Below are 288,358 nucleotides of genomic sequence, written 5' to 3' on the forward strand. Positions count from 1 at the left end.
AAATTTAATGAAATACGAAAAACATCTTAAAAAACTATGAGGATCAAGGAAAATCTGTTTTCCCAAAACAAACAAACAAAAAACCCAAACCATTCCTGCTAAGTAAACTACAGGTAAGAAACATACAAGTCACTGTGAGTTTGCATCCACCTTATCAAAAGTTTTTCACTGGCACTGAAAAAAATAAAGCGCACTGACAGTGCTTTTTATGCATAGTGCCTCCTTTCTTAGCATTTGGGTAGCTGCTCGGGAGCATATGAATGGTTGTGATCATAAACTTCAAAAAAAAAAAAGCAATTACACAGACAATGTACAGAGCATCACTGTTCTGTGCATTTGTTTCTGAAGTGCACCTACAATTTTGCTGTGAAACATCTCTCCTTGATTCACCACTTTCAAAAAGATGAACAAACACTATTTCATCTTTCTGGCTCACAAATACTGTATAGGCACATCATGCAGATGTTATCACAGTCCCATTAGAAATAATTGCAGGCAGTAATGCAGACCATTATTTCTAACTGACTGAGTTGTTGATCTTTTCAGTTGAAGAAAACAGTATGAAGATCTTCTGCCCTCTTTCCCTATCTTTTCCCATTTAATTGGCAGGCTAGCATTACTTACAATTTACTGTAGATTGCAGTCTCCTGTCAGCAGACATTCTGAATTCAGAATGCTTTCAGAATGCTTTGCTGCTAAGGTTAATTAACACTTCTTTTTGCTGATAGCAGGAACAGAAATGTAAAGGAAACAAGAAAGTGTCATAAACGGAAATATGCCAATTATACTCTGCAAACATGAGTTTAGATATTGTTTAGTGACAGTAATAAGAAAAACAAGTATATCATCTCTATTTTGTAGAAAATGTTTTTCCACATTTCAAGTCAGTATGTATTCATAAAGTGTAGGGCTGCCATTTTTTGTCTTCTGACTCTCTTTTTTAGTAGAACGGCTTTATTTGCCTAATTTTGAATCACCTTTAATTCTTAAATATTTCCTGTTTTGCTTCTGTATTATCTGTTGCCTTTTCCCCAAAATAGTTCAAGTGCATGCCAGTTTCATTTTTTATCTTCATCTGCCACTGATGATTGCTCAGTCTTTTTGTGGCAACTATTTCTAAGTTTCTACAGTTCCACTAAGTTTTAGGACAGGGGAAAAGAAAAAAAAGCAACCAAGAAAACCTCAAATAAGTCTGAAAGGTCCACATTTATATCAGGAACTGTTAAAAAAAGCTGATTTCCATGAAAGACATCCACAACCTCCTAAGGGCAGAAGGATGGATTCCTTCCTGCAGCTTTCTTTTGGAAAAAGAAGTCATTGTTTTTCAAGATTTTCCTTGAACCCATCCCAGGCATGGAGATTGGAATGGGTTATAATATAATAGCTATAACAGTGCAAGTGAAGCAGGAATCCTTAAGTCTAATCTTGAACTCAGGAGGAGAGATCGCAGAAAGGATGTTGAGGTCACCACTCCACTACTCTATATATACTCCACTGGCTCTATATAAATTTGAATCCCCTTTTCCTGATGAATGGAATTGTTCTGATCTCTCATTATGCATTTATCCATTGGTAAAGATATTCTAAGGTCCTTCTCTAACATGGATGTGGGACCAGATTCCCGAGTGAAACAAAACAAAACAAAAGTGGAGCTAAAGTTATGCAAGAGAAATGCTTAATCAGCATTCATTCAGGTCTAGCAATAAATGACTGTGGGAGCTCTCATGAAAAGATACCCTCATGGTAACTATATTGCACGTGATTTGCTGTGAGCTCCTGGTAGGTTGTGGGAACTTCATGTTAGCGTAACATCATTTGAAATCTAAGTGGACTTCAGAAATCCCAAAAGGGAAACATATTGTGAGAAATTGGGAAAATGTCAAGAAATTGGTCCATGGAAATCAGTTTTCAATAGGAGGAATAGGGCCCCAAAATCAAGATGTTTGGAACAGCTGTAGAAACACAATATGTTTGCTTCAGTATTTTCATGGTTTGACATGACAGCCTTTTCTGGTAAGGAGGAAAGGACTGTAAAGATGGCTCCTGTAAGAAGCTGCTCAAAACTCTCCCCAGCTCTGAGTCAGATCCACTTCTGGGGCTGAGCCAATTGGGCACCTCCATGATCACTTTTTAAGAAGAAGCTGGAAGAGGAGGGTTCTTCCTGTTTCTTCCTTCTTCTGTTCTCCTCTTCTTTTCTGGGTGCTGGTGGTGCTAGGTGCGGTAAGAGAGAGAAGTGACCATATGGACTCCAGGGCCAGTGAGGGAAGAGAGGAGGAGCTGTGCTGGAGCAGAGACTTCCCTGCATCCTGCAGAGAGGACTGGTGAAACAGATTTATTTGCATTTTGCTAAAGATGCTTGCATTAAGGGCAGAGACTCATTTTGCTGAAGACCCCGAGCCAGGGGCAATGAATATGGCTGGAAGAGGCCATGTCCCATGTGATGGATCCAATATTTACAGAAGCTGTAACTGTGGGGAGGAACCCACACCAATGAAGTTCATTATAATTATGCCCAGAAGAGTCTGTGTCTTGTGTGAGGGACTCAGTATCTGCAGAAACTGCAACCGTGGCAAAGAACCCACGCCAGAGATATTCACCAAGTACCACATCCCATGCGAGGGACCCTGTATTGGCAGAAGCTGCAGCTGCTGGGAACAACCCACACCAGAGAAGTTTGTTAAGGACTGTGTCCTGTGGGAGGGACCCCGTATTGGAGCAGGGGAAGAATGCCAGGAGTCATCCTCATCTGAGAAGAGAGAAGCAGCAGAGCCTGTCTGTGAGAGACTGACCACATCCCCCATTCCCTGCCCCCTGAGCCATCGAGGTGGGAGGAGGTAGAGATATTGGGAGCAGTCAGTTGGGTCCAGGAAGAAAGGAGGGATGGGGAAGGGAGCTCTTAAGATGCTGATTGTAATTATCTCATCATTCTGCTCTGTTTTAGCTTTTTGTTCTGCCCTGCTTTTTGTAGGTAATAAACTTCCCTACTTCCATCTCTAAGGTGAGTAGTGGAATCTGTTTTGCCCAAAACCAAAATTGGCAGCGAGCTCTCCCTGCCCTTGTCTTAATCCACAACAGCCTTGTTTATCTTTTTACTCCCATTTCGCTGGGGCCTCTGCCATCCTAACGAGGGTGGGGGTGAATGGTGGGCACTGAGCGAGAGACTGTCGTGGTGCTGCTGTGCTAGCTGGGCCAAACCACGACAAGTATGAACCTTAGACTAGTAGAGAAAGGTTGTCTGGAAGAGTTTTCTTTTCAATTAATTAATCTTTATCATAGATAGACCTATCACAGATAGTCCTATAGATACCCCTTCCTTGGACAGCCCAGACTGTAGGAGAAAAATTTAATTTAGAACTTTTTTCTGTATCTGGCATAAGAAGTGGGAAATTATCTACTTATTTAATGCTTAGAGTGAAACTAATCAGTTGAGATTTTTTTTTAACTAGAGTACTGCATCAAAATGGGATCTACTAGAGGAGGGTATGATAGGTTAATTGGACCATTATTGTAGGAAGGTACAATGCAATTATCACTTCTGATTCTGATATAATATGGAAGTGTAGGTTCACAGTATATTACAACCTATTGTAAAATCTCATGACTGCTATGAAATTAACCATGTTCAACATTGTAATTAGGAGAAAAAAATCTTAGTAGCAGTAGTGTTGGCATACCTCCAGTCCCTTAAAAATACCAAAATTGTTCTTCATAAATTCAGTGTTCCGCAAATTAAATATAAGTACATTCAAATTGATTCTATCTCTTTGGGACTAGTTTATAATTGTGCAAAAGGTACAATATTAATCATAGACTACTTTGAAGAGCTACTCTGAGAATATACATCAAATTAGGAATCTGAAAATTCCATAATAACCTAACTTTTTATATTATTGTTATTTCTATGAGGCAAAGGAAACAAACATTGGATTACATAAATTTATATGCATTGAGGATATCATCAAAGACTTGAAAGTCAGGACGTTCAATCTCTCTCTCAAAGAACAGGGAGAAAATTTTCCCCTTTCACCATTCCTAATTGACATTTATCTTGCCTAGACACAAATCTAACGGTGAAGACTTCAAGGCAATTCATAACAGCATTCACATCCAGAGTTCTCTTAATAATGGAGGCTATTGCCTGGGCACCATTTACGACACACATGTTGCTGAACTAACTTGTTTTAAACTGAATCCCAAAAGTGCTAAGTGCCTAGAAATTGCAAGGAAGGCAATGATGACTTTTGGTTTTATACTGACAATAAGGACATTCTGTTTCTCAAGGTGAGAGATAAGATGCCAAGTTTCAGTTCCTAAGCCAACTAATCTTTAATACATAAAGATGTTATCCAACTAGAAATAATTCTCATACACTTTATGCTCTCATTGCAAGTGTGAAAATCCCCATAGCTGAACATTTACTTTATGTGGTGGTCTTAATATTTACATCACTGAGATTACTGAAAACTCTAAGAAAACCTTTTGATTGCTGGATGCATACTCTTCGCAGAATCTCAAGTTAGATACTCTTGTGCTCTTAAATTCCAGGCTCCAACTTTGTTGACCGTTTATATTGGTGTAATTATTATTTACAGGTTTTGCATTTGTGGTGGAATGTTATGTAGTTCAAATGAAATCCATATTATCTATATTGATTAAAACGATATCTAACACTGAATAGGGGAAATTAAGAGACGTGTTCCTGGAATGCTCTCTGTCTGAAGTTTGTAGAGCTGAGCAGTGTTTGAAAGTCAGTAGGATGGGTCTCCCCTCAGTCATTCCTGTTAATCAAGCAATTCATGCTTCTGGGAAAAGCAGCTTACTGGTCACTGGAGCTGCTCCTTTGAGTTTTGGTCTTTAAACATTTGAAGATACAAACATGGTGAGATGTATTCTGAAAAATAATTATCCAGAAACACACTGATTTGAAATTGCTTCCATACATCATTGGACTAAAACTACCTTCCTGGTAGCTCCATGTGAAATAGTCTTTCTCCAGACACAGGAATCCAAATGTGTGTTTACACCAGTATCCATGTGTATGGATCGTGAAAGATGAATGTCCTTTTGATGGGATGGCTAGTACAGAAGGACATACAAAGATCTGAGTTATTAAGAATTCAGAAAGAAAGCAGGAAGAGAAAGAATACTGATTATGGAGAAGACCATACAAACCATGAAATATAATTTCCTCTTCAAGCAATAAAAAAAATAAAGGATCCTGAGGCACCTGAGTAACCAACCTGACCAAACAGGACCTAAATGGCCTCCTGAAGCCTTGTGCAGTGCAATTTCCTATGCTTTTTATGTTATAAAAATACATTTATGGAACCAAAGAGATGTCTGGAGGTCATCTGTTCTTATTCACACAGTGCAATGTCACCTGTTCCTGGTTCTCAGGACTGAGATGTAGGGAATATTCTCTGTGTCTGGGTATTTTCACAGCCTCCTAGAAATCTGTTCCAGCATCCAGATAGTCTTACTATTAGGAACTTTTTTCTGGACATCAAATCTAAATCTTACTTGATGTAATTCAAGCCCATTATATTTTGCCCTAAACCCAGTACTGACAAAGAATAGTTCATTAATCATTTGTTTTGCAGCTACCTTTCCTATAACTGAAGACAGCTGTACATTGCCTTGGGCTGCTTTTCCTTAGACTAAGAGACCTAGATTTCTCCAATGTACAGGACATCTAGACCTCTGATTATTCCTGTTATTTCCTTTGAACTTTCTCTAATGAATCCATGGACCTCAAGAAAACAAAGCCCTAGCCTTGATGCAGTCCTACAGGTTATTCCTTCCCGATGCCAAGCAAAACGAAGATAATTTTATGTTCCTTTTTGTAGATCACAATACAATTTTACCATTTTTAAACCAGCATGATATCACTGACTCAGCTTCATTTGTATGCATTTTAAAAGATGGTCCTCACTTGGAAAGTTCTCAAACATTTTTTCAATTGTCACATTGCTATTATTATGTCTTCTGGTGAGATACAGCTCTCTGCATCAGAAAACAGAAATGGTAGGAGACCACTCACTGGAATGCTGTGGTAGAATGCTGAGAAGAGCTGTTTTTCAAAGGGAAATGCAAACATGGACATTCCTATATGCCTCGTTGTCCTAGAGAAATACATGATCTTTTCTAAAAGGGAAGCAATGGACATTTACAGTCAACAATAGGTATTTTCAATTTATTATTGCAAATTCTGGATGTTGTTTTGTCATCTGTTATCAGAAAGAAGAGCAGGCTACATTAAATTCCCTATTCACTGCAAAGCAGCAAAGAAAAAATGCACAGTTCCTGTACTTGGTTGGATTTGGTTATTAGCTATAGTATTACACTATAATTTTAATTCTGTGTTCTCTGCAACCAAATACAATTGTTAACAGTCATATTCTAAGGAATATCTAGAAATAACGAGGAGGCCTTGAAATGCTGCTTTCCCTACCCACATAACACTATCACTTAAATGAACGCTTCCAGGAGAGCCTCAGGAGTACTGTGCACAGAATGGATCATCTCAGATTAGGTGAAATAATGATGCTTCATAGAAACCTTTTTTTAGCTCTTTGTACCCCAAGCTATGCTAAAAAACCTCAATGAAGTATTGTCCTTCAAATCCATTAGTACTCATTGGATGCTTTCCTCCATGAAGAAAACTGAGACCAGGGGGAATTGTGAGGCCGGCCTGACAGAGATCTATGGCAGAACAGGGCATATCTAATGAATCCTGGCCTGAAAGATGCAGAGCTATTGTTCATTTAAAGAAGCAAAAGACAAAAAGTGGCTATTAAGCTAAATGAGTCATGCCATACTATTATGTGAAGGTATATGCTGTTTCTAAGGTGTAAGGATGAAAGAATCTGTGTTAAGGAGAGAGTAAAAAAGTCATCAAATGGCAGGAGTGCTGATATTTTGCATATTCTACTGAACTGGGAGGCAAAAGACAAGCCTCTCATTACTCTCATGAGTTGTTTATAACAGTGATCCTTAGAGTCCTTGACTATTTATTGCCAACTTTCTCAACTTTTCATGGATCACTGGGCATTCTTCATCTCAAACTTTTAACTGAAGGCACATCGTTTTGACAATTTCAAGGATGCCAGTGCGCTGTGGACTATCGTTGTGGAGTCATTAATACAAAGACAAATAGATCACAAAACTCTTGCTGCCTCCTGGGGTTATAAAAGACAAACTTAAGTTTTAGTCTGAACAAATGTGTCACAATTGTTGGCATTTTCAAATACCTATGCTAGCAATATGGGTGAGATAACTTCCATGACTTTGCATCAAATAAGAAAATCCTTGGCATTTGCAGCCAGAGTTCAATTTATGTTACAGTTTAATGCCTTTGTACACAGAAATAATTTTACTGATCATTTCAAGCTGTTTGATCCAAAATCTGGAGCAGACTTTTTTCCTACAATATTAAATATCCAGTCATGAGATCACTTCAGAGTGATCAGGTGAAAAGAAGTCCATACAATATCTGACTTTGAGATACCTGCATGGGCAGAGTCAGACAGAGGTTGTTACTGGGGACAGTACTGAGAGCTGCAACTGAAGAGGCAGGAGACAAAAGATGGACCAGTGAAGAAACAAGGAAGCAGGAGCTGAAGCTGCTTACTCAGTGCAAGGAACATCTTAAAAGGGACATTGAAGGAGACTGACCTGTAGTCAGGGCAATGATCTGAAGCCTGGGAGTGTTAAATGACAGCCAGCTGAACATGAGCCAGCAGTGTGCCCAGGTGGCCAAGAAGGCCAATGGCATCCTGGCTTGTATCAGACATAGTATGACCAGCAGGAACAAGGAAGTGATTGTCCCCCTGTACTCAGCACTGGTGAGGTCACATGTTGAGTGCTGTATTCACTTTTAGGCTCCTCACTACAAGAAGGACATTGAGGTGCTGGAGCGTGGCCAGAGATGGGTAACACAGCTGGTGAAGGGTCTGGAGAACAAGTCTTATGAGAAGTGTCTGAGAGAGCTGGGGATGTTTAGCCTGGAAAAGAGGAGGCTGAGAGATGATCACTGTCTACAACTACCTGAAGTTGTATTTGTAGTGAGGTGGGGGTCGACCTCTTCTCTATAGTAATGAATGAAAAGACACTATGAAATGGCCTCAAATTGTGCCAAGGGAGGTTTAGATTAGACATTAGGAAGAACTTTTTCACTGGGAGGGTTATTAACATTGGAAGGGGCTGGCCAGGGAGGTGTTGGAGTCACCATCCCTGGAGATATTCAGAAGATGTGTAGAGGAGGTGCTGAGGGATATTTAGTTAGTGATGGGCCTGGCAGTGTGAGGTTAGTGGTTGGACTCAGTGTTCTTAAAGGTCTTTTCCAACTGTAACAATTCTGTGATTCTGTGATCTCAGCAAGCCAGTCATTTTCTCCCTCATGATTCCATTTCTTGAATCCACTTATTGACAGAGAATAATATTTGGTTTCACAGTTAGTGTTTTCAAACTTAGCAGAAAATAAAAACAAAAAGAGTACAATATCTGGTTTTCTAATTTAAAAACAAAATGTTAACTATTAAGAAACAAAAACTTTACTACGTAAACATCATACTACTTTTTATAGTACACACACTACTATGTGTATATTTTGTTAAACATTGGATTAAAATCTTCATTTGTTCTGAGTGTGGAAATTAACATCTTCCATTAAACATAATATGTGGCTACTAATTTATCTGTCTTGTATGAAGTCAGATGTTTAAGGTTAACTTTTTCTTGCTGTTTCTGTGTTTCTTACCACACTTTAATGAAAAACAGATGTACAAGTCATCAGGTTCACTTCATTGTTCTAGAGATATGATGAGGAGCCAAAAAAATAAATTGACTTGATGGATGGAACAGTTCTTGACAATTTGTTATATTAGTGATTATAACAGTCCTCCCCTTTTTAATAGTTTCACAGGTGTCACTGAGCTCACTAGCTGAAATAGACAGACTATGCATGAAATTTTAGACGTTTTCTTACTGCTTTGCTTTAGAATTAAATATTTGAGTTGTAGCAAAAATGAAAAGGACATTTTATCAGTTAGAAAAAACAACATTGTCCTTAAAATCACTCATCTTATTTCATTAGCTCCAGTTGTTCATGGGGAATCTTACCACCTTCTGCTCTGAGGGTGGTATTAACACCTCTGCCTCCAACTCTCAGAGACATTTTATTAGATGATGTGGAACCGAACAAATTGAAACTGGCAAATATTTCCAAAATATTTGTGTTAAATTTCAGCTTATGTAAAACATGTATGAATAAAATTTTGATTAAACTAATTTTATTTTTATAGAAGACTTGACAAATCTGGAATCCACTTGTTGGTATATATAAATTTTCACCTCATTTGTATCATTTACATGGAAATTTAGACCTACATTTCATTGTCAGTCTATCCGTGTCAGCTAATCGACTTGAGTGACCATGGTTCTTCAGTCACTGGTCTCCCTGGTGACCCAGGTATCTTCCTCACACAGGTGAGAAAGTCAAACAGAAATTTCTGTAGCTGAACCATTGGTCAGTCAAGACTACATGTAACATTTTAATATGGAGATAAAGGGGAGATACTTCATCACTTCTACCAGGTAAAGAAAATGGAATAATGCTGTTGAGGCTAAGTTTAAAATGACAAGTGGGATCACAAAAATCTAGAAAGTATCTATAAAGTGAAATAAAACTATTCATATCTAAGTTGAAAAAGTTTCCCTTACTTTCTCTTTAGTCATAGAGGCTAAAAAGGAATCAAGTGAGACTGAAGGCTAGGGATGCTTCAGGGTCCTGACAACTCTGGTGACAGCCCTCCAGTGCTGGGTAGATTAGTATGGGCTCTAACTAGCTGATAACAGACGACCCTGTCATTGCCAGTGCAGTAAGACAAGACATCAAGGACGGCCTACCATGGGGCTCAGATGCTTCTCTTGAGTATTGCTATAATATCATACCATTCCAAGGTCATAGAAGAAGAGTTCACGTCATGCACATATGTGATGCGAATGCCTGGATGTTCTTGATGCTTTTAAATATCTGGAATGATAGAAGTGGCTTTATTGTTATTTATGCTTGGTTTTATTTCTCACATACATGGTATTAGACTATATTTAACTTTGCAAAACAGTGTTGGAAAAGAGATTCTCAAAATGTGAACCAAGATTCACAAGAATTATTATGGGAGAGTCAGACACACACTCTTTCAAGCACTGATGATCTTAAACTACTGAGTGTATCTGTACTTGATCTGGCTACTAAATGAAGTTGAGTCATTTGAAACCCTGGATTTCAAGTGAGCTGACTTTTGCCTCTTCAAAGTCCTGCTTGGAGGGACCTCATGGGATAAGATCCTAGATGGTAGAAGTGCCCAGGAGAGCTGATTGATCTTCAAGTGCTACTTCCTCCAAGCCCCTGGATCAGTGTGTCCCCAAATGTAGAAAAGTGGGGCAGGAGGCCTCCATGGATGAACAAAGGCAGAAAGCAGTTATCTATGAGAGATGGAAATAGCGCCTGATTCTTTGGAAGAGTGTAGGAACATTGCCTGAGCACGCAGGGGTGCAACCAGGAAGGCATATTCCTTTTAGAATTAAACCTGTCCAGGAAAGTTAAGGAAAACAGGAAGGGGCTTTTCAAGTACATCAGCAGCTAAAGGAAGATTAGGAGGAATGTGGGCCTGGTACTAAACACAGAGGGTACCCTGGTGACAGAGGATGCAGAGAAGGCCAAACTACTGAATGCCTTCTTTGCTTCAGTCTTTACATCCAAGGCCAGCCCTTGGGAAGCCCAGTCCAGCAAGGGCAGTAGGATGGCCTGGACAGCAGAGGACTTGCCCTGGGTGGAAGAGGAAGAGGTTAAAGACTTGTTGGGCAAGCCTAAGGCTCCTAAGTCAATGAGACCTGATGGCATGCATCTGAGAGTGCCGAGGGAACTGGCTGATGTGATTGCTAAGCGTCTATCATTTTTGAACAGTCATGGAGGACAAGTGAGGTGCCTCAGGACTAGAGAAAGGCCAATGTCACGTCAGTCTTCAAAAAGGGCAGGAAAAATGACCTAGGAAACTACAGGCTGGTCAGCCTCACCTCCACCCCTGGAAAAGTGATGGAACAACTCATCCTCAATATTGTTAGTAAACATACAAAGGGAAAGATGGTTATCAGGGAGAGTCAATAGGGATTCACCATGGCAAAATCCTGTCTGACCAACCTGATAGCCTTCTATGATGACATAACTGGCTGTCTAGATGAGTGGAGAGCAGCAGATGTCATCTACCTTGACTTCAGCAAAGCATTTGATACTGTCTCCCATAACATCCTCATCAGAAAGCTCAGGCAATGTGGCTTGGATGAGTGGACAGTGAGGTGGACCGAGAGCTGTCTGAATGGCAGAGCCCAGAGGGTGGTGATCAATGGCACAGAGTCCAGTTGGAGGCCTGTGGCCAGTGGAGTTCCACAGGGGTCAGTTCTGAGGCCAGTCTTGTTCAACATCTTTATCAACAACCTGGATGAGGGGACAGAGTGTACCCTCAGCAAGTTGACTGATGACACCAAAGTGGGAGAACTGTCTGAATCTCCAGAAGGCTGTGCTGCCATTCATCAGGATCTCAACCAGCTTGACAGTTGTTCAGAGAGAAACTTTATGAGGTTCAACAAGGACAAGTGCAGAGTCCTGCACCTTGGGGCTGTTTAGTCTAGAGAAGAGGAGACTGTGGGGAGATCTCATTAATATTTACAAATATCTAAATGGTGGGTGTCAGGAGGTTGGGACATCCCTTTTTTTGATGGTATCTAGCAACAGGACAAGGGGTAATGGGAAGAAGCTGGAACACAAAAAGTTCCATTTAAACATAAGAAAAAGCAATTTTACTGTGAGGGCGAAGAAGCCCTGGCACAGGCTGCCCAGGGAAGACGTAGAGTCTCCTTCTCTGAGGTTTTCAAAACCTGCCTGGATGCGTTCCTGTGTGACCTGGTCTAGGTGAACCTGCTTCTGCAGGGGAGTTGGACTAGATGATCTCTAAAGGTCCCTTTCAACCCTACCATTCTATGATTCTGTGATTCTATGATTCTATGATTGTATGAAGTTACTTTGAGGACATATGTTAAAAAATGAAAGCAAATAAATAATGTGGAGACTAGACTGTTCTGTGAATTTGTTGTGAAGGATCAGAGACATCATGAATAATGTTCTGTCACAAGAAAAGAAATTAAATGAAGGCACACTGCTCTAAAAAACTGCAGCACAAGATCGATGTTTGCTAAACAGAAAAGACTAGTATTTGTACTCAGATATAATTTTTAGATTGCTAAACAGTTGCTTCAAAAGAAATTACAACAGAAAAAGGGAAGCAAAGGCCTGAATGCTGCCTTTCCATTCCCTGCATATTTATTCAGCTTTTCCTAATGAAAATGAGTTCTAATTGGTATCAGAATACAGACTTGTTTTGATATCATTAGGGGATAAATCTAGCCTTAAATCATCACAATTCCTCATGATATCACTATGAGTTCTGTATGAAGACACGTAGAAATCAGATTCAAATCAAGAAAGAGAATGTAGATTTTTTTAAAAAGTAAATAGAAAATATCAAATATATGCCTTGTGGTGTTTCTGTTAAAAAAAAAAAAAAAAGGCCAGGATTGGATATGGGCCAACATTCAGGAGCTGTATGTGGAATATGTAAGTGAGTTTAACTGCATAAACCTTCCCTTGTGAACTAAGGGTAGTTTCCATTTCCAGCATTGAAATTTGTTAGCAGGAGGATGTGTCAGGGTATACACAAAAGAAATCTTTTAAATTCTCCTCACTGCTTATTTACAAAAAGCACAATCAATGATATACCATGAGCCTTCAAATACTAAAACCAGGTTGCATGAATAATTCATAGAAACATCTTCAGTAGTACTCTAAAGGGACCAGTTCTGTCCACTAGACAAATAAATTTAAGTTTTTAAAAGTCTATCAGCAACTTATCTACTTCTAGCCGGAGATCACACTTCGTTTTCGCCTGAAGCACATTTGATTATCCTTCTGGGTTAAACACAATAGGGAAGAGGATTAATTAACTATGCACTGACTCTCATTTATCATAACTTGGTGATTCTTTTTTGGTTTTGTGTTACTGTTACTTTGTGCTATCCTCACATCTGATAGCAGAGGGTATCCCCACATTAAAAGATTCAAAATAATCACACTGCCACAAGGAAGACATCAGTATTCGAGCAAAATTTTCTTGAAAGAGAAAGAAGGAATACAGTTGACTGAGACACATGAGCTTCTCATTTAATTCAAAGACATTAATTGCTTTCTCAGTACACATTGTGGATCTCCAGTTCCATAGCTCCAAGACACTAGGTTCATGGTTTGTAATGGCTTAGGTAGGAGAAGATAAAGTGGGCTGATGCTAACTTGAGTTACCTGAAGGTTTTCTAGAAGGCTGCCTTCAGTTACGCAATGGGTTCACATGCAAATGCAATGCACTTCTGAGCTTATATCTCAGAAAAAATGACACTTCTATCCTTGTCTCCTTCAAGATTTGATTAAAGAAATACTATGTAAGAACTGCACGGTAAGAACTTGCACTAGTGGTAGTATTTCCTCTGCATTTATAGTAAAAACATTATTTTTCCCGACTCCGGTCCTGACTAATTTTTGGTTGGCATCCAAGAGAACAGAGCTAGACATATCAAAGAATTGTTGAAATATCAGATCTGGAAGCCAGGAGCAAGAGCTGCTTTGGCTTGCACCAACAGAGAGAGATTAGAGGACATGAGAGAGCTGCTACCTTTTCCTGGGTGATAACTTGCTGCTTTCCGAGTCTCAGTTAAAGCTTCAAAGTTTTTCTGCATCCTGTTTTGCCAGATCAATATTTGAGGGCATCCTGCACTGTACCAGAACTTTTGCCTGTGCTATAGGGAAGATTTTCCTAGTTAAAAAATGGAAATTATCCAGGTAAGGTAATTTTTTTTAATAGTGCTTTCTTTTCAGTGCCATTAGCAAACGTACAATATGTAGCGTATGTTTTGTTTTATTCTAAAAATGTTTTCCCATGTTTTTAAAGCCCTGTACAATTTACATGACTGAGACACTAAACATTACACATAAAACTTCATGTTTTAGCTTGGAAGACCTCAAGTTTAGGAGAAAAGGACAAAATCTAAAGATGCTGGCAGTCCGGTTCCCCGTGTCTCTTAACTGGACAAATGGTCACTAAGGGTCTGCAGCTATACTTTGGGTACTGATTACTCATGGATCTATATTTGCTAAAATAAACTTGAAGGCATCACAACTTTAACTAGTGTCGTGGTTTAGGCCCATCAGGGAACAAAGAGTACTGAGGCTGAGAATTGCTCAAGGGCAGGGGGGGCTTAATTGCCGCTTAAGGTTCAGGACAAAACAGACCAGGCTACTCGGTTTGGGGAAGAAAACAGAGAAACAATTTAATGCAACATCAACTAAAACATACCCCAAAAACCCAAAACATAACCAAAATGAAAAAACACAGAGTAATACAACAATGAAGAGTCCAACCAGCCTTTTTAAGAACACCTTCTTGCCACCCCTCCCCTCTTCCCAGGCTCAGAGTCCTGATCCCGGTGTTTTTACCCTGTCCCCTCCTGAACGGTTCAGGGGGGCAGGCAGTGGGGGTTTCAGTTAGTCTGTTCCCGATAGCTTCTGCTGTTTGTCCCTCCTCAGGACGGGTGAACTCCACACCAGTCCTCCCTGCAAGTCCGTGGGATAACTCACACGCATGGCAGCCCTGCACGGGCTGCTCCGACGCGCACTTATTCCAAAGGCTGCAGCTCCTCTCTGCCTCTCGTGTGGGGCTGCTCTGCGGCGTGCAGGCTCTCCAGCACGGCCTGCGCCATGGCCGTCTCCCCACACAGTCCCTCGCCCGTCCGGGCTCACTCACATGGAGCTGCTGGTAACTCTCTGTCCTGCCATGGATCTCCACAGGTTTCAGGGGCACAGCTTGCATTCTCGCCACGGCTTGCAGAGGAGTCTCTGGTCTATTGCTTCTCCTTCCTTCCTCCTCTGGCTGAAGGGTCCGCGTGGTCGCCTCCATCTTGTATCACTCTTACACCTCCTGACTCGCATTCCAAATTCTCATCCCTAAATAGTGATGGCAGAGGCGCCAGATTGGCCCAGCCGGGCCGGAGGTGGGTCTGAACCCAGGAGCCGGGGGAGAGTCTGCAAACTCTTTACCGGGTCCTCACTGTAACCTGCTCCCCCTGTTACTAAGCCAAAAGCTGCTCCTTGCTAAACCAGAACAACTAGTGGTAAATACAGTGGTTAATATTTTTCTTTCAAAAAATTCAGTACTGTTGTCTTTTTTAATAGAGATATCAACAGCAATGAGACAATCTTAGTATTTTTAAATTATGTTGTTAGGAAGGTTTTGAGTTCGTTGATTATTTTTTTGTCTCCTGTTGTTTACTAATGATATCGAAGCTGCAAAAGCTGAACACTCCAATTTTGCCAAAATCTATTCCTTTATGAATAGCAGATTCTGGGATATTTTCATTAGAATATACTACCACCCAGATGATTTCAGAAGTGGCAGTATCTACCTAACTATAAAATATAACTGTGGAAATGATCGAAACCTTGGCAGAAGCAGGTTTTACTGAATTTACTTGAAAACAAAGTAGGCTTTTTTTTTTTCTTTTCTTTTCTGTGTATAAGTGCTTTGAAGCAAACCTGTTTAACAAGCTGAATGCTTATGTCTGAAAGCTCCAATGAAACTCCAATTGACTTCAATTTGGCTCATACTTTCGCAGCAAAGGAGAAAAGCTTGGGAGAATGACCTTTACTTATTCCCTAGAGTGTAAACAATTGAGAGATAGATATGAACAGATCCATTTTCTTCATAGAAGCCTTCTTTCCCTCTCCCTACGTACTGTATAATGAATGTGTAACTCATATTGGTGTCGATAGTAATTATGCACATGAACTGGAAGGGAATGAAATTTTAAATTGGTAACTCTTCATAAAATCTTATTACAAATGTTCTATAGGCCACTGTTCAATTTGGTGAGTTAATAAGCATTAGTCAAGCTCCTGTTGGGGCAGTAGCAATAATACAGATAAAATGTTTAATAGAAGCTTGTTGCTTAATTACTTTCCAAAAAGAGAAGAGTTTAGCTAAAGTATGTTTTTTATAATAATTTTCTTTTATGTTATATCTCTATCACTCAGTACAGGTTTACTCAGTGAATACTACCAGATGCGAGAAGATCATTCAATCATTGGATTAATAAAAATTTCATACAAAAAGCAAGGTGAGAGAATACAAACATGCACAGTTAAGCATTCCAGTCAGGAAATGTATAAGTAATCTTCATTTTACCCCATAATGAATAATGCATTGTGTTATAGCCTTTAATTATATGATCCTATACCACTTCTTGAATAATACAGTTTTCTTTAACAAGTTTTAAATGCTGGTTTACGCAGTTTTTCTAGTGCTATCTGTTATTCTGTATATGCTAGAAAGAATCCAAGAATCTCATCTATAGAAAAATCATATAGCATGTAAATGTCACTCAATAAATTTACAAATAGATCACTCTTTCTGGAACACTCTTCATCTTTGTATCTCAGATGGTCTTACAGGTCACTGAGATACAACTCAGCAGCACTTTAATTCCTCTAGGTCCCAAGAACATGACCCTACCACAGCATGTACTACTGTCATAGGTGAAGAGATGCTCTAAAGTTAAGAAACAGTCATAGCTCTAATATTGCTAATGACTTAGAGCATACCTTGCAGATGTTTCTAGTCACAGAGAAAACTGACTATGAATGTGCATACCAATAACATATAGCCTGTGAGCCTGGAGTCCTTGGTTCTTGTCTGCCTTTGAAGTTTAACAAGACTCCTTTTTTACGGGAATATCCAGATTCTGCTTGCTACCAAGCAGCTGCAGAGCTAGCAGTGAGTCACTGGAATGCAGTAACCGAGATCCCTCCCTTTCTATGCTGTATCACAGAAACAGAAGAGATCATCAGATGAAGTAGAAAAAGCATTTTCCCTCCCAGTAGCCAGAACTGTGGAGAAGATGCAGGGAATGCACTCATGCACCCACACATTAACACATGTTTGCTCTTGATACTCCTCTCTAGTAAATGCTAGAGAAAAAAAATAGAAGTGAGACACACTTTTGTGATGTGGAAATCACAGAACAAACTTCTCAGAACAGACATTGGTATTGGTTTTGTAATGTTGGTACCTTATTGCACTCGATGCTGTAGTGACAGCATGTTGTTCTGTGGCTAAAGAACTTTGTAGTGCAAATTCCTCAGGTAAGAGTTCAAATATCACCTGTGAAAAAAGTATTTCCCCCCCACACACCTTTTGTTAAAGCATTTGTTGTTAACTACTGAAAATGCATATGTGTCTGCATTTCAGATTTCCTAGAGGATGGCTAATCCTGGTAAGGTAGAACCAGCACAAGCAGTACACACATAATTATCTAAATCATTTAGTACTATGATTGTTTTTATTCTGCTCTTCACAAAGCATATAAAATTGAAAGATCAGTTTAAAGAAGCTCTTGTAATTAATTTTAAAATAAATTAAGCTGTACAGCTTTTCCTCAGTCTGCATACATGATTATACCACCCCGGATCTCAGTATCCTTAGGGCTAGATGACATGCTATATTGTAAAGTCTATTTTAAAATGTTATTTTTAACAAGCTTGATAAGCATTAAATGGGGTAATAAATTGTTTTGTTGCAAGCCAGGAAGAATGTATACTTGATTAAATATCAAAGACCAAAATTTACAAAATAACACCATCAGAACAGAAGTAAGTTCAGCTTACAAGCATTAAGGGAAGCCATGATTAAACTGATTATGATGTGTAGCATTAGTCATTGTTGCCATACAATTCTGCTGCCTGCCAAAGTCTCTAATCTACAGTAGAAGATATTTCATTCATTGGGTTAATATATAATAGAACAGTAGAATTTTTGTGTATATATGTCTCAAAAGCAAGTGTTCACTAGATAAATCATACTAACACATTTTGCTAGTTATCCTATCACACATGCATTAGAGGATCCTTTTGTACAGTTCCTTCTTACTGTTGTTTGTGACAGAACTTAGGAAAACTGAAATGCTAAAGTTGAATGAATGTTGATCAGACATTAAGTTTGGCTACCAAATTCTAAGAAACGAGCGGCCTTTTGATTCCCTTGTGTCTCAGAGCTGTGGTTAGCTCAGATAAAGTAAACAAAGGACGTAGGGAGGAGCAAACACAAACATAACTTAGTTCACATCATTCATTTTTCCATTGAGTGGCCCCACTTAGTAACCTCAATTTGCATGTGAAGTATTCAGCAGAATTTGTAGCTGATGATGTTTCCATTCAAGTGAGATTAAAATAAGAGTTTAGACTCTTTTCAAGTAGCAATGATGACCTACGTAGGGGTGGTGATTCACTGCCCACACACCTGGGAACAAGAAGGAACAAGAACTTATTTCACAATTCTCTCAGCTGTACTTTGAGAGTAAGCGTGCAGAAGTGAAAAAAAAAAAAAGTTATTTGCTGTTTGCCCTCTTCCTGGCCTCTGCATGAATGTAGGCAATGGACAAGACCCTGTCAATTCATGCCAGCTTCTCTGCCTCCTGGCTATCATAAAATGAAGCAGGACAATGCAGAGAGGGAGAAATCTGCTCCTGGAATGGGTCTGGAACCACTTGTGGCTACTGAGGTCCTTTCCACCAAGACAGCCAGTAATTCCAAGTAAGGAGGTTCTGATTTCACAAGTGAAGACTTAAAAAGCAAGGCACTGGTTTAAAGCTGGTGGAAGGGTTCAATTTGGATACTTTATTGAAATACGTGATGTATAAGATAAGGATTTTAAGTAATAAGTTACACCCCAGTGCTATGAATTTTTCAGATTCATATTGAAATTGCCAGAATGCAATATAAAAGGAAGGATAAGAAAAAATTTGTGATGATTCTGACTACTGCTTTTTATCCTGCACGAGTATTTGTCAGCTTTTCCCACTATGAACCACATACTGAGACTTGAAGGTCAAGGACTGAATGAGTAGCTGATTTTAACCTTTCTTCCACCTCCTGCCTAAAAAAAGAGATCTGGACAGGTTGAAGTGTATATATAACTTTATATTAATATTTTCCTCTTATTTCCAATGTTATCGTACTCCAATTGCCAGGTATTTTCATTTTATTTGTGTGAAATGTTCCCTTATTCTGTGATGGCTTTGCTGGTACCATACAAGGAGCAAAGTGTTATCAGTCACCTAAACAGGCCTCATGGCATAGGAAGTTATTGATAAAAACAGGAATCTGATGGTAATGCCAAAAACCAAAAGTTGAGCTCACCTGAGTCAACTGGTAAAACTGATGTAGCTCCCTATGTAACAACACTGTAAAACTATCAGGCCTTTAATGGAAAACAAATTTTCAAATGAGATTGAGTGTATTCTTTATATCCTATCTTTGTGGTGTAGAAAAATTATGCTGGGAAATGACATTATGAGATACTTTATAATATAAATATATGTGTATACTATAAATTACTGTATATGTAATATATATCTCCAAACTTTCAGAAAACAAAATTCAGATATAGGAAGCAAACTCAATACAAAAATATCTTTACAATACTTAATTCCATTTAACAGAAATTTACTATGCTCTCTTTACAGCTGTGCTTACTCCTATTAAAAGGAGAAAAAGCTATGTAATAGAGAGCACTAAGGGTTTTTCTTTAAGTTCAGATATACTCGGGCAACTAATATGAAAATGCAAGAAAGGATGTGAAAATATTTTGAATATATGCAAAATGGATTGACAAATGCTTTGTTATATCAGTTAATATTCAATATAAAATGCTTGAAAGATGTTATTTGTTTTCATATTGGACACCTTAAAAACTAGCTATTGCCTTGGCCTAGCATAAGGTTACCCCTGCCATTCACTGAAAAATACTCCTCATTAACATAGTTCTCAAAATCAAAGAGAAACAGGATTTCTTTTTCATTTTTTTGATCATTTATACAATTCATCATGGTAGAGTTCAAAAACCAGGACAGTTGGTTTCTTATGCTTAGCTCATCATCCAGTCATGTTAGACTACCTTCAGGTTTTTGTTTTGTCTTTTTTACCTTCACTATAATTGGATATTTTAAATAGACTGTGCTCTTTATTCACTTATATTTGGCAGTATATCGAAATACACTGAGCATTGTTTAACAAACATCCAACAATTATGATAATCTGACATACCATTTTGAAAGTTATATTGAATTTTTTCTCCTTATAGACACTAATTGCACATTTGAAGTGATGGATTTCGTTTCCTCAGAAGCATACTTCTGGATCACTTATTTATCATAATTTGAGAGAGTAGTATGACCTTATTTCTTCCATTTCTTACGTTTCCAAAAATGCACACACAGTGCAAACAAGCATAAATCATGTGCCATCAACTAACTGCTATAAAATCACTTACATGGAAAGAGGGTGACTCTGTCCTATTTTCTGCCCAGTAGTTAGCACTTAAGAAACTCAGGTGGAATAGAGAAGTGACTGAATTAGTTCATGCTTAGAATAACATACCATATTTAGTACAATTATTAAGCTTTGATATGGTTGGGAAACCACAGGGATGTGTTATTTCTCTTCATTGGAAGAGCAGCATTTCCCTCTTGTTTTCCTTCACATCCCTGCATCATACAAGACTCCCCATCCCATCCTTGGTGGAAGTCCTTGATACCCATTCATTTGCCACACTTCTGTTGGCAGAAATATGTTTTGGGAGTTAATAAACAAGGGATGCTGGAGAGTTCCACATTCGTGCAACTCAATTTACACAGTTTATCCACAAAAGTGCTGCACATGAATGGTTGTACATCTCATAGCTGTGGCTCTTGCACAGGAAGGGTATACCAGGAAGCACCGTGTACATCCAGGCACAGTGCTTCCAAATGCTTCCCCCTGCTCTGCAGAGCTGTGATTCACCCCTCATCATTGGCTCTGCGTTTTATAGACACTATTTAAATGTGGGTGAATGACAACCTAGAGACTTACAGTACTCAAAACAACTATGAAGAGCGACGTCTTGTTTTATTTTGTTTGTAAATGGGAGGAGGATGAGGAGTGACTGTGTAGCAAGAATGACTGAAAGCAAAAACTTTTCCACATGAATGAACTCATTGAAAAGTGGTGAACAATGCACTGAAATCTGACCGTCTCCTCCTTCCTCAGCCTCTCTCAACATAGATGGGAGCTTGACCTGGGACCCTCTGATTAGAGAAAATGGTTGCTCTCAGTTTCAAGAAGAGAGCTGAGTGATTGTTGCTGAAGTTTTGTTTGACACTTTCCTGTAACCACCATGCTCAGTAACATGTCACTGAAGTCTCTTGGCATTTGAAGGATTAATGAATGACGAAGTAGATACTCCAGATTTTCATTATTACATCTATCATAACGTTTTTCAACCCTTACCCCAGTAGAATGATGGAGTAGATGCTCCAAATTTTTGTTGTTACATCAATCATGTTTTTAGAACCTTTATCCCAGCAGGGGCAGGTTATATTGGAGAACTTCCTGCAACTTTTGCTTAGCTTAGGGATATAGTTGTTTAGCATTTCAAATAGCCACGAAGTGCAGAAAATGACCACTAGCATCTAAATCATGCAAAGCAGACTTTCTAGTTGGTTTTCTCTAGTTAAAAAACTTACAGAAATGTTCAGTTGCTTTCAAAAAAGGTAATGAACATTTATAGGTCTTTAAAAGCCTGTCATGTCGCAAAAGCCACATTGACAGCCTCACTGGAAAGATATCCTGTGACTTCTGCACAGGATCTCTGCAAGCAGTCCTGAGATTCCCCATACTTTTAAGCAGGTGGCAGTGTAGGTTAAAGATTTTTCCTGCAGCTGATAGAAACTGTCGCTTTCCAATTTCTCCTGTTTATCTTAACCCAAAGTAATAATATACAGCAGCGTTATTGGGTTACTATCTAGATGGCAACAGGCACAAATTTTGAAAAGTGTGTTTTTGTTGGCTCCAAACTATTGCATTATTTCCAGATGCAGCTTTGTGAGCTTTATTTCTCAGAATGAGACATTGCAGTAACAGACGTAACACAGCCCTTCTTCTTTAATACATTAGTAGGAGGACATATCTTCTGAAGAGGTTAGAGGATGTTACAGTGTGGTGATTCAGCATTGGTCCTTAACGTCTATTGTTAAACTTTCCTAGTTTTAACAAAAACAAATTATGTGGCTTTTCTTCTGCCAGATTTTTTTTTTTCAGACATGTCCTACAGTATTAAACTAAAACAAATAAACAGAATGCAACAACTAAGCTTCATTTAATGAACAGTAAGTGGCTTTTGTCTTTTGCTAACATGGGAATAGAACAACTCCTTTTCAAAAGTAATTTTTAAAAGTAACTGTAAACACGGTAAGAGTATCTGTCATGAAGAGGTACGGTTTTTACTTGGAGATATGAGAAATGCATGCGTGCAAATACTTTTGTGGAAGTGATGGAATGTTCAGGTGGACTGGTTCTGTGGCAGGAGAATACAGCTGGACCTAAACCAGAAGAAAGAACAGTAATTTGTTTATTTTGGGAGTGCACGTGGACAAAAAAGACAACTTTTTTGCAGCAATTGTGTTCCAGATTGCCGCAATAGATTTGACTCTGATTTATACAAAACTAAAGATTTTTCTAATGGGAGCCAACTGAACTGATGAGGGAGCATTCAGCTTCTTCTCAGGGTGTTGCTGAGTACACATAACCACAGAATAATCAGTGGTGGGAGGGATGGAGAGAGGGAAAACCATGGTGGTAACAGAGGAAAAAGCGTTTTATATTCCCTAACACTGCAAGATGAGATTCCCCAGCTGGCCATCTAAAGCCATGTTACAAAAATGCTTTAATGGTTGTAGAGTATTGAGCAGAGTTTACGTCAGTCACCATACGGGACTGATGGGAAAGTTATCCTCTTTCAGATGGGAAAGTTATCCTCTTCCTCTTTTTGATTTATGTGACTTTTCAGTGACATCTTGGGTTTAACACGTGGAACTGTAACTGAGCAATTAAAGTTGTGGGAAGCATCAGGAGAAGGACAAGGACATAGGACTGGGTATTTGGAAAACATCAAAGCTGGGCCTCACTTATAGTCCATCCCTGGGTCTCTGCAGGGTCTCTGGTAATTACATGCCATGTTTCAATCCCCGTGTTAAGAAAAGAAAAGAATCTCCTTCTAACGTGTTGGAGCCTGAAGGTGAAAACATCCTCTGGTCAACTGCCTGTCATTATCTTCTTTACACTATGAAGAAGAGAAAAAAACCCAACCGCAATTGGAAACTACACCATCTTCCCTCTTTGATTTCTCCACAAACTCCCCACAGGCTGCTCCTTCCTCATCCTCCTCTTCCTCAAACCCACTAAGGGTCTCTATGGAGCAGAGGGGCCAGCTCCTCTCGTGAGGCCACCCTTCTCTGCGCTCCTCTCTCAGCAAGGGGGTGCAGGGCTTCCTTCCTCCCACTCCCCACCAAGGAAGGGGAGGGAGTTCTGCCCGCTCGCCCGCCTCGCCGCAGACACCCGGGAGAAGCCGCGACTCGGCGTCTCCCTGCCCGCCGCTGGGAGGGGGCCCGGGCGAGGGGCCTGCGGGCAGCGCCCCGCGTCACGTCCCCGGCTGCAGGCGACGGCAAAGCAAAATTTCCAGCGGAGTGTGCGCGACCGCGCACCCACCTCCCACAGCCACACGCGTGATCCCACTGACAGACACACCGCGTTCACAGACACCCCCGCACGCACCCACACGCCAGTACACCACGCAGAGACGCCCCTCACCCCGCACACGTCCCAGGGACGCGCAGGGACACTCTCTCACACACACGCCAGAGCGCAAAGATGCACCCTTCCCCCGCAGAAACACCTCCCGAAGCACCCGCAGGCAGGCACACCCGCACGTCCCTACTCGCAGCAACGCACCGAGCACCCTCCACGCAGACACACACCCCACAGAAACACCCTCCCCACGTCTCCTCACAACCGCCGCACACCCCGCGGACACCCCTCCCCTCCCCTCCCCGCCCCCCCGCCCCGCTTCCCCGCGCGCTGCCAAGCGCATGCGCGGCGGCGGGCGCGGAGCTGTCCGAGCGCTGAACGCGCTCCCGCCCGCCAGCCTCATTCCAGCACAGGCGCGGGGGTCCCCCGCGGCCCCCGCCCGAGCCAGCCCACCCCGTTCTCCCTCCGTCCCTCCCTCCATCCCACCCTCCGCGGCAGCGCCGACGCCTCCCTGACCAAAGAGGGGGGAAAGCAGAGCGACCCAGTAGCCCCCACCACCGTTAATAAATACTAATTTTCAAAGCGAAAGGGGAATAAAACATACCGGTAACAGAACTGCTCTCAGCGCTGTTCCTTTTTGCGTGATGCTTCTCGCGTAGTTGGGTTTCCTCTTCTTTTTCTTTCCTTTTTTTCCCCCCTTCTTTCTTTTCTTTTATTCTTTTTTTTTTTTTTTTAATATTATTATTTATTTTTCCCCTCCATCACCAAAAGCGAGGTGGAGAACGACCAGGTCTGATGCTTTGTCTCTTTTGTGCTGGCTGCTGGAGATGTGCCTAGGCTTGACCTGACCATGATTCCAAGGACTGGCACTTCTTTTTTACCCCCAGTTTGTAGAGATCCAGACCTTCTCTTCCTGATTGTCAAGAAAATTAAATTATTGCTGAATTTGGGATTCTAGGCAGCATCAGCTTACTTTTTCCCTGCATCTCTCTGGAATCGTTTCTGGGATATTTTCCAAATCATCACAGAAAGCAGGAGGAATGAACCGGCAGCTAGTGAAAATTTTGACAACCTTGTTTGCATTTTTCTTAGAGACAAACCACTTCAGGTAGGTGATACAACTCTATGTGATGATATTTGTCAAAAGACTGTGGAAATTGTAACTATAAAGATACTACGTCACATTAGTCTAGTTTGTTTGCTATATTTGAGAGTATTTTTTTTGTTCATCTATGTAGGCTACCCCTTTTACACTTGGAGACTCGTTGCTTAGTAACAAACACAAAAAATAATAATCTCAAGTTTATGTGATCTATTTCAATTTCTCTGATTCAAAGACATGATTTTTTCACATAGCATCAATATAGCTAAAAACATTTTTCTTCAGGTTATCTTACAAAATGCAAATTCTATGGTGCCACATGAGGTTGTTTAGGAAGTTGCTTTGATTCCTCCTCTTCAAGCTTTGGAAATGATTGAACCAGTTTTGTCAGGGACGCAGTTATTTGAAATTAGAGAACCAGCCCTCTGATTCTGGGAAACCCCTATATCAGACCAGTACTGTGTTCCCTTAAAGTACCAGCACATATGATCATTGTTTCTACTTTTTTTTTTTCTTTTACATTTTGTGTGTTTTACTTCAAGTGTTGACTTTTTGTGGTGCAAATCAAATAGGTCAATCTTATTAATCAAAGCACCATTTTAGCTGAAATTCATTATTATACTGTACACGGTTTTGTACCTACATGTATACATGTAAAGTGGTTTTATATGAGTATTGAGGTGACAGAGTGAAATAGTGCTTATATTCACAAGTCTGGCATCACAAGACTACTCATAACTAGTGGGTTCTGAATGAAAACAGAAGTAATTTTTACAGAACATCCCAAATAAATACACCAGGTTGGTTTTCCAGCTTTTATTTTATCAACTGAATGTTTTTAGTATTTAAGTGGGAAATATCATCTATATGTATTAAAAATAAAATATATTTTGTAATGGTACCATGTCATTGACAGAAGCAAAAAGAAGCAACTGCCCCCTGTAAATGGTACCTGAAAAAACGTGGGGAATCACACCACAAGCATTTACTATCATCTTCCCTTTTCTATTCTGGTGCTTTTGTAAAGAGATAAGACACTTAATATTTGCTTCTCATTTCAGGTGCTCACATGTATATCTACTTGGTTTACAGTTGCATATAGATACATGGAAAAAACCCCATGAAATTATCCTGAAACTAAGTAGTTCCTTTTGGGCAAATATATAAACACAGAGTGGTTAAGAAGACACAGTCATAGATGTATGTTTAATATAGCTCAATCATTATGTTGAAACATAGGTACAATGAAGTTGGGTATTTAAGAATCAAGATAATGCTTTATGATGGAATCTGTGCCTCTATACACCAAATATGACCATTTCATTCTAGTTTCTTTTTCTCTAGGGAGCAACCAGTTTCCCTAGGGAACAGCCAGTTTCCCTAGGGAAACTCCTAAATTCTCTTTCTCTGCAATTTAGAATGTGCTTGCAATATGTAATGTGCTATACACACAGCATTTTGCATGCATGATATGGTACCAGAAGTTTGGTCTCAAATCCTGAAAACAGAGATGCGTTCCAAGAGCTTGCATCTAAACACCAGCTGGTCATAATACTTATAAATCATATTACTCAAAGTTCATTGGTAAAAAAACATCTACAATCAGATGTGACTGACTCTGGAACCCTTTTTGCCATGTTGGGGAAGAATGCAGACATTCACTAGCATGATTTAAATCTTTATTGGGTACCATCTGTAAAACAGACTTATTTTTTTTTGCATCTGTATAATTTTCCAACATTAACAAAACAAATATTTTGCAGTGTTGCTTGGTGAGTGTAGCCAGCTGTTGTTTGGAAGTTTAAAACCACCTTAAACCATGGTTAACATATAGTTTTGACAGCATACACATAATTAAAACAATGATGTGAAACAGGATATCAAAGTCTCTCTAAGATTACTCTGCACATTAAGAGGAAGAGCAAATAGAATCTTCTAAAATCTTAAAGCTGTAATGAATTTCTTTTTAAAGCTGAGGGTTGTTTTCTGCATAGCAAATCGTGTCCACGCATACTACCTTAAGTACCTTAAAGATTTCAGATGAAAAAGAGACAATATTGTTCTATAAAAATATGAATTGCTACATTCATTGAATTGAGGTAATTCATTTAGTGCTATAATTTCTCCATGACTTGAACACAATACAAGCTTAATATTAGCTAATGGTGGCTAATAATTTATTTAGGACGACTTTCTGTAAAGAACATGATTCAAGATCTGGAAAATCCCCCTCACAGACCCTGTCTCCTTCAGATTTTTTGGACAAATTGATGGGAAGGACATCGGGATATGATGCTAGAATCAGGCCAAATTTTAAAGGTAAGTTTTTTATAAGACTTCTAATTAATTAATTGGTTATGTTTTGGACAAATTATAGGTTTGAAAGTTTTACCTCTGGATTCTGATTCTCTTTTCAGTAACTTGAATTTTCCAGTGTGATAGTGCCATGGATATCAGTTGATACATGGAGACAACTAGGAGAGCAGTGTAGGTAATAAGGGTCCAGAACCTGAAAACCTTCTATTCACATGACAATAGTGTTTAGCTGCCAGAAATTGCTTCTCAAGACCTTACTATTTCCATATAATAAGTAGAATTCCAGGTTCCATAGTAAAAGCTTGTCCCTGGAATTTTTTAAGCCAAGAAGACAATATCTTTAACACTTCTGTGCTGAACTGTTGTCTTCCTATAGCAGTGTCTGAAGAAAAGGTCTATGCTTTCATTCATACTGAGGACCTTCTTCCCCAAAGGAGATAAGATTCAAGGTATGAACACAGAAGATTTTATCCTGCTAATGTTGACTGAATGATGAGAATAAATTTCTCAGAATCTCTACATAATATAGAAAACATATTTTGTTTTTCACTTCCATGATTCCCCTGTTTTTTCTCCAAAATTTGGGCTGAGTTGTAAACAGTCTCCATGACCGCCATTCCAGTACAAAACAGGCTGTGAACTGGAGGCTTCTTTTACAACCATTACTATTCACAGCAAGTTTTCCTTGCTGTAGTCCTGTAAATCCTTACAGAATTGAGAACAGAATGTCTTGTGGCCTTGAATGAAAGTAGATGGGAGAGAGATTTTCATTGCAAATATACAGCATTTCTGGAGACCCCTATAAATCTCCTCAAACTGACTTTTCTGTGCCATTTTAAAGATCAGAATGTGATTTTACTTTGAAAACTGAGAAAAAACTTCATTCCTTAACAAATCCATTGCTGATGTATGTTGTCAATCGGCTTTGGTCACTGAAATGCATGTTTTCCTGTATTAAGCCTTGTTAGCAATGCTGTGAAATTTGATAACAACTGGAAAAAACAAGAATTTCTTAGGCAGTGAATGAACTGTTAGGAAAGAAAAAGCTTGCATGTCAAAGAGAAAAATGTTTAATTAAGTTTAGATCAAAGATCAGTTTCCTCTCTCTGTTCCATATGTGCAAATTTCAAAATTTGGAACAAAGTGACTTTTTTGACCGCTTCCTATGCCTGAATGGTGAAGAACTTAGTATAGTTTTCAGATCCAAAGATTTGAAAGCTGACAAGTTAAAAGATCTCTAGTCTGGGAAATCTTAAGTTTTAATTTCACAATACTTTTTAAAGTGCTTATTGAGTTCCTAATCTGGACTCTATGTTAGCTAGTAGTAATATTTCATTAGGCTCTTAATTTATTTTTTCGTGGGTTTGCATGAGTATTAATGAAGTTTTGGAGAACGCAAATGAACACAGAAATTGCCTGAATTGAGCAATGTAGCAATCATGAAGAACTTATTCCTACCCTTTATATGGGAAGGACTCTAAAAGAAGACTTCTGCTTCATCTCTTGTAGCTCTGATAAAACCAGAAATAGTAGCAATGTCTGTACATAGGATGGCTTAAAGGCAGCTTTTTATTGCCTCTCAGTATGTGTCTAAAACCATTTCATGAAAACCAGAGTAGGAGACAGATTCACAGATGCCCTCCCCTGGTGTTCAAGTGAGAAGAGCAGTTCTGGTGTGCACGATATTGTATGGTGCATATTGAGATGTTTGACAGACATTGTTTCCCTCCAAGTCCAATGGTCTGTTTGTGTGCCTAAAGTGAAGCTGCTGCCTGATGGCATCTATGAACTCTTAATGTCAAATAATCTGACATTTCTTATTTTTAATTTTTTTATTGTCACTTTCCAGAGCAGGATGGTACTTTGCAACAGTTTGTACTTGAACAGATATTCAGCTTTTTTTCATAGCTTCACATCTGTGAGCTCTCATGGACCTCTCAGTCTTCTGGTGAAGGGTCTGAAAGGTTTTCTTGTTCTTTGCTGTATTCCTTTGGAAGGCTATTTTGTATCACAGAGTTCAGAACTAGAGAGTTAAATCATACAGTCTCAGAATTCACAGCGTCAGTGATGCAAACCTTGTTAGCTGATAACTATTTTTATTAGTTGATATGGTGTGCACCCTTATTCTAGTTGGTCAAGTTTTCATAACTTTTTGTAAAAAATTAAAAGACTTATTGCGCTATATTGCATATTTTTTCCCTTTGAAAGGATAGGAAGTGCCCCTGTAAAGAGGTAAAAAGAAATTTATCTTGCATGGAGTTAAGTATTTTAAAGATATTTTTTGTCACTATAATATGAATGGTTTCTAATATTCATTAATCTGAGATCTTTTTTGGGATATGAGCTATTGTACAATACTGATATTCTAAATCATATAAATGGATGGCTGAATGAAACATTGAACAATGACCTTGTATTTTAAGGTAGGAAGTTTTAAGAATAAAAGAAGTCTGCAGAAACAACGGTTTAAAGTAGAGATCTGCTATCTTTGCATGTAATCTGGAGATACTATTTTTTTCCAGTGTTTCAAAAAGATGTGGATTAAGATATTTGTGCCACTATTCATGCATTGTCTAGCATTTTCTGCTTTAAACTGGTTACACAGTATTCTTTGAGTCCACCATAGGCATTTTAAAGTGTCAGAAAACTGATTTCATAGAAAGGCAACTGAGTACAACTCATTTATCTTATACCACTGATTACAGAATAATTAAATGTACTTTTATGACTAGTATGGATTACTGGAAAACAACAGCTATTTGATTAATTTGTGGAATAAAGGCTACGCATTCTGAAGAGGGAGGAATATTCTACTTACTGGAACAAGGTGTTTTATCCAGATAAAGCATTTCATTGCTAGCTACTGCTTTTCCCTAACTTGCTCTTGAGAATTAGAGTATTCAGGAACACAGTGGAAGAGCAATAGGTGAATATATAAATGTTTAAACATCAGCAACAGGGTTCTTTTGTTTTTTAGTGTTTTGTTATTTTTTTTTTAAATGTGTCAGATACTGAAAGATACTTTCTTTCTTATTCTATCTTTCTGTCTTATACAATCATTTGAAAGCAGAGGAGAAGAGTTCTGGTTCTTCTTGACAAACCAAGAGATTGGGTACAAAATGGCCAGGCACTGAGAGGGACTCTTCTTGTGATGAACAGCCAGAGAAAAGTGCCAGAGTGACAGCTCTCAAAATTGCCTTTCTTTAATCACTGCTTGTCAGATACTTAATGCATACTTTTTAATCTTACACTTATCTTTTATTGAATCTGAATAGGCTAATAATTTGTGTAAGGACACAGAGGGGAATATTTTTAAATGTAAATATGAACACTGCAATCTAGTACTAATTGAAGTCCCTAAGAGCCTTTGACAGCAAACATACACTCATGGTTCTTTGAGTTGATTTGCTTTTTCTTCTTCAATTATAAGGTCAGTTGAGCATGGTTTCTTAAAATAATAAAAAGTGAAACCTGCATGATGTACTTTTTACATGATTACTATTAATGGTATTTTTTTAAATGGTAAACAACAATAACAAATCAGAGTGATACCTTTCTCTTTCTCCAGTGCTCACATTTTTTTCCCTTCAACAAAACCAGAAATAGCAGCACAGGGCACCCGTATTACAAAACTAGCCAAAAATGTACTTTCTTGTTCTTGGAAACCAGAGATAGTGAGGTGGCATCTTAGATTAATGTATATTCAGCTCAGGTTCTCTCAAAGCACTGGGTGCAATGCCATGATACAAAAGGTCAATCTACAACTTAATCACAACATTATATGTGAGGCTAATGGAAAGTCAACTTGAATTTCAAATTTTCTAGCAGATATTGGCCTTCAGAGGTTACTAAAGTGTTTCTACTTTTTCATATCTTCATCTTCTAAAACTATTTGAAATCTAAACATAAGTTAGAAATGATCAGCTAGAGAAAACTATTCATATATTATATATATTACTATATCCTTTATGACAAAAATTTTAAGTAGTGGCTGTCATGCATTGAGTGGATTGTCACCAAGAGCTCCAGAAAGTGTGTTAACTCTTGGTATGGAAAATGTGATGAATACGATAGTGATTTTCTTTCATATTGAATTTAGTTCTATGTTTTAGACACATTATTTCCCATTAAGTCATTATTTACTAAAGAATATTCTGATTTTTATGGAATTAAATGGAGGTGTGCAGCAACAGTGCCCCATTAATATTACCCTCATCACTGGATGGTGCAATGCAGTGTGAATTAATGTACTCAAAAGCTTATATTTCTGAGCTCACGGAAGTCTTGCTAGAGGTAGTTGTAAAAGATTACTCTGTGATTACAGTGGTGTAATGCCACTTTCATGCCAAGTTACTGGGTTTATATCTGAATAATAAACACATGGACTAAGTAATTTACTGAAAATTAGCTTAACAACTGTTACAGGAGGTGGCTTATACACTTTAATACTTTAACTCCTTGGCAGCAAGAGTCAGTTTTGTCCATATGTTCAAGCCTATTGCTTATTTGTTTAGCCCCTGAGTTGACCAATAATGAAATTCTTTAAAAAGTATGAATAGAAAACACTGAATGACATTTAAAGGTGAATTTAATGACTTCAGGCTTAACAAAGCAGCTTCTGTTTATGTTCAAAGATGAGGAATTTTCTGCAAAGATTGACTCTAATTTAGACAAGACATTTCACAATAAATACAACCTGTAAATACAGATAAAAGTTGCAAAAAATACCTAAGATAGCATGTGGGGCTGCAATGATTTGTTCTTTCCAAGGCCAGACTTCAATTTCTAACAACTACTGGCCATGAAGTCATGTGCAGTGAGCATCCTGCACTAGGCTATTTTCCACATAGTTCAAAGGCTCTGAGAGCCATGGCTTATGGAGACACAAATCCTATTCAGGCATGACAGCATGTAGTAAGGAAGTGCACGGTGTTGGTGCATTCACTTTTTAGGGCATGGACTGCAGGTTCACTTTTGTAGAAGAGAGACTACAAGGCCATTTTTTTGATGAGTCCAGGCCATTGCACTCTCTGAATACAGTTTGCTTGAGATGTACATGCATCCATTATTACTGTGGTATTTTTCTGATTTCTGGTTTATTTTCTGCCTTAAAACACATATACAACTTTATACTTTTTTACAGATGAACCTGTGTAAACACATCTCATTGCATAGTTAGATGCCATACAAGGAGCCTTATTCGTGGGATGTCGGAATTGTTTGGTTCTGGTTTATTTTTCTTCAACTACAAAAATGTAGCTAAGGAAATTATATTCAGCCCATACTCTAGGCATACACGTTTTCATGCAGAAACCTTTTTACCACAATTATACAAGCATTCTTTTAATTGTGTTTCTTTTAAAACTGCTATGGAACTTGACCTTTTCCCCCTTTCTTTAGTTTAAAGTTCTTTCTCAGAACATGAGTAAAACGGGGGAATAGCATGACTAGTTAAGTTATGTCTAGGCTTCCAGACAAATAGGGCCAGAGAGCAAGGTGAAGTGGCCCTTCTGATTATCTACAATGCTTAGATATTTTCTCATTCCCTGGATTTCTTTCTGAGCTTCCTGCAGCTAGCTCCCTCTAAAGTAAGTATGCATCAGGGTAGAGCACAAGGTAACCACTGCTGCTTGGTATCCAAGTTGAGGATCTGTCTCTGGTCTTCTTTTATATTTAAAAGATTAGCCACAATAATCCTTTACCATATTTGGGTGTTGCCTTTGTTCAGAACCAATTATTTATTTAAGAGATATCAATGCATTTGGCTGTTAACATGGAATAAACATGTATAAACTGCCAAGGGAATTTATGAGAAACAAATGTCAATGCAGAGTGTAAGACCTTTGATATCAAAGCAGGAGACACTACATTGTTTTGATCATGTTCTAATTTAATATTTTTTTTAATCACATCCGGTGTCATGTTTAGATTTACATTTTTTATACAGTTGAAGCTAATACCCTTGGGCTGCTCATTAAGCACCTTGTTATGTTTTGACTATCTTAGAAAACATGCAATTTATGTATAGAATATATCAAAATCTGTACACTTAATTTACTAGAAATATACACACATATGAACAGAAAATCTATTACATCCAGTGATATAATAACTGGGTATATATATCTACAAAACAGAAATATGCTGTTTTATTAGACAGATTAATTATATTTCTTTCCCCTCTGGAAATATGAAGATAAATATGATTAAGTAATCAGAAAATCTATGTTGGATGGTTCCACTTCCAAACATACATTTCACAGACTTTCACAGAAATGAGTGATTTTCATAGTCTGCAGAGAAGAGCCCCTATATGATACACACAGGGTAGTATAGGGTCTGACACAGTTCTAAGATGAGGATTGTATGTTATCTGGCATAAATAGTGTCCTTCCAATGTCATAAACACCAAGTCCATGGTTAAAAAAAAAAATCAAGATTTACAGAAATAAAAAGGCTCTGATTCTGGAAACCGTGCAAGAACTGAGCAGTACAGTTCATGAGAAGGAAATACCATTCTCCAAGTATTCAGTTACTTGAAAGGGTTAAATCAGAGCAGCCTAGTGACTTATCTGAACTGTGTCAGCTATCAGCAGTCTTCAAGTATGGCAAGAGCATGAAGACACATAGATTACTCCTTATTTCCCACCTACATGTCAGCATCTGGGAAGAGTGAATAAAGGGTTTATGAATGAATAAAAGAAGAAAGCTTTTAAAACAGGACTTAGATAAATCTGCAGACAAACCCCCTTGGAAATCCCCAATCTACCTGCTGTGTGACACTGGCAGTGCATTACTGGTTTTTTTAAAAGTTCCTCAGATTCTCTCAGTTCTGCTCTTGACTGCACCCAGAACTGACCCAGGCTTCCTCACTTAGCACTCTGCCTGCTCGTAAACCAAATCAAGAGTTTGCAGGTAATGCGCTGCTCCACCTCCACCTCCCTGTAGGAACCAGGTGACTCAGAGCTTGCCTTATATTCCACAGGAAAAGGGGTCCTGTTAGCGTGGATCTGTGTTCACTTAAAGAAACCCCACAAACACAAAACAGTGTCTATGGGTAGCCTGTCTTCTGCAATATACAGAAGATTTTTGGTCCTGTTTCCTCTCAGCTGAAAGACTTAGTATCTGATCCTCAAAAGACTATACATGATTCTGAGTGTGCTGTTTTGCAGCACAGAATTCAGAATTCACTAAGACAAGGAGAAAATACAAGGGAAACATGACTTTTCAACCTTACAATGTAGATGCTTGTCTGAGAGGGGGAAACAACCATTTTGATGTAATGCATAGAAGTGATTGTTGTACCTGTTAGACCTTAGGAGCACCTGATGTGATTGTTACAGAAAATGTTTTAAGGACAAGGACTGAGAGCCAGTACTTCTCTCGCTCTTCCTGATAATTGCCCTGACCACTAAGATGCAAATATGCTTGAGTGCACTTTCTTTCTCTCAAAATGTTGTATCCTACGTACTTTGCTGCACAACTTGCTGGGTTTAATAGACTATCTACACCTATCAAATATTTTTAGAAGTGGCTGTAGCTGCACTTTAGGAATCCCAACTCCTCTGAATAGGATACAGTGACATATATCCCATTTTATTTTCAGAGAAATCCACAGCCTTGTAATCTAGGAGGTGCAAGTTTGCATCCCTTCAATATGAGAGAGGGGTGCAAACTTCTAGAAAGGACTCTTTCTGCATGAAATCTCTCACTGTTTTGTTATTGGCTGTAAAAGTGGCTGTTTTAGAAAGAAAAACTGAAATTCTTGATTGATTTTTCAAAGTAAGGCCATGTGCGTTGACTTGGTGCCCAATGCTCTGAGCAGTACATCCTGAATAAGGCGCCTAGGAGTTAGGTGGTGGAGTTACCATCCCTGGAGATATTTAAAAGATGTGGTGCTGAGGGACATGTAGTGGGCTTGGCAGTGTGAGGTTAATGGTTGGACTTCATGATTTTAAAGATTTTTTTCCCAATCAAAACATTTCTATGATTCAAACATTCATGATTGAAAACATTTCTATGATTCAAACATGCTGAAAAGCATGCCCCTAAAGACCCCATTGCAAATTATTTGCTGTCTGCAAGTGGTACTCCATGTATGAAGCATCATGCTCTGCCCCATCCATAGACTATACGAGGCCCTTAAGGCTCCCATCCAAGTGCCTGGTGTTGCGCACTAAAGCATCAGACACTGCAACTCCTTCTACCTGTCACAGGGCTGAGATTTTTTTTTGATCTAGCAAACAGTGGGCTGTCCAGGGAAGCACAGTAGTGCTATGATATTGTTCTGTGAAAACTAATAACCCCCACCTGTGTGGTTTTGTATCTCCAAAGTCCAGGACTTCTTGGAAGCAACTGGGCACATCCGTGACTAGTTAAATTTTTAGTACTTACCTTAAAGAATTGTAGCTGACATTCAATTGTTACATCATGGATGAACAAACTCATTCTTCTTCCATCTCAGGAATGCAACTGTGGGTTATCTCTCTTGTTTTTGTATTTAGGGAAATACAATTGAGAAGAGGCTAAATGTTTTCTTCAAATTAGCATAGTTAGGCAGGGAAAACCTAGGATTAAAATTTATCAGATCGATACTCGTTATGTTAGTCTGCCTGTAATGACTGCATTCCCAATATGTGCTGTCTTTCTGTCTTTGTCTTAGGCTCTAAAACTGTCTTATCAGGATTCTTCTTTCTTCTTTTCCTATTTGCTATGTCTGATAAACAATTAGTCCTAAATAACAAATAAAATACAAATGCTTTCATTGGAATGTTGCTATAAACTCTTACACTGAAATTTAAAACAGTTGTTGAAGAATTGCATGCAAATTACATGCACAGGGCCAAACCACAAGTGTATGTAAAATCTCTTTTTGCCAAATGTGAATGTAGCCTCTTGCCTGTGCATAGACACATGCACATACTCTCCCCTATGACAAACCAAAATGAAGATGCGGCCACTGCACATAAGAGTTTTGGAATGCATCCATTTTTCTTTTCAGTGATATTCCATCAGATGGAGCAGTCTGAGGTGTCAAAAAATGTTGGTCAGTCTGATTCTAAAAGTCATTCTAAAAAAAAAGGTTGGCTCTGTATTTTTGAGAATAATTTTCCAGCTCTTTGGTGCCATACTGGTGAGAATTTTGTATTTTTCACACTTCTGAAGTATAGTAAGCACTTGAGGTAATGCACACACAATCTGTTAAAATCAGATTATAAATCCTTTTTTTTTCTTAAATGAAATTTAAAAATCAGTTTGTCAAAGTCACACATAAATAAGGACAGATTCAAGTCAAAGAGCTCCTTAGTGTGGATATTGTCTTATTTAGTTGACTTTGTAGAAGACTCCTACTCAACATTTCTACTGGTAGTGATCAACAGTGATGAGTTGGAGGCCTGTGGCTAGTGGGGTTCCACAGGGGTTGGTTCTGGGTCCAGTCTTGTTCAACATCTTCATCAACGACCGGGATGAGGGGACAGAATATACCCTCGGCAAGTTCCCTAATAACACCAAACTGGGAGGACTGGCTGATTCCCCAGAAGGCTGTGCTGCCATTCAGTGGGATCTTGACCGGCTTGAGGGTTAGCCAGAGAGGAACCTCGTGAGGTTCAACAAGGACAAGTGCAGAGTCCTGCACCTAAGGAGGAACAACCTCATGCACCAGTAGAGACTGGAGGTTGGATTTCTGGAGAGACCCTTTGTGGAGAGGGACCTGAGAGTTCTGGTTGAAAACAAATTAAACATGAGCCAGCAATGTGCCTTTGTGATCAGTAAGGCCAATGGCATCCTGGGATGCATCAAGAAGAGTGTGGCCAGCAGGTCCAGGGAGATTCTTCTCCCCCTCTACTCTGCTCTGGTGAGGTCTCCTCTAGAGTCCTGTGTCCAGTTCTGGGCTCCTCAGCTCAAGAGAGACAGGGAACTTCTGGAGAGAGTCCAGTGGAAGAGCACCAAGATGATCAGGAGATGGGAGCATCTGTTTTATAAGGAAAGGTTGTGAGACCACGAGCTATTTACAAGAGAAGATTGAAAGAAGAGCTTATTAACAGTTATAAATACCTAAAGGGCAGATGTTGAGAGGATGGGACGAGTTCCCAGTGACAGGACAAGGGGTAATGTGCACAATCTGGAACACAGGAACTTCCACTTGAACATGAGGAAAAACTTCCTTCCTATGAGGGTGAGGGAGCCCTGGCACAGGCTGCCCAGGGAGGGTGTGGAGTCTCCTTCTCTGGAGGTTTTCCAAACCCATCTGAATGCATTCTTGTGTGACCTGATCTAGGTGAAGCTGCTTTAACAGGGTTTTGGACTGGATGATCTCTAGAATTCCCTTCCAACCCCCATGATTCTGTGGTTCTGTGAAACCAGAAAAAGACTGGATGCCCTGACCCTGCAACACACTTGATGTCAGAGGAGTGCTGAGGCTATGTAAAAGCCATGTGAGGCTCCTCACTTCAACGCAGTGAGCATCCTGCATCTCAGAGCTTCTTTGGTATTGATAAAAAAGTAATCCAGTCAGTTTAGAAGATGTTTATTTTCTAGACTGATGAAGAATTCTTATTCCCTCTGCCATTCTTACAGTCATTTATTTTAGGAAGAACTGACATATGAAAAAAATGCCAGTGAAAGACACCCAAGAAGTGCCTTCAAATGCCTTGCATTTAAAAAACAGAACCTTTTTGGTATTCAGTATGTGAGAGACTACATAGGAGGTTCTCAAAGGGAGGGGATATATGTGAAAGGGAGGGATAAGAGGCTGAGCTAAACATGCAACAGATAAACTGATGGGAGCATTGAAGCTGAGTCAGGAGGGAGGAATTAATTTCAAAGAAATATTCTACACAGATTGTATGGAAATTAGTTGAACTATACGGAGCTAAAAATGGGAAAACTTTGAAAATTAAAGGAAAGTTGTTTTTTTTTTTTTGTACTAGATGTGGTGAATATATGGGTCTGTGTCTCTCTGACCAGTTGCAGATTGCTATCTATACCAGCCCTTGACTATTTCTGTTGTCGTTTGTCCCTATGCCTGAGCCACCCCATTTGTCTAAATCCCATTGTTCATCTGTGTCCCATGTATCATTTGGTTTGTAATTCCCTAGCAGCCATAAATCAATGTCTGCTCAGTAATGTCAGTTACTTCTATTTTTCTTCAAGTCCTGCATATGCCTTCTGACAGTAAAGCAAGGAACATTATGGAAATATTAAAGGAAAAGCTGGTGGAGTTGTGGAATAAAGCAAATATCTGAGGCTCATCAGAAGAAGGAGTTAAAATCAATTCTGAGACCTCTTTGTGGCCAAAAAGAGAGGTATTGACCAAGCCCTGTGTTTGAGACTGTGCCTATTGACACTTCTAACTGAGCTTCCATTAATTTCTGCAGCACAATATCAGAACCCCAGAGCTGGAACAACGCAAGAAATATTCTGAGAGAAAGGAACAAAGCACCAATTGAGTGTTTTAAAATAAATGTTTTGTGATGAATACACTGAGCAGAATGAAGCAGTTCATTCTGACTGAAAACAGAAACCTAGACTAGTTGACAACATTTTAATACTATTATTAATATTCCTTTTTCATTAAGTAGATTTTCCCTCCTGCCTTCTCTTCTCAGCAAATATTTTTTATCTTGTGGTTCCATGCAGTCTCTTAGATGAGTTGGCTACCCTGACTTCATAAAACATTATTAAAAATAAGATTACCCAGGAGGAGTTTGGCTGACCCTGTGCTGGAGTACAGATTTCATAACTAGAGATGTAATACTATCTTTTATTTAACCACGTTTAGGAGTGTCCCAGGTCTCTGCACACATTATGTGGTTCACATGCCAATCAGTAGTGAAGAGTTCTGTCTTGATTAATGTAAAGCAACTCAGCAATTTCTCAGAATCAGATACGAGGAGCATTTCCACTACCTGCTCCCAGTAAGGCTGAGAGTTTCTGCCTTTCCATTTGCTCACTTCAGTGAGTGCTGTTATGTGGTAAGTAAAGAAGTAGGTGCCTGAGTCTTTTCATGTTGTAAGAAAGGCAAACAATTACATTTCCCCAAATATCACCCATTGCTGTGTTGCATTGGAGGAAGAAAGATTTCAGAAGGAGATGTTCTGCAGTGAGGTGCTTGCCATGACTTGGAATGGAAAGATTTGAAATAAAAATAGAGAGCTCAGAGAAAAAAATAATAATTTGATGGACATATGAAGAATTAAAGCATTTTTTAATATTTTCAATGCTGACAAAAGTACTTATGTAACTTTTCACTGTAGGTTTGTAGTTCCAGTGGGAAGTTTCTGGTTTTCTGATTCACTTTTTTAAAGATTTATTTCCACAGACTCATTTGTACATGGAAGGCTTTAGATCTGGGACTGGCTGCACTCAGTCACAACTATGACTGAGGCTTGTGTAGAAATATCTTAGCTTTCAAGTAATTTGCTTGGAGGTGCTCTGTGCCACACCAAGATGACACAGAGATCAGCACAAGCTATAATGCCTGAGGTTAATGGCCTCCAGTGAATATCAGCCTGCCATGACCACGTTGGTATCAGCCCTCAGACTGCCTTTGTGAAAACCAGCTGTAGTGCATTTATACAATCCATTGTGACTGCTATGGCTAGATAGTCTTTGTAGACTAGCTGGGTAAATCAGGAGCATGTCAAGTGTTTAAAGGGCTTTTCATTTCTGAGCTCCTGGTTTCTGGAGTGAAATAAAATAATGCTGGAAAATTGTTCATGTGCAATGTCTATTAGATAACCTCTGTGGAAATATCCCACTGCACCTCAGAGCTGACAGTAATATACGTTCCTGTTATCAGCCTCAGCAGAAAGAGTTAGGGAAGAATGAACACATGGTATGGACTATCCTGTAATACCAAATGCAGAACTGAAGAGATTCTGTAGTGTGAAACTTACCTTCCTCTACCAGAGCTGGATCTGTGGACAAAGACATTCACTGAATGTGAAACATGCCAATCCAACAATTTTCACAAGTACTTTAAGGCACAAAAAGGTGCATCTTAGCAGGGATTCTCCTTCTGTGAAATGTTGATAGGATTTTACCAGCATGACTCCCGTTACAGTCAGCAATAGTCCCACAGCTAAAAACTCACATAGCACTTCAGAAATTGATTACTCACTGTCTGACCTCAGACTACGTCAAGGTATATATATAGATGGCTTTATCTGTACTTACTCCAGACACATTTTCTTTGTGTGACTCATTCTGTAATCACCTGGATCTGACAATCACTGGAGTATTTGTCTTGTGAGGCCTCAGAGGTATTTTACTGAAGAAGAACTTTCAATTTTATAGTGTCACATGCCCTTTTTATATCCAGGTCATGTCACAAGGCTGTATTTTTGCTCACATGTTCTCTCAGGTAAACCAAGTAAAGGGAAGCAGCTTAAATGTAGATGTAAGAGATCTCTTGATGCCATTTTGTTTATGTGTGTTTGTTTCTATCTGCTTGTATGCCTCTGGAAGTAAGCAGCTGGAACTAGGGAAAAATTGTGCTTTCTTCAATCTGTAATGCCTTCCTGCTGATTCCTTTCAGCACTGCCTCTATCCCTTGCCTGCTTTGGGAAGGACATGTTGTGTCTCCTCCAGTCTGTAAATACCATTGCCATAAGAATTGTTACTCACATGTATTGCTCAGATACTTGATAGTATTTAGTCTCAGTGATATCTGTAGGAACAAGAGTACTAAAAAAGATTTAGACACCTAAATGTCTTTGCACGTCTTGCTCTGGCTCTGTGCCTTTGTGGCTTATGTTGGTCATAAATATATCTTGATAACACAGAATACAACAGTGAATACCCAAAACTACTGCCATGTTCCCAAGAGGAGATCTGGCATTCTCAGCAAGCTAAGTTGCTGTATGATACAATGAACTTTCAGAGGATGTTTGGTTTAGCTTGAGGAAGAGAATAATAATTTTGTCTCTATTTATTTATTTTTCCAGTAAATTGTGTCAGAGTACAGTATCATACAATTGCTATATTTAGAAGGTTCCTGAGATTTCTGCCCTTCTGTTTTGTTGGATATTTTTCTTTACGTTTGGATTTTTTGTTTGTCTGTTTGCTTTTTTGGTAGAATTGTCATCAATGAACAATAAAAGTGGCATAAGCATAATAATTTCTGTTGTATACGAATACTTCTAAAGAATGGGGAGTTTTCTGTTTACTGGGCATGATTATACTTTGGGAGTCCACTAGGCACTCCACAGAAATCTTATAGAATGACAATGTCATAAATGAAAGGCATCTCTCCCCACCAAGAAATGGCATCTTGATTTGTAAGCCTTAGAGTAACTGTGTTGTCCTGATGTCATTAATTTTGCCTCCTGAGACTGATACATTTCCTTTGCTTTTAACACTCTAATGAGATGAGGATGTTTCAACTGAGGAAAGCATTGGTTTTGCCCAAAGGCAGAATGCTAGGGAAAGAGAAGGCTTACCTAGGTACTTGCAATAAAGACTACCTGTGATGTACCTCCTGCTTTCTTACTAGAATCTTAAAATTGTTAAATTGTGGATTTTCTCATAGGGGTTTGGACTATGCATTATATAGATCCTTGAAAACAAGTGTGAAAACCCCACTGCTTCTGCAGGATCCCTGTGATTCAGAGGAATATTTTACAGTGAATCAAAGCTTCCTTTCTCTCCATAGCCCAATATCCATCATACCTCAACAGGCTGAGTTGTCTTTGAAAGCACTTCTGTCCTTACTGTTCCTGCTGTACTCTGGACAGGGAGGAGGCTAGGATGATAAACAACTTGCTCCTATCAAATAACCATGGAGAATTGAAGTGTTCCAGCCCTGCTGTCTGCCTTACAGGGATGTGCCTACAGGGCCAAGAAGAGATGCATTTGCAAGCTCTTGAAGTGGTAATTCAGGTACCTGTAGTACTGCAGCTGCAGAAACAGATCCCTCCATAGGGATTAGCTCAGAATTAGTTTTAGGAGTGCTGGATGTTGGAGACTGTTTTGTTTGGTTAAGGAGAAAGAGTTACAAAAACTCTGTCTCCAGAACTGACAATAAACCACCTTCAACAAGCTCCACTAGCCTCTACTGCTGTCATGCAATCTGTGTTACCAGTGTTCAGGTGAGCACATGAGTCTTTTTTCTGCTCTCATACACATTTTGGTCACCTCCTTGTTTGAGCTCAGACATAAAATCCCTGCTCTACAGAGACAAGGATGCTCAGTTCCCGGTGGGATTACTGCCTCCTCACTTTGTCCCTTGATCCTGTTCCTGGATCTCTGCTCTATACCAACACTCAGTCAGGACTGATTTTTATCATTCTCTCTGTAGTAAAGGAGAAAGAACAATTCAACTCACATTTCTCGCCTTTATATGGAAAAAAATAAACCATCCAAGATGGTGAGAAAAAACTCTTTCCGTTGCTACATAGGCCAAAGTAAGAAGGTTGACAAAAAATACTATGTACAGAGAGAGAGAGAGAATATTCTGCACAGATTAGTAAATATTTTACCACTATTTTAACTGCCGTTCCATGAGGTGGTTCTGCCTCATTATCTCTCACTTTTGTTTCCACATTTCTCTACTTTGCCCACACTTCTCTGTGTGTGTGTACTGTATTTTAGTTTGGCTTATAAAATCCCTTAATAAATACACATATTAAAAAAAATGGCAAGTGCACAGATACCAATTTAAATCTCTTCTATGACTATAATATTCCCATTATGGGCATTTTAGCTATGTGGCTGAAATTAGTATGAAGAGAAAAAAGCTACCAGGTTCAACCTGGAAACTATACACCCTAAAGGCAGAGTTGGGATGGAAGTGAAAGTACAGATGTGGTTAGTTGTAGTTAGGAAGATCTCCAGGGTAAGAGTGCTAGTAAATCTTCTCAAGAATCTACCAAATGAAGGAAGCTTTTGGGCTGTGTGTTATCAATACTGGAGACTATTCAGCAAAAGCTGCAGTTAGCAGCTAGATAGAGCTCTGCATACATATTTCATCACTCCTCACTCAACATGGCATTACCCCACATTGGGATGAATTCCTCACCACTAGTAGCTGACAACGAAAGGATTCATTCTCTAGTAACATGGCAAAAAGGTTGCAGCCACTTTTGATACATGATCTATGACACAATGGGCTAGATGAAATTCAGGGGAATATTCAGTACATTTAAGTTTCTTGTGGGTAAGGTAAGCAGATGAGTGCTGCAGATTTTCCATGAGTATTAAGTTCCCCAAAGTCACAAGAGGTGTATGAGAAATAATAATGTCATGGCTTTTCAAGAAGGCAGTGTATTGGAGAGTCCCATCAAATGGCAGTAGCAGCAGATTCTCTGAGGAAACAGGGGAATAGTAGTTGCAGGGAACAGAAGGGATATCTTAGCTGATTGACAGAGTATCAGATATCTACTTTCTGGTGGATTCGAGCATTAGTTATCTGTTTGGGGTTTGAGCTTCTTTTCACCCGAGTTCTTTCAAGAAACAGACATTTTCCTCACGACTGGAAAATCACTTTATCTCAAGTGTACCTGAAAGGCACCTGGACTGTTACTTTCTTGCATTAGAGGTGACAAAAGTAAAACTAGGCAAGAAAAAAGGGTTTCTATATTAAGTATACTTTGCTTAATGTTTTAGAGGTAATGTCAACTTTTTTTTAGATTCAAGTAAAGTCAAATTAAATGTTTCTATTTCCTTTGAAGAGTTTTAGATTGTGTTTCCAAACCTTGGCTATACTTCACAGAAGTCTACCGATTTAATTAGATTTTAAAAATCTTATTGATGGAGTGTGTGAAATGTTTCATTGGAGAAAGTCAAGTTGTATGCCTTCTTGAAAGTGTGCTTCTTCCTTTAGATATAAAACACATATACACTCCTTCCCCACTGGAATAATCATTAGTAGAAAGAAATAATTTAATAAATTATAAAATCATTGCAAACCTCAGCACCCAGTCATCTTTTTCTTACCTGCTTCATCTGTGCATGTTTCCCATGCACTTTTAAAAACCCTGGCACTAGTCAATTGACTTTAGGAGAAAGTTAGATGTTTAGCTTAGAATCTGTAAGTTATATGCCCAAATGTTAGTTTTTAAGATCCTCTGATAAGTATCTTCTGTGCTCATTTGATTGCAGAATTTGCATTACACTTTTGATGTTTATAAAAAAATATAAATAATGACAAAATAATGGAATTGGTGATGTCTCATGAATAAGATTTTTTCCAGAAAACTAAGGGTAAAGAGAACATAACCGGTTTTACTGTCAATATCTAGGTTTATAGAAGCATAGAATCGTAATCATAGAATAGTTCACTTTGGAAAGAACCTTTAGAGGTCATCTAGTCTAAGCCCCCTGCAATAAGCAAGGGACTTCTTCAACTGGATCAGCTTGCTCAGAGCCCCATCCAATCTGACCTTGAATGTTTCCAGGGATGGGGCATCTGCCACCTATCTGGACAAATTGTTCTAGTGTAAAACATTTTTTTCCTTATATCTAGGCTAAATCTACCACCTTTTAATTCAAAGCCATTCCCCCTTGTGCTGACACAATAGGCTATATGAAAAAGGCTGTCCCTATCTTTCTTATAAGCTCCCATTAAGTACTGAAATCATCTCCCTGTCCTCCATGTGCCTTAGCATATCTTCTAGGAGGGTTTGTTCTATGATCTTCCCAGGCATAGAGGTAAGGCTGATAGATCTGTAGTTCCCAGCATCCTCTTTTTAAAAATGGGCACAATTTTTCCCTTCTTCCAGTCATCGGGGATTTCATCTGGCTGACATGACTTTTCAAATATCATAGACAGTGGCTTGGTAACTATATCTGAGTTCCCTCAGGATTCTGGGATGCATCTCATCATGACCCATAGACTTATGTATATTCAGATTCCTCAGATGGTCACAGATCTGATCTCTTCTTTTTTACTGGGTTTACTGAGTACTATTGCATATCCACAAGCAGAAGACAAGACATTCTGACTAGACAAATAGAGAGAGGTATTTGCTTTGTTGTAAGATACAGTACTCTAGCATCTACCTCCTTAGTGTAAATCTGATCTACTGTCTGTGATGTAGTAGCATATTTCCCAACATAGGTAACTATGTTTTACTAAGATAGGTAGGCATGTTTACTAGGTTCTATTGACACTCAGGAATTGAAAGCTGTGGTGCTCAGACATGGCAGCTTTTGCAAGACAAAATGATGAGATTAAAGAAAAGTTGACAAAGAACATGGAAAAATGCCAAGGCAATCAATACCTCCTTTACCCTGGTATTCACTGATAAGACTAGTCCTCAGGAATCCCTTTTCTCTGAGACCTATGGGAAAGTCCACATCAAACAGAGCTCAACAGAGAAGAATCAGAGCTAATGGCTAATGGCATTGTGAGGCCTTTCCTAATTATCTTTGAAATGTCATGGTGACTGGAGGAGATTTCTCATCATGGGAAAAAAGATGCTACTCCTATCTTTAAGGAGGACATGGAAGAGGATCCAGAAACTACAGCTTGGCCAACCTTACCTCAAAGTCTGGAGCAAATTCTCCTTGAAACCATTTCCAGATTTGAAGGACAAGAAGATGACTGGATATAGTACATATGGATTTATGAAGGTGAAATAATTCCTGACGGTGCTAATAGCCTCCTACATTGACTTGACTGGCTTTGTGGATGATAGGAAAGCAGTGAATGTTGTTAATCTCAACAATAGCAAGGCTTTTGGCACTGTCTCTCACAACATAGAATCATAGAATGGTAGGGGTTGGAAGGGACCTTTAGAGATCATCTAGTCCAGCCCCCTGCAGAAGGAGGGTCACCTAGATAAGGTCACATAGGAACATGTCAAGGCAGGTCTTGAAGACCTCCAAGGAAGGAGACTCCACAACCCCTCTGGGCAGCCTGTGCCACTGCTCCGTCACCCTCACAGTGAAATAGCTTTTTTTATGTTTAAGTGGAACTCTCTGTGTTCCAGCTTCATCCCATTACCCCTTGTCCTGTTACTAGCTACTATAGAAAAAAAAGATGTCCCAACCTCCTGACACTCACTCTTTAGATATTTATAAATGTTAATAAGATCATCCCTCAGTCTTCTTTCTCCAGACTAAACAGCCCCAGTTCCCACAGCCTTTCCTTGTATGAAAGATGTTCCATTCCCCTGATCATCTTGGTGGCCCTGCGCTGGACTCTGTCCAGAAGTTCTCTGTCCCTCTTGAGTTGGGGAGCCCAGAGAGGGAGAAGAACCTCATCTTCATAGACTGGGCATGTTACTTTGTCCTTCCATTTTTCAAAAGAGAAAATATAAATGTTTCCATCTTTGTAAAGCAACTTTGGATCTAAATGTATAACTAAATGTAGATATTTATATTCTATGTACCAATAAAATTTTTCAATATAATGAAGATGATGTGATTGAAAATAATGAGAAAAGAGAGAAGAAAGAATTTGATACTCAATGCTTGTATCAACTTTTGTGTCATTGAAATTCAGGCATTTAGCTTTAATCTTTTCTGATTCAGTTGAGAAGCCCTATTTATTTCATCACACCTAAAAAACCCTAGGAGGCTAATAGACAACTAATTAAATATGAAGTCAGCATTCATTCTGTTACATGTCAGTGACTGCTGAATAGGAGGAAAGGAGGTGGTAGGGAAAAGATTACAAACAGCTCTTTAACTAGAGCTATGTCAAGCCAGAACAGATATTGCCAAAAAAAAAATTGTTTATAGCAAAACAAACATCTCCAGATCAGGTGCAAAAAGAGCTGCTTGTCTAAGTCCATTTTCAGTGGACTGAAGTCAATTTGAAAAATGGCCCTTGCTGGAAATTTCGGTGGCAAACTTTTGGGTATAGAGTGAAATAGGTGGAGAGAGAATATTTTAAGTATGATGCTAGAGCATATTCTGTGCTGATACTGTGGATAAAGAAAAAGCTGCTACATTCATATTCTCACTCAACACTTCTCATAAATCCTTAAATACAAGGATGTAGTTCTGTGTATTTATAAAACAACATCCAATGAAACTAGGTTAATTAAATTAGTGCTGATGATGTTTTTCTTTTGATTGATATTTACGTGATCTGTTTGAGAAAACTCACTTTCTACTTGTTTTCAGCCACATCTGTACCAGATTGTACGGAGGCTGAGGGATCTATACTTTTGTTTCAATGTATATTGCAACATTTTTATTGCATTCCACAGGTCCTCCAGTAAACGTTACTTGCAATATTTTTATCAACAGTTTTGGATCAGTCACAGAAACCACAATGGTAAGTGCTATGATGCCAATGGCAAGAGAACAACAATACTTAATATATGTCATGAACACAACCTGTCAATCTTTCTATTTATTGTTCAACTTGCAGGTCCTCCTGTAAATGTTACCTGCAACATATTTATCAACAGCTTTGGTTCAATAGCAGAAACTACAATGGTGAGTGGGACTGGTCATTGAAGCCATCTTGTGAAGGAGTGGGATGTGATGTAGAATAGAGATGCTCAGGACATGGGGACGGTTACCAAGTTATTAAGCTACTAAAAATCTACTGCCTAAATTAAAGTAAAATAAACATAAAATTAGCACAAAGGTTTCTGAGAAGATAGGTATGAATATAGCCTTTTTTACTCACCCATGTCTTTTGATCCTCTCATGCAGAGGCATCAGCACAGTGTTAATATATATAGCTATATAAAGAGATATATAAAAAACTCAACTACCAAGTCTAAATGTACATGTGTAGTGATTGCACCATAGCCAGTAGTGACTGTGATGGCAACAAATATAGGTGTGTAAAAACCACCTTTCTCATATTTTATTAGCACCAAAGATACAGAGGAATGTCTGGAGCTCAGCTATGAAGCTTCCTGCCAAGTACTCCATATTTTGAGTGGGTCTTACACCACATGCTGAAATATCTGCTGCTGTAGACCATGCTGACAGAGCTACCAGAACGGTCTGGTTTAACTTAGCTAAATCTGTGAATTGCAGACACATCAGTAACTGAAGTGAATGCATAGTTATGCATTCACTGTTGAGTCAAAGGACTAAAACATATAGCTATACGGATACTTGAATATTTTGAGGGTTAAATTGATGCTAGTAAATTATGGGCTCTAAGCTAACTGAAATGTATATTTTGACCGAATTCAAAGAATGCTCTACGTAAAAAAAAAAAAGACCAAAATGAAAAAAATCAGATTTCATTTTCATATATATAGAAATAAACAGTTCATTTTTTTATTTCAAGATGAAATCAATGGAAATTAAAATTTTAGTCCAACTTTTTTTAGCCTAGAAGCCAATTTTCTTTTTTTCTTTTCATTATTTGCAAGGAAAAACTTTTTTCTGACTCCATTTTAGAATATACTGAGGTTTTTAATTTTTTCAAAAAATGAACAAAAAAAGATCAGTTGTTTATTCAAGCATGCATACACCTTACTACTGTGTTTAGCCCAGAGATAATTTTTATGACTTTCTTATAATTATGTGACAAACCCATAATAATTACCAGGTGCTCATATACAAGAAGTGACTTAAACCCATTGTAGAAAGTCTCTAATGACAGATTCCAGCTTGAATTTGAACTCTTTGAGTCACTGATGACACAAAATAAACTAAAAATGGGTGCTCTCACCTTCATTCAAATTTTGCAAGAGTTCTTAACTGTCTTCATTGCCTCAGGACACTATGAACAGCTGTGGACATTTTTTAAATAATTGCAATGTAGCTTCTTGACTCTTGTTTTCCAGGGATTCCTACACAGGGTCCAGGTGTTTCTGTATTTTGTGAAGCAAGAGCCAAAAACCTACTTTGCATCCTACTTTGTATGACTGAGTTCTTGATAACTAAAAATGAACTTGCAACTCACAAAAGGACGTAAGGTATTCCAAAGAACTATTTTTTTAAAGCATTTTTATTAACTAAAAATTCCTACAATTCTTACAATATGAAGGGAGAGCACATATTTAGCTCACTTCATTTAAATTATATGGTAATTCATGCCATCATTTTAGAAAGCGGTACCCAAGGAACGTAGGAACACAAATCTTCTGCTCTTAAATATTTTTATTTTAAAAATCAGTCTTTAATGTTTTCTAGAGATAAATGTCAATATATTGTTAGGACAGGTTACTTTCTTAAATAATGTGGGAAATACTCTGACATAAATAGCAAATTATAACATGCAGAGCTATAAAATAAACAGTTAAGCTAACACTTTAGAATATGTATCCACAATATTTTAAAAATGCCTTAAAAGAAAACTAAACTTCAAGTTATAAATGACAGGAAATGCTATTTCTTGATGTAACATAATTATCAACAAACTTTTTTTTTTTTTAATCTTAATTTGATTTCCTATGTTTAAAGAATTCTGAGAGGATGGCTATGAATGTAGCTTTTTTTTTTAAACCCAGCAATATCTGTTGATCTTAGTGTGTAGAGGTAATAGTCTAGCGTTAAGTAGCAAAAGTCCTGCACGTCACTGGCTTTACAAGATGGCATTCAATGAAAATGTTTGCACGACCTAATGCTGATTGCATTAATTAGACTCCTTCATTGCTTTGATTAAATCCCCTCATTACATTTTACCTTCTATCAAATATGTTAATGTGTACCTTTCCAATGTTCATTAACACATTCTGCTGAAAACAGCCAGACATTCAAGCAGATTTTTTAAAAAAAGACTATTGGCTTTCTTATTTTGCTTTGTTCATAATACTGCTGAAAGTGTGGAAAGATTTCTCTTAGATGCTGTTCAATGGTTTGACATTGATTTTCTTAATCTGTCACTTGTTTAATGACCAGTGGGACTACTTTTAGAATGTTTAAAAACTGCTCTGAGAGGCAGACATCATTTACTGTTCTATCTACCTTTCTGAAATAGGTGTAATCATGTGGTAAAAATGTTGGCATACGTTGTGATAAATAATGGGTTCTGTTTGACTCCTAGGATTCATTTTTTTCCTATAAAATGCTCTTCATGGTTTTGACATAAAACTAAATGATTCATTTAAAACCCTGGATTGTAAATTCAATAGAGACATTCCCGTCTCAGAGGACAGGAACTCTTAGTGAAACCATGTATATGTACTGAAAGGATATTATCAGAATATCAGTTAGGTGATCTGCAGCAGCTCATTGGAAACTTGGGAGATGAAAACTTGTTTAGAGAAGCTTTCAGTAGGAGAAATGAGCATGGCAAACAGGATTACAGTCCATACCTAATATATTCAGTAAACCAGGTTCTCAATAACACAACAGGAAGAGTTTTTGTTTTCTGATTAGGACAGACACCAAGATGAAATTCATACCTGTGTGAAAGGCCAGCACAACTCTTTTTTCCCCAGCATATTTTTGTAAAAGCTAAAATTTTTTATTCAGAAATAAACCAGGATTTTTTGCTGTCTCTCTGCAAAAAGCTTAATTCCATAAACTCTTCAGGAGTTTTGTTCCCAAAGATCTAGGGAAACAAAATGCATGTGTATATAGTCTTTCCACACTATAATGCACATATGGGACAGTATCACAATAGATCTTTTTTGCATCAAAAGAAGTAATATTCTTCCATATTAAGATGATATATATTATACCAAAATAAAATCAGTTTCAAAAAAGGTCAGAGTCAAGATGGAATTCTTGGAAATTTTTGTCATTGATTCACTCGTCTTTCATTTAAGTCCTAACTTGCAAAGGAAGAGACAAAAAAACCCATTCCTGAGTAACTTCGCTGAATAAAGCAGTTATGCCAGTAAGCTCTGTATCTATTTTTGGAAGCATTCACACATGCAGTATTCAGCAGAAAATTCACTGTACAGCATGACTGCAGTTGAGTATCACAGATGAGTAATCTACATCAAGCCAGACAGAGTCCCAAATAATTCAGATGTTTAGTGTTGTTAATGATCAGGATTTTTCAACTATCAGCTGTAGGAGAAGTGAATAGCAGTTTGTACATTTATGAGCTAATTTTTAATTGCCGAAATGACTGTGAGGACATTACTACTATCATTATGCCCCATAATCAATAATTGACACTGTGCAGCAGGTTCTCTGTTGGGATAAATGCATTGAACTCCAGTCGTGTTTTGAGTATTTATGTTAGCAGGAAAATTTGTCATTCTTTTATTTTAAGAGCTGGGCTGTGGCTGGCTGTATGATATTATCTTCCCTCTAGAAAAACCAAAATTACATACTAGCTTGTTAGATTAATTCATATGTATAGTTTTAACTGCACAGGACTCTACTGAAGCCTTTGGGGACAGCTTGCACACAGTGGCGGTTTAGCAAGGTGTCCACCAAATCATAAAATCACTCCCCCTCCTAAACTGGATGGGAGAGAGAGAGAGAGAAATATAACAGTTTGTGAGTCGAGATAAGAACAGAGAGATCTCTCAGCAATCAGTGTCACAGGCAAAAAAGACTCAATTTGGTGAGAAAAATGTTTGATTTATTAAAGGAACAATAAGAACAGGAAGATGAGAAATAGAACTGAATCTTAAAATACTTCCCCAAACCCCTCCCTCTTCCCAGGACTCTAATTCCCTCCCCTTCAGCACCACAGGGGATGGGAGATGGAGGTTGTGGTCAGTTCATTACAGATGGACTTTGCTGCTGCTTTTTCTCAAGGGGAGGCCTTACACTTCCCACTGCTACACTGTGGGGTCCCTCCCCACGGGAGACAGACCTTCATGAGCTTCTCCAGAGTGAATACTTCCCATGGGCCACAGCTCCTCACAAACTTCTCCAGCATGGGGCTTCCCACAGGGTCAGCTCCTCACATCCTGCCCCAACATGAGTCACCCACTGAGAGAACAGTCCTTCTGGGACTGACTGCTCCAGTCTGAGTCCCTCACAGGATCACAAGTCCTGACAGTAGACCTGCTCTGGCGTGGACTCCTCTCTCTCCACAGGTTCCCAGGTCCTGCCAGGAACTGGCTCCAGGGTGAGCTTCCCATGGAGTTACAGCCTCCTTCAGACATCCATCCTCTCTGGTGTGGGGTCTTCCATGGGCTGTAAGTCGATCTCTGCTTCCTGGTGTCCTCCATGGACTGCAGGGGCGCAACCCTCTTCACCATGGTCTTCACCATAGGTCACAGGGGAGTCTTTCTTTCAGGGCCTAAGCACCCTCCTCCCCCTCCTTCTCCACTGACCTTGGTGTCTGTGGAGATGTTTTCACATTCTTACTCTCTGTTGCTGCTGCAGTTTAGCAACTGTGCAACAACTTCTCTTTCTCAAATATGTTAATCTCAGAGGCATTACCTCAACCACTCACTGGCCAGGCCTAGGTCAGCTGTGAGGTCCATCTTAGAATTGACTGGCATTAGCCCTATCAGCTACAGGGGAAACTTCTGGCACATCTTTGTTTAAAGAAGCCCCTCTGCTACCAAAAAACCTGGCCCAGGCAAAACCACTACATATACTTAGGTACACAAGTAATCAGGTGCTTTTCTGTTGCATGACCCTGTAGTAAGTCATTAAACTGCTACTTTTTAGTTAGCATTCATATTTAGGACTTAGAGAGAGAGAGAGAGTAGGTTTTTTGGCAAGCTCCTCTTATGCATAGAAGGCAAGCTAAGTCTGATATTTCCCTCAGACATCCAACTCAACACCTGGGTGACCCATGCTGTTGGAGAGAAAGGTGGGAGGAAGGCTAAGATCTAAATTGAGTGTTAGTTCATAGACAAAAGGCAGTCCTGAAGAGGGCGCAGGGCTTAACTGCACCCTCCTGCCATAGCAGTACTTGAGACCAAAGGCACACAGAGCTTTGCTGAAGCTCTAGGCATTGAATCTGGTGGCCGTGGATTTACTGAAAGACCATTTCAGTCTAGGTTTCTATCTGAGTCCCTAAATCTCCAGATAACTCTGCTAAAACTAATCAGATGACTATTCCTTCAGTATGTTGGAATTACTCTGATCTTATGGCCTGAGAACAGAGGAAGACTGTTTATGTGAATTGCCCTGAGCTATCTTTGGCATTGGTGTTGCAACTGAGATTGAATCTTCAGGTCCACATTCCTCATTCAGAGCAGTGGTGCTGTCAGAAAGAATTTGTGGAGCAGGTGTACTCATGGTCGTGTAGGAGTACATTACTACAGTCCACCCACTTCTACCCTCAGGAATTTGCAAAATACACATTGTAGTCTGCCTGAGCTCCATGTTGTGATACTGATCTCAGGAGAAATTTTCTTCAGAAAACAGTTACAATGTTAGCACAAGAAAAGTACATTCAAAATTCTGCACATGATGAGGTCTGACTGTGTAAACACGCATCCCTCTCAACTGCTTGTACAGCAAGCATGGAGAAAAAAAGTAATGATAGTTTTGTGCTATGCATGTTATTTTTCCTTTTTTATTTCTTATTAAAATATCTATACATATATATATATGCAAAGCATATCAGAAACAAACAAAGGTTGCAGTGATGTTTTGCTTCTAACAACAAAGCTTGCAGAGAGAAAGCATTTCTAAGTTTGTCAGTGTCATGTCTGATGTAAATATTGTACATATTGAAAAAGATAGTGTGGTCCTATTAGCATTATTTGTGCCTTTGGTATAATATATATCATTGTTAGTTCTACGAATAAGGAGTTTTCAGACCTGTTTTTGTTATCTAAATCACCATCTCCTGGAGTTCATGAAAGCACATTTATTTTTAGGTATGTCTAAACAATTTATTGAATTGACTTATTTATGATTTTGATGTCATGAGGGGGAAAATGCCTCTGCTTTCCATAGTCTTCATTGTATATCTTATTTCAAAGAAAAATTTAAAGCAGTTGCACAAGTAGTTGCAGTAATTTTATTCTATCAGCAGTTGCTGATGTCAGCTTCTGCCTTCTTTTCTGCAGAATGAAAATCAAGCACCTTCCTGGATTTCTAACTAAAACTGTCCCATATAAACTTATAAGCCACTCTCAGTTTGTAAGACCAAGAAATAGTGGAAAGTATGCTTAGGGTTAGTGTATCCTCACAAGATGCGATGGCATTTTATAAGCTCAGAACTACAAGTAGCTATTTGATCTTTAACGTTATGAAACCACATCATCATAAAGAGTATAGTGGTGTGTGAAAAACAGACACTAGCTTTTCTAAGTGTATTTAACAAATGTGTTATTCTTGTGACCTTTGTCAGGTTTGTCTTGCTCTGAGTAGTAGACATTCCTGTTTTGACTCACATCTGCTCAATGGCAACATGAAAATGAAAAGGAAACAAGAAAAATCACACTGGTAGTGATATTGCAAAGTATCTTTCCATTGAGTTCAAAAGCTGCATCAATTTGGGTATTAAAAATATTCTGTCAGTGCAGCAGCACACGAACCTGCTGAATGAAAGGTGGAAAATGCTGAAGCTTGGAGGAGCTCACACACAGAGTCTGCATATTGGGCAAGCTGCTTTCTGCAGCATTTCTAATTAGAGTGAGAATATTTATTTACATTTCAAGGATGATATGTTCTTTAGACTATGCAGTTCAGTGGCCTAACTAAACCTGCTCCAGCTTGTACATTTTCCAATTCAAAAGCACAGTCCTGCCACTTTAATGTGTTGCGGCTACCATAAAGCAATTCCTGAATGCAAAGGGTTTGTATAGTTGGCAGAATTATCTGATAACATGTTCTTTTGAATAATATAATAAAAATATTATCCAATAATTTCTTTTTAGAGGAAGAGTAGACATATTTCTAAGACAGCATTCACAAGCAAGTTAAATGTAGTAATTTCAGCTGAATATGCTATAATAGTAGGGGAAGGTGGGGGAGATGAAGGTCTTATTTGCTATTTGGAAATTCAGAAGGAGAGTAAGCATTAGCATCCTTCCATTCCTTCCAGACAGTTTAGACCCTAAAAGCTCTTTTCATACTCCTCTTTAAAAGCCAGCTTTTGACACAGTGTTAATACTGATTCTAAACGAACCCCTAAGTAATTGCTGCCTTTCCCAGTTGTGACTAGCAGACGACTGAGCAGAAGAATTCAATTAGAACAATTTTAATTAGATGCAGAGAGGGAGGAGTGACTGAAGGAACATAGAGAGAAAAGCATACAGTAGATAGAAAATGGATACAAACAGTAAATAAGAAGTAATGATTTAACTTCTATACAAATCTGGCTTCACTGGAATTAGCAACTATTCATGAGCAAATTAGAAATAATTGAACATATTGGAAATAATTAGTTTAAATTAGTAGCTTTATAGAATCCTTGTTGAAATTGCATATATCTTGCTGCAATGCTGTTTGACTTTCAAAGTACCTCTGAGTTAATCCATAGCATTTGAAAGAGGGTTTTATTTAATACTGGAAGTTGCAGTTAACGTTTTTCTCATCACGGAAATAATTTTGATTTGGAAAATGTACGAGTTGTGATTGTTTGGTTTAACACAGCATTTAGACTATATTTTCAAACGACAACTCGTCTTCAAAGGATAACATGAATACTTGCTGCAGTACTGGTACTGTAGTAAGTCTAAGAGCATAAAGAAAGATAAAGTGGCCCTCGAGTTTTGGTAAGTGCTTAGTAACCTTTTTTACATGACATTTCTATAGGACTACAGAGTGAACATTTTTTTGAGACAGCAGTGGAACGACTCACGTCTGGCTTACAGTGAATATCCCGATGATTCCCTGGATTTGGACCCCTCTATGTTGGACTCTATTTGGAAGCCAGATTTATTCTTTGCCAATGAGAAGGGAGCAAACTTCCATGATGTCACGACAGACAACAAGTTGCTGAGAATTTCTAAAACTGGAAAAGTGTTGTACAGTATCAGGTAAACTAGGTTATTTTTTTCCTCTTCATCTCTTCTTCTCCCCACTCCCTCTTTTTGTGGTTACAACTATGCTTACAGAATATAATGTATTTTTTTCTTGTGCCATGTGTACAATTGAAATAAGACTTACACATAGCAGGGTAGAAAGGAAAAATGGCTATGTTCCTTTGCTACACTTGTTTTTGCAAAACAGTCTGTAAGTGGCACAGCAGTACTTAGTCTTGTTGGAAACTTGAGGCTGTCTAAAACTTTGATGGTATATGCCTCAGTAATTCCCATTAGCGTTAAATCAAGTCACTCCTCTTAAAAGAGAGGAAATCAACTCCTTAGTAGTTTGTGGGCTGCAATTTAAAAGTAAAGGAGAATAATATTTTGAATGGCTGAAAAACACCTTAAGTGAAAAAATGGTTGAAATGCAACAAATTTGACATATAAGTCACTGGGTAATTGAATGTGTCTATTCATAAAAAAAAAATAATAGGAATTACAGAAAACATTTTTTTAATACTAAGTGTATTGACGTGTTTGTCACATGACTGGATTTAGGCTGTATTAATAAACATGATTTGATATGACCTGATGAAATGAGATGTATGAAGAGAATAAGAATTGCATTGCACAGGCATAAACAGCAGCAAATAATCTGTAGTACTTATTTGATATTCAGCTTGCTGTGCTCTGTTAATTGCTTAATATATGTAGTCAAAGATGCAAAACACTGTATTATTGCTCTTGCAATTGATTAAAAAAAAAAAAGAGTAATTACTGTGTTTTGTTATTTCCTGGGAATATTTATCAACTTTTGCCTTTCTTGAACTGTGGAAAGTAAATATGAGAGTATTTGTTCAACAGGCTGTTTAGCAAATTTACTCATCTGTAAGGGACAATAGTTCAGAAGGCATTTCTTTCTGACTGGGCATTCTGTTTGTTATCTGCATTTAGTTAAGGAATTATTATTGATCTAGGTTCAGGACAGATGTGTTCTTTAGGATGACAAATAAATAAATAAATAAATACTTGGCACTTTTTTACATTTACTTAATTCTTGTGAAAATTCCTTGGTAAAATCCAAGTAGCATTTGGTTGGATTAAGCCGGATGGAGAGTAAATGTTTATGGTGGAGGGTTTGAAATTAGTCTACCTGAACATTTAAAAAAATATAATAAGATATAAGAATGAAACCAGACTAGCAGACTGATAAACATGCTGTCAATTACAAATATTTCTTTTTTGGCCCTGGGAAAGAAATTAATGAATCTCTTTGTTTGAATGACATGGACACCATCTTATTGGAAACAACAGTGCAGTTGGGTGCTGTTCTGAATGCAGATGGATGATTTTCCTGACATTTGTGCATGTGGGAAAAATAATATTTTGAGATGTCATATCACATTTGTAAAATTCCCACATCTAAGTGCAAATTAAACTAAAGCAGAGTAAGCAGTATTTCACTGGACTACTAAGCAAAACTTGTTTCTCATTTGTATCGCAGAGCAGTAACAAAGGCTTACCTGGCACCCCTAGCATGGCATATAATTTTTTAGTACTTTACAGTGAAGAAAACTTTACAGAGTACAGAAATTTTAAGTCAGAAGTAATTAGAAAAACTTGTATTTATTCTCTATATACTGGGCTAGGTGCATTCTGTGTATTGCCAGTCACTTTTAGTTGTGCTATGCAGGAGCAAACAAGGATATTTTAGTTATTGGTTTCAGTACATTGAGAATGTTATAATCCTGACATTTTCACTTCTGTACCACTTCCTGACATCATGATATTTAACATTTAGCATTCACTGTGCTGTAAATTTTTAAAGCACTTCACAAACACGTCTGAGACGTAATGGTTTAGGCTGTTTTGTCGTATTTCCAAATTTAATAAAATTGAGGTCAAGTTAATCTCACCTAAATATAAACTGCTGTCTGCATAAAATGAGTTTTAACTGCTCCAGGTAATTAATGGGTAGGAAGCAAGGTGTGTGTATTACATGGCAGTTATATTCTTCTTCCCTAGACACTGTACTGAATACAGGGAAATAAGCCACACAGGAGGTAATTGCTTTATACTGTTAAATACTCTCAGAGACCAATGTTACCCTTTCTGAAAAGAATTTTACTAGATCTTGCGGTCCATATTTTATTAAAACAAGACACTGTATGTAGGATATAGGTGCTCAAATAAATCATGGAAAGGCCAGTGAGTGTCTGGTCCACATGTTGCCTCCACTGAAGTGCTTTGTTCTGGAACTTTTCTCACCCCATGATAAGCATAAGGGCCTTTTTCCTTCTCTCAGTGGGGATGAGCCATCCTGCATTTACCAGTGATGGCAGACATGATGTAGATTTCCATCACAGTTTACTTTATAATCATTAGTTATGATTCTTTTGCTTGCAGACTTCTAGATCTATATTTATTTCTCTGGGAGTTATTACAGAAAACAAAGCTAGAGTTGTTGATGGTTGTGGTACCTACCCATGAATCATATAAGTTTAGGAATCAAAATTTATTTTTAGATATTTTCTGCATGCTCAGATAACTACCTTGGTATTTGTTTTCATCTCAGATAGCATGCTATATATGCTATATAGAGCCTGAGGCTCTGTCTCTGAGTAGCTGGTCTTGGTCTAAACATTGGTGTACCACAGAGAACTAGAACCTTGCAGAGGGAATCCAGCACTACTCAATACAGCAAATATGTGCTATTGACACTAGAGATTAAAAACAGCTCTTGGACATGAATGTATTTTAAGAAGTCATCAGTTACAGCAAAGTTATATTCAGCAAAAAACTATGCTTTACTCAAGATCAGTCTCAATTGCATTCTTTGAGCTGCAAAACAGTTAAATAGATATAACTTCTATTTTAAAGCCCTCTGCAGTAGGCAGTCAACAAGGAGAGTTTGTTATAGCAGTGTTCAATAGGATTAGCTTAAATTGGGTATATTTTGTACACTATGAAAACAACAAAAGTTAAAACCAAGGCCTAGATAATGTTACCCCCTGGATTCCTGCGACTCACCTGCTCCCAATCCTTGTGTTATCTCTGCATGAATTGGATTTTATGCTCTTGCAAAGAGTGGCAGCGCTGTGAGCTGATACTGAGAATCCTGTTCCTGGCACTCACCTGTGTGACACCTGGATTTTGCATTGTATATACTGCTGGAACGATTTTATATTCCAGTACCAAGGACTGTATCTTCCCTGTCCCATTGCAGACACCTGGATCAGTAGGCTTCGCTTTCTCTCCGAGCCACCTATGTGAGCTACCTGATTCCCACAAACTCATTTCAGGCTGCCAGCCAGCTCAGAATATTAACATCTGCCAAAAAGCTTATTTTAGTAAAGTGATATAAAGTGGAATGGTTTTATTTAAGGTATTTTCTGCATTAATTGGGGTATTTTTCTGCATTAATTGCCTCTATCTCCTTTTAAAATTTTCAGAGCCTCTCAGCCATCTGAGCTTGGTGCAGAATTAGACATAACTCAGCTGTAATATTAATCCATGACATCAAACCTAGAATATGGTAAGGTTGTAGAGCTGTACTCTGAGACATACTGTTAGTGCACTTAGTCAGAAAGTGTTACAAAGCAAATTAGTTAATGTTTTTAAAATATGCAAAGATTTCAGAAGGAGTATAATTTAACAGGAAAGTCATTTTGAATTCTAGGGAGAAGATTTATGCAAATTCACAAATTACATTTCTTCTCACATTTTTACTTATTCCTGTTCAAAGAGCAATGAAATACCTAGGAAGAATTTCTTCCAGTCTTTTAAAATATCTTCGTTTCTTTCTTTCTTTGTCACTTTACAAGGAATGTCAGGTAGATGATTAGCCTGTTTGTGGTTTCAACTCTTGACCTAGTTTTAATTGTTAAATATTATTATGGACAAAGGCAGAGTGTCTATTAGAAATCAGTACTGTGTTCTTAGGGAATCATGAAACAGAAAAATTCAAGCTATTGGGTTGCTCTCTATTTGTATTGCAATTCTGAGGGTGGTTACCAGTCCCTCAGTTTAGTAGCATGTAGCTGACAGGATGAGTGGGCACATCCAAAAACCCTCTTCTACTTATGCAACCTAGGAGAAGTATTTGTGAAAGCAGCACATTTATTTGCACTGCTGTCTCCTGTGCCAGCTGCCTGATTCAGGGGTCTCTGAAGTCAACTCTTCCTGCCTATAATGCTTAATGACAGAGCATTGAGTTGACTCCCCTCTACATCTCCACTGTCCCACGCAACCTTTTGGGTTATATTATGAGTTATGGTTACCATGTCTTCATGTAAATCATCAGAAGTAACCTAAAACACTTTTATTATGCAATTTCCTGAGTGCAACTTCTGATTTCTGTAGTCTCTCCTGTCCTTTTGTTCTTTGCCCTCTGCGAAAGAAACACAAAGCAGATTAAGGAAATATGTAAGTAGCACCACTAGTCCCTCTCCAGTAGACTATTCATAGGTAAGAAAGTCCACTATTCTTCTGAAATATTTTGGTTTTCAGTAAGATCACATCTCTTTGTGTGTGTGTGGCTACTACAGAATGTGTTGCCACATTTTGATAAAGTCAGGCATGGGTTTTCTAAAACAGTTTTGGGGTACAGACCTTATCAGCCATCCAGCAATGAAGCTCCACTTATACTTTAAGAGATCATTGTGTGCAAGTCATCCATGACACAGCACAGTCTAGCCTCAGAGTGTGGTAGGAAATGCTGTGTTTTACAGCTCTGTGTGAATCCTGTGCTTTAATTTGATGGTTTCAATTTTATTTTACAATCTAATGTTGAGATTTAAGAGGATTTGGACTTTACTAGCAGCATTGTCTTTCCATGTGACAGATTAGCAGAGAAGGGAGCACAGAGACTGTGTTCATGATTGGCATGGCTGTTTACTATGTAGGAACCCCTCTCTCTGACCTCACATAATCATATTTATTACCTCAGTTCCTATAGGAACAATATTGATCTTGATAAGATAGACATTTTCCATTGGAAGTGAATCTCAATCAGCATGGGAAAATTTTCATAGAAAATTTTTTAGCTATCCTGCAAACAAAACTGCTCACTTGCCCTGATTTTCCAAAAGCATAAAATGTCTTTAAAGTATATATACACAAAAAAAGTATAAAGTATATATAAACAAAATCCATGAAGAATAACCAATGCAGAAATACTAACAGAAACAGAGCACACATCTAAAAAAGTTGTGGGTTTTGCAGTTGTTCTATATTGTAGGCAGAAGGCTTATTGTGCAAGAATCACTAAGCTTTATTAAACTGTACAATGTTAGCAGGACACAATGACTTCCCAAATTGTGTCTGCATGCTATGTGAATCCAGTGAATTTGACAAATTTGTCTTCCCATGGGCATGATTACAATAATAACAATGGTTTCAGAGGCTAAAAAATTGTAGTCTTTTGTGAGACAAGCAGCCGTTCTCATTATGTCTGAACCCAATGTCCTTGGATTATTATTAGCTGCTCACTTTTCACCCATCCCTTTCCTTTTCTACTTGCCCTTACTCCTGCCTCTCCTTCCACTCCCACTCCCCTTGCTTTTGAGTTCTTTTAATTAAATGGCCTGAGATACTTCTCATCTTTTGGGATTGTTTCCTAACACTCTCTTGTGTCCTCCCATCACCCATTCTCTTCTTTTTCATTCCCTCCCAATCTATATATTGAGACTGAGAATCTCTCCCTGTGTTTCCAATACTCTGATTTTTCTGTTGTATCTAGAGGACTTGTTTGGCATAACAAATAATGAAACCTAGTAAGTAAATAATAAATCCTAATGTGTGTACTTTGTTATGCAACTATCACAGCTATTGTCAAAGCCTCATTGATTGTCCTGCTTAGGGAAAGAATAATTTACATTTTAATGACACAAAATTAGTTGTTTTTTCCTTTCAAAAGGCTTTTCAGGCATGGTAGGGATATAGACATTATATCTGAACACATATTGCCTCACTTCTTCCTCTAATACCATGCGCATCTCCACTGACACACAAGAGCACTGGCAGTGAGGTAAATCCAAACACAACAGAAGAGGTACTTAGACTGAAGGACAATGCTGCACGGAGAGCAAATGGCTCTGAACTGGTTATACATGAACCTAAAGTGGTAGTTTTACAGTTTCTAACCGCATACATTTTGAATTACAAGAACAACATTCCAGCAGAAATAAGGAGGAGGATGGAACACACAAGGGCGTGACAACTAGATGATATTTAAATGAACCTTGATAATTTTTGAATGGAATTGGATGATGTGAATATATGCAATAGCAGATGATCAGATTTGATGGCCTGTGATGTCACTTCTATATCCCTATGCTCCAGTTTCTCAAATAAAACTGAAGACTTTGTTCTAAGTAAAAAAATGGGAAATGCTACTGGAGGTGAATTTGTTCACATAAAGTTGTTCTTGGTTGACAGGAACAAAAAATACTGACAGGTGGTTAATTCTGGATGTCTATGCCAATGGGATAGTTGCATAGCCAAGACACATGTCTGTGTACCGGTTCTCCTTATGGGTAATGGGAATGTCTGCCCTTGATTGCTAGGCACCAATCACTTCATTTACCCATTGAACTTGCTTTGGAGAGGTTAAAGGTTAGGTGTAAAATGATGTAGGTGTGGAAGCCCTTTCTAAATGGTACAAAAATTAATGTTTCCTTGGAACATGGTCCTAGAGATGAAGATCTTTTGCCAATTGCATTGCAATACATGGCTTAGAAGAGAGATGTCAATATGCCAGGAGGAGAGCAACACCGTACTGCATCATATACAGCTTGAAAATTAAGATAGAAAAAGACAGATGAGAAAGGAGATATGAAATACTGTTCTTTATGTAAGAGAAACAGGTGGTTGCAGAATTTAACTGTTACATGAAATCATACTTGAATTTAATTTCAGAGATTTGCTGAGCAATAATTGGAAAATCATTTGCTGGCAGCTCATCTGCTGGCATTGTGTATCTACAGACAATGACTGCATTACAATGAGAAGTGGGATGCCTCTAATAAGAAATTCACCACCCAGCTCCTTGCCAGCTGCTGTGTTGTTAAACAGTACATGAAGCAAAGCAAAGCACTGGAGGGATTGAGAACACGTTCATAATCAGCCATACATGAAACTCCAGCCTACATCTTGCATTTTACATTGCAGAGAAAGCTCCACGTCTCCTCTAAGTTCAACTTCAGCCCATCCCCATCTGACAGAATTGAAGCTGCAGAACATGACAAATACTAGAGAAGAATTCCATGACTCCTCAAAAAAAAAAAGGGAAAATGCAGACAGTTTGACTGTTCCATTTAACAGGACAAAGCCTGTAGACTGTGAAAATTACTAGAATTGACATTCAAAATGATGAGTCGGGACCTTGAAAAAATAATGAGACTACAAAATGAAAAGCTCTTTAAAGAAAAATGGCACTGGGAAATTATCTTTTGGGGGCCTTCTAATATATGAGCAGTATCTCTGCCCTTTCAGGCACAGATCACACAGGAGTATAAAGAGATTTTATATTCTCCTCCCTGTATCAGTGTCACTAGCCTGAATGGCATTTGCTCCTGTGTCTTGCAATGCTGTCATAGTTGCTGTGCAACTCCTTCTGCCCTGACAGTTTAATGGAGAACTTTGTCTATTTGTGCTTAGGTAGTATTTTAATGTTATTTCAGCAACTATAAGGATCGAGAAGAAAAATTATTTTTGCCTTTATTGTTAGCTTGGATCTTCAAGAAAAACACCAGAAATCTTGCAAATTATGATACTATCTTCAGAATTAGCAATACTGAAAAAAAACCTCTCAGTTGTCTCACTGAATCCAACACTGGGGGTTTTGCACAGGTATAAGGCTTCATAAAAATGGCACATAGCCAATATTAACAATGACCACGTATGTAGTACCTGTATTTTGGTGTTTGCAGTGTAAATTCCTAGATTGTGAAGATTCTTGTCCCAACAGCTGAGGTGCAGGTGGGTGTAGTGTGAAAGAATGAAGCGATAAGAATAGAAACAAAATGCTGTTTTTGATACTGTGCCTACTCATGGTGAGGCATTTGATGCTTTTCATGCTTATGAGACAACAATCATGATTTTTTTTTGGAGAGAGAGAAGGGACTTGTACCCATACCTCCAGGACTATTCAAATCGCAACAGTATTTCTATACTTAATAAGACTGACCCTAGTTAATTATTATTAGAAAAAACTCTGTGTGGAGGTTGTTGTTCTGTAGCCTACTCACAAACTGCCACTTTTGCTGGATAATTAATTAATATTATATCCCTCCATTGTCAAATATGTCGTATTGTGATTCACAGGACCTTTCTTTTATAGGATCAGTGTCTTCCTCCAGGGTGAGAGTTACCACTAAGATCAAATGAAGTGATTTTGGGTTAATCACAACATATCAGATTAAAGAGTGATAGCTGCTTGTAGAGAAGTGGGTTAGAATACAGTTTAATGGTTGCTGCAGATTAGGCGATACATCAAATCCCAGTTAAAATTAGATTATCTCTTAAATTAGTAAAAAAATTCTGGGATTATGTAATGTATAAGTTCATTAATTAGGATTTAATATGATGCTAGCAGTCCTTTACTTAAGTTTTTTTGTTGCAGATCATTCACGGGCTGTCTGTATATGTGTCACACTGAAGCATTTTTGGAGCATTGTGAGATTATCAGAGAAGTGGTACGGCAGTGATGAACATCAGCATTCCAAACACTGAAAAGAATGAGATTGGAGATATGTTAAGAAAAAACTGTTTACAACCATTTAAGTCATCTTGATTTTTTTTTTTTTTGGTTTTGTTTAATTAGAGGACCTTACCCTCCACTAATGGTGCTGCTTTGGTGATGAGATGTCAAAGAGCAGACTGGCCTCATGGCTTAATACCCCAAAGACAGGTGGTATTTAGCAGGAACTGCACAACAGGAAAGGGAGGAGGAAAGGGTACAGGGACAGACTCGGATGCAAAGGAAAGAGACAGCAGCTATGTTCAGAGAAGCAATAGTGGTCATGCTGAACTCTGCTGCTGGCCTGTCTGAGGGTGTCTTCTACCACCTGGAGAAAACACTGACACTGCAAAGATAACAATGTGAGGGTTTCTGATTAATGACAGTGGTGTTGCAAAGGAGTTTCTGAGATGACCAGAAATGAAAGATATTGAGCTGGGGTGGGAAGAAAGACAGGCCCACAGTCCAAGTCTGAGTGATTTCTCAAACATTCTGGTGAAACCAGGGAATGAAAGATAGGGGGTTCAAAATAACGCTGAGTGAAGAAATCCTGGCAGTGCCTGCTGCACTTTGAACATGTTTAAAGTATCAGCAGATGTTGCTCAGAAGAATTTATCTAGTGTATGAGGGAATCCTCAGGAAGAAATTCCAGAGTTTAAGACAGGCATTGCTGCCCTGGAGTACTTGGATTACAGGCCTGTCTCTGCCACAGTGTTACTCAGTAATATTATTGACTTTTTAAATTATTATTCTTTTTGTCACAATTCATTCTTCGTTCACTCTTTGCTTTCTAGCTCTGACTCTGCATTTGGTTCTGCTCATACTCCATTTGTACTATTCTAAGGCTTCATTCTTCCTTGACTGCAGGATGAGTGAGGGAGCAGGAAGGGAAAGAAGAAAGCAGCTTTGCATCTCCTCTGGGGCAGCTTGCTGGCCCTGGCATTGTGCCTGAAGTGCTGGGGCGCTGAGATGTGACTCTCTCCTACTCCCTCATGACCCCTGTCTGCTCAGCTGGAAAATATGTTCAACCCCAAAGCTCTCCCTGGGTGACCTGTGCATCCTGAGCCTGGCTAACAGGGATAAAGGATGTTTAGGTAACTGAAGATGAAATCTAGAGCAGTTTCTTCTCCATTCAGCTTTACATATTGTTCATAAACCACTTCTAAGGAGTGTTAAGGTGCCAGGTCACCAAATCTGTTGTTTATGTCTCAAATGCCTTGGTGGCATGGTGCCTAATAAAATAAAATAATTGTTCTTGAATAGTTTATTCTGGTTTATCAGTGATAAAATATTTATCAATGTAATAGCCAGTTAAACTTTCACTTTGCACCAAATCTCCAAGATCCCTTCTTAAATTTGCCAGGCATGAGACCTTCATTTTTCTGAAGCATTTTCTGTCAATGATACTGTTATTAAAAGCAGTGTGGGTAGCTATATCTGCCTAATACTTTCCATTTCTGATCTATTTCTTTATTAATGTAAATATAAGAATAATCATATGGCACCTGTGTTTGGAAACACTTGAAATATCATATTTTTACTGAAAATGAGTCAACTGCACTTGACCCATCACTATGGACTTCAGTGAAGATACTTCAGACTCCAGTAGCAGAACATTTAGCATGTAGTAGTCTGGTTGAAAATCAATGGACCTGTGGATGACAACAAGCAATAAACACTGGTTCAACGTTTGTGATGGTCCTAGTAAAAGGGATTACAGAGGCAAAGATGTTAACTATGAATGAGAACTCTGCTGAGATGAATAAGTAGAGGTAAACCTAGAAAGGCATGATCTCTTGAGCTAGCCTCCTCAATATGGTAAACAGAAATTATTTTTGATTTTCCAGGTTGAGTAGAGGGTAATTTAGTCTTTCTGAAAGATACCATTGCTTATGAAGAGAAAGATAAAACATCAAACTTTGTGTGAATCTACATAATGAGCATTTTCTCAGCTCACCTCCAGAAAAAAAAACAAAACCAAAAAACCTAGTATCAATGGAGATAGTTTTTTCCCTCTGAGGCTCAAAAGCAGCAACTGGATGTATTTGCATTCTTGTGAGTTTGCTGTTAGACTAAGAAGAGACTCATTTGCCCATCAGTCAAACCCCCAAATTCATTGAGGCTTTGGGAAAGTAGATAAGGTAGGAAGAAAACAAAGTCAGTGTGCTATCATAACAATCAGTAAAATCTCAGGAATGGATAGACCATGCCTACTTCAATGAATGCAACCAAATGACATATTAGAAAGGCTGTATTTGCATAAAGGCTTGTTTGAAATGAACTTAAAACATCTAAGCCATATTTAGAAGATGACTGAAAATAACAGAGTTTGATACACTAACTTCAGACAAAAAGACAGAAGCAGTCTTTTGTTAATACTGGGGATAAGCAATTTAATTAGCTCGATCTTTAAAGCAGAGAATTACCTGGTAAAAATGAGACTAGTTAACATTTGCAGGGCATTTAAAATATTAAAATGAGTAAAGGGCAGATATTCAATGACATTTATGTGTCTACTAGCTGTGCTTTTTTTTTCTCTAGATGACAAAATTTTTTTAATGCCTATGTTATTTGCTCCCAAAGTTTAAAGGGGAGTTTGTTTACTGTGGTGATGTTGAGAGGATTACTGGGGACTTTTTTTCATCTCAGTGCACTTCACTGTCACAGTCAACTGATCTCTAATTTCCTGGTATTACCATCTTGTACACTGAAGACTGTGTCAAGAGGAAAATAATGTGACTTTCTCTAGGTAGCCAACAAGTAGGCAAAAGCAGTGTTGTTGAATGTAATTTTTGATCAACCTGAGACCATTGATCTCAGTTACCTAAATACCATCTTCGTGTGAGCCTAACCTCTCAACCTCTGAGTATTAAGATTTAGTCTTGATCCTTTAAACTCTAAATAGGAGGCTTTGGATAAAACCTGCAGATTTCTATTCTAAATATCATCTTCTTATCATAATGACTTGAGAGCAGGAATGTAGGGCTAGAAGGCTCAGTCAGTCCATCTACAAACATTCACATGATGAAGAAATACACTGAGTTTGAATCAGCTGTATATGGTGAGAAGTAAAAAATCACTATGGAAGACAGAGCTTAGTAAAGCATTTATCCATAGAAGTCACAATTGTCTGTGGCACAACACACTGCAGCTGCCCTGTGAGTTCACTGACAATTAAAATTCAGAAAAATTTAAAAATCTACCTTTTTTTAATGATTTAAACCAAAATCTTAACACCTCTTTTGTTTTTCAAAGCAGCTATTTGTTAGTAATTTTGTCATCCTAGTATCTTGGTTTGTCAAAAATTATTTTTTCTCCCCCCCCACACACACACAAAGAAGTCAAGCAGAGAAGTTTTAAAACAGATTTCAATCGAATGTGAAAAAGTAAAATGAACTGAACAAAAAAAAAAGAAAAAAAAAGAAAGTAACATTAAGAGAACATTAAGAGGATGCCCATCCAAGTAAAAATGATGCTTTATCTGGGACAATAACAACTGAAAAATTAAAAGAGAGACTTAGTTTGTATGATAATGTTCCTTTAGGCTTACTTTGTTCTGTCTGCACTCTTTATCTTTTAATGCTATGTGATTCTACCTTTTACTGCATGATTTTTTTCTTTCTTTTAAAAATGAAGAGTTGGAAATGGGCCTTCTACACAACAAAAGCACTCTCTGTTGAAAAAAACACATGGTTGTTGTTTCCTTCTTTTCCTTTTCCAAAACAAAGCTTAAAAATGTGTGTCCCATGATCAGTCATTTCAGCTTTTGCATTATTTGGGTTCAATATTATACATAAAACATTCACTGGTACATTAGTGGAGAGCATTTATTGCTATTCTGATGTTGTTTTCCCTGTCTCTGTTCTTCTCAGCCAATGCAGCCAGTGGGCACCTGGTTTGCTTACATGCTTTATCTTTGCAGCTCTTAGGTCCTTAAAAACTCAGAGAAGAGCGTGAGCCCAACCTCTTAGTTAAGATTTGGTTTTGATGCTTTAAACGCTAAATATGGGTCTTTGGATAAAACCTGTAAATTTCTAACAATAACTTATTTTGATTTTCTTTTTTTGTTTGTTTGTTTTGTTTTGCTTTGTTTTGTTTTCTTTTTTCCCTTCCAATTTTAGGCTTACTTTAACCTTATCGTGTCCCATGGACTTGAAGAATTTTCCAATGGATGTACAGACATGTACAATGCAGCTAGAGAGCTGTGAGTGTCCATTTGCTTTATCTATTAAAGAGCAAGATTTTACCACAACATTCAGAGGTTGACGTTGTCATGGGGTTGGACTAGATGATCTCTAAAGCTCCCTTCCAACCCTACCATTCTATGATTCTGTGTTTATGTGTTGAGACTCAATATTCCTATTCTGTAAGGGAAAATCATGGAGGAACAGTGCTTTAACTCTCCATCACTGTATTGTGCGTGTCCCCTGTCTCTATGCTGTTCCTGCTCCTTATCCTCGCTCCAGGCCACATTACCTCAGCCATCAGGCCTTTATGACTTCCAGGAATAACCACTGCAATGTTGTTCAGGATAAAAATCTCAGGAAAGTAGAAACAATTAGTACACAGGTGTTTGCTATGTCTGATTGAGACATCTTGTAGTCTGTCTAAAATCAGAAGCAACAAATCTGATGAAGCAGAGAACCTATTAGTATAATTATGCTGGTATGCTAAACACAGCCAAGACAGGGACTTGGTACCAACACACATTCCTCCATACCACATAGCTGTCAGCTGGCACCATCTTGGCCTGTACCAGGTAACTATCAGACAAAGCAGGAATGGCTCAAATAATGGCATGCACCAGTGACCATTTTCAATAATCAGTAGGTACCAGGCCACCTTGGGTTTTTTGTGGGGAGAAGAGAATGGGTTTAGCTGTACGGGTATGAGCTGCAGGCTACCACTTGCCTTTGTGCAAACACCTTTCTCCTCTACAACTCTCAGGTTCACAGGTTTACAAAACTTCCTGTTTTATTTTCAGTAAGGACTGAGCATTCTACAGTCTAGAAATCCTTGTGTCAGTGCACACCAACTCCATCACCAAAGAATTGTGAAAATAAAGCAAAATGCAGGCTGATACAGAAACATTGAGAAATGCCATTTCATCTGTAAACAGAAATGGGCCAGCAAAATTATTTTTTGTGCAAACCAGGACAGCATTTCAGAACATAATGGTGTTAATTGTTACTCTTAATAGAGCACTAGCAAAGTAATAATAATTAGTAACTAAAAGTAATAATACTCTTATTAACCAGATAGTTAAAAAATATAGGGTTTATTGCAATAAAAGGTACACTTCTCAGCTATATTAATATTAGCTTTTTGATATTTTCCAGTGAAGTGCCATGTAACAAAGCCTGATTTTTTTATTGCAGTTGGCTATACTATGAATGATCTGATATTTGAGTGGCTAAGTGATGGACCTGTGCAAGTTGCAGAGGGTTTAACCTTGCCACAGTTTATATTGAAAGAAGACAAAGAACTCGGTTATTGCACAAAACATTACAACACTGGTAAGCATGATTCTATCTATTTTTTTCCCAGTTTCTAAAAAAGAAAATATTGAATTTAAAATTTGATTCAGTCACATGTATTTTTAAATCTTAAAAATGGATTTTTTCCATTTTATTTTTATTCATTTGAAAAATTTACTTCCAGATTTTCCATATATTCTAATACATATATTCTAACATCCTTAAAGTCATTAAGGAATTTAAATAATTAAAAGAGTGATAGAAAAATTGAGTCTTTTTTATTTATTTGAAATGAAACCTTTTCAACAAAATGAATCTTTTCTGAAAAACTGATTAATTGTTTCAAAGGTAATGTTTTTTCTGAACTTGAATTATTTCTCCAGCATATCAAATTGACAATAAGGAGAAATATAAGAACATCACCATCTTTTTTTCATGTGGTGTAATTTATGAGATGTAGAATTTGAAAGGACAGTCCTTTCATTGTGTATCTGAATAGTATACAGACATGTTGGGAAATTATATGTTTAATACTCTAGTGTTTTTTTCTTGTATTTGCTATTTTGAAGTTTAATATGCTGCACTTTCTATCTTTAGCTTTACAGAGGAGAGACAACGCATTTAAAATTTTAATGTAGCTGCTTGGAGTTTATTTAATAGGGACAGCGTTTAGAGAGCTGTTTGCTGGGTGCTTGCTGGGATTAGATATAATCCCTCTCATCTAAAATAGCTTTTTCATCATTTCAACATAGAAGCCAATCTGGTTGCATCAACGACATTTGTTTCACTCTATGGAATAACACAATGTGAGAGGTTCTGCTTCTGCTAAAATAAAGTAATATTCATTTATTATGAAAAAAAGGAAAGTTTTAATTTTTACAAGTACAACTTCTTATTTGGGGACCCAAAGTGGCAAGGAAAGAAATCTTTGTGATTCCACAGTCCAAGATCCACGATAAGGGTGACTGCTGTGACTTCTCATCTTTCATTGCACTTAAAGGGAATAACCGAGAGAATAACAAAGAGAGAATAACTGAGGGAATAACAAAACCTAGCCATTTGGTGTTTGGCTGGTAGAAAGTTTAGCTATTTCCCACCATGTGTCTCAAACTATGAATAACTGAGTTCATCTGCTTTTCTAATTACTGTCAGATAATCACTTTGCAATATCAAACACTGAAAGTAAGAGAGGAGAGCATGGGCAATAACTTCCTTATATACCCAGGAAGATTCCCCACAAAGGATAAAAAAGACAACTAGTAGCTCTCAGTACATCCAGTTGAACAAAATAAATTTCTAGTTACCAAAAGTTAGAATTGTATGGCATGACAAGTAAGTAGAATCAAAAAGTAGCATTCAAGCAAATGGAAACTTTGCCTATGGGCACTCACATTACTGTCTTCTCTGTAGTATACTCCTTCAGGTTTGGTATGAAATGAAAATGTGGATAAAAGCTCTATTTATCCTTCTACTACCTACACTGCCCAGGTTGTACCACAGGTATCTGCCAAGTGTTCAACAGATTGGGCAGCTCTCATGCCATTGCTGTCACATGTGGCCACTCCACCCCTTTTCAGTCCCCTTCTGAATGGGCAGACTGGTCAAGATCAGTCGCTATACAGGTCTCAGAGCTTGCCTTTAGGGTCATAGGTCAGTCACTTGTTTTAGAGCTTCTTTTCTGTTAAGATATATTGTTCAGTTCTTCTCCTCTCTTTGTCAAACAGACTCTTGCACTGTCCTTTAACTCTTTCACTCTGCCACTCAGCTTTCTTAACTAGCAGAAAAATATGTGTGTATCACAAAAAGGAAAAAAAGAATCCCTGAAAGGGTGAAAGAGGAACAATGCCTCTTCATGCATTTGACCAACCAATACAAAAGGGTTCCTTTGAAACCATTACCATGACACTTGAGGAAGACAGACTTCTTTATACTCAGATTAGTCTATCTTGAGTGAGGGCCTTCACAGTACCTAAACCACAGTAATTTGGAAAGCAGTACAGAGTGACTGGATTAGCAGTTGATGAGCTGATGCAGCTCAGGACTCTGCATCCCTTGCTGCACAACTAACTTCTCTGTCAGGCTATCCTACACATCATTCTCTGCTACCTCCATGGAGCACTTGTCTGTTGTTTGAAGATTCACTCGCTCCCACAAGAGACTGTTGTGGGTTTCCTGTAGTCAGACTCTGGCAAAATGCAAAGTAGGCTTTGAGATGATTCTGCTGTGAGACATAATCAATAGACACATGCAAATTACGTGACTAGAATGAGAAGGGATGTGATCTACCACAGGACTGTTAAGACTAGTAGTTTCCAATTTGTCTGTTTAAGTACTTTTGCTTCATCTCATCTCATTAGAAGAGAAAAATGCCATCTCCTTTTAATACTAAACATCTTATTTCACTAAAATAATTTCTAATTAAATTTTGAGATAGTAAATTTTACATTATATTTTTCTGAAGATGAAACAGCCGTGGTAATATTTGTTTTCTAAGTTAATGTGAAGAACTGGGCACAGTCTGCTTCAGGGTCAAATGTATGCCCCCAGACTGGTATGCAACAAATGGCTGACTTACATTTGTGTATCAGGACTTGCTTACAGTACTAGGTTAGGAAACAGGACACACATCTAACTTATGTCCAGAAAACAAGATAAAAATGTTCAAAAAGCATTTATGAAAATAATTTCATGTTCTAGGAAAGTTTACATGCATTGAAGTCAAGTTTCATTTGGAGCGTCAGATGGGATACTATTTAATCCAGATGTACATTCCTAGCCTGCTGATTGTCATTTTGTCCTGGGTTTCTTTCTGGATCAACATGGATGCTGCTCCAGCTAGAGTTGCACTGGGTATCACTACAGTCTTGACAATGACCACGCAAAGCTCCGGATCAAGAGCTTCCCTCCCAAAAGTAAGGAAATAATCTTCTATCACTTATTTTTTTATTAATGAGAATTACTTTACCACTTTTTGAAATTTCTGAAACATCTGTGTAAATATGCAGCTGTTAAGGATGCTTGAGAAAGCCGTAACAGTGTGATGTTAAACTACTGCAATATCCTTGCACTTGAATTAAGGAAACTTTCTGCTGTTTTGTGGGATGGATTAAGGGTTTAATAGTGTGGATTTTTAATGAGTTTCTGACAGTTTTGACACCAGATTTTCAGCATTTAGAAGGCAAATTTTCTGAAGCATTTAGGTACATCATGGGATTTCTGAAAATTGGATGTTCTATCAAACTGGGGACTTTATAAACTATCTGGTCTTTTCTGGACTGTTAGGCACTCAAACATCTTGATGTTTCTAGATTGGTCACTTAGTCCAATGTCTATATGAAAACACATTAAAATATACATATGTATATATAAAATACATATATATCTGTAATATGTGTATAGCTAGAAAATATCTCTGGAGAATCTTTTCAGTGACAAGCTGCTGATATCTTTATTTCACAGGTGAATTTGGCTATCTTCTCATTCAAATGTCATCTTCAGATTTTCATTCTGTCTATGCACAAAAATATCCTCTCACTCAAATTTTGTGGTCTTTTTTAATCCAGGACAGATGCTGTAGATAGGTTTATAGATTATAGAATGGGTTCTTTGTTTAGTCAGGCTGACAGCTCTTCTCAGCATAGGCACAGCCTGAATGCTTCTGCTGATAACATTCCCTGCAGAATTTCATGTGCATAGTCAGGTTTTGAATAATTTGCTGGGAAAGAGCTCAGACATAGATCAGTTTACAATAGTTTAAGAAGTCACAAGATATACTCCCTGAAGAGTCCTCTTTCCAGCAGCCCAGCATCACACTGAATGGGGTCATTGCAGCATGGAAAAGCACAAATTTTGAGTATTTGAATAGATCATGTTCCATTCCAAAAAGCATGTTGTATTTTTTCCTCCTTTACCCTCAGTATCATATTTAGTCTCATTCCACATTTTGTAATTTGTTCAAGTGGAGCACATACAGGGCAACTTCAAAAACTGCACAGATTGTGTTACTCTTCTGTTGATTATAAGAAAGTATCACTTAAAAATCTGGCGACTACAACAGTTGGTTCAGCTTCACTTGTTCACTTGGAGATATGTATAATTTTCCACTCAAACTGAAAGCCTTTCACATATTAACTCAGAATTTCAAATGGATAATTTCTTAAACATTTGTTCTGACAATTCAGTCAATATTACCAAATGAGCACTGAAAAGAGTCAACAAAAAGATAATCTTGGCAAGGAGTATATAGGTTCTATAGATAGCAAGTTTGCAGTCAGTGAAGACTGTGTCTAGATGGTACAACAAGACTCCGTGTAATATATTCCAAGTTTCTTCAAAATTATCTGGCTTGAAAATTAAAGATGGTACAATTACTGTAGTGGAGATTTCCACTCACATTTCCAACTGGGTAAACACACCCTGCCAAGAAGTTCTGCAGTGTTAGCATGCCCAAAATGTTAATGCTTTAGGAAGATTTTTTGTTACATGCCTTTGATCTAGCTGAAACGTTTTTCCCTTTTGTATTGTCTTGTTTGAGTAGAAAAGTATTTGCTAGGTATTTTTTCTAGGCTTCTGCTGAGTGGAAGAAATGGGAAGATCCAGAATATGTTGACTATGGCTATTTGATTATTGGAGAGATTCTTCTCAAGCCTCAGGATTAAATCCATTTATCTCAGCAGCTGTCAGAGAATGGTGATTCTCTGGCCCTAATCCATTTTCTCCTTTTCTGCTCTGTTCCTTTGCTGAGTCGTACTTTAGAACTTTGGTCTCTACATGAATTAATCTTCATGGGGGCTTTTGAGGGTGCATCAATTGACTTTAAAATACAGTTCTGAGTAAATGTTAGCATACCTGCCAGCTGATTCCCACCTCAGGTGCCTGAAGAAACACAGGACTGACTAAAATGGAAGTGCTTCAAAACAGATTTGTGTCTATATACAGCTGTATAGCCATGTATCACCATACAGGTCCCCTATTACTAGTATCTGATTTCCCACACAAAGCAGCAAGCTTTTCTTGTTCTTGCTGTTGCAAGCACCTAGCTATTTTAAAACCTAATCTGTAAGTTACTGATAAAATTGTTTTTATTAGTAAAATATATCCAGTGGAGATGCATTTAGAAATAAAAATATGAAAAGAATTGAATCAAATGAATGTTAAATCTGAAGTCCCAAAATGGCTCTTTAAAAGTAATGGCTTTTTTAAGTCCTGCCTACATAATGCCAAGACACGGGAAGTTAGGCTGTCAATAAAACATCCATTTAAAGATTGCTCCAAGCATTAATATATAACAGAATAAGACATGACAGGAGAGTTATTTTTGCAAGAGTACTGAAAAAACAGATACAACTTTGCTTTGTGAAAGCAGCCTTTCTCTGCCCCCAATACAAGAGGTATATTTTCCCCTATCCTTTTTTTTGTGTACTGTTCTAATTAACACATATTTATACAACTGAATTTTACCTTTGTTTTTCCCATGGCCTCATGCCAAGAGTTTCTTCTCATTCTTCTCTATTTTAGTAGAATTTATCACAAAAAACAACAAGAGGGGAAGGGAAGGGAAGGGAAGGGAAGGGAAGGGAAGGGAAGGGAAGGGAAGGGAAGGGAAGGAAAGGAAAGGAAAGGAAAGGAAAGGAAAGGAAAGGAAAGGAAAGGAAAGGAAAGGAAAGGAAAGGAAAGGAAAGGAAAGGAAAGGAAAGCTTAATTCCAGCTGTTGCTCGTGTTTGTTATACAGAAGAGAAACACCTAGAAAGCTTCTTCCAAATGAAATTTAATTATACTTCTTTGGTAAATTTTGTGGTATTTCTGTGAAAATCTTTTGAGTATTTTGAAAGTCTGGATAAGAATACGGGATCAAATTCCAATATCAGCAACAGAATAAAGAAGACATCAATAGACATTTTTTTACCCCTTTTCTTCCACAAAGTTGATTACCGTATTACGAAAGATAAGAATAAACTATGAGAGAGTTTACATCCCAACAAAGCTACTATTTTAGGAAGGGACAAGGAAGGGCCTTTAGGAAGGCCCATTTCAGAAAGCAGAAAGGTTGTCTTGCTCTGCAGTTTTAGCAAAAGGTGAGCAGTGCTGCATCCTCCTTTCCTCATGGACATAAAATAAGGATTTTCTATATATGGATTATCTGCAGAGAAATATTCACCATAGTGTCACCTTCTTCTATAGTGATTAAATTATTTTATGTTTGTTACAGAAGACTAATAAGGGGTCCTGCAACCAGAGTTATCCTTACCGACTGTGTTAAGGGGCAGTAAGGAACTCATCCAGAAAGCTGTAACTGAGTAGCTTCCCTCCATTGATTAATTTGTCACTAGGATGCCCAGGAATAGTAATCCAAAATAGCAAGGTTTTATGAGGAGTTCCTCTTCCCACATGTTCATGTGTATAAGTCTTACCCACATCTAATACTCTCTGTCCAGATTCCTCTCCTTGCGTCAGAATTTTCCACTTAAAAACTTTGGCTAGATAAATGTTTGTGCATTCAGCTACACCAGCAGCTCTTGCCCATCAGCCAGCTGAGCAGAAATCCTGGTGGCCAGCTGGGTCATCAGCATGACCACACATCCAAATTTAAACCTCAGGAAACCCTGAGCTTTCTATGCGAATCCTGTGCATGAGCCAGGGAGCTTCTCTGCACCTACTGTTTGCTGGAATTCATCTATGCAGAAAAACTCTATGACACACAAATCAGGAATCTTATAAAACCTACCATAAATCTATGCAATATTCAACACATGTTTAGATCCAACACCACCTGGAAGAATCAGACCCATGGCACAAAAATGACAGCACGTATTCATCAAAATACAGACTAAGGAATGTCTGAGTGTTATAAGAGAGATATAGTATGCCTTTACATATTTTGTGGTCATAGATGTGCTTAAGGTGGAGGCATAAAGGGAAGGATATTGAGGTACAATAGCATAGAATTGTTGAGAAGTGCTAGAAAACAGTTCTTCAGAGCACTGAATGACCATTCGCTTGCTATTCTATTTATTTTTAATCAGCTTCCCCTTTGTTGAATCAACAGAATTGAAATTTTTAAAGCATTTTCAAAAGAAGCATTTGAAAGAATAATGAGTGCTCTGCTGTGCTAGTAATTGGGTATTTTTCAGATTGCTTTCTTCTAAGGACACCTATATAAACCAAACCTTAGCAACAACAGTCCAAGAAAATGAATTACTGTTAATGCAATAAAGCAAAACATTTGAGGATACTTTAAGTCAAGTAAGTGATAGCAACTGCATTTTACACAGTTGCATAGCATTCATATTGTGTTACTTTAATGCACAGTGCCTAATGAATTCCTTCCCCAGGGAGCAATCTGTGCAGAAAAAAAGTCTCATTCAAAGCTCAGTGAAAACCTCTGGGAGTCCTTTCATTCATATCATTTTGCTCTGGATCACTAAATACATTATCAAATGCAATAAAAACATTATTTTCTAATAGGTGCAGAGACTTGCAAGACCAAAGTCAATGAAGTCCATCCCCTTTGGCAATAAATGCTGCTTTTACATGTTCCCCACTGTCCCCAGCATATTTGGAGACTTTTCAAGATTCTTGGGCTTTTGGCAGACCACTCTGGGAAAGAAACTTCTCCTTTTTTGAATGTCAAAAGTTATTAAGTAAAGAAGCTCCAAGAATACAGCACATTTTTTATTTTGAATTAAGGTTAAAGTGATGCCATAAAATTTAGTTGGGTTTTTTTTTTTTTTTTAGTTTAAAAAAGAAGGAAAAAAAAAGGAAGAAATGAGGAGATGTAAGAGTTTTTAAAAATTATTCTATGTTCATTTATTTTCATAAGAAATAGAATATCTAAGAATATCTAAGGTGGTAGCTTACTCCTTTGGGTAACAAAACATAGAGATGATACACTTTGGTGCAACATTATGGTAAAAATGCAATAATGTAGTAGCTTGGAATGGAAGCCATTTTTTGACAAATTGCTTTTGCTCTAGCCTTGGAATCTGAAGAGGAAATACAGGATTAATTCAGTGATTGTAAGATATGTTAATTGGCATTTGGCCAAGCATGAGTGTCTAAGCATTTCACACACAGCATAAATAATTATGTCAACTCTGTTTTTATTACATGTTCACAAATTCTTGTCAGAGACCTGATGGTCCTAAGATATTACCTTGATATTTAATATGTCTCCCCATGACACATAGTTATGTATTGTGATATATTACAGGGGAATTGTAGATGAATTTTAACTTTTAAAAAAATTATTCAGGTCCCTGAATGGATTTAGAAAAGAAACATTCTATCAATTGACAGTTTTCTGGACCATAATAAAACTAGGCATGCTGTCCAAACTCTTGAGTAGACAGTGTCATGTAACCATGAGGATCTATTTTTCAGTTATGTTCTACCTGGAAATGTATTAGCACTCACTTGTTTTATTTCAAATGTACTTATATAACTTTTTTCCCCTTCCCATTACAGTTTTAAAATATAAGATATCTTCATTTACTTATATTAAGATATAGTGCAACCTGTTTCACCTCTTTGGTTTTTGAGCTTGGCAAAGCTAAGTATAGCTAAATCTTATATTCAGACAATGTTTGTGGTATCTATTGTTATATATATATATATGCACTGTTTGAATCTGGATAGAGAGATCTGTTCTACACTAGATAACAAGGGAAATTGCAGGGACTTTAACCTATTTTTCAACAAAAACCCCTTCCGAAATAAAACAAGAGTCATATGTGAGCATGAGTTTACTTGCTTTGTTTTAATGAAGCAATTACTTGAGTAAAAACCGATTGTGACTAAATATAGAATTCTGTGTGTAAAATAAGCAGTTGTACAAAATATGAAGTTCCTATGAAGTTGTTTTTAAACAGCTGCTCATAACTTCAAAAAAAAAGGTGTTTTCTGATTCTGCTCTAAAGCTTTATTATATTACATTTTTTTTTCTTCTTACTTCTTCCCCCTGTACTTACGTTTCCTCATGAATGGTTTCAAAGAAAGATATTAATGTGTTTGTGCTTGAGGGCAAGAGAGTGTTTGAATTGTAGTGGAAGATGTGGTTCATGTATCAGGTGATATGTGATGTACCGGAGAGAACTTTCTAGTCACTTCATGTATCAACAGCACTGAGGCCATGTTAATACCAGCTGGAAAATACATGCTTGAACCTGATGAAAAAAGTGTGTGGTGTCTGGAAATTTCTCTTCTGCTTCCACTAACATCAGCTGGTTTTGTAGAAGACACTTTCCTTTCTCGTAAATCTTACATCTTTGAAATCTTGGTGGATACTTACATAGCTGGCCTATGCAGTTAAAATTTCACTGCAAGTGTTGGATGAGCTTTAGAATAGTTATATATTCTGTGATCCTGCATTGATTATGGCAAGAAATTTTTTTCCTTCCGTTCCACAACCATTTCCATTTCTGTAAAACTGGAGATTTGAGTCTACTGTATGAATAGGAAGACAAAAATCATCAGGAGTTATGCTTTTTGTGACAGAAGTGCAAGGAAAAAGGATGTAGATGTTAGAGAATCTAAATCTGTTGATAGAAAATACTCACTTATTCTGTTTATCTTGGCTACAGAGATCTGGTGTCCTGGCCAATCTTTGAGTCTTACAGTGACTATGTATGGATTTTAGAAAAACTCGTACTGCCCTTCATTCTGTGCAAAGCTGACTGATGAGATACTGACTGTTGTATGGACAGATAAAGATTCATACTGATCTATAGCATATTCTACTCTATGAAAGTAAAAAAATGGAAGACCAAGTAAGATAGACAATTTTTCCACTCTACCAATCTAAACTTTAAAGTTTACTTTTCCATGTATTGAAGACAGTGGTATTTACTGTACTACAAAAACAGTAGTTGCTGCCATGCGTGACAGCTAAAAATATGCAATAAGATGTGTCTGAATACCTCTGGGATGTAGTTTGAGTACTCCTGGCACTTCCTCAGCAGGTTTTATAATGCAGTCATCTGGGAGGGCTGGCATTCAGCAGAGCCTATTTCAAGCATCAGAGAAGAGGGGAAGTTATTGTGCACACCAGACTGCGAGTTGTTTCATAATGCTGGCACAGTACTGGGGCTCTCTGGCTTCACTGATGCACCCTCCAGGACCTTCTGGTGGCTTTCAGTGGCTCTCTGAGTAACACTCTGTGCCACTCTTTCAAATACATGAGCACTGCAAACCTGCTCAGAAGCAACGGTGTAGGCTGTTGTGGCTCAATCATTTCAAGTAACTGCAAGCCTTGACTCTATTAGATCATCTAGGAGTATTACTTATGAATACCTTTTTTAAATATTTTATTAGAAATAATGTTGATGGGACCCCATGGAGTCTGGGAAAAACACTTTCCTTTGCAGTGTACCTTCACAGTGTACCTTCCAGCCTGAGTGTCAGTGCACACTGCACTGGGCCATTGATATCTTACTTCCCAAAAGCTGTCTTTGAGTTACAGAGCAACCATTTGAATTCTGTTGCTTGAATGATGGGTCTTTTTTCTTCCCTTGGTAAATGTTTCTGTGGCCAAAAAAAAATTAAAAAAAAAAAAAGTGTTGATATTGAGCCTTGGAATTAGTAACCTCTTTTTCTCCTTCTCTCCCAAAAAGAAAATGGAGAGAGGGAATTTACTTTTGTTTATGGATGCATTGAACAAACTTCTATAGGAGAAGGTACTAAATGATTCAGCATGTTGTTTTTACATGTGATATCTGTGCTATGACATGACTATGACTTTAATTTGCCAGTAGTGGGGCACACTATTATTTGCAATGGCAAAATCACCTTTGGAAATGAAACTATTTTAAACCAGGCATTGGCAAGAAAAGAGTATGATTTGGTTTTAAGGTGTAGAAATACAGTTGTGCATTCCAGAAAATATCATTATTCACATTTCCTTGTACTACAGTTTTAAACTCTAAGCATTCTATTTTCCTCCTTCTTTCTTCTTCCAAGAATCTTCAAGTTAATTGAGGTTATCTTGTCTCAAAGAGAAGGGAGCATGAGAGCAATGAGCTCTGATACTCTGTAGCTCGTGTCTGGTGATAGGCCTCCCTGCTTGTGAGTAATAGACATAGTCTGCTGTCTTTCATTGTTCTACCAAAGGTCAAGGCTCTGGAGAATTGAGCCCAAACTCTCAGTATATCTAGAGAGAAATGTGACTAAATAACAGCAGAAAATATAAGTTACAAAGAAGAGAGAACACATAGCAAATGTTCCTCAGTATGTGCATTCATAGAAAAATTAGTACCATTATGTTTTAAAAAATTATCAGTAATGACACTGTTATAGTAAGAACATACCAATACCTGCCACAGAGGAGAAACTATTTCTGTTAAAAATGGTCTACTGAGAAACTGAAAATTACTTTAAAGCATTTTTTGCCTCTTTTCTGCAGATTTGCATTTGCCTTTGTGTGTGTAATAGCAATCAAAACATTTTATTGATAGATTTATACTAAAAAATGATGAATAGCACTACTTTTCAAATTTACCTGTGTTCAGGAGGCACTGATGCCCATCACCTTATTGGGCATGATCAACTTAAACATGTCTTAATTCACCAGTGTGTCACATAGATGGTCACAGCCAGCAATGAGATTGCACCACTCTGTGCTTGTTTGTGCTATGCTCATCAAAAACTAATTTAAAAACAGTTTAATTTTGCATGGAACTGTAAAGAGAAAAAAAAAAAAAAGAAAGTTAAGAAAGTGAAGCAGCCCAAATGTTGGGATTATAATAAAAATCTCTTAGAATTAGACAGCGTGTTCCATTTTTCTTATTCAAACAATCAAACTACTCACTTGCTTTTTTAAGGAAGCTCGAGTTGTCTGACAAGATCTATTTTATGAATTTGTTGGCTGCATTTTGCTGTCTCCTGAACCTTCTAGGAGAAACAGAATCTGCTCAGAATGAAAACAAAATCCTGTCTCTGGGAATGATGTGAATTAAAGAACTCACATGCTCAGGTTTTATCACTGCTGTTACTTCTTACTAGGGCTTCCCAAAGTCAAAATGACAGGGTTATGCTATGAAGATAACAGCATAGAACAACTTGCTTATGCATCTATCTGTCCCTGAATTGGAGAAAAATCCAACCCAAATCCTTGCTTTTATGTATCTCAAAATGTCTAAAATATTGCTTTAGGAAGCAATGTGAACTTTTTTAATGTCTTATTTTCTCCATCTGTCCCATCTAGTGACTGGGAAGAATATGACATAATTGTTCTCTTAATTGGTTAATTATTCTCTCTGAAGTTGGTTGATTTGTCACGCTTTAGTAGTGGTGTAGAGTTGCTTTTAACTGAGAAGTGTTGTCTTTTTGGTAAATAGGAAATGTGAATTCATTATGCTTTAACAATTTTACAATGCCCAGTTAAAATGGGGATAAACACCACATTGCACACACTGGAAGTGGTGTGTGCCAACCACACTACTGTGTATAGAGGTGACTTCTCCTTTTCTACAGTCACTAGAACAGGAGACAGATGTTTTGCCACAAGTCAAAAAAGTATATACTACACACAATTGTAAGACTTGTGTCTTGGCAAACATTTTTGTGGTGAATTGTTTAAAGGTAAAACTCTTTTGATGAGTACAGCTATAAGAGATGATTAGCTTCTTACAGTAATGAGATTTCAGTAAAAGCTTTTCTCAAACTGAAAGGCATATCTAATTTAAACACTGTGAATTGCCTGAATATGGGAACTGCACTTCATGGCAAGTTCACCTGTAAAGTTTCATTCGTGATTTTTGCAATTGGACTGACTTCCTCCAGATGTACTTCCCTCTTAGCTAAGGAAAGACAGCCTCAATAGCAGCTGTTGACCACAGCAGAGTTCAAAAACATCTTACCCAGTTCTTCTGTCTGACATCAGTGAAACAAACTTTTAAAATAAATCCTTACCAATGATTGCTGTTGTCATTATTACTTTTTTTGGTAATTCATATTCTTTTGAGATGCTTTTCTGAAAGAGAGTTTAAAATGACACTGAAGAGAGGATGAAAATAGTTTTTCAGCTATAATATTTTCAGCTAAAACCAAATTTGCTATTACCAGCTACAATCAAGTAATTAGCTCTTCCTAACTACTCTTTGTCTGTGTTGTACACATTGTATTACATCTGTGTGCCAACAGTCATATACGTTTTAGATGGGCTTGGGCATTTTCTCTGAGGAACTGATTTTTTTTGTAAGAAAAGATCCTTTTGTTTAAACTACGCAAAAGGCACCCTTTAAAACTGTCTTGTTACATGGAAAGAAAAAGTTAATAAATCTAAAAATACCTGAAATGTTTTGTATGAAAATGGAAATTATGGAAATGGTTCAGCTTACATTATTTTTTTTTTTAAATTAATTTACAATTTATTAATCTTTTTACATTTTCTTTTCTGTTCTCATACAGAAGACATTTCTGAAATGACAAATATCCCTAGGGAATAGAAAACTGCATCCCACTCAGACCCTACATTTACTGAGATACTGGTAGACACTTCTCAACTTTTAATAGTATTAAGTAGTCAGGGAAAAATTGCTCTAATTAAAACCATACTACAGCCGCAAGCTCAAGCTCAGGCACCAAGCACTCTGAAAAGAAGTGAATAAAACAAAACCGCCTCATAGTGAGCTCCAGCCGTGCTTGTTATAGCCAGCATATGAAGCTTCAAGGCATCAGAGCATAGTTTAATCAGTGGTTTCTATTCTGACGTGGCTTAGTGACTTCTAGAAATCATAGATTCGGGTTTTTTTCTCAAGTTCAGAAGGAACAAGGTGGCTTTCCAGGATAACACCGTTTTTCATCCACTTGATGTTATAGTTGTATTCTATAAATACTCTATATGTGGCTTATGTATGCCTTAAAAGTGTGCAGTCTTGTTTTCAAAATTGAGTTTGGAAGTTTATTTCAATAACTACCCATACACACTTTTAAAGGGAAATGTTTTTTGGACTGAGGATTCTCTGACTTTTCCCTTCAGCCAGTATTCCTCCCTTCATATTTCTTGCCTGATCTACAAATGCTTTCAAGATCCAATGTCTTTTCTCATTCAAAAAAATCTTATGAGAAATTGAGCAATCTTTTGATTTCTTTTTTGTGAACGAAACAGATTTATCTCTTTTTTTTTCTACTCATATGATGCCTTCTTCAGTCTTGTGTCTTCTTCAATGTGTCATATAATTTTTTTTAAATATAGCAACCACAATTACGCTACCGTGGAAACTCTTAATATAGCTTTCTTCCTCCTTCTCCTCCTCCTCTATTCTGTTTATAGACTCAGTAGTCATATTCACCTTTTCCCCACAACTTTTCATAGACCATACTCCATTGCCAGTCCGGTTCATTACCACTCATGGTCAGTGGTACAGCTATCCTGCCTAGAGCTGTGCCTCCTTCTTCAGTCCAGTGTTGTGGCCTGGTACTGGGCTCTTTTTCACAAGCATTTTGTTTAGAAGTGCCCAGTGGTTGTAATTATACTGTTCCTGTCATTGTTTATGATCCTACAATTCTTTGTTTCTTCTGAATTTTTTTTACATTTTCCCAGAACATTTTGTTTCTGTTTATTTGTTTTATTTTTGTTCTATTTGTTGATTTTGTTTCTTAATTGTTTCTTTTTTAGCTTTTTTTCAACGGTGATGCCTATTTCCACGCTCCTGTAATTCTGTAAAGGATGTTTAAAAAACACATTTAGCTAGTTAGATGGTTGTGGAACTGCAGTTATTAAAATATTTGCCTTTGGCATGGGAGTAACATACTTGTTAGGACAAGGGCCAATAGGTGCAAGCTAGAACATAAGAGATTCCAAAGAAACATAAGGAAAAATTTCTTCACTGTGAAGGTGAGGGAGCACTGGCATAGGTTGCCCAGATGGGTTGTGGAATCTCCTTCTCTGGAGACATTCAAAACCCACCTGGACGAGCTTCTCGGTGACCTACTCTAGGTGGTCCTGTTCTGGCAGAGGGGTTGAACTAGATGATCTCTCAAGGTCCTTTCCAACCCTTAAGATTCTATGATTCTGTGATACTTAGTAAATAAGAAAACATTTGTAACAGTCTGTGCTTATGCCACATAAGTTAGGACAAGATGTTGCTCTCTGCAAACCCAGCTGATTTTTAGTGGTTAATTCTCGGTGTTAGGAAGCATAGAGCAAGCAATAGATGAAGACTTATCAGTGAAAGCAAGGACAAAAAGGAGGACTCTGAAAGTTTATGTCACTTCTTTGCCATTTGTGGAACAAGAAGGTATGCTGAGAACTAAACTGAAATAAAAATGGAAAAGTAGAATAAATTGAGTAACAATTTAAATGGAGTATCGGATAGTGGTGTGAAAAATAACAATTTACATTCATTTAGACAGTTAAATAGCTATAGAGTCTAGGGCACCTGGGAAAGGTGAGATTCCATGAGATTCTTCCAGGTCCCCACCCAGACAAGCAGTTGATAGTTTTGATTAGGTGAGGTAAGAATTTATAAGAAGTGTAAATAGTATCAAATAGGAACAATGTGGATTAAGATGTAACATGTAAAAAAGAAATTTATGAGTTTGATTAATTATGAGACAACAGGATTCCAGTGGCAGCATTAGCCTAAGAGGAGGAAAAGCTTTTCATAAGCAGCACTAGATAGACAATCATTACTGTTTTGAATTAAAACAAATAAAGACAATGTTAAAAACAGTGAAAATTTTAAAATCTATACTTGCTTTGGGATTTTAGGAACCATAACAATGTAAAGAGTTACTTTTCCATCCATGCAAGACAAAAAATACACAGGAAAAAGAAACAACTACTTAACTTATGGGGGCAGAGTAAAGAGAAAGAGGGAAGCAAATAATAATGTCCTTAATATTTATCGCTTGAAATCTACTAGAGATGCATTGAAAATATTCCTATGTAGCTGTATGTGAAGAGTATGAACAGAGGATTATTTTTGCAGCTGTGGTTTGTAATAACAGATTGAGAAAAGAGTAAAATAGCCCATAGTGGAAAGAAGGTGTCCCCCATTTACATTTCTAAAGTTTTCCCAAGAAAGCCAGAGCAATTCTCTCTGCTTAGACAAATGATGGCTAATTTATCATATGCATCTGTATTTCACAATCAATTTTAAATCAGGAAATAAATATTGGAATTGTAAATCCACAGTGAGATCAAACTGTCAAAACTGACGTGGCTGAAGCTTGTTTTAAGCTGCATTTCTCGTCTATGGAGACAAGGAGGCAACTCCACTGCCAAATTCTTCTGACACTTAGATGTGTAAGGTAGATCAGGTGAACTGTTTGTTTCAAGAGCTGACAAGGGAAGCCAGGGTGACCAATCTAAAAGTGAGATGTCTAAAGTGCTGTGAGGTAAATATAATCCCAAATGCACAATGAGGAAATAGTAAAACAGGCATTATAATACAGAAATAATAAAAACATCAGGGTCTTCTTTTTTCTTTCTTTTTTGTCCAGACAAGTGGCTATATAAGAGCAACCTTATCTATGTCTACTGTGTGTGTGTGTGATTACGGTAAAATCCTTTGTATTTAGGAAAATAAATGATTTTTTTTTTGCATACAGTGCTGACATGGATTAGAATGAATGAATTGTGGATGAGGTGGTATCCAAACTCTTGTTTCATTACAGTCTGTGGCACACCTGTTAATCTTTAAGATTAAGAGAAAGAGGGAATCTTTAAGATTAACAGGTTACAGGAGGTGACTCTAAGGCTCTGTATGTCCCCACAGGGCATAATTCAGTCTCTGGTACCAATGTTACTGGCAAAGAACTGCACAATCATGGAGACGCGGTTGGACTCTTGGAGTTGTAAATTAGACAGAAAATTGAATACATACAAAGTAGAAATAATTGAAACAGTAGATATGTAACTTCACAGTGGATTACAAAAAAATCAATTCTCAGCATGAACTGGCATATGGTTTTCCGCATTTCTAAGAGGAAATCAGTAAAAAAGGTTTATATTAGTAGTAATTTCTTCAGTGAAAGCATTTCTAGATAAAAATGATTTAAGCATTTCAAGAATGTATTGTCATCACTAATCTTATCAAATCCCCTTGCATACAAAATGGTCATGTTACATACCAACTGGAGCCAATATTGGTTTTCTTACTTCATTTTCAGAGATATACCAGTACCATTTTTTCTATTTATGCATAGATCTGTAGAGTAAATGCTTCTTACTCTAGGAGAAATCTGAGTAACATTTGATCATATAGTAGAATTTCAGGTCTTTCTGTTTGAAGGAGGGAGAGACAGATGCAAAGCACATGCCATCAAGAGATGTCTCTCTCTCCATGTAGAAGACCAATGATTGTGTCTAGTATATAATGTCACAGCTTCTTACTCACTGGGGTCATATTTTGCTGTTTTTGTTTTGTGCAAATGCATTTAGAGTTTGGTGCCTGAACAAGGTTACAAGTATGTCTCAGAATCTAATATCAAGCATTTAATTGAGCCCTTTACTTTATTGTGCCCAACAGGCTACTTAGGGAGATTCTAAAACCTTACACAAAATAAAAAGCTGAGCTTTCCTGGATAAATTCTGAGGTATTATCAAATCTGTGAGTCTCATATTTATGAAGCAAGTCCACACCATACAACCGATACCTACTTTTCAGAGAGGAGATCAAAACCTTAGTTCCTTTAAACTGAAACAAATCCTCTGGCTAATTTGCCAACTGGACACCTTGTTTGAGTACATTTATCATTTAATGGAATAATTTTAAATTTTTTAATTACATCGACATTCTGTAGGCCAATATCTTTTTTTAACATCAAATGTAGGGGTTTTTTTCTCCCAGTGATTCAAAATAAAAACATCCAAGAAGAGCTTGAAGTGTTTCCATTTGGATATGCTATTGCAATCGTTTCAGAAAAGTTGGGAATTACTTGTGTCAGAGTCCCCTTGTTTCTATGTCCTTCCCTGACGTTTCAGATGCTTTATTGACTTCTATAATGCACTAATTGGCTCCTTCCAAGAATGTATATCACAGGACATGTAGTCTGAGATGAAATAAAAACCCATAGAGATCCCGGGAGAACAAAGAGCTAATCCATACCCCAGCAAATACATGGTAGTCCTTCTTTCTTGAATTATTTTTGTTTTGTTCCAAATGTGAAAGCTGGCACATGTGTTTTGCTTGTGCTCTTGCTAGTTCCAGTGCTCCATTAGAAGGAAGCTGCTCTTAATATTTTAACACTGTTTGCATAATTGCTCATGTGATTGCTCATGTCTCTTGGTCTTTTCTACAATCTAGAATCCTAAAACAACAGAAAGTTTTGCTGATTAAGAAAAATAGTTCAGTGAAACTACAATCAGTTCCAAATATGCCCATCTTGTGAAAATGTTTGTTTTTCTTTTATTATGCTAGATAACCTTCATTGTAACAGTTTAGATCTAAAACTAAGTGGTCACATGACACCTTACTTTTCATATGAAAATAGTTACATTTTCAAATGTCATTGTTTATATGCGAGTTAGGTGATAAAAGGAGAAGATTTTGTAATTTGGACTCTAAAAAATGGAATAAAGTGCAAGAATTCTGTGATGCAATTGGACCAGAAGTGAAATTACATCTTCTTAAACAAATAAGCACATGCTTTGCAACCTGCAGAGAGCATTCCCCTCCTCTTATGAATACTATGAAGGCTATCAAACGTATTCAACACTTCTGCTTACCTCTAAATCACAACAAGCCTTTAACTACTTCACCACAGTTACTAATGCCTGGTAATAACAGGCAGTATTTGAGTGGAATCAGAAGAGAGGTATTATCTTGCATCCTTTATTTGCCTTTAACTGTCATTTCTGATACTATGAACTTGGCAGAAAATCTGAAGATTTGTGATTTCATACAAAACTGAAGCTGCACTGGAGGATAATGCACAAAGTAATCTGTCCTTGTGCCGTTCATGTCACGTAGAAATGAACTTGAAGTGTACACATTTATACAAATGTTTTCAAACAACCACACATCCTTCCCCTTTCTCTCTTCCCTCCCATGGAAGCAGACTCAATCTGGAGTTGCCAGGATACTGTGAGAAAACTTGTTTTTGCAGGGCTCCCAGCTGTGACCAGGTATAGAAGTGTGATTGATTCGGAAAGGGCCTCTCTTCTTGGGGTTTTTGTGCTGTGTTGACAGACCACAGAGATGTTCATCAGAGGTGAGGTATGGTAGGCGTCTCTGTTAGTGCTCTCTGGGTGAGGCACATCCATATGTGAGAATACAATGGAGTGCGTGCTTCTTTAGATCTGCTCCTCACAGCGTGTCTTTCACATTTGTCTCAGTTAAGCTTCAGTGACCTTGAGTTTACCTGGCATTTATGGCACTTGGAGAAGAAGCAGCAAAAAGGTGCTGACATCAACTACTCTTTACCCTCCAGCAATGAACAGAGGTCCAAGTGATGCTCTAAACTCATATCCAAGTAGCCAAGCACCCGGGTTGTCTGTTGAAGAATATGGATTTTGACCCTATTGGGGGATTTTTTAGCATATTTTTTTTATTAATTATTGTTTGAAAATACCCATTTGTCAAACACAAGAAAGTTCGTAGAGACAGGATGATATCTTAGGATCCCACGATAACCAGCAGACTGAAGCACAAAACTGTGAAATTGAGATCTCTGAGTTTGATTAAAGCCAGGTCTGATTTTAACTCTAAGTAGGGTAAACTAAACCTTAACTCCATTGACTAAATATAAATGACTCAGATGAGCTGAGTTATACCCCAGAGATACCCGTTCTCTGTTTATTGTGGAAATGACAAGTCAGATGTAGAGCTGTAAAGATGCTGCAGTTAGATGAAACGACCTATTGATATCACATGTATCTGCAGCTAGTGCCCTGGTTATTTTATCTCATAAGCTTCTCCCTCCACAGCATCTTATAAAAAATAGATCATCATTTTGTTTTAAAATAGTAGGAAAAACCTAAAACAAAACAAGACAATCAAACTACAAGTATTTCCAAGATAGAATTTTTATTTTCAGACTGTTACACATTCATGGCTCATACTTCAGGAAGTATGTTCTAGAAAGCAGTACATCAGAAATTTCATCCCCTTTTTATTTGCCATAAGATGTGATCCAAAGATTAAATCCAGGCAGCTAATTTGTTTTACAAGACTTTCACTTCTCTTTTCTCCAGTTTGTCTTTGGTTAATTGAAAATAAATTCTCAGTCAAAACTAAGAGAAAATCCAATTGCTTATCTCTCTCCAGTATGCCAGCAATTCACCAGCTCAGTGCCCAGGTCTGCTGCACTAGCTTGACAACAACCAGCTTGGACACTGTCAAAGGCAGCACAGTAAGGGACAGTGGCAAAGTACATTAAACACCCAAGTGCTCTGCTTAACTCAGACTTGCTTCACAGCCCTCTCAGATGTATGTGAACATTGTGGACTATGGCAGGACAAGTTATGGGAGAGAATCAGGTAGATTATGCCCAGCCAGTGTCCCTCTCTATCTATTGCATCAGTTCTTGTGCTTATATCATGTGGTTGGCATCAGGCAATTTGCTTATTAGTCCCTCAAAAAGCTCAATATCATGTGAGGCAAAGACTGATAGTATTATGCTATTTAGTCCCCCTTCCCCCACCCATTACTGGCAGCATAATCCTTTGACTGTCTAAGCTCACTATACTGCTTCAGCATGTCTCAATCCTGATCCTAGGAGAACTGAGAAACCCTAGCTCATGCCAAAGCCTTGGAAGGAAGCTCTCAGTCAATATGTCTCACCTGCCCAGTGCTACAGGCATTTTCCAAGAGACAAGACACAGTCATGTCCTAGTGCCAGCAATGCATCAGGAATATGAAAGATTTGGAATTAACTTCCTGTCTTCATTAGAGCTAAAGATGAGAAGCTGCTTCTTTAAATTGGTTTAATTAAAAGTTTATTGTTATTTGTGGTGTAGTGGAAAACCTCTTTCCCTCTCATCCCTTTCTCCTTCTCCTGATCTTTTGGCATTGTCTCTGTATCTTTGAGTAGGAAGTAGCTGGGAGGTAAGGCATTCAGCTGGTATCTATTTCTCTCTGAATCATGTCAAACACAACTTCATAGACACTGAATACTTGTTGTGCACCTGTGGTGCTCAAGTTTTGCCTACTCCCAGTCAATAATATCAAAAAGTACAATGTTATGCTTGATTGAAAGTCTGGACAACAACAGGCCACCTGATTGAGGAGGAGGAAGTGCATGAGGCCTTCTACAAACAGATGAGAGCTACCTACCAATCACAACCCCATATCCTCACTGGGGACTTTAATGACCGTGATATTTGCTGGCAAAAGCACCCAGCCAAGCATGTACAGTCCAGGAGGTTGATGATTCAGAAGGTTGATGACAAATTCCTGTCACAAATGGTTGTGGAACCAACGAGGACAGGTGTGTTGCTAGACATGTGCTAACAAATAAAGAGGATCTGGTTAAGAATGTGAAGGTTGGAGGCAACCTTGCCTTCAGTGACCATGAGATGGTGAAGTTCAGGATCCTGTGTGGAAGAAGCAGGACACTAAGCAAGACTGTGATCCTGGATTTCAAGCTGACTTTGGCCTCTTCAAAGACCTCCTCGGGGACATCTCATGGGATAGGATCCTAGATGGTAGAAGTGCCCAGGGGAGCTGGCCGATCTTCAAGCCCAAGATTGGTGTATCCCCACAAGTAGAAACACAGGAAAAGGAGGCAGAAGGCCTCCATGGATGAACAAAGATCTGCTGGGACAACTCAGGGAGAAAGCAGCCATCTATGAGAGGTGAAAACAGGGCCTGATTTCTTGGGAAGAGTACAGGAACATTGCCAAAGCATGCAGGGGTGCAACCAGAAATGCTAAAGCCCTTTTAGAATTAAACCTGCCAGGAAAGTAAAGGAAAATAAGAAGAGGTTTTCAGGTACATAAGCAGCAAAAGGAAGATTAGGGGGAACGTGGGCCCACAGCTGAACACATAAGGTGCCCTGGTGACAGACAATGCAGAGAAGGCTGAACTACTAAATGCCTTCTTTGCTTTGAGAAGGCTTTGAGAAGCCCAGTCCAGCAGGATAGAAGGATGGTCTGGACAGCAGAAGACTTGCCCTAGGTGGAAGAGGAAGAGGTTAAAGACTTGTTCAGCAAGCTTAACACTCATAAATCAATGAGACCTGATGGAATGCATGCGAGAGTGCTGAGGGAACAGGCTGATGTGGTTGCTAAGCTGCTTTCCATGGTTTTTGAGCATTCATGGAGGACAGGCGAGGTGCCTGAGGACTAGAGAAAGGCCAGTGTCACTCCAGTCTTCAAAAAAGACAGGAAAAATGACCCAAGAAACTACAGACCAGTCAGCCTCACCTCCATCCCTGGAAAGATGATGGAACAACTCATCCTGAATGTCATCACTAAATATATGGAGGAAAAGATAGTTCACCAAGGGCAAATCCTGTTTGTCCAACCTGATAGCCTTCTGTGAGTGCATAACTGGCTGGCTAGATGAGTGGGGAGCAGTGGATGTCATCTACCTTGACTTCAGCAAGGCTTTTGACACTACCTCCTGTAACATCCTCACCAGAAAGCTCAGGCAGTGTGGCTTGGATGAGTGTATGGTGAGGTGGATCAAGAGCTGACTGAATGACAGAACCCAGAGGGTGGTGATCAATGGCACAGAATCGAGTTGGAGGCCTGTGGCCAGTATTGTTCCACAGGGGTTAGGTCTGGGGCCAGTCTTGTTCAACATCTTCATCAACAACCTGGATGAGGGGACAGAATGTACCCTCAGTAAGTTGGCTGATGACACCAAACTGGGACGACTGGTTGATTCTCCAGAAGGCTGTGCTGCCATTCAGCGGGATCTCGACCGGCTTGAGAGTTGGGCAGAGAGGAACCTCAAGAGGTTCAACAAGGATAAGTGCAGAGTCCTGCATCTGGGGAGGAACAACCCCAGGCACCAGTACAGGCTGGGGATTGACCTGCTAGAGAGCAGCTCTGCAGAGAGAGACCTGGGAGTTCTGGTTGATAATAAACTAATCACGAGACAGTATTGTGGCCAAGAAGGCCAATGGCATCCTGGAATGCATCAAGAAGAGTGTAGCCAGTGGGTGGAGGGAGGTTCTGCTCCCTCTCTACTCTGCCCTGATGAGGCCTCATCTGGAGTCCTGTGTCTAGTTCTGGGCTCCTCAGCTGAAGAGGGATAGAGAAGTGCTGGAGAGAGTCCAGCGCAGGGCTACCAAGATGATCAGGGGACTGGAGCATCTTCCTTATGAGGAAGGGCTGCGGGAACTGGGACTGTTCAGCCTGGAGAAGAGGACATTACGGAAGGATGTCATTAATGTTTACAAATATCTAAATGGTGGCTGTCAGGAGGTGGACCTGCTTTGGCAGAAGGATTGGACTATATGATCTCTATAGCTCCCTTCCAACTCCTACCATTCTATGATTCTGTGATTCTATGAAAGGCATCCTGTCCTTCATGGAATGGCTGGTGACATCTGCAGTTCTGCAACAACTGTAAAGTCATCTGCAATACTCTTTGGTGAAGTGAGGGTTAATCCTGCCCAGTGAGATGCAGCCTCCAATAGGCTATGTTTGGAGAATCCCTGACAGACACCTCTCGGCATCCTCTGGGTCTGTGTAGAGGCAGGAGAAGAGATCTGGAGCACTCCCTGTTATCTGTTGTGTGCTAAGACTCAGTCCTGCCTGAAAGGACTCCAAACTGGGATGAAGTCCCTTTCACTCACTTCAGAGAGAGCCAAACAAAGTCCAGATGTTTTCTGGTAGATCAAATGACACAGTTCTCTGGAGTTATTAATTCATTTCACTGCATATGTATGCATATGTGCTCTGTGGTTGGTAACCATGATATCTGCATATTCACAGCCATGGTTTAATTAATCCTCTTATGGATAGAACCTACCATGGCGTTAAGAGTGCAAATATTTTTAGCCTGTGTTAAGAAGTCAGTCCTGCCCACTCACATGAAATAGTTTAGAAGGCAACTTATCTACTGCAGGTAGCTAGGATGACAAAAGAAATCGAGTTTTAGATTATAGTAATTAAAACTTACTCGGCAAAGCAAACCCTGTGTAAATGGACAAGAATAATTTTTTACTTCACCTTTTAGAGAAAAAGAACAACTATTTTATTACACATTATATGGTAGGGCAGAGGCCCTACTGCTTTTGATTGTGACTGCTAGAAAAATATGAAAATAAATCACGTTGACTGCTGAGTTCCCACAGCTGAGACTGATGGAAGTAAATCACAAAGGCCAGGAGAGAGGCAGGATTTTACATAGGCATTATGAACAGCAACACTCACCTCTTTCTGTTTGCCAGAGAGATTTGTGCCTCTTCAAAACCATTAGGACAACAGCACACGTGAATTCTTTGTAAGTGTGCGAGTCCTAATAAAAGCAGAAAAGGAAAAGTGAGTTGCCCTTTGTCTTCTCTCAAAGAAATGACAATCTGAATGCTTTACTTCTGTGTTCACGATTAATGTATAGGAAAGCAATATAAGGAAAACCAAGTATTCCTTCCTGACTACAAGTAATGCTTACACACTTAGAACTGAAATAAATCCTTACTCTCTAGTTCATATTTTGCTTCCTACACCTCAACCAACTTCCACGTTCCGGAAGAAAGAGCTCAAATGTTTTATATGTGTGAGTCCAGGGGAAGTGCTTAGTGCAGTGGGCAGTGGGATAGAAAGCCTTGCAAATGGCTAGGGGAGCACTGAGCCATGGTGGCCACTGTGCTGAAACTCTGTTGGAGAAAGATTATTCAGAAACTTATATAGCTGAGAGGTTTCTTTAACCCTTTCCATTTTGAAGGACTTTCTCAGAAGCACTTTATGACCATTTCTTTGTTCAGCACTTTGCAAGAAAATTATTTACTGAACCTACATTATTTTATTTGGATAAAAATTCCAGTAAGTATGTGGGTGAAGGGATGAAACTGTCAATTTATTAGGAAAAGTGTATCAGTAATGAAGTTTAACTGACCTCACTATATCAAGGAAGTAGCTGTTAATGTTTTGCAATATATTGAATATTTATATTACTATTATTTAATGGAGCAAAAATAATTTTATGCATGCCTGATCAGGATAAAGTACATTTTGACTAAAAGCTCAGTGCTATGGACTACCAAGCTACGCACTCTGAAGGAGGACAAAACATAATTTTCAATTTGAGAGCAGACAAGAAGAGGCAGGAAGAATCATTTTCCTTTGGAACTGATTATACACATCCAGTTGAAAGTAAAAGGCAGCTCATACTGACTCACATGTAAAAGCTTACCAATCTGACATGTATGCAGCAGCTGGTCTCAGAGAACTTTTTGAAGGTCTTGACTTGTCTTTACAATGTTATATATTGTCTAGTTACATAACTTCTCCCTGTTTCCCCATACTTGCCCCAGCAAGGGAATGGGAGATGGGAATCAGGGGCAGAGTGAGAGAAAAGATAGAGCTGCATCTAGAGGCCTCTTTTGCCTCACTGAAGGTGCCTTCCAGCTCCTTTCTTGACAATCTGCAGTTTTACCTTAGAAGCTTCTCTGGACCACCCTTGCCACTCTGTTTTGCCACACTGTAGCCATCCCTTTATGGCGTATTCTCACTAAAGCTGAGTAGGCAGGAAGTAGGATCATTTGAGGTTTGGACCAGCACTGCAAGAAACCAAGACTGGGGAAACACACAGGCTCGTGTACCCCAGTACACCTTTCCATCTGCTTCTTATATGTTCTTCAGACCTCCTTCCTGCCTTCACCTTCATGAGCACAGATCAGCTGATTAGCATAGATCAGCTGAGCTGGTGAAACAGTCTCTGAGACAGGGACCAGAGCCCTTTGAGGTCAGACCTACAGGATGACACGGGTGAGAGCAGAGTCACCTCAAAGAGAAGGAGAAAGGCTCAACAGGCTCCTTTATTGTCCTTCTGCTGATTTGTTGGTTTGGGAAGTTTCCTGCAGCATTATGCTCAGAAAGCATCTTTTATCCCCAAACCAATCTGCTCTTCTCAGGAACGTAATCTGCTCTAATAAGAGAGAATTCGTCTCCTCAAATCCAATTTCTTCTAAATCTGTAGTCCATCACCTGCAGCATCTCCTCTGCTGTTATTTGCTTGCATTCTGCTGACTTGCAATAGATTTCAAAACTAAACCCAACAAACTGCCAAGAACAGTGTTAGGAAACTCTGTCATACAGCTACGTCCTTCCTCAGCATTGACCAGATTCTTGCTGAATGTTCCTGGAAAAATATCTGCCATCATTATCCTCTGAGGGTTTTGTATGAAAAAATTGAGCAGCCAAAGCAACTCTTCTGTACGTTGCCTGGTCAGTGTAATGACTTTTTCTTAGAAAGAGAAAATCCATATTTCTGGACACATTTTGAGCAACCTCTAAGAGATAGAGATTTTATATCAACTGAGTATTAAAATATATGAAAAAAATACTTTGAAAGTATCAGGAATTTACTACTGGAAATTAAAACAATATACATCTCTAGTTAGTACTGGGTGAAACGTCAGACATCTGATGCAGGCCATTACAGAAGGAGAAGCCAAACAAGAACGGCAAATGTGTACTCTCAGCTGCAGGGGCTGGAAGGAGACAGCCTGTAAACAACATTTGGAGGAATCTCTGGTCACTTATTCTGCACTGGTACTTGGAAAGCCATGGGATTTTGTGCTGGACTCTTCAGCTCATGAAGAGAGGCTGTGCACAGCAGAGAATTGGCAAACAGGCTGGAGAGACTGTGGAAGGGGCATGGCTATGAGGAGCAGAGAAAAGGGCAGCAGAGATTGTTAGTTACATGTGCAGGGATTAGATGAGAAGGCAAGATGGTTCTAAGATTGATTCAATTTGCTCCCCATTGTGGGAATTGATTAGTTGGCTGGGAGAGAAGAAAAGCTCAGTAGAGATGCTTCAGCGCAGGGCAGGCAGTAGGGGACAGATGCTTCCTAAGGAAAGGCTCTGAACCTAGCAGTCTGAAAGCTAACACTGAGGGGTACTTACAGTGTGTCTCTATCACAATTACTTTATTTTTCTGCTGTTTGATGTTCAGGGCTCAGGATAATATGTTGTTCAGATTCTGTCATTAATTAAGGCCATCTTTTCAGTGTTAGGTACTCTGGAAACGGAGTAGGTAGAGATACTTCAGTGGATGAGAAATTCCAGGATTCCTTTGGCCAAGTGTTTTCAGATTCAGTGTCTACTCCCAACTTCTCTGAGTTTACAGGGCACAGCCCAGGTCTAAAAGCAGAGAGATTACAGGACATCCATACTCAATAGAGGCAATGTCAGACCTCATATGTATGTGGCACACAGCTGAGTAAGAGCATCTCACAAGAATGGCCTCAATGCACTTTCCTTCTGTAATCTGCTGTGGCTTCTCCGCCAAAAAACCCTATTTATGGTTGAGACAGTCCAACTCATCTCTGCCTGTTGTGAGCCAGGTAGTTCTGCTCGAATCACCAAACTTTGTACTTTTCAAAATTCCAAGCTTCAAAACAGAGATGAGGAGCTTTCTCCAGGAGAGCCACAACACACACTTCAAACATGGGACTTCATAATTTTCTCCTCTTCTCTGTATGTTGCCACATTGCAGGCTTTAATATATATAATCCCATAGAGGGAAAGTAACTATGGAGAAAGAGGCAATGGGAGATGCCTTCAGCTCCTGGAAGTGAAGCAGGCAAAGACAGAGTCTGTAAAATCCCCTTCTAGGTCAGACCTGCATGGTGTAGTGAGCACAAGTGCTTACAAAATGTCACAATTTCACACTAGCAAGTTTCAAGAACGTGCATTTTCCCTTGAGGCTCACAATCTTAAAACACTTGAAATATATTTGTATTGTGTTTATCCTCTCCATTTTCACATCAAGGAAACCTGTCAGCAATTTGCTATGGGGCTAGGTCGAAGCAATGGAGGGAGCATGCTGGAAATACTAGAAAATCGCCTGCCACCTTCATCAGCTTGATGCACAATAACACGTCAAGCTACACACAGCTCGGTAGTGGTTACTGTCATGACAAGACAGGGCTTCAGTGTAAGCACCTAAAGATACATGTATATAGAGAGAGCGGTGGCTGCACCACCTCAGCTTTCAGCTTTTCCCTTTCAGGCAATGTCAAACTAGTCAGGCAAATCGTGGAGCAATTTTGTCACAAGGGAATGGGCAAACTGGCATCTTTGTGCCACACATCTGACCCAGAAGTTTTTCTGAGAGGCTATTCATTGCAGCTGGCGAGGCTTTAGAAACAAAGCACAATTTTTAGTGACATAGTGATGGAAGACCAGAGAATTCCTCCCCTTTTGTTCCTCTGTAGAGCAGGACAAACTCAGACCTCAGTGACACTAGCCAGTTTGTTTTCTTAAGTAGGTTAGCAGATGACTCCTGGTTTATATTTGCTCCATTCCTATCTTTAAATCATTTAGATTTTGGAAGGATCTTACCAAGAAACATGCTTCATGTTATAGAGATAATTTTTTAAAAGTGCCCATGCAGTACTGTTCAAAAAGTTATTTTCTTTATAACACTCATGTATTTATAGCACCTCTGAGATAACAAGGCTTACAGGCAAAATAAAAGCATTCTTTCAGTTTCTTTAACAAAAGGGTAATCATATTAAGATTCACAGCAGGTCTTCTTTTCCTTTAGGTTTTTTTAATGTGACTGCATGCTGAAATAAAAGATCAATGATGGTGTCACTGGCACATAATTTGCAAATGCCTTTGTGAAACTATTATTGCATTTTGTGTAAGTATTTTTGTATGACCCATGTATTCAATGTGGGTGAGTTGTGGGAAGAGAATGATTTGACAACTCCATAATCTCCATAAAAAAATAAGAGTAACAGGCCAATACTAGTTACTCATCCCTCCAGAAGGGCAAGAAGAACAGCTTATTTACTCTTTGCATATCTGATTCATTACTTTTTGTTCTCTGAAAAATTCTAGCTGAAATCCTTGCTTAAATCATGACATTTTTACCCTGCTCTGATACTGAATTTAAAACAAAACAATGTAATAACATGCATATGATAACATGACTTGTGATTTCCATATGATATGCATATGCATGTGATTTGCTGGACATTATGTTTACTCATCGCCTTTCTCTGTTGCTACTTCATGCACCTTGCAAACAGTCAGACCCTTGAAGGATATATGTGTAAGGATCCCAAAATGTTAGTCAAATTCCAGAAGACCAAAACTGGTTTCCCAGTTATGTATGACATCTCTTAGCCATTTCAAATAAACATTACAATGTCAAACAAGTTTCTAATTCTCTCTTGTTAACTCTGCCCTGGCAAAAGACAGATAGCCAGCTCCATTGTTTGGTGACATCCTTGTTTGTTGCATATACTTCACAAAAACAAGGTTTATCACAATTCAGTGACGTGACTAACCTGACATAACTGACTAGCCAGTAACATCAAACATTAACTGATAAGAGTTCTCTCTCTGTCTATTTAATCACAATTAGCTGACATGATACTGGATTTTAAGTTCCTCAGAACAGTCAGTCATGCAGACCATCCTGTTAGCTAATTTGATTTTTGGCTTCCACTGATATCTAATCAAGAAAAGGGACAGAAAGTCCTTCTCTCATTTCTTTTGTGTGTGCTGTAACATTTCAGACCAATACATTAATTCGATGCCAGTCTAATCAGCAGCACACGATTGACTATGTGAAAATGGGCAACATGTTTGAATGTGAATGAAGGCAAAGAGACTTACTGTATGTACTGCAACTTTTACAATTCCAGTTTCTGGAGGAAAACCACCTGTAACAGGTTTTTGCATATGATTTCTCAATTCTTAGCCAGACTTCTAAGGAAAAGTATGCCCTATTCCTGTACACGTCTCTCTTGCTGATTCATGAATATCTATCACTTCTCAGAAACATGAAGATCAAACAGTTTCCATGAAAACTGACAGTAGGGCAGAAATTCAAAGATATCCATCAAAAAAGGTACTGAATGAGAAAAGATATTGTATTCTAGGAAAATATCCTAGAATGAGAGAACAAAGCAGTTTGGGTGAGACTTTCAAACATTACCTGGTCCAACCTTTCATGGGAAAGCAAGCCTACATGAGATTATCTACTACTCTGTCCAATTGCATCTTGAACCTCCTCCAGTGATAGAGACTCTACCAGATCCCTGGGGAGGTTGCTCCAGTCAATGCTTGTTCTTGGTGTAAAAATAAAAATTGTCCTTACATTGAGATGAAACTTCTCCTGACGTAACTTTTATCTGTTGGACCCTGTTTTCTCTGTTTGGCTCCTTGTGAATAGACGGGAGAGGAATTCTCTGGTCTTCCATCACTATGTCACTAAAAATTGTGCTTTGTTTCTAAAGCCTTGCCAGCTGCAATGAATAGCCTCTCAGAAAAACTTCTGGGTCAGATGTGTGGCACAAAGATGCCAGTTTGCCCATTCCCTTGTGACAAAATTGCTCCACGATTTGCCTGACTAGTTTGACATTGCCTGAAAGGGAAAAGCTGAAAGCTGAGGTGGTGCAGCCACCGCTCTCTCTATATACATGTATCTTTAGGTGCTTACACTGAAGCCCTGTCTTGTCATGACAGTAACCACTACCGAGCTGTGTGTAGCTTGACGTGTTATTGTGCATCACGCTGATGAAGGTGGCAGGCGATTTTCTAGTATTTCCAGCATGCTCCCTCCATTGCTTCGACCTAGCCCCATAGCAAATTGCTGACAGGTTTCCTTGATGTGAAAATGGAGAGGATAAACACAATACAAATATATTTCAAGTGTTTTAAGATTGTGAGCCTCAAGGGAAAATGCACGTTCTTGAAACTTGCTAGTGTGAAATTGTGACATTTTGTAAGCACTTGCGCTCACTACACCATGCAGGTCTGACCTAGAAGGGGATTTTACAGACAGTTTAACACATTGGCTTTGCCTTCTTCACCTCCAGGGTTTGAAGAGTATCACGGTTTATAAGTAGATGGTCCTAGGCTCCAAGTGACAGAAAAAAGGTGAACTGTGTGTTCACTATCAGTAGCTGCTCCTGAGAAATGAATCCTCTTTGCCCTCCTGCTTGATCTTGATGTAAGTGGAACAGACAGAGTGTACTCCTCCTCAGACCATACTCCCTGACTGCTCCCACCAGCACAACCTGGGTGTCAACACTCTGCTCTGCTGTCCAGACCTGTGCTTCCACATTGACTTCACTTTGGAAGAGAGCAGACGACCTTTGAGCATGGGCACATTAATTTGACTGTGCTTGGGAAAGCTTGGGAATGGCTATACTGTTTGGACACACACAGACAATTCCATGAGGTAGTTTCTGTATCCCCATCCCTCTGCATCTCAGTCCAAGGAGTATAAAGTGGATCAAAGCTTTCTTGAAGCCCTGGAGGTCATTATCTATAAATGCAGCATTTGAATCAGAAGGAATCAGCTGGGAACTGGAAAAAGCTAAACAGCATCTCTTCATCCTTGGTCCTGGTAAGACACAAGATGTGATTAGGGGTTTTAGAATGTAGTACTGCTGGTCAAATCCAGAGTAAAAGGGAGTCAAGCTCTTCATGTCTCCTTTTGACAGAGAAATTACATGTTTCACAGGGAAAATATAATGATTTGAAGTTGCATACACATATGCAACTGTGAATTAAAATTCTCAGAATGGTATTAGTTTTTGAACACAGGTAAAATCATGATGTAGGGAAAACTGTAGTTACTTGTGCTTGTCATAAGTCACCTTGCTGTCTCTGTTAGAGTATGTCCTGTCAGGTGCTGAGTATTCCTTCTTTGTCCAAATTTAGCCACATGTTTTATTTTAGAGCATGTGAACTGTGGAGCTGAAGTCCTGCAGTGCAGCTGGGCATTGACTCAAGGTTTCAAGTAATGTTTTTTGTGAAGACAGTGTGTTGCTGGAGACTTAAGTTGATTCCCATCTGCATGTAGCATCCTAGGGATGCTTCATGTGACAAGTTACCATTGCATCTGGCTTTCTTAGAGGCCAATGTAGCATTATAGTATTTCACTTGTCTTAGCAGGACCAATGAAGTGATGTGAAAATTATATTGCATTTCTAAAGGTACTCAGCTGTGGTCTTGTATGAAGCAGCCAGCACCTACAAATCGATCTATTACCTGAAGGTAAAAATAGAGAGAGGAGATTCTGCTATTACTCAAGAATGAAGTAGAGGCTAGAAATGACAGTGAGATTGATCAAAAGTGAACTTCAGTAAACCGCTTAGCAGAAAATGCAAGGTCAGGTAAAGATGCTACATTAGGTTCTTAAAAGTTGCAACTGAGGCATCTTTTCACACATGTATTTTGTGTCTAAGGGAGCTAAGGGAAAATTTCTGCTGTGCAGCTCAGTAAAAAACAGTTAGAAAGAGAATTTCTACCTGGCAGTAGATCATGAGATGATGGAGTTCAAGATTGTTCAGGCAGCAAGGAGGACACACAGCAAGCTCACCACCCTGGACATCAGGTACCATGATGGCCTTCTACAATGGGGTTACAATATTGGTGGATAACTGATACCATCTACCTGGACTAGTGCAAAGCATTTGATACTGTTCTGCATGATAGATGATGTAGAGAGATGTGGATTTGACAGATGGGCCACTCAGCAGACAAGGAATAGTCTGGATGGTCACACTCAAAGAGTTGTGGTCAATGGCTCAACATCCAAGTGGAGAGCAGTGACAAGTGACATTCTGCAGGGGTCGATATTGGGACCAGCGTTGTCTTACATTTTTATCAGTGACACAGAAAGTGGGGTTGAATGCAACCTCAGCAGTTTGCCAACGATGCCAAGCTGTGTGGAGTGGTTGACATGCTGGAGGGAAGGGATGTCATCCAGAGGGACCTAGATAGGCTTGGGAAGTGGGCCCACGCAAACCTCATGAAGTTCAAGAAGGCCAAGTGCAAGGTCTTGTACATGGATCCAGGCAATCCCAAGCACAAATAGAGGCCATATAAAGGATGAATTGAGAGCAGCCCTGCAGGGAAGGACTTGAGGGCATTGGCTGATGAGAAGCTCAACATGAACTGTAAAGGTACACTCACAACCCAGAAAAGCAACCGTATCCTGGGCTGCATCAAAAGGTCGAGGGAGAAGATTCTCCTCTTCTATTCTTCTTTCATGAAACCCCATCTGAGTACTGCATCCAGCTCTGGGGCCATCAACATAAGAAGGGCGTGAAATTGTTGGATTGAGTCCAGAGGAAGGCCACAAAGATGATCAGAAGGCTGGAGCACCTCTCCTGTGAAGACAGTCTGAAAGAGTTGGGGTTGTTCAGCCTGGACAAGAGAAGACTCTGGGCAGACTTTAGAGTAGCCTCCTAAGTACCTAAAGGGGACCCACAAGAAAGCCAGAGAGGGATATTTTACAAGGGCACATATTGACAGGACAAAAGGTAATGGCTTCAAATTGAAAGAGAGTAGATTCAGATAAGATATAAGGAAGTTCTTCCCTGTGAGGGTGGAGAGGCATTGGAATAGGTTTCCCAGAAAGGCTGTGGTTGTCCCATCCCTGGACGTGTTCAAGGCCAGGTTTGATGGGTCTTTAAGCAACCTGATTTAGTAGAAGGTGTCCCTGCCTATGGAATGGGGCTTGGAACTAGATGAGCTTTAAGGTCCCTTTCCAATCCAAACTATTCTAGGATTCTATAATATTGAAAAGTCTTCAGTCCAAACCCCTGGCAGTGGGAAAGAGCCACAAAAAATGAAGTCATAAAGGATCATGATAGCAGTAACAGTCCAATGTCAAGCTGTCCAATTGTCAATGTCAACAGTGCAGACTGGGTCAGGGTGTTCACCCACAGAATCTGATCAGGGCTAGGATGGTGACATGTGATTGACTGTTAGTCCCAGATTATGTGAGGTCATAAGCAAGGGCTTGAGTGCAACCAGAAGGAGAGACGGGACTTGAACATGGAACAGAGATCCCAGATCCAACCAGGATTGATGCAGGAAGCACAGGCAGTTGGTGAGGACACTGAATGCCAGGCTGCTGGTAGGGTTAGCTATAATACAGGTCCAAGATCTATGCAGGAGACATAGCTGGGCACAGTTTATGTATGATGGCCCAAACTAGGATTCTCTTGGGCCCATGGACAGACGGAGCATGCCTAGGTATGCAAGGTAGACTAATCAGGGATCTGATAATATCTTAATTTTCCCTACTTCATCTGCTACTGTTCTTGTTTAACAAGAGGCTTTGTGTAACACTCAAAAATATGGGCCAACATGCAGATGCAACTGGACTTTAGAAGTTAGCGCTTTATTTGAACTTTCCTGCAGTAAATATCATTTCTGCAATAATCAAGACTGAGTAACAAGGGTATATGAACAGCAGGTTAAGTCTTTGCCAACTTAGAATCTCTAAGAAAGACTTGTCACAGTTTGGTCTCTCATCTGATTTAAACAAAGCCTTTCCAGTGTGAGTTCCAAAACTTCTGAAATTAAAAAAATATCTGAGATAAATCGAGAGGATAATGGATACCTTGTTAGTTACAATATGGCTATATTTGCTACAATTGCACCAAGAAGAATTATCATTCAAATGAGAAATATGAGGCATATACAACTGCAGAGTCATGACATACTGTGCATGTCATGGCCTAAGCAACTGAATAACGTTTGACGTTTGTCTGCTCATATCGTTACCTCTTTGCCTTTGCTTGTGCTCCTGTTTTATTGCATATCAGGTCTTTCAGTGTCCAGAATGAATCATTAGAGCAGAAAAATACTGATATAGCTTTGCTTTCTGCAGCAAAATACTCCATATCTAGGAATAAACTGTGTGACGACGAGTGCAATGTCTGAGGTAGTATTGTATTTCAAAATGTTATATATAAGTGTATGTGTGGGAGGTGGTTTTGAAATTCAGACTACTCCAGCAGAACAAAAATTCTGAGTAATACTATTTGCATTCATACTTTTTTTCCTTTCTTTCTTTGTTAGCATTGTTTTTACATTGCAGAGAAATTAGTACTAAGGGACAGACTTCCATCTTGGTGTGCACAATTGATTAAGTCCTACCCCTGGAACCATTTCAATTAGTTGTGCTGAGGGCCTGAAAAACAATGCTATTAAAGTAGGAGAAAATTCTCAAGGCCTCATGTCTGAAGTTAATAACAAGTCCTATCAGACTAAAGCATATCCAACCCTTTTAATCTAGATAGATAATACTCCAGCTTTCAATTTCAGCAAACATTTGCCATTTGAACATTATTTTGGTTGTTAGGATTTTTGAAAGCAAAAATTAGAGAGCAGCAAGGTTCCTTTCAAAACAAAAATCAATGGAATAAATGACATTAGAATGCGCAACTGCAGTCTGGTGCATATGACTGTATTAAATATTATTGCAATAAGAAGCCATTGGCGTGGAACAGCTCAGCTTTCTAAGCTGATAACATTTTAGTGAGAAAATAACTTTAATAATCCCCCTGAACATCATATGCATACACAAATTATTAGATTAGGCTGCCCTAGTTATTTGATTATTACAAGGTTTCTGTAGGAATCACACCCAAGCCACAGGAAAACACTGATTAAAAAACCCCAAAGCTTAAATGTACCATAATTACCACAGGGAAATCAGTGATTAAACAATAGTATTTAAAATAAATGGCAGTGTTAAAAGGCTTTTCCAAACAGTGTTTTAATCATGTTGTCTTCTGTTAAGATAAACAGACAAACCAGTATAAAACATGGAAACTGCTCTTCCAATTAGGAGATTGTTTGCAGCAAGAAAGAGAACAGAATGGGTCAGGGAAACCTACATCTTTGCAGTTTCTGAATTCAATCCCAAGTTAATTTCATTGGATTCTTCTCCCCTATATTTCAATTTTCCCCTGCCTCCCCTATTTGAATGTCTAAACTGGCTTTTCAGATCAATTAGGTACTCTGTATCTTAGTTCCCTCTTCAATGGAAGGAAATCAAGGAATCATAGAATGGTAGGGATTGAAAGAGACCTTTAGAGATCATCTAGTCCAACTCCCCTGCAGAAGCAGGTCCACCTAGATCAGGTTGCACAGTAACGTGTCCAGGCAGGTCTTGAAGACCTCCAAGGAAGGAGACTCCACACCCTCCCTGGGCAGCCTGTGCCAGGGCTCCATCACTCTCACAGTGAAATAGTTTTTTCTTATGTTTAAGTGGAACTTTTTGTGTTCCAGCTTCATCTCATTACCCCTTGTCCTGTTGCTAGCTACCACAGAAAAAAGGGATGTCCCAACCTCCTGACACCCACCCTTTAGATATTTGTAAATATTAATGAGATCTCCCCTCAGTCTCCTCTTCTCCAGACTAAACAGCCCCAGTTCCAGAGAGCTAATTCATCCCTATGACAAATTAACATCTAAAGCAGATTGGATGAAGACTACCTTGGAGCTGCCTATCTGTTTAGATGGTGACCTGAGTCCTTCCCTTATCATTCACATAGCTGAGGACTGTTTATCTGACATCAGCAGTACCTTTATTTCAAATGAGACAGAGTGAATAACTTACCAACTAGATAGGTGCTTCTTCATTCTAGCCAATGACTGACAGTATACTGGAGGCATGTAAGACACAACATGTCTCCTTTACCTTGCTACAAAATTTGTGATTCTTTCTTTCCTTTCTGTGTAGGAGAAAGCTCCCATTTGAGTTTTAAAGCCCTGTCTTTTCCCAGCCCCGCTCATGGCCTAACAGAGTAATTATAGGGGGCAGAGGAATGCACTGAGATACTGTGAGGCTTGGAAAGGCATTTAAGGTGTATTTTTCCCTCTTTCTTGGTGAGTGCCAGTACCAGAAAGCTTCTAATGGAGAGGTTGTCATGATTTTGTTTTAATATTCCTGCAGCTACCAAGCCATTTATTTAAAGAACTTCAGGCTGTCACTGTGTGCTTGGTGCTTGTGTTGGGCAGCTCTGAAGATATTCACTAAGGATAAGAAGCCTTTGGCTAAGAATGCTGTATGCACCCGTTCCTGTGGTGAAAGCATAAGAGTATCAACTGGATATCAATGATGGGTTTTGGTAGGATGTGTATGGAAGGGATGTGGTGACTGTTTGTTGGAGAACCACATTTTACTCAGCTTTTTCTGAGCTCTTCTGCAGTTAGCTGTCAGCTAGGGACATTAAACAGATGTGGGTTTGTTAGAAATAGGAGGCTATGTAGGCTCTTTTCCTTTGCTCTCCCCCCACATTAGCACCACTTAATGTAATGTTTGTGCCTGTGACATGTCCTGTGGGAATAGGGCTGAATGGCTTTGCCCTCCTTCCTCCCTGCTGCCCCCACATTTCAGACTAGGGCTGTGGCTGCTCTGGCATACAAAGCATGTTAAAAAAGCATCCTTTAAATTTTAATTTCCATACTTTAAAGTGATTTTGTGTAGGAGTTTTCTGCACTTAAGCTTCCTGATGTGCAATCAATCAAAGTCATGGCTGCTGGAATAACATTAAGTTCAAGGTACCCTTTAGGCAGAATAAGTGTTGCAAACTTGACAAATATGTTTACAAAATAAACATTGTATTGACAACTTAAGCAAAATCTCTCTTGCAGCTGCATATGCTGGGAAAAAAAACCCAGCTCTTAACTATGAGTATAACCTACACTGAGAAAATCCCCAAATCTTCCAATTTTTCTCTTCACAACTTTTTATTATGTCCAAAACCAAGTTGACAGCAACAGTCAAGAAGGAGTGGGTACTATTATTGCACATTTTTTTCCCTCTCTCTCATATTCTTCTGTTGATGTGCCTGACAGTGATGCAAATATGCATGTTTTGCAAAATCTCATTTTCAACATAATTGTGATACCGAGCATGCTCAGGAAAGTTCCCGTGAGTTTAGACAGTTCTGTTGAACAGCCAGCAATGTGACTTCTCCTCACAACCACGTGGGAAGGATAGTCTGAACTCTGAAACTCCAATGTGGTAGATAAAAGTTTATGATTTTGTTAACAGCTCTGACACTGTCTCCTCCTGTAGTCCTGGGCAATGCACTTGCCATATGCACAGCTTAATTTTCTTATTTGTAAAATGGAGTTAGTAATATATTCCTGCATTGCATGTACAGTTTGAGAAGTAGGTGCCTCAGCATCTTTAAGACTCTCCATTGAGATCTTTCAGAGGAAAGAGACAGAGAAACACTGAGGCTTTTTTTTTGAGTTTTGAGTCTCATTAGATATAACTTACTCTCTGCTAATGTACTGTTCCATCCAGAATAGTCCTCTGATTTTTTGGTTGGTTTGTTTTCTTTTTAATCTCTGACATAATGACAAATGAGTAAATGTCAGTTCATGTGAGAAATATTTCAGAATTCACCAGCCAGGCAAGTACTTCCCCACAACTTTAATTAATAATGATAGAGCAAGTGTTACTGAAATTTCTGACATCTATTAATAACTTACCAGACATAAAGATACTCTTAAATAGAGTATGAAGTGTGCCTCTTTGTATTTCTAGCCACGTATCACTGTCTTCAACAACTCGCTAGGGAGGTCAGATTTTTTTAAGAGGTAGGGACTTTTCAAAAGTCACATTTATTATTGCTGAATGTGAATCATGAGTAACACAGTTAGCACAATCTGGACTTCTACACAGGACTACCAGACTCTTGTTTTGATGTAAAATAGGAGTCAAAATTGTGTATTATGTGATAATTCTGCTGAGTCGTAATGGAAATGGAGCTTGTGATAACGATGTGGATATAAAAGATGTAGGTGTGCATTCCTGCATTTGAGCTAGTAGCAGGAACAGACTGATGTTGCAAAAATGCGTAGCACTGGAAAGAAAGCTGGCAGTGAGCTGTTACTACTTTAGTCTTATCACTATGGCAAATGACTACAAAATGGTTCGAGGAAGACACATGTTCATTCCTAATTATGCAAATAGAATTACTGGCTTAGGCAGTTCATTAAAACCTCCTGGAAGAGTTATATTTTGGCCCTGATCTCCATGATTTAAAATTCTGACCAGTGTATTTTCTGAGCTTCCTTATAATATTACGAGTTAGAAAGAAGAAAGAGAGAGAGAAAGAGATAACATGACTCACTTCAAAGCTTTGTTCTCCTCTAGCTACCTAAGGAATTGACAAGGGAAAAGTTATATAGGTTGTTATTTATATATAGGTTGTTGCCTTCTCTTGCGTAGGCTGGCTCAGTTTTACAGCTTCTTTTAAGTTACATGACTCATCTGAGCAGGTCAGAACTGCCCAAAAATCAGAAAAGCTGTTCGCTTTCTCTCCCTCTTTTGACACGTGCCGTGCTCGACCTGGAGAACCTGGGCTCATGCAGCATCTGTAGCAGGTGGCCCTGCCGTCAGATGGAAAGCAGAGAACAGGCTCCGGGGCATCCAGGCCTGTGACTTCACAAGAGATACAATATCTGCGAGAGAGCTGTGCCTTACATGGCTGCTCCCTTTTGGGGGCATTGCAGGGCAGACGTAAATTATACTCCTGGTGAACAAGTTGGCTTTTGCTTCTTGCTTTGAAGCCCTGGGAGTGCAGAGAGGAGTATCAGAGGAAACGCCCATTGACTCTGTGTCTGACACATGAAAGGCTGGGCAGGCATCTGAAAGGCACATCATCTCTTTCTTTTGCAAAATGGTGCCTGTGTCAAGACCTTGTACCAGGCAGAGCTTTGAGGTGGATGTGCCTGTATCTTCTTCTCACAATGTCATGCCACAAGAGGTATTTTTTTTTTTTTTTAACATAAAATGTACCCGTGTTACATCAGAGCATGAATAGAACAAGAAATGTTGATTTTTTTTTTAAATGAAGTAAACTCAAAGCAACGAGCTAAGACTGTGCAGAAATGCAAAAGTTCGTACAGCTCTCCTCCTGTGTACCTACTGTGTCCTCAATTCCAGCCATCCCAATGAATTAGAGTAGCAGAAAACTCATCTTGGTCCCCTCTGAGTCTTAGGAAATTATTCTGTCAATCATCTCTGAGGTGTGTCTGGCTTCTCCTCAGTATAGTTTTTCCAAATCTCTTACTGCTAAGTCTTTTGAACCTTCATGAGCAGGATTAGCAGTTCCCTGAGGAGGCAGCAGTCTCTCCTCCTTATAAGGGGTTCAACTTCACCTATTCACTGTTTCACAGAGACAGCATGTGACACAAACAGGAACACATGAAAAAAAGGAAGCAAAGGGAACCATGTTTGCTGGTAGGATATTGCCCAATGTATAGTGTGCAAGATCCTATAACATTGAAAATAGAAATAAGAGAACCAGAAGTGATTTATTCTGTTTCCTGCAGAGATGAGCAATCTTCACTGTGAATATTCACTGAGCAACAGAGGCAGACTCAGTAGATATGGAATTGTTGGCTCCCTCTAGGATTTTTTCCAGCCTTTTTGTAAGGTGAACATTCATCTTTCAGGATCATGAAGTCATCCTGCAAGCAGCCAGCAAGCTTTTACTTGCTACAGGGCAACAGTCTTCAACAAGTCTTGAGCACATGACATCAGACTGGTATGAAAACCACTCCCCTCGCTTGTGCTGCAGTGCTTTGAGCCTCCAGGGCCAACAGCAGCCTGTCTGAGAGGTGCCTGTGTGATCCTGCATATATCTCTCCATCTGTACCGTAGCCTGCCTCAGTCACTGGTACTGAGAATATTATGGGCACCACTGGTGCTCAGTGGTGTACAGCTCTGATTTCCTGTCTGTTGAAGAGTCTGTGGATACTTTATTTACAGCTGCAGACAGCACAGAATGAATACACCCACTTTGGTGTCAGAAAAAGGATGAGGAAGAAAGAGCAGTTTGTAGGAGTAAACATTGGACTCTAAGTCGTTACATTGGCTAAGTAATCAAGTAACCTTCATAAAAGGATTCTCCTTTTATGAAAGTCCAGTACGTGGGTTCAAAGTTAAGCTGAAAATGAAATATAGATATGCCCCAAACACATAACTGCATGGCTATGAGACTTGTGCACAAATATCCTGTAGTGAGTGTTCTTAGCTATTGCTTTTTAAATACATTTGCACTAGTTTCCTAACTGTTGTGGCTGAAAATGACTTCACTCAGCCTTGCTGTGTGATGGCACTGTTTTGAACAAAGCTCTTAGTATGAGAATCCTGGAGACAATTTAATGTTACAGTGTGATTCAGAAAGCACTCAGATTTACAAGTCAGGTGAAAATGAAATTCTGTGAGAAACACGGTAGCTGCAAACGAAACTTTAATAAAAGATTCTACTTGGAAACAAAGTCTTGGAATTTTTGAGGCCTAATTTTTTGCTATAAATCAACAGATTGGTTTTTTTTCTCGTGAATTGCCAAGGAGGGAACTGTATTCTGAATTAAAATATTAGCAGCATACCATCAATAAACTCTTACAAACAATCAGGCTCTGCAGCAGAAAATTAAGATGAAGGGTGACATTGTCTCTTCTGTGCTTGAGTAACCTGGTGAATCCTTTCAGGTGTTCCTGGTAGTTCCACATGAACTCAAACACCAGCCTACAATGATGTGTTCCTGTGCCAAAGTTTCCTGCTTTTTTATTATATGATTGGTTTTCCACAAGTGATTGAAAACATACTGCAGTTAACAATTTAACAAATGTTAATTGGTCAGACATCTCTATCTGAAAGAACAGGTAGATCTTGATTAGGGAGTACTACCTGAGTTTAGTAAACAGAACAAAAGGATTGTTAAATTTCAAAGAATGTGAATAGGAAAAATAGAGGAGACATTACTTGCCAGTAGCTTCAAGCCTGCTTTGTGGGTCTGCTTCTACCACAAACTCTGGTGCAATAGGAGCTCTCAGTCCTAGCTTTTTTCTTCCAAAGAGGTAGTGCAGACTGATGGTCTCGAGCTCACTAGTGAGACCTACAGAGTGGATCAGGTGGGTTTTTGGTTGCAGGAGTCCATGGGAAAGGATGAAGCCCCTGGCTTTCTTCACCATCCAAAGCAAGGTGAGCTTCCACAAAATAGCGGTCTGGACATGCAACCTGTGTTTCACCAAGCATTGATCTAGGTCCTGGGCCTAAAGGCTTGAGCCAAGTCATAGGCCTAAGGGCTTGAACTAATTTGGATGTATGATAGGTACATTTATATCAATGTGTAAGTTGTGATCCCTTTAGGATGTGGAAACTGATTCAATTAACTTTTTTTTAAAATAAAATCTTTGTCTGTATATTGCTAAATGGCTGCTGTTACTTCCCCTTTAGTTCCCCTTTGTTTGAATTCCATTTTCTTTCCTTTAACCTGCTTGCTTTATCCTATTTTCTTTCTTTCTGCTTATTAATATTCAGACCATCAATTTTGTTCCACATACATTTTCACCTTTGCCATATTCTATTATTCCCATTGTACATCCTCTTTCAATTCTGCATTTCCTTAAGTGCTTTACTGTACATGAAATATGAGTCACTCACACTTACAATGGGAATTGGACCATGTTATCCCTCCTGAGCCTATGTTTTCTTTGATGTCAGCTTTGACATCTGTTTTAGGGACATGTTTTTATTTTTTTTTTCCCCCAAAGATAGAAATAGAATAATTTGATGGACTGAATATACAAATCTATTTTTTGCATTGTTATTGTCAGTAACACATTGCTTAAATTATTCACAAATAAAACATTTTTCCCTTCCAATTTAATCAGGTGAAAGTAGTAATTAAAAATACAGAGCCAGAGTAGTCATTAGGAATGATAAGTGTCTCAGGAATAGTAAGTAACTGATCAAGTAATAATCAATCAAGATTCCTATGGAGATACTGAATAATATAATGAAGCATCTCATTCTCAGGTTTTTTTTAGTATGATGTTGTATTTAGCATTGGTAAGGCAATTTTCTCTGACCAAAGGATTAATTTAATTTACCCATTTCTAATCTGGAGAGACTGTCAGTCATAAAAAAATAAAAAATGCATTTTTCCAACAAATTACATTGCTGGAACTCCTAAGAAATCCAGAATTTAGGAGTATAATCTTAGGGAAAATTAGGAAATCAACTCTCTGTTCACAAACAGCAGGGACGAAGAGTGAAAGGGAAAAAAAAAAGGCATATTGCCCTAGGCATCCTTTTTCTAGTTTTAAGGTTTTGTTGTTTGGTTCAGTGAATTGGATCACTTTTAATGGTTCACTTAGTTGTGACTACAATAGGAAATACAGCACAGGGAGGATGTTGTAGAATGTTCTGCAGTCACCTGAGCAAAATTTTCATGCTATCCAATGGAAAAATAATACTTAAAAATGTGTGTTTAGGTATAAATGTTCTTGGTATTGATTATGGCAGCTACACTGCCATTCACCGGTTCTGTGATTGTTACCTGCTTTGCATGAAAGGAAATTAGTTCCTATTGCTACAAAAATGAAATCCGGACTTGTTATTTGATAACAGTCATGCACTGAGTCAGTGAACTCTTCAAAGGTCAAAGAATAAAGCAATTTGGTGCAATTCTTTCTAACTGGCTGGCAGAAGTAGTAACTGTCTGGCATAGCTGTGGTGAGACAAATTATTACTTTTCACCTGAGGTGGCCAAGGCAGTTTTGAATCTACAGAGGAAATGAAAAGGGTTTTCTGAACCTGAATGCTTAATGCTCTGTTTGAAAACAAAACAAGCCAAAACAAAACAACAGGCAAATTTCAATCTCAGCAGAAAAGCTGACATTTTAGAAGTAGGCACTCTGACTGTGCTCTGATACATACCATGTTGACTTCTTATTTCAAATTAATCTTAAATAAAAATAATCCTTTAGTAAGTACAGTGTTTTACTCTCCTTATTAATTTTATTACATTGTTGCAAAATCCTTGCCAGTGGTTCTCGCTAGCAATTGTGGTTTTGTGGCTCCTCTTCAATATTTCTTAGTTTTTTCTCCTTGGTAATGACTTATATCCAAGCTCTCATCTACTGAAGAATTTACTACCTAGAGCCCAAATAGTCAAGTGGGCATGTAATGACATTAAAGAGGACAAAAGAACCAGAACTTCCATTGTAAATGAGATCCAAGACTGGTATTGTCATCTAACTACAAAGTCTGCCCATATATGTATTTGCCCCTGTCTTAATGCAGCCAGATGTAATTCTCAATTTGCACTGATCTCAACTGGATATGGAGGTGTTTCTGTGTGATAAATGTCTTTCAATTACTTAACAATAAGAAGCTGTTTCCTTATAGCAGGGAAATCAATCCTTATTTGTCACCTTCATAAACTGATCACCATGGCTCCACCAATCTGTTGATTACTTTCTTTGGTCTTTATACAAGAAACGACACAAAACTGGTATTATTTAGTCTTTTTTTTTTTTCTGTCAACGTGAACTTGCTTTTCTGCCTGCCTTTCTTCACAAGCCAAACACAAAGGAATAATTGATGGGGCACTGAGACACTGTATTAACCTGTGGGGAGTCTATGTGCACGGAGACTCCTATTTTTTTTGTGGGGGCGTGAAGATGGTTCTTTCCCTTGGACTGTAGAAATATTTACCAGAAACCTGGCTGTTTTGGAAGAAAAAAAGAAAACAACTTATTCAAATGGTTATGAGCTCTTATTCAAGACCAATGTCTTGAAGACAGAAAAAGACAAAACAGAAACTGAGACTGAGGAAAAGAGCAGAGATATGCAGAATATTAATGGTGAGAAGACAATGCTTGGTGTTGCAGGTCTGTTTCTGAGACAGTTCAAGCATAGACTGAGGGTCTTGCTGGCTCAACTGATATCTGACAAAACCATACTACCTCTAGCTGTGACACGGGGTCCAGATGGGGTTGGCTGCTTCTTGATGTGCAACACTACTACACTGTTTTCTTGTGCAGTTAAGACAGATTCCTTTTCCCAAGAGGGCAGAGAAGCCACCACATGGGAGAGTGACAAGAACCACAATTTCCTATCCCCATGTAACGTTGAAGATGTGGCTCAGCTGGTGAGAATGGTGGTGTTATCTGACCTGTTCTTGACCAGTGTGATATTCAGGATGAGAAAAGTCATCAGTGCCCTAGTGGAAGACCTAATTTATGGTGAGCAGAGGAATTTGCATTTTTTTTAATCTCTCTCTCTTTCATAGTTTTGAAGAGTCTGAAAAGAGATAGGCAGAAATAACTAGTGCCTTTATCATTTGGTCCATCTGTGTGCTGAAACTTTGCACACTCTGATGTGAATCTGCTCATTCCTAATTCCACTCTGCTGTTTTTTGTGTGGGGAGTAAACTCAACACAATTCTTGGAGAGTGTCATCAGGACCTCCTTTTTCCAAGTAGCTCAGCATTGCTCATCTGCATCATCTTGTTAACCATTTCCATAGCAGCCTGAGCTAGACTGGAGCTCTCACTTCAGATAGAGGAGATATTTCCACTATATTGTCATCTGTTTTGAAAAGTGATACTAAACACAGTTGACTATCTGTTTGCAAAAGTGGGCCTTTGACTCTGATTACAATTTCAATTAGTATTAATTCATTCCCAGCAGCAGAGGCCAGCCCATTCCTGCATTATTGATGCTTGATAAAATCATCCAGTTCACTCCCGAGCTGAGAACCAACATCACTACCTGCCCAACACACAAAACCTTTGCTTTCTCATCTGTAACCTTCTTGCTTAGGAAAACTGCCTTAAGCTATTGCTCAGTTGGATTTTTTCCTTTATGTCTGAAAAAGTCATACTGTTTTCAAGGAAGCTAAGGGCTTTTGAGGTAGAAATTGTACATCTTGTCTAAATTTCCTGTACAGAAAGAATGAATTGTCAGGAATGGGAAATACAAGGCAACTATACCATATGATTACACAAAATGACATATGATGAATACATCAATACTTCATACACCCTTGGGAAGGAAAAGCAAACAGTCTTGTCTTCATCAGTCTTATAACTTATTCTTTATTTGTGGGATTATTTTTTTCAAAGGTGTAAATATGTTTTTTGAGAAGAAAGCTCAGAAAATATTAATAAATGCAGCCCATGATAAAAATAAACTTTTTATTCCTTGTCTAGAATGGCTTTCCTTCACCTGGAACACAATTCTACTTTTTTGTAATGTCTCATATAGAATACAGCTACACAATTTAAAGAAATATCAGTCTCCGGTGCTCACTTCATCACATCCTGCAGGAGGTACTATAACACAGTATTGCGTCATCTGAATCAAGTGTTAGCCATGTGTTACAGAAACTCACAAAGTGTGGATAATACCTGCAGTTTCTTGTAGGCTAGCCCCACTCTGAAGGTGGGGTGCTACTTGCTTCAGTGGAAGTAAAAGTGAACAGCAGTACAGCAGTAGCAGTCACCATTCAAAAAACGATACTGCATCTACTGCATCTTGGGCTAGTTACCACCAAAAAAATAGCTATTAGCTGTACTGGTGAATTATGTTGCATGCCTGTGATCATGTCTCCTTACCCTGGCCCAGGGGCATCCCCTTGAACATAGAATCATAGAATTGTAGGGTTGGAAGAGACCTTTAGAAATCATCTAGTGCAACCCCCCTGCAGAAGCAGGTTCACCTAGATCAGGTCACATAGGAACGTGTCCAGGCGAGTCTTGAAGACCTCCAAGGAAGGAGACTGCACAACCCCTCTGGGCAGCCTTTGCCAGGGCTCTGTCACCCTCACAGTGAAATAGTTTTTTCTTATGTTTAAGTGGAACTTTTTGTGTTCCAGCTTCATCTCATTACCCCTTGTCCTGTTGCTAGCTAAAACAGAAAAAAGGGATGTCCCAACCTCCTGACACCCACCCTTTAGATATTTGTAAATATTGATAAGATCTCCCCTCAGTCTCCTCTTCTCCAGGCTGAACAGCCCCAGTTCCCGCAGCCTTTCCTCATAAGATATTCCAGTCCCCTGATCATCTTGGTGGCCCTGTGCTGGACTCTCTCCAGCAGTTCCCTGTCCCTCTTGAGCTGAGGAGCCCAGAACTGGACACAGGACTCCAGATGAGGCCTCACCAGGGCAGAGTAGAGGGCAAGAAGAACTTCCCTTGACCTGCTGGCCACACTCTTCTTGCATCCCAGGATGCCATTTGCCTCCTTGACCACGATGGCACATTGCTGGCTCATGTTTAGTTTATTATCAACATCTTTGTAAATACCTTAAAACCCTGAGCCTCTTCAAGGAACTTAAGAAAATTTTCCTTCATCTTTGAAGGAAAAACAAACCACAAATGGTTTCCATACTTTTCCTTGCTTGAATGCAGTCAGCATTTAGTTCTGCATCATTAGTGGGTGGGAGGATTAACATCTCATGATTTAGCAGAACCAGCAACAAAAATAGAGCAAAAATAATTGGATGACTAGTTTATTCACTGAAAAAGGCAATTTTGGGTGACTGGAACAACTTGTGAGTCCCTGTTGAGTTAGGTGGATACTTTCAGATGGATCTGAATAATGGAGGAAGGGTAGGAGAGCTTGCTTCATTGATTTTAAATGAAATATTACATATCTGTTTTTTGTTTTGTTTTGAAAATTACCCATGAAATAGATATTTCTAGAAAAAAAAAAAAAAAGTTTGGTTCCTGAGTGGGACATTTAGGACTTTATTTTAACCCCCTTTCATCTCAAAAGGAAACGAGGCTGCTAGTCGAGTTGGTTGTCTTCCCAAGATGCCTAGCAATGCAGTTAGTGAGCTGATGAAGGACTCATTCACTGATGAGCCATCTGTCAAAATCTGCCCCATACTCTGAATGCTTGTTTTCCAGTAACAGAATAGTAGCTCTGATGTAGCTTAACCTTTTCCATTAGAAAGTATATTATGGAAAGAATGTGGACATTAAATTCTTGAAGAGACACACATTTACCACAGTCAGAAAGATGAAAGCTTTCATTCTCTTCCCTGCAGAAACAGTCCTTTTCAAGAGCAAGTCCCAAAGCTGGGTGTGATAGATAGTTGTTTTACTTGCCCTCTGCTGAATACTTCATGAGGATTTCCTTACCAGGAGATGAATGCTATTAATTTTAAGCTTGGTGAATCTAAAATACTTTCTGTTTTATGCCATAGTGTTCACTATAGCTAAAAATTCTTGTTGATCTAATCCAGTAGGGTATTGCACAATGACTATAAAACTTCTTGATGTGAAGGATAATTGACTGAAAAGTATTCCAACAACCAAATAATATAAAATGACTGAGATTTTAGGACTGGGAAAGCAATTTACATTTTGTGATGAATTAGTTTTAGATGAAATTTCATGGAGGTAGAACTCTTGGGTGAAAACAAAGATCCAGAGTAAAATTTAGACAAGAGGAAAATACTTTCCTTCTAATAGAAGTTGACAGCATGTTCTTCATTGATAAACTTACCTACCTGGATATTGTGATTAAAAATATTCATCTTCAGTTATATAAAGGTGATATGCAGGAAAGAGCTATCAATTTCTTTATTAATTCAATATTTGAAATGCAAATATTTAAATCCAATGAGTTTTATGATAACAGATTTTCATGTTAGTGTTTTTGATTTAAATCAATCAAATCTGAAAAATTCTCTGAAACTTTTCCCCCAAGATTATTTTACTGCATAGGAGTAATTGATTTCCAATTGTAACCTTTCCCAGTAGCCAAAAATTTTCCTATTTAAAAATATCTTGACTAGGATGTGGTGTTGTGTCAAAACAGCGGTTCAGATCTTCATATCACAAGTCAAATATATTTTTTCATGAGATTTTATCAACCAAAGTAAGTGAAATCATAGTTTTTAAAACAGATTGAGTATTTTACACTGCATACTGAAGTTATTTTCACAAGGTAGACCTCTGGGAGAGAATGAATGTGTCTTTGTTTCCCTTCTACACCTGTTTGACAGAACCAGAGAGTTGAAGCAGTTGTCTGGAGTCTCATGAGGCTGGTACTGTAGCAGAAATAGAGCTCACATTTGGGTTGATTCACAAATGTCAACAAATGACAGCTGCTCAGCTGCAGGACCCATGACCATGTTTTCCCCTGGCTTCTCTCCACAAAAGCATGTTTCATTCTGGTGGTGACACATGGTGATATGCTGAAAGGTACCCAGAAGCTGTGAGAGAGTTATAGTGCTAAAATAAAAAGCACTGGAAAAGTGGAAGGTTTCATCTTTGCAATGCCTTAATGAACAGTGTAATTCTCCTCGGACTTTCATTTCACTTCACTAGGGTCATTGATGCTTCAGCAGTATATATATGCTGTATAGAGCATAAACTGATCTTTTGTTTACATAGGGTGTATGGCCAAATAACAACTGTGGAAAATTATAAAGGGAAAGGAGTTGCTTTCTCACATTTACTATGCTAGCCTTATCATATTGGCTCTTGGTGTAGACAGCTCTCACTTTGAAAAAGTTCCCTCATTAGCTGATCCTAAAACATTTACAGAGCATCTGAATAATTGATATAATTTACAGTTTTATTGGTGAAAGCCATTAAATCCCTTCCCACCAAAACAGCACTGCAGGGGAAGCTCTGTAACACACAGTAAAAAATGAAGCAGCTAATTAAAAAAAAAAAAAAAACAACCAAAAAACCAAAAAACACAGAATGGTAGGTATTGGAAGGGACTTTTAAAGATCATCCAGTCCAACCCCCCCTGCTCAAGCAGATCCACCTAGATCAGGTCACACAGGAACGTGTCCATGAGGGTTTTGAAAACCTTAAGAGAAGGAGACTCCATACCCTCCCTGAGCAGCCTGTGCCAGGGCTCCCTCATCCTTCACAGGAAAGAGGTTTTTCCTTAAGTTTAAGTGGAACTTTTTGTGTTCCAGCTTTTGTCCATCCAACCCACACTGCCTGAGCTTTCTGATGAGGATGTTATGGGAGACAGTGTCAAAAGCCTTGCTGAAGTCAAGATAGATGACATCCGCTGCTCTCCCCTCATGTAGCCACCCAGCTATACTCTCATAGAAGGCTATCAGGTTGGTCAAGCAGGATTTCCCCTTGGTGAATCCATGCTGGCTCCTCCTAATAACCATCTTTTGCTTCATGTGTTTTGAGATGGCATCCAGGATGAGCTGTTCCATCACCTTTCCAGGGGTGGAGGTGAGGCTGACAAACCTGTAGTTTCCCTGGTTGTCCTTCTTGCCTTTTTTGAAGACTGAAGTGACATTGGCATTCCTCCAGTCCTCAGGCACCTCACCAGTCCTCAATGAGCATTCAAAAATGATGGAGAGTGGCTTAGCAATAACATTAGCCAATTCCCTCAGCGCTTGTGGGTACATCACTTCAGGTCCCATAAATTTATGGATGTCCAGCTTGCCCAACAGATGTCAAAGCTCATCCTTGTCCATCAAGGGAAAGCCTTCCATTCTTCAGGCTGTTCTACTATCCTCCAGGAACTGGGTTTCCCCAGGGCTGGCCTTGGCATTGAAGACTGAGGCAAAGAAGGCATTCAGTAGTTTTGACTTCTCTGTATTCTCTGTCACCAGGACACCCTCTTTGTTCAGCAGTGGGTTCACATTCTATGAATACAATAACACTGAATGAGACAGAATTTTCAGATATTGACTTCTAAAAGTATCGCCAAGTAAATGAAACCAGTGTGCTGCTGAGGTTACGGGCTTTTCAGAGGCAATTTTACAAAGTCTGCCTTTGAAAAAAACAATCACCGCTGCTTTTTCATTTTATACTTGGTAGCTTGATAATGTCAGATCTGAATTTGTAGTGTTACTGCAGACCTTGCATTTTGCCCTGCAAGTAAAATTGTGGAAAAGGTGGCAAATGCTCAGGTAGCAGTCACTATTATTTAGGCTTGTTGGGTAACTTCTGTTATTCTGCTCTGTTCTGCTTAGGATTATTTCAAGATACTAGCTATCAGAGATGATTCACAAGCTTTATCTAAGAAAAATTGGCCTATATCAAGCAGTTATATAAACCTGAAATAGTCATTCAAAACTCCACTCATCAAAAAAATAGAGAGCAGCATTTTAGGGTACAGTTCGTTTGACTATAGTATAGATGTCTACCCTCCACTTAGGTGCATTTTGTCCTAAAAATTCTTATTTCATGTCATTAATTTTAAAAGACACATGTACAACATTTTAAGCTAGGTGAGACAAAACCTTATATAAAAAAATCAGGGTCTATATTGTCCTACATGTTCCCAGTAGTGACTATGAAGTGTAGACTTGGCAGTTAAGGAAGCTGGAGATACAATATTGATTGTTGAGTTCCTACCAAAGCAGATGATGTAAGCCTTTCAGTTGAGCGAGCATAGAAGTTTTCATGCTATACTGTGATCTGGAAAAAAGCCCATAGCTGTTAACACTGTTTTTGAGGTTGGTGGAAGAACCTCCTAAGCACTGGTTGTGCCTATAATGTCACAAAGTATTCAGTTTTGCTGGCCCCAGCTCCTACGGGCATGTCACTCAGCATTTTTTTTACACCTGAAAATTAGATGTGAAAGGCTCCTTGTACAGTGCAAAGGAGAAATAAGAACCTAGGATGAGACACCTACCAAGTGGAGAGCTTCCTGTGGAGATAGGTGAGAAATCGCTAAGAAGCTCCAATAAAAAAGCATCTCATTGATATGTGAGACATTGCAGGAAGAAACTACATCTAGTGGGCAAGTGTCTATAGCACTCACTTGGAATGTACATATCATGTCCTTTCTGCACTCCTTCACTGAGGAAATTGCTCAAGCACCATGAAATGCTCTTTGATACGGCTTCAAAGTCCCTGCGTTTGTTTGGGACATGGAAAATTACTTCAGATTCCAGTGATTAAGATTGGCATCTAGGAAGGGGGAGACTGTTCCTCATCCCCAAGCCTATGCACTTTTAAAGTATTTTCATACAAGACAGAACAGCTTCAGAATGGCTGGTTGAGAGAGGTCCACTTCAGATCAGTTCATAGTCTGCTAGATGAGACCATTTGCTAGTTGAAGGAAGATGTAGGTTCAAGTCAGCTAGTGCAGACAAGAGACCCTAAAATCCACTGAAACTTTTTGTTGTACATGCTTTAGATACCAAAGTTCTGGTCTAAACACTGGGTACTCATTTTAGGACTTCTTTGAAATTGTGTACCAGGTGAGGCCCTCCTAGGCTTGGTATAATAGATCCATGTCATTTTCCATGCATAGGGGTGGTTATAAAACAGTCTGGCTTGCAAAAAATTGCATCAGTTCTAAGGCTTTTAGCAGCATAATTCTGCACATACTGGAGATACATAGATAAAATTACATACAGTGATTTGAAAACAAAGGGTTCGGCTTTCACTCATTGCAGGACGTTTCAATTTATTTATTTATTTCTACAGTGTTACTGGAAGCAATTGCTTTCTATTTTCTCATGTAAAGCTGTGCCATGGTATGGCAATGGCTAAACAATAAAACAAGCTACGTACCTGCCAAGTATATTGTGATCCTCTGACTCCAGGCCAGCAGTCTGGAGTTAAAATAATCCAGCTGGCTCAGCTATTGTGTGGACGCCAATTATGGCATCACTGTATAACTGGCAGGAAGGCTAACTCAGGACTTCCATTATTATTTTGCCCTCCCTACTTTAAGCCATCTAGGACAGGATTTGCACAGTCAGAAATGCTGATTCTTGCAGCTTCAGCTCCCAGCGTTGTGCTTTCTCTGGCAGTACAGTTCAACTGTTTAAGCACGTCTAATACATCTCCTAAGGACATTTGTAAAGGAAAACAGGCTGCCCCTTCAAGGAAGGTACCAAACAATCTAAATTCAGCTGCATTTTACACAAATTGCAGTGACTTGATTCCTACTGCACCTCAGCCCATGGCACAGAATGTCTGGGACATTGTTGAGTTTTCACTAGATTTCACAGCTGCTCAATAAAGATATAACTTGTAATTTTTTTTTTTATGTGTGGGAGAAATGCATACCTGCTATGTATCAAACTGAAAGGCATAGATTCACAGCGTCACCTTGGCCTGCTAAATTCTCCTCTTCCATCTCAGCCTATGCATGTTATACTGTGGACATGGGAGTTTGGAGCTTCACTATAGCCTTAGCTACTGAAATGTATGTTCCCGTGATGTAGCCTGAATAACAGTACTTGGATCCTCTAATTTGTCCTACTCAGTATTCAGGATCTGCAGAATGGAGCTCTGTATCCTTTCTGCCATGCTTTAAATGAGAGTTCCTCTGTTCATATTGCTTGCTGGAGCACATAGTGCAGTATATTCCATTTTGCGGTAAAAAAACGTTAAATGTCCTACAGACCTTGAAAAGTGATACTATTCAAGCACATAGTAAATAGGAGCAAAATGCTTCCTTTTATAATGAAATGGTAGCCACAACCATAAGAGCAAAGTAATTTTGAGTAGTGTGTGCAAAGGGTAGAGGTGGGGTTTTCCAAGGTGGAGGTTTGGTCTCCTAGATTGTTAGATGCATAGCACATCCTTTTCTGTTCTTTTTTCAGACCACTATATGCTTTGACTGCATTGAAATGTTTGGCCTGCAGGGTATTATTCAGATGTTAAAGGCCTTTGATTATAATCTTTTCAATGTTTAAGTATGATCCATTTTCCTTATCTTGATTCAGTTGTATGGTGGTACAATTTGATGTGACTTTGGGTATCTGAGACTTATCCAAAGGAGAAGGTTAGCATGATATTGGAGATTTGTGCTTGACTGGATTAGCAAATGGAAGCTAGGTACCTAATGTGGCAGTATGCGATGCTCTGAATTAGACAACTGAGCAAAGCTCCATATGTTTCTATTTAGACAGTGGATCTAAGCTTGTTTTTACAGACATGAAGATGAAGAAGCACTATTTTGATGTTATTCATCTTATTCTCAGAAGATCTCTAAACCAATTCAGATGGATCACATCCTAGGAATGCCTGTTCTTCATCCGATAATGTATTTGTATCAAAATAGTTTGGGCAACTAGATCACATAAACATTGTAGACCCTAAAAGTCAGATAATTTTAATTCCACTCTGCATGTCATACTTGACAGACAGAAGAGACAACCTGCTGTTGCCTAATCCTAAGATATCTGCTTAAAAACTGCAAGATGACAAAGACAAGCAGAGACCAAATGCAGCTATGAAGGACAACGTGCCTTTGATATGCATAGTGTGTAGCTCATTAGTTGACTACTGTTTGCCCCAGTATGGGTAATATAATAAAAATCTTTTGACATTGCAGTGCTATAATATACGTAATTTTATTGTGGAACTGCCAATTGAAACCAAATATGCTTTTACTAGAAGAGAGGCATCTTGTATTTGGATATTTGTAGTAGATAATATCTATGAAGATTTGCTTTTCTGTTAGAGTTGTTGGACAACTAGGAATGAATATTTAATCGGTAAAGTCTCATCAACCCCTAGGACACAGTATCCTGAGTTTACTTTGAGGTTATGGATACCAAAAATAGCTAATTAATCAATATGGTAATTGGTACCTAAAATATGAAAATGGTGATAAATATAAACTTTCTAGAGTTGTTTTTAACAGATATTGTGTCACATCCTGTATTCATATTCTTTCTGATAAGGTGCAATTGTGACTATAAGAGCACTTGTATTTTGCTATAATAATCCTGATTCTTTTCCTAGAATTCTTTTTCCTAGAATTTTCTAGAATTTTCCTAGAATTCTTTTTCCACAGAATCACAGAATAACAAAATGGTAGGGGCAGGAAGGGACCTCTAAAGATCATCCAGTTCAATCCCTCTGCTTAAGCAGGCTCACATAGATAAGATCACACAGGAACACTTCCAGGAGGGTTTTGAAAACGTCCAAGAAGGAGACTCTACACCCTCCCTGGGCAGCCTGTGCAAGGGCTCCCTCATCCTTCCCAGAAATGGGTTTTTCCTTAAGTGGAATTTTTTGAGTTCCAGCTTTTTCCCTTATTCTTGTCACTGGACACTACAGAAAAAAGTGTTGCCCCATCCCCTTGGCATCCACCTTTCAAATATTTGTAAGCATTAATAAGTATTGTAAGTGATGGTGAGTTTTAATGAGTGTTAATACTTGTAAGTATTCTGGTTAATATCTTCTAATTTAGGTATTGTTTGTGAACACATCTGTCTATTTATAGTTGAGTTATTTATTTGTTATAAGCCAATAAACTAACAAATAAAAATGCAAACCAAGAAAAAACACACCTCATTGAACAACTGGCACTCATGCTGTGCAGAAAAGTGTTTACTTTTTTACATCAATATCTTCAACTTATGAAGAAGTTTGAAATATTACATGCTGTGTCCTATTTCTTTCTAGGTCTCCTATGTAAAAGCTATTGATATCTGGATGGCCGTGTGCCTTCTCTTTGTCTTTGCTGCGCTACTGGAATATGCAGCAGTCAACTTTGTTTCACGGCAGCACAAGGAGTTTCTGAGGCTTCGGAGAAGGCAAAGAAGGCAAAACAAGGTACAGTGGCTTCTTTACTGGGGGTGATTGAGTCAACTCTCATAGCAGGCTGATGTGCAATTGATTTCTCACCTCAGCCTTCTTGCCCTTGCAGGAGAGTCTCTTTCTAAAGTTTTCTTTTTCAGTGATTTACTTCTTGATAAAGAGCTGATAACTGGCCACTGGCTTTATTTACAGTTTATTAAGTTATCAATAAATGTCAATACATTGGTCACTAATTCTAATAATTTTATTATCCTCTTGCAATTGCTGAGGCAGATCTGCCTTTAGAAATGTTGTGCTACTATGTGGCACCCACCAGTGGACAAGGAACCATTGGAAGCAATGACATAAACAGAGGACTGATATTTTTGCTTTAGCATTCAGATGTGCTGATATCAGCATACACCAGAGTGCCATCTTTTCTAGTTCTACCCTAACTAGTCATAGTAAAATGAGAGATTCCTTAGGGTAGCCCATTGCAGAGTAACCAGCAGTTCTGCTCTCACTTTTAGATCATCAGCAACTGATATCTTTCCCAGCTGAAACCAAGGAAAAAAGCTTTAAAAAAGAGAAGAATTAATACCATTTCCTCTCTAGAGTCTATTATTTCACAGTATGTCACTGATACAAACTCTATATTTTTAACCAAAGGCCTATTTGTGAGTATAATTATCACATAATTTTATACCAGTGACTGAAATCTAGAAGAGAGGCTTGTTTTTATTTTTAGCCTAAATGTCAGTCTAGAAATATTTTCACAATGTCTGTCCATCTTTCCTGATTTTTTCCTTTGTAAATGAAAAGACAAGAATAGACATGAAAATGAATTTTTGTCCCATTACAATCATTCCCACAACTATAAAGGCCTCATTCTTCCTCTGTCTGTGTCACCAGTTTGCAGTATCGGTAGAAACTCTTAGGTTTATGCTGTACATATGCATTTGCTAGGTGAAATAAATATTTGCCTGAGCTCTGCAAATGCTTCAAACCACAAATAATGGTTTCCTTTCCAAGGGGATGACAACAATGGCACGGGGCATTTGTGTTTTGACAAGTTTGTCTAATAAATGTTCTGTAGCTAATGTAATATTTGATGAATGCTCTGGGAAGCAATCCAGTGCTGTTCTCTGGTTCAATATTATTGTCAAGTGAATTGAGACTCTTTTTAAGATTAGATTACAGGAGAGAGCAGAAATACTTGCCTGTCTGCAGGTATACATGACAGATGCATGGTGACTGGAAGCCTTTGTTTCCAACTGCAGCATGGCAGCAGTAGAAGCTGCCACTGGGGGTCTGTAATTTCAGTTTTGGACACAATGTCTTCTTTAGAGATGAGCAAGTAGACAAGAAGTCACCATCGGTAAGTAACAGTATCCAGTGGCATCACCCAAAGGTAGTGAGGTTTTGGTCCAATGCAAGTGATCATTCAACTGCTGTGGGAATGATTATTCTGGTGACTATTAAAGAAAAAAAAAAAAAGATATTTAAAACCAAATTACCAGAAGACTTGTGCTTATCCTAAGCCACTTGGTACATGGATTTTTTACAAAATGGGTAATGTCTTAATTAAATAGAAGGAAATGTTCTGCTGCAGTAAGAGGCACCTATTGATTTGCACAGACTTGCTTTCACTTTTCCTATTAATCTGTTTGCATGAATTTCAAAGTAGGGAAATAACGTTACTAAGGCCGTGTCTTTAGGAGATGTTTTCTGCGTCTCTCTACTTGAGTCTGTCTCTTGCTATTTTCTCGGTTTATTTTGCCTTGAAAGCAATTCACGTTGTTTTGCATGACCGTCTTCTCTAACTGAGCCATTCTTCTCTTTGCGTGTTGTGTATGTGTGTCGTTGTGTTACCGCTGTGCTATTCTCATTCTTGCTGCTGCTATCTATGCTGACACTCTGGGGACAGGCACAGACTATGACTGTTGGGAATGAAAGCGTCGAGTCCGTGCGGCGCATGAATGGCTTGCGGAACAAAGAGTCACCAGCTTACAGGACAGTGAATCAGATCGGCAATTCAAGTTTGAGGGTAAAACTGTAGCGAGAAAGAGAAAACAAGAGAGAGTTTAGTATGGGTAATGATGTCATAAATCAGCAAAATGGATGATTTGGATGACATCTTTAGTAATCTCTTGTATTCTCTTTGCTAAATGTCCCCACAAAATACACAGCACTGTCCCCAGCATGAACAGCAGTTTCATGTTGTACATTCTTGTGGTCCATCCTTGTGCTTGCTTTTTTCCATGGTTGGCTCGTGCCATCCTCATTCCAAACCTCCCAAGGAAAGTGCATGTATATTTAGTAGTCTGGTCCTGTATGAATATAGGGTGAATGTGGCGGGGACAGGAGTTTAGGAAATCCCTGATAAAGTAAATCCCACATTGTGTCATCGTTCAGATGAGCATATTCCAATAACATTCAGTATGCATAATTTTTATTGGTATGGCATTTATTCCTGAACCATCAACCTGCAGTGTTCCTCCTTGTGATGTTCTGAGCCCTGCTTAGTGGAGTATGAATAGCTATGGATGAAAAAAAATGTATTTATTTCGTTGGTTTCTTTTCATTTGCTTGGAGAAGAGCCATGGGGCTGAAATCTTTTGCACAGTGTAACTTGTAGTAGATCACAAACGACAGATGAGAACTGATAGATCCAGATTATGGGTGAGTTGTGGAGGTAATAAAATCAGTGATGGAGAGAGAAATGAGCTTTAGTATACAGCTCACTGCTTGGTAGTGGTGGGTGAGAAATGAAATACATCCATTTAAATTAAATGGGACTAGGATTTAAATCTTTCAGGGCCTAATTTCCCAGAATAAAAACATTGCTGAGTAGCTTTTGAACTTTAATGGGCCCCTGACTTTGATCAAGCTCTGTAAAGTTGTATGATTATAAGATGCAGATGATTTCAGTGGATTTGTACACTGTAAAGGGAATTAGGAGCTTTCAAAATCAAAGCAAAAACCCTAGTTCATGCTACACAGCAAAATAAGGATAGAAGGTTTGCAGTGCAATAAATTGTTCACTTTCAGAGCTATGATGTCAAGCAGTAGAAGATTTCTTCTTCTACTTCTTAATTTCTGGATACTTTCCATTGTAGAAAGTATAATTTTGTCTTTCTATTTGTGTTGTATTGTAATTGTATTTACTCATATAAAAAATCCAACATAAAAAGAAAAAAATCAGGGTATCTCTAGAAGATATGACCAATATTACTATACTGTCACTGAAAACCTGATGCCATTCAGCTATAAAACCAGTCCAAGCAAGTACTCAGTGTTGCATGTCATATCAATCGCAAAGTGCTAGCAGTCTAGCTAAGGTTTGTGTAAGGCCCAATTATCCTCTCTCTAAGGAAAACTTGGAGAAATCTCTCCTCTGCTTTTGAATATTGTATGTTTCACGTACGGTCAGGGCAGTACATAGACAATCCGTGTTGATGCAGTACTTTTGCTGCAGAGCCCTAGAAGCTGGAGCTGCACTGGCATTGATTTCTTCTGGAGAACTCCCACCATGGAAGTGATGTGAACAGAGGTGGACAGAGGAGAAATACCATGACACAGGTTTCTGGAACAGTGCTACCATAGCTGCAGCTTAGTCCTTTTCTGATCAATAGAAGGAGGTTTATGTGCAGAGGAGAACATAGTAACATAGCCTGTGATGCCACAAGAAGCCTCACAAGCAGGGAGTTTGACTTGCTCCCCGGACCAAGGATTTACAATGAATGAAAACCTAAAAGTCATAGTCAAGAGGAGGAAGTCTAAAAGAGGGGTGATTGAATAATTATACTGTGCTATTCAGTGCTAATTGGAGCAGATAAAAAATAGGCACCAGCAACTAGATCTGCACAACACAAAAAAATCGTATTGTCAGTTTCGTAAGCCTGTATCTCTGTCATTGCTTTTGTTGCTGCTTCTGCTGGGTCTTATTCCTCTTAGTGCTGCAATCCTCAAAGCACTGTATAATAGCCCAAGACACCTAAGAAACCACCTGTTCTCTTAAGAGAAAAATCAGATTGGTTAATGTTTCTCTAGGAAAGTTTGGGTTCTATCATTGCTGGTCCAGAAATTGTATTTACAGATGAACTATTGACCTGTCATTGCATTAGAAAAGATTGCACTGCCAGGACCTGTTCCTATCTCCCATACAGAATAAATTCCTATATCCTCAGGTAATCAATGCTTCAACCTGTCTGCCTTCTCCATGCAGTTTCTGTTGGAGGAAGCTTTCAATTCTTGTCCTAAAGATTTGTGTAGTCTTCCTGCTCAGAGTGAAATACATCCATCAGTAGCAATACTTCACTGCTGAGAGAAACAGCTGCCTATTAACTGTGTATCATGGTATTAATTTTTGCATAGAGAGAATACAGCCCACAGAATCCATGAGTCTGATGGTACTGAGAATGTAGTATAGTTAAATGATATTAAAATCTAAATTTGTATAGTGTCAGACCATGTGAAAGAAAATAACTTTTTTAATATATGACTTGTAATAATCAAACAAGATCTGCTTATTTTTCAAAATGACGGATCTACAGGGAAGCAGAACTGTTTACACAGGTTCAATCATTCCTTTTTGAAAACAGTAATTATTATGTTATATGATCAGCAGTCAAAATGACTCACAGTACGCTAGTATTCATACCATCATCCCAGAGATGACTTTCTAAATTACAAGCATGATGGTTACCGCTGTGACCAAGAATAGGGGTTAAATTTGGAACCGTAAGCGTTAAAAGCAATACTTTATAGCTTGAAGGAAAAACTGTGCAGCTGGAGGCTGTGACGGACTTTAATCCCATGTGCAGGGAACACAGAGCAATACAAACAACAATGCCGCAGCCAAAGAGGTTCACATGCATGCAGATTAGCAAAGCAATGCACAAACGGTGTTTCCAAATGAAAAAAAGAGCTGGGCCTGAGACCAAGTGGTTACAGCAGCAGCGCATAACTCCACTAAGCAAAGATGGCAGCACATGATTGAGTGTGTTAGAGAACTGATGGTCTCTGGATGGAGATGCTGGTTGTGAGATAGGTACTCTACATGCCCGAAAAAAGTCACTCTGACTGTCAAGAAAATACAGTATTTACATCTTTAAAAAAGGAGAAGCACCACTCACTGATTTTCAAAGGCCATATCTGCCATTTTAATCATACTGAAATCCCTCCATCAGAATCCCCAAACAAGTTTCTAACATTTTCTACAGTTGCCTGTTGAAAAAAATCAGTACCTTCAGACCGACTTTGCCTTTAAAAGGCTTGATACTCCTGTCTCCACTGGAAATTTCTGCCTCCTGGCACCCGTGTGTGCCACACTTGGGATGACGTGCACGCCCCGTGTTATGTAAGGTGCCGCATCATGTGAATTATGGAAGTGCTCAAGGAAAGCCCTTTTTGCTGAGCTATTTTTGGTGCTCACAGAGCAAGCTCAAGCACATGGGTTTCATTGTGAAAAACAGGAATCTGAGTCTGAATGGCTTTCTCTCTCACACACACATCTTAATTACTTAACGGATTAAAGAGCACGTAGCTTCTGCTGTAAACACCCTCAAGATATTGTGGTTACTTTTTTTTTCTTTTTGTCCAGGGCAATTGCATTAGCACTTTAATGTAACTGTGCAGACAAAAAAAAAAAAACCCAGTACAAGCTAAATACATCAAAATGATCATTTAGCTTGAAGTTACAGTCTACAGAGAACCAGTTAAATAAGACACAATACATTTCAACATGTTGCCATGTCACCTTGTGACTTCGTCTGAATGTCCTTGTCTGCCTTTTTAATGTAAGCATGCATAGGCTAGGAAGGGCCTTAGTTAATGACAGTTGAAGTATCTTCATTGTTTATTAAATGGACTTACTACAGTGAGTTTAAACATTTAAACACAGGCATAAACACATCTCAAACTAGAAAAACATCTTGATATAAAACCTTATCTAGCTCTAGGCACAAGTGTAAAGAAACAAGAGTCCCCAAAGAAAGAGAAATCAGTAAGAAAAGAAGCAGTTCAACCAGGGCAGTGGTGCCAAACAATGGATTAAAAAAAAAAAATCTATTAAGAGCAGTTTGTACAGGCTGACAGACAAAGCTTACTGGAAATGTAGATTTTCTAGTGAAAAGCGAACAAAAAAAACCCAGCAATGGAAGAAAGAATTCAGATTTTATAAGGGCCTGTTTACCTGTGTCATGAAAAGTGAAATGGAAGCTTTTCCATCCCTTATTAGAGGAAGGAAGTTAAAAAAAATCAAAACAAATATCTGTGTTTCATGTGTTTTACAGCATCAGACACTATAAAATGATGGATTATATGGGGTAGATTTTTCATCCCAAACCAAATCAGGAGAACAAATTACAATTTTAGAGATCAAAAAAAACCCCCTAAACCACAGAAAAAAATGAGGACAGGGGAAAAAATGCCCAGTCTAGAGGTAGTGGGAATCAGAGAAGTGGAGAACAGTCAGTGGGTTGGTAAGGCTGCAGAGTGATGAATCTTTGTATCTGCTGAAATGATCAGAGCAGTGCAATGTTTCAGGAGTACTCTACAAGAGCATAGGAAAGATAATCAAACTGTAGGGACCAGAGTACTAAGTAGGACATGTTATAGTATAATGACTCATGTTGGACAGCTTGCAAATACTTTAGCAAATTACTCTTTAACATTAAATATTATATGAACAGGGTATAAGCATTGTAAGTGGCTGCAGAACAGTAATATTACAATATATCAGATCTGGGATGATGAAGTGACTGTATGTTTCACTACCTGGGACAGGTAGAAGTGGAGCTGTACTTGATAAACTTTATAACCTGCTAAATTGATAACTTGATAAAAGGGGTTTTTTGTTTACTCCATAGTGTTACTTTACCTGGTGTAAATATCAACTCTGAACTGATAAGCCTTGGGGACTGACGTTTCCACTTCACTCAAGTGAATTTGTCCTGGTAGTTACTTGTGAACAGCAGGAAACATGCCAGAAATGAACTCTTCAGTTTCCCTGATCATGAAAGATACTCTCCAGCTGGGTGCAAATGTCTCATTTTTTATTATACCTAGGGGAGAGTGCAAACTGAATATAGGGCAGAGGAAACTAGAAAGAGACAGGAAACTGTTCTTATTTTTGATGCTTTAAAGCTTTTAAACTTTTAAAGAAGCAGCAGCCACAGGCACAAACTTCTGTTTTCCAGATTATTTTAGAAAATCATGATTCTTTCATTGGATATGTTTTGGTCTGCCTTATTTCATAGAAAAGAAAAGATAGTGAAAAAATTGTCTGATAATTGGCTGATATGTGTTTCATAACCAAAAACGAGAAAAGGAGACTAAACTGTCCCTACCCAAGACTCTAGAAAGAGTGTGAAAAGCCATTGTGGTCCCAAGATTTAGGCTTAGACTGCACAAGGCGTCAAGTGAACAACTTTGCCTCACAGCTGGCTAGCTAGTTCTTTCCTTGTGGGTAGCTCATCTGTACTCCTTCTCTGCCCAGCATCAGGAAACAATAAGGCCCTGGTCTCAGCGTTTCTCACTGCCAGTGATGGTCACGTCCTCTTTCCATCAGAGGGGTGAAGACACCCAGGAGGAGAACAGTTTCTGATCTTATATTTCCAAGACACTTAATATTAGTTCTGAGTTCTGTCTCAAGCCTCATTTTCAACAGGAGAGTATCTCAGCATGAATAAACATAAATTAGTATTTCTGTAAGAGAATGAAAGGGTCTGGCAGTTAGAGACAAGCATAATGCCAGCTGAGAATACCAGCACTACTGTATCCGTGTATTTCTACCCTAACTGGCAACTGTGCTCTCCCTGTGCATCTCCAGAGCACAGTACACCAGTTGTATCAAATTACGTGGTAAATTGGTGAGATGGGCAAGTATTCAGTAGGATCCATGAAATGCATATTTACATCTGACCCAATTAATCCCATTCTCCACAGGGGATAGATGCTGTTATTTGAATGTAATTAATTGTGAAGCACTCTGTAATGATGTTGTCCAAATGACATTGTGCAAAACCAAATTGTATTAACCTGACTGTTGAAACCTCATGCTGTCTCAAGGTCTGAAAAACTTCATGAGTTCCAGTAAAATCCAGTTTTTGTAATACTTTTAAAAATGCTGTTGATGCCATTTGTTTCTTTTTTTTGTTTCTTTTTTCTTTTTTTTTTTTTCCAGAGGGACAACACCACTGTTTAGTCATTCCTGTTCAAGTTAGCAGCCATTGCTTATGGCAAACTGATCAGTCAGAGCCTGAGTCTGACACATTTAGTTTGATGTAATGATCAGACATGTTTATTTCACTCGATCTACTGCTAGAGCAAGATGTTACTCATTGTAAATATGAATATCCATTCAGTATCTCTCTTATCGACTGATTTTCTTTCCTTTTTTTTTTTAATAACACTAATCCTTCTTGCACAAAAGAAGCAATTGGCCAACTGGGAGTAGATGGAAGAAGAGGAGAATAGCAATAGTTACACTGGAAATAATAAACACCTTGAAACTCCACATATTGGGAGGGCTTGTTGATGAGTCTTCCAAGAATCCTCACAAAGACTCATTTCAAGTTTGGAGCATCTGAAAACTCCTTTCCAAGCCCAACCACTAGTTACTAAAATTTTAACCACCTTTACTCTCTGTGACTGAACTCTCCCCATGGCATCTCAGAGCCGGCACTGCCCTGGCTTTTTCCACACAGCACTTCTTTACTACAGCAGGATCAACGTTAAGAACTTACTATCAGAAAACTCAGATTTCCAGTAGCTGATTGAATATATCTGTCATGTTGAGCATGCCAGAATGTTTTTAGCTCCTGGAGAAATAGATAGTAAAGGTCAGAAAGGGCTGTCGTAGTTGCCAAAACACGTGAAGTGATAAAAGTCCAGAATCCTACTTGTGAGTTTCTCCATGGACCCTGCCTCTGAGCAATGGCATGGCTTTTCAAATAATATAATTTCTAATTTGTGTATGCAATTCCTCATACAGATACTACGTGTGCATTTGTACACACATATTTAATAATCTATTTGCACTGGTTTAAGTTATTTTAGTAAGATATCAAGGTTTTAATTTCTCTTTGTCTCATGACAAGACTCCTAGGGGACATGACACCTTTGTTTTCATGCCTCACCTACTCTCTTCAAATGGTTCTCCATGTAGTTTTCTGAGATAACTCTTTCTGCTAGTCATGTGGAAGTGCTCTGCCTGTGACTGACTCATTCACTTTTCTGCTAAACCTGCCCAAGTCTGCTGGTACTAGAGACTTGCCTTCAGGTGCTCTATAAACTTAATCTGTCAAAAGAATAACTACTAACAGAGATCACAAAGCCTGTCCATCAGAGATTATCTGAGTTGCACAACTGTGAGGTCTTGCGTGCCATTCTAGTAAAGCAAACTGTGTGTTTCCTCTTCAGGATGTAAAAATCTCGCAGGTGTCTGCACATAGCAGCCCTGATACTCTCTAGCACAAACTCTCTGAGAAATGAATCTATCTGTTGTTTGTTAACTTATGTTAACTTTCTCTTTCACTTTCATAGAGGGCTTACTTTTCTAATATGGTTTGTTTCTATTGTCAAATTGACATGAAAGAGATGTACAACAGATGTTTATGCAAAAACCAAAGGAGTTTATCACACTCACGGTCTTTAGGTTTTGCAAAGCACAATGTAGAGCCAGGTGCTGTGTCTCCTTATTTGCCCCATCTGCAGAATTTTCATCTTGTAGGCTTTTTTCTGTGCTGAGTATGGCACTCAAGGGAAATGATACCAAGTCTAATCAAGTCTGATGTCACTACAGGCTGGTGAGATAAGGAGACCCTGCACTCTTTCAGAGCCCTTTGTATTTTCTATCTGGAAGATGTACAAAGTCCTAATACTCTTTTTTCATCGTAACATACTTAGTCAGATGAAACGAGATGTATTTATCTGATCCAGCATGTTGCATGTGCAACGTGGGTACTTATACTGCATAAGTACTCTGTCATAACTTTGGAAGGTTGATGACCCTGCCACTGTCACAGGATGCAAAATTTAAAAATTTTGCATGCAAAATTCCAAAATTCCATGCAAAATTTAAGGGGACATTCATAGGTTTGCAGATACTTACACAAATGAGTGGATATTCAAGTCTTCTGAAAATCACTCTGTGCTCTTGCTCAGTAATTTCCCAGCTTTACCAACAGCCTGTATAGGTATTTCCTATAACCTTCCACTGGCTCTTGTGGAAGATAATTACCTTTCTTGCAAGTTTGGCAAGTTTTTGACACATCCTATACAGAGAAGCAGTGTCAAATTATGCAGCTACTCAATTGCAGTTTTCTCAGACCATGTCAATCTTCCATTAGATAGGTCCCTTCTTGGGTACTTGTGCATGTATATGTGTGTGTGTGTGTGTGTCTAAGATGAAAAAGTAGAGGAGACATAACATATTTTAGATATTATTCTCCCTACATTAGCTGTTTCCCACATAGGTCACTGCATTTCTTGTGTTTTTGTCTACCTAGTAATTGCCAGTTTCCCCCAGGATCTCACATGCTGGCATGTCCTGCCATGCCCAGGCTTCAGCTTTTCAGAATGTATTAATTCTAATTCTCTCTCTGAGCCTCTTACTTTTGGGTATCATGCTTCTCACTCCAGGTAGCCTCACCAATATTTCTAGTAATGATTTCCCTAGCAAAACAAAAGAGGATTAGTTGTTTCTTGATTTAGCTGCTACCTTCAAAATTATTGTGCTCTATAGCTTTATCTAATTACTTTTCAACCTTTTCCTATCAAGTCTGAGCTTAGTTGCTCTTCCTACCCAGTTTGCAAATCTGTTTTTCAGTCTAGTCAATGTGTTCTTCATGTAGCATTTGTTTTCAGATTAACCCTTCTGCCTAGCAATAGTGGCATTGCTTGTCAAAGACCCTATAAAACTGGTTTCCTATCAGAAATAACATGTGTGTTATAGATTTTTTAAAATATACTTGGAAACAATTGATTTAGTAATGACTAGAAAAGGTATTTAGATTCTTGTTTTTAGGTTTCCATCTTAGGCAAAATGAACTTGTTACCAGCTAAATAGGATGCATTCCAGTCAGAAGGCAAAGCGACTTGATAGGAACATTTCTTCTAGTCATTATCTGCATTTAAAAGTTAAATAGCCAGTAAAGCTTTGACATTCATGGGGCAACTACTCAGCAACCAGCTGCATCTCTGCTGTGGGAAGCTCCATCTAGAGATGGTAAACCCCAAGAAATGCTGCCCTGTGTTAGAGTAAGGCTTTACCTAGCATTGGAGGCTGTCTGTGACAGCAGTATGTCCTTGATGCATCCTCATGGGCTCCCGGACTTTGCAGCTCAAGGACTTTCTGAGACAGAGGTGGTGTTTTTGTGATGAATAGCCTTTACTATTTATGGATAGAGTAGTCAATTCAGTGTGATGATTCATGAATTATTGAAACACTTCTCTTAAACTTGCTATGAGTTGTTCATATTAGCTCCTCAGCACTCGTGGTACAAGGAGTACGTACGGCCACAGAGCCACAAGGAGTGTGTATGTCAGGAGTGAAAGGGGTGTTAGAAATTAAGAAAGATCTTGTGCAAGGTTAGATAAGAAATAAAAATAACCAAAGCTGTGTATTAGATGAATGTAAACAGGATGATTAATGGTTTTGCAAATTGTAATGCATATTTGCAGTGTTCAGTCAGTGCTTATCATGAACAAAGTCATACTGAATTCATTGACTGTGCCTGCAAGGAGAGTAGGGTTGAAAGAAAGGAGGAGAGCTAGTTACACTAGTTTTCTTTCCTAATCTGAGCTATTTCTGTTTGTGCAATTACATGAACGAGAGCAGGAACGAATTTAACATATTTAAGGGCTTAGCATAAGCCAACTCCATCCTGCCATTTCAGATTTCTCAGATGGTGACTGGGGGGTGCTACTGATGGTCCTTGGCCTGTAAAAGCAAGGAAGCAAAAATAATGGAGGAAACCAGATTATTTGCTTCCAAAATTTAAACCAATGTGCAATAAAGCATGAAACACTAAGTCAATGCTGCTGTTCCAAATCTTCATCTTTACATTGACCTCTGATCTTACATAAAAGCAATTGATTAGCTAGCTGATGCAGTTCTTTCTTAAAATGTTTCTGGGCACTGCCGTTTTGTTCCTTATGTTAAAGTTGTCCTAGATTTGTCTGTCATGAACTCTGGTGGAGTCAGTTGTATTTTTTCTACTGGGTTGATCTTTTCTTATCCTGCCTTTACCAGTGCTGGGTGTTTGTATAGGAGAAGCATGAACTGTAATTTTTTGTAGGGACCAAGCAGGAATGTGAAGAAGGAGTAATAAAAAGTCCAAGCAGGCACAGAAAATGATATCTTGCTCTAGCTGAAAATGCTATTTTTTTTTTTCAAGTTTACCCAAGATATGTTTTTCCCCAAATACACAACAGCTCTTTTAAGATGCTCTAGTGCTGTTTGCTCCTGTTCTTCTACTACTTCTAGATACTGGAGCTTCCTGTTTGTGCTGTCTGTCTCTTATTTGCTCTTTGATCTTTGTTCATTTTCCCTTGTGGCTTATATTGTGTTATTTTTTCATAAAAACAATCTATTTGAATTTTGCTTTTGATGCATGAAGACTAATGATTTTGTCATTCTTCTTTGTTCTGATAATGTTTTTCCCTTTATTCGGTGAGTTATCTTCTGGGTATTTGCATAGCTGGGATTGAATATCAGAGATATTATTACAACAGATTTTTTAAAAATCAGACACTGTGTTTGAACTTAACAGCTATTATTTCCTGAATATTTTTCAAACCCCATGTGAGGCTAATAGATGGTTTTACTGTATGTTGCATCCCAGCGTTCTGAATCTCGCTATTTTCTGTCACTGCTATATGTTTCTTGCTGCCCAACCTGACTTTCATGAGTCTGTCAAATATTTACCTCCTTCAGACATGAAACAAGAACCTAGTTCTCCTACAGTGAGGTCTTATTCATCTGAGGTTAGAGAGAATGGTATTTTAGGGAGTGTAACACACCTTGCATCTTGCATGAACCTTAGCCCGAGGCAGATGCCTGCACTCTGAAAGCATGGTATCCCAGGGCTACAGGGGTACCTGAAGGGTAATCAGCATACCATAATGGAATGTGAATTTTGACCTTTCTTTTCCCATAAGTCCTCCCCTCTTGCCTTCCATGTCATAGTGAATACATCTTAGGAATTGGTACCAAATTCATATGAATCTGGTGATCTTTTCTGCTGTCAACTTTTGAAGCCTCGAAGCAAAGAGGCTCAGACATTAGCCTCTTTGCGTGTTTAAAGCATTACAACATAGAGAAAGCTGGTTGGTGTGGATTTCTGCTCTTCAGATTACACACACAGAATTGTAGGGTGGCAGAGAACAAGACCAGAAGAGCCCTTGAGAGCCAATTGGCAGAGTTGGCACCAGGCAGTACGCTGGAAGAATTACAGTTGCTGAAAATATTGATCAGTGCTGTTAAACAGTTTCTTCTGTAATGTGCCCAATATATCAGGAGTGAGTTTAAGAGAGATTTGTGAGGGATTGTTCCTCAGGGAGGCTGTGAGCTGAATTATATCTCTTTGTGGATGTGCTGACCCACAGCTGAGTATTTCTGATTTACACTCTGTAATTCTCCTTGACATGCAAGCACTCCTGGAACAAAGGTCAGTGAAAAGAATCTCTGAACAATTATTTACCATTCTGGACAGGAATGGCGATAGACTCTTTCTATCCTAAGGCTCTTTGGTTCCCCTTCGTTCTGCAGCAGCACAGGTTACAGCTGCAGATATGCTATTGAAATACAGCTACACAAGTTTGTATTTTGTAACTCATGCCAATCTCCTGCTGAGCTGTCTGCTTTTTGAGTCTGTGCTCTCATCCTTTCTTAGGTCTGAGAACAGCCCTTCACCCTAGAGCCCCTTTAGAGGTGACTCCTAATTTTAACTGCTGTCTGGACTGAGAAAATAACTTCTCAACACATAAACGAGGAGCCAGGATTAATGCAATACTTATTTTGACAGCGATATAAAACCCATAAACATACAATGCAGTCTAAAAACAACCTGCCTGAGCAATTAGCTCAGTAATCAGATATTTAAAACACGGTGGCAGAAGAGCAGAGCTACAGATTAAGATGCAAGATTATTTTCTTTATTTAATAGAGAAGCATGCAGAATTTTAATTACAATTAGGATATTTCACATTTGCTGCAAATAGTCTTGTGGGTTGCTAATGTGACAAGTGGGGGTTGACAAGGAAGGACCACACAAGGCAAGACATGAAAACTGTCAGATAGGAAAAAAGTGACTATTTCATTTTGGGCCATGCAAGAGAAAATATATCTGAAATGAATATGTGGCAAGTGGGGGTTATTGGATTTCTGTGTGAGGAGTTGGCAAGTGAGACAAACAGTAGCCATATATTATCTGTGATGGCAAAAAGATCACATCATTTATAACCTTTGAAGCAACAGGAAAACTGAACGCAACATCATCTTATAATGATCTAAGAGTGAACTGACTTTTCTTTTTTTTTTGTCCCTAGTTATATATAGCTGTTAGAGATGGCCCTGCTGAGCAGAAAATGGAGCATATGATCAAGGGCAGTCCAGTGAGTCAATTTACTGACTAATACTGTAGATTATCATGTCAAATATATAGCAACAGCAGTATGAACAATAATGAAGCCTAGTTTATTTCTTTCCTGTAAATTGAAATGATGATGTGATTGGAATTGTCACACCTTGAATATATGAGCCACATTCTCTTAATCACCCAAACCAAATTGCCTTATTCTTTATATTGACATATATTTTAGAAGCCTTTCCAAGACTGACAAGCTGAAATCATCTATTTAAAAGTGTAAAATATGTTTAAAAAATCCTCTAGATAGTTTTCCCCTCAGGTGGTAGTTCAATAGTCTTGCACTTTGAAATACTTGCTCCTCTGAGACCCAAAGCAGGGGTAACTCAGCCTTTTATCCTGTGGAGAGAAATCATTCAGTGCAATACTATGCAGAGACAATGCAAATAAGCTCCAGGATCATCAGTAAACCATACTGCCACAGAGCCAACTTGTCAAGAAACTCATAGAAACCCCAGATGGCCATCAAGTGGAGTCTGGCTTCAGAGTGTCAATGTCCAAGAGTGAGGAGGGGAATATTGAAAATATTGTCCATGAGTCTTCTTCCATTACTTTTGTTTTCTTTACAAATTACAGGGAGAGCATACCTGTGTGTTTTGTAGGTTTGTTTATGGCCTTGATCAGTAAGGTAGTGTTTTCTGTAACATCAAACTGAACTCCACATGAAGAGAAGGTACAGTGAGCAATATAGTAAAATTCTCAATACAGGACGGATTCAGTTTTGTTTAGTTGTAGAATACCAGGGTTCTTGTGTCATCCTGATGTCAAAGCTCCAACTGAAGGAGAGAGGTATGGAATGAGGCTTGGGAGAGAGTTGGAGTTGTTCAGTCTGGAGAAAAGAGGGCTCTAGGGAGACCTTATTGCTTTATATTGACATCTCAATACTTAAAAGACACTTACAAGAAAGGTGGAGACGAAGTTTTTAGTAGGGTGGGTTGTGAGAGAACAAGGGGTAGTGGTCTTAAACTAAAGGAAAGTAGATTCAGATTAGATAGAAAGAAGAAAGTTTTCACAATGGGAGTGGTGAAACACTGAAATAGTTTGCCCAGAGAGGTGGCAGATGCCTCACCCCAGAAATGTTCAAGGTCTCTGAGAAACCTGATCTAGTTGAAGGTGTCCCTGCTAATAGCAGGGCAGTTGGATTAGATGAGCTTTAAAGGTCCCTTTTAACCCAAACAAGTTTATGATTCTGTGATTCTACAATTCTATGAAAGTCTGATCATGCTAAAAATATGTCAAAATTCTGGCCAGATCTGAGTGATCAAAAACTTAGGGAAATAACATTTGAATTGTAAGCCACCAACATTACTTCAGGGATAAAAAGACTACATAATCAATGTTATTCATTTCTAAACTTCTTTCACTGAGATTAATTGGAGAGACATTTACTAAGTTTGCTATGGATAAGCAACAAAGCCCAAATATTGCTTATCTGTTAAGTACAATTTCCTCAAGGTAATGTGTAAACTAATATAGAAATTAGCATAGTGTTATAAATTTAGCACATATAAGGAAAAGCAGATGGTACTCCTGTGATTGGACATGTCACTGGAGTATTCCAGACAATGCCAAATCTTTAGTCTATTACTATTTGCATATACTACCATATTACTCAGTTTTGGGTAGACTAGAACAACACGTACTATGAATAAACAATTCTTTTTGCTGAGCTTTAATCTTAGAATAAAAGTAAAATGCCACTTACTGTTTTTGCTGGATCCATTGTGTTCATTTTCCAAAGCCTCCAAATGACTCATGTTACACATTCTCAGTGATCAGAACAAAGACATGGGCAAGCACACTTGGCAATCTTCATCTTTCCATGCCAACAATGAGGCATGCTGTATATCATGAACAGTAGTACAAATGAATAGTGGTACTGGAAACTCTTTGAACAATTAGGAGCTCTGTGGATATCTAAAAGGGAAAGGTTTTCATTTAAAAAAACCACAAACTATTTCCTGTTTATTATTAAAAGGTAGGATAATATCTCTCAGCTCAGAGGTGGTCTTGGCAATGTGGAGCTCTACTTTTATGATTAGTCTTTTAATTGGAAACCATATTAGTGGTTTTAAGACCTCATTCATGTTTCCAGCTAAAAGGACAAACAAACAATGTTAATACCCATTCATTGTAAATGCACAGTATGTATGTGTGTGTGTGTGTGTGTGTGTGTGTGTGTTATGTCCTAGTGTGCAGTATTTAGGCCTCCCCTAAATCCATCGTGTTGTCTGATCCTGGTAAAGTGCTCCTGCCTTGTACTCATGAGACAGGCGAATGTCCAGTGAAGGAAAAATCTGTGCTGCCAGGTCTCCCTTTGTCTCAGGAGACTCCTGCACTTCATTCTCTGGCTTATTGGCATATTTTCTGAACATGAGCCTTCCCCAGGTGTTATCCTTTCAAAAAGGCAGGACCTCAAGGTCAGGTGGTATTAGGCTCCCAAAATGAGTCCTGACTTCTTCAGTATATCTAAGGACAGGATTCTCCAGAGCTCCAGCACTGCAAACACCAAATTGGAATTACTCCAGGTCACATCAAAGATGAAACATAAAACATGCATATTTTAGGAAGGCTGCTAGCATAGCAACCTTTTGTTTTGGTGTTATTCTTGTGCTTTCTCCTCTAAATAAATAAACCAGACATTTCTTCACCCGTTTTCCATTATATTCTTGAACAAAATATCTGAGATCCTCTCCCAAGAATATCTCTTCCACTGCTATGACCATGCTTCCATGTTTCATCTGCCCATACCTTTCAGTACTGACTTATATACTATTAAATCTATTGTTCCAGGTTATCCTTTAATCAGTTTTACCAAGTAATGAAAGTCCTTTGCCAGGCAATCTGTTGCTTGGCTACTGGCCTGGGCAGATGGTCCTCCTGGAGAGGTGCCAGCACCACACCAAAAAGTCAGTTTATAGGCAAAGACAATTGGGAAGGTTTAATGACCCTTGCCCATGCGTTCTATAACTCTGCTCCTCAGAACCACATTCCCATCTGAAGGGGAAAAGATAGCAAAGGTTACCATTTTAAGAAGTTATTAAAAATGGAGTTTACAGTTTGATAAATCTTCTGTAGATAGCTCCTAACCTTAAGCTGAAGTAGAAAAATCATTACCTGGTGAATGTCACACTAACAAATGCCTTTAGGGAATACAAGAGGCATTAAAAATCCTAAATTAAGTAGATGCCTATATGTATGAGTGTGTGCACATATGTGCACATATATACATGTGTGGATGCATACAGACTGTGTTAGCATATATATTTATGCATGTGTAATACAATAAAAGCAAAATTGTCAAACTCATTTAAAATTTCAGTTCTCTTGTACGTATATTTCCAGCAACCTTGTAGGATTTGCAGATTTATTACTTGCCAGATGAGACAAAAAACCCACCCAACTATTCCCTGTAAAGATTGCACTACGAAGTTGCTATAGCACTGAGTGCCATGGATTTTTACCTCATGATGAATGTTTACTTTGCTGTGCATAAATAATGCCAGAGTTTTATAGAGCAATCCTCACAGAATTGAATCAAAATGAAAATACAGAAGCCTATTTGTGTAGTAAATTCAAACAGTCAAGATGCTTCCAAGATGCAACAATTTAATTTTAGAAACAACTTTGAAGTGCAGATAGCTAGCAAATACTGTGTTTAACCCAATCACACTTTGGAGCTTTGTAAAAACAGCTAGAGAAATCCAGATTGAGATCTTGACTAACAAGAAGAACTAAATTATATGCAAAGCCAGAAAGGATATTTTTTGTAATAGGAGAAAAGAAAAGAAAACTGACCTCAAAATATTCTTTATTTTATGTCTGGTATTAAGAACAGATAACTGGAAAAAGAAGGCATTTATCAGTTGGCTTGTCTCCTCAGGGGAAAAAAACCCAACAAAACAACTCACAAAACTTATAAAATTTGCATGTGAACACTTTAAGAGTATTCAGATAGTCCTGATTATTTTTAGCATCATAATTTAAATTATTAATATAATTTGCAATATTTAATTCGTTTTGTGCAGTATTTGTGTAAATTAAATGTATGAATATCTGAGAAAGCTCCGGTAATCTCCATCTGTGTTTGCTAGGGTTTGTTCAGGATGTTTGTTGTAACAAATGGCTCCAAGCAAAGAATCCACCAACAGAGAGGAAAAAAGCCTCTTCCCTTTCTGTTTCCCTTCCTTCCCCTTCCCCTTCGCAGGAATGAACAGGAGAAAGTGCTCAGCAAGGGGTATGGATGCCAAAAGTCCCAGTGCTTCATCCCCAGTCCTGGCCCAGGCAGGGGGGATGGTGTCCACTGTCCCTGGTCTGCTGTGGAGTGGGCTGCAGTTCAGCCTCAAAAACTGGGAGAGCTGAGGGAATCGAAACCTGACCCTGAAAAAATCCCCAGCAATACATTTTTCTAGAGGGCAATCTGCATGGATCAAATCACAAGTGCCCTTTCTCATACACACTGTTTTCTTTTTTGTTTCTTTTTCTTAAAGTGTTGACTGTTTGACAAATGAGGTACTCTGAGATGTAACGGTCAGGGCACAGGCATCCTCTGACAAAGTCATCTAAGATGTTTGCGGCTGATGTCAAAGTCATCTAAGATGTTTGCACTTTTTCTAAAGGTGCAATAAAATCATCTTCCCCAAAATATTTAAATCTGCTTAAAGAAAAGCACAAGAAAACTTGACACGAAAAATCCTGAGGAGGCAGGCACTCAGATATCCCCATTCATGACTGGGGGCTGTGAAATCGAGTGCCTCATGTACTATGGTGGCAGTTTTCCCAAGCTGGTCATATAGATGAGGACATCATGCACCCTTGTCCTGGATCAGGACTTGATGTGTGCTGTTGGCCCTGTAGCAGGTCTCAAGGAAAGAAAGAGCTGAAGTCTGAGGCTAGGGCTTGAATACTGCAATAGGAGGCACATGAGAGAGTCTGCATGTGTCTTGTCTCACATCTCCCGGGGCAGAAGTTTTGAAGAAAGCAAGAGAATGCGGGAAAGGTGATTTTTAGGTATGTTTCCCTCAGGGCTTTAGGTTTCTGACATTCATTGTTTTAGCAAATATCATCTTGCTTTACATTATTTTGCTTTGATATGACCATTAAATGCTATTCCACCTTCTAGCTGAAACAGTAACATATTTAAACGTTAGCTTTGCAGTTTGCTCAGCCTTGTATGCAGCCAGCATGAGCAGAAGTTAGTTGCCCTGTATCAAACAGATTTCTGGTCAGACCAGATTATCCTTCAGATCTAGGTCATTAACATGTATTTGTCAGACTTAGACTAATGTGCTGTTCCCACTGATCAACTGGCCAACCTCTGCTTTCATCAGACAGAGGAGTTATCCAAGAGCAATCAAGTCTTCAGACTTCACTCTCCTGAGAGGTTTTAATATCCAGGCAAACCGTGTCTATAAGACACTCACGAATCATTGTGTCTACGTATTTTAAGGTATTACTTTCATTTAAAACAAAGGGAAACCAAGACACTGCGTCAGGAATAGATCTGCTGTTATTAAGTATCTATAACTCTATCATAACATCATGATGTCTTGCAAAACAGGAGTTCATCTGGTTCTCTCTCCCTCCTTCTCTCACAAAATTAAAATATTAATTATATTATATATAAACCATGAAGTTGAATAAGAAATTTACATTAACTGCATTTGCAAAACTAAAAGAAACTTACTAAAGGAAAAGGAAAATCTTTTTTTTCCTAACAAACCAATCTCCCTTACTGACTGTATCATCTTTATTATTAAAGTAATCCTTGAAAAATTTAGATTCCACTTAAAAATATTTCAAGTCAAGCAAATATTTTTGCTCCTCAACATGTTTAAATTATGTTATCCTTTCAGTTGGATAATGTTCAATTCCTACTCGAAGAGGGCAAAGCCACATTAACTACCATTTCATTATTGTATTAGCAACAGTTCACTTGCTGTTCTTACAGAATGAGTAAGTAAATCACTCATGCTTCAGAGATTCTTCTGCTGTTTATTGGAGATAGCAGATATTATTAAACACAGCTTTCTACGACAATCCTAAATTTATCCATTGTAAATCCTTACCCAAGACAACAGCAATCATTTTCTCTTCCATTAATTAAAATTTCAGTGCTATTTATAATACAAGGTCAGTTGAACTTAGATTTTATAAGACATAGGTTTCCAAATGACAGAAAAAGCAGACCCCAGTGAGCAGGAAAATTGGTGTTAAGAGGGGGAGAAAAGGGACAAAGGCTGCGGTTACACACAGGTTGGTGGGTCCTGATGGAGCAGCATCAGGCAGTAGCATCAGCCAGAGACTGCTCATGTTTTTTTTATTTTAAAATGTTGGTGAATATTTAGGAAAAGCAATACTTTGGCCAAATTCTGAGAAGTGTTTGATCTATACTTTGAGCAGGATCGAGGTGAGAAAGTAGCACTTTTACACCACCTTCTGCTCCTGTGAAGCCTGGATTAAGGTGCAGTGAGAATGACATCTGATGATGAGCTGAGGTTCAGAGCTCTTCAGAATGGAACAAACCAGAAAAGTTGTTAGTGACCTCTTTATTAACAAATGTCATCAGAGCTTGCTTCATCTTCTCTCTTACCCTCATCTAAGAAACTGTGGAACACATAGGTTCCCTATATGAGTCATCTCTTTCTGTATCAGCAGGATTTAGCCTCAAAGCAGAACTATGTGAAAGTACTAAAAATTAAGGGAAATGCAGGATATTTCAACATTGACACTAGATCCTGGCAAATCAAGAGGTGGCAGACCTGAATTCCCATAGAATATGCTATATTTGGTGAGAAGGAATGGCCTCTGTTCCAGGATCCCTTCTCCAGCAATGGTCAGGAGTGGATATTGGAAAAAATTGTTTTTAAAAGCTCTAAGATAAACCTAGATGGACTTCTTTGTCTGCTGAAAATAAGCAACCAAATTTTGCATGAACTAGGTTGCACTTTCAATAGCTGCATGTGGACCTATGAATCTGTGCCATTGTGTTGTTTCGTCATCCAAAATGTTCTCACACAGTGATTTACACACATAAATGAAAGAAAGTTTCCTTGTAAAAAATAAATTCTCTCATTCTCCTTCCTGACGTTATCAGATTTTACCTTATTTCTTTCATTGAAAAAACAAAACAAAACAACAAAAAAACCTCCCTAAACCATAACCTCAATTTTCCTTCCATTTATTAATTTCCACTGTGATTTTATGATCTCTGTGACATTCTCCCCCAAACTCAGCTTTTCTAATATGGAGATACTTTGTTTCTCCTCATACGGAAATACTATTTTCTTATTCTTGCTGCTCCTCTTTGTATTTTATTCAGCTGTGCTATGTCTTTACTGAGTTTGAGTGCCCTGAAATGCTCTGGATAAGGTGGTAGAATGGTATTTTCTTTTCATTTGTCTGTTGCTTGATTGCTGCTTAGCAGAAGACTAATGTCAGAATCATCTACATGGTAAGTTCCCAAACCCCCACCCAGGAGAGAGGCAATTTTGAGCCCCTTACTGTCTGTGTGTAGTTAAGATTATCTTTTGCAATGTGCTGTACCTTGCATTTATCATCCTTGTATTTAATTTAATGCCATTTTGTTACTTAGTCACTCATCATTTACAAATCCTTCTGGAAAGCCTGGCTTAGATTTTGTCCTCCTTCAATAGTCTGTTTCACCCATGTGTCTTGCCTTGGGAACCTTTACCTCAGTCCATTTCTAAATCTCTTACTTGTTTCTGGATCTTGAACAGATTCTTGGGGTTTCCTTTCAGCAAATCTCTCCCTTTTGAAATCGATCTTTTACTCCTAAACTCCATTGCTGTTTTTGAAACAGTTAATTGATGAAAGGACCTTCCCTCTCCTCTCCTACCAACTTAGCTTTGTAAGAGCCTTCTATGGGGAATCAAAGAGGATTTGAAAGTCCAAACATGCTTCTCAGCTGAACTACCTTCATCCACATACTGAAAGACTCCTGAGAACTGAAACTATGCGAGAACAACTGTCTCTGCAAACCAGACCATGGATTATGTAATGTACTATGAGATGGGAGGTGTCCCATTTAGGAATTAAGTCTCCAAAGTTATTTTGGTGTCTAATTCCTATTGATCACATTTTGCATACGAGTCTGAGTTTATTGTGGGTTTCTAACTTTGTACTTATGAATGTCAAAAGGAAAAATTCTCTGATGTTCTCTACTCTATGCCTAAAATTAATCTTCTATGTCCTTAAAATTTAATTAAACCAGATAGTCTTTTAAATTGCATGCCCACTATATGTTGGAAAAAGACTAGCAAAATTAAATGAATAAATCACATCGGAAAGTAAATTACGTACATTGTTTTAAGCCAGCCTCTCTCTCATTTTACTCATTGTTACAACTGAGTCAATGCTGACAATAAGCATTTAAAAGTGGTCAGGACAAAACACTTCAGAAAGCATTGTGCAATAAGCTGTGCATGCAAGGCATTGAATAGACTAGATTTTCTAAAGTGTTTTTCCCATTCCTTATTGCTTTGGTGTGAAGTTAGTAGATTAATTACACTCTAGACCTGATGGAGTACAAATAAAAGCTTTAAAAAGATGGAAGATGTCTGAAATATAATTCCCCTGATTTACACGTTGCCCACCGTAAAGTTAAATCAAGAGAATCTAATTCCATATACTTTGTAAAACAGAAAATTGCTGCATTCATAAGGGGAAATTAACAATAAAGGGAAAAAAAGTAGTTATGTGAAAATTGTTTAAAGCTGATACTTAAGCATGTTCATTAAGACACCACAAGATAAAACACATAAACCTATGCTGTTGAAAACACATCTGTAGAAAGCATTTGCCCAAATCTCAGGAAATGTAATTAGTTTTCAAAGGATAATTCTTCTAAAATAATCCAGAGCGTGAACATCAGAGAGGAAAGCAGAAAAAGAACATGTTCATCTTTCTATTTATTTATTTTCTGTTTCTCATCCTAGCTTGTGACACTTTTCCCTATGTCTCTATCAAGGACAGGTTGAGTTATGACTACATATTATGCAAGACTAAACTCATGTCCCTTTAAAAGTTTCAGTGCTTTCTACCACTCCAGTGATTTCCAGTGGCTTCCAGCTGCTCTTTGATTTTGGTTTTAAAATGTATAAAAACATAAATAGTCTGGGACTTAAGCAAGTGAGATCCCATCTGGTTTTAAATAAGTAAATTTTATGTGTAATCTGATTGAGGAGTCATTTGGACTAAATTACAAGCAACTAAGCTAGTGAACAGCACAGATTGAAGACTGTCTCTGGATGAGTCTCAATGGTAGGATATATCAGATGGTGTGAACTGAATATGACCTTGAGAATGAAGAGTCATTTTACAACCCTACCAAAATCTGTGCTAGGTAGGTTGCCCAGTAGTTCACCAAGCCTCTAGGTTAAAAGAAGACATATGTTAATGGAAGGTACTTGAGGTCAGTTCATCTCATATTGAGAAATATGACCAAAAAAACTTCCTTTAGTCAAAGGACCTAAATTTTATTTTCTTTCTCCATGACTATTCCTCAAACTCCTTTATATGAAACAATATTGGAAGTGTTTATGGGACAGGTGGATGTTGCACTCAGGGAAATGGTCTAGTGGTTGATAGGGCTGGGATAAAGGCTGGACTCGATGATCTTTTCCCTATAAAATAATCTGAACTGTTAAATTGCAGGTTTGCCATAAGACTATGGTGGTTTAGAGACAGAAATTAACTGTATAAAAGTGTACTGCTAAAGTAAATCTCATAGGGGATTTTGTTGTTACTGACACCAGCTATCACCTCATAGCTCATAACTACAGCCTGAGGCATTAGTCACCATTAGAGTAGATTCATCTGAGAGGAAGCTTATTGGCATAGTCTACATTAAAAAAAATCTCACCCAAAAGCAGCGTGGACAATCTAGTTCCAGCACTTGAGCTGAACCCCAGCTTCCTTCAGTAGCAGAGAGGAAGTCTTTTTGGCCCCACTGTTTCAATTTGGGTGGAACTGATTTAAGGGGCCAGAGAAGCAATAGGATACAAGCCTAACTATGCAGTCTCATGGGAAAAGTATCCTCCTAGAATAGACACATAAGTCTTGATCTCTGTGTGGGGTCATTGCTAATTTTCAACACTATTGTCCAATTTCATCAGAAAGGGCAGAGACTTCACCATCCTGATATGTTTCAGGTGATGTCTGTTCAAGTGGGATAGCTCTGATGGGGTTGAGTCTAGCCTGTGAGACTGTAGATGCTGACAATGCTCAGAAGGCAGGCAGGTACCAGATTGCAAAGCCTTTTCAACTCTTGGGAGATTTTACTGCTGAAAATCGTGGTGGTGGTTATGGAGCTTCGGTACCTCCAGGGCTAGAGGTGGGGCTGTAGAGACTACGGCTTTTCTTTCTTCCAGTGGTACTTAGATGATCACAACAGCTACAGCTTAGGTGTCTCTAGTGCTAAAGTTTTGTGACAGTGTAATATCAAACACAGAAACAAAGGGCAGAATAGAAACACAATGCCGTTCTTGTAACTACTTATTTAGCCTTTGAAAAAGGTTTTTCTGATAAAAGGTTGAAAAAAAAAAGCTACATAAACACACACTTTTTGCAATCAGCAGAGAGCTTCATGTTGAGAGAACAAGTAACAAAACAAATCAGAGATTTATTGGGGAGAAGGAGATTAAAATCTTCTTAAGCAAGGAAGGAAAGTGAGTACCTACCCCAGGTGAATGCTGTAACTCTTTTATCCAGTGTAAATCAGCATCTACTGCAGTCTTAAACAAAAAACTAGCATAGGGCCTGGGCACACTTCCCTATGGGCTTTGAGAGAAATAAGTGGCACAGCCAGCTGTCTGTGAGAGGCAAAGCAGGGCTCTAAATCCCGGTGAGAAATCAGTGTCTCCTTACAGCTAAAAGTTGGGTGCTAATGACCTGGAAAAGGGGAATTTAAACATCCCTGTCCCTAATCTCAGATGGCTTCCCACTTCAGCTACAACAGTGTAAGCTCAAAAGCAAGGCTGTGACATTGAAGATGAATTGCTCAGCCCCACACAACAAAGCTGCAACTCAGCAGGGCAGAGTGGAAGTTGGGAATCTCCAAGCCTTGTGCTGAGCTCAGTACATTTATTTTCCTCCCATGGATGCCTCAGGAGTAACAGAAATTAATTTTTTAAAAAAATAAATGAAGTACATATGGCGACACAGCTGCTGAAAATCTGTTACCCTTTATAATCACCTCTCATGCCCTGTGTGTACATGTTATCCTTCAAACTCAGTAAAAGGGAAAGTGCTTCAAGGAAGGCAGCTCCTTGTGTTATCGGGGGATTTCATGTTGTCATTAAGTTACTCAAGAGAAGCTTTGCCTATAAGGCTATCCAGAACTTCAGTCTCAGTGTGTTCATCTTTAAAATACTGTACCTAATAATCACTAAGACAATTAGAATTTCAAGATTTTCATAGAGGGGCTGCAAGCTGTAAATAAATAACACTGAAAAAGGAGAGAACTGTGCTTCTTTTCTTAATGATGGGGAGCTTTTGAAATGAAAGGGATATAAACCCAGGATAAACTTTCAAACAGCCTAAAAATTTTTCACCTGCACCCAGGTATACTGTAGAATAGTCCTCAGGCTGAAGTGACAGAGGCTTCAAAGCACAGTTTACTACCTATCTGCCTTTCACAAGCACTCACTATCATAAGCAGAGTGAGTATTACTCATTTGGTAGCCTTGGATCACAGTTATGATTGTTCACATTTGTGTGTCAGCTCCAAGGTAAGGAGAGCACATCTGGTGATATATTCAATTCCAATATTGGAACTGGAGAGAAAAAAATGTAATTATCAAAAGAGGTGCTTCTGTGAAAAACTAGTGATTTACATCCTGAATAAGTGTAAATTATCCTCCTTCCCCACCCTCAAGTTCAGCAATTCAATACCTTGCTGCTGTGATTTTTTTTTTTCTTGCAGTCTCTGATTCTCTTGTCAAGATCAGAAGGCTGTGGTTTAGTGAGAGATATGAGAGAGCATTCCCTGTAAGCCCAAGATGCATTCATTACAAGTCAAGTATTAAGTATACTTACAATTAAATATTTGTTGGTCAAAGAGAAAGTGTTTAACTAGGGCAAGCTGCTGGACCTACAATTCATCCCTGCTGGAATGAAAAATAATAGAGCTGCTTGTTTGTTGGTTTTGAATCCTTCGTGGAGGGCTGCCAGTAACGGTTAACTTGTGTATTATTGTACTATCAGACAGAAGAAATGGCAAAGAAAATTTACTAGCAGGCACAAACCTTTCATCACACCATTATGATGGTGATAAAGTTCAGTGGTACTCACCTCTCCAAAAACAAATATTACCCACTCAGACAAGAGAGTGAATGGATTTCTGCGAGATGATGCTATATTAGCTCATGCTGTTACATTTAACTCCCAGTTTCTACTACATCCAAGTGCCCAGTGCACTTTGAAGTATTGATTGTCAGAGCACTTCTGTGAGCAAGGAAGCACCGTGATCTATCCTGGTTTTGTAGACTGGAGGTAGAGGTGCAAGGCTGTGGATAGACTGAGCAATGAGTACACATTGCCATGAGCTTGGGCCCCTGGATCTCTGGGTCAGTCAATTCCACTTGGCTGGAGCAGAGTCACTGCTACCAATATGACTATGTTTCATCCCCACAGCACACCCAAAGAGATCAGTGAGAAATCTGGAGGATCAGATCTCTCCCCTATGGGGCTGCGGCACAGCTTGCTGTTAGGGGCACTTGATTTAGTTATAACTAGAGAAATTAAAGCTCTGATTCAGAAGCACTGGCAGTCACTTAACTTCCATGCATTGTTATGTGAGTTTTAGTTATTTGCTTGTCTTTGAAATCTGGACTTTTAAACATAGCTTAGATGATAATTTGCTTAGAAGCGTTGGAGAGCTGCACCTCAACTACTCCAGTATGTGTTCAATGGGCAAGTGATTGTATGTGTCTTGTCTTCTTTATCCTCCAGGAAGATGAAGTTGCTCGTGACAGCCGATTCAATTTCAGTGGCTATGGCATGGGTCATTGCCTCCAAGTCAAAGATGGAACAGCAGTAAAGGCCACTCCACCCAACCCACCTCCAGCACCACCAAAGGATTCAGAATCCATCAAAAAGAAGTTTGTTGACCGTGCAAAAAGGATTGATACAATATCCCGTGCTGCGTTCCCACTAGCTTTCCTCATTTTCAACATCTTTTACTGGATTACATACAAAATTATACGGCATGAGGACATTCACAAGAAATAGGCAACTCTGGTTTGCCAGGACTACTTAGCCAAAGTGATCCACATGTAAATAAATAGTGAAATGTCTTTCTGTCATTTGGACTAAGGATTTTTTTTTCCCCTCTGCCCCAGGACACTGAAGAAAACAATGAACAAAGAAGAAAAGAAGTATAGAAGGAAAAGAGATTGTGTGAAAAAAATATGCTATGAGATCAGTCAATGAGGGTTCCCCGTATGTACTCTCAGTGTCGTTCTTCCAGATTCAGCATTGATAAGACATCAGTAGATGGGGTCAAATTTTACCCAGCTTTATCACCAAGGTATTATCTTTCAAAACATAAGAGAATCAGAAAACAAACAATTCTCCTAAAACATCTACCAAGAGACTGTGGTGGCTACAGTACAGTGAGTTATAAGAGGACCAAACTTTTTCAGGATAATGTTGCCTTTCTATTTGAAACGTGTCTACTGAGCTACATTCCATGACCATGTCTGTAGTTAGTGGTTTCACCAAGGAGTCCTTTTGTGGATTGTAAATTATTTCTACTGATAGGGGAGAGGAACATAAAAAAGAAAAACCCAGTAATTTATACTTTACTATCCTTGTGGATGTGCATTTTAATATTATCTCGCTTTACTAGAATTGTAATTTTGGGGTTGAACTTGTGTGTCGTGTGATTTATTTGATAGTTGACACTCCAAAACCAGTGAAACTGCCCGGTTTTTGTTGGAAGACAGTGCACTTACTTCATTTTATTTCTGCTGATTTTACATGCAACTTGAGGTGCCAAACTGTATTTTACCTATTGTGCTACCCAGTACCACACTATTTAGTAAGAACTTGTTTCCTCGAAGGTGTAGCTCAGTTAAGCATTCAGTTTCTATTACTGCTCTCATTGTAGCTGTAGTCAATAGCTCTATAGGTAAACACAACTTGTTTACAGACCTCTAATTTATATCTTTACTCAAAGTGGCTATCATTTTAAATATCATTAATTAACCTAAGAATTTTAAAACTGTACTGTGATTTTCAGAACCTGTTACCTTTTGGTGCCAGATCTGCGTTATTCAAATCCTTGCTACGTGTTTTAAAGTAGAAAATTTAAAAAAAAAAAAGAAAAAAAGATGGTATTTTTGCTTACACAGAAGAAGACAACCTGTAACATAAGATGAATCAAACATGAAAATTTTACACTTGCTGTAAAAGGGTTTATTAAAATAAATTAAAAAAAAAAAGGTATTTGTTCAATTTCAATAAAGCTTAATGTGGTACTAATATTTCTTCACTCTTTTCTTCATTTGCAGCAGCAGGGTTTTTCAAGCCAAGGCCCAGCTCTTCCGCCACTCTGTCAGCAGAAAGAGAGCGAAAAGTCAACCTTCTGCTGACCTGGCATAGCATGCCAAATTTTGCTGTCTGTCCTGCAGTGAAGGGGTTGCTGCAGCTCCTGAGAATATGTCAAGGATTGTGTCAGAAATGTGGCTCAGATATGTCAGCAGCATTTGCAGAACTTTTGCATTTGCAGAGCCAGTCCTTGGAGAGGAGGCACGCTGCTGGCCACTCACAGCATCCGTGCACAGCAAGAAGTACACCTCAGCTTCACACATGCTGTGCTGTCTTGGGGATATCCTAAACTTTCTCCCAACTTTCTTACAGCTTTGCCAATTTGGTGAGCTGAAAGACATGCTGAGATGGTCTAAGTCAGATGCCTCATGTAGATATTGGAATGATCAATAGTGTAAAAGCAAATTAGGTTGTATCCAGTTCACTGTCCTTCCCTTGAAAGGCCAAAACACACCTTGTAGCTGCTCAGCATGAACAACTTTTCCCCCTTCCGTTGTGAGATGTTCTACAGAGACATACTATACCTGCAGCATTTCTCATTCCATTTCAACTCCTGGGCCAGATTCTGCTGACAGGTTGTGGATACAGATACCACAGTCTGGCCAAGCCTATATTTGTGTGTGGATCTGTGTCTGTGTCCCATCCCTTTCCATGTGGCTGCCTGTAACCACCAGGCTTTTTTCCTCTCCCAGTACAGGGGAGGGAATCTTGACAAGAGATCTTGACAAGTCTGATTTCCAAACAGCTGCGTGAAGTAATGGTAAAAAGCTGTAGTGTTTTTACGTTAGCAAGGTTTCAGTAGTGGGGGGAGCTACAGGGGTAGCTTCTGTGAGAAGCTGCTGGGAGCTTCCCCTGTATCTGATAGAGCCAATGACAGCCAAATCCAAGATGAATCTGCTGCTGACCAAGGCTGAACCCATCAGCATTGTGGTTAATGCTTCTGTGATTAACATATATGAGAAGGGGTAAAAGTTACTGCACAGAAGCAAATTGCAGCAGACACAAGGAGTCAAGAATGTGAGAACAGCTCTGCAGACACCAAGGCCAGAGAAGGAAGGGGGGGAGGTGCTCCAGGCGCCTGAGCAGAGGTTCCCCCGCTGTCCGTGGTGCAGCCCATGGTGAGGCAGGCCCTGCTCCTGCAGCCATGGAGGACAGACAAGGAGCAGAGATCCACTTGCAGCCCGTGGAGGACCCCATGCTGGGGCGGGTGGATGCCTGGAGGAGGCTGTGATCCCATGGGAAGCCCACATTGGAGCAAGCTCCTGGCAGGACCTGGGAACCTGTGCACAGAGAGAAGCCCATGCTGGACCAGGTTTACTGTCAGGACTTCTGACCATGCGGGGGACCCACGTTGGAGCAGTTTGTTCCTGAAGATCTGCACCCATGGAAGGGATCCACATTGGGGGAGTTTGTAAAGAACTGCAGCCTGTGGGAAGGATCCACGTTGGACAAGTTCATGGAGGACTGCATCCCATGGGACGGATCCCACACTGTAGCAGTGGGAAGTGTGATGAGTCCTCCTCTTGAGAGGAAGCAGTAGCAAAGATCATCTGTGATGAACTGACCATAACGCCCATTCCTTGTCCCCCTGAGCCACTGGTGGGAGGAGGTAGAAACCTAGGAAGAAGGAAGGGGTGAGGGAAGTTGTTTTAAGATTTAGTTTTTATTTCTTATTACCCTTCTTTGTTCTGATTGATAGTAAATTAATTCTACTCAAGTTGAGTCTGTTTTACCCATGACAGTAATTACTGAGTGATCTCCCTGTTCTTATCTCAGCCCATGAACTTTCCATTGTATTTGCTCTCCCCTGTCCAATTTAGGAGAGGTTAATGATGGAGTGGCTTTGGTGGGCACCTGGCATCCAGACAGGGTCAATCCACAACAAAAAACAGTTGTGCGTTTTGTCTTTCCATAGTCGTCTCAGTTTCATGGACAAGAACATCACTTACACTCATGATGGAATTGGCAACAGTCATTTCTTTAAGACCATGAATCCAGACATAACTGACAGCCCAGGAAAGGTGAATCAGTGAGAATTCAAGAATATTTTGCTTTGTAAAATAAGATTTTAACTCAAATTTAGATATCACAATATTTAGAATTTTTATAGCATAAGATTTTCATTTTTCCTTATTAAAGTAGAACATTATTTGATTTCTGGACAGTGTAGTAGAGGAAAATCCCAGCACCTCAGAAAACCCTAGTCCCACGAGCTCCAGAAGTGTAAAGATACTCAGCAGTAAGCTGTGTTTTTATGGGAAGTTAGGAGCCTTCATTGGTACATAAACATTCAGAGCTTGCTTTTATCAGACTCTCGTTCCAGAAACTTTGTTTTAAATGAAGGTGTAATGCCAAGATTAATGTTAATCCTCATAGCCCAGATCACAGTGTCGCAGATGTGTTGCTAATGAATATCTATAGCTCATAGCTCCACCGTATGACCACAAACTACTGCAATAGGAGTGCAAAACTCTTCTCAGATGATGGATGTTTGTATGTCTTTTTTTCAGTGAAGCTCATGTGTCTTCAGCATCCACAACACAAACTCATCAGCATGCTTTGCAGTGCTTTGCAGACTATTGGCATTGGCTAAACAGTTACCTAAAATATTCTTCTAATCACATTTGAGGCACGTTGACTTTGTCCATGGGAACACTGCTCCTCTGTTGCCTTGTATATAAACTTACGTCCAGCCATTGGAGTAATCTGTGCATAAAATCATAGAATCATAGAATTGTTTCAGCTGAAGAGACCTTTAAGATCGCTGAGTCCAGCCTTTGTCCCAGCCCTGTCAACCACCAGACCATTTCCCTAAGTATAACATCCACCCATCTCTTAAACACCTCCAGGAACGATGACTCCACCAGCTCACTGGGCAGCCTGTTCCAATGCCTGACAATCCTTTCAGTAAAGAAATTCCTCCTCATATCCAGCCTGAACCTCCCCTGGTGCAACTTGAGGCCATTTCCTTTTATTCTATTACTTGTTACTAGGGAGAACAGACCAACCCTTGCCTTGCTATAACTTCCTTCCAGGTAGTTGTAGAGAGCGATAAAGTCTCCTCTGATCCTTTTTTCTCCAGGCTAAACAGCCCCAGATCCCTCGGCCATTCCTCATATGAGACATGCTTCAAATCCTTTACTAGCTTGGTAGCCTACTTCTGTGTCCTCTCCAGCACCTCAATGTTCTTCTTGTAGAGAGGGGCCTAAAGCTGGGCACAGTATTTGAGGTGTGGCCTCACCAAAGCCAAGTACAGGGGAATGATCACCTCCCTCAACCTACTGACAACGCTGTTGGTGATACAGGCCAGGATGCCATTGGCCTTCTTGGCCACCTGGGCACACTGCTGGCTCATGTTCAGCCGCTGTCAACCAACACTCCCAAGTCCCTCTCTGCCTGGCAGCTTCCCAGCCACTCCTCCTCAGGCCTGTAGCACTGCTGAGGGTTGTTGTGGCTCAAGTTCAGGAGCCGGTACTTGGTCTTATTGAAACTCATGACATTGGCCTTGGACCAGGAATCCAGCCTATCTAGATCTCTCTGTAATCCTTCCAGATCTCTATGGTTTTCAGGACAGTGTTACAGCTACACAACAATTAATTGTGAATCTTGAAATTATCAGACTAAATTTTGGACATAAATTATGCATGGAACAGGACAAGGCCCACCAAGCGTGGCAATTAGGAATGGCCACAAGATACAAAAGAGTTCTCAGCATGGTGGTCAGTGGCCTGTGAACCATCTCACACAGAAATGGTTTGATATAAGATGAATATCAAAGAATCTTTCCTCAAAGAATGTATCTGGCATCAGAAAGATGTGTAATGACTGAGAAACTGCCTGCAGATAAAAAGTCAAATGACAAGGGTAGCGGTACTTTACAGAAGGATACAGCTTTCCTGAACAAATTATCAGTAGAGTTATCAGAGACAAGACTCCAAAAACTAGTCATCTTGCACTCAGAGAAGTAGCAGAATTAAATAGTAAAGGAGTTTCATTTCAAGGCTCTGTTTCAAGAGGAATAAGAATGGCTTAGAAAATAAGTCCTGGACAAATAGCCTTCATGAATCAAGAGACACAGCAGGATAGAAAGAAGAGACCTGGGATTAATTCTGAAGAGCTTCCAGACACTGAAAAACCTGCGGGTTATAGTTCTAGCTAGTAAAATAAAATGAAGCCCTACAGCATTTTAACTACTTGAATTTCTCTATAAAACAATTGTGATTACTTCTAAATTACCAAGAAAGCTTAAAAAAGCTTTAAGCATGTTTTTAAAACATGAAACATCAGGTCAAGTTGTTGGCATTTTGTTGCTACAGGCTGGACCTTTGTGATTCGGTAGTCAAGGAGAAAGGTTTAGCCATCTCCCACCAGATAGAGGTCATTGTGTGCTGCGATAAAGGCTAATCAATAAAACAGATCTTTGAGAAAAACCTTGTTGGATTAGAAGGAAAAAGAATAAAAGTGCACTATGAGATAGGAGATCTTTTTTTGCTCTTCTTTCCTGTTTCTTTTTCTTTGTACTTTTTCAGGCAGCAGAACCATCACTTGTCACATACTGAGTCATAGGTGATAGGTGGTGTAGCAATAGGGGCTTTTGGAGTCTACAACATGAGATACTGGCAATCCATAACTGCTGGGGGACAACTCCAAGACACACCATGCCTCTGGGGTCAGATCTTTTTCTTGTTCTACAGAAGTGAGGAGTAAAGGCCGTTCCTATTCATTTAAAGATGTTGAGACTTTCTCACTCTGCTTCCCTTCCTCCTCAGCATGAGATGCTGAAGGTAATAGGACAAAGCTGATGGAAAAATAATTGTCTACTGTAGGGTAAACTGCTACAGCCCTTCATTTTTGTGCAAACCTGTCATTGACATTGGTGGCACAGGAGCTGCTGACCAAACTTGAGGCATCAGTCAAAACTTACAGCCTTACATAGCTGATGTTATTGAAAACATTGTGGAGAAAACTGGAACTAATCTTTGAAATTACAGACATGGACAGTTCCCCGAAAGGGCTCTCAGTAGGCTAAACTGGTGTGTTTGACTCAGCAACAGGATTTTGCATCACCTGGAAGTCACATTTCATGATCTGACCCAGTATGATATTGATATTTCTACATTTACAAATAGATTTCTGAATACAGAAAGAAATATACTTGACGTGTGGGCATAAAAAGTATATGCACAGCTTTCTAACCATTATTTCTTTAAAATTAGTACATGGGAAGGAACAAAGAAACAAAAGCTGTAGGACAAACTTTGTACTACACCAAGTAATATGAAAACAATTTTAATTAATCTATTCATTTCTATTATCTCTAATACAGTATCTGTGGAAAATAGATTTCTGCCAGGCTTTCAAAGTAATTTATTCTGATGCTTTTTGACACAGAAGATCATGTCTTATAATGTTTTGGAAAACTAGAAAACCAAACCCAAGGCTGCCTTGAGGAACTCCTGCCTGGGAGAATTAGCTGAGCAAAGTCACGCTTTCTCCATAAATGCCCCTTACAGATTTTACTTTAAAAATTAATCTTCTCTGATTTGACAGGAAGAGAAAAAGAAGATATTTATGCCATTTGAAGATACTTTTCCTACTTTTGTAGGGAAAATATGAAATGTCATCACATTTAAAGCTAAGCTGCAGAACAAGTACAGTTTCACCGCTTCCAGACAAACACATCTAGATGATTTACTGCCAATTCCAATGCAGTGCTCACTATAATCAGAAGGGGGGGAAAAAAAAAAGTGCTTCATTGACTTCAATAGCTTCTAGACCAGTCCCTAATGAAGGATAAGTTTCTAATGCTAAGTACTAGAAATAATCTGGGAGGAAGACTATTCAGAGTGGATTAGTTCGCTTCAATATTCTCTGAGGAGGAATAGAAACAACTCAACATAAGCATCTCAGATAATAATTAAGAAAACTGACTTTGTGAAATGCATACACTCAATTCTTTAAGTTCCCACTGAAACAAACATGCTAAATTAATATCTTTGCTATGGAGAAACCCTGTGAGGCAACGTTAACAAAAAAAACCCAGTGAATTCTGGGGCTCCTGGTAGACTTTTAGTTGTGCTAGAAATTAAGATTTTACTGGGACAAATTACATAAAATCCTCTCTAGTCATCTGAACAGCTATATAACTGATTCAAAACCAGCTTTTTCAGCTTACTATAAGACACGAATCTGACTTTCAGCAGAGTGAGTCCCTGTTGCTGTGGGAGGTGGACAGTGTGTGCCGTGCCAGGAAGGTGACAGCTGATTGCGTTGCTTTTCTTTCCACTGCCCAGGAAAACATCAAGACCTCTGAGGCTGAACGGAGGGAATATATTCCTCAGCAGCACTTAGTGAAAACACGTTTAGACAGAGTGGCTGAAGGATTCACAAATTTCCATCTTCCCTTTTCATTGGCATGAATCTGTTTTCCATAAGGTGGTGCAGACTGCTACCTCTGACATCATAGGGTCAGGCTCACAGCTGGACATGTCTGGAAATCCCATCTTTATCCTATAGCTCCTGAAGAACTCCATTCTCTCAGCTACAAGTCCTCTTTGCCTGCTAAATTGTCCCTGGAGAAAAGCAAGCCAGATATACCTCTGAAAAACAGCTTTAATGGTTTTTACACAGCACCCTGTGGCTCCCAGGCAGGGAGACAAGAGTAGAGATGGTGCATCAACAGTGCTTGGTGTGGAAGAAGTACCATGTATGCAAAGATGACCCTCTTCACCCCTGAGGGCTCAGACCTGGGCCATACTCTCCGGAAGGTCCTCTGAGGCTCACAGGTCAGGCCTACAGCACATCCCGAAAATGTTGGAGGTGCTGAAACTGGTTTCAGTGATGCTCAGAGCCCTCTCTACTGGAATATTCAGCCTATCCCACCTCTGAGATGCAAAATGTAGTTGTAGCTGTGTCTGCAGAAGTAGTCCAAAAAACAGTGCAGCACTCAAAAAAAAAGAGCTATGTCAATTCAAGAAACGGAAACTAAGTATTATCAGTATTTGCAGCAATGCTAAAACCCCTTGCTTGTAGCCTGAGCATTGCCTGTTTTTCCTGACTTGTGCCAGGAGACATCAGTGAGAGATCTGAGGAGCACAAGGGCTTGTCCAAGAAGAGGGGAAGCTGAAGGGTGCTGTCAGGGAGGAGATATGGGAATGAGACAGCCAATGCAAACACCACCTTTAGCTGCTCTGCAAGCCTGAACTGAGTTGAGAGCCCACTGTGCCCAGCATGGGACCCCTGAGCAGGACCAGCCAATAGGAATGGGGAAATGGGACCTCTGGGGACTGGAATTGGCCAGTAATGGCCACAGAGCAGGGCAGTGGTGGGGCCAAGAACAGAGCCCATCCAAGATCAGACTAACAGGAAGGGACAAAACTCATCAAAGAAGACACAAGTCTAAAATATGTATTTCTAGAACACATTTAGTCTCATCTACTGAGGCAATTTCTATAATAAAAATGAAGACTATACTGGAAAAGACTTCTTAGGGCAAGAAGTTGTAGTGTTGCATGTGGAACTGGAGAGAGTCTTTAGCAGGGATTTCCAGGAAGAAAAAGAGAGGACTAGTCATTTATTTCACACCAGAAACACTCTCTCCTCCACTCCCTTCATTATCAGGCAGAGATATTATGAGGAGATATGGGAGGCTGGAAATCAAGAAGCCTGCCATTTCATAGTTAAAGCTGTCCTCTTCACCATTGCTTGGAGGATGAAGGGGAGATGTATATGAACAGCACAGACAAATGTCTGTGATGAGATAATTAACCTTCAGAAAAGGAGAGTGAGTGCATTCTTCCTGTAATAAACTAATGAACTCTATCCTCTGGGACAGATGCAGGACATCATCAGTGTGGCTCCTAACAGGGGTGGCCAAAGATGCTCTTCAGAGGAGGTGTGAAAAGTAGGGCTGCTACTGAACCATTTGCTTAATAAACAAGAGCTAAAAGAGCTGCAGGAGAATTGAGTTCCCTTTCCACGTGTACTACATTCACTGTAATGGGGCCCTGGAAGCATATTCTTTGCGTGGAAGATATCAGAATCTTCTACTAACCCATGAAAAGAGCAAAGCAAAAAAAGCCCATCTTTTTCTTTGTTTTCTTGTTTTCTTACAGTAACTCAAGGAGAAACCAAGAGAAACCTTTATGCTGACCTTGGATGTAATCCAAGCCATTACAATTTAATGGTGAAAGCTTCAATATGGTAAAGATCTCAGCCTGGATCTCAGCTGTCTGTTGTTATGGCACATTTGTTTTTCACTTTGGAGACCTGTGACTTTGTTTCCTTGAATTAATGTAATGAGAGGTTTCAACACTGACCCTTCTGGTGTTGCAGGCAGAGTAAGTAGACAAAAATGAAGAATTTGTTAAGCACGATTTAGAATTTTAATCAAATCTTCCTGTCATCAGAATCTGTGTGTATAATAGTGCTTCAGAGGTCTTCTTCAAGGGACTCTGGTAGAGGCTTAAGAGCATTTCAATGTTTCCTTTTATTTATTAACATTAGTTCAGTTTTTACTTTGCAGAAAAGAAGCGTTCCATTTATACTGACAGTCACATTTTACATTAGACGTCCTAAATGTGGCTTATTTTTAAAGGAACTAGTTCCCATGCATTTGCAGATTTATTCCAGGCATCACCAAGCCTCAAAATGTAAAGCCCGTCCCTGACATATGGGCAGTTTTCCTTGGTTTTGAACAGCTGTGTTGTTATTCTGGCTGTAGCTTTCTGTATTAATATTAGTGGGCAGGACTAATTTTATGACACTAATGAAATAGAGTAGGATATTTTAGCATAAAGGAAAATTGCATATTCTCTGCTTAAATGGCAGAGAAAATTTCACTAGGAATTAATGGTTTCTGAAAATTGAAAAAACTGAATCACATTTGTGCACACAAATGCAGGTACTCACACAGTCATTTCACTTTGCTCTCCTTAATCTTATTAAAGTAATTCTTTGGCTTATGTCCCTGAAAATTTCACCAGCTACCCAATGCTGCTGGTGTAGCACAGAACAATATTTACCTTATTTTTCTCTGACCTAGTTGTGGAAGAGGTCCAAAAGTTATCTTCACCCTGATTAATCTAAGTCTGATCTGCTAATATGCTGCCATGGATTAAATATATATACATATATATATATATATATATCTCATCTGAAATAGCTGAGGCATGACTCTGACATCCGTCAAATGGCAGCACTCAGATGTCACTGCAATGAGTTTTGCTAAGTGGGCACTTTGCCCAGTGCTCTCTGATTAAGTTTCTGGGTCACATCTGAAGGCTTTAGCAGAAAATGTGATTTCAGGTGCTACTGAGGTATATCTTTTCTGCAAACTAAAATCCGATCTGATATTAATAAATCAGAAGGGAAACATGATCTAAGAGGCCTGGGGAGAGTTCTTCAACCTCTCCCTGTGCCTGGTGCTGGCAGAAAAACCACAATGATGCAGGACTCTAAAAGGCCCATCTGCAGATGAGGAAGTTCACCATGGCACTGGTGCCTGTGAAAGCAACCCAAACTTCCCAGGACTCCCACAGAACACAGAACGTCCTGACCTGCAGCAACAGACAGGTTGGGAGGCATCTGGATTAAGCTATGAGCAACAGTGGTCCTTGGAGCAGTCCAAGATGAGGCTGCTTTGAAAGTAGTTTCATCTCATCATTACAGCTTAGTCAAATTGTCTTTTTGAGGTTGCCCAAGCCCTAATGTTCACATTTGTGTTTTCAAGCTGTGGTTAAATGACCAAATGTTGACTCATTGATGCCCTTTGCAACTGCCTCATGCACATCTCATCACTGCCCAGTGCAACCTGGTGGATTTATTAGCTGCCCTCCCAACTTCTCTAGCTATTCTCTCTTCAGACAGAGTGGAAGAAGTGAGTCAGGTCTTCTATAAAGTAAGACAAATGGAGGAAAAACCCACCTGCTAATAGCAAACTATACACAGTGCTGCTCCCCAGTTTGGCCACACAACTGGTGCAAGGATGAGAGGCTGGATTTGTATGCAATGCTATGTGTACAAAAAATGTGTAACTGGAAAGCAAAGACAAGCACATTTTGGAGAGACTTCAAAAAGATTAGAAACTTCAAGACAGTGCTAATGACAACAGAAGAAAACAGGGAGCAGGGAAAGGGCGTCCTCTTCCTTATCCCAGTGGTTAGCTGAGGAAGGTGAGCAGGACTCCACCAAGGATATTGTCACCCATTGTTCTCTTTAATGGGAATCACCTGGCAGACCCCAGTATCAGCTACCAACTCAGAGGGGCATTTCTATTATTAGGAACAGTCAGCCTGGAGAATGGCCAAGCTTTAATGGGTATTGGAGAGCATCTCTGATTTTTGGAAGTATAACTGCATCTATTGGACACTACTCAAGTGTTCTTTTCTTTTAAGGTCACCCAGAAAAAAATAGGAAAAAAAAGCAAAATTTGAGACTGAAAACATGGAAAATCAAGGTGAGAATGACCTTAAGAGATGGCATAGTCTACTTCAGCTGGGCTGGAAAGGGAACACTGGATGTATATCAATGACTGTGGAGGTTGTTAATGGGGGTTGTGGCAGAGATTTTGAGGAAGTATTAAGGTGTTGTATGTTTGTCTTTGCCTTAGTAACTCCCTGTTTCCTGGCAACTGCCCATTGTGGACATTCTGGTCGTGCAGCCACAAGAGCTTTCCGTACATACCCATCCTTGCTCCTTTTGCTTTTGCTCTATCTCAATCTTCAATCAAGAAGCTCTTCCTGATGCCCTGTCCTGGAATGGCTATCTGGTAGAGGGATAAGCATCTAGGGCCTGGAGAGAAATTAAGAGGGAAGGATCAACAGACAAAATTATAAAAGCCTTTTTGTTATCTAATGTTTTCTCATTTATACATCCTCATGAGAAAAAAATCAGTCTCTTCCCACAAAAAAATGCAGCTTCATTAGTACAAAACCAATTATTAAATTTCACATCAGTGAACTGGTTCAGCAAAGAAACAGTTTGCTACAGAAAGCATTGTTCAACTTTTCAGTATTGAACGTACAGGTATTGATCCAAGCTATAGAGCACGCTCAGTTGAAGACATCTTGAGATTCCCTGTTGCTCCTGTTAATTCCCAAACAACTGTTATCTTCTAAACCACCGTGTGCCTGTTCCAGGGTGGTGGCTTATTGGGAGATTTTTCTTTTTTAATTATACCTTTCCAACTCTACTCACTGGGCTTCAAGGACACAGGATTTTTTTATTATTATTATTATTTGCATGCATCATTGGAGCAGGTAAGCAGCCTCTGACAGATTCAGAAAATCAGGCTGCCTGCAGTGAGTGAATCCTTCAAAAACAGTGATATTATTATCTCTTCTGTGTCATTGAACAGATGAGCTAAATGCTAAAACCAGAAATTTCATTAAAGATTAAAGAAATATCATTTCACGTTTCACCTGCTCCATTAATATCAAATATGAATTCTATCTTTCATGACACAACTGAAGTGTAGTGTTAGATTCCAGATATACTATTATTTAATCTCTCTTTCAGAGAAAGAAAAAAAATGTTCAAAATCCTTGAAGAGCTGTGGCTCAGCATGACAATATGTTTTGTCTGACCATTTCAAGTCACTAAAGAGCATCTTGGCCTTGTGATTTTTTTCAATAGCTCCTTTCTTCATGCACCACTTGAATTATGTTAACAGAGACATAATTTTCAGGAAATGCCAAGCACTTATTCTCTGAGCTTAAGACTGTCAAAGACTTCTCTGGTGGAATACCCAAAAAGCAAAGTACTTGAATTCATTATGTGTGGGAATCTCAGCCTTAAATACTATGATCAGACTATTTTTACCTGGAGTTTTTCCCAGTCACCAATTTGTATCTCTTTCAGGTTGGGTTTTTTATTCCTCATAAGGAGTAGTTTCTAAGTAGAACTCTGGCCTTTTTCCCAGAGCCTAAAAACCCTAGGGACATGATGTCTTGCACCTTGCATTTCTGCAACAGGACAATTTTAAAGAACTGTAGAAGTTGCCCTAACAGGAAAAACTGCAAAAGATGCCTGTCAAGACATTTTTCTGAGAAGAGCAGCCTAAGGAAAAGGCAAGTCCAAAAGATGATTCCATCATATCAACATTATCTAGGTATCTCAGAGAGAGAAAATTGAAAAAGGACACTAAAATCTTCCCAGACGACACATCTCTTCCCCATTGTTCCTGTATCATTTCACCAGCTGCTTTCAGAAGACTATCAATATCCAGAAAAGTAACTCTCCCATGCAGTGAGATTTCAGGGTGGTTCTCAGTGTTTCAGGCCCCTGCTTTTTCCAACAGCACGTAGAGCAGGCTGTGGAGCTTTGCACAGGGGGGTGTATGAGCTTCCCCTCAGCAAAAAGAAAAACCTCTTGACAGCACCACCGTGCTTGTGAAGCGACTGGGGTTTCCTCGGTACCCATTTTTGGAACAGGGTTGCTCCAGTCAGTCCTTCCCTGCAGATACCATTATTCTGGCAATCATCAAACTGAACATCTTTCCAGCCCACATATCTGTGCAAGGTGCTGAGTCATTGTTTTAAGGAAAGAACAGCAGAAATGAATAAACAGGAAGAAATTGTAAAGGTGTGTATTTTTATGAAGCCACAGCCCTGGGGCTACTTTACAGTGGTTTTAACTAGAGTGTCAGGAGTGGCATTTAGTCTCTGCGGTGCTTTAGGGAGGGGGCTGCCAACTTATGGATACACAGGACTTTCCCAGTCTCCCCCAACTCCTCCTCACTGCTCCACACCATGGGTGCACGCTAGTTAACACCAACTTCCCCCCATTCTGCTCCAGGCTTCCCTGGGCCAGGGCAGATCTGAGCTCATCCTTCACAAAGTGGATGCAGAGACAGCTTGGGCACAGGTGATGCCCCTCGCTCCCTTTCTCCAATTCCACACAGCCCCCAGGGAGAGGGGCAAGCTGCTTCTAAGTGCTCCCAGCTGCCTCGGACACACAGCTCACAGATGCCGGGGAAGTTCAGGCAGTGCTGCCAAACCCACAGTGACAGGTCATTGGGTCCCAGCAAACGTTAATGTGATGTTTACTGCTCGGACTGAAGTGCCACATGGGCTGCAAGCTGTTTCCTCTTGGCCAAGAGCTCGGAGGAGGATAACCCCAGCTGCCCAGTGAGCAGGGACATATTCCCCTGCTGCCGACCATGCAGGGCAATAGCACATGTTTGCTTTTTGTTTGCAGGAAGTCCCAGCAGAAAAGCACCAACTTTATTTCAGCTCCTCACAGGAATCTCTTTCCTGTATATACTCGGTGAGGCAAAGATTTACAAAGTGAAAAGCTCTCAAATATTCAGCCTTGAAAAAAACCTGACAAGGTCCCAACTTCCCAACTTTGCAAGGAGCACAGGGTTTGTTGGTCAGTTCCGAATAAATACGTGCAAATAATGTCCACAGCCTGACATCTGCTCCCACTCTAATTCTCCTGGCCGACCTTCAAATCCTTGTCCAAAGATTCCTGACCTTCTCACTGCCCTGCCAAAAAGATTGCTGAGGTTGCCAAAGGTCAGGTGAGCTGAGCAAAGGAAAGCAAGTGCAGATGGGTTCCCGACTTATTTCTCAACCCATTTATTGCTCAGCAGCGCAAACAAGTGGAAAACAAACAGCTTCTATTGGAGGGAGGACTGCAAGCATACGTAAATTATTTGGGAAAGAGAAGCCCTTCAGAGACTCCTGTTTTCCTGACAGAAAGCAAGCTGAAGATTTGTAATGAAAAGAAAGCATTCCACTGTGGTTTCTGCACTGAGGCTGCTGTCATTCAAAAACACGATTTTGAGGTTATCCTGAAATTGTTTCACAATCCCTCACATAATCTTTCAAATCCTCCTACAAACCTAATGTTATCCTTCAGGAAGGTATCAGCAAAAGACTTTTTTTTTTTTTTTTATCAGCACTGAAATCTTTTAGGACTAATAAATTCAACGTTCAAGACATTAATTGCAGACAACTGAATTCCTGTTTTGATAGTCCAAAAGGGATATAATAAAACCTTTAGGTTTAAAACTGTTTAACCTACTGGTCTGGCAAAAACATCTCATAGGAAACCCTATGGATGGGAGAAACTTGGTGAAAATGCACCTCCCAAGGATCTGGTTGATTCCTTGGGTAACACGCAGGAATTATTTGAATAACCACGATTTAAACTGTGATCCTCACTTAAAGCCTTTACCCATGCCAGGATCTGGGAGTGACTCTACCCTGAGAGCCTGCTGAGAAGACTCCTCCTTTCCTTCCTCTGGAGTTCATATTTGGGTGTACAGAAAAAGTAAAATACTCTCTAGGGGTGATAAATATGCAGTCAGGAAGGTATCATTTGTGTATAAGGTATTCATATGCAGACCATTTATTTCAGTTCGATACCTAATCTGACCTTCATTCAAACATCATCACTCTGGTCAATATTTGATGAAATACCATGCTGCAAAGAGCCCAGAATCTCACTGACACTTGCTGTCCTGTGAGGAATGGCTAGAAGGACAAACAGAGGCTCTGAGATACTGTTGAACTTGTCTGGAGTCACTATCAAAGAGCACATTTCCATCATTGATCTAGGAGACTATATTCTTTCCTTTACAGCTTGAATCCATATAATCCTCTGTGGATCTAGCCAAATTCAACTTTGGTAATTGCATTTTCTGGAAGCAGAGTAGGCTTAAATCAATAATTAAACAAAATTAGTTAGCACTTTTGATTTACATTGTATTTTTTAATGTAGACTTACTGAAAGCTGACACAATTTATAGACATCTCTTTCAAGCGTGTTCAGCCTAAACTATAATTTAAATGAACTGGGGGAAAAAAAAAACTTTCTATAAGTTGAATCAATATGTCATGAATTGACATACTGCATTAAGCAGGGCAAATAAAATTGGATAGAGCAATTATACATCCTAGACTACAAGGTGACTGCCATGTTCTCTGAACCTCAACATTTGCGGCTTAATGAATGCTGAAAAGATGAACAGGTCTTGGTAACTCAGCAGTCTGCCTTTATTTTCTGAAATGAAAAAGGACCTTTCGTATCCCTGTGGTCTAAGTCTGGGCTGCTCTGAGGGACTTTAAAAATGCAACACAGTTTCTCTCCAGAGAAATATTGTTTGTGGAGTTAGGATGTTTTTACCCCTTTCCAAAATAATATTTTTAATATATCTTTTTAAAAATTCAGATAGGATTCAGCTCAAATGTTTAGCTCTAATGAGCTTGATAAAGTAATGGTATAGAGTACTCAAATTTTTCACTTAGTTTTATCTTCCTGGAATCTGGCACTTGGCTGTGCCAATTAAATCACAACTCATCTAATTGACTAGCATGTTCATATTTGACGTCATAATCATAATCAGGGACAGGTAAGTTGTATATGTCACTCTTTAATCATGCTGTTTCTTATAGATGTCATAAAATCCAAGGTATGCACTGCAGTGCACATATGAGCTACTTTTAATTTACTTGACAGGTATGATAATAACAATTCACTGAAGCCTATGCCCTGATATCTTCAAGCTGTCCAGGTCATCTGAGACCTTGGCTGCCTGGAAAATAAAATGAAGCTCGTATTGTATCTACACTGCTGTTGTTACTGTGATTGAGCTTGTACTGTTATTGAATTGCTTGAACTTGCTATTATTATTGAATTAGTGAGGTTAAGCCTGCCCAGCTATGCCAGTGTGTATGGCAATTACATCTGTGGCTGCAATGTAGACATAGAATTTGTGGGTTCAGAGGTAGTAATCTGTGATGATTTTTCTTCCAAGTGATTTGCATGTTGCCTCCTTCCTGGTGTGGTGATGACTACCCTTCCAAGCTCGCCACTCTGGGCAAGCCCAGGCCACAGGCTCTGCACACTGTGGGATTTCCACCTTTCATTTCTATCCATTTACCAGGCAGCAGACAAATTTTGCAACAGTCCAGATGTTAAATGATGATTTCAAAGTCTACCTGCCACACAAGGTGCGTGTATGCGTCAAGGTGCGAGGAAGAAATCCCGATGAGAGTCCGGTAAAATAGAAATCTGCTGGTAGGAGACTATTTCTGTAAGAAAGGTGTTGGGCTCAGTGCACCACTGTCCTGCTGAAAAGGAGCAATGTTTTTTTACAGAGCAGCAGCAATGGGTGAGGAAAGAGGTGGCTGGAGGTATCTGAAAGCTCACAGATGTGTGAACTAGGGGAGTTGTCAGCAAGTTCTCATTAGCTGTGGGCATCCTATGAGCTAGGATAACAGCTGCAAGGAAGATTTCAGCCCACATTTAGACTCCAAGTCTTGCTCTTGTGTTTAGATTTCAGCTCTGAAGGGGTTTTTTAAAATATATTTTTTGAAGTGGAATCTTTCTGTTGCGTAATATGCACTTTGGGTCACAGAGATAACTTAAATGCTGATGTTTTATAACTTTTGAATGATTGAATTATCACCTTTATAACAGCTTTTTGGTATAGTTAGTGAACGTAATCAGATTGCAGAGGCTGGCCTAAAACATGAGCACAACTGCATCACAAATACAGATGCTCACTGAGCTTAATGTCCCCTAAATGCATATCTCTCTGTATGCCAGTCAGACATGCTTTAATTCAGATTCTTCCCATACTACCCACTGTTGACCATATCAGTTTTCTGAGAGGTAGCTCTGATGTTCTGCTACTGATAGCAAAAGAAGCATTATTATCATTGTTATCAATGACAAGAAGATGTCAAGGGAAAGAGATGAAAGGTGAAAGACAAAATGCACTTCAGTGAAAAGGAGAGGTAGAAGCCAGATTCCTTGTGCTAACCCTCACTGTGTGCTTACTTTCCTTCTTAGGGATGTTTGATCAAGTACTTAGCTAAGCAGATGGGACAGGGCAAAAAATTCGAGAAAGCCTGGAGTCAAAATATCTAGAAGAAAGGAATGTAATGAGGACCACCAGTGAGAGCTACCTTCTCCCACCAATATACATTTGAACCTGATGTGCATGAAGCACTCTAGGCTAAGAAGATAGGCCAGTGTTCTTAGCTCACCGGCTCCATCATTTAGTTCTAATAAGACTGAGGTGAACTATTTTCTGGTCTGTAATGAAGACACTCATCACTAGATGCTGGGTGCATTACATATTGAATCATAGACCTCTAAAGACCTTTCTAAAGGTCCCTCCCAACCCTACCATTCTATGATTCTATGACCTTTAAGATTATCAAATCTAACCACTAATGTAACACTGCCAAGCCTACCACTTAACCATGTTCCTCAGCACCTCATCTACATGGCTTTAAATACCTCTAGAAATGGTCACTCCACCAATCTGTGCCACTGTCTAACAACCCTCTCAGTGAAAAACTACTACTCTAAACATCCCAGGCTTAACTTGAGGTTATTTCCTTGTGTACTATCACTTGTTATTTGGGAGAAGAGACCACTCTCCACCTTACCACAGTCTCCTTTCAGGTAGTTATAGAGAGTGATCTTTTCTCTCCCCAGCCTCCCCTTCTCCAAACTAAACATCCCCAGCTCCCTCAGCTGCTCCTCACCAGACGTTCTCCAGACCCTTTGCCAGCTTCATTGCCTGTCTCTGGACACATTGCAGCACCTCAGTGTCCATCTTGTAATGAAAGGCTCAAAGCTGAACATGGTATTCAAGGTGTAGCCTCACCAGCACTGAGTACAGGGGGACAAGCACTTTCCTGGCAAGCCAGGATGCCATCGGCCTTCTTGGACACCTGGGCACACTGCTGGCTTATGTTCAGATGGCTGTTGATCAACACTCCCAGGTCCTTTTCCTCTGGGTAGCTTTCCAGCCACTCTGCCCCAGGCCTGTAGCCCTGCATCGGGTTGCTGTGTCCTAAGTACAGGACCTAGCACTTTGCCTTGTTGAATCTCATGCAATTGGCCTTGGCCCATCAATTCTGCCTGCCCAGGTCCCTCTGAAGAGCCTTCTTGCCCTCAGGCACGTCTACACACCTGCCTAGCTTGGTGTCATCAGCAAATTTACTGAGGGTGCACTCAGTCCCCTTATCCAGGTCACTGATAATGGTATTATACAGAACAGGCCCCAGTATGGAGCCAATATTGGACACAAAATAATAGTTGGGATCCAAGCAGGTACCAACTCAAGTACTCATTGAGTCCCCACTCACTGCCATAAATACAGAGAGTATTAACTCCTTTATAGGGAATGCTTAAATAAGCAGTTATATCTTCTCACTCATCTCTGCAAGCTGTACAATAAGTAGATGACTGATCTTGCAGGACCTGAGTCAGAGTAAAAGAAACTTCCTGGGTCACTTACTGGACATATCCAGTGGCTTAGTGTCCTGTAGTGGTTGGGCCAGATTTTTGGTAGCAGGGGAGCTACAGGGGTGGCTTCTTTAAACAAAGAGCTGCCAGAAGCTTCCCCTGTAGCTCATAGGATTAATGCCAGTCAGTTCTAAGGTGGATCCCGCAGCTGACCCAGGCCTGACCAATTAGTGATGGAGGCACCGCTTCTGTGAATAACGTATTGGAGAAGAAGTTGTTGTGCAGTTGCTGAACTGCAGCAGCAACAGGGAGTGAGAATGTGAAAACCTCTCCATAGACACCAAGATCAGTGGAGAAGGAGGGAGAGGAGGATGCTTAGGCACTGAAAAAAAGACTCCACTGTGGCCTGTGGTGAAGACCATGGTGAGGCAGCTGTGTCCCTGCAGTCCATGGAGGCCACTGGGAAGCAGAGATCCACTCGCAGCCCATGGAGGAGACAACACTGGAGCAGGTGGATGCCTGAAGGAGGCTGTGACTCTGTGGGAAGCTCATCCTGGAGCAAGTTCCTGGCAGGACCTACAAACCCGTGGAAAGAGTGGAGCCCACGCCAGAGCAGATTTGCTGTCAGGTCTTGTGATCCTGTGAGGGACTCAGGCTGGAGCAGTTGGTACCTGAAGGACTGTTCTCCTGGCAGGTGACCCATGCTGGAGCAGTTTGTGAGGAGCTGTGCCCCATGGGAAAGACCTATGCTTGAGAAGTTCATGAGGGACTGTGTCCTGTGGGAAGGGACCCCACAGTGTAGCAGTGGGAAGTTTGAGGAGGCCTCCCCCTGAGAAGAAGCAGCAGCAAAGTCCATCTGTAACAAACTGACCACAACCCCCATCCCCCATCTCCTGGTCCACTAAGGGGGAAGGGAGGAGAGTCCTGGGAAGAGGGAGGGGTAGGGGGAGATGTTTTAAGATTCAGTTTTATTTCTCATCTTCCTATTCTTATTGTTCCTTTAATAAATCAAGCATTTTTCTCCCCAAGCTGAGTCTGTTTTGCCCATGACGCTAATTGCTGAGAGATCTCTCTGTTCTTGTCTCGACTCACAAACTGCTCATTATATTTTGATATAATGATATTATGACTTGGTGGGCACCTGGCACCAAGCCAGGGCCAAACTACTGCATGTCCTAAGAAAGTGATGCTTCTGAACCATCACTTTTGAGCTCACTGCCTAACAATGACCAAATGTGATAGGATTTAAAATACTCTACAAGGCATGTGAAAAACAGGATCTCAGGGAGGAAGAAAATAATGAAAAAGCAATTAATCCTTTAATCTCCTTAATGAAAAGATAGGTAGATTTCAGATATTACACTTGCTTTAAACAGCTGCTGGCTGGCCAACTGACATGTGCCTTGTTCTCAGATAGAGGTGTCACAGAGGCTAGGCAAGGTAACTGGGGATTCCTGTAAAGCAGGGAAGGCTTAGGAGTGTAAGGCTTTATTTCTCCTATTGCTATTGCTAGTGCAATAACTGATTTTCCCTCTCACTGACTACTGAAGGTTCCTACCATTTACTCTCCACTTGGAGAGTAAATAATAAAAAGGAGTTAATTTTAATTCTTGTTCAACAGAGGCAACGTTGTTCTCCCTAAGCCTTTATCACCTCAAATCCCAGGTCTAGAGTCAATCAGTGCTGATAGCCTCTTGAATTCAAGACTTACACAGGAAACTAAAAGGTTCTCAGAAAGGGCTGTCATTAGTACACCAGTGCAGGCAGCAGCCTTACTGCAGGGATGGGAAGCACGTGTGGTATCCTAGATCAGCATTTCTCTAGTACCAGCAAGACAGTTGCTTTTCAGTGGGCTTAAACTCAATACCTTAGCCATTCACAACTTTTCCTCTTCCCAGGTGAACTACACAAAGATGGAGAAAAGATGAAAGAGTGAAGAAGAGTAATTTAAGGGAGATTGACATTGTACAGAGACGTTGCATTACCTTCAAACCATGCATTATTTACCCGAGGCGTTTTTAGCTAAGGTCACATTTCAAAAAAAGGCAAATATGTTTAGGAATGAAAATACACAGCTGGCAGTTGTAAATAGCCTTAAGTCTACCCTGCAGTGACACCTTGAGGGGAAAACATTAAAAATAAATAACCAGAACATGCATTCAAATCAGGGCTAAAGAAACAGGAACTGCAAGGCTGTCTGGATAGACAGCTGTCTGGTTTCCTGCAGCCACCCATGACAATGTTTGGCTTTATGGCACCATTCTTGTCAAACAGTTTTCTGTTAAGCTGTACCACTTCTCAGGCTCTGTATACATCCCATACTTTTACAGTCAAATTTTCCTTTCCCTTTTTTTTCTGAAGAAGATACAAATATCTTGTGATATTTGTAAAATAAAGTTTTGGATCAACACTTGGTTTTAACTTTCTTATTTCTGCATTTGAAAATTATCTTACACAAAAAAATTGGTTATTTTTCAGAAGCAGCACACTCTTATTCCTCTTGGAGTTAGAAGAAATTGCTCAGCCTCCTGGAGAGCAACAAAAGGCCCCAGAGTGACCTGGAGGTAGTATCCCATGGGAGTCTGGTCTGGTAGATTTAGCTGTAGGATCAGCCTGGCAGTTGCAGCCACAGGGGGATAATCAGCTCTCACCCTTCCCCCACTCACCTGCCTTTTCTTTTTCAGGTTTATCTGTTGCACACCAAAGGCTGATTTTAAGTACAAGCCCTTGTAAAGGCTTTTCCCCAGCCATCACCCAAGAACGATATCAGAGATGTGCTCCTGGAAATGGTCCTTGCTTAGTGCCGTGTAGCCTCATTTCTGCTGAGTGCAGAGGCACACATTTGGGGAAATGTCTGTGCTGCCATTCAGCAAGATCTCAATGGGCACCTGAGGAGGAACAACCCCATGTACCAGGCTGGGGGTTGACCTGCTGAAGAGCAGCTCTGTGGAGAGGGACCTGGGAGTTCCGACTGATAGCAAACTAATCATGAGCCATCAATGTGCCCTCGTAGTGAAGAAAGCCAACGGCCTCCTGGGGTGCATTATGAAGTGTGAGGCCAGAAGGTCAAGGGAGGTTCTACTCCCCCTCTACTCTGCCCTGGTGAGGCCTCATCTGGAGTCCTGTGTCCAGTTCTGGACTCCCCAGCTCAAGAGAGACAGGGAACTTCTAGAGAGAGTCTAGCAGAGGCCCACTAAGATGATCAGGGGACTGGAGCATCTTCCTTATAAGGAAAGGCTGCGAGACCTGGAGCTGTTTAGCCTGGAGAAGGGAAGACAGAGAGGGGACCTTATCAATTCTTATAAATACCTAAAAGGAGGCTATTGAGGAGATGGGATGAGTCTATTTCCTGTAGTAATGCCCAGTGACAGGGCACGGGGTAATGGGCACATTAGTTCCACTTTAACATGAGGAGAAACTTCTTTCCTGTGAGAGTGAGGGAGCCCTGGCACAGACTGCCCAGGGATAGTGTAGAGTTTCCTTCTCTGGAGGTTTTCAAATCCTCCTGGATACATTCCTGAGCAACCTGATTGAGGTGAACCTGCTTTAGCAGAGGATTGGACTAGATGATATATTCTCTGCAGAGCTCTCAGCCATGGTGACTGACTGTGGTGTCTAAGAGACAGTCAGTTATGAGGTAGAGCAGCTGCAGATGACCACTACTCCTTCCAAAGAGCATTCATACAGAAAATAATATTGGCATAAGGCTTCCATAGGTGTGAGGTGTGCATCTGTACTGTGCAGTCATATAGCATGTTAGCACTCAAAAAGCTTTATACCTCTTCCAATGAGTCTTTGGTTCAGTGTTTCAGAGACCAGGGAACATAGTGAGGTTGGTGTAGCCCACAGCTGACGTGTTTTGAGAGTAAACACAGTGATTTTGAGTTCAGCTGGGGGGAAGGGGAAGAGGCAACTCCTTTGTAATGTTGGTGCCATGTAGAGAGCAAGAGATAACAGTGTGTGCTTTTGCTAGGGAGATAAAGGGCACGTGCACAAAAAAATTGTACATTGGTTGTTATGTGCTCTGACATACTAATATGAATTAATTTTAATTTCTAATCAGTATGTTTAATTTGTAAAGCCTTAGAAAATGCAATTGATGTCATTTGGGAAGGATATATACTAAGAAAATTAAACTTTTTTTGAGAACAAAATTCGTTTTAACCCTGCCTGTGGAGCTGCTCCTAACCTTCATAATTAAACTATCTCAGGTGTCAAAAAATATCTCAAAATACAATTAAAGTGAAGGTTTGTGAGTTCAGTCAAATAATACAGTCAGCACATTGATCACTGCTGCACATGTGAAGCTCCACAAATTAAGTTATACTCAAGACAGGTAGTGTCATCAAAGCAGTCATAAGTGGCTTTTATGTGCTGGCACTGTGGGAACAGAAAATATTTTTCTACTTACTGCAACTTAATTCTCAATCACCTTGAAGTGACTCTACCAAAAAAAAAAAAAAAATTAAAAAATCAGTCTGTTCTTGGCTTGCACTTACAAAACACAACAAATGACACTGTAAGGGGTTAATCAATATGTATAGATCATTATGGGATTCAACAGGTTAACACATTGCTAATAGCCCTCTCAAGGAAGTCCCACAGATGTAAACCATGAACACCAGACACCACCCCTGACATTCACATACCACTAATCTCAACTGGTCAGCTAGTTGTCCTAGTGGAAGAACTTCTAGAAAGGCATTTTATCTTGTCCTACATTGTCCATCCCTTGGCACTAGTGATATATGGGCTGCCTCCACCAGAGGTAGCTCATGTAGAGCCAGGTTTATTAGGTATGAAAGCAACTATGCCATTCTCAAGGCTGCCTTGGGAAACAGCTAAGCCACTTCAGTCTGGCATGCAGCCTGGACCCAACCTGCCAAACCCCAGCTCACAACACATGGAGTCTGCTGGTGTATGGTCCCTGCAGCCAGGCAAAGTATCACAAGCACAGTCTCCCCTGATCCAACTTGCCTGGGAGGCAGGCAGAGTTACTAAACCTGGCCAGATATGTCTGCTTGGATGGAAATTAGTAGAACAAAACTCAGTGTAAGATGGAAGTGGGAGGTGATATTTCTTTACAGACATCTCCAAGAAAGTCAATATTACCTGTTCACAGTCATTCCATCATACATTTTGTTTACCCATTCTCTCACAGCATACTTGGTGCTCACAAGCACTAAGATGGCCATGTTCAAACTGACTTGGCTCACTTGTGTATGACACATACACAACTTGTATATGGACACTACCTGTCAAGTCCTTCATTTGTCCCTGGGGTTCTCTTGAGGGCCACAGAAAATAACATTTTGGACAGACCTCATATCCATTGGGAACCATCAGTGTCCTACAGAGTGATCCCTAGTCTGAGCATCACGCTGACTTAGGTCAGGTTACTGCCCATTACCTTTTCTTGTTTGGAAAATATGTCTGTCTTCCTCGTGGGCTAATGGGGAAAAACACGTGACGTGGTATGTAATCTGTTGTCATATTGGTGCCACCCTCCTGTCATTGTGATCCAGGATCTGTTGGAGATTCTGATGCACTTGGGATCTTCACATAGTGCAGGTCTTGGCTTGTTATAACAATGCTTGTCTCCATCCTACTGCTGGAAAATGTGTGTTGGGGCAGGCAGTGTATCCTTTTTTAAAGGCCATGCATTTAACCCTTTGTTCTGCTTGTTCTTCTGGTGCTTGATCATATGCATTTACTTTTCTTCATATTTTGCTCCTATCAATCTTTATGTTTCTTTTACAAACCTCCCCATCCTTTAGGCTTCCCCAGTTTCCAGGAAGAGTCATTACCTGACATGAGGTATAACGTGTGCACAGAAGTGGCTAGTGTAGCTGTTTATCTGACTCCTGTTTTGCCCAAATGATCCAGACAACACTTACCTGCTGTTACCAGCAGGTAACAGCAAACAATCCACTCTTGATATCTGCTACCTGCTCTTTGGGAGCTGATGCAAAAAGGAATTAGAATGCTCACAGGCATTTTGCAACTTTAACAATGAGGGCCTCTGCAGAACCACATAGCCAGGTTTGCTTCTGGAAACCCAAGTGACTGGCTGCACACATGCTGCCCCTTTTTGATTATTTGTACATCTTGCCTAGGGTTAGCTCCCAGTGACTCACCTTGGGTTAAGAAAGGAATGATAAGAGAAAACAGCCTCGAGTTGCACCAGGGGAGGTTTTGGTTGGAGATTAGGAAGAACTTTTTCACTGAGAGGGCTGTTAGATACAGACCTTCCAGGGAGGTGTTGGAGTCACCATCCCTGGAGATGTTTAAAAGATGCATAGATGAGGTGCTGAGTGACAGGGGTTAGTGATGAGCTTGGCAGTGTGAGGTTAGTGGTTGGACTTGATGATCTTAAAGGTGTTCTCCAACCAAATATTTTTATGAGTCTGTAAGTGTTGATGAAGATCTTCACCATGGGAAAGGTGGCTGAATGAAGCCCACAACATGTTTTGCTCTGGCTTGGTTTGGAGAGAGGAAAGATATGTTTCTTTACCATCATACGTTCCTATCCAACTGGCTTTTATGCACATGCACAGTACCCTATTAACATCTGTGGTGCCTACAGCACTGCCACAGAGCCTTAGAGAATTGACAATTTTCATTGTATAACTCAGCTCTGTGTTATTAGATGAATGGAGCTCCAGCCTTCTGTAACTATCAGTTACAGTTTTCCTTTGAGTAAAGACTGTTGGGTAGGCCTTTTAAAAAGGAGTGAAAAACAGCTTTGAATGGTACAAATTGCAACAAATAACGGCTAACTGTATGTATGCCAGTCTGTGCCACAGGGAAGATGGATATTATAAATGTTCTGGGAATCCATTTCATCTTCTTATAGTAGCTTTTTCCCCACTGCTGCACCCTCTCCAGTAATGGTGTTAAATAATGCATATGTAATTTTGTTGTTTTACTCTGCGTTTTGCTTATAACACCAGACTGGGACTGTATTTCCCTCCCTGCCTTGAAATTCATGATGGAGGATACAGAAATTCTATCATCTGTTCCTGCAGCATTTAAGAATTAGAAAACACTGTCTGGAGCACATACAGCTTTTTCATCGGCATCTCTTGACTGAATCAGATGGTCAGACACTGTCATGCCATCTGTAGTAAAACCTGCAGGTAGATGTGCCATGCCAAGAGATTTTGTTTGACAGCTTTTATTCATCAGACAGGTTTGTAGGCAGCTCATTACCAAATTATGAACCTTCCTGTTTCTGGTTAATTACCATCTTCACGGTCTGTTGGGTAAGATCAGCTCCCTTATCAGTGACTATCAACTCCTGCAACGAAGATTTCTTTTTTTTTTCCCTTGAGCTTTTTACTGCACCATTTAAAAATAAACCAACATTTCAGAAACTTTAATCACCGTTGTCTTTCAGTCTTCTATATAGGTATCTCCACTAAAAAAAAAAGATGGAACAAAAAGTTGCCAAAAGCCAGAAAAAATAGATGTACAGTGTACTGATCAGCTTTGATCAATTCTTTGTTTCTGCTCTAGTACGGTCACACTATTAAGATGAAAGGCCAAACCCTCTGTTGTTGTAACTCCACAGTCATTCAGAGAAGTTGTACAGGAAAGAGTTTGGCCAAAATAATCTAGAAATATTTTTTCCCTCTCATTTCTATGTGAATATAATTATATAAATATTAAAAATAACGTGGAAAAAAATATCACATACATCTCTGTTAAAAGCTGTACTGCTTATTTTAGAATCTTGCACTTTTCAGATCAGGCATTGTTTTATACTGTGGCTGGAGAAAATCTATCCCATTCTGGGTACTAGTTTGTTTTCAGAAGTTACTAGTTTTGCTTAAGATCTTTACCATTCAGGGCTCAATTTCATACAAAGGTAGATGAATGAACAAATCCCTTCTTAACAGCTTCCTGTGGGGCAATGCAAGAGAAATGAGTGCAGAGCAACACAAAATTGCATCAGTAACTGTGGTTCTTCCAGAGAGATTGTGAAAACAAAGAATCAGATGCCACCACATAAAGCTCTCAAAAACAATTCTCATGCCAAGACAGGACCAGGGATGGTATTTTACTCCTGGATAGGCACTGGATTTACTGGCATCACAGAAGTCACACTGTACGTACATGAAATTTTTATTCCAGGCTGGACTGCTACTAGTTAACACAAAAGTATCATTGAACTGGGGATAATTCAGTAAAAAATAATGCAGGCTTGAGAGTGCAGTAGCCTCCAAAAGGAGAGCTCCTGATAATGAAACCCTAAAAGGGAAAACAAAACAATGCTTCTGCACAAAATGGATTCTGCCTTTGCAGTGCCTCGCAAAAAGAAGGACACGACACTGGAGAAAATGCAGTTTTGTGGAACACACGTATCACTAAGGAATACACAGACAGAAAAGCCATGATCTTCTGTAACAGAATTCTGAGTGGGTTTTCAAAAGTGGCAAATGTCACTTATGTAGGACGTAAAATGTCCTGTGCTATCCAGCTGACTCTCCATCCTGTCTATGGCAATATATCAAGCAAGAAGCATCTTTGGAAATGCTTACCATGTATATCATGTATACAAATTACAGTTAAAATGGAGTGGGAAACTCCTTTTCTTTGACAAAATGCATCTTATGACAATTAAATGACGCTGCACAACTGTATAGTGCTCTAGGTAAGAGGAAAAAAAAATATTTACTCACAGTAACCATAGATTTTAGAACAGACTAATAGAAAAGATAAAGTATCTGTCCTCAAAAAGTTATTGTTTCAGCAACTTTGTCGCATAAAATAAGGCAGTGATCACGTGCAATTCCTGCTGTAATCGCTAGGTGGCATTTGCCTGTGTTGGAAGAGTTCAATTTTGTATGTCAGATGGACTGTCACATTTTAGAGAGAGTAATGAAGTGTAATGTAAATAACAGCTCAGTGACAGAAATAGTGATGGGAATGGATGTTAGATATGGATTCACAAAATCTCTAAAATTAACATAAAAAGCAAGTCATTAAAATGCTTTAAAATTCCTGTAAAGTGCATGATGATAAGCAGTGTTAAGGCTAAACTTTGGTTTATTGTAGAGAGAATAGTGACCATTAGTCTTGTGGCTCTGTCCTTATCATCAGCCCACAGTGGTCAAGTGGGATCCATCACTTGGCTTGCCCTTTGGGTCATGTAAGGGAGAGGAAAGCAAACAACTGCTGGACTCCCTTGGAAGTGATTCTTAACACCCTCAGGTAGCCACGTTCAGACTGAAGCTGAAGTGGCCCGTCAGCCTATGCTGGAGCTTCTGTGCAGATCTCCTTCCTTCCAGGCTGGTGCACACCCATCTGAGTCACTCCTCGCTGGGCTCAGAGGGTTGCAAAAATGTACCTGTCTCACCAAATCCATCAAGATCAGAGTGAAATAGGTCCCACTAGTTGAGAAGCAGAAAAGCTTCTCCCTTCTCTTGGACAAACCACTGCTTCATGCTGAGATGGATGCGTTGCTGAGTCCTTGTGGACCATGGATGTAAGAAATCCATGTGTTAAGAAGTGCCTTGGCCACAGCTTTGCTCTCAGCTGAAGATATTTATAACCTCCTGCTAACACTGTGGCCTTCCAGTTCCAGTAAAGGATTAAAAAGACCACCAAGAAAGTGGTTAATATTTTGTTTGTCATTTGAATAACAAAATCTAGGAGGGAAAAAAAAGTCTTTTGGAAAGACAAACTATACTTTATCTGCCCTTTGGAATTAAGAAAAACAGATGACAAACTATCTTCTTAACATTGCTTCTAGAATCAATGGCATCCTGGGATGCATCAAGAAGAGTGTGGCCAGCAGGTCAACAGAGGTTCTTCTGCCCCTCTACTCTGCCCTGGTGAGGCCTCATCTGTGTCCAGTTCTGGGCTCCTCAGCTCAAGAGGGACAGGGAACTGCTGGAGAGGGTCCAGCACAGGGCCACCAAGATGGTCAGGGGACTGGATCATCTTTCATACAAGGAAAGGCTGCGGGAACTGGGGCTGTATATTCTGGAGAAGAGGAGACTGAGGGGTGATCTTAACATTTATAAATATGTAAAGGGTGGTTGTCAGGAGGTTGGGGCATCCCTTTTTTCTATAGTAGCTAGCAACAGGACAAGGGGTAATGGGATGAAGCTGGAACGCACAAAGTTCCACTTAAACATAAGAAAAAACTATTTCACTGTGAGGGTGACGGAGCCCTGGCACAGACTACCCACAGGGGTTGTGGAGTCCGCCTGGGCATGTTCCTATGCGACCTGATCTAGGTGGACCTGCTTCGGCAGGGGGGGTTGGACTAGATGGTCCCTTCCAACCCCTACCATTCTATGATTCTATGATTCCATGGTCTCTAAAGGTCCCTTCCAACCCTACCATTCTATGATCCTATGAATTACTTCTAGACATTTACTACCTGGGCATGTGCAGAAGGCTAGCAAGCTTTTTAGTTTTAAAGGCAGATCTGGTAGTTCTTAGCAGCAAAAAACACACATACTTTGTAATACTATTGTGAAACAGGAGAGAAAAAAAATGGACAAATAAAATGCTATGAGGAAATAAGCATTTTTCCTATACACAAATGCACCAAGTCTCTCCTTCATCTCTAATATGGAAGCCTCTTGTTTTTTTGTTGAGAGGCAAAGTACTATCAAAGACATAGAAGCACACAGCTCACACAGATATTTCCCTATACATTCACCTGTAGACATGTGACTGTTGAGATCTCCCTTTCCCTAATATTTGAAAAAACTCTAAAGCAAATAAATGAACTACTGGGTGTAGGCAAAATAAGTCACTGTGTGTTTATTCACTTGAATAAATATTAGACTTCATTAATATGCTTCAAGAGAGCAGCATCTCCATTGGTTTCCATCAGAAATATTATCTCCTTTAAATACAAATAAAAGTTTCAAATACAGTTTCAAATACAAGTGTGTTCAGAATAGATGAGAAGAGAAAGGTCAGAGTAGTAACTTCAGACCTCCGGTAACTGTAACTGCAAGTTTAGGTTCTGTGTTACTCTCTTTCTCCTAAAATGGACTCAGAGTTGAAAGTGCTGCTTTAACTGGCAAAGCTGGTTTGGGACCGAACTATGGGATGTTTGAGGATGCAACACAGACTTAGCCTTGCCCCAAGCTTTACTGCCCATTCTAAATAAACAGGCTTGCCGTTTTATAGGACCAGTTTATATCCAAGAAAAGGGCCACTTCTAAGGAAAAGTCTCTCACAAGCCTTTGATTGAGCTTTGCCTCCTTCAACATTGCACTCCTTTTCCTAAAGGCTTATAAACATGCAGTCAGGGCCATGAACACTAATTGTTGAGTTAGTGAAGTTGCAGAATTATGGTGATTTGCTACATATTGCTTTATCTCCCTCACACAGGTCTCATTCTCTGGCAAAAATCAAGAATTGAAACAAGAGGTCCTTCTAAAGGTGACATATCTGCATGAGACTAATGCATTAACCTACTCACCACAAATGATTCCTCACCTGCATCCTGATATCACACACACGCTGTCAGTTTCCAGTCGTGATGTCAGAAATAGTCCCTTCCTGATATGTTTGCTCTTTGGTCTGCTGCCTGCATCCACTCATGGCCAAAGAATACTTTGGAAATGGGTCTGTAAGTTGGTACTGGGAACAGAAAGTCAGATGGTGACACTTTGTGTTCAAACTGGAATAGGAGCTGTTTATTTTTCATCATTGCAATGTGATGTCTAACCATATGCCTCATATGAAACAATTTTACTTCAGGTTTGAAACATGAAAACTCTTAGCTGTGTCATTACCAGACTAGCAGCAGCTGAAAAGCATGATGGTGTTGGGGCTGCCCAGCCCTAGGTGGCCTGGTCCTCTGGCTGCAAACAGATGAAAACCCAGCTTTTACCAGTAAAATAAAGGCAGTAAAGTAGTCCCAAACTGTTACCTGCACATTAATTTGGCTAAAGTTGGGGGTTTTTTTTAGCTATCACTTCAGGAAGAAATAAAGACTAATGGAGAAAGACAAGAGGGTTTATGAATTGGATTGTATTGAGGTGAAACAGAATCAACCCACAGTGCAAACCTGATACTCTGTTACCAAGCTCACAGTGTCTCCAGAGGTATAAACAGAGCTGAATAGGGTGCCCTGCCATCATCACTTTAGCAATACACTGAGCTATTCATATGTACAGGACCACTATTTCTACCACTGAATCCCCTAGAGTGTTACCTCTGTGGGTGACAAGGGGGACAAGGAAGCACTTGAGGCCAGAGCAGCCTATGGCCTCTGCTGGGGCTGTGCAGAGCTCCTGCAGTGCCACCAAGTCCAAAATTATGGGGACTCTCTCCTGAAGAAGGAAGGATGCAAAAAAGTTTTAGCTTGGGATTTAACAAGCCCTAGGCAACCTCTTCCTCCTTAATTTTTGTAATTATCACTTTGTGATGAATTTTCTCTCCTTTACTTGAAAAAAAGTCTCCTTAACTTTTCTCTCCTGTCTATAAAGGCAGGGACTAGAAGAGCACAAAGAAGCTCAGCAGTCAGCACCCTGAGCCCTGCAACAAACTCCAGCTTGAGTCTGAAGGAGAGGTGCTCCAGAAACACTGTCTAGTTTGGATGGAGATCTCAGGCCCATCAGTATTACACTTGGGTTTTTTTTGCAGCCATCCTGCTTGCTCCTCTGGAGTCTTGCAAAATGTTTATCGGGCAAAGCAAACAGGAATCCCAGCAAGAGGTATACCTGAAGTCTGCCAGTCACTGCAAGTGGTTTTGGGGTTTGGTTGCATGCCACACAAGAGTAAACCACCTCCAGAAATATAGACCATGTCCATACTAATCAGAACAGGCCTGCGGATCTTCCTTCTTGCTTCTGCATCCATAAATCCTTTTCCTCCCAGACTGGTGGAGCTGCAGGCAGTGTCCCCTAGGGCTGGCCCTAGGTCCCCCCAGTGTTAGTTGACAGTGGCTAAATGAGCCAGCAGTGTGCTCAGGTGGCCAAGAATGCCAATAGCATCCTGGCTTGTATCAGAAATAGCAGAAGGATCAATGCAATGGTTATGCCTCTGTATCCGGTGAGGCTGCACCTCAAATACTGTGGTCAGTTTTGAGCCTCTCACTGCAAGAAAGACATTGAGGTATTGGAGAGTACCCAGAGATGGGTAACAAAGTTGATCACAGGTCTGGAGAACAAATCTTGTTAGAAGCATCTGCAGGAATTGGGGGCATTTAGCCTGGAGAAGGATGAGTGGGTATATGATGACTCTCTACAACTACCTGAATGGAGGTTGTGGTGAGGTGGAAGTCAGTCTCTCCTCCCAAGTAACAAGTGATAGGACAAGAGCAAATGGCCTTCAAGTTGTGCCAGAGAAAGTTTGGATTGGATATCAGGAGTAATTTTTTCATTGAGAGGATTGTTAGTCACTTGCACAGGCTGCCCAAGGAGATGGTGAAGTCACCAACCCTAGAGGTATTTAAAAGACGTATAGAAGAGATGCTGAAGGACATAGTTTAGTGAAGGGCCTGCCAGTGTTAGGTTAGTGGTTGGACTCCATCTTGAAGGTCTTTTCCAAACAAAATGATTTTATGGTTCTATGACCTGTGCTCTGGGACCATGGGTGAAAGGATCCCGCTTGCCTTGGCCAAAACTGTGCTGAGAAGTGCTGATGTATGGTTGACCCTGGACAAGCACTGTCCCCATGGCTGGGGATCCCAGGAATTGTACTCCTGCAGTCTTGCATGATGGGCTGAGCAGGGGGAATGCAGGTAAGGTGAGACATGGAAAGTGGTTTCATAGTCAAATGAAGCTTCCTGTCTGCTCCCCTGATAAACACAGACACTAAAGGTTGCCTTAAAAATTCTCTGTGCTGTTTTAGGTAAGGCATCCACTGCACAGACACAAACAACCTCACAGCATCATGTTCCTATTTTACATATTCACAAAGGCCAACTGCAGACAGACGTGCTTTCAGTAAACAGTGTCTTAGTCCACCACTGATTATTAATCAGCAGGTATGCTGTAGGCAAATTTAAGTAAATGTCACAAGGAGATTTAAATACAATTTTATTTATTGCATTTAAGGGTATTTCTAGGTTGTATTTTGCCGCTTTAAAATATTATACTAAAATTGCCTTTTCGTTTGGAAATAGTATTGAATTTTTCAGATATCAAATGAACTTCACTGTTCTTTCCTCAGTGATACTGTTGTGTTTTTAAGACAATACAAATTCCACTCTTTTGTTTTTTTCATTCAGAGAAGACAAATTTTCAAATGGTTTTGTAATTGCACTGTTAGAAATAGAGAAACAGCACAGTTTACTGAGGTAAGATTTGATCTAGTTTGGAATAGATTGATAAAGGATTCCAGTACAAAGGTGAGGTAAATCAATGCACATCACCTTCAATAAAGATAAGACCTGTAAACCAATAATGGAAAAGATAAGCCCTATTTAAAGTGTAAGAAATAGCTGAGGAATTTGTAAACTGCTTTTAAGTGATATCAAGTAGCAATGTTGTTTAGCACAGACTGACATCTTTGAAGCATTTTATCAGGATCAGATATCTTGTAGAATCTTCTTAAGGTAAATAACAGGTTATTCACTATCACTATCTACACAAGACCACAAAAGTATATAAAGAATGCCTTCAAGCAAGCAAACAAGCCGACTCCCAAATTGCAGTCTCAAAAATCACTCAAATCTCCTCAGAATACACTACATCTAGCTTGCTGGTGGCCTAATGCTGTGTTCTGCAGTTTCCAAATGAATACGAGAAATAGCTTAACGACATTAATTATTTCAATACCACTTTTTCACTTAATAGTACTTATCACAGGGAAGTTGCATGATTTTTTAGTTAGGAGAGTAATGGACAGAAAATTCCTTATGTTTTAGTTAGCATACTCAAAACAGCTTGATAATTCCTTCTGCAGATGTTTAGTCAAGTATCAGTAAGGATTATTTAGCTTTTGAGTTACTCTTCGTGTCTAAAACTTTATTTTAGAAATTTGGAAACATGAATTCCTAAGTGTATCTTTATTGCTTTGCCGTGATATTAAAAGAATTTGAATGTAAAAGGAGAAAAACCTACATAGAATTTCTACTATAATATGAATAACAAGTGGGGTTTTTTTTCCCTGAAATTATATGACACTTTAATGTGTCATGACTGAAATCTAGTTTTCTTTTCCAGTATTCCCTTGTATTCTAAGCATGCATTTTTGCATTTGTTCATTCAGTCTTCTAAATGTGCAGTTTACTCTGAAGATTTACAACCTGAAATATCATTATCAATGACTACAACAAGCTGTATTGTTACTTTGTTGAATATGGGCACATTATTGGCCCACTTTATTGCAAACAATTTCAAATAAAATCACATCTCTTGTCAGTGTAAATAAAAAAACAGGTAATAACAGACACTCAAAACGGCCACTAGCTGCAAAATAAATGCAAGTCTAAATTTATTGCTGTGTTTATAATTTATTAGTTCTCTGCCTTTAGCTTAAGAAATTCAGCCAAGTTGCATCTACTAAAAAATTACACTAACTCCTGATAAAAGCCTGGGTAAATGAGTAGAATATTTCTGAACTAGGATCTGTGAAACCCATTAAACTCTAAGACAAAAAGTAGGCTCTGAATCAGATGGGGATTTCCTGATCTTGGAAGCTCTCTGAAAGCCTTGTCATTGTCTTGGTTGAGGCCAAGGTTTAACCCAAGAGGTGTACGAGGTCTAGAGAGGATGGGGAAAGGAGAGGCAGTGGAAAAGAGGAGGCATTACGTGAGATCCCAAGAGATTTAAAAATTGGCATTCAGAGGGGAAGGACAGTTATAGCTGCACAGAGATGAACTGTCATCTCCCAGCCATATGAAAACAAGATGGTGATATGTCAAAGTTTTGGTGATTTTAAAAGAAAAGATTATTATTTTTCAGGAATTTAGTAAAAATTAAATTCCAGGCTGCAATGCTAGCATGGGATGTATGGGGAGGGAACAACCCCTATTAAGAGAGCATTAGAAATAGAAATGAGCAAGATGATGGCCCATGAATGACACATGGCAGTGTAAGAAGTGAGTTCTCCCCAGAGTAGCTGTATCACTGGGTAGATTTACATGTGTATGAGCTGTCTACTATGCACACAAATTCCATCAGCATAAGAAAAGCCCTGAAAAACACACTCATGTTAAAGTAATCATTCTTATAACTTCAGGCTTTCTGCAGTCACTTAAAACATCCAAATCCGGGATCATTGATACTGTTAATGTGCTACTGTTCAGATACGCTACTAATTTAAGAAAAGTTAATGTGGATTTTTAAATGAAGCAAATTCACTCCAAGTATTCTCAGCAGACAATAAGAAAGAGCCCTTAGCACAGAAGGATTGCATTTCAAAACAATGGAAGTCCTCTGTTCTTCATCCTCTTTTTTACTACAACATGCCAACTTATCAAGAAAATACACCAGTTGCACAAATTCCTATCTCTTTGGTGGAAAAATAGAGTAGGGATTTACTCTTTCCCCAAGCCATTTCAGTAAATTATTTCTTTTTCAGAGAAGATTATACAGTTTATGTTATTTCGGTGGATTATCTAGTTATAACCTCGAAAGACAATATATTCATGTTTGGGGAAAATGCAATAAGCAGAGATCATTTATTCATCATCTTTTGATTATTTCTGCCAGGTCTGTTTTTTTGTCCAACCCTTAAAAAAGGGAAAAGTTTTAAATTAGTAATTACTTTCTGAAATAAAAAACATGCTGGTAATAAAATAACACATTTTTTTCAGACTCTGGGTGAAAAGTATCAGTCATCAAGCAATAATATACACAGCCAGAGCACATTTTGAAAAACTGAGCTATTTGGAAGTGAATGAAAATAGTATATTTGTTCCAGAAAATTAGTAAAAATTAGTAAAAGGTGGGTTTTGAAAACCTCCAAAGAAGGAGACTCCACATCCTGCTTGGGCAGCCTTTGCCAGGGCTCCCTCACCCTCACAGTGAAATAGTTTTTTTCTTATGTTTAAGTGGAACTTCTTGTGTTCCAGCTTTTGTCCGTTACTCCTAGTCATATGACTGAATGGTACAGAAAAAAAGTGTTGCCCCATCCCCTTAACATACACTTTTCAAATACTTGTAAGTATTAATGAGGTCCTGCCTCAGTCTCCTCCAGGATGAACAGCTCCAGGTCTTGCAGCCTTTCTTCATAAGGAAGATGCTCCAGTCCCTTGATGATCTTGGTGGCCCTGCGCTGGACTCTCTCCAGCACTTCCCTGTCCCTTTTGAGCTGAGGAGTCCAGAACTGGACACAGGACTCCAGATGAGGCCTCACCAGGGCAGAGCAGAGGGGGAGCAGAACCTCCCTCGACATGCTGCACACAGTTTTCTTGATGCATCTCAGGATGTCATTGGCTTTCTTGGCCATGAGGGCACATTGCTGGCTCATGTTGGGTGATTATCCCCTGCTGGAACTTGTCTTTTCAGCTGTGTTCCTGCTGAAGTTGCAATTACTGTTATTCATGAGAAGATGGTTTTATTTATCTTCCTGTCATTAATTCAGGGCCAGCCTTTGGATGGGACAGTGAAAGACAACTCCATTCCTACATAACAACATAACCACTATGCTAACTCTCCAGCATGGCTAAGAATTCACAATCTCACTATTATGGTCACAAATGTGAATCAATTCTTACCTATGCTGCATATGCTAAGAAATTCAATTGAATCTTCAAATCCAACAGCTGCTCTTGGTGATTCTTTTAGACTATGTTGACAAACTAAAGCTACCAAACAGGGAAGAACACTGAACTGGTCTCGCTGTCTTGTATAATTTATTCTTACAGTTGTGTTTAAAAATATACATGCCTATACACATGATTTTCTCTAATTTATCTGATGTAATTATCTTGTGCAATTGATTTGGGTGGGGAGGGATTATGGAGGCTGATACATGTTACTTGCATTTGGAGACATTTGTACAGTTTGATCACAAAGACATCTCATACCACCTTGGAAAAAAGAGAAAAAGTCTGCCAAAAACTTCAGAAAACTCACTCCTCTCTGGATTTCTATAAGGTTTGAGTATTAAAAATTCACATGATGATATACATTAAAACTTGTAGTGGAGTACTCACACATCCAATGAGTGCTGAATTTTCTTAAATGAGATTGAGAAGAGGCTAAATTAAAACAAAAGCTTAAATTGTTGTAGATAGACATAAAATCCAGTGCCAATAAGTAGAGTTGAATTAAAAATGAGCCTTAATTGCAGAAATCTTTTAACAAATTAAAAATATCTAATATCTTAACATCCTAAACAGTTATAAAGTGCTCATGTATGTGTATGTGTGTATGCAGGTCAGGAGTACGGAAAGGACCTGCTTGAGTGCCCCTGGCACTTGAAAGCTTCACTAAGGTGCACTTTGCATCTGGGACATGGCTTTCATCTCTGGATTATCTGGTTTAGAAAAGTTATATTCCTTGGAAAAGATGTCTGTTTCCTACATGATAAAGCCAGGCAAAGTTAATGATTGCATTTTTGGAAGTGAATGATCTTCCGTATTTGATCACTAGGGCAGGAGGGGGAGGGAAGCGTGAAGGGTCTCAAAATACACTGCCAGTTGAGCCTGTGAGGAGGGAATAGCACAGACTGTACAGAAATAGCAGGCTCCCACCAACTATGAATTTTTGAAGTTTTTTGGCAGCTTCTGCCTTTCCCCTTACGCTTGAAAACATTTCAAAGCTGGGATTACAAAAGAAGACATCACATGCTCAGCTCAAAACTGAACAAGGGCTCTGGGGAGAGGAAAGGGGGCAGGTACAGAGGTAGCACATGCTGTTTCGAAGGACTCATTACAAAGCACTTACCTCTATACCTCTCAGTGCAGGTAAAGGACCACAGCTGGGCAAATGATTCACCACCTCTCTATTTAGACAATAAGGAGTAGTCAACTTGAGACTGGCTTACCAGCCTGGGGATCTGACCTAAACAGCACAGTTAAGCAACAGGGTTTTGAGAATGCAGGACTTCAGGCAGAAACTGGACTGATAGAAACCTGACACTTTGGCAGTATTTGCTTTAACCAAGTGATTTATAAACATGCATCTGCCATCTTGCACCTATGAATTATGAATTTCTCAATACATTAAAGGAGTAAGGTTGACCAGAGACCTGAGGTCACAGAGAAGACCAAAGCTGTATCACCTCCTTAAAGTAACAATTAATATTACTAAATGGCAGCATTAAACCTCCCACTCTTTAGCCTTTCCCCTGGGATGGTTTGGCACAGCTTTCTCTTTGCTAGAAACTCCTACTATGTACTGATTAAGACAATCACCTCATTCCTTCCCAGTGGCATGCCTAGAGTGCAAAGAAGAAAGTACTGAAAATACTCAACCAAAACAAAACCTCAAAAGGAACTAAAACCAACAAAATGCTCAAACGCATCGCTTTACATCTATTAAATACTTTAAATTCTTGCAATATTTACCCTCCACTTGTTTCAAACTTCATCTCTTCCAGACATGTGGAGAAAAGAAGAATACCACCATTTGGATGCTCTTTTTGCTGACCTCATTGTCTCTGTTAATAGCCTCTGTTGAACAATTCACCCATGGATAAACATCTTAGCATTATTATTTTGTCTTAGCAGCATCAGCGTGATTCACAAGACAACAGTCATAAGACTGTCACACTTCCCAAATTCTTAAAAGCTGAGCGAAACCAAAAATCAACAGCTGAGAGAGAAGGCTTAACTTTCACTTCCACAACCTGGCAGCCTGTTGCTTATTCTGAAATATATACGTGCACAAAGAAACTTAAAAAGAAAACACTGCTGTCCAACCGAGACTACTGTGGAGCAGACAGGTTGCTCCTGCCTGAGAACAACAAGGAAAAATCACTATCATAAGTAAATTTATTTATTATACCAACTTGGCTGGAAAACCAGCTCTTTGACAAAAAATCCCTCTCCTTAGGAGTTTAAATCATGCTGACTTTAAAAGTGCTGAAGTGGACGTAAGAGTGCATTTAGGCATGACAGCTCTCACTTCCTAAGCCAGGCTTCTATTTTGCATCCCAGTCTTTTGAAACAGTTGGTAGCAGAGCCATCACAAGGTACACATCTACACATTGATCGCTGCTCTAGCCCAGGGAACTGGAACTCCTGCTACTGATACCTGCCAGAAACCACCAACACCTGCTGCTTTTCAGAAATCAAAACTATGCTTTGTTCACCCTTTGGGGTAAAGACAAGCTGCCTCTGGGCACAATTTTACTACCTTATCAAAATTTATGTTATAAAGGCCCCTTCTGTGTGAGTTTGTGTGAAGCTCTGGGTGGAGGAATGGTTATTGACAATCAGCAGCCTTAGAAGATTTAGGAAGTAGCATATGAGTCATCCAGAAATAGGTAAGTTCTGGGGACCAATTGTCCTCTTAAATCCACCAGAATTGACAGATTCAGAAGACCAAGAGCCTGTTGGCTCTGTACAAAGTCACTGCCCACATTAGTATCAACCATGGGTTGCATAACTTGGATCATGTACAAGCAGGTAGTGGTTGCTATATGCAGACAAAAGCATTACAGTGCTCCATAGACAAATCTGATGAAGGAAAGGGTTTTTCAAGGGATTTTTCTAAACCACCTACCTATGAGTCAGACGTCTCAGGAGTCGGGATTGGCCTCCTAGTTGTTGTTCCTATGAAGTAACTATATGTGTGCAAGAAAGTGAGTGTGTTGTATGAATAGTTATCTGCCATTACTAACAGCTTTTTTAACAAAAAGCTTTTTGTAGGTTGTGATCTGTAACTCTCCCAACTTGATCTGCTGTTATTTAAAAGGGAATTCACAGAATCAAGCATCTGTCTATTTTAGCAGTTATTTCTTGTCAATGCCAATCTCCGGCAACTAGGACTGCTCTTGCCATTAACTGATTTAATTTCTCAAGTGATTTGCACCCCAAAAAAGGTATTTGCAGAATTCACTCTATGTAAGAACTCACTTCCATGACTATCCTGGAAGTTCCTAGCTAGTTTTCCTAGTCTGTGCAATTTGGACTCTCCATTTGAACACCAACATGTGCTGAGATTATTCATCACGACAAACCAAATAAACTGAAGGTTAACACCTTTAGTTGCATTTACTTCTGAAAGGCAAGTTTAGAAGAACAAGTCTCTCTAAACAGAATTTCTGTTGCTGCCACTTGAAGATTCCAGACAGCCTGACCCCTTGTTCAAACCCCCTCCATTTTGCCCTGATTGCTGGCCAACCACCCCCAGCCCCCATAAACTTTTCAAGTACTTCCAGCAAACCTTTAGATTTTGGAACAGAAAAGTATTTCCCATGCATACAAAAGAGTCAGTAACTGCATCATTACTACTAAAAGTTGTGTCATAGCATTATGCAGCATTAGTCAGTTGGAAGTCAACTTCCTGGAATCTTTAAGAGCTGTCAGGAAAGCTTTTAATAATCTCATCCGGTGATATTCAAACTAAGCATTCATTGGTAGTGACATGTTGTTGTATACATTACTGTTCTACTCTAATAATGTCACTTCTACACTCCTGTCATTTCACTGTTCGCTTCTTTTTAAGTAACAGTAAGCAACAACTCCATGGAATTAGAAACAGGCAACTTCTGTCCTTAGCAGCTTCTCTTCCTTTTCCCACTCCACCAGTTCAATAAAGGGATGTGAACTCAAGTGGAAGCTTCTCTTTAAGGACAGACAGGCATATGACTGTTAAGCACATGATACCAGGCTACTGCACAAGTGCTAATAAAAAGCAACTGCTGGACTGTTTACACTGCTTTGCATACACTCCTTGAAGTGCCCAGAGCTGAATAGTAGCTTTGTTGTTCTGAAAGTTTCTGCTCAGCTGGTTTATCAAGGTCTTGCCCTTAAGCTACATGGTTGCACTTTGAGATTTTTTTGCTACCTTTGTTTATAGTCAGGAATTTTCTTCTGGAAATTCCAGTGACAGCTGACTGCCAAGCCCTGACAATGAGCTCTTAAGCTTCAAACATGTTTCAGCTTTACAAATGAAGTGTTTCTCTTTAACCATTCTTTCTCAGCTAGTAAATATTGAGTTTCAAATACCAGCGATGATTTCTTAAGGTGTTCTTATATAGCCAAAAATGAGAGACACTTAATACTTCAACTATCTCAAAAGTAAGACTAAATTGCTAAACTGGGTTGAACTCATAAAGCAGTGTCCTCTTCATTTACTATTTTTCTAGCTACTTCTTTGCCTTTGGATGTGCATTGGTCTACTGTTACCAACATGAGACGACACTTCGGACTGAAAAACATCACCACTCTAATGCTTCTGGAGGACATACACACAGAAGTAACTTTCTGATGAAAGAAAGATAGGCCATTACTCTGAAATATCAGTGTTCCTTTGATTCAATACATATCTTCTATCCTTCCTACCAAACCTTTATTGTCAGAGTGCTTGCTGGAGCTATTAAGACTGTTTATAGCAAAAGTGAAAAGTAAAATTTTGACAGCTTTAGAAAAATGCTGACAAACACTAGGACTGTTTTTCTTGCATAAAGCAGAGATAAAAGGGAGTAAATTATTGTGATTTGGGATTTTCTAAGCTTTTTGCCACTCACAAAGCTGAAAAAATGGTGGAAAAACATGATTAACAGGTAACTAGTTCAGCAAACAGTACCTGCAGGATTACAGGCAGCTCTCTTCCTGGATGCATAGTGGTTATCTTGTTTAAAACAACAGAAGGCAGGAATAATAGGCAAAAGGGTGGCCTGTTACTTAAAACGAGAGATAGGCCAAAATCACCAGAGCTTCTACTATCAGTGGACAAACATTTATGACTCAGGAAAGGAGCAAACAAATCTCCTGACATCGAAGCCAGGTTAATGTCCAAGGAAGGGCAGTTTCCTCCAGGATTTCCTACCAATGAGATTATCCTTTCCATTAGATTCTAGGTGGGAATGAGCATCTGAAACCTGAAGGTATTTTATTACAGAGCAAATCTTCACAAGTTCTTTTATAAGAGGCCTGATGGGGTTCTTCAGCTATAACACTCCAAAATCTCCCAGATCTGAGAATGGACTCTAGAAGATAGCTGCAAGGTACAATCGATTTTCTTCCTGAAATTGTACCATTAAAAGTAATTTAAAAGGTTTGAAGTATAAACTGCTGCTTCTTTGAGTTTGTGAAACCCCATACTCAGATTATGTTGTTTAAGGCAGATTGTTTCTACAGCTGTGTTAAGATTTGTTAAAAAATAAAAAAGATCAAGTTTTACCTGTGTAAACAGTCATATTTCAAGTTTAATAGGAATAGTTTAAACAGTACATGCTAATTATTATTATTTTTTAATATAGTTCATCTGTAGTTCAAGAATAAAGATTTTGGAACAGCATTTATTAGAAAATACCTTAAAAATAACGTCTTCAGTGCTTGAAACAAAACAACAATTCAGCTACTTTTAATATCAAATTCTTCTTTAAGTAAATTTAGTGAATAGTTTCTAGGACTTGCTCAGTCTCCACACAATCCTATCTGAACTGAGCTGAGCTTCTGCTATTTTCAAAGTAATCTCCTGGTAAAGGGCACCATTCATCGTTTGATTCATACTTTGCACACACTCTTCCCGTTCACTCTGAAGCTTCTTTCTGAACTGCTGAACTCCTTCCACGCTGCCCAGTAAAGAGGCCAAAGGAGCATCATTGATTTTCTTGTCAGGTTCATTCCCCCATGTCAAACTGTTATCAGCTTTACTTTCTTTTGGGAAGAAAGAGTTCCTCCAGGTGAGCATTTCTTTTTCCAAAGCCAGTGCTAACTGTTCAATGAGTAAACTCTTGCTTCCATATCTCAGGAGTTTTACGTCACAGCTTGGTGGGAGAATTCTTGTAAGGCTATGAAGGCACTGGAATAAGACAGTCAGATTTCTGTAAAATAAGATTATTATGACTATTACGATTAAAGCAATGTCATTATCTTCAAAATTCTACAGTGGAAAACAAACACTACTTTAAATCAAACAGAGAAAAACTTATGCTGGTTATAGTTTTAAGTATTATGTGTACTGTACATACAAGAGTAAGCAAGAGCTTTCTAAGGGCATACACACCAGCCACCTGTACATCAAAAGAACTGACACTAAGCAACCTTAGGCACAATGAATATTTCATGCTAAAATATATGTCTATGGTGGGGTTATATATGCATCATTTTTCTCTTTAAGAAGCATTTTATTGTACATGAATGTGCTGTAGATGTAATAGCACAAAGAAAATGTGTTGTCTGGTCTACATTTAGGAGCAGAAAAAAGTCACTTACATTCATAGATTGTTACTATCAATAGGTATGCACTGCATGGCTACTAGGTGGCCCACAGCTTGTCTTTTTTAAACAGCCACTGGAGAGGGAAAATTGCACTTAATCATACATAAAAAATTGTTAAGAAACCAAGACAAAATAGTGCTGGTAATCATCAGGGGAACTACTCTCCTGAATAGCAGTGTAGTGTGTATGACACAATGACATTCTAAAAGGAACACAGATTTTGTCCAAAGTCTTATTTCCAGTGTTTGCCCAGATTAATCCCTCTTGAAGATGTCTTTTCATGAAAAAAACCACAACCAAACCAAACAAAACCCTCAAAACAACCAACTAAAATCAAACCAACTCAAAAAACCTTAAGCATGCTTAAGTGGCTAGTATTGTCACACAGATCAGAAAGGCATTTTTCCTTAAAGTATTTCTATTTCAATTTAGTTACCTTAACATTCCATTACTTATAACAGATATAGTTTACTTTGGTTCTGAAAGGCTGTGAAGAACAACAATCTGGAGCTCCCACCTATCACAGAATTATCCTAGTTGGATAAAAGATCAATCCAGAGATGGGAAATAAAAGACACAGAAAATACAATCATAGTCATACTATAAACCTGGAGCTCACTATTAATGCAAAATTAGATCAAAAGTGAATAGTACCAAGTAACCCAGCTTTTCAAAAGGAACCAAAAGCCTTAAAAGGCTTCAAATGTTACTGTTTTGTTAAACATTTCAGCCTTCTCTCTTACATAGAAGAAAATATCCACTCAGAATTTGACTAAAAGGTTAAGCCTCACTATAAAAAAGAAGAAAAAGTCTATCCTCTAATTTATCTTAAACTCATCAGGATAGGCAACAGTTGTCAATACCTTTTATGTTTTGAGCCTAGTTATCTAGTTAAGCCATAAATTATAGCAGTATTACTAACTTGGTTAGCCTGGACTGGGATATTTTTGCCATTTTTCCAAGAATCTACTTAAAAAAAGGAAATAAAACTGACACTCTTATTTCCTTTTTCTAAATCATGGTAGATAGTAAAGAAATACATCAGAAATATGTACAAAATTAAACTATTTATGTTGCTATACTAAACTAGAAAATAACACAACAATGAAATTAAATTTAATATAATTTGGTATTTGTTGTTGTTTTGATTTTTCTTTTCTTTTTAAACATTCCCTTAAGGAATTGTTTTAAATCAACACATGTTGAAGAAAAATTATATACTATACTAAGGTAACAAATAAAGAGAATATAAAATTATGATGCAGTGAAATGAACAAAAGAAATAATCCCAAGCAGATATGAATGGAGACTATATTTATTTGTAATTCAATGTTCTAGCTTAGACAAGATCAAATGATGCAGTTCAGGTTATGCCATAGTTCTGATTTAAAAATTATTGTGTTATTGCTGATGATTATCATATCATCACATTGGAAGCCTATTGGTTATGATTTTGGCTGTTGTTTATGGTAAGAAACAGTGTAAATATAAAAAAAGCATGTATGCAAAATGAATATACTCTATACTTTTTGACCAATTTACCTGCAAAATAATGTTAGAACTCCTTCAAATGGATGTTTCAGGCTCCAGTTAAAAATTGTTCCATACACATTTCCTGCTTTATGACAAAATATGTTGTCATGACATGCCTTAAATGGTGTACACTCCATTTCTCTTAGTAACCATGAATTTACTGGAGTCAAAGTCCAGTCAGAAGACACAATCTGAAAGGAGAATCTGACAGATACTGCAAGGACAGCAAGTATATCTTCCATGGAACCTGCAAGAAAATACAGTAAAAAGATATTTGACCTAAATATTTTGATCATGTTGCAGGCATTTAACGTGCTTCGATTTTTGGTTCACACTCCCAATTTTACACGAAGTTTGCACCTGCATCCAAGGGTTCTTTTGGAATTTTCTTCTCCCCTAAATTCTTATACCTATTTCTGCCAAGCAAACTAGTTATCTGTTTAACAGTGCTTCAGCTATGTAATGAAGGCTCTAAAAATAAACGTCATCTTTCCAAAAGAAGACTATCAATAGCCTCTTGTGATAGCAAGATGACAAGTTGGCTTTAGCCAATGATACAGCATTAAAGGAAGAAAAAGATTTACAAAAGATCAAAGGAATATTTTGTTACATGAGCACAGGCCCCATTACAAATCAATTCAATCAGGAATATTAGAAGAAAGGAAAATAAAATTACCTTAATAGACACGTAGATGAGGAAAAGCTTCAAGTACTTTGGCAGTATTTAAGAGGCTATACTACATCAGAAAAAGAAATCAATGTATCTATTCAACAGTATCTTATTTATTGAAAAAACATATATAGAAAAAAGCTTCTGTGTTCTGTACTCAGACTTAGCTTCAGAATTAACCTTTCCAGTTACACTTCAGCACTGATGCTGGCACAAAACCTTACAGCAACTCACTTAACACTTTTTCCATTTTGAAAAATATTCTATCTTGTATTTTGTATCCACCCACCTTTTAATCCCCAACAGCGCTATGCAGTTCATGTTCAAAGAGACAGGTGTGGTTGCCCCTTGACAATTTAGTTTGGCACCCTCTAGATAAAACAGAAGGATCAACCATACACTTAGGAATCCAGATTATATCAATCCATTCACCTGTACAGTAGTTATTATCCCTTTGCATCTTTACAGAATATTTGCCAGTCGAAATATCTTCCAGACTTAACAAAATCTTCCCACAGAGTACAGAAATCTTTTTGCTCTCCTGTAAACTACCATTCCAATGTTTTTGTTTCTTCGCATGTAGAAGAACTATGCAACATACACGATGAAATGCCAGTAATGGTGAAAGGCTGGTAACAGCAACGACTGTCTTTTCTCCATCCAGCTGAACCCTTGAACATTTCTCAGGAGCCTCTTTGTTCAGATCATTCTTGCTATGCAAGTCCAACTTCATCTTTTTTGGAGGAGGTTCGATTTGACACGAGGATACTGCCAATGCTGAGAAGGCTTTGTTCAGTTTAATGATTTTGTTTCGACACTCGATAATCGGAGAAATCAAAGAGAACTCTTGGTCCATCACTAAGGACAGACTGACATCACTCAGTGACCTGTGAAAATCCATATAAGATGACTGCACTCCTAGTTTACTTTTTGCCTTCTGATAAATAACCAGAACCTTGCTGATATATATGGACATTTAAAACTACTACAAACTCCAGTATGATTTCAGGTTAAGTCATAAACTGTGCAAAGAGTGTAAGCCCTTCAAATGTCTGTTTCATCTATGCTTAGTATCAAGATTTTAAAAATGTAGACTGGATTTTCTAAGACCTTGTAGGAGTGAGATGTCTCACTTCAACTGAAAGAACTTCAATGCCTAATGCAAATAGAAAATGTTGAAAATTCTACATAACCCATGCAAATACTCTATGACATTTTTAAAGATTCAACTTTCTTTTAACAAAAAATTACAGAAAGTATCAACTTTGCCCTCTTTGAGGACAAAAAGCTCTTCTGATATTCTGTATTATTTCACAGATATTAAACCGAAATAGGACGTAGACAGTAAAAGGTTTAAGATGCCATTACCTTAAGCATGCAATAATTTCCTGAAATGTGTGAAATACTTTATTTATTCAACAAAATCTTCTTTCAATTAAATCTTACATTACTCTTTCATATTCTCTCTGAATTGATTGATGGAATAAAATATTTATTAAGTCTCAAGTTATCACTGACATCCAAAAGTCTCATAAATGTCTGATTTTCTTACAGAGAAGTACTATCACCTCATAATGTAATCTAAAACATCACTGCAATCTTACCTTAGCAGGAACTCAAAAAAGTAATCAATAAAGACAGTGTTGAGGGTGGAGTGAAAGCAAATCCTTTTCCTCCGAAACAAAGGTCAATGTGTACAGTACTAAACTAGGCCCAGAAGATCTAGGTTCTGCTGCTAGCCTATCAGATAACCTTTGACAAATTACTGCATCTTTATATCTTTTCTCAACTGCAATAACAGAGGGAGAGAGCAATATTGCTGGTTTTCACAGAATGGTTCTAAATATTCTGAGGATTTCTGAAGCTATGCAAGAATTTAATTTTCAAGAACAAAGTCATCATCATCAAACATAATAGAATAAACACTGGAATGGCAAAAAGACAATCCCTTGCCTCAGTAGCTCTTAATAGAGGTTGTCAAGAAGATGAGGCCAACTTTCTTGTAAAGTTATAGCAATCTGGCAGTTGAGTAATAATATACCTGCAGCTCCAGCCAAAGGGCATAACAGGTCAGCTCCCTCACAACTACTTGAATGATTTTTCAGTGGCATCAATAGCCTTTAAGCTTACCCTAAGTCTCAGCTACACTGCTTGTGGGAATAAAGGTCAAAAGGTAAGTTCTGACTCCACCAAAGCTTACATTACACAATGCACATCATGAATTTATGTTTCATGTACTCCTGGTTTTTTTTAAATTGTTTTCCAAATTAGTTCCCTCTCTGTAGAGAAGTGACATAAGTAGTATTTACAACTAGAACTGAGCAATGAAAATGAACTGAATAAACAGATCATTCTAAAGAAAATAATAATAAACTATTTTGAAGGTTTAATTATTATCTGGCTGATTGTTCCACATAATTTTCACAACATACAAGCTTAGCAAATATTTTTTTGATGGGATACTTGACTGTAGTGTAGTTCTATTCAAAAGCTTGAGTATTTCTTAGGCTGATCAGACAATTTAAAATGCTTTCATTTGAGCTTCTTTAAGTACTTTTTAGGAATGGCAAGATGTTAACAGTAAAGCATCAGGAATTATATAGCTACTGTATATCTACACCATATATTGATGTCAGCTTACCTATGTCAGCAGATATATAATAAAATCCAGTAAGTTAGTGAAAAACCTCTGCAGTAAAAAGTCTTCAGTAATGATGTGGTTACACTGACACTACTGACTTTTTGCTATACTTCTTGCACAGTGCTAGAGACAAGCAGCAGTAACAATGACAAAGACACACACTTGAAACATTTGATATACAGATGTTCAAAATTTAAAAGTTCAGAGCTCAAAAATCCACTCTTGCTACTGAAGAGCTTAACCTGCAAATTCAGTTTCTATAAAAGTAATCAATGAAAATATTAAATAAATTTATGTACTTACAAGTAAAAAGATTCAGTTAGTTTTACTCCAACTACCAAGCTGTCACCCACAACGCGCTGCCACATTTTCTCTATGAAGTGCTCTGGGACTTTAGAAGCCAATGATGTCTCTTTACTAAGAGAATGAGGAGGATTTTCTACATCATCCCAGAGAGAGACAAGACCTTCCTTACAGAAAAACGTTTGGTTTTTTAGATAAATTAAGTGGAAATATTAGTTCTTTTTATACTGCATTAGTTTGTATTTGTACCACAAATTATTGCTGGAAGTGCTTTTAAGAAAGATCAAGTGAAATGACAAAAACTATTTTTTTCTCTACTATAGATTAAAAAAATAGAATTGCATTTTCTTAAAAGATATATCACAAAAAGCACAACTCATCCTTTCATTGTATAAATCTTGAACTATCATACATTCAGTTGTCTAAAGAAGACATAAGGTACCAGATTTTACTTTATATTACTGCATTAATTGCTCAAAATTTTGTTGTCTAAACCTGTTTAACTTTTAAGGAGACAAACTCAACTTATTAGGAGGCTTCTTTTAAGCAACCTGTTGAGATAATATTTTCCCTACCTCCATCACCTTTCTCTGCCCACATTTCACTCTGCCCCCATTATAAAAAATGATTTTGCTTACACAGATCTATGACAGTTCATTTTTCATAACATGCAAGATCAGAGACAGATATTCAATATCTTGGCAACTGTGCCACGTAAGACTGTATACTCTCTCTACTGTCCATCACTAGCTTTCTGTGAGAGGTTATTCCTCCAAACTACTCAGTTGTCAGAAGGTATTGTGCAAATCAATTTAAAAAAACAGACAACTAGATTTACTGTTTTCTATATACATTGACAGGTTAAGATAATGATCCAGACTTAAAAAGTAGATTAATGAGTTCTTACAGTGGCAATCCCTACGGGTGAAAGTAACAAGTGGCTGAGGGAAGCACCTTCTACAAATGACTCAGCAGAATTCAAAAGTGATCTGTATTCTCTTCTGCATTTTACCTCTCTTGCAGTTGGTAGAATATGAGCCCTTTCTTCAACAAGATCTATTAATGCTCTGCATGACTGAAGAATAACCCTCTTTTTGAGTCTTAAATGCTGCTGTAGCTCTCGAACAGAGGTGCAACCAGCCTGTAAGAAATAAAAATGATCATTAGACTTACACTTAGGACTACCACATATAAAAACTGATATTGAAGCTATCATAGAATCTTTTCAGCTTTACATTTTATGCAAGTACCACAAGTCAAGATCCTGGCATTTCTCAAATAATGCTTCTAAAAAATTTCCAAGTCAGGCAACTCTGCTGCCAAAATATGAAACTTCGGATCTTGGCCTCACAATATTAAACCTAGAGTTTAAGATAAACTTCTAAATTTTACCAAATTATGCAGATATTCAACCTTTTCATTATTATTTGTTTCACTTTTCCACTGACATCAGTTTCGATTTCTTCACGAAACTTGCATGGATTATTGGTCAATTAAATATATTGATGAGCTGACAGTTTTATAAACAGTCATCCATGTAGGCAACATCTCAAGTTTTTAAAAAAAACCCAAAATCTCAAAACCATGCCAGCACCAGCTGCTTCAATTTTAAGAACGCTCCTCAAAAGCTGTTCTCTGGAAAGCCCAGCATTGGAATACAAATATAAACTCCTCTCCTTGCTCCTCCTCCCCTCAAAAACCCCAACACAACACAAAATCAGGATAAATCACAAGCACCTGACAAGCCTGAATAAAATGTACTTCATGTACATTTGAGCCCTCTGCTCAAGCTGCAATGGCAAAAGGCATTTAAAGCACACGATAAGTTCTGTAAAAATTTTATTTGCCACCTATCAAAACATGCATCTTCAGTACCAGATTCCGAGCAATAATCCAGTGTAATCACAATACTAAACCATTACCTATGCCCATTGGTAAGCAGCTCCTTAATGAACTACTGTGAAATAGAGAGCAAATGGGGAAACATGGGCTAAGAAGCAATCAAATTGGGCCAAGATTCACTGATGTATGCTTGCTGACCAATCTGACTCTTGAAAGCCCTTTTTCCTCATAGAATGACTCACGAGAGACACCTGAAATTTATCACCTGGTAAACCTAAAACTCTCTCTGGAGCAAGTAGCATGCACATCCTTTCTGCCATATGCCAAGATGTGCTGCACGACAAGCATCAGCAGAAGTCACAACCTTTGCATCATGAAATTAAGAAAATAAAACTAGATCACCTTGAAATAGAAAATAAACATCAGCATGAAAACAAGGCAGGCCAGAGCCAAACACAATAGAGTAAATCCAGCATTAACAGTAGAATAGATTAATCACTGTCAAAACCAAAGCAATTAAGGCTGAGGCTTAGGTGCAAGTAGAACAACTGAGTGCTTTGGCACACTGTATTCAAGTTGCAGTATTCATAAGTAAGTAAATTAATATCCATACATAGAATCATAGAATGGTAGGGTTGGAAGGGATCTTTAGAGATCATGTAGTCCAACCCCCCTGCAGAAGCAGGTCCACCCAGATCAGGCCGCATAGGAACATGTCCAGGCAGGTCTTGGAAAACTTCCAAGGAAGGAGACTCCACACCGTTCCCAGGCAGCCAGTTCAATTGCTCCATCACCCACACAGTGAAATACAGAGCTAAAACTACCTGTGGCACTTCAAGAAAACAGAAAGGAAGATTAATGATTGACAGGACTAAAAAATATTGGTAAAAGCAAATGTAAAACACAAAAAGCAGATTTAAAAAGCCAGGAGGAAACATAATCCAGAGATCTCTAGGTTGAAGCTACTCATATGTGAATAACTGGTTCTATGATTTTCAAGTTACTAAAATCCCTTCTGAAAAAGTATCACGGTGACAGATGGAAAAATAAACATTTCAAACTGATACTGAAAGTAATAAATGTATATAAAAAAATAAAACGTTCGGAACATTTCTTAAATAACTTTCTACCCAACACAAAAATCAGTGTTATCTGAATGAGAACAAAACAATTAGACATTGCAGCAATTCATTAAATCAGCAGTAAGGGTTAAAAACATACCTGCCACAAAACAGCACACCAAATCAAAGGAAACAAGTTAATCATAAGTAAAAGAATTATGATCCTTACAAAACTATTAAATACTTGGAGGGAGAACAGGCCAGTGGACATAAAAAGGCACTTCTGACTCGTGGTATTTCTGTGAGAACAGGCAAGTAAAACCATATAAGACCCAGTAACCTAAGCTGTTGTAATGTAACCAGTACTCTGCCAAGGAAGTCTTTTTCAAAAGATACTAAAACGAGTGTTAAAGACAAAAAAATCTTCAGAAAAGGCTGGGTTCAGGTCCAAAAGACTATACACAAGATAAACACAGAACAGTTAAAAAATGTACAGACTGATATATTTTCCAGTTTCACTATCTGCAAAATACAACTTATATATATGTTACTGTGTATAACTTAAACACAGCCTACTTATATGCACTGGGTCACAATTCAGTCCTGCCCAAATTCTCACATGGCTAGGAAACAGCTATCCACATGTGAAATAACAGGTAAGCAACAGGGTATAAAGAAGGGCTACATCTGCTATGTCATCTTGCCCTAAAAGACAAGATTCTATAAAGGCTGTCAAGACATGATTTGACTGCTAATTTCTAGATGACCAGAGTTTTGATCATAAATATCAAGAAGCACCACTCCAAGGCTAAAATAACCTTTGGAATTTCCCAAGCTAAGTAGGATCCACGCATCAAAACAACCATCCTTGAAGTTTAATTATACATCAGATGACAAAAACCATCAAGAATACTTCACTATTCAGGGAAATGTACATAACAATGGACATCTCAACGAGGAAGCAGTAGTATGGTTAAAAAGAAATTTCTGCACCTACTTCCAAATTCATCAGCATGACAATTTGAAACATTTACAGTGTTAAAACATGGGAAGATTTTTTTACTTGCTTACAGTGATTGTGCTAGCATGTAGCTTTGAAGATTAGAGACTGAAAGGATCTTTGAGTAAATAAATTAGGGCTTGGGAAGTATTGTGTGTGTCTGTTAGAACAACTTTATCAGTAGATGATACACTAAATCTCCAGCCAGCGGCTTGTTTCCAGCAGTATGTGTAGAATATGCAAGTCTGACTATTCATTTGATTCCAACACAGATTCCTGGGGCTTTACAGCTGAAAGCCACTTGGTTGTATTAAAAGCACAAAGTCATGCAACACAGTTACACAGAACGTACATGTAGAAAACCTTAATTACAACAGTAGAAGGCGCAACAAATGAGAGAGACTGCAATTAATTTATCTTTTATAGAGGGGGAAAGTAGAAAAAGAATAGAGCAGCAAAGAAACCATTAAAAAATATGTGACTATCCAAAAGAATCTCAAAACAGGAAAAAAAATGCATTTGGAAGTATGCTTGAACTTTTGCATGTAAAAACCAATAGACAAACTAATGTGCAAACTGAAGAACTCTAAAAATGCAGGGTTGGAAGGGATCTCAAGGGATCCTAGAAATGTATCCAATTTCTACTTTCCTGTGCCTTCCAGAAAGGAGAAAATATGATTGTTCAATGGTCTCCAAACAACAGCTTTTATCTTTTAAAGGATGTATGATATCTCTTTAGACACTGCATTTGCAATTGGAACTAGAAAAGTCTTTTCTTTTTCAGTCTTTTCCTAGTGGGTCATGATCCTTCTTTTCCTCCAGTACTAAACTAATTTTATTAAGCTGGTGTTAAAACGTCTATCAGTAAAATGACCGTTATGAAACTTTGATAGGATAGCTTCAGCAGTATCTTAACATTTTAATGAAAATTACATTAAACCCTTCCAGTTACACAAATGCATTTGTAACAACTGAAAGAGCTGAAACACAGACTACCACAGATTCAAGTACGGCTAATTAGCAATGTTGTCTTCTCCCTGAACCACTTCTCCAATAAAATCAGTATCATTAACTTAACCATTTAGACAACGAAAATAAAAGTAATTTGGAGAAAATATGGATGCAGAACTATTGAGTACAAACCTGTAATCTTCTTTCAAGGGCTTGGACGGTAAGCAAACCATTCTCTTGCAATCCTTCTGCAGCAGGAACATTAGGTTTATAATTAATCCCACTCTAAAAAAAAAAAACCCAAACCAAACCCTGAATTAATTAAAAAGCTGAAAGTGAGTTAGAGTCTATTACACAGCATAAAATTCTGAGGGAAAATACAGAAAAACAGCAGAACCACAGTACCCATTTTAAAAGAAAAATCTTATCTTCTGAAAGCAATTAGACTTTGATAGTACATAATTGCAAGACCCAATTATGAGAAGATAATTAACAAGTACTATGGCCTTAATTATGAGTTCTTAGCCAAAAGGTAAGCATTGTAGCAAAGCTGTTACAAATGTGAACCATTTTCAACTGCATTAGTTTAATTTTCCAAAAGAATGTTGATGCTATCAAGGAAGCAGAATAATCTCTTCAGATAATTTATGATTACAGCTAGAAATATTGTATTCAAACTTCAGGGCATTTCACAGCACACATCCAATTTCACTTTGCACCAATACTTTAAGGATTCGTTGAAGTCTTCTTAATTTAGTAAGCACAGACTGAGTAGCTGAGAAAAGGCAAGCTGAACTTACTACATAGTTGATCTCTCCAAGATCTGTTATTTTGAACATACTTAACACGTCTGTGTTGGAGTCATCCTTAAAAAGCAGTAACAGTTGCTCACTTCCACAGCCAATGAAATCATCCACCACAACAGACTTTACTTTTTGCCATTTGGAAGCCACCTACAGTAGAAGAGGTTTTAAAATACAGATATTTGAATAAACCCTGTATTTGAGATTTCATTTTGGTGAAGCTTGCTATTTATAAAGATGAAGCCTATTCAGGTGTATGGAATACCATATTTTTAGAAGTTTCAAGCTCTCACTCTTACTCATTCAGAGTCTAAGTAACTGGTAAAAAATAGCCATTTCTCTTTACAGATCACTTGCCAGAACACAGATGAACAGGAGATGATGACTTTTCAGTGCATTCCAACAATGGAATGAATGCTGTAACATTTATCTAGAACCAAAAGTACTTGCAGATCAGTTAAAGACATTGTACCTTTGACATTCAGAGCTATCTTTGTTCCATTGCATACTTAGATGTGTTTGAGAGGTAAAGAGAAATTTGTACAATAACGCTGATGACTAAACAGAATAAACTTTCATTTTGGGAGTTATTCACTTCTTCTTGACAGAGTATTATAAAACCTTAGTAGTTAACTTTGCCTTTTCTGACTTTAGAAAACAAAAGTGAGGCCAATTCTTTGACATTTTCATGAAGTAATACTTTTTGTTACTAGGAGGTGAGACTCAAAAGGCTTTTAAATTCCAATGAGAAGTTCATGCTTTGCAATGACATCAGTTTACTTTCGCTTTCACAAATTATGAAAGGCACGTTCCTAACTGTCTTATAACTTCAAGTTCTTGTACTACGAAAATTTTCTATTAGCAACACATGCTGGGGCTCAGATTCATAAAATGTATTATTAAATAACAGAATCCAGATCTATTTTCAGATATATAAGCAAGCAAAAAAAGCAAAACAACCTCTTACTTTAGGCAGGCTATTTAAACAGAAGCAACACTAACAAAAAAATAAAGACCTTAAACACGTAGCTTCTCAGCTGCAGAAATTCCATTAAGATAGTATGTAAAAAAAAAGGATACAGTAGTAAAAATGAGCTGTTTAAAGCCACAAATACCTGTAAGCTGTCTCTCCTCTGCACAGCACAGGTATTTCCAGAGGCAAAAGATACAATAAATAGCAAATCCTTGCTACTAGTTACAGCTGTTCTTACTGAATATGGTTTTTCATAAGGAAGTTCACAAACACCTTTAGGGAGACCATCTTGGAACCAAATAAGCTGATTCTTCTGGGTTACAGCCACAAGGGATACTCGGAGCTGTTTTTTCAACATCTCATTCTTGCAGACACAGACAGAAGATACCACTCTGCTGTAAGCATGAGGCATAAAGCATGTCCCAGGTAGCATTTTTTGTGTTTCAATTGCATATGCAAAGAACTCACTACCCCAGATGGCTCTGTCTGAAGTGAAAAACTCATCCTCATCTTCAGTCTCTGGCAGGCAAGCAGTTCTTATCCCTAAGACAACAGTGCCTTCATCCTCAATTTCACCTGTCCACACAACAGAAGAAAGCTGAACAGGAGCACTTAGAATGGTGCAGGTGTCAGGAGAGATGTAGAACAGCTTGTTGGCATGCCTCCACAAGACTGAAGGGCCAGGAAACAACCTGATGTCTTCTTTCATCTCATAATCCAATTTAAAATGAAAGGACAGCTCAAATTTGTTTGAGCTATGAAGCAACACTAAAAGGTATTTGACAACATTGTTACGTTTTTTCTTTTTCATCAAAATGCAAGGAAGAATAATCCCTGTTCTGGAATCCACTGTGCAGCTACAACAAATGATTTCAATTTTTAAGTGACTGGCATGCATGCTGAATACTCCAGAAGACTTCTGAACAAACAGCTTAGTGTCTCTGTTGAATGCCATTCTTCTGACACATAAGTTCATTGTTTTATCAGCAGCTCCCTCTGCATGTTCTGCTTTTGACAGCTTAAATATCAGGACTTCACCATTGTAGGGCAAGAATTGTTCTTGCTCTCCTAGATGCATCATTATTTTTCTTGATGTATATTCCTCTACAAGAAAACTGTATGTGTCTCCATTTTTGTCAGGATTATTCCTCTATGGAAATTTAAATCTATCTGGAAGTTTTCCATCTACAAAAAGAGAACAGCAAAAACAATTAAATCATGTTGGGACTAGTTGAACCGATCCTTAAGAATAAGCAAAACTGCACATTGCAAAATAATGACATAGAATAAATTGAGAATATGGGGCCAGTTAAGCAATTCAATTTTCAGTTGAGAGACAGAAAGTAACAAAAACATTTTGGAAATGTGTTCTAGCATTTATTTATCAAAGCATGGATTCACTGCTCATCGACAGCTACACAGCATAATATAAATTGAAAGAAACAAAACCAAACATGTGTTGTTTATGTGATTGAATTGAAGGTGTCAGCTCCACAAATATACTTAGTGGGCTAGAAAGCAATGGTGCTTCGAACTGTCAAATTTAAGAGCCCTCACTCAAGTGTAGCCTTTATTAATAAATACAATCTAGTCTTGGTTAAAATGCCGCTTTAAAGAGAAAGCTCTCTGAAGAACACTCCTGTCATTTTGATGCCGTTGCGGCTCCCTCCCTGCTCTTGACGTGAACTCGGGAACTCAGAGCAACCGTTTCACCAAGTTTCAGTCAACTTTCCGGTGCAAAGCGACGGCACTTGTCTAGCTCGGCCACTGCAGCGGGGCTGTCTCCGCAGGGTGCCTGGGCCCTTCATAACCTCAGCCGGGCCTCATCAACCCCTTCACAGAACGGCAAGGGACCTCCAGAGCTCATCTAGTCCAACTCCCTGCTAAAGCGGGTTCACCTCGATCAGGTCCCACATAGGAACGCGTCCAGGCGGGGTCTGAAAGCCTCCTCCAGAGAAGGAAACCCCACAGCCTCCATTCCCCGCGCCAAGCGGGCAGCGGTCCTCCTCCCGCCCCGGAAACCGTTAGACAGCCGCTAACGCTGTCCTCGCGCTGGCCACCGAGAAACTTACGAGCTCTTACGGAGAAAGCCAGCCCAAAGCGGCATAGCGGCCGCAGAGCTCCGCGCCGACAAGCCCTTACCCGTCTCCTGAAGCCTCCCCGCTCCCTAGCCCGCTTCCGCTCAGGCAGGGATAGAAGGAAGGAAGGAGAGAAGGCGGGAGGGAAGGAAACGCGCGGGCCGCGAACGCCCGCCCCAAAACTCCCGCCGCAGGGAGCACGACGGGAGGGGAAACGGCGGCCGGTGCGCGCGCGGCGCCGGCGCCTGGGCTGCGGCTGCGGCTGCAGGGGGAGGCGGCGTCCCAGCAGGTCCCGCCCCCAGCCCCGCCCCTCCGGGGTCACGCGACACCTCCATCCCCTTTTCTCCGTGCCGCTGGCGCCCGGCGGCCCTGCAGAGGCTGCGCCGGGCGGCTTCGCGGGACCATGGCCGAGGTAAGTCTTTGCCTAGCTGCCTACCTGGTCGCTCCGTAGCGCTAGCAGCGGCTTGAGCTCTCGGGGGTTGGGCAGTAGGTAGGGCTGGGCACGCTGTACAAGTGATGGGCCGGGGCTGTCTCAGGCCCCGGCCTTTCTTTTTCTTTCACGTTCCTCCCGTTTCTTGTTCTCTCCTTTAGCAGCGACAGGACAAGGCCCCGCTGATAAGCGAGACCCGACGTCGTTTCGAGGCGGAGTACCTGGCAGGTGAGGGCCTCGGTGGTGGGGCGAGAGGCTGGAGCTGTGGGCCTGGCATGTGGCTTCTAGGGCTTGCCCAGTGTCGCTGTTTCGCTTCTAGCCTCTCTGCTTTCCCAGGCAAATGAGAGTTTCTGTCTTTTCTTTGGGTGGCTGAAACTATTACGTGAGTCTGATGCATAAAGCAGAAGGTTTTCTCTGCTCCTTGGTGCTTTGGTCTGTGTGCCTGTGTTGGGCAACAAGGCATGTTGGGGCAAGTGTCTGGGTCTTTTTGACTCCCAGGTGTGCTTGGTTGTGTTGTGGGGTCTGGGACACAACTGTATTTTGGTGTATGGAGGGGGATGGAAAAACCTGAAACTGACCCCTCGACCAAGGAAAGGGTTGCTCTTCTAGAGTAACTTGCACTTCGGATTCATTCTGGCCTTAATTAAAGTGATGCTGCATATCCAATTTGATTATTAAGTGCAAACGCTTTTAAACCTGTAAATGAAGCCCAGGAAGGTTCTGGGGATGCCTAGGGGAAAAGGAATACTAGGGTAAGTCTACAGGGATTTGCTCATTTTAAGGTTAATTTGCATTGCATATGATAGAAGAATATATAGTAGTAGAGTATGCTAACAGCTGGAGTAAGCAGTACCTTTTATAACTGCCTAAGGACTTTTTATTTAAAAACATGCTGCTATCCAATTTCTAATGCAAATATGGTAAGAACCAAGTAGGTTAGGAGTTGCATGCATCTCCTTTAATATAAACCTCAGTCTTGCAAACATACGCCGTGCTTTGATGTTCCTGATCAGAGTTACTGAAGGTTCCTAGTTACCACTTTTGTCAGGGTTGCATGCATCTGTGACTTCCTTGTGACTGCCTATAGGATTTTTCTTGCAATCTTTTTTTACAAGTCATTAAAGTGGCACAACTTTGTTTCATATGGTTGCTCTACTAACTTTCATAAAATAAAATGGCTTGGTTAGAGCCCATTTCTGGCAAGATAACAGAATTGTTAGATTAGTGCCTTGAAGGGAGAGCTTACTTTCTGCGTGAATAAAGATGTTGTTGACAGTCTTAAAGCTTGGGTATTGGAGAGTGGAGGATGGTCTTAAATGACAACTTTTTTTGTATGTTAATGTTTTCAGTTAATGTGTATATTTTCCTATGCTAGATGATTCATCTTGCTTTTGTATTCTGTTATCCCTGAGTCTTAAAAAATTACTTGGGACAGCCTAGAGCTGCTTTGGGACAACTGATACTGAAAGGGAGTATTACCTTTTCAATTGAATCATCCCTAACAATTTTGGAATTCCACAGGTTTCTGTAGTTATAATGAAGCCTCTGTAGTTACAGAGTTATTACAGACATTAAAATAATTGAATTCTCTTGTGAGGTAAACTGTAATCCTATTTGCAGTATTTCAAACATGTTTTCTCAGTAAGTTCATTTTTGGGTCATGTTTTAGGGCTCTTAGCTCTCCAAGAAAATAGGATTAGGACTTTTTTGAGTTTAGGTTATTAAATCCCTCCCTTGAATTTAGAAATGCCCCAATGCCAGATTGTCATGACTGCTTCAAGTGTGAAAAACACATGGCTTGAGTTTTATTGTGGTCCTTTATTCTTCTATGCTTCCCCTTAATTGAGAAGGGATGTGGAGTTGCATGGATGTGCTCACCCCCAAACACGTGACTTTGTTGTAAAGGTAAAAAGGATAGCTTCATATCCAGCAATTTTAATGTGTTCTCATTAAAACTAAGACCACTGGGAATGTACGTTGAGAAGCTGATACCTTCTGTGAAAGTTTAGAGTGGTCATAGAATTGTGGGCCTTCACATAATCAACCTACTTCCATTTACAGGTGACCTGCAAATGTTAAAGATTTGAGTAAAATTTTCAGGTAGTTTTGTTTCTGAGGAGGTGCAACTGTTGCTATTTCATTTTCCTTGTGAGGAAAAACAGGATACCTGATTGTTGTAGAAACTTATGTTTGTGTTATGAAGTAATTCTTCCATATTATGGAAGTCATGATTTTCCCCTCTAGGTGGGTAGAATTGCTAATGATTACAAGAACTGTGATGCTCTTACAGGAATGTTTATTTTTTGTTATGAAATGAAAACTTAGAGGACCTTTGAAATCCTTATTTTTGGTTGAAATTATTTATTGGCAGAACACTATGTTTTGGATTAAAATAGGATATACAGAATATATTATTACATAGCTTGTCAGGAAAGTCTAATATTAAACCACTAAATCTAATACATCTTGAAAAATTGCACATATGTTACAAACAAATAATGTTATGACCTTGAAAATATTTAAGGAAGGATGGAAAAAGCTTTGTTCATCAATTGGAAGCGCCAGAGGTCTGTTTTCTGAATTATATAGTTGTTTTATTTATGTGACTAAAATAATTGTTTTAATAGTCAGATACAACTTGGAAAATAGTGTCAAACAACCTTACAGACTCATTTCCCCAAAGTCTGCACAAGAACTTTCTAGCTGAATTCAGCAAATGCGGCCATTGTGGGATTCTAGAAGGAAACTTGGCCACTGTGAGATCTTATCTGCAATGCAGTGTTTAATTTTAAGTGAGTTCTTGTGGTGGCTCTTTCACTTCAGTTAATTTTCTAGCTGTATTTGAAAGACAACCTAGCTTCTTGGGAGAAATATATATCCCTAGTAATTAAAAGTCTTGCAATTCCAAGACATATTCCAATACTGAAAAATTTTGATGCAGTAAGTAGACAATGGTTTATCTTTGCAGTTTTGAGGCCTGATTTCTTTTTCATCTGTTTGGATCCTTTGTGAGAGTTGATGATGTAAATGCTTTCTGTGGTGACAGGAACGACGAAAACAAAAGATTATTTTATAGTACTGACTGGTACTAACAATGTTTTCCAGCAAACAGTCTTGTCTTTTTCTTCACTGCATTTTCATTCCTTAGAGGATTTCTAAAATTAGCTTTTATTTCTGGATTGTTACTTTCCATTTTAATGCTGGAGTGAAAGTTATTTATAATAAAATAGTGGTAGATTTTTTTTCGGTTCAACAAGTCTTTTCTATGCTTCCATTTACATATGTAACATTTCCTATTGCCCATATTCCCTGTCTCCTTATTTGCATCTTCTTCTTTTCTCTTTTAGTCAAATTTTAATTTTCAGAAAAAGACTTCTCAAAATAGGTTTCCCACTCGAATTTGAAAGGTTACATTTCATCATGACTTTTGTTAAGCTAGTAGCAAATGTCCTTTGTTAATCAGATTGGCCAACTGAAGTTATAATTTTAGACATATGGGGAATCCTCAACCTAATGATTTGACTGTTGTAGAAAAGTCTTAAGGTAACGTTTTGAATATCTGATTATATCTGATTAGGCTCTAAAAAAATCCATTCCCTAGTTCTTGGCTTTCACGCTGAGAAATACTGGAAGGATAAGATGAGAAACGCATGGATAAGGATAAAACTCATACTTTTAGTAGAAAGCTATGTGATGCTAATGCTTGAGCTTTGTGTTCAAAGTGTCCTTTATTGTCACAAAGTGTTCAGTTTTGTTAAAAGTTTAAATTTATCATATTTTGTAGAGGCAGGTACTTATTATTGCTACTTGATTTCATTGAAATATAACTCTGTATTGGGTGAAAAAAGATTTGTTTTCATTCCTCTTCCTGTATGGCTACTGACCTCCTTTGATTTTAATCTTGCCAATTTCTCAACTACCAATTGAAGGCACATACCTGAACAGTTATAGTACAGCTTAAGATGTTAGGTGTCAACAGCCAGTTAAAATATTTCCTCTTTCTACCCAAGATCAGACTGTTCAGACCTGAGACTTATTGGCTGAAATAGCTTAAGGCAGTTGGGAGGCTTTGTGTAGTGGAACACTTGACATACTTTGCTAAATTGCTTTCTTTCCCTGTTTTTGTACAATTAAGTGGGTTGGTTTGGTGTTAGTTTTTTTTTCTTCCTCTATTCAGAGATATTGCTATCCCTACATAGCTTTGTGTGACTTGTTCTATAGCGTTTTTTTTCTAGATGAGAGTTCTTCCTGAAGGGAGAAATTATTCCTACAGGTTGTGAATTCTGAACTGCTCTGGATTTAGTGTGGCACTCATCTGTGCTGCCTGTTTTCCAGTCCTTTAGTCTTTCTTCTGTATTCATGTTGAATATTCTCAAAATTCTATTGTTTTTTCCTAAAGCATGGATGCCAGAAGAAAACATGGCAGTGCAGCATTGTTCTTCTGCTAATGTAGGTAGCACTGTAAAAAAGTGAAGAGATGTTGCAATTTGCACATAGAAACTTCATTAATTCTTCCATTGAAAATATTGCAATGAAATTTGTGTTGGTGTAGTTTTGCATGACTTGAGTCCTTTCCAGAGCTGTTGTCAAGTGTTAATCAGGATTTTTTTCATGGTGGAAGGCAGTATTTAAGTCAGAGTTTCACTGTAAGTTCTTCAGCTTGAAGACAGCTATTAAAAGGGCAGAATGTGGTCATAGAAAGAACAGAACTGCTCACTTAAGCAAGAAAGGAAGGTGAGTAATAGGAAGAAGCTGTGGTTCAAACAGAACTACTTCTGTCTTCTCCCTTGACCCCAAATGTTCAATAAGGAAATTAAAGTAACCTTAAGTAGCTATTTTAAAAATAGGATTAAATAAAATTATGAACTTAACCTTTAAGTTTGGTTGGAGACCTGGTCCAATCTCTTGCTCAGTCAAATTTTCCTGAAGGCATTTTAGCTGAGGGACTGAAGAGAGCTAATTTTGGTCTCTTCTCCTTGCTGTTGTCACTGTTATTCTTTGATTGGAATAACTTGGAATTTGTTTTTAATGCTATGGTAAATATCAGATTTCCTAAGCAGATCATGCTTTCTCTTGCTTTTCTGGATCTGAGTCTTGCTTAGTTTCTACATGGCTCACCAGTTCAACAGAAAAGCCTTGCAGCATCCCAGTTTTGCCTCTGCCACTGGCTATGGAACTAATCTGGGATACGGTAAGATTTGAGTCTCTCGGGCTGAGGGAAGAATGAGGTTTTCAAGCTTTTGGACTGTTGTCTTGACCACAGAAAGTTTCCTAAAAGTGTGTCACTGCTGTTCCAATATGTGGCTTTTGCTAGTCCTTTGGGAGGAGAAGTGCCTGTGAGTGTTCCTTGCATTACCTGTGGGGCAAGTGGAGTATCTTCCGAATACCTTACAAAATTCTATTTGTTACAGAGATGTCCATCTCCTTGAGTAAAGGATAACTGTACTTACCGTCTCAGCATTTTAGTGGCAATTCTGCAAGCAGGAACAAACAGGCTAGTTTCTAGTTTCTCACTAATTTTCTAGTGAGAAAAGCATCAGTATATATTTACAGATATCTTAAGTGTCTAGGCTTAGAGATTTGTCTGAGGTAAGATACTTCAGTTTATAGTTCCACTTGGATTTCCATTTGCTTGCCTCAAGTTGTATTTCCTTTTTTACCTCTCTGTTGTGCAGGATGTGTTTAAAGTATGCATTGAGAACTCCAAAGTTCTGTTATCTTTCATTTGATCCTGTTTGATCTCCAGAAATTTCTAATAATTCAGTACCTGCAATGAAATGTTCCAAAATATTTCACAGCATAATTTCAAAACAAGTCTCCAAATGTCTATAGAATTATGATGGATGCATAAATTTGAAGAGGAATTCCTCTTCTGAATTGACATATTTTCTATGACTGAAGGACTCCATTAATTTTGTATCATTCTTCTTTATATGTGTGAGATAAACCAACTTTCTTTTTGACTGACAAACTCATTCTAAATTATACTTGTGTCTGTACCAGGAGTTGGATAAATTGGATAACGTTAAAACAGTAATAAGTGCTCCTGTTGTTCTGACAGTCTTATTAAGCTTACCTGATTGAGGTACCAGAACCCTGCAAATGCCTATGGAAGCAGAGTTTGACTAATTGTTCCTGGTTTAGTGTGCATTGTAGTGTGTGTATGTATATACATACATATTCTGATTACATATGTCATCTTGTTGAGAACTTAGTTGCTGAAGAGAGGAAAAATTTTCAGTTTCTTTCTATTGACCCAATGTCTGAATCCATCTTGCTTTGGAGTCGCCTTCTCTGGGAACATTCAAAACCCACCTGGATGAGTTCTTGTGTGATCTACTCTAGGTGGTCCTACTCTGGCAGGGGAGTTGGACTAGATGATCTTTTGGGATCCTTTCTAACCCTTAAGATTCTATGGTTCATTGACATTGAAGATTGATATAAAATGTTTTCTCCATTCCTCTTTGATCTTTCTTAAAATAATCACAAAGTTAAATTTATGTTTTTTGATATCTAAGTTAAAAGTTTGGGAAGATTTTAGTGGCCCAGAAATATGTGTTCTGAGGTATGTTCTACATAATGATTTGTGGTTGTTTGGAAACTGCTTGATAGAAGATCCATTACTTTGTCATTCTGTCAGTTTTGTTCTCACATAAATGCACAGAGTGCCTCAAAGCAATGTGAAACATTATCCTCTTAGTTTTTACATGATGATGTTTCTCTTTAATTATGCAGTACCTGAACCCCTTACATAAATAGGAGATACGTAGGACCAATCTCAGGAAAAACTCTTGGTTGGTTGATTAACTGCAGTCACCCTTAGCTGGAAGATAGTTTGTGTTTAAAAACTACTACCCCAAGTTGAAGATAGCTGAGGCACAGGAGACTTGTAATATTGATGTTGAAATAAATCTTTGCTCTTGCAAAGCCCTTGTTTACTGTGATTATGAATAGCTACATACAGTGTGTGTAGCCAATATAGGATATTGAATAATCCGTGGCATAGAATAGCTACTGTATCGTAGCTAAGAGAAGTCAGTGCTTTCCTTACTTCAGCAGACTGTGGATGTGCAGACTTAGTTACTGTACATGATGATACCTCTGAAGGGGATTTGTGTTGTGATCCATGTTAAACAGAGGCTGTGGAATCTTTCTACCTTTTTGAGTTTTCAAAACTTGTCTGAAAAAAGGTAATAAACAACTTGTTTGCACTTGGAAATTAACTTTACTGTGAGCAGAAGTTAAGACTCAGATGACCTGCAGAAATCCTCACTAATGTTAATTTTTGTTTCTACTATGAAACTGGGTGCTTTTACGTTTCTTGGGCAAAACTGTCCAAGTTGTAAATCATTGAGGAAATAATCAAATTTTAGAAGAGTAGTTGAGATTTCACAAAATGTAAAGTTTTCAACTTATTCCATGTGTGGTAGACCGAGAACCACAGAGTTGAACAACATTTCAGTCCTGTGCTGACTGTTCACTTGACTAGGCTTAGTCAGAATACGGGGAATGTGCTATCTGGTGCAGACATGAAAGTGCTGAGGAAGGAACTGAAAGAGTCTTTAGTGAATTGAAGCAGAGAGGAGCAAGTAAGGGACAAAGATTATGGAAAGTGGGATTTCACTGTAGGCTTGTCTCAGGAACAAAGTAAGATAGTGGGATGGGATCAAGGGAAGGAGAAATTTGATGTGATGACGAAGGAACTGAGTAGATTATGTCAGAAGTAATTAGATGGGAAGAGATGCATTGAGGTGCATTGATAATACACATGAAAAGATGCATTGATAACCATTTTTGGTGAATTGGCACATTTAAAATGATGCATTGTTATATTGACTACTTTGTGACTGGAAACTGAATATAAATTAAAAGACAAGTAAACTGTCACATATCTTTACATGTAGACCAGTAAGACTGAAAATACTAACAGAATTTAATGATGTCTTGTCTTAATGTCTTCGTTAGACTAAGATGTCTAATTGAAATATGAATCTCTAAACCATCCTATCACAGTTTTAAATATTGACTTTTAATTTTTAATTATGGTGGTCCTGAAAGCAGTTGTTATGAGTTGATTGCTGCTGACAGAGGAATAGTCTTTCCAGTATGTGTAAATTATTTTATTAACAGTCTCCACATTTTTTGTGCTAATATCACAAGTCAATTTAAGTGAACAGTTTGAACTAGTGGGTTTTTATTTAGCAGAGATGTGTATCGGTGTGTGTTGCTTTCAGAAGCTTGTTTCTCTTATGGGCTCTTACTTGACTTACATTCCAAATACACAGATTTCTCAAAGAGGAGCATTCATCTAAAAACTAAGACTTTAAGCATATCTACAATTAAAAAAGGTTCACATCAGCATTTGTATTTTGCAACCTTTCCTGACTTGAAAACAAACAAACAAAAAACAGTAAGGAACTGCAGCAGTCCCCTTCATCTGAAGTACTTCCTCTAGGATTTTAACTTGATATAAGAAGAGTCTGACTTGGGGGTTTTGTATTACTCTAGAGTTTTGTGTAGTTTGTATTTGGGAAGATAACAATTCATAACTAGTGTAGAATGTGTAATAATTTCAAAGAAAGCAATTTTGTTTAATGCAATGATGTGTATATAGTATGTGGTCAGAAAACAGATGTTAAATGTCTTTTGACACTTTTTGATCTGCCATGCTGATGCCTACAAGTTTGAAAACTCAAGCTTGAACTAGTAAAGCTTAATATATAGATTCATCAGTACCACAGATTCTTAGACTATATACTAATTTGTTAATTATAGAAAGCTGGTTTTAGAAAAATTCCATCTGCCTTACACCTTGTTTTCACATGTTTTTTCTTTAAGAATCACAGAAAATATTTTTCTAGTGACAATAATCTTGTAGTGTTCCTAAATCTTGTCACAGTAGATAGACATTTTTGATCAATTTCTCATGCTATGCGTTGTCTGCTTAAGTCTGAGACCAAGAAATCCTATGTACCTAGTGGATGCTTATATTAAAGCTTGGTAAATTGCCGTTTCATGTTTTCAGAGCAAATGCTATATCCTTACAGTAATTGATCTATTTCCTAGATAAATCGGACAAATACGATTCTAGAGATGTGGAAAGACTTCAGCAAGATGATAAATGGGTTGAAAATTATCTGATCTGGCGTCATGATGTTGTGGATGATACATTAAAGATGATTGATGAAAGCTTTCAGTGGAGGAAAGAATATACAGTGAATGGTAAGTTATGTTATGTGGTTTTGATGGTGGATACTGCTTTCCTATTGAACTACAGCTGTCTTCTATCAGTACTTTCATTAAATGCCTTAATGTAAGTACCAGAGACAACTGAGCAAGAACTTTTGTATTCCACTTAAAGCAATACTGTTTTGGTTTTTTTATTACTGTCTCACTGCTTTATTGTGCTTCCATATTGAAAGATTGTTTAAGATGAGGGAAGGCAGACAGCTCTGTTATCTTCGTGATTTTACTAGAATGGGGTCCTTTAAAAAAACAAAAAGCAACAACAACAGAGGAAACCCACCAAAACCAGGGCTCTGTTACTTGTATCACTTGTCTGATACAGTAGGTAGAATGGATCTTGTTTTTGTACTGTGAGAACTTTTAGGAGGTGATCTCTGTCTCCAGGACTTCTCAATCTGAATTAAGGATAAAGCAAGACGGATGGCAAATGCAAGTAAAAGAAAAATACATTTGCAGCATTTCTTTCTTACATCAATTTTTTTATTCTTATTTCTTCCTAAATAGATCCTACTGTACAGAATCAGAGGAAGAAGACAGTAAAGATTTCAAATTAGCTCAATACTTGAGTGAGTTTAGTAGTTGCCTTGAAGCTTATGAAGATTTTTGTATTTTATTGCTAGACTTCAGCATTTTTAATGCCTTCTATTAAGTTACAATGTGACTATTAATATGATTACTGTAATAATCTTTCATTTGACTTTGCAGACTTGGCAGAATCTGTCCTTCCAAAATGGTTGTTTGAAAGTGGTGCTATCTTTCTGCATGGATATGATAAAGAAGGCTATAAGTTATGTAAGTTACAGTAATACAACATTTTTCTGATGTAATTGTGCTGTTTATTAACAGTGTGGAGAACTAAGAATTGTTTGAGAATGAACTCTTAAGTTGTGTGATTAACTTGTAGTAATTCAGGAATAAGACTTGTAGGGAAACAGTAAATGTTGCCTGAAGTACTCTTGAGGTTTTTAGTAGCTGATCAATATCATTTTCTATAAATTATTCTGTTGCAATATCTCACACTTACTTTTAGGCTAAGGAGGCTTTTTAAACAAATCACTCATGAGGATTTCCAAGCAATGATCTTGAACCTTAAAAACCAAAAAATCTGAAATTTTGCTTTTCCTTAGGAAACACCAATATACTATTTAAAAAAACCTAAAGCAACAACACCACACCAGAAAAATACAGATTTTATTCTATACCTGTGTTTTGTCAAACTGTCCCTTATTTTAAGGTATTGACACTGTACAAAAAATTGCGGCTTTGTTATGCTTCCTGATTTATTTTTTTTCTTTTAGCCTCCAAGATAAGTATTCAAGGATAAGTGGTGGCAATACCTTTATATAGCATTTAGAAAGCTGAGCATGATTTTACTGGGTGGTTTTGTGAGATGGGGGAATAGGAGGAAGAAGTAGAAAAACAATGAATTGCATCAGTGCTTGGTTAGTGAAAATGATGCAATTGTTTCAAGACAAGAATATGTAAGTTGAGTAAATAACTTTTGATTTTTATTGTCACTGAAACATAACTGTCTCCATTTTTCATATCTGAAACGTTTCTTGTGTGAATGTGAATGTTAATTTGGTCAGAATATCTGACTTGGTATATGAGTTCAGATTCTGTAGTAATTAAGAGTTCCTGGTTAGTCAGCATTTGAGAAACGTGTTTCTTGGGCCACATTGTCATTCTGTTAGGAATAGTAGACATTTTAAAGTATAAAGAAGTTCTTCAAGAATTATTGGTTACTCTCACAACTCCTGTGTTTAAATAGGGGTATCTATTTGAAATTCTGAACTTAATATCTAGTTAATGTGCTATGTTTGGGAAAAAGTGTTTATGTCTTTACACAAGCTATAAAGTATTTTTATTTGCAATTGGAAATAAAAGACATGGAGAAGAAATCTAATTTTACGGTATGACTTCCCAAATTTCAGGGAGAAAAATATTAGGATATATCTACAATTATTTTCAAGGCTTGTCTAATTTTCATACTGTAGAGGTACTAAAAATGAAGAATGATCTTCACATTACAGCCTGGAATATTTCTTTCATCTTTTCATTGTATAATGAGTAATCGAGTTTCAGACATTTTTGTAAAGTCTATTACTTTGAAATATGCTACTTTTCCTGGGAAAACTTCTATCTATGTGACTTATTTCTTATTCCAGAAGAGTATGTATTGGACTTTCGTTTATATGATGTTGCTCATCTTCTGGATTTTTTTCATTTCACTTTGGACAAGTCTGTTGCACATGGTGAAATATTTTTTTTGTTTAAAAAAAAGCAAGTAGTTCTTCAAAACACATCAAATACAATGCTGTAGAAAAAGCAGCAAGAAACATACATTTTATGACCACAACAAGATTTAGAATATATGCAGAACATATAATATCTGAGGACCATATGATATAATTTGAACATGTGAAATAGTAGTCTTTAAATACATGAAAAGTATTTTTCCACTATACTGTACTTTCTGTCCTGTAATTATTTGTATTTTTAATTTTTAAAAAGTTCCATTATAAAAATGTGACCAAGGAAAGAGGGAGTGGGAAAGGGAGACGTGGAAAATAAGCAGTTGTTTTTGTGGCCCATAAGTGGCCACAAAATCAGTAGAAATATAGAATACAAACTCAGATGTGTAGAAATTTCAAGATATCATGTATAGTTTTTTGCATAATGTTTTCTGTTGGCTTTTTATTTATTAGATTTTTACTTACTAGATTTGTTTTTTCAATTTTTGTGTGTGTTTTTCTTTCTTCTCCCAAGTTTGGTTCAGAGTGAAGTATCATATAAAAGATCCTAAACAGCAACTTGAGAAAAAGAAACTAGTAGCTTTTTGGTTAGAACATTATGCCAAGAGAGATCATGGAAAACCCTTGACAGTGGTATTTGACATGGCTGAAACTGGAATCAGTCACATAGTAAGTATTTTCGTTGTGTTTTCTGTTTAATTTCTGAATTATTTAACCTATATCCCTAGAAAAGGGAGAATCCCTGTGTAGCCTAAATAACTTAACAGTTGCTCACAGTGATATGTAGGATGGCCTCTTATGTCATCAGTAGTTTCCAAAACCTTTTCTTGTATATTAAACTTTACATTGTACAGCACACTTGAAAACTTGCTTTTAGATTGGTGACTGAGGCAAAGTGAGTATATATAGGAGTTACCAGCTTGGTTTGTCAGTCACATAGAATCATAGAATGGTAGGGGTTTGAAGCGACCTTTAGAGATCTAGTCCAACTGAACTTAGTTTTCAAGCACCCAGAAAGCAATAGGCTGAGCCATCTTCTGTTGTGAGTACAATTACTGCCAGCTCTGTAGTCTTCAAAACCTGCTGGGACACGTTCCTGTGTGACCTGATCTAGGTAGACCTGCTTTGGCGGGGGAGGTTGAACTAGATGATTTCTAAAGGTCGCTTCCAGCCCCTACCATTCTATGATTCTTTCAACAAATCAATCAGTCAAGAGTGTGAAGGTTTAAAAAATGGGGTACTGGTGAAACACTGATATCTTGAATCTGCTCTGACAAGACAAGTTGACAATTCTGGTACTTGTCCTGCCTGTCCATCCTGCATGTTATATATATGATCCCTGTATATTGAAATTGTGTTCATGTCTTAAAATACCTGTGTACACTTCTCTCCACGCATAGAATTTCGTTGTGAAGTTAGCTGGATGCAAAAAGCAGTTCATCAAGTAAGCATTGCTTTCAGTATTCATCTTAATGAGATAAAGCCCAATTCTCTCTCTTAACAAAACAAGTTATTAGATGAGATTTAATATGGTGAAGAAATTTGTGTGCTTGTTGCTGCATACAGATAGTGGAAAAAATGAGGATGTCTGAACAGATGTGATATAGGCCTACAATTCAGAAGTCTATCAGAGTCAAGTTCATATTTCAGGAATAATATTTTCACTCCCTATTTCAGTTCCTTGTCCAATCTGTCAGCTTTATTGAAGACCACTTCATCCCAGCTTGACCTTATATAAATGGGATGTTCCAACTTTTCATTCAGAAGAAGAGATATTTTCCTTAGCAGAAATTTTTATGCAATTCTAAATATTCTTTAGGACTACAAAATTAAGGAGGTGTAGTATAGCATAGTCACTTCTGTAAAAGTGATGATTATTCAGGAGGTTGCAATTAGATAAGAAAATTCTAATGATTAAGAGTAGCTTAATCTTTGCTTAACCTTTGCTTTGGACATAACTGTGGAACCGATTCATTAAAGCCATGAGGGAAAACTGTCTTCTATTTCTACAGTAATTTTCAAAACTCACAATTTCATCAATTTTAAAAATATTTCAGAATTAAGTACTTGAAATTCCATGTTCCTAGGTATTTTCAAATAAGTATAACAAAGTTCCATGCTAAAAGCTTGTTTAGAAGTTTAGAACAATTATCACCTCCTCTGTCTTTACTGATTGTTGACTTAGATAATCTAAAATAAGGGTTTTTTTTTTTAAGTGGTGGGGGAGGTAACAACATTTGAGTAATTTTAACATAGAGGAAAATCTAAAGAACTCTGTCATTGTCATCATCTGAGTTCAATTAAGAAGCACATTTTTTGCACCCACTTTCAGGAGCAGAATCTGAGGTAGTTAGCAAAATGGAAGTCTTGGTGTGAAAAAGCAACTTGATTTGGGTTTCATGGATCATAGCCTTTCTGGTGTCTTTGAGACTCCCAGGGACACAATCTCAGCAAGTTCTGCCTGTAAATGTCTCATTTTACAATCTTCTTTTGTAGTTAGTGATGCAGAACTGTATTTTTTTTTTAATGACTGTTTGTAACCATGTAGAATAAATGATAAGTTTTATCTTAAAAGAACTTAGATTTCCAAGTTCTTTTCTCAGAGCTTGTTTCGTTTGTTTGATTGCTGTGGACATCAATGCTAGCTTTTTATCACTGGTATACAGACAGGTAAATATGATAGCTCATGCCTTGTTGCACCAGTTGAGGTAACTTGAATAAATGCAGTTACTGAATGGTCAGTTGAAATCTGTATTTCTAATTTTAGACTTTCATCAAAATGATGGATCCATTGTAATATCTGATAGGCAATGGAATAAAGAGCAGCATCCTTGTTAATGCACAGGAGATTCTAATCGTTACTTGGAAATCTATCACTGTGTTTATGCTATATTAAGTGAAAGATACTGCATTTGATACAAGTGACAGTCAATTGAGATAAATGCTTCTATTAAAAGCTACCTTCTGACTTGAAAGATATCAGACTTTCATCTAGTTTCTAGTTACTGAAACTACTAATAAAGCTTTTAGGCTTTGGGTAATCCTCTTATACAAGGTGGCTTTTTTCTCTTTATCTGCAGATGTTGTAATAGTGTGTTTATGTTGCCTAGGAGCCCATATTCCATAGCTGTTTTACTGTTAAAGCAGACTTTGGATCTTCCACCAGCAATATATTTTTGTACTATTTCTGAAAGTACTAGTAGTGGTCACTTGTTAGGAGGACTGAGAAGTACAAGTACTCGTGGCAGGCTTCTCACCCAACCAAAGTACCTTAATGTGGAATTTTATCTTTCTTACCTATAACTCTTTCATAAAATGCCTTTTTCTTTGCCCCTAACTATGTAGTCAGTTCTGGATTTTGCAGTGAAGTCTGAGCCATACTATTTCTCCAGCTGCTCCTTGAACTGAAAACACTCTGAAAATGGATGGTGTACAAGCAGCTATTTTGAGTGCTGCTTCTGTCCACAATTTCTCTGTATACCACAAACTAGTGCTAAACCCAAAAATTCTCTTAAAGAAAATCTACTTTTTTATTTGAGAGATCCTGAGTGCAGAGGTATATTGGAATATATAGATATATTGGGCAAAAATGTAAGGTAAGTTATTGAAAGAGAATTTCAGTTTTAGTGCTTTCTGTTGTAAAGCTTTAACGTGACATGTCAAACTTCTTTAGTGCTGAAAGGTTTATTTTTCCTATATCTTTCCTGTACATCTTAAATCCTGTTCATACTTTGTTGTAGCTCAGACACCTAACTTATGGCGTTAGTATTAGGACTGACTTCTTCCTTAGATCATAAAGCTAAGTTTGACCACAATCCTGCAGCAACTTAATGAAGTGAAAAGCATTGCGTTGGATTAGGATGATGTTTGTAGTGTAAAATGTGAATATAGACGATTAAAATAAATATCTTGTGCTATTCAAGAAATGCCTTAACTTAGCTAAACCTATTTTTAATGTTTTGATTTACATTGTGTCTCTGCTTTTATTTAGGACTTGGATTTTGTTCGATTTATTGTCAACTGTTTTACAGATTATTACCCAAACTTTCTTAGTAAGTATTTTATATTAAAGCTCTAAGCACTGTAGACGTGTAATAAGAATGTTACAGATGATGAAGGAAACTAAGTCTTCATGCATATGCTTTATGTGGTAACTACAGTGAACACTTGGACATAGATTCAGATTATTTTTGTGCTCATAAGTCAGCACAACTTTGTATTTTAAAATAAACTTTACATTGATTAAAAAATATTTTCAAGAAATAACAATCATAAGACATGTTTTTAAAGGTAAAAAATATATTGGCATATATATATATAGGCACCTAGTAGAGCTGAATTCTCCTGTTTTTCTTTTGCTTCTTTTTACTTGCATAGTAGCTTTGCAAATTTGCATGATGTTTGTATCCTTTAGGAATCTTCAAAAGACGAAGAATGAATGACTGTAGAAATTCTTAGGGAACAACAATTTGCTCTGTACCAGAATAGGGCATAACACTTGGAAAAGCCTGTATACTCACCTGCTAATTGTCTTTATGGATAGGCAAACACCAAATAGTTTTTGCAAGCTCATCTTAGATGATTTTCACTTTAGGTGCAAATGTGCATGTGAGTATTGAAATTCTATACAGCAACTGCTTAAACTCTGAATATTAGGTTTCAGCTTGCACATCAAATTTTAGAACTTTGGTCAAATACCAAAAAGGCAAGTGCAACATTGTTTCTGTGTGTTTTACAGTTAAGAGAAACAATTTAGAATACTTTGAGTCAAAATATTAGCTTTCAGACTTCTTAAGTGAGGAAGGCTCGACCAAAAAAAAAAGGTATATTTACGAAGACTCTTGTTATGTGTTTCTTTGGGAAGAAGAGGTGCTGAATATACTTATTAGAACTTTCTTTTCTATTCAATAGTTGCTTTTCTAGGTCAGGTTGAGATCTTGCCTTTCTTGACCTTATTTGGCAGAGATTGCTTACTAGTAATGGTATGTCAAACCAGTATCCCAGAGGAGTAAATAAATGGTGTGTAACTTAGCTGTTTCCTTGGAAAGCAGTAAATAAAATTCTAATGGTCTTATATAGTAATAAAAATGGCTCAGCACACGCTGAAAACAATTAAAAATTACTTCTACATGGAAGTAAACATGGAGGTTTTTTAAAAATGAGTAGGTGCTTTTTACATGACCCTTATTGCTGTGCTTCCTCTTTAACAGAAACATGTAATGGTTGATATTTGCATAACTTCATTTTCATTTTGTCTTTTCAGCAAAAATAGTGATCTTTGAAATGCCATGGATAATGAATGGTGAGTGGTTTGGTGATTCTTTGGGGTTTTTTTCAGTTCATGATAGCTTTTTTAAAATTAGTGGCATAAATAGGAAGCATTTTTCTGTTCTGTGAATCTACAGCTGAATGGTGAAATCTGTTAAACATACATCTTCAAATCTATCAGTTTGCAAGTTGCATATTTTGTTTTTCCTTCTAGCATTGTGTTTTTGGATAATACTTTAAATGGAGCCTAGATTCATCTGGTTCTTTAAAGCTTGGGAGACTTTCATAAATAGTCTGTTCCTTGGATATATGCAACTATAATCCTTTCAAAGTTTGATCTATTAATGATTTAGGAATACTGTCATCAACAAATGATGGCCTCTTTTATAACCAACTGAAAAGTAGAATTGAGAATTTTGAGATAAGTGCCTGACACTGGACACTGACATTGTTACATATATGTTGATGTGTGTACTTCAAAAATTCTGTTTTACTGTAATGTATGGAATAAACATGTTGTTCCTTTGTTTTTACCATCTAAATACATATTTTTATGCCATTTTTTAAATTTCTCTGTATATTCATGTTTTGTTGTCACTGAAATACCCATGGTGTTTGAAATTTTTCTGTAGATCTAAACAAGTGTCCTTTAAATCAGCAAAATATCTCAGCTAGGAAGAGTTTATACATATCTTTCCCAGACTTCGCTACTCAGATTTGAAAATGCAATCGATTTTATACCTTTAATACTTTCTACACTAAACTCCAAGACAACAAAATTGTAATTTATTAAATCAAAGATACCACAGACTTTCATGGAAAGAGTCTTATCTGTATTAATCAATAGAAAACTATATCTGTAAGATACTTTTCTCTGCAAATATTACTGTTTTCCTTGCACTGGATATCCCTGTAGTATTAAATACTTTCCAAGCAGGCCCTGCCATGTCTTATGCAGTGTAGGTCACTTGTGTTCTGTAAGGTCTGCCAGTACACTGCAAAAAACTCTTCCTGCCAGTTTATGTATGCTTCTTTTTTTTTCCTAAAGCTGCTTTTAAAATTGTGAAGGGTTGGCTTGGCCCAGATGCAATAAGCATGTTAAAGTTCACGAACAAGGGTGATGTACAGGAATACATCAGTGGAGAGTATCTGCCACCTCACATGGGTGGAACTGTAAGTATATTAACATTTCCTTGTCCTGTGAAAAATTGAGCCTGTACAAATTACATATGTGGGTTTGAGAGTTGTCACTTTGTGGATGCGAAGTTTCTTGAAATGGTTCTGGCAATGATAATTTGTAAATCCTATTAACAAAAATAGGTTAACTTAATAGGAATTTGATATCTGACAGTCTTAACTACAGAAACAACATTTCTGACTCATCTGCTTTCAAGACATTGGGAACCACTTTGTTTTTCAGAACTTTAAAAGAAATAAGTCCATTTAAAGTGTCATTCTTCCTTTATACTCTTTTTTTTCTCCCACCTGATGAATTACAGATAATGTATTATTTTATGGAACATTTTCTGTGAACAGAAAATAGGTTTCATGGCCCTCAGTTTTCATCCTGCTCCAAAGGTATGATTCAGTGAAGAGGATCATATTGCAATTATTTTTCCTTTGTTGTCTATAGGGCTACATTTTAAAAAATGGCTGTAGGAAGAGTATATTAGTGCTCCCAAGAGTACGCTACAATCCAGGATCACTTTACAGAATCTGAATCCTCTTCTGGTACAATCTGAACAGGACAAACATCTTGTACAACAGATTTAACAGAATCTTAATGGTTGGAAGGGACTTCGAAAGATTATCAAGTCCAATCCCACTGCCAGAGCAGGACCACCTAGGCTAGGTCATACAGGAACTCAGCCAGGTGGATTTTTAATGTCCCCACAGAAGGAGACTCCACAACCCACCTAGTAAATCAGTTTGCATAGTCTTTATAATTGAATTTGCAAAACAGGATATTTTTTCTTTGCAATTTTTGTAGACCACTTATGGTAGAGAAATAAGCCTGCTGTAGAGGAGTTGCTTTGTTATTTTTCCTCCTGAAATGATTTTGGAGTTACGGCGGTAACAGTATGGAGAAAAGGAAGATCCTGTTTTAGCAATAGTAGGAGAGGCTGTGTTACTTTTTGTATATAAACTCAGGGTGAAGTTCTGGTAGTCAGAACATGGGAACTTGTTTTAAGAATGTAAAAGACTAAGTTACCTTGGCTTTTACTTGACTGCAAGTAGCAGCCTTTAAACAGTGCTTTTGCATGAAGCTACTGAAGAAAACATACCCTCATTCTCTATGGAAAACTGCTGCTCAAACTTCCCAGTCTCAAACTCTCTCATGTTAAAAAACGGTGAAATTGCTTAACTTCAGGATTGGACATTAAAGGAAGGGCTTAAGATGTCCGGAATTCCTTCAGTAAGGATTTGAAGGGGGTATAACAGTATTCTGGGTTTACACCTGTAGTGGTATCCTATTGTGGCAATAGAAGGGAAAGTTTTCGTCCTCCTTAGAACTGAGTATCTCCTGTCTGCTTTTTAGACCTATCTTACCTGATAGCTAACTATATCTTTAAAGAAGGAACTTGTGATTTTTGCATCTGAGTGCACACAATCTGAGTTATCCTTTATCCTGCCTTTGTCTTGAAAGATCTTATTGCCGATTAGTGATTGTTGACCAGGTTGATTGCATGTTGCCCATTGTCTTAAGAGCATGAACAAGTTCCAGAATCATGGAGGCAGCTTATCCAAACCATCTGTTTGTGGTAGTAAGTTGTAGCAACAGCAATAAATTTGTAGAATAGTGTCGTGGTTTAGGCCCATCAGGGAACAAAGACCACGATTAGCTTCGAGTGCCGAAGAGGCTGAGGATTGCTCGAGGGCAGGGAGGGCTTAATTGCCGCTTAAGGTTCAGGACAAAACAGACCAGGCCACTCGGTTTGGGGAAGAAAACAGAAAATAATTTAATGCAACATCAACTAAAACATACCCCCAAAAACCCAAAACATAACCAAAATGAAACAACCCAGAGTAATACATCAATGAAGAGTCCAACCAGCCTTTTTAAGAACACCTTCTTGCCACCCCTCCCCTCTTCCCGGGCTCAGAGCCCTGATCCCGGTGTTTTTACCTTGCCCCCCCTGAACGGTTCGGGGGGGGGCAGGCAGTGGGAGTTTCAGTCAGTCTGCTCCCAATAGCTTCTGCTGTTTGTCCCTCCTCAGGATGGGTGAACTCCACACCAGTCCTCCCTGCGAGTCCGTGGGGTAACTCACACGCATGGCAGCCCTGCACGGGCTGCTCCGACGCGCACCCATTCCAAAGGCTGCAGCTCCTCTCTGCCTCTCGTGTGGGGCTGCTCTGCGGCGTGCAGGCTCTCCAGCACGGCCTGGGCCATGACCGTCTCCCCACACAGTCCCTCGCCCGTCCGGGCTCACTCACATGGAGCTGCTGGTGGCTCTCAGTCCTTCCACGGATCTCCACAGGTTTCAGGGGCACAGCCTGCACTCTCACCACGGCTTGCAGAAGGGTCTCCGGTCTACTGCTTCTCCCTCCCTCCTCCTTCTCTGGCTGAAGGGTCTGCGTGGTTGGCTCCATCTTGTATCACTCTTACACCTCCTGACTCACATTCCAATTCCCGTCCCCTAAATAGTGATGGCAGAGGCGCCAGATTGGCCCAGCCGGGCCGGAGGTGGGTCTGAACCCAGGAGCCGGGGGAGAGTCCGCAAACTCTTTACCGGGTCTTCACTGCAACCCGCTCCCCCTGTTACTAAGCCAAAAGCTGCTCCTTGCTAAACCAGAACAAATAGAGGTAAAATTGATTGACAAAGACTTGAAGGGTTATGTGAACATCAGAAAACCAGCTATATCTCTGCATATTAAGAACCCTGTATTTTGAACCAGCAGATGTTTTGTCTAATTACTGAGATGTAACAAGGATCAATTGCCCAAAATTGCTTCTTCTTGTGCCAGTATTCATCAATGTGTGCAACTAGAATGCTGTGCTTTTCGCCTGAAGAGAGTATCTGAATTCATAGCCCACAGCTTGTTTTTTTTGTAGAAGTACCTTTTATAAGTTAGGGGACCAGAAGTTCAGACAGTTTAAAACAGTTTGAGCATACGGTAGGAGTAGAGGCCTCTGTTACGCTCTTTCTAAAATCAGATGTAATAAAACTATTTTGAGGATGTGAAGAGAATTTCTGGTTAGTGAAATCTTGTTTTTCACTAGTCTTCCAATAGAAAAGATACCTTTACTGTAGAAGCATTCAGAACTTAAATAATGCAGAAGCAGTATATTTTGATGTCTTGAACACAGTCTTAAAATTGATTTGGTATTCCAAAGGCTGAGATCTGTGTTGCAGGATGTGTTAAAGGTCCACATGCTAGGTTAAACTTGAGGGATTGCTTGGATTGTCTTGTGGTTTTGGATTTTGTTAGGTTTTTGTTGTGGGTTTTTTAAACTAATATGAAACTAAAAGACAAAGAGTTGAAGTTTTTTGTGTTGCTTTTGGGACATTGTTTAGAAATTGCTGTCATAGGTTTTAAATCATGTTTCCCAGAACTGAGAGGAAAACTTGAGCATTAAGGCTATGAATACTGATCCTTGACAGATCAGATTCTGCAGTTCTGCTGTGACCATAAATAACAATAGATACGGTTTAGTGGCTTCCTTGTGTGACAATATTTGAGTATTAATGATGATATAATAGAAAATATTGATAGTGTCAGCTTTCTGCATGGGGATCCAACCTAAAATGGATAAATGAAACATACAAGTCATCCATAACAAAAAAATGATATTATTTCCATAAAAACCCTAAAAAAATATGCAGCTTTCATCTTCTTATATAACAGATTATTTAAAAATCTCCTTTATATTTTAGGATTCTTTCAAGTACAGTTATCCTCCATTGGTTGATGATGACTTTCAAACTCCCTTGTGTGAAAATGGGCCCATTACTAGTGAAGATGAACACGAAAGTAAAGAAGAGATAGATGCAGACACCAAAGAGACTGGGGAAATGAATGAAGAACAAAACCTCAATCAGAAAAAGGTATCTAACATGTGAAGATTGAGGCAAGACTAATTAAATGACTACAAAGTGGGACAGGAGGCATTTAATTTTTTACTTATTTAACTCTTTCTGTGGGGTTTTTTTTCACTTTGTGCCCTCCAGCTTGACAAAGTAACCCAGTAAAACTGAGAATTATTCTTGCAATTTCAACCTTACTGCTTAGTTTAAGGCCAGTTTCATGGTTATGAATGAGTAAAATGGGTACAAAATATTATATCTCTGGGATATGATGAATTGCACAGTAAGATTTAAAGGGCTTCTGCCTTTTCTTTTTGAAGATTATGCCTTTCTAATTGATTGATTTTTATATTTTTTAAAATCGTGGAATATCTGATAAAGTACATCTTAAAATACTGATTTAGAAAGATAGATGTACATGAGAAAATACTAACAGTTAAATATACTTTATTGGATGCTATTTTTTCGTAAATGATTGATACAATCTCAACATATGAAAGTTTTCACTTAGTCTCAGGAGAAATTGTATCCTTAATCTATCAATTCTGTTTTACAATATCTTCCTGAAATGGTGTTTGTCCAGAAATATAAAGGCATTTTTTGCACAAATATGAAGTAATATTTAGGAGTATGCAGTAATAGTGAGGACATTACTGTTTGAAAATAGTAGGAAAATCTGAAATTCACCACTTTAGTGCCATAATTATATAAATTGGAACTATATAAATTGGAATATAAATTGTAGAATTTCTGTTTAATAGAGTGTAATATTGAAGTATTCTACATTCAGTTTCACTTAGTGACTTAAGTTTTTCTTTAACTTGAAACACACAATTCACTTTAAGTAGTCCAGTTATTCTTTGTAAATTGGCCAGCTATTCAAGAAAATATAATTTTCCTGACTTTTAAGGTCAAAAGGAGGCATTCCATAACCATGATGACTTACTGACCATCAGACTCAGTAGCTTATTTTAGTTGTAGCACTTATTCTTCTCTGATTCTCAGGTATGGAAGTACAGAGAATTCCTGTTTTGTGTGTGAGTTGGCTTTGGTGTTTAATAGCTTCGGTGTTTAATAGCTTCAATGTTTAAGTTGCTTGACTGATTTCAGCTTTCTGTTTAAAGTATCTTTCTATTTTTTTCAGTATAAAAAATAATAATTTGGTTTATGGTATTTCCTTTTTTATACATTGTAGTCAAGCTGCTACTCAGTCTGTCAGTGAAGTAATTGACATTTATGCACATCATGTTTTTCAGGCACATTTAGGCCTTACCTTTAACATATTTTTAAAATTTCAGACCGTACCTCACTGCTGTTGGTAGTGTTTCTATAAAAAGTAAAGTATTGTTTTGCTTCAACTAACTGTTCTTTTGTTCACATTGAAGAATAATATTTGCTATTTCTTCCCCGACAAGTACATCATTGTTTGATGTGTTATTGTTATGTTATTTTCCAAAATGAGTTTCATAAATGCTCTGTTATTGTCTTGGAATGGTTGGCATTTCTAAGTTAACTGCTTTTTACTTCACTGTGTCTAAATATGTTTTAGTACCCTTTAAGTAAGGCCAGCTTCCAAACTAACAAATAGCAAGTGATCTGTGAGATATTGTCTTCATGATTTACTGCACTACTAGTCTCTATATGCAGACTCTCTAAGAATTCATCTGATTTTAATATGTATACCTCCTCTTATCCCATAGAAGTGCCTATTTCTTTCCACAGAGTAGAAGCCATGAGTGATAAACTTGATTAGTAAGTGCCTGTCATGTAGATGCCTCCACCTTTAATATGTGCTATTGCAGTATCTCCTCTGGTAATTGTAATAAAATTTATATAGGATGAAGCCCAATGCATAGGTAGTGTAGTGTGTTTACTCACTACCTTTTTTACTATAACTGCACTTATTAAAAATGAAACCTATTTTTTGTGTGGTTTCCTTTTATAAAACCCATTTTCTACAGTTTTGTATTCCTTTAATTCATATCTATATTTTATTTACATAGACTGAATTATCCTCATGTCTTCTGTCTCTGTCTTGGAATAAAAACAAGGCTAAGCAAACTATGTCAGTAATTCTTTCCATCTTCTGTATTCCATCTGCCACCACCGTTCATAGAATCATTTTGACTGGAGAGGAGCTTTAAGATAGAGCCTAACCTAAGACTGTCGAGCTCGCCACTAAATCATGTCCCTCAGCACGTCGTGTACAATGGCTTTTAAGTGTCTCCAGGAATGGTGACTCCACCACCTCCCTTGGCAGCCTGTGCCAGTGTTTAACAACCCTCTCAGGGAAAAAGTTCTTCCTAATCTCCAATCTAAACCACTCCTGGTGCAACTTTAGACTGTTTCTTCTTCTAAGTTTTGCACTTAATCCCAGAGTTGTTTTTCTTAATAATATGTCCAGACCCAATGATATATATTTTCTTAATGTAATAGAGGAAAAAACCCACAGAACCCAAGATATCTACAGTTTTGGATGCACCGGTTCAATCAGCCTTATTTCTCTTAGGTTCTCCAATACTTCTGAGTTCCATCTAAAAACAGTGAAGATGCTGTATTGCAGAGCTGCTAAATACAAAGTGTGGAATTGTTACTGTGTCTTGTTCAGTGTTGTAATGATTGTTTTGATGTGAGTTTTAATTGAATAGTTTTGCAGTGGAAGAATAACATCGGTGCTTTCTAATCTTCAAATATTTAAGTAGTAAGGTATGGATACACTGAGGTGTCTGGAGTTTTCAAAAATAACATATGGGCATATAACAAATACATGGGGAAGAAGACAGAAGTTTTGCTCATGCAAGTTTAATACATGATGTAGCTTCTGTAAAAACATTTTATTGAGTAGACTTCACAAATTCAGGGAATGAATGAAAGTTAAGCTTGGTCTGTAAATATATAAACTGTTGAAATAAGTCTCTTCATATTCTTTTGAAATACCTGCATGATTCTGTAACGTGTAACCTAGGTATCTAGTTAATCACTGTAACTGTCGTTTTTACTCAGATGAATTCTGTAGAACAAATTTCTAAAACAGAGGAAACTGACAAAACAGAGAGCAAACCAAAAAATGCAAAGAAAGCATTAACCACTTTTAAAGGACCATTATTACATATCAGGTAATAAACAAGTTTCTTTTTCATTTACAATGTACCTTGGACATGACTACTGAACTAGTTGTTTTGAAAAGTCAAACCACTTTTTCAGGCTGATAGAGGAAAACAAGTTCTAAACATGGTTTTAAGAATTATTTTTACAAAGCAGAAAGAATTTTTCTGGTTTTACGTGTCTTTAAGGAATCTTGGTGTCACCACTGTCACGCTTTTTGTACTGATTAGTAGGTGTTACATTTCATGGAACTGTAGAAGAATGTCATGGTTTCATTTATATTGAGAAACTGTCATTGGATTTAGTTCAGCCTGTGCTTAACTGTAGTGAGAGCAGTGGTTTGACACTGATTGCATTGGTTTAAGAAAAGAGTGCTTTAAGATAGCTTTCACTGTTAAATCTTTCTTGACTTCTTTTGACTTGAGATAGTGGAAATGCCTACACCAGTAGTTTGCAGCAATTAAACTTAATGGGCCCAATTTATTTTGTGAGGAGTGCTCCATAAATGACATACCTAAGAAGATTTCATCACCCAACATGCTTATGTCTTGAATTTAATATGCTTTTTATCATTAAACTAGAAAATAAATTAATTGGCCAATATGACTTTTTCTTTTCACTGCCTTGCAAGTTAAAATGCTTGTTTAGGAATTGATTTAGATGTTAACTTCTATTTTCACTTTCAGTTTGCTATTAGATGAATGAAGAAAATATCTAATTTATAGGTAATTCCTTAGATAATTTTTTAAGTGCTGTACTGAATTAGTTTTGGAATGAATTTGAATAATGATAGACTCATTAGCATAAAATATATTCTATATGTGTCAAATTTTCCTGGTTTTGAGATCAAAATTTTCTTTACAGTTCATTTGTGCTAAAACCTCCTCTGTATATAGACTTAGTTCCTTGAATGGCAGGATGAAGTCAGAATTTTGGGTTTTTTTAAAACCAAGTTTTAAAGTTTTCCATCCCTAGAAAAAAAGCAGCTGTGTTCTTCCGTCCTTTTTTTTTTTCAAAAAAAAAAGAAAACAAAAAAACAAACCCCCAATAAATTACGAACCCCCAAACAAACAGAAGCATACTCAAAACCCCAACACAAACTGTACCTTTCTTCTTGTAAAATATATTCTACCATTGGAATAGAAGTTTCAAAGTTCCCATAAATTATGTGAAAGAGTAATCTTAAGTCAACTATTGAGGTGCTAATGCTTGTAGTCGTGCTGTCATGGAAAATAAAATACTGGTGTTTCCATTATCATTGCTGTCTGATTTGTGTTGTTTTAATTAAGGTCCCAAGAGTGTGTGCATTTGTTACTCTTTATTAATACTTGAACTCTGGTAGCTGGAACTAGTTTTTGTTTCCCTGCACTCTTTATCTGAACTTAAACTTACTCAACTGATAGTATAGTGCCCCTTACAAGTAATCCCAAGTGTCTGTCTTGACTTTAAGATCTGCGAGCGTAACTAGGTGATGTCGTTGCTGATGTTAGCATTGCCCTGTTAAGGGGGCAGCCTTGAGCCTTGACTGAGGAGGTTAGGAACAAGAAGCTCTGGCACCAGCATGTTGCCAAGAACCAGCAGCCTTTCTGTGCCTCTTGAACTGCTGCTGCAGAAGACTCAGTGAGGCTCCCATAGACTCCCTGTGGGGTTACTCCTTACTTGTCTCACTGCTTAGTACTGCTTTTTGGTTTGAGTGTGTGATCAAAGCTGGGTACTTGCCCTCTTTTGCTTTTTATAGTTGTAGTCAGTAGTCATCCTATTCCTGGTTTAGGCCACTAGTGCATTTGCCTTGTATGCCCTACTGTGAAAGACTGGTCTTTATTGACCTTTTTCCTAAATATATAAATTTATTTAAGACAAAGAGCAGCAGTTTGCTTGCACTGGCTGGCAGAAGTGTAGCTGGTGTTAATGGTGTATTTTTTGACATGAGAATGTCTGGTACGAGCTGAAATGGTTAGACCACACACATCAGGGTGAAGAAAGTATCATTTCTGTAAAAAAAAATAAAAAACTTGTTTTCATTTAGAATGAAATATGCACCCCCAGTAATGACATACCACTCAATCCTGATGCTATAGAACTGGTTCATTTCGCAAATCACAGGTATACCGCAGTGCCCCTTCAGCCTCATGTTTTTTGCAGTAGCCACAGTTTGTGGAAATAAGGGGCCAGGCTATGGCAGTATTAAGAGAACTTGGGAGAGGAAAAAATAATCAAGGGGTACAGTTACTCTATTAATCTGTTTTAATTTTTAGATTCTTAATTGCTCCCTCACTCAGCACCCCTTTTTCTTTTTTTAGTGGGTTGTAATGCTTTGTAAAATGTAGGCACTCCCCTTACACACAGTCACCACTGGACTCTGCTTCTGGCATGGGAGTTTTTGCCTTAAAACACCAAGGATTTTTTTTTCTCTTAGCTGATACATTGGGGTTTAAGTGAGAAGAAAAAGAAGGGTTGGTACCATGAAAGGTGGTCTTTGGAGGAGGAGGTCAAACTAACATGAAATTGCTATTTTACAAGGGAGAATAAGAAAAAATGTAACACCTTTTTTGCAAAAGGCTTTCTGTCAAAAGAACATGTGGTTCTGTAGTTCTGCATAGTTTAGCAGTTCTTCTGATACTCGTGATGTGAAATACTGAAAGAAAATGGGTTTTGACTTGTTACTTGAGTTTCCTCAACTTGTATATGAGCATGCCCTACTTTCTGCCTAGTAGTGTTCATTTGAATGCTTATTCCAAAATGAGTTGTGTTAGTTTGATATGGTTTAAAAGATCTCATGCATGACTTTCCTAATTGCATAAGAGTATTAAAACTAGGCAATGACTTTATTTATGCATGTGTCACCAGACTATGTGAAGACTGACTCATAAGTACAAGTTAATTTAGCTGTAGTAGTTTAAATGATTGCCACGCATAGATATCTGCCTGATCCTTTTATGTGTGCACTGTACCCATTACAAGGACAGATGTATGAGGTGGAAATTACTGCCTGTCTGTGAAACGTTATACTCTAACATTAGCATAAATTAACATTAATGACGCTTTTCCTTAACATACCGCTTGAAGATGTTGAAGTGACTGTGTGTATCTGTTGGCTATTTCTGCTGTTGCAGATGGTCATGCTCTTCCAGATGAAAGAAATCAAGGGCAGTAATCAGCTGAGGCAGCTAGGTCTACTTGTGGTTATGAGTCAAGACTGAGCTTCACTGCAAAACTTAGTGTTTTGTTTTCACAGCTTTTTTAATGAAAAACTGTTTATAGTGATTGTAGCTCCAGGTTTGAGAGTGTTTTTGTTTTCCTGTAGGTGTGGTCAGTTTTTTCTATGATATGTTGTAAAAGTGATTTGAGAAAACTAATTATTTTAAAACTTCTTCTAGCCCAGCAGAAGAGCTGTATTTTGGATCCAAAGAAACTGGAGAGAAAAAATGTTTGATAGTTCTGACAAATGTCACTAAAAATATAGTGGCTTTTAAGGTAAGTGTTTCATGTGTGGTAAGGCCTACTTTACAGAATGTGTAACTTTTTCTTGTTTTGGATAAAGAGGAAGGAATACTATTAAACCCACTTTTCAGTCTAAATTTTTACTCGCTTGTGGTGTTTGAAGCAGATCAAGGAAATCTTTTGACTGAGTTTATCCCTCATGTGTACCACCCCAAAGGGGATGAGACAAATCTTTGGAACCCTGACTGAAAAAGATGTCTAGTGACGGTTAGTTCTTTAGGGAGAGTCTAATAGTTCCTGAAAAAGAAATTTTTTTGTTTTGAAAAGTTATATTTAAAGAGTTTTGTCCTTTTTAAATCGTGGCAGAGAACAAGTTAGTAATGCTCAAAAATAATGTAGCTCCAGCTACAAATGTGACCATTAAATGAGTGAATGTAGTTATGTTTGCTTCAGGAATACTGAGTTGACTTGCATTTTTACTTGATTTGGCACCATATCTTTTGTTTCCTCTGCACACACAACTAAGGCTTTTATACTTTCATATTAAAAGTTTTAACAGATAGTCTGTTTGATATTCTTGGCTCTTTCAAAGTACAAGAGAAGAAAATAGCATGCACGAGTAAAGAAGGAAGTGGTTGAGAGTAAAAACTGAAATGCCAATGTTTGATTGCTCCTAAAATAGGTAGTATAAAGACTGTATGTATTACCATGTTTTAGTATTTAAGATTTTAGGGATTTTACTTATTATGGAATGAGAGAGGTTATGAAACAGTCACAGTTTGTTCATGTGTTTAATACTTGTTTGTTTGGTGTTTCTCATCTATAGGTGAGAACAACTGCTCCTGAAAAATACAGAGTTAAACCCAGCAACAGCAGCTGTGAACCTGGCACGTCATTGGATATAATAGTCTCTCTTCATGGTGGTAAGTAATATCTTGAACACAGTTTTTAAGGAGTCTGGACAAGTCAAGACAGGCTGATGTTCTAGATACTAACCTTTGTATGTGTTTACTGGGATGTAATACTGACTGAAACTCATGTTTACTTGACTGTTGTATAAGAATGTTACTATTTATAAAAAAAATATGGATGTCAGCAACTGAATAACTGTTTGTATTGTTTTACTACTCCACTTAGGCTTAAGCAGCTGTTGTCTGCAGCCTGTTTTGTTTGTAAGAGGTCCTAGTGGCAGCTTTCTCACTTATCTCTTACAGTGGAAATTTATCTGCACTAAATCAATTTGCTAAATTGTTGCAAGGATGGATGAATTTGCTGGAGAGTGCATTCTGTACAAAATTCTGGTTTGTCCTTCAGTTGTTAAGATGAAACTAATCCTGTTGAAATGAAACTGTAGAATTTTGGGGAAACTGTAATCACAGTTGAGCTTAAGAGAGTATTTTCATTATTTTAATCTCTAATAAGTCAGTGTCCAATGTTCTGCAATAAACAAGCTCTCATTTTAAAACATTTTTGTTCAAAAATGATTCTTGTAATATTGTCATTTTATCTAAGCACACTTTTGTCCTTTTTTTGTTTTCTCTGAGGGCAGGTTTTGCAGCTTCTCTGCAGGACCGTTTCCTTATAATGGCAGCAGAAATGGACCAATCTTCCGGAGCGGGTGGACCAGAACTGACTCAGTTTTGGAAAGAAGTCCCTAGGACCAAAGTGATGGAACATAGGTGATCACCTGTTTTTCTTTTGACAGGGATTTCTTTGACCCATAGTCCTCTGAAAATCATGATTTTATAAAAAAAATCTGTAGAACTTATTACATGTTCATATGTGTGTTTTGGTGAAGCCATGTTGATTCCAACTTGAGAGTTGGGCAGAGAGGAACCTCATCAACAAGGCCAAGTGCAGAATCCTGCATCTGGGAAGGAACAACCCCATGCACCAGTACAGGCTGGGGGTTGACAGCAGCTCTGCAGAGAGAGACCTGGGAGTCCTGATTGATAATAAACTAAACATGACCCAGCAATGTGCCCTTGATGCATCCCAGGATGCCATTGGCCTTCTTGGCCACAAGAAGAGTGTGGCCAGCAGGTTGAGGGATGTTCTGCTTGCCCTCTCCTCTGCCCTTATGAGGCCTCGTCTGGAGTTGTGTCCAGTTCTGGGCTCCCCAGCTCAAGAGGGACAGGGAACTTCTGGAGAGAGTCCAGCACAGGGCCACCAAGATGATCAGGGGGCTGGAACATCTCTCATAAGGAAAAACTGTGAGACTTGGAGCTGTTTAGGCTGTAGGAGACTACGGGGGGGGGATCTAAATGGTGGATGTCAGGAGGTTGGGGCATCACATTTTTCTGTTGTATCTAGTAAAGAGGACAAGGGGTAATGGGAAAAAGCTGAAACACAAAAAGTTCCATTTAAATATAAGGCATAAGCTGCTCAGGGAGAGTGTGGAGGCTCCTTCTCTGGAGAGTTTCAAAACCCACCCAGTCTTGTTCCTGTGTGACCTGATTTAGGTGGACCTGCTTGAGCATGGGAGTTGGACTAGATGATCTCTAAAGGTCCCTTCCAACCCCTACCATTCTGTGATTCTGTGTTTTCCATATTTAATGGTAAAAAACACCCCTAAGAAAATATGTTCCCACATATGCTCTTTGAAATATACCTGCCACTCTACCATGCTTTCACATCTAGTTATATCACTGTACGTTTCTAGAAGTTCATTTTAGTTCTTCTAAGAGTCATAAAATGATAGTATTGAGATGCTCTTTCATCTTTAATAAAAGCTCCATAATTTGGCTGTATTTTTACTTTAGATTGTTTTTTATTTTGGGGATGAGGTGTGTTTTTTGTTGCTTTCTTTGATCTACCTTTACCCCTGACATGGCCAAAATGAACATAGAAAAAGTATTTTTGAAACTTGATGCCAAAATTTTGCTCTATCTTTGCTTCAAATGATTTTCACTTCCCTATTAAACAAAATCTACATCATGTGAATGACCTTAAGCTTCCTTGTAAAAATGTTGCAATTTTAAGACAGACCCTGAAACAATAGGGAGTGGTTATTTGATTACATTAAATTTATCACTTGCAAAATGTGCTGTGTGTGTACATTACTAATGAATACAAATCTAACCTTTACTTTTTATTAAGCTTATATTAAAAGTAGTGGAAAATATCATTATTTTCTCTTTAGTATTATATGTGCCAAGTACTTTATCTGAGGAATCTTCTTAGATTATATTACATATATTTATCCCTTTTTAAATTTTGTCTTGTTGGAGAAGTTTTAGCATGTATCATTCTTTGAAATAGAAAAATGGCAAAGCCTCAATTTAACCATTTCTTTAGCAGATTAATTTATTCCCACACTGAGTTAAATGTTATCAGAGGAGCCTCTGCTATGTCTTATAAATTCCACAGCATTCCACTACCTTCCATTCTGGCTTTAAATTCTGTTCCTTCATTTTCAACTGTGGAATGGATGGACTCAATGAAAAAAGTTGTTGCTAAGGTTAAAAAGGGAAAGAAAACATTTAGATTTTGTTTACTGTTGAATAAATTGTTACATCTCTGGTAGTATTTGACCAGTTCAGTGCATCTTGTGCTATGAATTTAAAATTATGAAAATACATTTTAATTGACCATGCAGGTAATTTTGATTATGCTTTCTATATCAAAAGCTGTTTCCACAATCTACCAATTACGTTTAAGCCATTTCAGACTATCATTTAGGAAATGAATTATAAGAGATGATAAAGTGCATATAATGACCATTAGATGGGCTGTTTACTCTTTTATTATACAAGGCTACATTAAATTTATGATTTTTGGTGCATATGTGGTTTTTCCCCTTTTCACAGACTCAGGTGTCATGTTGTGGAAAGTAATAAGCCTTCTTCTCTGACATTAAAAGAGAATGCATTTAATAATCCAGCAAAAACCAATGAAGATTTACATATACAGGTAAGAGTGTATTCCTTTATGCTGAATATTCAACAGAAATAGAAAATATAAGAGAGAAGAATTTACACTAAAAGTCTTTGGTACTTTGTAAATTGTGTTACTTGAAAAGCTCAGCGATTGAAAGTAACTAAATCAGCGATAGTAATTTAATTGTTGAATGGTAATGATTTTACTACTTTCAATGCAGTTTGCTCATGTCTCTCATGGAGATTACAGGTCTGGGGTATCAATGAGCCTTAGCGGTATCTTTTGCTTCCTATAGTGAGGATGTCACCTGCTTGATATGGGCAATATGGGGAATCCATAACTATCCATATCAGTTCCTTTAGTGGAATAGATGCCTGAAGTATGTAATGATAGAGAAGATATCACTAAGAGAAGCATTTTTTTCTTTTCTGCACTTACAGTTATCAGCTAAAAAGCTCTGAATTAACAAGTACTTTCATGCACAGTAATTCTGATTTAAGAAAACTATTTCTATTTTCAGCTAACTCGTTTACTACAAATTAATAAAAGACTTCAAGAGCAGATTGATCGCTGCCTCTGGTTCCAGCAGTTGTCAGTTGTTTTATCATTACTGTCGGTCACTGTTGTTGCCTTGTGCTTCTACCTGACGTATACCCAGGGAAGCTAAAAAGAGCTGCTGTGCACTAGATATGCTGCCTATCATGTTTGGTGGGAATGGAAGATATTGCAATGCTGCACTTGGATTCTGGAACTGCCAAAATGAGGTTTGTGAGCCCACAACAATGAATGATGACACAATTTACTTAAAAAAAGAAGAAATGAAGAAATGAATGACTAGCAAAGGAAATGACTGAAAGCTGACACTCTGAACAGGGCATAGGGAAGATGTTAGAGCTAGGGCCTGTTCTCACTGTACAGCTCAATGAATACTACTGAACTTGAAGGAGGAAACCAAATACAACATTATTTAAAGCAAGTTTAGGGTTTTTTCCACTATTCAACTACTTCAAACACAGTATTTAATTTATTTTCATCATATTCTTTCTTACATTCAGAATTACTCTTACTCTCATAGAAGGTACAAGCAGTCAGCCTAGTGTGCTCTAAAGGTTAATGTGTTCGTTCAGGAAAATTTACAGAGGTTATGTAGTACAGGCAGATTTGGTTTTAATATAATTATGTACAAGCATACATAAAGGAAGTTATTTGTTGTTAGTAATTATTTTGGTAGTTCAGGCTTGTGGATTTCATTGGTTAAATTCCTTATTTTTGTAGGCTTTTTTTCTGTATGCAAAGTTATTGTAAATATTCCCTACTAAATACACAGCCATATTGACCAGGAATACAAAACACTTGTTTGATTCCAAAGATACTGGTGAAATAATCACAATGAGACACAATTCCTATTCTTTTACATTTTTTCTGGAAACCAACTCAAAGGAGTGTGAGTTGACTTTTGATGATTTGTTATTGGTTCATAAAAAGACTAAGAAGTAGTCAACGTACAAACTTAACCTGAGAGGTGCAATATGCTTAAATTACAGGTGAATTTATGAAAAAAGTGAAGGAAGATGAAAAAAGGAAGATTAAATGTTGTTGAAGGCAACATAAAAATGTTAAATCTGCCATTTCTCAAACTGTTGAGGAAATGGTGTATGAAACTAATGAGAATTTATGCCCACGAGGATTCTTTGTATTCAGTGCTGTAAATATGTATATTAAAATTATAAACAGTTTGAAGGAGACTGATGGTATCTTTAATACATTTAAAACTTTCACTCTTGATGAGGTCTGAAAATTTAGAAGAATTTCTTTACTAGAATTAATTTTTGCCACAAATTGGCTTTGTAACAGATCATTTAGTTTGGTCTGTTTACTTCAATAGATGAGAGCATTGAGGAAAAATAAAGGTCGTGCCCAGCTTCAATCTCATTGCTTAAATATCTCACCAGAGTGGTTTAGATGTAGCATGATTTCTAGGAAATAGAAAAGAGCAGTTTAAAAAAAAAGCCATTGATAAACCGATTAACTAATAAAGCAGCAATGTGATCACTAAAGAAATTACCATGTAGAAAGGAAGTCTGTAGAACTGTATGGTGAATCTTTTGTCCTTTCTTAATTTATACAATATTTTACCATATCTACATTCTCTTGTTTTTTTTTCACTAATCGAATTTGTTCAGTTTGCATCTGTTCAGTGTTTTGTTTCCTTAGCTGGTCACTTATATCATTGACTGCTTATTATGAAGCTGTAACTTAGGTTGTTTTCATGTGCATGCAACTCAAATGCTTTGCTTCTGAGAAAATGGGTTGTTGTCCTGTTGAGACAGGTAACGAAGTGATTTGTAACCTTAAAAATAACCATGCTATTAAAATGCCAATTCCTTAATTTGAGTGAATAGCACTTTACCGTAAAATTGCCAGAAATATATTCTTAGAGTCTTTGCCAATATGAATATTTTAATGTTTTGGTGCTTTCATATATATTTGGTATTTTATTACTACATTGGTATTTTCTTTGTATGATGAATCAGATGGACATCTTTTCTATTTTAATATGTTTTAGAAAAATACAGTTACAAAATAAATATGAGGAAATATGTAGTCTTGAATGTTTAGTCTTTTAAAAATGTCTCCTGAGGTTTTGGTTCTCGGGTACTTAATGTGAAGGTGGAATTGATATGGTAATGACCCATAGTCTGTTGTATAATAGAAGTCATGCTGGTATGTGTCAGACAGATTTAAAATAGACAATCATGAATTCTTAGACTGAGTGTCCATGCATAATAACATAGCACATGATATTGGCATGTAAATGCTACCATGGCACAAATAATGTAAATCCACACAATGTGAATATCTTCTTCTCTGGAGGTCTTGAAAACCTGCCTGGATGTTTTCTTATCTGACCTGATCTAGGTGGACCTGCTTTGGTGGAGGGGTTGGACTAGATGATCTCTAAAGGTCCCATCCAGCCCCTACCGTTCTATGATTCTGTGATACCTTGGCAAAAAATAACTGTCATGTAAACATCACATGGTAAATGAAGAAATATATATAAGCACACAAAAAAACCCCTGCAAAGTAACAGTTTGTTTTCTTAAAATAGAAACTGACAGTGGTCTACTTTGTGTTTTTTCTTCTGTGAGAACTTCGTTTTTCTGTCATCACAAAACATGCAGTGATCCATTAGTATTTTCCCAATTTTCAGTTGTTGGCAATTTGAGGTTTTGTTGCTAACCATTGGAAGTGCAGATTTTATCCTGTCCATTTTATAAGGTTTTGTGTCTTAACACATCCAAGTTACAGAGTGCGCAGTAGTAACCTGATTTGGTACAATACCCAAAATTCAGAGAACAAAGAAGTGATTGTTTTTTCATGGTACATGAAACTCAGTTTATAAAACTGACTTTTCAAACAATTCACAAAATAGGATTTGATTACATGAACTAGCAAGATAAAAGCTTTAAATTTCCTTTCCCTCAGTGTAGTTTAACAGTCAATCTTGGTTTTTACAAACAATTAAGGGACAGCAATGACTGAAATTCTTCAAAATTAATATTTGTGTTACAAAAAAGCACATACACTTTTCCTAGCAAGCAATTTTTGGGCCCTATTCTTAAATACAGTTTCTACTTTGTTAATACGATATTAGATTCAAGACTTCATAGATAATTCTTTGTTCATCATCTCTTCTCTGCTTCCCAGACTCCTACTTTAGGACAGTTCAGAATCGTAGGAGTAGGTGGTGGTCCTGTGACACAGTTTACATTGGCATTGATGTTGTTCATCTGAAATTATTTACAGTAATTTAATGTTACAGTGTATTGGAATGCTGAAATAGGTATGAAAATAGTAGTTTATATGGGAGATATATTTTTTTTTGGTTATAATAATCACAGAAACCTTTGCTTAAGGACATGGTCATATTGGATTTTTTAAATTGGATGCAAAACCTAAACATCTTAAGGAAAAACCACTTTGGAGTAGGCTAATTCCAAAAAAAACCACCAATCTGTGATTTTTTTTTTAACATGTCAAATCTCCTTTTCTAGAAAAATAGACACAAGTATATTTTAGACATTTTGTTAGAGAGAGGGCCAGAAGGCTTTTTTAATTACCTTTCCATTTCATCAATTACTACCTGCCATAAATGATTTGTCCCTAATGTCTGCATTCAAGTTTGCTCAAACATTTGACCCTACTTCCAGATGTTAGTTTATAAGTCTCTTGTGGACTGTATGGAGTTCTGTAGAGAGCATTTTAACTCACTGCACTGTCTTGGGGATCCTCTTACTTTCTGTGTAGCTGGACTGGCAGCATAAAGGTATAAGTGCTGTTCTGTTGATAAAGGACAGTGCTTATTCTTTCCTTTTTCTATGGCCCTATTGTGAAAATGGACATTCAGTCAAAAAATGGAACAAGTTCTAAAATTGACCAGACAATGCAGTTCTGCAACACATATCACAGGTGGCTGTAAGAATTCACTGGTTTAGATCTTGTAACAGTTCCACAGTCTGTATTTACAGTATATGTACTAGTTTAGGAAAAGCTAATCGGTTCTAATTAGCCAGGAGGAGCAGGTTGAAGGAAGTTAAAGAAGACATTTTAAACTAGTTTCTGAAGTGTATGGCTTATTTTTTTCCTTGTTCCCTGTAAGGTGACACATAGGAATTATTGACTCAGACTATGAGAAATAGTGTGACCAGTAGGACCAGGAAATTGATTGACCCCTTTTACTCAGCACTGGTGACGCCACAGCTTGAGTACTGTGTTCAGTTCTGGGTCCCTCACTACAGTGTCATTGAGGTGCTGGAGCATGTCCAGAGACAGGCAATGAAGCTGGTGAAGGGTCTGGAGAACAAGTCTGATGAGGAGAGGCTGAGGGAGCTAGGAGTGTTTAGTCTGGAAAAGAGGCTGAGAGGAGACATTACCACTCCAACTACTTGAAGGTGAGTTGTAGTGAGGTGGGAGGGTTGATCTCTCAGGTAATGAATGATGGGACACAAGGAAATGAGCTCAAGGGGAGGTTTAGATTGGAGATTAGGAAGAACATTTTCACCCAGATCATTGGAACAGGCTGCCCAAGGAGGTGGTGGAGTCACCATCCCTAGAGATATTCAAAAGATGCATAGATGAGGTACTGAGAGATATCATAGAATGGTAGGGTTTGGAAGGGACCTTTAGAGATCATGTAGTGCAACCCCCTGCAGGTCCACCTAGGTCAGGTCACTCAGGAACATGTCCAGGCAAGTTTTGAAGACATCCAAGGAAGGAGACTCCACAACCCCCCTGGGCAGCCTGTGCCACTACTCTGTCATCCTCACAGTGAATAGTTTTTTTCTTATATTTAAATAGAACTTTTTGTGTTCCAGCTTCATCCCATTACCCCTTGTCCTGTTGCTAGCTACAATAGAAAAAAGGGATGTCCCAGCCTCCTGACACCCACCTTTTAGATATTTGTAAATACTGATAAGATTCCCCCTCAGTCTCCTTTTTTCTAGACTAAACAGCCCCAGTTCCCGCAGCCTTTCTTCATAAGGAAGATGCTCCAGTCCCGTGATCAACTTGGTGGCCCTGTGCTAGACTCTCTCCAGAAGTTCTCTGTTCCTCTTGATCTGAGAAGCCCAGAACTGAACACAGGACTCCAGATGAGGTCTCACCAGGGCAGAGTAGAGGGAAGAGAACCTCCCTCGACCTGCTGGCTACAGGTTTAGTTGAGTGATGGGCCTGGCAGTGAGAGGTTAGTGGTTGGACTTAGGTCTTTTCCAATTGTAAAGATTCTGTGACTCATTATTACAGCAGTTGCTACATTTACATTATGTATGTGTTAGCACAGGTAAATGATTATAGGTTGATGATGCAAATTAACTTTGTGTTTCAGCATGCCTTTTTCTTGGTCATTCTTCAGCATCAGCAGCTTTTGGCTGTATTTCTTGTAGCTAATGAGAAGTGTTAACCTGTTTTCAATTTGCTTTCAATTGTTTCAGCCCCACTTTTCAATTCAAACCTCTCTATACTGCTTACAATAGTCCATATAGACCCAACCTGAAAAATAAAGTGCAGAAAACGCACCTTTCCAGAAGTGTGGCAATGGTGGGGAGGTTTTCCTTTTGCGTAGAGGAGATGAATTAAGTTCCACGTGCCAGTCTTGGCCGAGACTGACTCTGGTAGTTCAACATCTGTGCAATTCCTGCTTTTCCTACTTCTGAGTTCAAGTACTGAAACCTCCAAATTGTATGGGCGAAGAGTAAGCAGCTTCACCAGATTTTTACTAGTAGATCTCTCGGCTCCTGGTTTACTTCATTCATGAGGGTGGCTTATCAGCATACCTACTCTTCGTGTGCTTTAAGTCACTTAAAAGCTGACAGAAGCAGTGGGCTAACAGCTGAAAAGCATCCAATTATTGCTGTGGGATTGCAGCTAATAGCACTTGTTATTTTAGATCACAGGAGGCAATCTGTTCTGATGTTACAGCTGAAGTAAGTAATGGAGTTCTTTAAGGACAAAAAAAGAATTTGATCAATTACCAGTCCAAAGTGTAACAGTAGCTGACCTAGAGGACTGCCATGTTCTTTGTTACTTCAGTTCAGAGTCTTTTGATCTGTTAATAGTACTTTGTTCTATTTTAATTCTCTTAATGTCAATTGGGCTATATTAGCACTGTATTGGAGCTCAATGAAATGTTGGAAAACCTGAATGTGGAAAAAAAAAAGGGTTGTAACATATGTTTATTTTTCATATTCTTTGGCCAGCAGCAGAATGCATTCATTGTTTTACTGTCACTTGATGGTTTCTTGCAAAATATTTTTGGAGGCTTTGCTCCTTGATGAAAGTATCTTGTTAGAGGGATGGTAAATGATGTGTTTTGTTCGTCATGGGTGGCCTATGAGAGATGCCGATTCTTGATGGTGATTGAGCTGGCAAGAAGCAGTGATTTCCTTGAAAGTATGAATAGAATTATTTTTCATTTTTCAAAAACATTGTTACTGTCAAAAGCATTAAGTTACTGTGCCTCTCTTTAGTCTTGGGCAGACCTTGCTCATGAAATAAATACATTTACATAAGCTTAACTGACTGAAGAGCAAAAGATCTGGCCTTTTAGAAATAACAGATTACACCTACCCGTGATGTTCCCGTATGTGTGCGTACACTCGGAAGTAGCCACACAATAAATGGCACTGCTGCTTTGTGAGAAAGCAAGAGCTAAAGATTCACCCCATGTCTCTGTTTAGTCCAGAAAGTCAGGAGAGCAAGGTGGGACAGTGCTGTGTAACTATACGCTTTTCTCACAGCAGGCTATCTAAGTGGGCCTCTAGTTTTTGGCCCAGGAGGGGAAGCAAAAGAGATCTTGATAGGTTTTGGTTCAGATCCATTGTGGATTCCTTAGATTTGTAAATAAATGGTTCAGACACAAGAACTCAAAGTCTCCAGTATCAGTCCCACCATGATCTTCATCCCATTTTACATTTATAGTGGAATCTAAATTAAGATATCCTTTGGGTAATGATGATGTAGTTTCACAAATCCTGTGTGCTGTTTAATTATTCAAAATTACCACTTTCTTGTGTTTCCTCAGCCCTGTATCTGTTAAAATCGTTGCCAGTTTCATTTTTGACAGCTTGGAGTTACGTCTGAACACCTGTTCTTCAAGCCCTAGGGAAAATGTCAGAAATTGGGAACATCATTTAAATAAATATAGATTACAACAGTAGTGTGCAAAAGAGTCATAAACAGAATTTATTAAGCTTTTCTTTTCTAGAATGCTACAACTGATAAATTGATGAAAGGAAAAGCGAATGTGGGCAAACACCACAGATGCTCCATTAATCTGGTACGGTGAACAGTTACAGATTGCTGCAGTGAACAGTTACAGATTGCTGCTTACCTTACTGGCATGTGAATTACTATAATCCCCATGCCCCCAAGTGGATTTTCCTGTATAAAAATAGCATTTAACATATCATCTTTTTTCTTGTATTTTTTTTTTAATTCAAACTTGCATTTGGTAGTGGGAGGATGTCGGTCCCCTGCTCTCCCCTCATCTGTGCAGACAGTTATGCCCGTATGGAGGGTTATCAGGTTGGTCAAGCATGATTTCCCCTTGATGAATCTGTGTTAAGTTCTCCTGATAACCATGAATGAAACCTGTCGCTCTTTGTTTTGCTCAGTGTGCTTCAAAAATGTGTGAGAGGAGGATGTTGGGTCACTCAGAGTTGAATACCTTCCCTGTGATAGTACTATATGTTTTTTTCTCTGATATTGGGTGAATTTATGGAGATATCTCAAGTGAAACATTATTCTGTTTCCTATTTGTTATCACTTCCAGCAGCACAGTGGTCATTCTACATCCTTGCAATTGTATGTTCTCGGCTGGGTTTCTGGAAAGTCTTCCAACCTCATCCACTCTGATCTGTGCTTTGTTTTTTGTTGCTGCAGCTGTTTCTCAGCTTGGGGTAGTGGTTGCCTCACCCATACACACTGTTTTTCCCCAGACCAGAACATGGGGACGACTGATATCCAAGCAGTCAACAAAACTAAACAGAGCAAAGTTCAGTGTTTCAAACAGTTACCTGTGGCAGTCTGCCAGGCCAATGTCATGTTGGCCATCTTGTAGTTTGTATAATTATTGTAAGTCCATCAGCTCTAGTCCTAATTGTGCAAGCACTGCTCCAGCTGACTGTTGGCTTTGACAGTGGATCTGCAGACTGGGACTAAACTATGAAATGTAAATTTGAACATCTGTGAAATGGGAAAAAAAAACAGTTTCTGATATAGTAACAATGACTGATGAGCATGTGCTAAGCCAAGAAATGTTTCCTTCTTTTAGTAAAATAACGTCAATATTCAAACGGATATCTTCCAGACCTTGGGAGAAAAGGAGGCCCAAAACACATTCAGAGCAGCTTTGTCTGAAGTTTGCAGTCTGTAGCCAACATGGAGTTACAAATTCTCTGGTTTGAAACCAGTCAGCTTTCACCACTGCCTCAAAGGGCACAGTCTGCTCAGCCCTCAGAGTGTCCAATCCACCCTCTTGCACAGCCTGCAGAGCTATGACCACTGGATCAAATAGTTCCCTAAACACATAATTGAATAAAAATGGATTAAAATATCTATGATGGGTCATAATCTTGCTTTCACTCGCGTGGTTTCAGCATGTTTTGTAAAATTTGTATTTTTTTTAAAGAAAAAGCACAGACAAGAGATGGAGTAACCTGTTGATACTGGTTTGCCTTACTGCTGTTTATAGTGGTAGCCTCTGAGAGCAGCAGTGCATGTGCCACAGGAGTCTTCTACGCTGCAGAAGGGGAAAAGCATGAAGGGAGTGAAACAGGAACCAGAGAATTCTGGGGAGAGGAATGAAACCACACAGCTGTGGGACACAGCTGACTTGCACAAGTAGGGCACAAGAGTGATGGGCACCTTCTTTTGTTTGCTGTGTGCCAGTGTAAAGTAGCTTTACTGTCCTGGAGCAAATGAAACACCTTTCAGGAAACAGTAGTTGCAAAATAAACCCACACTGAAAATAGAAGTAGAAATTGCTTTGGAAGACAAATTGAAAACTACTTTGAACCGTGCTGTGAAAATATTGTCTTGAGTAGCAAAGACATTTGGAAGCCATCTCTATGCAGTGATGCACATGGGAATGCCCTTGCAGGTAAACTTGGTGTCTCTCAAAGCTAAGCACATGTTAGGGGTTTTCAACCATGTTCATAAAGGCAAGAATCTTTCTTGTCAAACTCTGGGACGGTGGGCAGGACACTTGGCTTATGCTGCTCTGAAAACACAGCCTGGCTTAAGCTACTCTTGCATTGGTCTGGAAATGCAATGGTGCTTCAAAGATAATTCTGTCATACCAGCAAAAAAAACCCCCAAAAAAGGTCTTTATATATATAACACTGGACAATTTTTAGGTTGAATATGGAATTGATCCTCAAGAAAGGTAAAAGGAGAGACAGAAGAATATTTAGTGACAAAATTGAAGGTTTTGTCAGCATTTCCCTGACAGCAGCTGAGAGACTGACTAGATAGAAAACCTATTTGTAGAGGACAACAATTTTGGTTGCAATGTATCAACTAAGGAAAAATAGGTCATACAAAACCTAAGTACTCCAAATGGAGTTGATGCCAGGAGCCTTCTACATATCTCAGGTAAGCAGAAAACATTTGTAACTAGCAGTAATTACCAAAGCTGGTTGTGCCTATACTGATGCTGTTCACATCCAGCTACTGCTGTGAATGGGAGTTTTCAGTTTTAAAACAAATGAAAATAAAGTACAAAAAAGCCTCACTTATTGAAAAGATACATGCCTGAAACTGATGCCCTTCTTAAGTAAAGATTTTGGTACCAAAACATAGTTTTAACTGTCATCTTTGAACTGGTGACTAAAAGTGTAAGCAAATGTTATTTCAAGATTTTATTCTATATTAAAATATTAGATGAAATATTTTTCACTTAAAGGTTGTTGAGTAAAATCTCTAAACGGGTGTATTTCTCCTCCATGAAATGCAGAGAGTTCTACAACATGAAAATGACTTGCAAACTTTCTGTCTAGAGACAGACCTCTTCAGGGCAGGGGATCTGTATCTTTGAGGCCAGGTCTATATTGTGCTATTACTTGTGATAGGATTTCCTTCCAGAACGTATCTGAAATCTCGTAGCATACTGTGCCAGAAGCTGTGGGAGAAATTGATAGACAATTCACAATATAGTTTGCTACATAGTGCTAGAGGATAATGGAGTCAAAACATTGTGTTAGAGAAAAGTATTTGATTGGTGTAAGTCGGTGTGCTGCTAGGATTTAACTCTGACGGGCCCTGGGTAAAGGTGATATCACAGGAGTTTTAGAAGAGTAGAAAACACTTTTAGGTTACTGAATGTAGAGAACTTTAAATTGTCTAGCAGCTAGAGCAAAAATAATAAGCAATTGTATTACACGTCTCTCAGTCAAAGGACACTTGTGATGCTGAAGCAAAAGGTTGGCAAACATGCTGCAGGCTGCCAAGGAGGCTGGGCAAATGGCATCGGGTGCATCTTTGATGGTTGCATCTGTAACCTAAGAGGCAGAAGGCAGTGTGGAACAAGGAGCTCAGCAGAAACCAGTCAGAGCTTTGCCTGCTATCTTTTTGTCTGATAGCTCTGTGTCAGACTTACTTAAATTGTACTGTAACTGCTAGTTAGGATAATCTTCAAACATCAAGAGTGATCTAATGTATCAGCTTAAAACTACAAGGCTGAGGTTACAAGGAACTGATTTACCCTGCCTCGGTAAGCTGGTGCCTATTGGAAGAAGGGAGAGGTTCCAGACCATTGTGTTGAACCGAACATTGTTGCTGTAGTGAAAAGCAGCGATTTCCCCAAATGCATGCTGAAATGAGTCTGAACTGTCCTATCAGATCTACTTTGCAACCTGATTATATAGGAAAAAGAAACAACCAAAAAGCTCAAGTCTTAACAAAGAAAACAAAAAAAAGATAGGATTGAGCTCTACCAGTATTGTATCTAAGAGCCTTATATGTAAATACTGCATATAATAGTAATTTTACTATCATAAAATAAAATATTTTGGCAGTTGCTGAAGTTTTCAAGTAGAGAAGTAGAACCTACCAGTTTTAGTGCTCCTCAGCTCCCCTTCCCACAAGCCTGGTAAATGACTGGAAATACACTTGCATGTACACTAATAATATAATGACATTGAGTGGTCTGCTAGCACAAATCAGAGATTTCTTGTCTATGGATATGCACTATTCATAATTTGTAATGATTATGATACTGCTGAGTGCAGACCTGCTTATTCTTCAGTGTGAGACTGAAAACTGGTATGATGGAAGAGCTGTTGGGTTCCCCATTGTTCCACACTCTGCCCGCAGGCTCTGAGTGTTTGAAGAATGGAGAAAATCTCTCGAAAGATATAGCAGCTAGTAATATTTGTTTGAGCTAAATTAGACAGATGGGATTTGCACAGATGGGGTACCCAGCATCATTAGCAAAAGTGACTCAGTTGCTTTACTGGAAATGTGTTAAACCCAAAACTGAGTAGTACTCTTGCAATATCCACCAGGAGACTCTACCAAGCAAGTGAGATTCACAAATATTTTAAATACTGCACTCTGCTGTATCAACAAAGTCTGCATGAAGGAATTTAATTTTAAGGAGATGTGTAAAAATGACAAGCCAGGAAGGAGAGTGCTCTTCCACAGCGCTTGTTGACTGTCAAAAAAGCCCTCGGAAAGTCTGGAAACTAGAAAAAGCAGTGCTAAAGTTTCTGATGGAGGGCGAACGTGCTGAAGGCTGCAAGCTGCTTGAAGATGAAGAGCGGGTAAGCAAGCTGGCTTTCATCACAGATACTTGGTTTATTTCCTGTTTGAACACAGTAAGAATCTCCAGGGGAAAGATTGCTTTTTCCTGTGCTATGTAAAGTACTTTCTTCTCTTGTGAAAACTCGTTGACTCCTACATAGCAATATAAACAGCTTTCTTTTTTTCAATAGGTAATGACAGGAGGCAAAAACTGTAGGAAATGAAACTTCTCTCTGAAACTCACATAGATCCAAGCCTGAGGACTGTGAGGCAGAAAAGAACAGTTTCTGTTCACCACCTCAGCGGTGGATGCTGACAAATGCACAGTTTCAGGATGGAGGGAGCACTTGTCTGACTAGGTGTGGCCGTCCCTGAGAGCTTGGGTTGCAATGCCAGGACTGAGAGTGTGCAGGTTTTACCTTACCAGCAAAGTCACTGATATTTGATCTATGGGGACCAAGGCCCATGCCCTTCTCCAGAGGGCCTGCACTTCCCCTAGCCTTTCTGTGCATCTGCTCAGAGTGCAGACTAGTAATTCCCTAGTGCAGGAGCTGGAGAAATCAATACTTAAGGATTGAGCCGGTCATGGTAAAGGGCTTAAGTGTACCTACATGGGGATACTGAGGTGCAGGAATGTGTCTGCAAACAAGCAAGAAAGAATAAATGCCCTATGTGAGGGCTGCACACGGTCAGAGCGTGGGCCCTGCTGGCTGTTTTGCTGTGGGGATGAGCAAGATGCGTATCCAAGGTGGCAGACCATTCCCCTCTATTCTCCCTGGAGGGGCAGTGCAGAAAATACAGGGATAATGGAGATCCCACTTCCTTCCTCGTGCTCTGTGTTGTGACAGCCCAGTTCCAGTTTTTTGGAACACAATATGTCCTTAGCCATAGGCTCCTTTCTTCCTGCAAGATGATTTTGAGGATTTCTGAAATAACTGTTCAGTTTATAAGAAACCTCATGAGGTTCAACAAGGACAAGTGCAGAGTTCTGCAGCTCCAGAGGAACAACTCCATGCAACAGGCTGGGAATTGAACCGCTGGAGAGCAGCTCTGCAGAGAAAGACCTGGGAGTGCTGGTTGACGATAAGCTAACCATGAGCCAACAATGTGCCCTCGTGGCCAAGAAGGCCAATGGCATCCTGGGATGCATCAAGAAGAGTGTGGACAGCTGGTCAAGGGAGGTTCTTCTCCCTCTCTACTCTGCCCTGGTGAGGCCTCATCTGGAGCACTGTGTCCAGTTCTATGCTCCTCTATGATCCTATGATTCTATGATAAACCAATGTCTCCCCAAGCAGGGCTTCATTGGTACTTCATTACTGACTTGTCTGGAACCATGACAAGAGCTCAGAAATGTATGTCACCAGCTTCAACAGGTTTCTGTTGTGTCTATGTGCAGTGTTTCCTCAGGAGCCTGTACTGAGACTGGTAGGAACAGGTCTCATCTGTGTTTAAACTGTAAAAGGGTTGCAGTGATGTTAGGGGATCCAATGATGCCAGAGCTTCTGAAGACAGTTGTGATTCTCCACTCATAACATGCTTATGCCTGCAGTTGAATCTTTATATTACATGGCCCGGTGTTTCAGGGGAAGCAAGGAACATTTGAGCACAAGGGAGAGAAATAGCACTAGCAGGACAGCTTTAGTAATGATACAAGTTCAAAGTCAGTGAGATGGGGAGATTATGTGAAAATACTTTCTCTTCAAAGGATGAGATAGTGGACAGCGTGGGGAGAAGAAATTATGCCAGGAGCATTAGCCAAGAAGTCCAGCCCAGGGAGTGCTGGAAAAAAAATGACCAAGAAGAAAAATGACCCAGGGAAATTACAGAGCAGGGCTGGTTAGGGATTGGATGTAATGACTGACCTTCTGTTGAGATTCGCAGTTGCTGCTAGTATTACTGTTGGTGTGGCAGGAAAACTTGGTGCCATCAGCTGAAAAACATACACTATTGAATTAGTATCTGTTTTTGAAATAGTGATTTTTCTCTGAACTTCAGCTGCCAGATGGATTTTTTACATCAGCCAGACAGCAGCTGCAAATGTGCTGGGAATCCCTCCTGTTTGTCAGACCTCATCAGAGCAGCAGCCCCCAGCCTGCCAGGTCCTCACATCACCACCAACTGCTGACTTGTCCTTCCTTCAGGCAGTGATGGGGACCTGCAATCCTGATTCTCAGTGCATGTCTCCCAGACCTCATCAGCACCACTGTAGTGGTTTTGCCTGAGCCAGGTTAGGTAGCAGGGGTGGCTTCTTTAAACAAAGATCTACTGGAAGATTCCGCTGTAACTGATAGGGTCATTGCCAGACAACTCTGAGATGGACCTGCCACTGACCAAATCCATGTGTGATGGATTTGTGTGGAGATAATTTTGCTCAATAACAGGGGGAGGTGGCTACAATGCTGGTCCCAGTAAGCAGTTCTTGAAACATCTCCCAGCTCTAAGTTTTAGACCCAAATTCAGCCTAGCCAGGCCAATCTGGTGCCTCTACCATCATTATTTAGGAAGGAAAATTTGTGATGCTTAGGAGGAGGTGGAAGAGTAGGGCAAGATGGAGGTGACCACACAGACCTTGTAGTCAGAGGAGAAAAAAAGGAGCAGTGCCAGACCAGAGACTCCCCTGTAGCCTGTAGTGAGAATGCAGGCTGTGCCCCTGCAGCCCATGGAGGGCAATGCCAGGAGTTAGAGTTGCCAGAAGCTCCAGGAAGACTCCATTCTAGAGGAGGTGTGCATTGTGCCAGAAGAAGTGATTGTTGCAGACTGACCCAGAGGAAGCAGAGAGGAGCTGCAGCCTTCAGGATGAACACACATTGGAGTGCCCTATGCAGGGCTGCCCAGCCTGTGAGGGACTCCACACAGGGGCAGGGAGGGCCAGCAAGGAGCCTACCTGTGTTGAGGAGAGACAAGCAGCAGAAATCATTGGGGAAATGATTGACTGAAATCCCCATTCCTTGCACCCCTGAGCCATTCAAGGGAGGAAGAGATAAAGACACCAGGATCAGGCATCTGAGCCCGGGAAGATGGAAGGGGTGGGGAGAAGGGGATTTTAAAGAGGCTAGTTGTACTTTTCATCATTGTCCTACTTTGTATTGCTTTCAGTTAGATTTTTCTCTTTGTTATGGTTCTGATTGGTGGCAGATTAAATTAAGGTTTTCTTCCCTGAGTAGTCATGTCTGCTTTGCCTAGGACCATAAGTGGCAAGTGAGCCCTCTCTGTCCTTGGCGGGGTTCCAAAAGCCCTTAGTACTTATGGCTGATCATGATCCCTTCATCCTAGATAGACTTAATCCAGGACACCAAGCCAATTAGCGATTAAGGTAACGCATTTGCGATTAACATAATTGAGAAGGGGAAGAAGTTATTGTGCAGATGCTAAAAGTGTAGCAGAAGAAGGTCAATGGAGAAGAAGGGGAGGAGTTGCCCAGGCACTGGAATAGAGTTTTCCCTCGTGACCTGTAGTGAAGACCATAATGAGGCAGGTTGTTCCCCTGCAGTCCATAGAGGCACCTTCTTCTCCCCCTCTACTCTACCCTGATAAAGCCTCATCTGGAGTCCTGTGTCCAGTTCTGGGCTCCCTAGCTCAAGGGGGACAGAACTTCTGGAGACAGTCCAGTGCTGGGCCACCAAGATAATCAGGGGACTGGAACATCTTTCGTATGAGGAAAGGCTGTGGGAACTGGGGCTGTTTAGTCTGGAGGAGATTGAGGGTTGATCTTATTAACATTTACAAATGTCTAAAGGGTGGGTGTCAGGAGGTTGGGACATCCCTTTTTTCTATAGTAGCTAGCAATAGGACAAGGGATAATGGGTTGAAGTTCGAACACAAAAAGTTCCATTTAAATGTAAGAATAAACTATTTTACTGTGAGAGTGAGGAGGCCTTAGCACACGCTGCCCAGGGGGAGTATGGAGTCTCCTTCCTTGGAGGTCTTCAAGACTGTCATGGTTTGATATGACAACCTTTTCTGGTAAGGAGGAAGGGGCTGCAAAGATGGCTCCTGTAAGAAGTTGCTCACAACTCCCCCAGCTCTGAGCCAGACCCACTGCTGGGGCTGAGCTAATTAGATGTCTCCATGATCACTTTTTAAGAAGAACCCAGAAGAGGAGGTTTCTTTCTCCATCTTCCTTTTTCTGCCCCTTCTTTTCCTTCTGGCTGGTGGTGGTGCAAGGAGTGGAAAAAGTGAGAGAAACAACCATGTAAAAAAACAGTTTAAAGCTATGGCCAGAAGAGGCCGTGTCCCAAAGGAGGGACTCTTTATCACTATGGCCGGAGCAGGCCGTGTCCCGAGAAAAGGACCCAATATCCACAGTTGTAACTGTGGGGAGGAACCCACAACAAAGCAGCTCATTAAACTTATGCCCAGAAGAGGCCTTGTCCCGTGTGAGGGACCCTGTATCGGCAGAAGCCGCAGCTGCTGGGAACAACCCACACCAGAGAAGTTTGTTAAGGACTGTGTTCCGGGAAGGAACCTTGTGTTGGAGAAGGGGAAGAATGCCAGGAGTCATCCTCATCTGAGAAGACAGAAGCGGCAGAGCCCATCTGTCAGAGACTGACCACATCCCTCATTTTCTGCCCCCTGAGCCATTGAGGGGGAAGGAGGTAGAGATATCGGGAGCAGTGAGCTGGGCCTGGGAAGAAAGGAGGGATGGGGGAGGGAGATCTTAAAGTGCTGGTTGTAGTTTTCTCATCATCCTACTCCCTTTTTGCTTTTATTCCGTTCTGTTTCTTGTAGAATAAGCTTTCCTACTCTCTAAATTGAATACTGGAGTCTGTTTTGCCCAGAACTGTGGTTGGCAGCGAGCCCTCCCTGCCCTTGTCTTAATCCACAACAACCTTGCTTATCTTTTCACTCCCATTTCACTGGGATCTCTGTCATCCTAACGAGGGTGGGAGTGAATGGGGGCACCAAGCGAGAGACTTTTGTGGTGCTACTGTGCTAGCTGGGTCAAACCACGACAAAGACCCGCCTGGACGTGTTCCTATGCAACCTGCTTGTGCAGGGAGGTTGGACTAGGTGATCTCTAAAGATCCCTTCCTACCCTACCATTCTATGATTCTATAATGCACAAGATAACAATTGTGACCAATGAAGTGTATACAACTAATCAAACAAAGTCAGGACTGAACTAAACTACAGCCCTCAACCTATGTTTCTCTCATCCTGTTCCTCTCCTCTCTGCATAGACACAAAAACAGTATAAGAGACAGGTAAATTCTCACTTTGAATTAGAAAACTAGTTTAGGTCAATCAATCAGTCTAGTCCACAGGGATGAGTGCAAGTGTGTTTTTTTCTTTCCACAGGAGGTCTCCAAACCAGTTATGTGGAATTCAAGGAATATGCCAAGTTCAAACACCATAGGAAGAAAAGTCTGAACCACAAAGAGTCTCTTCATGTTAGTATGTATTATAAACACTACTGAACACCTCTCAATAATTTTGTCTCATCTGAGAGAGGATTCAAATTCTCCTATTTCAATACTTTAAACAAGACACTCAGATGAGATGATTTCTTTCCAGCTGCATGAACTCGTTTATAATTTAAGTTTTCATCAAATTGAAATATCCCTCAAGTTCATACGAATTTTAAAACAGTGTGGAGACAAAATAAAAATAAAAACACCAATAAAGGGCAATATTAAAGTTCTAGAGGTTATGGTCTCTTCTATGACAACTTGACATCACTATTTACAAAGCCGTGCACATCCTATTATCTGAGTGTATTTCGGTGCTATGGTTACTTGGCAGTCCTAATCAGACACAGGTAGCTCCAAGCAGTAACTGGAAACATATATAAAAACAGTCAGCCAAGCAAAGAAAACCAACCTGCTTTTCCCATAAGCTCAGGAGTAATAAGACACCCAATGGATTACTAAAAATAACAAAAAAGCATGTATTTATACCTTGACTTCCTTATTCTCTGTTGGCTTAGTATCTTCATATTAAATTTACATAAGCCAAAATAGGAAGACTAATTAGTTGGAAAGAAAGTAATATCCATTGCTTAATGCTCTTTCCATATGGTTTTGCAAAACTTGAAAAGTACAGGACAGGCCACTGGCAGCTCTAACACATGGCCTACAAAAGCTAGACTCTGAAGGCAGCTACTTGTATCATGTCTGCTAGAAGCACTGAGATATGCAAGTTAAAAATGGTATTTGCTAACATGTTATCTCTGTGTGAAGTTAAGGTTTTAGTGAGCTAAGTGATTCAGAGTGAAATAATAAATCTGAAAAAAGAAGGGGAAGCCCAGCCAGAGCTTAACATCATCAGTATTGCCTGCCAATATGTAAAGCAGTTTATTGTTTTACTTTAGACCTTGAATGTAAATACAGATGTAGAAATGAATTTAGAGTATTAGTGATCATGGCAAACAAGAGTCAAAAGGAAGAGAGGAGTTGAAGGGACCTATGAAACTTGCCAGAAGTCAGGCCAAGCACAGGGTTAGGGGAGCCCTGGGCTACTACAGAGGATCTCTGAGTGCTGAATTACCTTTCTCAACACCTTGCTGCTGCAGAGAGATTGGGTCAAGCCTTCATGAGTAAATCTGTGAGGATTCCTTGGAAGGACCCTGATTAGTTGTCTCTATGTGCTAGTGGCACTCATCCATGGTACAGCACCCACCCTACTGATTCAGAGCAGGACAGAGCACGTGGGAGAAATTCATACCCATCACTGCTGTGTGCCTCTAGGTCTGACATTCATGAGGCCTCCTGACTTTTCCTTAACACAGCTCCCAGGAGTCATTCCTGCCCTCTCCATTCCAAAGGAAATTACTTTCCCATGTGTGGACTCATACGATATTGAAGAGGATGTCTCACATTCTCCCTTTCTCTTTTTTTTGTGCAGCATCGAGTGTATTCAAATAATTTATCTCATGAAGTCTTTAATTCTGAAATTACATTATTCACATTATATCTTTCATAAGGAATTCATTATTCCATGACAATATTCTTGGCCAGTTTCTTGAAAAATCAGTAAAGAATGAGCAGAGGAAACTGTAAAACTTGTTCAGAGAGTTAAAAACTTTTCCAGGATGTTGCATTAAGTAGGTAAGAGTAAGTCTCTGGTAATAGTAACGGTACTAAACCAACATGAAAACTCTCTCACGAATGTGACTACACTAGAATCATAGAATGGTAGGGGTTGGAAGGGACCTTTAGGGATCATCTAGTCCAACCCCCCTGCAGATGCAGGTTCACCTAGATCAGGTCGCATAGGAACATGTCCAGGCGGGTCTTAAAGACCTCCAAGGAAGGAGACTCCACATCCCCTCTGAGCAGCCTGTGCCACTTCTCCATCACCCTCACAATGAAATAGTTTTTTCTTATATTTAAGAAAAAAACTAGCCCCTTTCCTGTAGGCTTGAAAAACATTTTGATCTCAGAGTCCTAGCAAGACTGTAAGATTTCAGCAAGATGGTCTTCACATTGCTTTCTGCTGTATCACAAGTAGCTTTCTAGTAAGAATTCAACCGACTCACACCCTATACCATTAACTCAAGTCAAGAGGCCCTTCCTTGCACTGTGTGCAGCAATGAGCCACATGTAGCCTTCAAAAGCCTTCAAAGATGACCAGTGACAAAGCTGAGGAGAGCATGAAAAGCACTCTGCCCTCCTCCTCCAACAGAGCCGAGTGGTGAACTCCTCACATTTCAGGATTTTTCTGTCTTTCTTCCTCCTTCTTCCATTGAAAGTATAGAAGTAAAAAGATTTTGTATGTTGGTGACATACTGGGGAGATGTGAGCAACCTCTTCCAAACCTTTCTGCAAGGTTTTAGTCCAGCATGCCAACATCAGGTGTTTACAACTGGCCATTTTTCAGTTAGCAGCAAGGCTTCACCCTTGGTAACATTGCTACTACACTACTGCTCCCTCTTCCTGAAGTAAAATGTAGAATCATACCAGTGTTTAGGTTGGAAAATACTGTTACGATCATTCAGTCCAACCATTAACTTAATATGGCCGAGTTCACCTAACCAGCAGAAGTTATTAAAGAACGTGAATGTAATAGATGCATGCAGGAACAGATATGGGATCTTTTCTCCATTTCTTCAGAAAAGCAAAAAAAGCTCAAGACAGTTTTGGGAAGGATTCAAGTGCTGCCTCCCAGGCACACAGCCATCAGGGCAGGATAGATGACGTGTGTGATGTCTCCCTAGCAAAGACATGACCTTCATTTGACAGGAGTCAGCAGTGGTCTCAAAGATGGAAACCTCAAATTTCGGAGAAGTCACTCTGATAACAGTAGAAACTCAGAGAAAGTGCAATAGTAGTTCTCAGTTTCAAAGGAAACTGGAAGTCATGCCAAGTGCCACTTCTTACTTTTTTTTTCTGCCTAATGAAGGGGATATATTTTTTCCTTCTTCTTCTGTGTTTCTATATGCTTTGGAGATAGGTTTGTACCAATGCTGCATTTCAGCTGCACTTTGCCAGTCGTTTTTTGCAATATAAAATTCACACAAAAAGTTCCACTTAAACATACAAAAAAACTATTTCACTGTGAGGGTGAGGGAGCAGTGACAACGGCTGCCCAGAGGGGTTGTGGAGTCTCCTTCCTTGGAAGTCTTCAAGACCTGCCTGGACATGTTCCTATGCGACCTGATCTAGGTGAACCTGGATCAGGAGGGGGGTTGCACTAGATGATCTCTAAAGGTCCCTTCCAACCCCTACCATTCTATGAGTCTAGATTAATTTTTCCAGCCTGAAACTTGATCAAGCATATCCCTTTGCTCTCTAGAGAATATTTTCATTGGGGAGTTTTGTCCAAATGTATCTTTCAACAGCAGGAACATGAATTTTGACCCAATCTGTTTTAGAAAGACATTACATGATTGAGTCTATCTTCCTTCTGTAGACTAAACAGGCTTCTAACTGTTCTTGTTCTGATTGTCCTGCCTTGTTTTGCCCTTGATTGGCAAGTATGATACTTTGAGAAGAGTGTATCCAGCTAAAACCACGTGGCATACAAGCTATGATTTCCTCTGTCTCTTCATGTATTTTCACCTTAAAGACTGTGTTCAAGGCTGATTCTTAAACAGGAGTGTTTATAACAGCATAATAACGCTGTCAAAGAGTGGCAAAGGATGGGAAAATTACAGCAGAGTCCTCTGCACTGGTGCTTGGAAGTCATTTTATATCACTGTTACAGTGGATTCTTTATCAATGGGAAGTTCAGGAACATAAGGTTAATTTTCTCCAGCAATAGTTTCTACAGTCTATGTCAGTTATTTACTGCTACTTGGCAATCTTTAATCTTTGCTAGACAGACTTTCTTTTGAGCTAGGCTTCAGGAGATCTTGCCCCTACTGAGAGATATCCATCTGCTTACTGTTGTTTTAAAAATCTTTATGACTCTTTGGTGATGTTTTTCTTCTTGCTGTAATACTATAAGTTCTGGCTCATGGGACTTTGGTGAAATTATTGACCACTCATAATTTTTGCGTTTCTTTAATTTTCCACTTAGAATCCTATTAGTATTCTCTGGATGAAGCAGTTGCAGGATTATCTCTATTGTCATTGATTTTACCCCCTAAAGCGAGGATTTATTGGGAAACACTGAGCATCAAATATTTGAACTGAGCACAGAAAATCTGTCAATTGTAAGAGCTGTTTTCTGTAAGGTGCTGGCCAGCAACAATCTCTTCTCAGGCTTGACCTCAGCATGAATGTGAGGTACAGAGCCTTGCAGCTCAGAGGAGGACCTCTCACTGCAGACAGAAAGATGCTGTGGGAAGTGTTCTGAGACAGGGAAGGAGTCACAAGCAGTGTGCTAGGCCACCTGGGATGAAATAAATGTAACTGGAAAATATTTTTATTATTAATGTGAACAAAACATAGTAGAGCAGCTAGGGCAGCAGAAGCTGCAGGAAGGCAATGGATACAACCAGAGCTGCTTCCTTCATTCCCCAGCCAGGTCAGGGCACTGAACTGACACCTCACAGAGCAGTCATCAATAAAATCATTTCCCTGTGGATCTGGATACAGCTTTCACCAGTGCTTCCCTGCATTTAACACTCAATTTTTTATAGTGAAAATGTAATGGGAAGTGTTAAATGGCTCCCAATTTAGCTTTCATAATAGAAGTGTCAGACTTCAAAGGAGCCATTAAAAGCACTGCTAAAAGCAGCTGCTGAGCTCAGAGTTGATGGGGAAAGAAGAAAGGAAAAGAAATATAAGAAATGTGCACATATGTGGGGAAGCATGGCAGAATGACAACTGTGTCAAATGCAGTTGGGATAAGGACGGTCGTTCCCTTGCTGATACTCATAATGTGGCAGAATTTGATGTTGATGAGTGAAAGTATTTAAATTTCTATTCATAAATACTTATCACTGACAGAAGAATTAAATTAATAAAAAAAGAAAGGGGGAATATCTATTTGATAAGGATAGAATTTTAAACATGAATTTTAACATAAAATTGCAATTGTGGTGTTTACATGAACTTGTTTGTAATTATAAATTTATTGATCATTTTAATAATCTGTCAGTATTTGTATGGACTGGCTGACAGCCTGTGACTTGTATTTACCCAGCTAAGTCTGATAATGTGTGGGTTTTCTTTGATGTACACATTTTGCTCAGGAAGGAATCATGAAGAACAGGAGCTATTAACAAGCTAGTGGCTAAAGGAGTTAACACTCTCCTAACTTAGGGCTTCAAAAGGAGTAGGTGATGTAAATCACATAGTACACTTACATTTTCTTAGTTTTTCCAATAAAATTGTTGGTCCCAGATCAAAGGAAGAGTCATGACCAGGAAATTCCATATCCTGATGCATAAAACTCATACATCAGACATCTCACAGCCTTCTAAAAATGCTGTTTTTTGATGCAAGCTATCAGGTAACAAATACAAACCCAGAGATGAATAGTATGAAAAAAATAAAGGATGACATCAAGGGAAAGAAGACTATAGAACAAGCTTCTTGTTATCACATAGACGTGTATAATTCTCCCTGGTCATGAAAAGTGGGAGGCATGAGTAGTCCAGGTACTCTATATACTACATGTGTGGAAAAATAAAAAATAAGTAAACATTTTGTGCATCCATAATTATGTGCAGAATTAGAGAAATATTAGGAAAGAAACATTTTGCAAGGCTCTCATTTGCCACTGGACTGCCAATAAAAAGATACTGTTGACATTACTAGTCCAGACAGGATTATAGGTTGGGGGAACACTGTTTGGAAAAAAAGAATAGTTTTACACACCAATTTTAAAAATAACAGGTGGAAACTGAGGAAAAAAATCATTGGACATGGAGTAACAGCACTCTTGTCAAAAATAATAGACAGTGGGTATCCGTAAGGCTTTGTATTGTGTTTCTGTCTTAATTTTAATCAATTTCTGTTGGATACAATAGTTTTCCATTTTAGAAAAGAGGGAACTCATAGGGTGCTTTGAAAATAATACTGGGTCAAGAAAGATGAAGGTAATGTCATTAAGAGGTCAGACCAGAAAGCTGCACATCAGGAACCTCTGCATCTGTTACTGTGTCTCCTTGTGAGACCTTACTGGGCTTATTTCATCTCTATGTTCCAGCTTCCACCTTTCCCGGATATCACCTTTGTCACTAGACTTTTTTGAAACCTTTTGAAAAGTACAACACTTTAATTGATTGGAACTTGGTAAGATTTCCTCTCTTTTAGGAAACACATTTGTAAGACATGGTACAGTCATATCTTCCTATGAGGAGAAATTGTGAGCACCTAGTCAGTCAACATGGTCAGCAGAAAGCTTATTTCAAGTTGTCAAAGTCTGCAGAGAAGAGTCCCCAAATTCATGGGGTATCAGAGAGACTATGATCCCTTGTCATATCAAGACTGTGTCCAACTCTGCAGTACAAAACCAGAGCAGAAACCTCTTCAAAGTCTTTTACAATAAATTGATGGTAAAAGCATGGCGAGCCCTTCCCCTGACTTTTCCAGAGAGAATGACTGACTCTGCATTACAAACTTCTTTAGCATGTTACAATCATTGGTGATTTGTGGATTCACAAGCTTGAAGTCAGAGTATATTTTAATCTGAATGCTATTTTCAGTCCATAAGTGGAGATGAATGTCCCAACCATTTCTGATCATGTCAGTCTGGTCTACTGTCCTGTTGGCATGAAGGCATGGACTCTGGTGTGTAATAAAATAGCACAAAGTCTATCTAACCTTCAATCAAGTGAGAACAATAGTTATGCAGAGTATTTTTATGATATTTGAAAACCTTTAAGATGAAAATCAATTCAAAACTTCAAAAAATTATGTATTGTGGCAATAATGCAGTCTTCAAAAACTGAGTGAGAGATGTCAGCAAGTAAAATCTAGGCTTACTGTCTTAATTGCACAGTAAAATGCTATTAAAGATAGCTAACATGAGATCTACTCTCTTTTATTAAAAGGAAAATCTTGTGGGGAAAAATGCTGCCAGCTCCTTAGTAAAATATCCTAACTCAGATAATTCAGCTACTAGAATAGAGTAGAATAGATTATTTCAGTTTTAGGGTACCAACAATGATCATCTAGTCCAAATGCTCAAGGAATTTATGGCCTTCCAAAAGTTAAAGCTCGCAACTAAGGGCATTGTTGAAAGGCCTTTTAAACATTGACAGGCTTGGGGCATCGACCTCCCTCAGTGAAGAAATGCTCAGTCTAAACAGTACAGCTTTGAACCATTCCCATGCGTCCTGTCACTGGGTACCACAGAAAATTGCTCAGTATCATCCTCTCTGCTTCCTCTCCTTGCAAAGCTGTAGAGAGCAATGAGATTCCTCCTCAATCTCTTTTTCTCCAAACTGGACAAGCCCAAAATCCTCAGTTGTGGCTCCCAGGATATTCCTCTCCAGTCCTTCATTGGCTTTGTTTCCCTCCTCTTAAATTTTAGGGTCTAAAACCATAAACAGTACTCCAGGTGAGGCTACACCAATGCTGAACGTTATGGAATTATCATCTCTTTTGAGTGACTCGTTATGCTGTGTTCAGTGTATCCCAGGATGAGGTTTGTCCTCTTGGCAATAAAGGAGAAAAAGACTGAAACAGCCCTAGACATGTGGCATTCATTGTCCCAGATCAAAGGAAGAGTCATGACCAGTCTCCAGGAGATAGACACTTGCACATCATTGCAGCCAATGGACCTGTAGTTGTTTGCTGCCTCTAAACACCTGCCCCATGGATCCCTGCTTCCTAGATTACAGTCCTATTCACTACATTATTCTGAATATTAGACAGCTGTTACTTTTCATAGTTTACACGGATAAGTGATTGGTTGTCTTCTACAAAGGACAACCCAAAAGGCAGATTCATAATCTGAAAATACAGGCATATAAAAGCATCAGTCATTTAATTTCATATAATGGAATAAAAACACAAGTTTCAAAACTCAGAATTTACTCTCTGTTTATTCACAACACTGAGGGAAATGCTGTAATTTCTTCTTTGTATTTTTTTTACTCTTTCTGACTTGCTGCTTGGAGATATCTTCTGTCCTACAGCTGAATGAATGTCTGTTAACTGAGATTCACAACAAATCTTAGACAGTATTGCAAATCAAGGAACTGTGTTATTATCAAAGGATATGAATTTTTATTGTATTTAGAGCTGAAAAAGGAGCAGGCTAATCTGTGCTGCTGCAGAGTTACCTAGCTCACGAGCCATAAAACAGCATCATAACTGCAAGTGAAAACCTGGAGCAGAAACAGTGCATGAGGTACAGAAAAAGCTTGCAATCTGTGGTTCTTACAGCCAAATGAAAAGAGAGAGAATATATTTCTTAATGGAAATTGTTTCTTAATGGAGTTTTTTAGAGAGTGAGATTTCATAATACAGGGGCTGATATGCTTGCAAAAATCTTGAGTAAGGCAATTGGCTTTGTTAATCACAAAGGCTGGAGGCAAGATGGATAGTTTGGAGAGTATAGTTCCTTCTCCTTGATAATTGAAGCATAAAGCAATAGCACCTCATTATTTATTTATATAACTAGTAATAAGAATACCAAATAACCCATGGTAATATCAACAAAAACGTTGCTACTGCCCATATTTTAACTGCCATGCTGGTTTAACTCCATCTGTGAAAATCTATTTAGTCCCTAAAGAAAAAACAGGATTTGACCCCAGCAATAAAAGCTACATTTCCCAATATTTTCAACTCACGATGCCTGACCTTAGACTTTTCAATAACTGTCCTTAGGTATAGTATCAAGATTAATTAAATTTTTTATCTCCATTTTTTTTTTTCCTAAGGAGACTTTCCTTTATATACTAGTTTGTGGCTGACAGTCATCCCTGACATTAATTGTCAGGTTGATTTGTAGTAACAGAATCAGAGAGAGAGTTTTCCTAGGCAGTTCCCTGTGGGATATGTCACTGGCTTTTGTAACAACAACCACTATTATTTCAGGAGATGCTTTCACCAGGCCTACAGCAAAGATGGTAAATAACAATGACTGCACACTGCAATGTCAGTGTTTCTTGACTGCAGATCTTTGTCATCAGAAAACTATGCCTGTAAAAAGCCTTAATGACTTCAGTCAAAACATGTTCAAGAAATTTTGTTCAGTGTGAAGGGTAAAGGAGACGGAGAAAACAACAAACTTTGGGACACTTTGGGCTATACTCACTTGTGTAATAAAATAGAACTTAATCTCATCTTTAATGTCAAACATTGGAAATTGCATGCACCATTCATCACATCACTGTGCATTTAAACGCTAAAAAAATTTAATTGTTTATAAACTGATCTCTTTACAAAAATCCAGTCAACTTAATTTGAGAATGAAGAGACAATTTCTCACCCATTCCTGGCTCCATAATATTCATAAGAGGTAGATCAGGTGTTACAAACACTCAAGAACACTATTTTAAGTCATTTGATCCTGAGGGACCAGACAGACCATAGTTCATTGGTAGCATGCAAAGGTAGACACATATTCCATGCCTGGAAGTAATATCATGTACGCACAACTAGGGGCATGAAAATGTTGTTAGTATGGGGTACTTTCCCCAACAATGTTCAGGTATGAAGTCATGGTAAGGAAAATTTAAAATGTATATAAAAATCAAATTGGATTTTTATATACATTTTAAGAGAAAATGGGCTTGAGAGAAATGCCAGTAAACCTTTTTTTGGGTGATCAGAGAGTTGACCCAATAGCAAAATTGCAACCCATAGTAAAGGCATAGTTGAGATTTTGAAAAACAAAGTCAACAGGTGCATTTTAAAATATTCATGTAACAGTATTGCTGTTGCTTTTAAAGGAATTGGTCTAAAAAGACTTACTTTTAGCCCTGGGCCATCAGAATTCTAACCCCACTGTTTCTTAATAGGGTTAATGAATTAATTTATTTTGTTTGTATATGTTGTAATTATGATGTGTTGGTTTTGACTGTTGTGAGGTGCAACACAGACATGTAGGAAACCAGTTTGAAGTGCACAGACGATGGGGAAGCGTTGCAAACTGTCCTGCTCTGCCTGGCCCTGCACCGGTTCTGGTGCCCTTCGAGGGCAGGGAGTTCTGGGGCTCCAACATAATTGCCTGGCATGTAAGTAACTTTTTGAAAACAATATGAGGCAAGGCTGTGGAGCCTGAGCAAGCATGGCCATCCAAGGGAGGTGGGTCTGACTTCCATGAGTTGCAGAACTACCCAGTATGGCTAGGCTGTGATCCTGGCAGTATCTGTTGGTTACGGCTACAGTATCAGCAGCCCAGGGACACTAAACTTGATGGGAGTCAATTATCTACATGGACATGACTGATACTCTTGGAAAAGAGCCAAGGTATCCAGAATTTTGTGCCATGAGGTGGGAAGACATGACATAGGCCATGTGAGGCAATCATGTCCTCATGGAGGAAGAGCTGAAGGCCAGGCAGGGACCCCTCAGGGCCTGTAACTACATTGGTGACCTGTATCAGGTTACAGGTTTCAAGCACTACTTATTGGAGTAGTGACTGTGGACAAGTAGCATGAGAAACCATGTCCTATTACAGGTCAACTGACTCCCTGAGGCTCCATCTGCATAGGTGTTGTGCTTTGATCCCAACAAGCAATGAAACTCTATGCAGTTGCTAACACTCCCAGCTCCCAGTGACACAGGGAGGAGAATCATGAAAAAAAGTAAAACTCATGGGTCAAGAAAGAGAAGTTCAATAACTAAAATGAAATAAGATTTAATCATAGAATCATAGAATGATAAGGTTGGAAGGGACTTTTAGAGATCATCTAGTCCAACTCCCCTGAGAAGCAGGTCAACCTAGATCAGGTCGCATAGGAACATGTTCAGGCGGGTCAGTAAAATATATCATAATTGTAATAAAAATGAATATAACAAAAAGAAAGAGAAACAAAACCCAAGAAAAATAAGTGATGCACATTGCAACTGATCACCACCCACTGACCAATGCCTGAGCAGCCATCCACCCCTCCCTGCCAATCCCTCCCAGTTGATATACTGGGTAAGATGTCCTATGATATGAAATATCACTTTGATAGTTCAGATCACCTGTCCTGACCATACTTTCTCCCAGCCTCTTGTATACATCCTTGCCAAAACTGAGAAGTCCTTCCCTTAAAATAAGCACTACTTTGCAACATCGAAAACACCACTGTGTTATCAACATTATTCTCACACTGAATCCAAACTACAGCAGTACACCAGATACTAGGAAGAAAACTAACTCCATTCCAGCCAAAACCAGTACAGTGGGATTTTGAGAGAAGGGAGGAGGAGAAATGGTGCTTTAAAAACTCAAATGAAACTCTCATTCTTGCATAACTAGAGTTCTCCATGGCAGACATCTGTTGACCCCCTGTGAGCACTGGGTACAATAAGATACCACAGCAATTAAGCAGAAACTTTAGGACTGAGTCCCACTGTTCTTGTCTTGTAAGGCTTTGTGCACTTACAGGCTTCTGCCTTCTCCAATATTTCCTTTATCAGAAGGTGCTTGAATATTGTTAGTGAGAGAAGCAGCATAGCCAGGGGAGCAACAAATAAATGTTACCAACCAGCGGAATCTTCACAGTAGCTGGACCACATCAGCAGGTCCTCAGAAGGGCATGTAGCAATATTTTGGAGCTTGCACATCCAGTTGTGCATAATGATGTGCGCTGGTCTCTTCATTTTCCTTCCTCTTTTTATTTTTCTCCTTAGCTTATTTGGAGAGCTAGTGGGATGACTTCACATTTACTAATCACTTATTATAGAGATATACCATTTTTCATCAGTGGCTATCATCTTCAGACATGCTATCCTTAATAACATATCAATAAACTTCATTTGAAGGTTATCTAAAGTAATATATCTGAGTGAAAGGATCTGGGGACACACTTAAATATCCATGTCTTCACCTAATCCATGTAACAGTAAGTTCAGAAAAGCTGGGGTGTGGGTAATTTACTCTGCTCATGCACTGGAAATGTTCCCACTTCTGAATGTGTCCCTGTTATAGGTCAGTTCTCCTAGTCATAGAAAATGTCATTAAATTATTTTATTGTCTTAAAACTATATTGCACTGAGACTGAGTCCTCAATGATAATGTCATGTGTGGTTTTGAAGAATTTCATCTAAATAATTTCAAAATGGTATTTGGCATCTGCATAGTGGAATTAGTGCATTAAAGTGGAAAATGTCTAAACCAGACGGCAGACAGTTTGTGACTTGATGACTAAATGGCAGTAGTTATTATGGTAATAAGCTGCCTTCTGGTAATTCTTTACAATAAGAAGCAAAACATTCCTAATTTCTCCTCTGTAATGCAACAGTTGCATTAGTCATAATTAATTACACAGTTTCTCCCATGAGTGTCAGACTTATATTAATTGTATAATGATTTATCTGGCTTCCCACCACGCAGTAGTTGGGGTGGTGAGCAGCAGTTTAAAAACACTAGTTGAAAAAGGCACTACAATTTGTCTGTAAAGTGCTTTTGTTTTAGGTAGCAGAGAGATGTTGGTATGTGCAGGGTGTATGGCTTGTACATCTCAGCTTCCCCCAGGAAGGCAAACACTTCCACGAACCAGGTACATGTGAGCTACCTGCATGGATAGTTTATCACTGTAACAAAAGCCCATACAGCAATGCCCCTCACCATCCATATGCATTAGCTTGCAGAATTGGAAAGGACACACACCATGTACTACAGTGGGAGAAGAGGATTTGTCCTCCAGAGAGATTTCTTCTGAGTTTTTGTTTCACAAGCAAGATTGTCTCCCATTTTAGATGTACACAAGAACTTATTCTTTCAAAGTCATAAGGTTAGCAAGCAAAGAGAAAATTCAAAGCATCTCTAGGGAAAGAAGATATCCACCTGGAACCCTTCTGCATATGAAATGGAGTGAAATTTGATTTGTGTGGAGCCATTTCTGGTAACGGGGAAGAGGCTGTAATGGTAGTCTCTATAAGAAGTTGCTTGAAACTTTCCCCGACTCCAAGTCAGACCCACCTCTGGGGCTGAGCCAACTGGGCACCTCCATTATCACTTTTTAAGAAGAAGCCAGAAGAGAAGGATTTATTGTTTTTCTGGCAGGTGGTGGAAAAATTTGGTGAGAGATAAGCAACCATGCAGACCCCAAGGTCAGTAAGGGAAGAGAGGAGATGTGCTGGAGCATAGACCCACCTGCACGCCATGGTGAGATGGCAGCTGTCCCCCTGCAACCCACGGAGAGCAACGGTGGAGCTGAGATCTGCTGGCAGCTCTTGGAGGATCCCAGGGCAGAGACGGTGACTGTGCCCAGAGGGGTTGTGACTCTGTGGGGAGGCAGCTTTGGAGCAGAAGGTGCCTGGAGTTGTGCTGTCATGAAGGAGAGCCACAGAGAGGACTTTGTGAAAAGCTACAGCCCTTGGGAAGGGCTCATTCCAGAGAGGTTCATTTAGGACTGTATCTTGTGGGAAGGACTCCATGCTGGAGCAGGGGGAGAATGTGTGGAATCCTCCTCTGAGGAGAAAGATGTAGAAGAGGCTATATATGAGGGACTGACCACCACCCTCATTCCGTGACACCCTGTGCCACTGAGGGACTGGGCAGTAGAGATATCAGGAGCAAGGAGCTGAGCCTGAGAAGGTTGGGAGAAGGAGATCTTAAAGTACTGGTTGTATTTTTATCATCATTCTGCTCTGTTTTTGCTTTCTGTGTCTTCTGTTTCCAGTTAATAGCAAATTAAACTGTTCTTATTTTCTTTCCTAAATCAAATAGTCTAGTCTGTTTTGCCTGGAAATGTAACTAACAGTGATCCCTCCCTGCTCTTGGCTCAACCCACAATGCTCTTGGTTATCTTTTCTCCTCCCATCTCACTAGGCCCTCATGAGGGTGAGTGAGTGGTTGAATGGTGCTTTGTTGCCAGTTGGGCTTAAACTGTGACATGGAGTAAGAAAGGGTATCTGTTTTGTATTACCTTTGCAGCATGCAGTGATAGTTTTTGTTTGAAAGATACAATACATAGAAAAGCAGTCCTTTTTAGTACCATGCATATGCTTTCAGCACCCCAAGGGCATCATGTACTTCAGTCCATGCTATTCACCTGTCTCCAATCCACAGGGTCTCCCTCTGGGATTTTAAAAATTGTGTATCAATTCAGAGTGAATGCACTTAACCACCTTTTTCTTGAATATTCCCCACATTAGGTATGCAGCAGTCATTTGTCCCAAAAATTAGGTAAGAAAGATGAAAACTGAAATTTCATTTTGCTAGACCACACAGGCCCTAGGCCCATTACCCAGTTGTCATTATGCCATTGAAACAATGGTTCAGCTTCTTATTTAACTGAGAAACAAGCATCTAGGCTAGATAATAGCAGTAACATAGACCCAACACAACTTCAGTTGAACTTGTTCCTGTTCAAATGAAAGTCAAAGAGCTTTATTAGGCATTAACTAACAGGATGCTTACAGCAGGATTCTCAAATCTACTTCTTTTTTGATCTTAAGGGATTGATTATAGATCTTTGCAGTGCAAATTACATGTTGGGGAAGGATTATGGAATTCAAAGTTTCAGTGTTGGTTATATATGCAGAATACAGATGCAAGGATTTTTTAAGTAGTGTAATACAAAGAAGTTGACAGAACTTTGGTGGAGTCCATGACTCAGCTGTTACCTAAATGGGGTGGACAGAAAGTTTTCATGTATTCACTTTGGAAATGCTGCCTTTTTAAGGAACCCATCTGTGTTGGTTCAGCCAGGTGTCAACCAAGTCATAATATCGCTCCCCCTCCCAAACTTGACAGGAGAGAGAGAGAGAGAACTATAATGACCAGTAGCAGTTTGTGAGTGGAGATAAGGACAGAGAGATCACTCAGCAATTAGTGTCATGGGCAAAACAAACTCAACTTGGGGAGGAAAATGTTTGATTTATTAAGGAACAATAAGAATAGGGAGATGAGAAATAAAACCAAATCTTAAAACACCTCCCCTCACGCCTCACTCTTCCCAGGACTCTCCTTCCTTCCCCCCCCAGCAGCGCAGGGGATGGAGGTTGAGGTCAGTTCATTACAGATGGATTTTGCTGCTGCTTCTTCTCAGAGCGAGGCCTCATCACATTTCCCACTGCTACACTGTGGGGTCCCTCCCCACAGGACACAGTCCCTCATGAACTTCTCCAACATGGGTCCTTCCCATGGGCTACAGTTCCTCACAAACTGCTCCAGGATGGGGTCTCCCATGGGGGCAGCTCCTCACACCCTGCCTCAACATGGGACATTCATTGGGAGAACAGTCCTTCAGGTACCGACTGCTCCAGCCTGAGTCCCTCACAGGATCACAAGTCCTGACAGCAAACCTGCTCTGGTGTGGGCGCCTCTCTCCCCACGAGCTCCCAGGTCCTGCCAGGAACTTGCTCCAGGGTGAGAGTCCCACGGAGTCACAACCTCCTTCAGGCATCCACCCGCTCCGGCATGGGGACCTCCATGGACAGCAGAGTGGGTCCCTGCTTCCTAGTGGCCTCCATGGACTGCAGGGGCACAGCTGCCTCACCATGATCCTCACCACAGGCCACAGGGGAGTCTTTTTTTCAGTGCCTAAGCACCCTCCTCCCCCTCCTTCTCCACTGACCTTGGTGTCTGCAGAGATGTTTTCACATTCTCACTCCCTGTTGCTGCTGCAGTTCAGCAACTGCACAACAACTTCTCCTTCTCTAATATGTTATTCACAGAGGCGTTGCCTACATCACTAATTGGTCAGGCCTGGGTCAGCTGCAGGATCCGTCTTAGAATTGACTGGCCCTATCCCTATTAGCTATAGGGGAAGCTTCTGGTAGATCTTTGTTTAAAGAAGCCACCCCTGTAGCTTCCCCAACCACCAAAAAACCTGGCCCAGGCAAAACCGCTGCACCATCTTAGGCTTTACACCAACCCTCGTTTAAAACCTCTCATCTTTAACATTATTTAAAATATTTTTGTTTCTCTTTCCATCCTCTGCACTTTCCATATATGAAATAAGTCAAGTACAGCAAGGACTTTGTTGTTAATTGCAGCCATCTAACACTGGCTGGAATAATTCATCTGAGTAAGATGTGCTGCAAGGTTTCTGCAGACTTTTCTTTCAAAATTTGTCTCTCCTTTTCATCATGGGAGAAAGAACGTTTCCACATAAAGTGACCAGCCTTTTTCGACTGGTGCATTGTTGAAATGCCTCACTTTTTGGATATGAACACAACGCAGAACTGACCTCAAACATCCAAGTGTCAATGAACCAATGAGATTTAGAAGGTTTCTACTTCTCCTCATTCTTCACCTTTCTTCTCCCCATCCGGCACTTCACTATATTATCTGCAACTATTGTGGAATGCTGGGGTTTCTGCACTGTATGTCACACTTGTATTATCCATGTAGCCACTGAATTGTTCCTCACAGGCTGAACAATGTGTCTGCCCAACATTCAATCTTTCTTCATAGGGCAGAAATAAGTGTTTACAAGAAAACTAGGCACTGAAAAATCACTGGAGCTTAAATAGAAGCCAGGAATTTTCTTGACTTTTAACTTACAAGAAAGGTAAAAGGCTCTGGGGCTATTTTTGTTTTGTTTTGTCTTGGTTTGTTTTTTTTGTTACAGATGTTGACATTCTGGCTGTTAATCTATGTTCCAGGTTTGGCCACAATCTGTTTCTGGATGTCTATCCTACATAACCACAAATGAGAAAAGAGAATATGGAGGAATAATGAGTGTAAAAATCTAGCTTTGATACAAAATCCAAATGTGCCCAGTGCAGCTCACACAGATCTAGTGTATATATATACATATATATATATATATATATATATGAGATGGGTTAAGTTTAGGTTTAGTGTTGGACTTAGTATTCATAGTAACAATGCCATATATCGAATAGGTTCAGGAAGTCCTGTAAAGCTAGAGTGTAACAATGCCATATATCTAATAGGTTCAGGAAGTCCTGTAAAGCTAGAGTGAAGTTTGATGCCAGAAGGGAAGAGTGGCTGATGGGCATTCTGCAGCAGATGGGGATCTAGAGAGATCTTATGACTGAGTAATCTTTGAGATTAGGACTAGGTTTAGAACAGTGACGTATAACAGCTAGCCTAGTTTTTAGACTTTGGAGAAGATGAGGGAATGACTTCATAAGGGCAAGAGAAAACTGAAAAATAAATGGTAGTGCTGTAACAGCCCACAGCTTCAAGATCATCAGGGCTGTATGTGATATGATTGCCATCAAGGGTTAGTAGCATATCTGAAACAAAGCTCCAAATCAAAACCTAACTGCAAAGCCACAGACTACAGTCAATGCCAAGTTACTAAAACATTGTTCATCCTTGCCATCACTTGCTGTTCACCCTAGCCTAGAGGACTGGATAATGCCACAAAAAATATTGATGTATCCTGTTTAAACAAAACCAAGCCTAAAATGTGAATTTGAAATCTTCCTTATCCTAAAATTGTGTTTCTATTATGAACCACAGAAAACCGATTCCCCTGTCCTGCCCTAATGGGCTGAACAATCGGAATTGCTTTTCTGTGTATATTTTCTCAAAATATGCCCTTTAACCACAATCTTCAGCCATAGACCCTAATCTGTGAAAGTACTATGTTATTTAGCCCCATTTCCCCATTTTCTAATCTTTCAGCTCTACTATTTGGTTTTGCCTAGGAAGCTCAAGCCCATGCTATTCCATTTGTTATGTAGTCAAAATTTGAGAAGTCACCAAGAAAATCGTTCTTCAGGTTCTTTTATCCTGAATACTGATCTAAACCTCACAAAAATCAAGATGTATTTCCCATGCATGGAAACAGCAGTACTAGTTTCAAATGATCTCATAAAAAAAACAGTGCTATAATCTCCATGGACTGAAATGAGAAACATGGCCATAAATCATTAAAAGTCCATGCCCAGTCTCTTTGAAGCACTATTAAAAAAAAAACAAAACAAAACCAAAACTGCCATCATAACTCAACCAGGCTTCCAGAATTCAGCCAAAAATAAAACCCCCAAACCTGTCAGGCCTGTCTAAGATCTTTTCAAAAGTATTGACGCTTTAAGGCTTACAATAAGTCTCTGAACACCCTGGGTAAAGATCTAACGAGTCTTTAAACTCCAGTCAGAGTTAGGCTCGGGGGTGGAAGGCATCGAGTAGGTTGGTTAACAAGGTCTCACAGTTTGACGTAGGGGAGATGTTATTTGGGATTATAGCCTTTGTGTAGTCTGAGAGACTCAGCACACGCTCAACTACCTTGCTTTTCAACCTCATGTGTAATAAACCCATTCCTAACCCCAACAAATAGTGTAGGGATCCCTGCCAACAATAAAGCTGAATGCTAACCTTTTTCCAAGTATTAAAACTTTAAAAATCAACAGCTGCAGAAGTATTCTGCACCAGATGATTCTGCAACAATGAGCCCTTATTTTATCCCAGTGGCCCTCACATTACATTCCAGTGATCTCTGTCAGATTCTGGATGTTAATTCACTTCACTGACATCAACATGTAACACCCAGCTTTGCTCCATGGTGTTTGCTCCATAGTGGGTGGAAACTTAACTCTTCACCTCCTTTCTATTACCTGTCAGTCTAGCTATATCTCTGACTATACCCTAACACTAAGATTGTTTATAAAATGAAAGACAATAAGAAAGTCCTAAATAGTCATCTGCCTTTTTATCCTGCCTAGTCTTGCAGGACCAGGCAATGAACTTGAATCTTCTGGCAATTTGGTCCCAGAACTGAATCCTAGGTTAACATCATAACAACATGATCCTTAAAAATCACAAAATTATCCATAAACCTTGATTTCTGAAAAATATAAAATAGTTTGGAATGGAATAGACCTTCAAAGGCTGTCTAGTTCAGCTTCCCTGCCATGAGCAGAGACATTTTTAATTGGATCGGGCTGCTCAGAGCCCTGTCCAATCTGACTTTGAATATTACCAGGGGCAGAGTGTCTACCATCTCTATGGGCAGCCTGTTCCAGTGTTTTTCTTTTCTCATTGTAAAAAAATTCTTCCACATATCTAGTCTAAATCTGCCCTCTTGTAATTTAAAACCATTTCCCCTTGTCTTATTGCAGTAGGCTCTGCTAAAAAGTTTGTCACCAATTTTCTTACAGGCCCCTTTTAAGTACTGAAGGGCTGCAATAAGATCTGCCTGGAGCCTTCTCTTCTTCAGGCAGAAAAACCCCAACTCTCTCATCCTGTCTTCCTAGGAGAGGTATTCCAGCCCTCTGATCAATTTTTTGTCCCTCCGCTGGACTCACTCCAGGTCTATGTCTTTCCTGTGCTGAGAACTCCAGAACTGAATGCATCACTTCCAAGAGTCTCCTGAGAGAAGAGTAGGGGGTCAGAATTGCGTCCCTTGACCTACTACCATGCTTCTTTTGATGAATGGTTGACATTTTGGGCTGTCAGAGCACATTAGTGGCTTATGTCTAGCTTTTCATCCACTATTACCCCCAAATCTTTCTCTGCAGGATTGCTCTCAATTCCTTTTACCCCTGCCTGTATGGATAACAAGGAGTTGCTCTGACCCAGGTGCAGGAAGCTACACTGGGCCTTGTTGAACCTCATGAAGTTCACATAGGCCTGCTTCTTCATCTTGTCCAGGTCCATCTGGATGGCATCCTGTCCCATAGGTGTGTCAACCATGCTACTCAGCATGATGTCATTAGGTAACTTGCTGAGGGTGCACTTGACTCCACTGACAATGTCATTAGTGAAGACATTAGACATTAAAGAGTACTGATCCCAGTACAGACTGCTGAAGGACACTTGACTTCTAACTATAGTCTTCCTCCTTGACATGTAAGCTGTCAGATTCAGCAATAAAACTCATCAGTAAAATATTCTTAGTCTAAACAGCTCTAATCAATGTTGGTATAATACTCCTTTGACACAGTGAAAATCAAAATACATGCCATTGTCCCTTTCAGCAGCACCTTTTACCAGTACAGGGTCTTTGCTTCCTGCTTTCCCATGGCCTAAGCTCTTCTCTAACTCATCCCTTAACACTATAGCTCCACGTCTTTGATCTACTTGCCCTTTTCTCCTGCTAACCCTGGCTCTCCTTCTAGATGCATGGGACTGTGAGCATTTTACCATTCACGTACTGACGTAATCTCTTCTTCTGGTAAATCTTCACCCTAAACAAAATCTATCCTTAACTCTGGTGACTATCATCTGCGCCCAGCTCATACCATTTTTCCCTGACAATGGCTACCATGTCAAGTAACTGTAGCACATCTTGCTCCTTGACTCTTACTCTCCCAAAACTTAACATGCTGCAAAGGTTTCCCATGGTCATTCACCCAGAAAGAATCTCACTACATTTCATCACTTCTCCTGGGAGCAAGCTATAAATTGTATTCTTCAATTTCTCCTATCCTAAACCTTTGCTTTTAAAGCTAAATATAACTTTTTCTCTAACATCAGAGTCTAGCAATCTTTGCAAAAAAAAAAAAAAGGAAGTAAAATTATATCATAAAATTTTATTATAACCAGACATTCTGATGGACAGAGTCCAGAAATAACTCTTCAACTTCTGCCTTTGCCATTAAAAATTCTCCTTCTAGACACAACTTTATATGTAATGATATAAGACCAACCTTTCATTAAACTAACATAACACAAACTTCTTTTCATCTATCACTGGAAAATCCAGTGACAAATCCAGCTCCTCAGCCCTTTTATTGCTACCTATGCTCTTAAATGCATTTCCATACCTGATCTTTAAGACCCTAGTGACTCCTGTTAACACCATTTCCTTTGCCCAGAACAAACTTAGCTTTCTAACCTTTCATTTCTCATGCTAATTGAACTGTAAACCTAGCTTTGAATCTTCCATAGCCCAGAGTCTTATCACAAATCAAAATCTACCTTTAGTACGAGAGATCAGTAACAACCATCTCCAAAAATCTACCATTCAATCACAGAAGCATGACCTACCAATAAGCCTCCTTCTTCAGAATTTCACTGCCCAGAAGCTCAGCTGATATAGCTTCAGCTCCAGTCTTAGACATAGCACATCATGGAATCAACCAGAAGCTGCTTGTATTTGTCCCTGTCTGATATCACCTTAAGTCTGCAGGCCTTTAAAAATCTATCAAAAAGCTTTCTGACCCTGTTGCCTCTGATGCTAAACTAATCTAAGCTCTAATTCAAACGCCATCTGACTGCAGCATTAGGTGTAATTTCTTCATCAGATATCTAAATGTTGTTCCTGGAAATAATCCCTTCCAGCCATACTAAGCTTTTGACAATTGGTCAACAAACTTATATCATCAATTCAAAATAGCTTAAACTCTCATTTTGACACCTGTCACTGGTTTAACTTCAACTCCTTCATAAGGCTGAATGCATCATTTACGCTGCTGGCAGCAGTAGGCTTGCAGGACATACAGGGAATTGTCACCTTTCACCTTTTTCTGGACATCGTCCTTATCCTATCCCCATCCTTCACTTTGGATGTAACAATGGTGCAAAAGCTTTGAACTGCTTTAGCACCAATCACAGGCCACAATCTTTTCATCATTTCCAACATTGTGTTTTTCAAGCTCTAACAACAGTGGGAACTTCACTACCTGTAATGTCCAAGCCTTAACTGACGCTAGTACTGATAGCACAGGCCTTTGGTTCTTCGTAGTTCTATGAGACTATAAAGAAATGATTATCCCTTCTAAATGCAAATTCATCTCTCACCATTCCTGACTGGGTAGCAGCAGCAGGTAGTATAATACCTAGAATTTACGATGTAGCTTTATGTAGATGATCCAGATTACTACCATCATTTGGGAGAGCTGGTATCTCTCTAGTGATGCTGAAGCCATTCATACCTATATGTATGTCTGTATGTATGCCCAGGTCATCATCTGTGACACTCAGGTCCTCAGGATCCAGAACAGGTGAAAGGGGAATAAGTGGCTACCTGAGAGTAAATCTATGTTACAGTCGTCTCTTGCATAATACCCTAGTGACTGCAAGGTATGTCCAGACGTGTGGTCCTATGACCAAGTTAATCATTAACCAAAGCAGACAGCAATGCTACACCTGGAAGATCAGTCAATAGACTTTGGGCCATTGGGCAGTGGACATTCTTCACGTGAAGTTCGGCCATCAGGCACCCAGGGCTGCAAGATGAATTAAATGGATGATTCTGTGTGTGTATGTATGCTCTGATGCAAATACATTGGTCAAAGGAGTGCATTTTGGGCAGTTTAGAAAGCTACTTGGGACCTAGATGCCTAAATTCTGCCTATATCTCATTGCAGGGAGAAATTTTGTTAAGCAAGATCTTACCTACTGTGCCTAAAGCTATGTCTCTCATCCACAGTAGAAAACCAAGTTTATTTTCTTTTTGCCAGTGTAAAAATGTCTCCTCCCAATAGTTTTGTTTTACCTCCACCATAGATGACATATGTGTTTTCACCTTTCCTTCCTTGGGACTGCAGAAGCTTTGTTGCCATATGCCAGGTGTCAATGTGCATCACCTCCATCCTGAGGAGGATACGTATTTAAACTGGCAGCGTAGACAATTGACAACAAGCACAAGTAATCTATGTGTCATGGCTTTGGCATGTCACTTGTCAGATGACATTCCTTAATGAAGCCCAGTCCTTCTTGCCAGATGGGCCACTGATGTAGACATCAGCCTCTTCTGCAGACGTAACTTGATGTTTGAAACCAGTGACCATTTATGAGAAAGCAGATCTTTAATATTTGAGAATGAAGAAAATAGCAAAGTCCAGATCTTACTTAAGTCTGTGGCTGTCAACAATGTTGCTGGATTCCGGACCAAAATCTTTTTGAAAAACAAATGAAAAAAATTACATAAATTGTGTTACTCGGTTGGTTTTAGAAAACTCTGAAACTCAGGAAATCAAAATAGTGCTGCAGAAATAAGAGATTTTGGTCTTCACGACAGCAGGTAGCTTCTGTTGAATGATGGAGATATTTGCCAGGTTGAAGTGGGTTATTTTTATCATAACTCTCTTTCCATTAGTACATTCCCTGCTGACTTGGAGGATTATATCTATTTTGGCTTGGAGGATTATACCAATTTGTTGTGCTACAAAATCAATAAAAATAAAAGCTAAAATGACAATTAAGTCCAAGAAAGCCCAGCTGGAAAGCTTGCAAAATTCCTCTTTTTTAATTAAAGTCTTTGCAAACCACAGCTTTAGAGAGGCATTAGGAAGAGAGGGAATAAAAGGAGCATGTTCCCGCTATCACATTTACTGTAGCTGCCTTTCAGGCCAAACAAATCACCACAGAATGGTAACCCAGCACTTGAACAAGCAGCAAGGCCTACAGGGTCTCCTTCATTTTGGGAAGACGAGACGAAAGGAAAAGCTGAGTATGTAGGGGCTATATACACACACCATCTCTTGCTGGTGGGTGTGAAAACCTTACCATGTGCCCTAAAGGCCAGTGAAGTTAGTAGCTGACTTTAATGGGCTTTAGATGATGTTTATAATGGATTGTGTAGGTGGACTATATGCCAGTTAACATCTCCCTCCTTAGTTTGGACAGCAGCAACTGACTTCTAGAACTGCTGTTTTGGAGCCAATATTCAAGAAAGTGGGTATCTAAATAGGAAACACACCTTTCGGCAAACATGCTACAGCAGGCTGCTGCCTTCATCTTTTCCTGCTGTTTCTCCTGCAGCCAGAGTAAAACTCCTAGCACTCTTAAAAACCCAAACAAATAAAGAAAACCTCCAATAACCACAACAAAACCAAAGTAATCTCTCAGCATCAGAGGCTAAAATACAGATAAGCAAAACTCTGAAATCAGAAGATGAAAGAACATGTGATGCAGGGAAGAAGACCAATGAGCTTCATAGATAAAATTTTCCAGTACTGGAAATTGAATGTGAAAGTAAAAAGACCAAAGGAGGATGCAGGATTTTTATTCCTGTTGAACTTGTTGCAATCCTGAATCTATGGACAAAACAAGTCACAGGCTGTCCTTTTGTATCGGTACCTTATCACACTGGTACACCAGTTAGCAATTCTGGAAAGTTCCATTTAAATATTAAGAAAAAGCTACTTCACTGTAAGGATGATGGAGCACTAGAACAGGCTGTCCAGAGGGGTTGTGGAGTCTCCTTCCTTGGAGGTCTTCAAGACCTGCCTGGACATGTTCCTATGTGACCTGATCTAGGTTGACCTGCTTCTGCAGGGGGTTGGACTAGATGATCTCTAAAGGTCCCTTCCAACCCTACCATTCTATGATTCTGTGATTCTATGATATTAAAGCAAACTTTACCACTTATGTTGGCATCATAGCACAGTGTCTTGACGGTTGATTGTCACCAATCTTACATGGTAAGAAGACACCAATAATAATGATAGGTACTGTTACATAAAGCAACTGTTCACCTTTAGTGGACAAGCAGAGTGAGATGCAATTTCCATACAGCTAATGCATTTTATATTTGCTATCCAATGTCAAACTGGAGCTGCAAGTCATGAAATGATTGCAGATCATCTGTCTGTGATGACCTTTGAACAGTCAGCATTTTTTATCAGTGATATCCCTACAGTTATCCCTACAGACTGCAAAAGTTTCCACATCAGTCAGAGAGGTATTTTGCACCAGAAATTTTACAATGGAAATGTTCCAGTCAGAGTGCAAACAACTCTTCCCCTCTGGAAATGTTAGATCTTGATAGAACCTGAAAACCAGGACTTGGGCCTCTAAATGAAGGACTAAGCACAATTGCTCATTCTGACAGGGGCTATTGAACTGCGTGCACTGATGCTGCAATGCCTGACAACTCATGTCTGAAGACAAGGGAGCCAAAGCAAAGCCTGCTCTGGAAGGACACAGCTAAGAATAGTGTGGGCTCATTTCTCAGGCATGTCCTCTTCACTGCAGCTCTGCTGGATAATGCAACCTTGGCAGCTGCAAGAGAAACACTCTCAACTGATGGAGGTAAAACTGTCTCTCAGAACAAGGTTATTTAAACTGACAGAAGTACTCATCTGTCAACATGATTAGATATACACTGGGGGATTTGCTAGCATGGCTGTCATGATGGGGAGAAGGAAGATTTTTTTTTCCCCACTATTTTTATTGATATTGAGCAGTTGGCAAATTTCACAGTGAAGACCACATTTAGGGCAGCAAGATTATACTTTGCTTGAAAGAGCCTGTAAAAGGAATGCCTCAGGCACAATATTGAGATTGATGCTGATTAGCTAGTTGAGACAGAAATTGTAATGAACCCTGTAAGTTCCAATAGAGTGCATTTGCTGCTTGTCCTTCTCTAATAATATTTTGGCACAAACCACTTCTCCCCAATCCAATATGCTGGTGTACGCATAACTCCAGCAGTTAACCTTGACGGTCTGAAGAACATGGCTTTAAATTTGATATCATGTTCGTTTCTACCCTTTACTGTCGAAAATTATTAGATCTTTCTTCATCCACTTGCTTTGCATGGTGAAAGACAGATGGTTGTGCTGGATCATTCCACAGTAGAACAGATGTTGCAATTGAGGACCCAAAAATTGTGCCAAATTAATTACATTCTTCCACTGATCTGGATAAAAAGAACAGTGCACTGGCATTTCAAAGGGGTCTTAGTTCTAATTTATACCACCCTGTCAGGTTATGTCCTGTGAAATATAGGTATGATGGGGTGTTCTTCTAGAACATTATATCAGATGACTTTGAACTAGGGTAGAAAGGTGGTAGGTGGATATCAACCCTTTAATACACTATCCTAAAATATATATAGAAAAATAATCTTGAACTAGTAGGGTGGAAAGACCTATATATTCTTCATATCTAATATATCCAATGACCTATCTCAGGGAACAAAAATGCCTTTTATCTAGCTTTATCAGCTAAACTTTCCACACATACAAGTCCATGAAATAGAAAATATGTACATTTTTTTACATATTTCACAATCCTATTCATAAGGCTCATAAGTAGTGCTCAGGGTTTGTATACCTTTTTATTTTTTTTCCTTATCAGAGGACTACTTTAGAACTTCTTGATATTAGATAGGGGAACACTTATGTGAGGAACATACCAAGTTTATAAAAGTAATATTTTAGATACTTTCAGTAAGTTATGGACATGCTGAGCAGCATACTATAAAACAGTGTTTGTCTTTGTGGACCGTATTTCTCTTTGGTACCATAGCAAAGCAAATTCTTTCTACAGAGCATCAGTATCCTCAGAAAGATACCAATAGACTTTGAAAAAAACATAATTCTGTAAAAATAACTCTTCAACAAGAAACTCACTGCGAAAGAGTCCCTATAGTTTCTCTGCTTAGCTACTTGCATTGTTAAAGACCATCTCTACACATAGATAAGTTAAAAAATTTTCTCTATTATGGCAAATAGAAGAACTTCACTGTATAATTGAGCTTGCATATCTTTTTTAATGTATTTTTCCTCCTTAAGACTTAGACATCTATTTTGACTACTACATTGTTCAGTACTGTCATAATGTTAAATGCTACAGTACAGAAATAATGTTAGTTATTTTAGAAAACACTTTTTCCTTACCATATTATTCTAAAATACTGGAAATCAATCAGTAAAATGCCCATGGCTGACATTTTTTTGTACCAGACCACTGTTCTTTTTGTTTAGAAACTGAAACTAATGGCCTACATCTTCAACTGGTGCAAAGCTGTGCAGCTCCGTTAATTTCAATAGAAAGATATCAATTTATGTAAACTGAAATCTGACACTATAACTCTTTGTCAAGCTTCATAGCAGTCTCAGTATGTCTGTTATCATGGCAGCCAGTGCTTAGGTAGTTTCAGAAGCTGTATCATGAAAGACATGTCTAGAAAGCACAAAAGCTAGTATTGTAAGGATTGGTAAAATGCATAAACTTTATAATAAAGTTTTACGATGCTGTAGCTTATTAACTTTGTTATGTTTGTTATATATGTTCTAGCTGATTCCCTTGGGAAAGTACCAGTAGTCAAATGTTTCTTGACAAAATATATTATTTAGTAAAAAATATCCTTTCCTCTGAGTATGACAGAACTGATATTGTCCTGTCAGAAAGGGCTGTTCAGGCTAAGCCAGTATCTGCAGCCAAGTGCCTGGAAGAGCTCTGCTATGACATCACCTTTGGTTCCTCCTTCAGTGCTTTGCCCTTCGTCTCTTGGTGACTCCTCTGCGTCCCTACACATGGGTTCATCTACTCAA

At 38.9% G+C, this 288,358-nt stretch overlaps 3 protein-coding genes across 9 annotated transcripts; 2 read left to right on the forward strand and 1 right to left on the reverse strand.

Moving 5' to 3' along the window:
• The first annotated feature begins 24,810 nt into the window (after positions 1-24,810).
• On the forward strand, positions 24,811-153,182 carry GLRA2 (glycine receptor alpha 2). Of its 2 annotated transcripts, none has more exons than XM_010209301.2 (9): positions 24,811-24,878; positions 27,058-27,191; positions 47,351-47,418; positions 55,692-55,915; positions 68,765-68,847; positions 70,022-70,159; positions 72,818-73,032; positions 125,136-125,285; positions 152,876-153,182. In XM_010209301.2, exons 1-9 carry the CDS (start codon positions 24,811-24,813, stop codon positions 153,152-153,154), a joined length of 1,359 nt encoding a protein of 452 aa, XP_010207603.1. In that variant the 3' UTR covers positions 153,155-153,182. The 2 variants fall into 2 exon arrangements, with proteins under 2 accessions (XP_010207603.1, XP_010207676.1); XM_010209374.2 differs by lacking the exon at positions 47,351-47,418 and adding an exon at positions 47,515-47,582.
• Positions 153,183-196,028: 42,846 nt separating this feature from the next.
• FANCB (FA complementation group B) lies at positions 196,029-210,915 on the reverse strand. Of its 3 annotated transcripts, none has more exons than XM_061988557.1 (9): positions 210,875-210,915; positions 208,875-209,917; positions 207,757-207,909; positions 207,149-207,241; positions 203,115-203,243; positions 202,103-202,269; positions 199,591-200,045; positions 198,498-198,735; positions 196,029-196,558 (listed from the first exon to the last, which is right to left on the reverse strand). In XM_061988557.1, exons 2-9 carry the CDS (start codon positions 209,811-209,813, stop codon positions 196,138-196,140), a joined length of 2,595 nt encoding a protein of 864 aa, XP_061844541.1. In that variant the 5' UTR covers positions 209,814-209,917; positions 210,875-210,915; the 3' UTR covers positions 196,029-196,137. The 3 variants fall into 3 exon arrangements, with proteins under 3 accessions (XP_061844541.1, XP_061844540.1, XP_061844542.1); XM_061988556.1 differs by having other exon boundaries at positions 210,805-210,904; XM_061988558.1 differs by having other exon boundaries at positions 196,401-196,536; positions 210,805-210,904.
• A 214-nt stretch (positions 210,916-211,129) lies between these two features.
• On the forward strand, positions 211,130-255,756 carry MOSPD2 (motile sperm domain containing 2). Of its 4 annotated transcripts, none has more exons than XR_009819005.1 (16): positions 211,130-211,222; positions 211,402-211,468; positions 220,307-220,462; positions 221,192-221,278; positions 223,256-223,410; positions 226,733-226,793; positions 228,005-228,043; positions 229,058-229,182; positions 232,887-233,057; positions 236,040-236,152; positions 239,519-239,615; positions 240,409-240,505; positions 241,132-241,261; positions 243,392-243,494; positions 243,982-244,225; positions 255,524-255,756. XR_009819005.1 is itself a non-coding variant. In XM_061998968.1 (15 exons), the coding sequence occupies exons 1-15, from the start codon at positions 211,214-211,216 to the stop codon at positions 244,126-244,128; spliced, it is 1,557 nt and encodes a 518-aa protein (XP_061854952.1). In that variant the 5' UTR covers positions 211,130-211,213; the 3' UTR covers positions 244,129-246,065. The 4 variants fall into 4 exon arrangements, 1 of the variants encoding a protein (XP_061854952.1); XR_009819006.1 differs by lacking the exon at positions 255,524-255,756 and adding an exon at positions 252,292-252,600; XR_009819002.1 differs by lacking the exon at positions 255,524-255,756 and adding an exon at positions 248,966-250,368.
• The last annotated feature ends 32,602 nt before the right edge of the window (positions 255,757-288,358 follow it).

This window comes from Colius striatus, chromosome 1, assembly GCF_028858725.1.
Source record: "Colius striatus isolate bColStr4 chromosome 1, bColStr4.1.hap1, whole genome shotgun sequence".
NCBI lineage: Eukaryota > Metazoa > Chordata > Aves > Coliiformes > Coliidae > Colius > Colius striatus.

Bases quoted from the DNA above. Each gene is read 5' to 3' on its own strand.
- GLRA2 (XM_010209301.2), top strand. From the start codon at position 24,811: ATGAACCGGCAGCTAGTGAAAATTTTGACAACCTTGTTTGCATTTTTC. The intron at 27,192-47,350 runs GTAAGTTTTTTA...TGCATTCCACAG, and splicing joins AATCAGGCCAAATTTTAAAG to GTCCTCCAGTAAACGTTACT. The intron at 68,848-70,021 runs GTGAGTGTCCAT...TTTTTATTGCAG, and splicing joins TACAATGCAGCTAGAGAGCT to TTGGCTATACTATGAATGAT.
- MOSPD2 (XM_061998968.1), top strand. The intron at 233,058-236,039 runs GTATCTAACATG...GTTTTTACTCAG, and splicing joins AAAACCTCAATCAGAAAAAG to ATGAATTCTGTAGAACAAAT. The intron at 236,153-239,518 runs GTAATAAACAAG...AACTTCTTCTAG, and splicing joins GGACCATTATTACATATCAG to CCCAGCAGAAGAGCTGTATT.
- FANCB (XM_061988557.1), bottom strand. From the start codon at position 209,813: ATGATGCATCTAGGAGAGCAAGAACAATTCTTGCCCTACAATGGTGAA. The intron at 200,046-202,102 runs GTAAGTACATAA...GGATTTTCACAG, and splicing joins CTAACTGAATCTTTTTACTT to GTCACTGAGTGATGTCAGTC. The intron at 198,736-199,590 runs GTGAATGGATTG...ATTTTCTTGCAG, and splicing joins GGATAATAACTACTGTACAG to GTTCCATGGAAGATATACTT.